The 288,358-nt window shown below is 39.2% G+C and overlaps 4 protein-coding genes, 1 non-coding gene and 1 pseudogene across 17 annotated transcripts in view; 4 read left to right on the plus strand and 2 right to left on the minus strand.

Annotated features, from left to right (window-relative positions):
• The first annotated feature begins 4,626 nt into the window (after window positions 1-4,626).
• On the plus strand, window positions 4,627-16,530 carry HEY2 (hes related family bHLH transcription factor with YRPW motif 2). Of its 3 annotated transcripts, XM_023254323.2 has the most exons (6): window positions 4,627-4,884; window positions 6,822-6,900; window positions 7,035-7,118; window positions 9,401-9,482; window positions 13,910-14,551; window positions 14,644-16,530. In XM_023254323.2, the coding sequence occupies exons 1-6, from the start codon at window positions 4,802-4,804 to the stop codon at window positions 14,652-14,654; spliced, it is 981 nt and encodes a 326-aa protein (XP_023110091.2). In that variant the 5' UTR covers window positions 4,627-4,801; the 3' UTR covers window positions 14,655-16,530. The 3 variants fall into 3 exon arrangements, with proteins under 3 accessions (XP_023110091.2, XP_003986577.2, XP_019686729.2); XM_003986528.6 differs by having other exon boundaries at window positions 4,628-4,884; window positions 13,910-16,530; XM_019831170.3 differs by lacking the exon at window positions 4,627-4,884 and adding an exon at window positions 5,100-5,238 and having other exon boundaries at window positions 13,910-16,530.
• Window positions 16,531-29,769: 13,239 nt separating this feature from the next.
• On the minus strand, window positions 29,770-29,841 carry TRNAE-CUC. The gene has a single exon. It is a non-coding gene; the product is annotated as a tRNA-Glu (tRNA).
• Window positions 29,842-30,640: 799 nt separating this feature from the next.
• On the plus strand, window positions 30,641-194,619 carry NCOA7 (nuclear receptor coactivator 7). Of its 8 annotated transcripts, none has more exons than XM_045057996.1 (16): window positions 30,641-30,917; window positions 65,803-65,915; window positions 108,461-108,681; window positions 128,529-128,608; window positions 131,809-131,916; window positions 136,489-136,602; window positions 137,190-137,315; window positions 139,121-139,305; window positions 143,452-144,497; window positions 145,342-145,510; window positions 169,220-169,367; window positions 178,259-178,384; window positions 179,726-179,878; window positions 191,558-191,653; window positions 192,092-192,165; window positions 192,537-194,619. In XM_045057996.1, exons 2-16 carry the CDS (start codon window positions 65,866-65,868, stop codon window positions 192,670-192,672), a joined length of 2,832 nt encoding a protein of 943 aa, XP_044913931.1. In that variant the 5' UTR covers window positions 30,641-30,917; window positions 65,803-65,865; the 3' UTR covers window positions 192,673-194,619. The 8 variants fall into 8 exon arrangements, with proteins under 8 accessions (XP_044913931.1, XP_044913929.1, XP_044913932.1 ...); XM_045057994.1 differs by lacking the exon at window positions 30,641-30,917 and adding an exon at window positions 39,788-40,156; XM_045057995.1 differs by lacking the exon at window positions 30,641-30,917 and adding an exon at window positions 40,729-40,862.
• A 16,761-nt stretch (window positions 194,620-211,380) lies between these two features.
• HINT3 (histidine triad nucleotide binding protein 3) lies at window positions 211,381-230,941 on the plus strand. 2 transcript variants are annotated; one of them, XM_003986531.6, is made up of 5 exons: window positions 211,381-211,812; window positions 220,281-220,398; window positions 224,391-224,460; window positions 226,429-226,555; window positions 228,693-230,941. In XM_003986531.6, the coding sequence occupies exons 1-5, from the start codon at window positions 211,381-211,383 to the stop codon at window positions 228,723-228,725; spliced, it is 780 nt and encodes a 259-aa protein (XP_003986580.4). In that variant the 3' UTR covers window positions 228,726-230,941. The 2 variants fall into 2 exon arrangements, with proteins under 2 accessions (XP_003986580.4, XP_044913935.1); XM_045058000.1 differs by lacking the exon at window positions 226,429-226,555.
• Window positions 230,942-239,724: 8,783 nt separating this feature from the next.
• Window positions 239,725-288,358, plus strand: part of TRMT11 (tRNA methyltransferase 11 homolog) — a 58,974-nt gene continuing 10,340 nt past the window's right edge. The window contains exons 1-12 of one of the 3 annotated variants that reach the window (XM_003986532.6): window positions 239,725-240,171; window positions 246,907-246,972; window positions 248,515-248,588; window positions 249,946-250,027; window positions 250,117-250,209; window positions 250,435-250,569; window positions 251,273-251,429; window positions 259,903-259,983; window positions 263,018-263,182; window positions 263,634-263,706; window positions 263,828-263,959; window positions 278,337-278,457. In XM_003986532.6, the coding sequence (XP_003986581.2) occupies window positions 240,100-240,171; window positions 246,907-246,972; window positions 248,515-248,588; window positions 249,946-250,027; window positions 250,117-250,209; window positions 250,435-250,569; window positions 251,273-251,429; window positions 259,903-259,983; window positions 263,018-263,182; window positions 263,634-263,706; window positions 263,828-263,959; window positions 278,337-278,457 (1,251 nt within the window). In that variant the 5' untranslated portion in view covers window positions 239,725-240,099. The other 2 variants (XM_011282620.4, XM_011282622.3) reach the window with 2 other exon arrangements.
• On the minus strand, window positions 270,056-275,173 carry LOC109499884 (annotated as a pseudogene).

The following is a 288,358-nucleotide window of genomic DNA, read 5'->3' on the forward strand; positions in this document are numbered from 1 at the left end:
CTTACTAATTCTATCCTTAAAGAGGAAAAAAATATCTCGCAGTCAAACCAACTTCAAGAAAACAGAAATTTAAAAGAATTTCCTTGAAAGAAAAGCCTGCCCAACATCAATTTAAGCCCTCACAAAGAACAAGTTGATAAGAGTGGGTGAAGTTATCTTTTGACTGTTGCTTACAGGGATATGGAAAACTAGTTACCTAATTATACAACCTTCTCCTCAAGGGTCTAGCCATAAAACCAGCCTCTATTCCTGGGCATGTTCTAAGAACTAATAACACCATTCCTGAAATAAAAGCTTTTAAATAAATTACCCGTTAATAACAAATCAATTTAAACATTCTAACTTCTAAGAAAGGGGGCTTTGGGTATAAGATTTCCTACCTCAGAGTTTTTGATGTAACAAATAAGTAAGTAGCACCACTTGGGACAAGCCAAGAAATATGATGTACTTTATGTGGCTAGGCAAAAATAATTGTTAGCTAGTAAAGCATTTCCCTTTTATCAATGACTTCAAGGTTGGTGGGCCTAAATTGGCACTTGCTTTCAGCTTTGTTTTACTTTAGTGCCTTCCTAACATGTGTTCTGTCTTACATGACCCTCGGTTGGCCCGCCTTCTGCCAGCCTGATGTTGAGAAAGGTATTAAAATTTACAAGGATCTTGCCCTTGGCCTCCACTCTCAGGGGGCAGCTTTTTCACACACTTTAAAGCATTGCCAGCTCACAATAGCCCTGTAGTCAGGGAGGGCAGCCCAACAAAGCTGCCCACAGATGCACGTGCTGGTCACCTGCCCCAGCAATTGCAAATAGACTACCACTCCTCAGCAACCTGTTTATCTTCCCCTTGCAAGAGAAAGCTGTGTAAATAATTATAATACGTATTTCAGATAGGGCAAAAAATTAGACTGCTCAATTTGAACTCTGTGCACTTAGGTTTCTCAGACTAACATAAAAGTCTTTACATAACAGAACTGCCTGCAATCTCACTGAGAACTAAATTAAACATTTTTTTAAATGGTGCCATGCCTTGGTGACTTAAGAGAAGCCAAACATTGGAATGGCAGATACTTTTTAAGTAATTGTAAGGAGCACCTCAAAGGATTCAAAGAAGTCACAAATAGCAAAACATGTGACAAGTGATTTTGAAACATTAGAGTGCTCTAATGAACAAAAAAGCAGACCAAGAAGATTTTTTTTTTTTTTTAATTCCCAGGTTCCTTTCCAAAATACTGCCAGGAGAATTTCAGAATTACAGCAAAGCAATCACTTCATTAATTTGTGCAAGAAAACTCAAATTTTGTGGGACAAGATAAAACTAGGTCAATACCACCAAACTTATTAATACAAGTACAAAAATTGTAATTTAAACAGCTGTAAAATTAAATGGGTGGGAGAAGAACTGGGGAAGGGGATCAGGGCCATTGAGTCTGAGGTTTCCAGATCTTGGCTTTCGATATCTCACTCTCATGTCTTTAAGTGAGCTAAATCACGTAAGCACAAAACATGAGCTAGATGACCAATTTCGGGAAGACGGCAGATTCTCCCCTCCTCCATTCCCTTTAGATCCGTCGCTCTGGGCTTTCTCTCCTAATGGCATTTCGTTTCTAGGAAAGTCCTTCATATCTTTGGGTCTCATTATCTCATTGTACAAATCTCTGAAAAGGAAAGAACCGCGGTTTGCTCTGCAATCGGACATCTTTTCTTCTGCCCCGGCTCTTAGTAAGCCTTCAACCAACTTTCGCTGAAAAGCATGTAGCGGAGGGGCGTTGAGGCTTGAAATCCCGCCGCTCTCTCATTCTCTTTTCTTTCTCTCCGCACTGGCCACCCCTCCAGCCCCCTCCAGCCCCCGACAATCCACAACCGTTCCTAAGCAAACTGGGGCGTTTTAAAGAGTTTCCTCCTTCTGTTTCCTCCTCTGACCTGAGAGTCACTTTCAGTGGAAGACAGATCAGGCAAGACGCCTAACCAGGAGATAGTCAAATAGGATACTTGAGGGAAATAAAAGACCTGATTGAAAAATCCCATGCTTCCTAATTACTATTAAGTATTTTGCATATAAGTGAGCATATAATGCTTATGACAGTGTTAAAAACACCGAGGTCTTTTGTCTTAAGCATTCTTGTTTATTTAAAAGACTTATACAGCGCTTACCATGTGCCATTGGTTTTCCAAAAGGTTTTAATATATGACTCTCTTTGTAAAATAATAATAATAATAATAATCGACATTAAATCCGCGTGTGCTTTTCCGTGCTGTATTTTTCTTTATAACACGTTAGAACAGTTAAGTCTTCAAAGGCAAATATGGAAAAACTATATATAAGTAGTTGCTACTTTATTGCAAGCAAACCATTTTCCTCTTTGCAATTTTTCACAATTATAGTAATCAAATGCACTAATATAGTGAGAATGAACTCTATTTTTTTTTTTTCAGTGACAATCTCAGGTTTTGCCTCTGGCGTTTAGAAGCGCGGGATTACTTGCTCTCTTGGCAAACGTTAATTGCACCTGTAGGCATTTGTTTTTAGAAAGACGTGCAGCCCTCTCTGAAAGTTGTGAAGGTTGAGTTCGCGCCAGGCCTGCTGCTAGCGCGTTCACCTGTGGCCTGAGCGGACAGGTCATTGGCACATCCTCCTTGGATGCGGGGCGGACAACACGCGCGTCGGGCTCAGCCCCGCAGGCCCGCGGGGATCTGGAGCTGAGTGGCGTAGGGGAGGTCCGAGAGCCCGAGGGATGCGGGCCGGCTCGGCTGCGTTCGGCGTGCCCAGCTACTCAGCCACTGCAGACCAGCACAGGCCCAGAGACCCGCGCGGATTGGGCTCCCGCCCTGAGGCCGACGGCCGAATTGGGCGGGGGGGAGGGGGTCATCGCCCCCCACCCCCGCGTCCCGGGCGTCCTGAGCTGACCTGGTCCAGCCCACCAGGGCCCGCTCGGCCCCCGCCGACTGCGTGCTTTGCCTGGGGTTAAGTTTCAGAAGTCAGGATGAAACGTTTTGGATTTCTGTTCACACGGTTACTGCAGGCACCGCGGTGGGGACCGCACAAAAGAAACGAGGGCGTGTGGGGAAGGGGTTTTGTGTTTTAATGAGGGCTTAACACGCTGGCTGCACGTCCTTCCCGCTCTCCCCCGCCCAACCCCCGCCCGGGCCCAGTCTTTTCCCGTCTCATCCTTTCCTCTCCTCCTCCCCGCCCCGCGCCCGTCTTGTGTGGGGACAGAATGGAGTGTCAAAGGGACGCCCTAATCAGATCCCTAGAAAATCAGGAATCCGTCCGTGGCGGAGGGCTGTGATGAATGACAGACGCCCCTTTCTCAGAGCCGTTTCTCCACTAAGCACGGAGCTGTCCCGGAGCAAGGAGCCTCCGGCTCGCCCGCGACCAGCCCGCCGCCCGCCTCCCGGTACCGCGGCGCCGGGGCGGGCGAGCCGACGCCGCCTCTCGCTCTGGGTCTGCCCAGCTCCTGCCCTCGCCGAGGCACGTCGGCGTAGCCTCTCCGAGCCCCGCAACACAGGGGAAAAGCCGCTTAAAACCATGTTTTCCAAGCACTTCTGTCGTTTTTACAGCCCACGTTGTCTAATGCACTGAACACAGGACACGAATTCGTCCTTTAGAAAACAAACTGATTTTCCAAGCGCGGTTTTTTCACGTTCGGGATTCTAATGAACTCTGCCGCTGCGACGGCACACACCAAGGGGAGCGGAGAACTGCCATCACCCGGATAATCCAAGCCCGAAAACCTCGAAGTTGAAAAACTACTAAAAGTGTGTCCTGAAATACCTGCCCCATTGCTCTAGTCTTTCCCGCCGCCGGAGGAGACACAACTCCGGCTCACGGTCTACTCAGCGGAGTCTCCTACCCAAGGCCCCGGTGGCCAAATGGAAATAACTGATTTAGAGCAAAGCGAACGTCACATGGTAGCCGACCTCAGACCCTCCGACAGCCAGCGGTTAAGTACCTGGTCGGGGAAACTCACGTCCTTATCTGTCCACAGCCCAGAGGCCGCGGAAGCAGCCTCGGGAGTTGCCAAGGAGAAAAGCAACTTTCATTTAAGGTTTTCTAAAACCCCAGAGGGCAAATGTGACCGTCAGGGTCAGCCAGTCAGCAGTTTTGGTCCAGACGAGGGACGGCCGAGTGGGGCGGTTCGGTTAAGCCACGGCGCCTCCCAACGTCACTACACGCTCGCTCACACTCAGCCACGCGCTTGGAGTTATTCTTTAAACACAAGACAGAAACTTCACCGTCAGACTGTGCGGGGGGGGGGGGGGTGAGGAGGAGGGCCGAAACCCGAGGTCCGGAGCCCGCCCCTCAGCGGCCTTCTCTCGCCGCGCTCGCGCCCACGTCCGCGTGCTGCCCTAGCGGGAGCTATCAACCTCACGCTCAGGCTCGCCGCTGCCTCTCCCGCCCGCGCGCAGCTCCCGGACCCCAGGTGCGCGGCCGCGTTCCCACGCCTCTGCAGAAGCCTCCGCCGCGAGCATTGGCGAGCGCGGCCCCGCCCCTCCGCCCCAACCAATCGCGGGCCACGCCGACCCCGAGGAGGCGGAACCCGGCGGGGCGGCCGGGGCCTGCGCGCGGGAGGCGGGCGAGGTGGCCCCGCCCGCGCGGAGGGGCGTGGCCGGCGCCGGTTCTTGCGGCCGAGCTCGGCTGCGGCGTGGGAAAGAGCCGCGAGGAGCCGACCGCGCCGCCGCGGGAGCCGCGCCTGCCCGGGCCCAGAGAGGGAGGGAGGAAGGGAGGAGGCAGGCAGGGAGGGCGCTGCGCCCCGCTCGGCGTCGGTGGCTCGGGCTGGGCTGTGCCCAGCGCCGTCTTCGCCGCGATGAAGCGCCCTTGCGAGGAGACGACCTCCGAGAGCGACATGGACGAGACCATCGACGTGGGGAGCGAGAACAATTACTCGGGGTGAGCGCGGGCTCGACGGGGACTGCCCGGAGCCCGAGGCGTCGGGGAGCTTTGTGCGCGAGCGGCTCCTTGGAAATCCCAAGGCTCCTCTCCGCGGCGTCCTAACATAGCGGGGAAAGTTTTGCCCGGGAAATTTTGAGCGGTGGGCGCTCACGGAGCGTGCGTTGGGGTGGGGCGGGGGATGTCGGCTTTCACACCAGGGGTGGGGCGGAGAGGAAAGGGGACGCGACTGAAAGACTGCGCAGGAGTTGGCGAGGGAGGGTCCCAGGCTGTCAGCGTTAGGCAAGCGGACCGGCTGGCGACGGGCGACGCCCCCGCCTCTGAAACTGTGGGAGCACTTTAAGGATGGGCCAGGTGAAAAGCAAAACAGATTGAATTTTTTTTTTTTTTTAATTTTTCAAGAGCCTAAAATGATGACTTGCCTTTTGGAGACATTAAAGGAGTTTGCGATGTTAAGGCTAAGGAGGTTAAGCTCTCCGTTGGCCGTGTGTGAGTGGGTTTACGGGAGAGTGAGTGACGGGTCGTTTCGGGCGTAGATCATCTCTTCGACTGCTTGCTGTTAAGTCTGGAAAAGATCGGAGTCGTGATCACAGAAGCCAGACCTCCACTTTCCAGTGACAGAGGGAGATTACCGAGGCATTTTAGTGCCAAGGCGGGTCAAATGATAATTGCTTCTAATTGGCATCCCCACAAGCTCCTTAATTATTTATCTGCAGCTGTCACTCAAAGAGCAAAATTCTTCCTACCTTTGGAATACTGGTTTTCTTTCCACATCGTTATTCTCGTAAGCACAAGCCAAAGCGTGAAATCAGCAACAGCAAAGATATTTACAGGAAGCGTTTGCAAAGTATCTTTTAATTATTTTTAAAGCGTGTGTCGTCTTAAAAAAAAATGAGATCTGAAAAACAGAAGAAGCCTTGTGAAAGATGAAACCAGTTGAGATGGGGTGGGACTGAGGGAGACAGTTAATTCAGAAATAAGATCCAGAAGTGAGAAGGTGAGGTAATAAGAACCTGGTGTGTGCAACATTTCTAAAATGAAAGAGAGCAAATAACAGGAACCTGGAGATTTCGAGAACATAAAGAAGCATAGTATCCATGAATTATGAAGAGAAACATGCACAAACTAGAAAGCATCATAAAAGTTATAAGTGATAATTGATTGAACTTTCAGTATAAAATACCTTTTCATTAGTAAACTCAAGATTGATTGCAGCCCCTATAGAGATTTAAGCTTAGCTTGAAGACGGGGGGGATACTCACCTACAGTTTCGTTTTCAAACTAGAACATTTACCTAGTAGTTGATGTAATTTTAATTTCCCTGTCAGTGCCTTATTTAATTTGGGGCATTCTTTTGGAAGATTAGTATACAAAACATTACATTTTTTTTTCCTGTTGTGAGATATGTCTAATTGAAGTTTTGAGATAGTACGATAACTTCTGTTTATTTTGAAGATTGCATCTAGGGACAACAGTTTGACATGTGATGACCTTATATCTGTTTGATAGTGGTGCTAAACATGGCTTTTATTTTAAAATTGCTTTGCTTTGTTTAGTGGGTCTGACGAGGAGGGTGCAGGAAGGATGCTATTAGAGATTAGCTGATTTTCAAGAAACGTTTTTGAGTGGCACCAGGAAGTACTAATTTCTAACTTCTCATTCTGTCTGCCTGTAATTTTTTCACTGCAAGACTTAAAAGTTGAGGGATGTTTTTGCCAATGGATTCGGTGTCTGGATTACTTGTTAAAAAAAAAAGGGCATGAAAAGAGATACAAGGGCTGAAAACAAAGTATGTGAGGAGAAAAGTAAGAATTAAGAATAAAATAATACAGACCTGAGCTGTGCAGTCACTCAATATTTAATGGGTGCTATGAAGTACCCAGAAGAAACCATTGTTATGTTAATGCAGCACCTGATGTACTGTTCCTGTTTCACAGGCAAAGTACTAGCTCTGTGATTAGATCGAATTCCCCAACAACAACATCTCAGATTATGGCAAGAAAGAAAAGGAGAGGGGTATGTGATTTTTTTTTTCTTTTTAGTTCGTGTGATTCAGACTAATGTATAACAGTGGTGTTCTTCCATTAAGAGTAATTTTGTCATTTGTGTATTCATAAATTTTTGTTGTTGTTTTGCTTTCTTTGAGATAGATAATAGAGAAAAGGCGTCGAGATCGGATAAATAACAGTTTATCGGAGTTGAGACGACTGGTGCCAACTGCTTTTGAGAAACAAGTAAGCAACCCTCACCCCTGACCACCCCACCAAAAGACTCAGAAAATCTGATTCTCTCATCTGGGAATGTGGGTTCTTGTTAAAGCTCATTAAAATAATGGTGTATGTGCCCTGATCTGGCACAGAGCAGCTATTTCAATAAAATGCTTTGTTGTGGCAAAACTATTAAAAACATAATCCATCATGAAGTTGAAAAACATTTCCATTCTTCAGCTTATTTTCCCTTAAGGGTAACAGTGTTCATGCTTTCTCTGTCTTTTCTATGAACACCAGTAGTGGTTTTGTTCAAAACCCAGCTGTATGTCATACTCTTTAAATACACACACACACACACACACACACACACACACACACACATATCACAAAATTTCACTTTTTTGTAAACTGCTAAAAAAAAAAAAGAAGCGCTTTTTATTTTAAAAATAACAAAAGTCCAGGAAGTAACATTTCTAGCTCTAGTTCCTGAATGGTAATACTAATAAAATTTATTTACCAAATCACTTGGTTTCATTTTTAATCCCTAGATTAATAGAGTGGTGTTCTATTTGGGGCATCTCTTTGGAAGTTTGATAAAAATAAAACTAGCCAACAATTCCCTCTTTCAGAATTCAAGTATTCCTTTACCAAAAAAAAAAAAAAAAAAATTTTTTTTTTTTTGCATACTTAGAAAAGGAGGAAGCCAAATGTTTAAATCTTCCTTTGTTTTCTTGGAAAAGTTTTATATCTCTTCCACAATGGCTAATGGCACAGATTTCTAAGAGCATCTTTCAAAGAATATGGCATCATACACTGTTGAAAATACTTTCAATTTAATTCAAATAGCATATAAGACAGCAGTTGTTTGTTTATGTCATTTTGTTGTTTACTTCTTGAACTACAAACATTATACAGCAAGCCCTACAAAAGCCCTTGGCAATTATCCAGAAACTGCAATTTTGTTATTACTTTCACTGAAACTCCTGTACATCTTGATGGAAAAAGTGAATATTGACAAAAGTGCAAGATGTAACAGGCTCTTGATTATACATTTGTGAGAGAAAAAAAAAGATACCTATATGCTGAAACCGACTTTGGTAAGCTAAATGTAACGTGGAAATTGTAGTTTTGATTAGTAACATTTTCAATGACAATAGGCTGAAAATGAAAGCATCAGTAATCACTGTTTTCACTTTGGGTACCGAAATGTCTGCAGTTATTTGGTGAGTATTTTTCCCATCAGTTTGTTAGATTTTTTTTCCTAAATGTTGACTTAAACCTTAAAAGCTAACCTCAGTTGTTTGGCAGTTAGTTACCATAAACACAGGCTTTCCCATTTGCCAGGCTTGGCTACCAACCCTGGCGAGCTGGCCCTGTTACGGTGTGATTAGAAGTGTTCTTTCTAGCGGTTTCAATGACTCTGGCACTCTCACCATGTACAGAGTGCTGATAATTTTCACAAAAAAGTAGAGCATAGGAACTTGAAGAAAACTTCAGTTTCCTTTTGAGAAAGACACATTGATTTAATTGTTTAGTTTTTCCAGGAAATTAGAAGCTACCCGAGTCCTCTGAGGCAGTTCAAGGTGGCACATTTGTATTTTGGTTGGTTTCTAGAGGTTGCCTTATTTTGAAAAGTAGAACGTATAAATATATTCCCAAGGCATTTTATTAAGAACTGTTCTAAAGGGTTCAAATAATCTTTAAGCATTTCTGATGCTTACTAGGTAGGACTAAATTATGCTTTCTTGTTTATGAACTTGGAATTCACAGTGACACCTGCTGGTAATTTTTGGAAAAAAAAAAAAAAAAACCAAAAAACCTTAAGGCTTCCCTTTTTTGTTTTTGGTTCTCCTTAACCAGGGGTGTATCTTAAAGGCTTACTAGGACTTTTTATTTTTGAAAAATCTAATTTGCTAAGATCCTATTTCCTTAACCTTCAGAGTTGGATTCAGCTGATCTAGACTGTTGAATGTCCCCCAATATAGGGTAGAGATTGGATACAAGATTTGACGTTTTTGCAGTGTAATAGTTTTAGTGGAGTGATCTTTGGAGTATAGTTTAATCATATGATTAAAAAATTATTTGTTATGCTTTTTAGTCTTTAAATGATAAATTGGCAAATATCTGTCATTAGGTATGACATAATAATTATTGTTTGCATGTAAAGCTTGCAAAGAATTCAGATTTTTCTATGAAAAAAATTAAATTTAGACTTTTCTAGTGAGAAGAAAAATTGAAAATCCAGTGTAAAATGTTCCAAGTCAGTTTCCATAGGACTTATAAGACTTCATGATTTGTTTATGCAGGGATCTGCAAAGTTAGAGAAAGCCGAAATACTGCAAATGACAGTAGATCATTTAAAGATGCTTCAGGCAACTGGGGGTAAAGGTAAGTAGGTGACTTCATTTTTACCCCCTTTCCGTCTTTCTCTTTTCATTCCCCTCCCCTAAGATTATAGGAAAGTCATAGTTGAACAGTTCTTTAACAAGCTGAGATAGGAGGTCCCAGATTAAAGCTGTAGAAATCAATGCTAATGGCAGGATTGAACTCGTGGGAAAGAACTTCTGGAACAAAAGAAGCACTTGACCCTGGGCTTGTGTTTGCTTTCATAATACTGTGGGAGTAAAGCTTCATTCACAGCAGCCTGGTCAGAGATTTGTTTGGGACCTCAGAAGCACATGCTGGAATCTGTACAGAAAGACAAAACAAACACACAAACATCCAAACATAAACTGGAGGTTAAAGGCAATCTTTTTCTCTTCTTCTTTCCCTTCCCCCAGACTCCATTAGATCAAGGCTGGGACTCAATACAGTACAACTATTTCAAAGGAATTAACTTAAGAATTATTTTCATTGTTTTCAGATTTTGGTTGGTCTTGGGTTTGGACCAGACAGAACATTTGAAGTGTAGGTAGTAATTCTCTGGACTGGAAACTACTAATGGAGCAGTCATTCCTGCAGAGAGCAAACAGGAATAGGTGCCCCTGGCCCAGTGCCCTGGAGAGATATCTTCTGTACTAGAATCATCCAGAGGTGGGGGATGGACCCTCATGTTATATTGAAAATAGACGAGATCCTGAAAGCTGTAATAATTTGTTCACATTTTATTATCCTTCTTCTCACATGTTACTGAGACTTGATTTTGCCCTTTTGTATTGTTTTTAGCCTTCAAGCAAGCCTTTGCTATTCACCTTAACCAAGAGTGTTTTTGTTACTCAGTACATTTGACAACTGGGTTGGGAGAGGGTACCACCAGGGGCTAAGTGCTTCCCTCCATCCTGGAGGCTTCTCTGCTCAGCATTAGCTTCTTATCACATAGTATCACAGTTTGCCCTAGATCAGAGCAGAGGCAAAGCATTGGAGGGAAGTAGCTATTTACCAATTGGTATAGAAGTACTTTAGTACTTAACTCCAGTATGGCCATACTGCTGAAGCCCTTTATTTATTTATTTATTTTTTAATTTTTTTAAATATTTATTTATTTTTGAGAGAGAGACAGAATGTGAGTAGGTTACGGGCAGAGAGAGAGGGAGACACAGAAGCAGAAGCAGGCTCCAGGCTCTGAGCTGTCAGCACAGAGCCTGATGCGGGGCTCGAACTCACAAGCTGTGAGATCATGACCTGAGCTGAAGTCAGATGCTCAACCAACTGAGCCACCCAGGCTCCCCTGAAGCCCTTTAGAACATCAGCCCTGGGGGTGCCTGGATGACTCAGTTAGTTAAGTGTCCAACTCTTGGTTTTGGCTTGGGTCCTGATCTCACAGTACATGGGTTCAAGCCCCACATTGGGCTCCTCACTGATGGTGTGGAAGCTGCCTGGGATTCTCTCTCTCCCTCTCTTTCTGCCCCTCCCCTGTTTGTTCGTTCTCTCTCTCTCTCTCTCTCTCTCTCTCTCTCTCTCTCTCAAAATAAGTAAACTTAAAAAACAAAACATCAGCACTGGCCTTCACAATCTTTTAGGTGGGAAGTAAACACTTTAAAGAGAAGCCCACCTTCTCTAGAAACCATCCTGAATGGGTATAGAATTGTTATTTCTAATCATTAAAATGTAACCCTCAGAATAGGATGTAAAAGTTCTTACATAATAGAGGAGAACTGGATGAAATCATAGAAGCCAGTGATCCAGCCCAACTTGGCTGGTGCTTGACCTTTAACCCAAGGCAGAAGTGCTCTGCAGTACTGTGAGGCCTACACTAGCACTCTGATCTCTAAAGCACCTCCAGCCCCATGATTTTGTCTCTGCACCTGCTACCTCAGATGTAGAAGACTGGTTGAGTTAGTGATGGTGCAGGAACAGCTTTTTGATTGCTCTGCCTCCCTTGGTGTTGTTCACCACAAAGCCAAGAATTCTTATCAGGGTTTCAAATATTTGGCATGAGCTATACTTCTAAAGAGTAATATTGTTCTTATGCCTTATTATAAAAACTAAGTTCCATTCTTGGTTGCTATTCTTGGCTACCTGAACAGTCCTAAAATTCATCCCAGAATAGTTTATGAACAGACATTTCCAAGCAAGCTCCACACAAGTAGCCTGACTGCCAAGTCATTAGAGAGGTCATCCCATAGGAGAAAATGTGGGCCTTAAACAGGAGGGGCGGGCAATGTGATCTCACATCATCAAAGACTCACAACTGCTGTAGGGGCCTCCCTCCCAGTGGTGAAGGGCATAGACTCTGCAGTTGGGTTGCCTGGTTTCAAATCCTTGATCTGCCATATATTAGCTCTGTGACCCTAGGTAAACTACTCACCCTCGCTGAGCCCATTTTCTCATCTGCAAAATGACAGCCATAGTGTCTACCTCACAAGATTGTTGTGAGTTTATTCACTTAAAGCCGCATAACAGTGATGGCATGAAGGAAGTGGTGTGGAATGGCCCCGTGTGCTTTTATTATTGGCCCAATATCTATTCCCAGGAGACAGCTGTTGGTCGCCATTTCCCTCTGCATTCAGCAACATAATAGGAATTACACAATTGATACTCCTTAATATGCAACAGAGAACTCAGCCACGTATAACAACATACAGCTGGCAAACCACAACTTTCGATCACCTTGTACCCGCTCATGAAAATTCTTGGAAGCTCCTGGGGCTCCAATTATGTTGTTCCATTCTTTATAGTCTATCTTGGTATTGAGGTAACTTCTAGAGAGAATTTAGAGAGGGACCTAAATTTCTAGATCCCTCTGCATTTCTGGACTCTGACTTCTGTTGATTTCCTCCCTCCTTACCTCATGAAAATTAGAAGCCTGCAATGCCCTGCAACGAACCCTGAGGGTCCTCATGTGAAATCTGTCCACGGAGGCGTCGTCTTCAGGAAGAGCTTTCCCTCTTAATCCCAGGGACTTTGTTGCTAACTAAGCTGAAGTTCTGGGATGCTAACTATTTTTGTTGCTGATCTCCCACATTTCATGATATTCTCTTATATCTGCTTTGTGCTGTTATTTTTACTGTTTTCATGGTGTATTTTTTGCCTCAGATGTGTTTTTGGGACTTCCAAATTTCTGTTGATATTCTAACTTTATTTAGGACTGTGAATATTGTGAATACTATTTTCCAAATGCTTTGATTACAGAATAAGATGGTTTAATTTTTAGTGGATGATAAATGAAACAGGTAATACTTTGATCTACAGAAACATGAAAAAGATAATATAAATGCCTTAGATGAAAGTAACTTTGTGGTATTTCTCATTTAGATATACCCATATCCCAAAACTGAGTAAATTTTTAATTTGAAAATAGCTAAAAAAAAAAAAAAGTTACAAATGAGAAAGAATCTGAAAAAAGATGCATCTGTACATATGAGAGGTCACCCATTCAAATGGTGACATTTCCCCAATTGTCTGATTATTATTCTATCCTAAATTGGCACTATTAATAAAAATACTTTATTATTTTCTGTCCAGTGTATTATCAGTGGATAAAAAGGGATTCTTCTAAATGTGACCCAGCTCTAGCCATTTTTACGGTAGTGACCTTCGATGTGGGCTGTGCATGCATACACACTGAAAAATTAATGCACATCTTTTTCCTGGGTAGATGCCAGGAAAATGTAAGCTAACCACTGAAGGAAATATATATTTAAGTTTAAGAAAAGTAAAGAGGTATAGTAATCTCATATCAGTAAAGCAGCCTGATATTGCATGATAGAAAAGTAAGATCTTCAAATTAGTAACCAAGATTTTTAAAAAGTCATTTTGTTTTCATCAAATCTTTTTGTTACAAACTAACGACAAGATGTTTTCACTTTGAAAAAAAAAAAAAACACTGAGTCAAAAAGCATTGTTGAGTTTATTAAGAGATTCTAGCATATTCTTAAAGAAGGTCTTCAAGCTGCTAAGATACATTTCATAACTCTGTGACAAATGCCAAGAGTGAGGATGTTTCAGATAAACCCTTTAATCTCCACCTCATGTGACAGAGACAAAGAGACTGAAACTCGGTACTTCCGTGCAAAAGTTTACGAGGGAATTTCACTATCCCACCGTACAAAAGGAGAGACATCCCCTCCTGGTTTTTTATGGAAGTGTTTGAAACACGGATGTTCTTAATTTTTTTCCCCACCATAGTATTTGGTTGCAAGAACAACTGTAGCATAGAGCATTGCCAGCCCTGTCACACATGTGAATTGCAAAGTGTACTTTCTTCTGCAGAAGTTACAACCATAAATAACTGGCAACATTTTCAGAAAGGGTCGTCATCCCGCTTGAATCTTCTGCAGCGCCGAGAGGAGCACAGTTGGTGTTTACTCACAGTAATTGTGCCGTTTTCTCTCACTCCCTGCCCTGGCCCCCACTTCACTCAAACCCCCTTCTAGGCTACTTTGACGCACATGCTCTTGCCATGGACTTCATGAGCATTGGATTCCGGGAGTGCTTAACGGAGGTGGCCAGGTATCTGAGCTCCGTGGAGGGCCTGGACTCCTCGGATCCCCTGCGGGTACGACTGGTCTCTCATCTCAGCACGTGCGCCTCGCAGCGGGAGGCGGCGGCCATGACGTCCTCACTGGCCCACCACCATCACCCCCTGCACCCGCACCACTGGGCGGCGGCCTTCCACCATCTCCCCGCTGCCCTGCTCCAACCCAACGGACTCCACGCCTCCGAGTCAACGCCTTGTCGCCTCTCCACGGCTTCAGAAGTGCCTCCTGCCCACGGCTCCGCCCTGCTCACGGCCACGTTTGCCCACGCCGATTCTGCCCTTCGGATGCCGTCAACGGGCAGCGTTGCCCCCTGCGTGCCACCTCTGTCCACCTCTCTCTTGTCCCTCTCGGCCACTGTCCACGCGGCCGCTGCAGCAGCCACCGCAGCCGCGCACAGCTTCCCTCTGTCCTTCGCGGGGGCCTTCCCCATGCTCCCCCCGAACGCAGCTGCAGCAGTGGCAGCCGCCACCGCCATCAGCCCGCCCCTAACGGTGTCAGCCACCTCCAGCCCTCAGCAGACCAGCGGCGGAACAAACAGTAAACCTTACCGACCCTGGGGGACAGAAGTGGGAGCTTTTTAAGTTTGCATTGAACTTTTTGCAATAGTAACTGAATGTCCTTCATTTCAGAGTCAGCTTAAACCTCTGCACCCTGAAAGTAGCCATACAGATGTCTACAGATCCACAAAGGAACAATAAAGCTATTTGAGACACAAACCTCACAAGTGGAAATGTGGTATTATCTTTTCTCTCTTGTTTTGTTTAAGGCAGCTTGGTAACTGACATCAGCAACTTTTGAAAACTTCACACTTGTTCTCATTTAGAAGTTTCCTGGGAAATATATGGACTGTACCATCCAGGAGTGCATCAGTATGTCTGAATTGGGGAAGAAAAAAAAAAGCCCTGACTGGATTCTCTTGAAACTAGATGGAAAAAAAATATATATATTTGTGTTTCATAAGTGCCTGAGCTAGTAAAGTTTTCTTGTGAACAGATTAACATTGCACAAGTAAAGAAGATCATAGAGGTTAGGTTAAGACAGGAAAGGGACAGAAGTCTTGTATTAGGCTGCAGACATTTTAACAAAATGCCAGCGAAGAGTACTCTGTTGAAACCAAGAGGTTTTTGTTGGCCAAAAGGATTGCTGAAAATAATTTTCAAGTTGAAAGACCTAGTTTTATCTTAGTTTTCTTTCTTTGTACAGACTTGCCTGCCAAATGGTGACATTTAGCAATGCATTGGTATAAGCAATTATTCCATCAGTGCTCAGATTAACAGCCATTTCTGCCCTGCCTGCAAGCCCCCAGGCACTTTTTTTTTCCACGGCTCAAAATTTGGTGCTTCTTTATGTAAAACCATACATAGAGTGCACCTAGAAGCACTTGCCTACCATGTGCCCCCCAGAAGCTATTTGATTCATGCCAACTTGAAAACTCTCCAGTGTGTAAAAGTTTAGGTTAATTTATTGTTTCATTTGGACTGTTTTTACCTATTTATCCTCTTCATTTTGTCCTGATAATGTGTAATACCTATTCTTGTTGCCCTTTGGGAAAAGCTGCATTTCTGGAGGTGACGAGACAGGGAGAGAGCATTGGGAAGAGAAAAGCCACGATTTTTAAATGCTCTTTGTCAAGCTCATGATTGCATTTGATCCCAAATCAAGATGAATGTATGCAGTGGGATGTACATAAATTATTTTTTGTTCATGCCTAGACTAGTGCTGCATAACGGTGTTTTTTTTTTATTTTTAATGACAAAATAATCTCTTAATACATTGAAATTGAGCACGTGAGATTTTATGTTTGAAAGGTAAAGACACAGCATGTATTATTACGCACTTCATTTCTCTGCTGTGTGGAGAAAGCAATAAACATGAGAATGTTAAACATTATACAAAATTATACTTTTAAATATTTGTTTTAAAATTATTGTACCTAGTCTTTTTTGCATTACTTTGTAACCTTTTTCTATGCAAAAGTCTAAATATCACTAATTAAATGAAGTCCTTTTTTTGACTATTTCTATGTGGATGAGTTGCTTTGCAGAATGGAAAGTTGACATGAATTTCAAGCAAGGCCTTCCTTCACTAACAATTTAAGCCGTGGCTTTTCTTTTTCTCTTTCAGAGTCATTTAATATAATTCACAGCTTGCCTGAAAATAGTGTTTATCTGAGCTTGTATATCAATTCAGCATAGGCGGGTTTGACATTATTTGGAGACAGGAAGTGATCAGTTTCCTCTGCCTTTTATTCTTAACTGTGGTTCTTAGAAAAGTGCAAATACAAGAGCTCCAAATAATAGTACATTGAACCTGGGATAATAAGCTAGAATGTGTCATACATCTTGTAACTCAAAAACATTTGTAGAGGGTTTTTAAAACATCACCTGTATATGTGATAAGCATATACATGCTTCCTGATGAGAAATCCTCTGTACCTACCTCAATGAAACTTTCTTTTGATGCTATAGAAATTGTGCACATATCCCTCCTTCTTCAATAAAGCCTAGAAGAGATTATTTTAGTTCCTGAAGCTATTGGGCCAAACGTAAGAAAAGAATTTTTAAAAAAAAGAATGTTTTTACTCATGTCAGTTATGCTATTAAGGGGAAAAGTGTGAGGTTTCTTACATTATTTTAGTTTTGAAAAATTAAGTATATAGTTTTTCTGTCTGTATGTGGGTAAAATATGAGCAAAACCAGACCACTTTGTTCCTCCTGTCTATAAGTTCTGTGATCATTGCATCTTCTATTAGCTCTGATGGAGTTAAGTAACAAATAAGGAAATGGATTTAGTAGTATTTGAAGTTCGCTTTTGAGTCATGATTTGTGGACAATAGGCATAGAAGTAATTCTTATTTTAAGATCTAGCAGCTGATTCTGTGCCTGTTGTAATGTCAGCATTCAAAGAATTTCTTTTCCTTTTTTGGAATGTAAACCATTTTAGAGATCAGGAATTTTTATTTTTAATTTGGATTAAATAGTTTAAGATAAATCCACTTTCTTCCTCCTTTCCTCCCTTTCTCGTCCTTTTTGGTTTTTCCTTACATTTTTTTTTCCTTCCCTGTTACATATGGGCTGTTATTTTTCCAATTAATTGATTAAAATATTTGCAAAACAACTTGCGACATAGTTGCTAAGGGGTGTCATAGTTCCTAAAGGTGATTGTTGTCTATAATTTTGGTCATTTGAAGTTAATTGGTCCTTGATAAATGTTTCACATCATTAGCTATTGACATCACATTTTGCTGTGTTAAAAAACAAAGTTCAACTAAGTAAATTTAAAGATCAAATTGGCTTTATTCAACCACTCATGAAATGGGCAGAATCCCATCTAGCAAATAGAAAGGAGCTCCAAGAAGGTATACAAAATGAAAGGCTTTTATAGGCAGAAGGGGGCTGCAAAAGGAAGTTTCTAACAAAAAGTGAATTGTTTCAGGCAAGGTCACCTTCCTTTGGGGAAAGGGTGGGGGTCTGTCATGCAGATGGCCTCACTGGTACTGATTGGTTAATTCCAGATTGACTGGTTAAAGGTCACTGCAGTTTGGTTAGATATTAAGTCTTGGTTGCCTATGTGGGTCTTGCACAAGTGACTCCATTTTGAGCCTGATGTTTCTTTTTAACAACTGTTTCCCATCTCTGATACAATGTTCTGTGAAAGTGGTGTTCTGCCTTTAAGTGTGGTAGCTTTCATGTTTGCTCACAAAACAGAAAAAAAAAATAGTTTTTATGGCTCAGGAGGAAAATAACTTTTAAAGTTTGATTTATTAGTGGCTTTTAATTATGTAAAAGTTAATCCCAAAATTAATTCAAGGGATTTTTCATAGGATAAAAGGAAAATGGTGACATTATTAGAAATTTGGTTTTCCCCAAATGTTAAAAGCTGTATGTATGCCCAATGTCAGAAAACGATTAAAGAAAACAATTTAAGTGATACAAACTTTATTTAACACTTCATGAGGCAGTCTCCTTTTGGAGAACTGCAAAATGGGGCAAAAGGAAGATTTATAGGATAAAGAATAAAGAACAGGGAAGAGAAAAATGGAAAATATCTGATTGGCAGGGTTACATAATCAGCCTTGTTTAGGGTGAGAAGGCCCAGAGTTGGCTTGGCATTGGGGGATTGACTATCTGGATATACCACATCTCTAGTCAAGTGGAACATTTATAGGGACTCAAAAGTTATCTGAAGGCCCATCTGCTCATGTAGCACTTGGGTAGGAGTAGCTCCATTTTGGGCCTAGAAATATAGTTCAACAGTAATTAAAACACACTTTTGCATTTCCCATCAGTGAGCCAGAAGGTATTTATTGAATAACTACTGTGTACCAAGCACTGTCTGTACATGTTAAGTTTCGAATGACGTGTGGTAGCACATGCTAATGTGATTCTATAGCCTGACAATTATAGGTGTGACTGTCACTCTAGCTATTCACAAGGACCCTCAAAATAAGGAAGTGCCATGAGAGTGAGACAAGAGGTTTCTGAGAACTAGTTGGAGAGGATTTTTGGTCTCATTGGGATATTGTACTATTACAAACATGATAATTCATCATAATTTGAATAAATCTGAGGGACTTTTAAAGTAATGTTCAAACATTATGACAGGCAGAGATACTCACCACTATACTAACAAGGAGCATGTTTTGTTCAAACATTAAAAAAGGCCTAATGTTAACTAGATTGATGGCTCTAATGACCCACATGTACATATGATATGTATCATAAATCTTAAGTCTTTTGGGTTATCTTCTTTTTATAATCAACTTGTTCCTTTTCCAATCATTACATCATTAGGTCACATCACAAAGCAATTTCCATAAGTAAGACCATCAATTGCAAGAGACAGTGTTGGTTTAAGATCAGGTTTTTGTTTTGTTTTGTTTTCTTAAGTTTACTTATTTTGAGAGCGAAAAAGTAGGAGTGGGACAGAGGCAGAGAGAGAGGGAGGGAGAGAATCCTAAGCAGGCTCTGTGCTAAAAGTGAGATCAGGGCTCAATCTCACTAACCGTGAGATCATGACCTGAGCCAAAATGAAGAGTCAGATGCTTACCCAACCAAGGCACCCCTAAGATCAGTTTTTAAGGAAAAGAATCACCACAACAGAACTTTATCTATTGATCATAAGACATCCCAATTTCTAGAGTATTAAAAAGAAAAAAAAAAAAGGTACATCTTGGATTTGAGGCAATACTACAGTATAATAGTGTACTTAAGTACAAGTTTAAAAATCCATGGCTAGAGATGTACAGAGATTAAAATGTGGCTAAGCAGCTTACTTTAAAAATACCCCGGAGTGCCTGAGTGACTCAGTCAGTTGAGCATCCAACTCTTGATTTTGGCTCAGGTCATTATCCAAGGGTCATGGAATTGAGCCCCAAGACTGGCTCCAAGCTGAGCATGAAGCCTGCTTAAGATTCTCTCTCTCCCTCTGTGCCTCCTCCCTGCTCACACTCTCTCTCTAGAATTAAAACAAAACAAATCGCATCAGGATAGGGTCCTAGTCAAATTAAGAATCTGGATTAACTTTGTAAGCTTTATGATCTAAAGATAGATGTATTTTTAGCTTTTCATGTTTTTATTGCCCAGTGGGACTATTCCCAGTTCTGGTTTTACTGAAGAATGGAGTTTGACTTCCCCTTGTAATTCTTTTAAGATCTAAGCAATAACTGAGGTTGTGAATATTTCAGCAACTAAAACAAAATGCTACAGCAAATATGACATCATAAACTGTGACTATAGCTCATATTCTTTGGAAGGATAAGTCTTTGAACTCAGATGGGAGAATTTAAAAAGAAAAAAAGCCCCTTAGCTTGCATACACAATCTTGTATGAGGGACCAAAGGCATACGAGAAATGGCTCTCTAGGTACCACGTGGTACTTTCTCCCTCTCTTTTGAAAGGAACAGACAGGAATGGGGTTGGTCAGGGAATTGGGTCCTCTGCTGTAACTGACAGAACCAGGCCAACCTAAGTCACAGATCTAACAAAGACAAAACGCGAATACTCACTGCAAATGCTGTTCATTGTTCTCTGTGCTAAGCTCTATGCTAAGTGTGTGAAATCTGTTGTCTCAGTGAAGCCTCATAACTGTCCTATAGAGCACATATATTATTATCTTTGCTTTACATATTAGGATTTGAAAAATAAGTGGTTGATTGCCCAAGGTTGCAACTAGTAGTTTAAGCTATGACTCAACCCAGGCTTGTCTGATTCTTCAGCCCATACCTTTGACCTCTGGGCTATGGCTTTTGACACTGCTTTTTTGGCCTCAGACTAACCAAGAATATTTCAACCTTCCTGGGATCATTTTGGATTATTGATAAGAGTAAATCTGTCTATAGTATTAGCATAAAAGCCTCTACCATCTTACGCTTTTTTTCTTTCTTTCTTTTTAATGTTTATTTTGAGAGAGGGAGAGAGAGGACATGTGCATGCCCGTGAGTGAGGAGTGGGGGAGGGGCAGAACGAGAGGGAGAGAGAGAATCTCAAGCAGGCTCTGCATTGTCAGGGCACAGCTGGACAGGGGACTTGATCTCACCACGGTGAGATTATGACCTGAGTCGAAATCAAGAGTCAGACAATTAATCGACTAAGCCGCCCATGCACCCCTATCTTACCCTTTTAATATATGAAAGAATTAAAGAATAACCCCACTTTATTCCATTGTACAACATAAAAGGAAATAATTTTGGCAGTTTCCTAGTTTTAACTTTCAACTTTCAAGCAGGTCATACCTACCTTACCTTGATTGGTGACCTTAACCCTCAGTAATGTCTACCAAAGAATATCCTATAATCTCATTCAAGGTGATGGCAAAGGTGAAGTAAAATGGTGAAGTATTAAGACAAGGTATCTGGGGTCACCTGGCTAGCTCAGTTGGAAGAGCATGCTACTCTTGATCTTGGGGTTGTGAGTTCGAGCCCCACATTGAGGACAGAGATTACTTAAATAAAAATAAATAAAACAAACTTAAAAAAAAAGATATCTGAGAAAATTGAGTTTGAAAAGTAACGTTATACCTCAGTCTTCTACTGGATGTAAAAGATAGGTTTTTGGTGAGGGGGAGAATGCTGGATCATTCTGAATCCTTATACATTCCAGGTCATCATGTCATTAAACAACATTCTTCCTTTGGCCTAGAAAGACTTGCCCAGTAACCCATCCACTGTAACTGTAAATTATTAACAGGAAGGGATTTTGAACTAGCCTAAACCTTTTGGCCTACAGTTAAGCATGTTTTCCATAACAGTTAAGAGTTTATATGGGCACAGTTTTTAAAAAATCTTATAACTAGAGACATTTTTATATGCCTCTAAGTTCTTAGTCTTCTGGGAATTGAATATTCTGTTTCCTTGACCTCAGTTGTCATTCTGTTAGTCTGTGGGAATGAAGAGATTCATGCATATGAAATGGATATGCATGTAATAGAATGCCTTGTAAGCTTTTTTTTTCTTTTTTTAAGGGACAAAATGAGGTTGAGTATCTTTGGCAAGTTAACTCTAAAGTTTCTTACATTAAGTGTGCATTGTAGTTTTGTGTTTCACCGCAGTGATAACAAAGTCCCATTTTCTCATGTGGAAGAAAAAGTATTTCTCAAAGAATGGCTATTATTCATAATGTTTTACTTGTATAAGGGAATTTGTAAAATTTAAATTTTAAAACTTAAATTGCTCAAAAACTCATATAAAAGAGCTAAGTATTTTAATTGAGTTAACCCTGCCTTTTGTGATTATAAGCTATCAAGCTGAATATTATTTACCATACTGTGAAACTCTGCTTCCAAGATCTTTCATCACTTCTTTTTAAACCCTTTTCCTAATTACAGAGAACATAAATACCTTTTTTTTTTTTTTTTTTTTTCCCGCACCAAAACAATCCAACTAGCTCTTTGTGTAGCTGTTTGTGTAGGCTTTCTCCTGGGCCAGCAATGGTTGCCCTCTCCCCTATCCTAGCCAGTCTGCCCCAGTACTCCTGCTTTAAATAGTCTTCTCTTGAGGTCTGGCACGATGACAGAGATGTGTTTGTTCACAGTCAGGAGGGGAAAACACAGAGGCACATAGACCATATTCTACTCTCGTCATAACACATTTCTCTGTCATAGTCACACGCCACCTCCTAAACAGGAACTAAGCAAGGCACCCGTTTTTAAATTTTTGTCTCACAAGCAGCCACTGCTAAATTTATTTTATTGTCTTGACATCGTTCTGTCAGAAAGATAAGCACAGCACTGTACAAATGGCTACAGATGGTAACATCACCAAACCTACATATAGCCTGGTGACCATCAGATAAGCTCAGTGGGCAAGATTTGCCTCTGATGAGAAACATCCTTCACCCCTACAGTAAGGAGGCTTGATAGGCCATGTGCCCCCTTTGAAGGTTCAGTAAGAACCCCCACCCTCAAGATACCCATAAGTTCATCACAGCTGATTCTTGAAGCGCAGGCTTAAGGCAAATGTGTTGCACTGAGGGAACAGACATAAACACCAAGTGCCTACTGAGCATGACTATCATCAGAATGGGTCCCAGCAATAAAACGATAAATTATCTGACCAACACTGACCAGTTCTCACAACAGAGAACACAATGCCTTTGATGTGACCATGAAACCTTGAGTATGCCCAAGAGCAGGAGCCACAGACAAAACAACACAGGAGCAATAACTCAATATAAATGCATTTAGCCACTTCTCCAAACAAGGTCCAACAGGCAGCTTCCTTGCTCTGGGTATCAGGAGCTTGAGACTAAAGGAGAAACAAAGTTCACCATTGTTTGTCATCAGGATATGACATAGGAAGAAAAATGACGGAAGCTATTTGTTTGTTTCTTTAAAATGTATAGCTGAGGTGTTAAAATTCTGTAAGCATATCCTTTACAGATACAGCAAAAACATATTAACGAGGAGATGGTTTGCTTAATAGTGCAACTTGACAGCCATATCTAGGATAGTGCATGAGTTAAATGAAGTCTATTAAGCAGTTTTGTTTGTTGTAAGATGTGGGAGCTTATTGGGGCGCCTGGGTGGCGCAGTCCGTTGAGCGTCCGACTTCAGCCAGGTCACGATCTCGCGGTCTGTGAGTTCGAGCCCCGCGTCGGGCTCTGGGCTGGTGGCTCAGAGCCTGGAGCCTGTTTCCGATTCTGTGTCTCCCTCTCTCTCTGCCCCTCCCCCGTTCATGCTCTGTCTCTCTCTGTCCCAAAAATAAATAAACGTTGAAGATGTGGGAGCTTATTAAAATTCCTGTACTTATTCAATGGATCACTTAGAAATAACTTGAAATCCATATATATAATAACAAACTTATCTCTACTTAATATATATGTCATTTTTTTAAATGTCAGTTCTTTAAGGAATATAATAAATAGTATGATGATTAAAAGGACAAATTCTGAAGTTGGATATATCAAGATAGGTCTTCAGATGTATTAGTTGTGTGACTTTGGACAAATTACTGAATCTGTGTAAATTTTGTTTTTTAATTAGTAAAACAGGATTTAAAAATAACATCTATTTCACAAGAATTTTCTGAGAATTAAATGAGATAATCTTCATAAGATCTGGTACATAGAACACTATCAATAAATGGTAGTGTAGCTTATTAAAATTTAGTTTATTGAAAATGTCTTAAGATCCAAAATAAGTCTCATTCAGCCCCATTCACACAACTTTATTCAAATACATACCAAGGTAGTTGCCCAACACCTGTTCTTTTTGTATTAAATTATTTGCATATACATTTTGCTTTATATAAATATATTTGCAGATTTACAAAATTTCAGGGTTAGAAGAACATAACCTAGACCAATGCTTCATTTTGCAGATGAAGAAACCTGAGGCCCAGCCAAATTAGATAACCTTTCCCACAGTCATGTGACCCAGATCTGATTTCGAATACAGAGTTCTTTTTAGGACAACATGACCATAAACATTTTCTTTCATAGCTTTATTTTTATTATTATTTTTTTATTTTAGAGAGGGAGAGACAGCACAAGCAGGGGAGAGGGCAGAGGGAAGGAGGAGAGAGCGAGAGGGAGATATATATATATATATATATATCTATATAGATATAGATATAGATATATAGATATATATATAGATATATATATAGATATATATATAGATAGATAGATAGATATAGGTATATATATATCTATCTATATATATCTATCTATATATCTATATATATATATATATATATATATATAGAGAGAGAGAGAGAGAGAGAGAGAGAGAGAATCTTAAGCAGGCTCCACATCAGTGCATAGCCTGAAGCAGGGCTTGGTCCCACGACCCTGGGATCATGACATGAGCCGAAATCAAGAGTTGCATGCTCAACTGACTGAATCATCCATGTACCCATCTTTCAAACCTTTCATATTTTAGATATGAAAGGTTTTTATTTTGTTATGAATGAGCTGAATGGGTCTATTGGTTTGTTAAGAAATCATGCTTTAATGCTTTCTGTCTTCAAAAACAATGGTTTTTAGGCTGATTCAAAATAAATACAATGGAGTCATGTTTCTTTAGAAGAAAAATCTTGAATCTAATGAATATGGCTGAGATTGAAATTATATTACTGTCTTTAAATGGTGTTCTTCACCATCAGAAAGCAAATCACACAGACGTAGGTGAACAGAGCTGTGCCACTATCCAGCACCTAGGGCAGAATGTTTCTTAGACACTGCTAAAGCTACTGGTTTACCAGTGACAGGGCATGGGCTTTAGGCCGCTACACCCACTCTCCTCTCTGTAGCTCTCCAGTCCTCTTAATATGAAGACAGAATCCTTAGTCTCAGGCTTTAGAGCCATGCAGGATCTGTCTCCTGCCCACTCCTTAGGCCCCTCTCACCTTATTTTACTACCTCTGAGTTGCCATCCAGCCACAATGGCTTTCCTTCAGCCCCTGGCATTCTCCTTGCTCTCTCCTGATTCCAGGACTTGAATTTGTTCCTTCTACTCAGAACGTTCTGTTCTCCCCTTTTCACCTAGATAACTCATCATTTTTCAGATCTCAACAGATGGAATACTCTGCTCATATCTCCAACTGCCTTAGTGTAGAATCACATACTTCTTATAGAATCTGTCAGTTGCAATTTGAATTTGTGATTATATAATTATTGCCCATCTTTACCACCATGCTAAAAGCCAATGGTAGTGACTGGTTTTGCTCATATTAAGTCTCCAGGGCCTCTTTGACATATGTGTATTACAGAAAGAAATCTCAGTAAATATTTGTGGACATTGGTTAAATGAACAAATATATGACTGCCTGACAGAATGGAGAATGAGTGAAGACACGTCATGAATTGGACCTGCATACTTATTGTGTTGACTTTATTTGAATTGCTTCCCTCAAACTTTAATCTGATAGCACAGTATATTGGCAAGTAAAATCAAGCATAATTGATGAAATGAGAATAAAGAAGCTAAAGGAATAAAAATCCTCTGTTGCTCCCTAGGAATACAATAAACTCTAGATTTTAACTATACCAACATTGCCAAGCAAGTATGGGTTTCTTAGATTAAATACGTCCTAAATGAGATACTTGAGGCTATGGTGCCACCTTGTGGTGTATTTTTGCATTTATCATTTTCAAAATGCCTGGAACTTCCCTACTTAGAAAAGCACCATTATAGACTATAACTACTGAAAGGAGTGAGATTTTCCTCAACTAAATATTACTGGCATGCCATTATCCCAAAAAGTTTGCCCAAACATATCATTCATTCCTTTTGGCTTTTTATTTTAATTAAACATCAAATCGATGGAGGAAAATAGTATAATATATATATAAGTTATAAATAATCAAATGAGAATTAACAACTCTGCACACCCAGGCGAGCATTACCAGTTATTTCAAAATACTCCTGCTTATTTCTTGCCAAATCCTTCCTCCATCTTTTCCATGAACCAGGAATAACCACTCTCCTGCTTTTCTTTAGTTTACCATCTGTGTATATACCAGTAAACAATATTTTTAATTTAGCATTTAAAGACTTAATAGAAAATGGAATCATTCTGTATTTCATTTGCTTTTAAAATTAAATCATATTTTTCTTGGCTTCATAATGTTGATAAGAGGAGTTGTAATCCATTTGCTTTCACTACACTGCAGTGTTTCATTTTATGATTATACCACAATATATTTAGTCACTCTACTATTCTTTTTAAAGCTTATTTATTTATTTTGAGAGAAACAGAGACAGTGTGAGCAGGGAAAGGATAGAGAGAGAAAATCCCAAGCAGGCCCCACACTGTCAGTGCAGAGCCCAATACAGGGCTCGAACTCACAAAACCACAGGATCCTGACCCAAAGCCAAGAGTGAGACACTTAACTGACTGAGCCACCCAGGTGCCCTTAGTTCCTTGAGGCACATTTAGGTTGCTTCCAGTTTGAGTCCACTGTGATGGTGCCACACACAGTAAGCATTCTTCTATATATCTCCTGAGGCACTTGTGAAAGGATTTCCCAGGGATTGTCTTGCTGTGTATGAGAACCTCCAACTTTACTAGATAATACCAAATTGTCTTCCAAAGTCATTTTATTGCACCAATTTACACTTCTGCCATTAGTGTGTAAGAGTGTCTATTACTCTATATCCTTGTCAGCACTCGATATTGTTAGATTTTTTTTTTCATTTTTGCCACTTTGATGGGTGTAAACAATCTTTTTTATTTTAATTTTTATTTCCTGATTACAAAAGAAGTTGATACTTTTTAAAACCATTACTGGTCACCTGTGTCTCTTCTGAGACGTGCAAATTCCAATCTTTTGCTTCCTTCTTTCATTTATCCTCATTTGAAATGCTCCCACGTGCCAAGTACTGACGTAGCCCACAGGATGCAAAGATGAATGTGACAAAGACCCTGCCTTCATGGAGTTTTTGGCTTACTATCACTTCAGAGCTTTTGGGCATCACACTAATTACCAAGACCAAAATACAGAAACAATTTTTGAGCAACTAATGATATGATTATCACTTTGCAAGGCAAACTCTGACCTTAAGGAATTTACAGAAACACAACTTATACAAAACTGTAGCAAATTATATAAAATAATATATATTATGTTACATATAGTATAGAAATTCAGAGGAAGTAATAAGTTGGGAGAAAAAGCTAATCAAGTAGGTCCATGGTTTAAATTGAAGTTGCTTTCCTTTTATGTAACTAATGTGAAAATACTATTTTTCTCTAGCCTACTTACTAAAGGAAGAAGATGAAAAAACAAGAGTCATTTTTAAAAAAAAAATTTTTTTTAACATTTATTTTTAAGACAGAGAGAGACAGAGCATGAACGGGGGAGGGTCAGAGAGAGAGGGAGACACAGAATCTGAAACAGGCTCCAGGTTCTGAGCGGTCAGCACAGAGCCCAACGTGGGGGCTCGAACTCACGGACCGCGAGATCATGACCTGAGCTGAAGTCGGATGCTTAACCAACTGAGCCACCCAGGCGCCCCACAAGAGTCATTTTTAAGTCAAAAAAATAATGATCAACGTGGAGGTGTGGCAACTATGATTTTTAAATATATAAAAATAATAGTGAAGGAAAAAAACACTCTCACAAATCAACATGCTTAGCCATAAACACAAGTACACTGTGTTTGCTGTTGAACTTCTATCTTAACTAAAAGTTTTCCACGTGTTTCTCTGGAATCTGGTAACCCCCACAAACTACTAGAGTTGATTTTCACTAAATCTGCCATGCAAAGAATTCAAGTATACCTTTAAAAGAGAACCTGAAATATCATATAATTCCTCTTTGCTTCTATGCAACATTCCCCATGAGCCACGCTATTTGTAAAAACTGGTCTAAAGAAGATACCAATGTACCACCAGAAAATTTGTTGTAGTGTGGGGAGTCTTAAAGAATACAGAATTTAGGTTGGGCAAATCAAGTTGGAATCCTGGTTCCCCCACACACTTGTGTTATTTCAACTAAATTACAAAACTTTCTGAGTCTATGTTTCCTAAACTCCAAAGCAAGGACAATTGTTGTAAGAATTGACTCAATTATTATAGATCAGGTGCTTAGTTCAGTGTTCAGAATCTAAAAGAACTCATTAAATTGTGGATATCATTCAGATTGACTCAGTTTAATTATTTTTCCACTTCTGTCAGTGGAAATACAGAACTGTGGTTCATACGGAAATAGAATTATGAGGGCTTCACATATATATGATTGTTTTCAAGTAAAGTCTTAGCAATCTATTTCTTGGTTTAATTGATTAAGTAATCCATTCATTTAGCACCAACCATATACTAAGCACTGTACTAGATGCTGGTGAAAGTCCTGCCCTTCCTTTTCCCCACAACCCTTGGTTCCTCTCAGGCATCCTTATATTTAGTTATGCATCAGCCCAACCCTGGATGGATGATGATTTTGTGTTTAAAATTAAATAATTTGACAAGCCCAGAAAAATATTTTTGGTATGCAGCAAATAACCTTTGCTTTCATCTGTGCAGGTTAAATACTTTCTATTCCTTTACCTTTAAGAAACCTATTCATATGTGGAATATTTCTACAAATGGTCCTTCAGCATTTCCCCCGTTTCTCATAAGGACAGAATTGAGCACAATATTCTGGCTCTACAAAGCAGCAACTTTGTGCTATGTGTAGATAATGTGATACAGTGTTGCTGTGTCTAAATGATGATATTCTTTAGGAAAAGTGTACTTATTTGACTAAAAATAACAATAAAATAGGTGAAACACAATAAGGATGACACCAAGACTAAATAAAATGAAACTCCATTAAAAAACTAACCAACAAGAGAAATATGCTTTATCCTATTAAAGATAACAGTGCAATTTCCAGGCTCTTTCTTCTTTGGCTTATTTGAACCTTACTTGTACTGACTCTTCTCTAGACTTCCCTACTTAGTTCTGCTCTAGTGGAAGTCAAGCCTGCAAACTTTGGCTCTTTATGCTGCACTCAATCATCTCCTAGGAAGCATTTCCACTCTTGGGCCTTCAGTTCTCACCTCAGAGCTGAATCTCCTCAAAACCTATCAATATTAGTCAAAAATCTCACTCCCTGTACAGGACAAGTTCACTTGGATGACCTCTTCAGACCAGATCTAAATGTAACAGCGCCTCCTGCTTTGCCGTGCTCCCAACCAGCACCCTTTCCAAATTAATAGGCCGTAATCAAACCTTACTCATGTTCTCCTTTGATTTCCTACACAACTGTGATAGGCTGTCTTATTTGCCAGTTCCTGGTGTGCTGGGGGCCAAGGCTCTCCCTGCTCTGCTTCTGGACATTTCTGTTGTAATTATGTACAGAGGCCGATCCGTGCTTTGCTTCTCCTCCCACAATGTGCTTGCACTCTAGTTTATTTAAGGGGACAGGCACTGCAACAGGAAGTGTACCTCATTTCCCCACTCACCACTCTGCTTAGTGTCTTCCTCTTCACCCACCCTCCTCTCTAACCAGGCTTCCCCTGCTTATCTCACAGGACCTCCACCTTGTTCCCTTCCAACTCTCCAGTCCCTATGTGGGTAAGGCATCCTACCAGGGCCCCAGCAGGTGGAACCCAATGTTTACATTCTCCTATGTGCAACCGACCCGCAACCGATGCTTTGAGGAGCAGGGAATGAACCTGTTGTACATGGGCTGGAAAAAAAGGCGTATTTTAAATCTGAGATCAAATAGCGTTTAAAAACGAATTCAATTTTTATGATTGAATGACACATCCGCGATAAAAAGCAGTTTAGATCGCAAAACTTTTTTAGCTTGTAGGAGAAAAAGTAGCGTTTCCCTGACCGGGAATCGAACCCGGGCCGCGGCGGTGAGAGCGCCGAATCCTAACCACTAGACCACCAGGGAGCTTGACTTCGTGCGTTGCTGAAATGTATTTGCTGCTTTAAAAATCTCTACGTAAATCTGGCCAGTAGAAAAGATTGTGATTCTAAGCCCCACCTACTTGGCTCGGGTTTGGAGTCTCAGCTTCCAAAACTGAGGCACAGTTTCTGCGCTCCGAGCCCAGCACCGAGGCAGTCCCTGCGGGAAAAAGCTGGAGCTTCCAACTCCAATCCTCTTCCGAATGCCCTGCTAGAAAAGAGGTCCTGAAATTTCATTCTAATTATGAATGTCTGACTGTGTCGGTGCCTATACACAAGTTAGAGTACTGTAATGTTGGAGAACCTTGTAATTTGCTTTATTATTTTCTTAATCATCTAGCTGCTCTTTCTAAATCTAACCTCTGTCGCTTTCTGTCTTTCCCTCTCACGCAGATGTTAAGTGCCACTAAACATTGTACTCAATCTAGATTGTCACTGGCGAAGCGCATTTCACGTTGTCTTGGCGCGTGGGACACCGCACGCGTCCTTGGCACAAGGCGCGGGCTCTAAAGCTGTAGGTGCCCAAGGGCCACGTGGCCTCTTAGGAAGCAACTGTGTATCTATCATGATGATGACTACTTACTTGGGAGTCAGGCTAACGAAGCCGAGAGAGCTGCGGGTGCCGTGCCTAGTGAAGAACCAGGGACAGCATCTGCACCCGGATCCACCAAACCTTGCCACCCGCTGTGTTTCCATTATGCTTTGTTTTTTGTTTTTTGTTTTTTGTTTTTTTTTCAGTGATATTATCTGGGCAATTGCTTCATCTCTCCGCGTTATGCTCGAGACGCGGCCAGGAAATGATGCAATTACCAGAGGAGTAAAGAAACCTTACAGCCCATCCTCGATTCAGAAACCCTCTTGAAATACGAGCAGAAGGCAACAGGATGTAACTCCTCTTTGAAGTGCCAGCCGTTGCAGTTGAACAAATGTAACCCAAGAGACCCCGCTCCGTTGCAAGATGGAAGGAGGCTTACGTAAAACATAATAAATTCATAATGAACTTGCTCACAACCCGCGGCGCCACTGTGAGTTCCAGCGGGCATCCACCACCGCAGAATCTGGGTGAGCCTGTGCTTGGATATTGTTTCTTGTCTTCAGCAACTCAGAGGTGGTTTAGATTGTTGATAAAATTTGTCTACACTTGTTTAATAATATGCAAACAGGAAGATAAAAGGATTTTTCAGGTCTGATAAACATGGAAATATCACAACTAATTTTTAAACTTAATTATATTTTAGGACACACACCTCTTTCCTATATCAAGGACTTTTTAGGAAATCAAGTTCGGTAGGTGGAGCTCTTATCTTGGAAGTGGGGATTACCAGAATTTAGTAGCAAAAGGTATGGTTTTGAATAAAAAGATAAAGCAGATATTATTTTTAGAATAATTTTAAGTTTTAATAGGGTTAGTCACAATATGCTACAAGAGGACAAAAAGGTGCAGTGAAAATCACCATCCCTCTCTTTTCCCCAGCCAGTAATTTCTTTTTCCCAGAGATAACCAGCGTTAACAGTTTCTTCTATATCCTTCTAGAAACAGTCTATGCATGCACAAGGGAATGTGTATTTTTTCCCAACTTCTTATCTTGAAAAATTCCAAACCTACAGGAAATTCCAAGCGTAGGAAAATGAACGCATATATGCCCTTCATCTGCACTTGTGCTCCCCAATTTAGTAAGATGAGCAACGTGTGACTATCATGCATTGAAATGTGGCTAGCACAAACTTCGATGTTCCATAAGTGGTGAATGCCTGCTGGTTTTTTAAGCCTTAATATGAAAAACAAAATAATGTAAAATACATCATTAATAATTTTTATGTTGAGGGGTTCCTGGGTGGTTCAGTTGGTTGAGCAACCAATTCTTGATTTAGGATCAGGTCATGATCCCAGGTGGTGGGATCGAGCCCCGCCTGGACTCTCGGCTCTAGGTTGGGCCTGCTTAGGATTATTCTCTCTCTCCCTCTGCCCCTCTCCCCACATTTGTGCATTCATTCTCTCTCTCTCTCTCTCTCTCTCTCTCTCTCTCTCTCTCTCTCTCATTAAAAAAAAGTAAAAAGAACAATTTTTACATTGATTACATTTTCAATTAGAAATATATTGGATTCATATATTAAAATTTCACTTTATTTTCACTTTTTAACGTATCTACTAGAATATTTAAAATTGTATATGTGCCCTGTATTGTATTTCTATTTTACAGTGCTGATCTAGAGTCACCAGCTGTTAATATTTTGCCATATTTACTTCTCTTGATCTTTTTTCTGAAGCATTTTAGGTTAGTTGCAGACATCATAACACTTTACTTTTAAATACTTTATCATCTATTTCCTAAGAACAAGCAATACAACTATCATACTTAGGAAATTTACTTTTTTAATGTTTATTTATTTACCTTGAGAAAGAGGAAGAGAAAGCAAGGGAGGGGCAGAGAGAAGAGGAGAGAGAGAATCCCAAGCTGGCTCTGTGCTGACAGCCCTTTGTCCTCGGGCTCTGAGCTGAGCCAAAACCAAGAGTCAGATGTTTAACTGACCAAGCCACCCAGGCACCCTGGAAATTTAAATTTAATAAAATATTATTATTTATTATACAGTTAATAATCAAATTTTTCAATTGTCATAACAACACTTTTTGTATTTTTTCTTTTTACCCAGGATGCACTCAAGGATTATATAGTACATTTAGTTGTCACGTTTCTGTATTCTCTTTTTTTTAATCTGGAACAATTCCCCAATTTTTTTTTTTTTAACAATATTGACCTTTCTGAATAGTGAAGGATGGTTGTTTCAGAAAGGCCCTCAATTCAGATAAATATTTATTTTGACAAGAACCTTAGGTGATGTGTTCTTCTCAGGGCATTACATCAGAATGTGCATAATGCTGATCTATCACATTATCTTTCATGATCAATGCTGTTGCAGAATAATGGCCCCCATGGGGATGTCCCTGTTCTAATCTCCAGAACACATAAATGTGTTACCTCATGTGGCAATAGGGACGTTGCAGATGTGATGAAGTTAAGGGTTTTGAGACACAGGAAATTAATCCTGGATCATCTGAGTAGGCCCAAAATTATTACAAGCATCCTTATAAATGAAGGAGAGAGGCAGCAGAGTTAGTGTCCTAGCTATGTGATCGGAGGAAAACTCACCCTGCCTTTCCTGGCTTTGAAGAGGGAGGAAGGAGACCCTAAGCTGAGGAATACAGGTCCCCTCGAGCCTCCAGAAAGAGAACAGCTCTGCCAATACCTAGAATGAGACTCAGGTCAGACTTCTGGATCACAGAACTGTACGATAGTAAGTTTGTGTTGTTTCAAGCCCTTAAGTTTGTGGGTTTTTTTTTTTTACAGCAACTATAGGAAATATACAGTAACTCTGAGTATTTGGCTAAGGTGTCCACCATACTTTGAGAATGTATGAATCTTCTGTTCCTCAGCAAACTTTCACCTGATGGTTGTAGCATCCACTGACAATCTTTGCTTGAATCAATTACTACCATGGTGATTGCAAAATAGTGTTATTTTATCATTCTCATGTAAACAACTTCCCATTCTCTCCTTTCTCTTTTTATTCTCTATTTAATTTTTAAATATCAGTTTGGACTCACAGTCTTTTTCTGTTTTTGTGCTTTTATTCAAGGTATTATAATCCATCACTGTCATTTTTCTTAATAATTAAATTGTCCCAAATTTGGCCAGAAGGAGTCCCTTTAAGTTGGCTCCTGTATTCTTTTGACATGTCACCCTAAATTTTTGAGCACTTCTTTATTTTCTGTCACAAGATGATCCAGGCACACTCTATACTTTATAGACTGACTTAGGGAGAATTAAGATCTTCATGCATGTATCTTTTCTTTTTTAATTTCTTTGTCTTATTTTTACACAAAGAGGAACGTACTCTACATACTTTACATAAGTTTTTTAAAAATACCTTTTGAAGTATATTTCAAAAATTCTTTAAAAAAATTTTTTTTAATGTTTATTTATTCTTGAGAGAGAGAGAGAGAGAGACAGAGACAGAACGTGAGCAGGGGAGGGGCAGACCAAGAGAGGGACATAGAATCTGAAGCAGGCAGAGCATGACACAGGGCTCAAACTCATGAACCGTGAGATCATGACCTGAGCCAAAGTCAGACGCTTAACTGCCTGAGCCACCCAGCAACCCCCGCCCCCCCCACCACCAAGGATGTCCATTCTTTACATAAAAAGTTATTCATTATTTTTGATAACTAAATAGTATTCCACTGTTTCAATATTTTCTTAAAGCCATTTCATACTGGTCATTTGGATTATTTCCAATCTTTTGCTTTCACCAAAGTACTAAAATGAATGACTTGGCCCAACCTAATTTAGCATTTCGATTTTATTAATTTTTCCCAAAACAACTCAACTTACAGAGTACCAATTTCTGATTTGAAAATGTTGTTATATATTGGAAGAAAAATCATGGCATCCGATTCAAATTCACTTATAGTTATAATTTATTGACAATTTTAGTTTTCAATTTGATTTCAACCTGACTCAGCTATTCTTCTTAAGTTCATTAATTTATGTATTAAAGAGATATTTATTGACTAATATATGTCAGGGACTATATTAGGCACCAAAGATATCAAGGTGAACAAAATGGGATTCTTGACCTTGAAGTTTAGTCTGGTGGGGTTCAAGTAAATAAGTAATTACAGTAGAGTAGTGAATAGTAAAACACAGCTATGACTATATTTTAATAAATTTATTTAATATATTAAAAATGCACCACTCATCATGCATACTTTGCTGATGGGAGTGTAAAATGGTACAGTTACCCTGGAAAATAACTTGGCAATTTCTTATAAAACTAAACATGCACTTACCACATGACCCATCAGTTGTACTCTTGGGAACTTATCCCAGAAAAATGAAAACTTGTGTTCACACAAAATCTTTCCACAAATGTTTATAGCAGCTTTTTAATAATAGTCCCAAAGTGGAGACAACAGAAAGGTCTTTCAATAGGTGGATGGTTAAACTGTGGTACATCCATAACATGGAATACTTATCAAAGAAAGGAACCTGCTATTGATCCACATAACACCTTGGATGGTTCCCAAGGGAGTTGGGCTGAGTGGGGAAAAAAAAAAAAAAAAAGCCAATCCAAAAGGTTACAGATGGTGTGATTCCTTTTACTTTTTAAAAATTTTATTTATTTACTTTTGAGAGAGAGAGGGGAGTGGGGAGGGATGGAGAGAGGGGGAGAGAGGGGGAGAGGGGGAGAGAGGGAGAGGGAGAGAGAGAGAGAGAGAGAGAGAGAGAGAGAGAGAGAGAGAGAGAATCCTAAGCAGGCTCTGTACTGCCAGCGCAGAGCTTGATACAGGGCTTGAACCTATGAACCATGAGATTATGACCTGAGCCAAAATCAAGAGTTGGATGCTCAAATGACACTAGCCACCCAGGTGCCCCTGGTATGATTCCTTTTATATAGCACTTTTTGGAATTATAGAGATGAAAAGGGATTCGTGATTTGCAGGAATTAGAGATGTGGTAGGGAGGAGGATGGATGTGACTTTATAAAGGGGTAGGTTGTGGGAGCTTTGTGGTACTAGAACAGTCCTGTGTCTTATTGTGGTGAGTAGAATAATCTGTACAGATGATAAAATTGCCTAGAACACACACACACACACACACACACACACACACACACACACTCACACGAGTGTATGTAAAACTGATGAAATATAAACTTGAAAGATCATACCAATATCATTTTTCTGGTTTTGATATTGTACTGGAGTTACCCAAATGTTGCCATTGAGGGCAACTGGGGTCAGTGGGGGTGGTTGGAACCTGAGACTTCCCTACACATTTTTTCCAACTTTTTATGAATCTACAATGATTTCCTTTGAAAAAACACTGTTCAGCTTATTGCACTCTAAATTTCTCTCATCTAACAAAGTCAAACAACAACTACCAGTTCAGTTTAGGGATTCATTTCAGAATTTTAAATGATATCTTAGCTACAATGTCTTTGCACCAGCTTATTTGACTAAGTTTTTCAGAAAATGTAAAAAATATGTAATGAATTCTCAAGCTACTGAACAGACTATTTTTAGCAGAAACAAGACAGAGGAAAGTTTCCAAGAGCAGATACTTATTAGTGAATTGTGAATAAAAGAAAAGGGCAAATTTATTGGGCTTAATCTAAGTAATCAACCGTAAGTTCTATGTGCTTACCGGCACCCGGACAGCAATCCATTTCTATATACATCAGTATTTCTTTCTCAATACACTCTGGCAGGCTCCTCCTTTGAAGTGACAAGGAGATTTCCACCTCTGCTTTAGATTTTATGACAAGCCGAGAAAAGCACTGAACCATCCACAAAAGGACCTATTGACATTTTTCTCAAAATTCAAGGTGGTAATCCATGATGATCTGTACCAATGACACCAGTTGTAAAAATGAACCACTGCCTTCAACACTATTAAATCGTGAACTCAATTCTATCTCTCTAGGTCCAGGATAACTACCACAAACATCCAGAGATGACATTAGTATTTACCTCCTCTGGAACCCCTGGGTTCCAACCAACCTAAGTCAGGTGTGTGAGAGGAGGTGCTTCTGTGTGAGAAAAAGGATAGGTTTAACTACTAAAGAGTGAAACTGCTTGGTGATAGTAGACCGAACTCATCACCCAATGCACAAATCTCCTCTCCAGGCCCTTATGGAGAAAAATTCCAAAGGAGTTTCAATTCTTTCAGTAGTTGTAAATTCATTGCTTATCCAGGGAGCTTTTCCTTTTGGCAAAGTGCTATTTGCTGATATCCTGGAATTCCAGTGCAAGGAAATGTAACCAGTGTAGCATTTAAAAACAGACACACTAGCCATGCTTCTTGATTACAAAATTATCTTTAGATATATATGTAAGAAAAATACTGTACACATTTGCAGTAACTGTTTCTATTGTTTGGTAATGTTTCCCAAAGCCCTCCAGGAAGTTGCTTGGGAGAACACCTGATGCCTGACTGCAGGGATCCAGTTGCCCCCCCACTGGTCCAATTTCTATCCTGTGCAGCACAAAAGAGGAAGGCTAGTGAAGTGACCCCTCTTTTCTTCTGTTAAGAGCTAAAGCGATCTCTGCTTCTCCATATCTACTCCAAAGTCTCATCATACAGGGTTCTTTATACCAAAAAAAGCAAGATGACAATTCCACCTAAATTGCCCTACAATGGCCAACAGAGGTAAAAAGGATGGTTTTCATATTTCACAGAGGCCCTCATAGCCATAAAATTAGTGTAGCACTGTAATTTTTCATTAACTCAACATTTACCAAGCACCTACTAGCCAGGTACATGAGGAGTGCCAGGGATACAATGAAAAAACCAACCAACCAACCAACCAACCAACAAAAACCTTTACTATAGTAATGTATATTATTAAAGTAATAGCTAACTTTTCTTGAAGGTCACATTCTAAGCATCATTCATGGATTACCTCATTCAATCCCTCTATCCACCTTGTAAAGTTGATACTATTATCATCCACCTTTTACAGATAAAGCAACAGCGGTTAAGTAACATATGCAAGGTCAGCACAGGTAAAGCTATAGTCTGAAGTCAGTGCCTGAATTCTTAGAGATTACCATGTTCTTAAGAAGTACGCATTCTAATGAGGTTTGATCTTTAGTGTACTAATATTTCCCAAATGATTAAGTATTTCATTTTATCTCTCAATTAAAATTTCACCTTCTATTTATTTATGTATTTTATTTATTTATTTTTAAATGTTAATTTATTTTTGAGAGAGAGAGAAGGAGGGTGCAGAGAGAGAGGGAGACAGGGTCCCAAGAGGGCTCTGCCCTGACAGCAGAGAGCCCAATGTGGGGCTCAAACTCACAAACCATAAGATCATGACCTGAGCCGAAATCTGATGCTTAATGGACTGAGCCATCCGGGGGCCCTTCACCTTCTATTTAGAGCAGCACTCTCCAGAATAATTTTTTGTAATAATGGAAATATTCTATTCTGTCCAAAAGAGTAGCCAGTAGCTGTGTTTGGCTTTTCAGCACTTGAAATGTGGCTAGTTGAATGAAAAAAACACATTTTTAATTTAAATTTAAATGGCCACAGGGCACCTGGGTGGCTCAGTGGGTTAAGCAATAGACTCTTGATTTTGGCTCAGGTCATGATCTCACATTTTGTGAGATCGCAAGCCCCAATTTGGACTCTCAGAGCCTACCTGGGATTCTCTCTCCCTTTCTCTGCCTCTCCCCTCCACCCCACCCCCCCCCCTTGTGCTTTCCCTTTCACTCTCTCAACATAAATAAATAAACTTAAAAAAAAATAAATTGAAGTGGTCACATGTGGCCAGTTTCGGACAGCACACATCTAGAGGATAAGGAAATGATTTTATTTCTTCTGGTTTTTCTATAAAGACAGTGCTTAGGCCAATCAATAAATGCTAAGTTAATGAAAAAGAGCTAGTGAAGAATATTTAAGGGGGAATTTTCTCTCCCTCTAAGCTGAGGAGCACAAATCTTTATTATACCAGGACTTCCACTGTGATGTTATAATAAGTATATGATACAGTATGCAGTCCTAGAGAAGTTCATAAAGATATGAAAAAAGATACTTAAGTTACCTTCAGTGCTTTTGAAAGGCTGACATTTTATCATTGATGCTTATTACTTTTAAAATATATACTCAGTTATATCTTTGTCTAATAAAAAAAAGATCACCAGGTGCCTGGGTGGCTCAATCAGTTAAAGCCTCTGACTCTCGGTTTTGGCTCAGATCATGATCTCTCAGTCCGTGAGTTTGAGTCCCACATCAGGCTGTGTGCTGACAGAGCAAAGCCTGCTTGGGATTCTGTCTTCTTTTCTCTCTGCCCCACCACCCCCCCCCCAAAAATAAATAAAAATAAACTTTAAAAAATCACTAGTTTCTTGAGAAAACATAGGAATGTATATAAAGAAAAAAAAAGGAGACTCTGGGTGGCAAAAGGATGGAAAGAGTCAAGAATTTCAGCTCAATGAACATTTCTGCAAATGTCCTTCTACACACTGCGTTCTAAGCAAACTTCATAACTTTTGTTAGCGTGAGCAACTGCTAAATTCTCATAGGTGACTTTGCTCTGTCACTTACACATCACAGACACATAAACATTTCTATAAACATAGCTGGGTCATTCTAAACCTGGGGGCAAAATACCATGACCAATAATAGGTATCTTTTGGATATGAACTGGGGCTCTAGATCAAAGTCCTCTCAGTGGCCAAGTCATGTGTCAGTGTTTCCTGACTCCTAAGCAGTTCAGCTGCCACCCTCCTCCACATGCTGAAGAAATCTTCCAGATTTTATCGGTTTGTACCGCTATGGAACATGTCTTATCTTTGCCCATTTAAAAAAACAAAAAAAATTAACCTTAGATTTCCAAATCATAAAAGCACCGATCAAAGAAGTGTGAGAGTGGCTCAGTTTCTCTGGAAAGCCCAAACAATGTTCTTTTGATTCAATAAAATCAAGTCTTTGTAGTGTAAGTGGAATTTTCCCTTGAACATAATTAGCAAATCACACAATGCCTAAAGATGTAAACCGGAGGCCCCATTTTATACATGTTCAGTGCAGAATTGAGCGATTATTCCGTTTCTTGCAAGATAGTATAACATGACCTACTTGCAACTGAAATCCAAAAGCCACCACTGTTAAATGCTTGGCTCGGCCTTTGAGGAGAGGCTGATACAGCATCAACAGCATCAACAACCCAGGGGAGGCCACTATCTAGTGGGCCTGTGTGTACGGCCTCTGACACACCAATGTTATCAGGCCAGCTGCAGACTCCGCCGTGAGTTGTATTGTGTGTGTACAAGGGTAATCCTCAAGATCAAATCCTCCTAGTCATCTTGCAGTGCTGGTCATGGGACCACAGAGGAAACAGCTCCCAAGTGGGGATGGGAAGCTCACGGGCACTGCCCCGCTGCTGATGCAAATCCTCCCCCCAACCAAGGCTCTCTCGGGTCTCTGCCAAGTGTCGGCCTGGAGGGCCCAACTGCTACGTCCCGACCGCTGTAATGATTATAATTTGGCAGCATCCGGGATGCAGTACCAGGAACGGGAACGGGAGGGGGAGGAGATGGTGGGCCCCTTTGCGAAACGTAACGCCGGAAAGGACAGAAGGATGAATTAATTGTGGCCAGTAGCCCCCAAGCTGGAAGGAAACTCAAGGTTTTAAGGCCCGGGGAGACGCTTTATAACTTCGGCTCTGCTCTCAAAGCCTCACTTGAAGCGCGGTGCCACGGCAGGCCAGCTGTAGGGGATGCGGCCCGGGGCGAGGTAAGAAGACCCTCCCAGGCTCCACCATCCGGCGTCCGGCCTCCAGGGTAGCAGCGACCTGGCTCTCGGAGGCGTCACAATGGGCCGAGGCCTGCGGAGGCCGCGCGCGCAGCTCCCCGGGGCGGAGCCGCGCGGCCGGGACTGGGGCTGTGCCGGGGCAGCGGAGGCTGCAGCAACCGGGGGTGGCCGGGGCGCCCAGCCTTCCAGCTCCGAGGTCGCCGTGGCGGGGAGGATGCCGCAGCCCGAGCCGCGGCGCCCGGCCGCCGAGCTTTCTAGCCCCCGCCGCCGCGGAGGGGCGCAGAGCGTGGCGCGGGCCGGGCGGAGCTAGAGGCGGGCGTCTGCACCGCGTCGCGCCACCCGCAGTTCCCCGCCTCCGGCCGGGCCCGCGAGCCTGTCGCGGCCGATGCCCTGACCGCGGGCGCAGCTGCAGGGTTGGCAAGGCGCCGCGCCCGGGAAGAGGCCTGAGGAGTCCTGGCGGCGCCCGAGTCCATCAGCTCCGGACGCCGGTCCCCTGGGGCACGCGCCTCGCCGCTCCTCCCTCCCGTCCCTGCTCCTCCTCGCCGCACGATCCTCCCCCGACCCCTCCTTCCACCCACCCTAGAGGATGCGCTCCCCCGCGCCTAGCAGCAGAGGCCACCGCTCCCAGAAATGCGTGCGCCCGATCCCCTTCTCCCGGACCCGCGGAGCCGGCGCCCCCGCCCTGTAGGTAGGTGGGTGAGGCGGGGACCCGCTCTCGCAGCCGCCCGCAGCTGATGCTGCCGCCGGGGAGAGGCGGGCAGCCGGGGCCAGGACCCGCCAAACTTGCCTCCTGCCCGGGCTCGGGAGAGCCCTCGGAGGTGTGCTAATGGCGCTGGAGGCAGACCTCGTTAACCTGACAACCTCTTGTGGAGCTCGGAAGGCCGAATGGTGGCGAAGGAGAGCTTGACCCTTCTCCGCTTACCACCCACCCCCCCCTTCCCCAGCCCCGGCGCGGTGGGCTGCGGGCGGGGGTGGGGAGGACCGGTGGGCTCGTGGCTTATTTGGGCGGTGGGGGCTGGGGGGGTACCGTTGTATTTTCAGCAGCTCAGGTGAAAATATGTCACCGTATTTTTTCGGCTGGATGAGCAGATGCGTTCTTCCTGTTTTAGCCAAACGTGTAAGCACGCAAAGCGTTATTTTAGCGGCACGTAGAAGTAGCGGTGGATTTTTGTATATTTCAGAACTGGCTGGCTGGTATATAAAATTGATGGCTCAGTCCCCTACAGTCAACATTTTAGGGCCAGGTAGGGAAGGTCAGATTATTATTCCAGAAGTCAGATTATTCCGGATGTAGATGAGGCTGGGGTATTCTGCTGCTTACTCGAGGAGCTTCCTGCTTTCCTAAAGCGATGTGTTTTAAGAGTGGCAAGTTTGATACAGGTGTCGGGAGTTGAGAATCTGCTGGAAGGATGCACCCGGGCGGCCAGCAGAGGCAGTCTTGGGCGCAGCCTAGTTTCCAGCTAGGTGTTACGGTTTGTGTTTTGGTTTATGAATTCTTTCTTTTCTCCCAAGTGTGAAGTTCATACATCAGGGCTTTGAGCACGATTCTCTCTTCTCGGGCTGTCCTTTAAAAAAATAATTTTATATTCAGCAAGAAGCTTTAGAGTTTTGGAAAGTAGATCATTGTGAACTCCAATTTTATATTAATGTGTTAAGTAAGGTTTAGAGCTTTGGAAAATGAGCCGATGTCAGCTCCAGGAGGACAGAGTCTTCATCTTGTTCCATTCTGTAATGCAATGCATCGGATGGATAATGGGCGCTCATGAGTTATTTGTTGAATGAACTGTGTTTTAAGCTTCATCTAAAGACAATTGAGGATTACATGTATTTGTCCTGTGGCTTTTGAAGTTAACTGGATTTTAAAAATTGCCTCTTTTACAAAGAGTTAAATTAAATTCTCTTAACAGTTTTAAGTATGAATTTTGGCATTCTCAGGACCACATGCTATCCTTCTTTAATTGTGTTATTAAATGAGGTAATTCTCTTCCACTCCTAATATAAGTGCATTTCATTCTAAGCTTGCAGATTTTTTAATGTCGTTGATAATCAGACATATTTCTAATAAACTCTCAAATACAATTTCAAAAATACATTTCATGTTTAAAAGAAAATTATGTTACTCCAGAGGTAACAGTGATGTGGTTAGTAAATGACATATTAACTCTGGTTGATTTGAGTTGTTGTGGATGATCTAATTATATTTTATTACAGGTAAAGGTAAAAATAAAGCATTTAGAAATGTCTGTGACTCCTAAGTGTTTCAAAATATATGGTATACCCATTTTAAACTGTATAGGTTTTCCTCAGTATATAAGCATATTGATTTCCAAATTTGTCAAATTTTGGAATCAGGGATTTTGAAGATCCCATGTCTTGATGCTTTTAAATTTTGTGTTATCTTGGAAAAATCAAGGATAACTGTATCATATTTCATTGGCTATGTTTTTTCACTATGAAATTTCCTGTTTTGATTTTGTTTTTATTTTCTTGTTATATAAGTTTTATGAGTCAGTCAGTATTAACCTCTTTTCAGTAACTTTATTTAACACAATTATCTGGGAGTAGTCCAGTCATTTATTTTCTTTATTTTTTCTTTTTTTTTTTTTTTTGTCATTTAAAAAAGATGTTTTTAAGATTTTATTTTTAAGTAATCTCTATACCCAGCTTGGGGCTGGAACTCACAACCCTGAGATCAAGAGTCGCATGGGCCAAGAGCCAGCCAGGAGCCCTTTTTTTTTTTTTTTTTTTTTTTTTTGTCATTTTAATACCTCATCACTATCCTCACTACATACTACCCAAAAAGCTTACTTTCATAAAACTATGGTAAGCCACAGTTTATTACTATTGCTCTGCAGCCTAGTTGGGCTCTTCCTAGATGGGGAGGAAATCAGATTTCTATATAAAAGATGGTAAGATTGGGGGAACCAATTGTGAGAGGGAACATATGAAAAATATTATGATTTATTAAAAGGAAGCAAAAATCCTCCCCCAAATAAAGATAATTCTATTTCATATCTTTGTAATCAAGAATATTGAGCAGGTAATTTACATGGCTTTTACTTGTTCACTTTAATTTCTCAAAAGAGCCCTCACCTATGGTTACCTAAACTTTTTACTTTGTTGCAGATAATAAACACTTATTTGTTCATTTGACAAATAGAAATTGAGTGCTTAGGCTGTGCTGACACTCTTGGCCTTGAAACCATCAAGTAAGAGCTAGTTTTTAATCTCAGAATGGGAGAGGCATTTTTCTGTGTGTCCTGCATCCAGATGCGCAATGTCTCTGATTGGATGACTCACAGGGCCCTATCTGGTCAACCCCCAACACCCTGCCCCCATATGCACTACTGGAATGCAATTCTAAGACTCAGTATACTCTCTCCTATCTTTCTGTATCTTTCCCAAGATTTTATTGCCAAAATTTCTATCCCTTCCTTTCAAAATGTTATTGACTGTCCCCCTTTTTTTTTTTAATCACAGTTCTTTTGTATCCCAGCCCATAATTTTTGTAGTTGTTCTTTACATCCAGTGGTATCTACCCAATTTATATATGTTGGAACCAAAATTGTTATGGTTGCAGAAAAAGTATGGAAAAGAAAATTTGTATGACCTTGAATTTCAAATATGGGGAACTGGTGGTTGAAGAATAATTGTTGTCTATTAATGTCCTCTGAACAATGGCATAGAATGCCTTTGTACATACCAGAGAATATCAGTTGTCTGCACAAAAATTTGATCTGAATCTCAACTGGGAGAAATGACGCGTACAGAAGGTTGGCAGAATAAAGGCCATTAAGTCCACATATTCCATTCCAATTCTAGATGTTAGACCAGCAGTCGAGCCAGATTTTCAGAAATGATGTGGTTTGGTTACCTTGTTTTGCTTCCTTTGCACCCCCACCCCCTCGGTTGTGCTCACGCTGAAGGATTCTGCTAATAACAGCAGTCACAAGAAACCTGCTGTTCTGTTACTTAGGAGTTGCGGTTACCAAGATCATGGTTCCTTTTGCAGCTCTTGTGTGAAGACCCAGGCAAGTTCCATTTAGTGATGAATGCCAAAGAAAAACTTTACTTCCCCTGCACCATTATTATGTCTTTTTTTCATCATGCAAAACTAGGATGACATTATTGATTATATTTCCCTTCTTGATTTGGCAACATACAAATGCAGAATCAAATTTGCAACTCAATTTTAATAACCCTGTAAAAACTTATGACCTAATATTGATGTTCTGACTTTTCCTTGGTATTGGGCTTCTGTTCTACCTTGTTTCTCTTGATTCTTATTTTTATATAATTATATTTTCCCACTTTATTGAATTTATTATTTAAAGCTGACTCACATCCTTTGTGAAACAAGGCAAAACATAACACACAAAACCAAATGAAAACATTTGCAGAATTGATCTCTGGACACATATGTTTTTGATTAACAACTTAATTCCATTAAATATCATTTGAACAAGAATTGAAAGTTTAGTATATTTGAGCTTATACAGCCAAATGGAAAACAATGTGCCTTAGCTTAGCAAAACTAAATTCCTCTTATTTATTTATTTATTTACTTATTTATTTATTTATTTATTCATGTATTTATTTTTGAGAGAGCATGAGCAGGGGAGGGGCAGAAAGAGATGAAGACACAGAATCCAAAGCAGGCTCCAGGCTCTGAGCTGTCAGCACAGAGCCTGATGTGGGGCTCAAACCCACAAACCGTAAGATCATGACCTGAGCCAAAGTCAGTCGCTTAACTGACTGAGCCACCCAGGCGCCCCAAAATTCCACTTATTTATATTTGAGTTTATATAGCCAAATAGAAAACAATGTTCTATAGTTTTGCAAAACTAAATTCCACCTATTTTGTAACTATTAAATTCATGTCCACTTACCACTTATTTAAAGTTGGTAAAACCATTCAGGGGCGCCTGGGTGGCGCAGTCGGTTAAGCGTCCGACTTCAGCCAGGTCACGATCTCGCGGTCCGTGAGTTCGAGCCCCGCGTTGGGCTCTGGGCTGATGGCTCAGAGCCTGGAGCCTGTTTCCGATTCTGTGTCTCCCTCTCTCTCTGACCCTCCCCCATTCATGCTCTGTCTCTCTCTGTCCCAAAAATAAATAAACGTTGAAAAAAAAAATTAAAAAAAAAAAAAAACATTCAATTTAAGTCAGTTATTTCTGGAGTATCTGCCTCATGTGTTTTGTTAGGCTGAACAGGAGATTTATTCCTCCTAATTTTTAGAAAGTTATTTTAGCCGAAGAGCTACCCTAAACTAGCTTAACACTCATCATAGTGGACCTCAAATCTGACCTCTTTCACATCAGTAATTTATTTGATTCATCTTTGTCTTAATAAATCAGATTAATAGATTCTTCTAGAGCCTCTTTTATTTACCAAAAATTTAAAAGATCAAGCTGAGTTAATTGACCAAACCTTCTTGATTCTGATATTTCAATAACTACCTGTTAAGTTGGTTGAATTTAACGAGGTAGTTATTTACATTTATATGATGCCAAGTTCAGTTTGATATGTTTGTCACCCAGGTCAACAGATAGATTGGTCCTTCTTAAGGTGCAGTCCAGGAGCCTTTGGGGCAAAAATAATCTGAGTTGAAAAGTGCACTTTGAGGTGCGCTTGGGTGTCTCAGACGGTTGAGTGTCTGACTCTTGATTTTGGCTCAGATAATGATTGATACCAGGGTTGTGGGATCAAGTCCTGTGCAGGCTTTGTGCTGAGCGTGGAGCCTGCTCAAGATTCTTTCTCTCTTTCCGTCTGCCCCTCTCCCCCTGCCTCTCTCAAAAACAAACAAAAAAGTACAACTTTAACCATTAGAGTGGTTTGGAGAGAGATGTGGGCAGATTTTTACATAGAAGCATTTCATTTCAATAACCTATATGTCTTTTTAAAATTTTATTTTAATAGTAGATAATACCTTTAAAAATTTTTTTTAATGTTTATTTTTGAGAGAGACACAGAGCGCAAGCAGAAGAGGGGCAGAGAGAGAGGGAGACAGAATCTGAAGCAGGTTGGGCACAGAGCCCAACGTGGGGCTCAAACTCATGATCTGAGCTGAAGTCGGCTGCTTAACCAATTGAGCCACCCAGGCGCCACCCTTTTTTGATTCAAAAGGTACAAATGGTATATAATAAAAGGACTCTCTCATCCTCTATCCCTGGTTACCTGCTTCCTCTGTTTACTGGCAACCAGTGCTACCAGTTAATTGGGATCCTCCAGTGACATTTTATGCATTTGCAAGCAAATATGAACGTTCAGTCTGCTTGTTTTATCTACTAACCATTTCTCGAATTCCCTTCTCTCCATTCCCACTGCCCTTGTTTGGCTCCTCAGATGCTTTGGACAGTTGCCTGCATTTTACTTTCTGCTACATTTCAACTCTCCACATTTCAGCCAGTCTTCCTTCTACACTTCCCTCTTCAGGGGCACCAGGGTGGTTCAGTTGTCCAAGCATCCAACTTAAGGCCAGGTCATGATCTTGCAGTTTGTGGGTTGGGCCCCATGTCAGGTTCTGTGCTGACAGCTCAGAGCTTGGAGTCTGCTTCAGATTCTGTTTCCCTCTCTCCCTGCCCCTCCCCTGCTTGTGTTCTCTCTCTCTCAGAAATAAATAAATATTAAAAAAAATTAAACGTCTCTCTTCATACCTTCTAAAGGATTCCCATCCTACACAGGAAGGAGTCCACCAGAGATCTTACTGGGCTCTTGGGCTCTGGAGGAATTCATCTTTTACCCCTTGTACGTTCCTGTCATGCATTTGGCCTGCAGTTCTTGACTCCTTCCCTTCCCCCCTTCACCCCAAATTATAGACCTTTATGACAGTCCGATGAAAGTTCATGATCTCATCACACACCACACACCATTTTGCCTGCACATCCTTCTTTTGGATCCCAAATTAAGAATCTCTACTACCATATAAAACTGCTTGTCACTTCCTGCATATGCATAGCATATGATTTTTCTTCTCCATGCTGTTCCCTCTGGAACACTCTGTGCTCCCATTTTGCTTAACAAGACACACTCACTTCTGGTGTCATCTCCAGGGGGCATTCTTAGGTGAGATTCCATAAACTCATGAAGACTTCCCCACGTAATACAGCGTCCCAAATTGGTTTCCATACTGGGAATAGGCATTTCTCATAAATAGCAAAATTGCTTTTCTAGTAGAAATGAACTATGACTTTGGATAGCATGTTATGATCAGTTAAAAAAGAAAAAAGCCCAGGCTGAAGCGTTCATTTAACCATTCATCCCTCTTCTACTCTCCCCTACCCCCAGTAGAGTACATGTCTATCATTTTCTCTAGCATCCCTGACTTACTTTACTAATTCTCTCTCAAACATTGTGTTAACCACCTTTTAAGATAACTTTTGTTTATTATGGCCCACATCTGGGAGTGTGTCTTTTGTGCCTCCGCCCTTGGGTTTGCCTCCGTGATTGGTACACAGAGTGGCAAAAACCTCCAGGTAGGGTGCCATTAAACATCGACCCTGTCAGATGATGCGAATCATCTGGAGAGAGTGGTCCATCCTAAGAAGTGACTCCTAAGCATGTGAAGGAGGTATTTTTAGTTCCAAGCCAAGTAATCAGAGGGTGTCCTGTGTGCTCAGTTTTATTGCAAAGTGCCTGGCACGAGGTAATTTGCTGTTGACTGATTAACAGAGGATTTAGAGAGTAAGAATATAATAGTGTTTGTTCAGCACTGTTCATGTGGAATCCTGGCTGGTGGATGATTCTGATCACTAATCAGGTATGCCTTGTAGAATAGGAAAAAATCATGAGATGACTTTGTAGTTATGAGATCCTTCCAGATCTTTCATTTTCTTTCTGTAATTCTCACCTCAGCAAACATCAGATTTACTGATTTGTTTCCTCAGACCTGTTGGTGCTAGGAATTGAGGGTGTCCTGAGGAGTAGTCATGAATATTCTAGCCATCAGATAAAAATAGCCCCTGCTGTATGATATAAAGCACAATTTTAGGCTGTTGGGAGGGCCTGCTCATTCCTTATGGTCCCAGTATTTACATCTGAACCCTCCTCCCTAGGTCTTGGTGATTCCCTTAATACACCGCCTGTCTACTGGGTTCCACTGAAACAGTTCATTAGTAGCCCTCTGATCTCTCAAATCATGGCACTTTCCAAAATAGTTTGTTTAATATGCCTTAACTTACTTAAAAAAAATTTTTTATCGCTTATTCATTTTGAGAGACAGAGACTGAACACGAGCGGGGGAGGGGCAGAAAGAGAGAGAGAGACACAGAATCTGAAGCAGACTCCAGGTTCTGAGCTGTTAGCACAGAGCCGGATATGGGGCTTGAACCCACACACCGTGAGATCGTGACCTGAGCTGAAGTCAGATGCTTAACCAACTGAGCCACCCAGGCGCCCCATATGTCTTAACTCTTTTAAAAGCATTCTATCAGAAATTGTTTTAGTCCGTTCAGACTGCTGTAACAAAATACCATACATCGGGCGACTTGTAAACAGCAACATTTATTGCTCCCAGTTTAGAGACTGAAAGTCCCAGATCAGGGCGCCAGCTTGGTCGAGCTGTGGTGAAGCTCCTCTTCCAGGTTGCAGACTACTGACTTCCCATTGTGTTCTTGCATGGGAGAATGCGAGAGGGATCTCTCTGGGACCTCTTTTATGAGGGCACTAATCCCATTGATGAGGGGTCTAGACTGACCTCATGACCTAACCACTTCCCAAAGGCCCCACCTGATATTGTCACCTTGGGCATTAGCTTTCCAACAGATGAATTTGGGGGTGGTGGAGACACAATCATTCAGTGTATAGCAGGAACAGGAAATTCACAAATCAGTAGCTACAGATAGCCAAGACATGAAAAAGTATTCAACTTCATTGTATCAAAGAAATGCAGATTATAATTAGATTTTAAAAGTCCATGACAGTGGTGGGAAGATTGAGGTTGGGTCATATTCCTTTTTTCATAGGCGGTGAGAAGGTATGTTGGTATACTTTATTTTGTTTATTTTTTAAAGTTCATTATTATTTTATTTTATTTTTTGGGAGAGTGTGTGTGGGTGGGTGGGGGGGGAGGAGCAGAGAGAGAGAGGGGGACAGAGGATCTGAAGCAGCCTCTGTGCTGACAGCTCTCTCAGCAGAGAGCCTGATGCAGGGCTCAAGGTCATGAACTATGAGACCGTGACCTGAGCTGAAGTCAGACGCTTAACTGACTGAGCCACCCAGGTGCCCCTATGTTGGTATATTTAGATTGACAATAGTTTAGCTAATAGAATTTTTTGGCACCAGTGGTTCTATCCTAAGAGTGCATCCTAAGGAATTCAGGAATGAGGCTTAATTTCAGTGATTACTGTACTGTCTTTGGGCGGCATGTGAAATGGTCGAGGGGTTAAGAGGAGGGGTTCTGGAGCCAGGTGCTTCACTTGGAATCCTATTCCACCCCTTACCGGCCCTGTGAACTTAGGCAAGTTAATTTCTCCTTGATTTTATCATCTATAAAATGAAGATAATAGTATCTACCTCCCATACTGTATTGAGAATTCGATAAGTTAATATATGTAAGGTACAGTCACAGAGTAAGCAACTCTAAGTGTTAGTTGCTATCAAGGGTGATGATTTGAAAATTTGAGACAAATCCAACAGTGGAGTCATGTTAAATGATGGTATACCAAAGACCCTAATTTGATTTTAAAACATACCTGCATAGAAGAAAAGACAGGAAAGTGACAAAATAGTAAAGCTTTCCCCCCTTGATGGGATCATAGGTAATGTCTGTTTTTCACATTTTTATTATCCATATGTATTACAATGATACTTGTTAGAAATTATAAAATTAATGTATCATAGGATTCTTATATTCTTGAAGTTTCTTTATCAAATGTATATTCATTTTGACATATTTTACTTTCTCTTCCTCCTTTCAAATCTGCTAATATTTCACTTCCCCAACATTTTCACCCACATGCCATCTGCTTGATATTTTCTTGCACTTAGCTTGCTTGTTTTGTGTATAGATCAGCCCCAAGGCTAGTTCTTCAAGAATAAGTAGACCAAATGAAATGATCGATGACATTTTAGTGGTGGTAGCTTTCTCATGGAAGTTTAAGCCAGAGAATGCAGCTGCCATGATAATGGCTCTGTATCTTCTCTACATTTCGGGCACTCCTCCTTATCTCCTGCTCCCCATCTGAATGAACTCAGCACTCCAGGACCCCTCTCACACACAGGTGTAATTCCTGCCTCTGGGGCTGTTGACTGCCCCCTTTATTGGAGATTTCCTACACATTTCTTCCTTTAAAGCCAATATTCTGCACCAGGTTGATACTTAATTCCATAAACACTTTCCAGGACATCTTCTCTACCCTGATTATGGTTATTTTGGCACTTAACTATTTGTACCACAAATTAAATATTGGCTTGTTTTATGGCTTAGTTGTTCTTACAGTAAGCTGATAGGGTTGTGTTTTATATTACTCTATGCCCTTCAGTTTTCTAGCACATGGAACACAGGAATATTGGATGTTGTTGCGGTGACAGTATTCTTAAGAGATGATTTATGAGTTTTGTGTTCCATCTTTCCTCTGTCCAACCTTCTCCTTCCTTTATTTTCAAAATCAGAATGTTACGTCATTTGGTTCTCTCAGTCTTCTAGATATTTACCTGAAAATTTGATAATATGTTTTCATTCCTAAAGCCTAAAAACCAAAGAGCTCAGTTGCAGAGAGCACCATGATTAGCAATGGGTTTACGATTGGGGTCCAGTAACATACAAACTAATCCTAATTGCAAGGACACCTCTGTCATAGTCTCTAAAATATTGCTTGTTTCATCAAGACAATTTAATGAATCTTCCAGAGAATGTGTTTAAAGTTCATAAATATGTTAGATTCTTATAGATCTTGCATTTCCTGGAAAGGACAAAATCCTAGGAAATGTTTTCATATGTCTACCCTTGTACGCTGGACCAGTGGTTTCCCAGCTGGGGTTCACGTGCCCCATGAGGGTAAGGGAAGAAATTGTTAGAATTTCTATATCATCTTTTCATGACTTCTATTTTTGTTACATGTTTCACAATGCATATATTAGTGCAGAAGACATGTTTTTTAGAAGAAAATATATATAGGGGCACCTGGGTGGCTCAATCGGTTGAGCGTCCGACTTCGGCTCAGGTCATGATCTTGTGGTTCGTGGGTTCGAGCCCCACGTCGGGCTCTGTGGTGACAGCTCAGAGCCTGGAGCCTGTTTCAGATTCTGTGTCTCCCTCTCTCTCTGACCCTCCCCCATTCATGCTCTGTCTCTTTCTGTCTCAGAAATAAACGTTAAAAAAAGAAATTAAATAAATAAGTAGAAGTAAATATATATATATATTAGGATTTTATGTTCAGGTACTTTTATTGACTGGAATATAACTTTTAAAATGGAGGCCACCAGGGCTCCTGGGTGCCTGAGTTGGTTAAGCGTCTGACATGATTTCGGCTCAAGTCATGATCTCATGGTTTGTGGGATGGAGCCCCACATCAAGCTCTGCGCTGACGTTGCAGAGCCTGCTGGGGATTCTCTCTCTTGCCCTTTCTCTCTACCCCTCTCTCCCATTTGTTCTCTCTCTCTCTCTCTCTCTCAAAATAAATAAGTAAACTTAAAAAAATAAAATGGAGACCACTGATCTGAATAAAAGGCAAGACCTTATTGTTCTATACCCCGAAGTCAGTTTCTATTAGGTATTTAGCCATAACAAATTAAAAATGAACTTGATAAACATAGATCCTATGCTAGCCTAAGCTAGGAGTTGTAATGTGCATGTGCATGTGCTTATGCACATAAAACATAAGACATGTTCCCTGCCTTTAGAGAGCTTACAGCCTGAGTAGAAGAATGGGGCATGATCAGTGATTAATTAGAAAATGGTACAAGATAGCATAGGTGTGCATGGGAAACCTAACAGCGTGAGACTATATTTATGTTAGACTAAAATTGCTAAAGTATGATAATAGCAGCATAATACACGGTGATGCTGTGTTCTCAGAATATTTCAAAACCCTGTTTATGTTCAGAATTTTTTTCTTGGTAATCAGGTCAGTTCTCTGTCTACCTATTCAAATAGCTATGCTTAAATTATCTCCTAGGTACAGATGTTAATTAACTGTGGAAGCTTTCTGCTCTAATACTCAAAAAGTCATACCAGTGCTCTCAATTACTGGCTGACATTTCTGTAAATTCCAAGAGAAAGTGGCGGAACAGCCATGGTGGGAAAGCAGTAACATTTTTGATGCGGTGTTCCTGTGGAACAGTGATGGTGTATACAATTTAAAACAAGCAAATTCATTTCCTAAGGCTGCTCTGACAAGGTAGCACAAACTGGGTAGCTTAAAACAACAGAAATTCATTGTGTTACAGTTCTGGAGGTTAAAATTCTAAAATTGAGGTGTTGGCAGAGCCATGATCTCTCTGAAACTTGAGAGAAATCCTCCGTTGCCTCTTCCGGCTTCTGGTGATTTGCTGGCTGTCCTTGGAATCCTTGGCTTGCAGCTACATCACCGTAATCTGCTCTGTTATCACGTGGTGTTCCTGTGTGACTCTGTCTTCATGTGGCCCTCCTCTTCTAAGGACACCAGTCATACTGGATTAGAGTATCCACCGTACTCCAGTATGACCTCATCTTAATTGCATCTGCAAGTACCCTTTTTCCAAATAAAGTCACATTATGTGGTATTGTGGATACAACTTAAACCTTTGGCACGGGGGCAAGGGGGTAACACAGTTCACCTCATAACAAAAAGTAATATCAAAGTCTGTGGGTAAGTATAACAAGATGTGCATGAGTTACCCTTGGTGTCAGATGATGCCTTCTTACAGTTAAACTTCCATAGCCATGCACATTGGGTAAGGGATGAATGACAACTGGACGGAAAGGAAGATTTCTTGGCTATTTGTATTAATTGGCTGCTTCTGTCTCTGGGCTTTGGTATTCCAGGCCTTAGGTAGAGTTATTCTTATAGACAGTAGTATGTAATATGTGGCTTTGATCTTCCTGGTAAAAATCCACAAAGTAATTTGTGGATCAGGATATTTCTAAGGGTGTATTGGTTTTTTGTTTTTGTTTTTTTTGTGTGTGTGATACAGCTGCATAACAGCCTCCAAATCTTAGTGGCTTAGAACCACAATTATTTATTTCATATTCCTAAATCTGTAGATTGACTGCGGTTTGGCTGCTCTTGGTTCAGTTTGACAGGGGTGGGCTGGATTCCAAAGTTAAGGTAGGAGTTCAGGTCAATTCTACATGTTTTTATCCTGGACAGGGCTGAAGAAGCAAAAATTGCTACCTGGAGCATGCTCTACTAGTGGAGAGCAGAAATTTGCCAGGCCTCCTAGTGCCTCAAGTTGAATTAGGTACATTGTTAATTCTCCCCGTTGGTCAAACAAACCACATGGCCAAGGGGGGTGGATGCAGGCTTCGCGCAGTAGTGCAAAGCGCCACAAGGTGGCATAGCAAAGGGTGTGGGTGTAGATTTCTGGAACAGGGAGGAAGTGCGGAATTGAGAACAATCCACTGTAGCAAAGGGCCATTTTCTTTTGAATCCTACAAGAATTTTTTTATGAAGCAACTTACTAAACCTTTAAAAGAAAATGTATTTAAGCCACAGACTTGGTTTCTTAATCCAGTCTCTTGGAAAATTGTAGTTGAATATATCGTACATTTTTTTTCCAAGAAGAGGTCATAGTATTTCACAATGCGGATTTAATTTTGTATTGGGCAGATTTCCTGTTAGACACTTTTCATTATGCCTTCTTCCTGAACCCATATTTGTGTATTTAGCACATTTTAGACTGTACTGACCAAAGCACCACATGACCCTCTCCATCTTTACATTAGACATTGGAGGAGAATCTGGTAGAATTGCAGTCCTCTTGAACATGCTCTGATAGAGAACATTTTCATTAAGGGTAAAACTGTTTCTGGTTTACATGATTGTTGACCGTGCACCGCTGTTGAAGTATAACCATGAATGGTTGTTTTCAGTGTTGTCCTGCTTCAAGCATCTTCCCTAACAACACTGGCCCATGTGACCTTGTCCTTTTCCTTCCATTAACACCTCTCTGTACATAACACATTTTATTAGACATTAATTTTTATAATATTCATTTTTTTCTAATTTTCTAAAAATTTATGTTAATTTTATCTCCTTGTCTAAAATCAAAGTTTTCTTAGAGCCCATTGAGTCCTTTTTAGATTCATAGGTTTTAGATAAATAGTATGGTGGTAGAAATAAAACAAGTTTTTAGCAAATGCTTACTGAATTGAAGAGATTGAATACGTATGTGTGACAAGGCACTATTTTGGAATAAGTGTAAATTGTATTTTGCCTCTTGTACTCTCCATTGTAAATAAATATACTGAAAGTACATTAAAAAGAATGATAATTCAATTATTTTTTAGTTTACATTTTTACAAGTGTGGGCGTATGCCAGTATATTTTGAAAATGCATGCAACTGCAGATACTCTCCATAAGAGAACAAAGAAGCACATTGCCTTTTCCTTAGTGAAATGGTTTACCTGGCAAAGGGAACTTTTATGTCTCTTGGTAGTCTCAAAAGACACCCAGATTGAATTGTTGAAAACTGGTGTTTGAAGCCCATAAATTGTATGTTCTTTGTAAAGGCATTCCATTTATGACCTCTTTTATCCATTAAATTTTATTGGTTTTGTTTGCATCAATTAATTCTAATTCAGATCTATCAAATAGACCTTCCCAATAAATGATCTAAAAGCAACAATAAGAAATTAGTGGTAGTGGTAGTAAATAAGTAGTAACCACTGCTCACTTTTATTTCTGTTCTGAAATGGAAGGACTCGGGGCATGGCATAAGGCCACAAGCCATGCAGTAGTGACAGCATTTGCTGTGAGTACAGGGAGCTGGAGCCGTGATTCACATTGGCACCTATTTTCTTTCTTTCTTTTTTTAATGTTTGTTTATTTTGAGAGAGAGACGGGGGTGGGGAGGGGCAGAGAGAGAGAGGGAGCAAGAGAATCCTAAGCAGTCTCCTTGCTGTCAGTGTGGAGCCTGATTCGGGACTCACAAACCATGAGATCATGACCTGAGCGGGGACCAAGAGTCGGACGCTTAACCGACTGAGCCACCCAGGCGCCCCACATTGGCACCTATTTTCTACAAGGCCTTGGGGAACGAACTTCAGTTCTGTACCAGTACAGAGACTCCAGAAGAGTGTGGAGCTTATTCCTTTTGGGACAAGGCCAGAAGAGGTCAGGGGGTGGGGGGGTAAGGGGGGACTCAAAAGGCCAAAGATCCTAGGATTTTAGCATAGGTCTGATAATATTAAAGTGAGTTCCAGAAGTAATCGAGGACAAACTTTTGTTCCCATGTCACCTGATTTGTTTTTGTTTTTTAAATGCTCTTTCGTGCCTGCCACGTTTAGATTCGTTTTAGGGATCATCTAGGGTGATTTTGCAGTGCTGGAGCAATAGGAAGGGGGTGTCCCCAGAAACCACTTATGTGGGTGATGCTGGCATCAGAGTTTTCCCCATTCTTGTGAAAGACAATCATATGCTTGTAGTGGACACTAAATAAATAATGATTGATGGTGAGAAAGAGGAAGTTTTTTCTGTGTATGAGAAGTGAGAATGGCAGAGTAAACTGTGTTTTGTTTTCATTGCCTCTCATAACTTTATACGTGACCTTCTGCCTATTTTTCCCCCCTAATCTGTCTTTGTGCATGTGGAAAACTGTTCAAAACTGAATTCTTATATTATTATGAGTATTAACGGAGGAGTTCATGTAATACATTAAAAACCTCTGGTAAAATTTTTATAGAATCATAATTTTTAGCTCTAAAAAGGACCTACAATTTTAGTCTCTAGAAAAAAAGGACTTTTATAACAAAATCAATAAAGAAATGTTATTTTAAAAAGGTGAAAATTCCATTTTCTGATTCTGATTCCTTGCTTTTACTGATTTTTAGTGGAGAAATAATTGGATAGTCAGAGGACTGCATTTCCAAACAACAGAAGAATGGTCGGCTGTTAAATATTTCTGGCATATTCAAAGTTATGACATTATTTCAGATCTTAAGAGTAAAGAGGTAATTCATTTAGTTTAGTGGATCGAGGGAATATGCTCTCTAGTTAGCTCTTTAAAAATCTCATTCAGTGCAGTAAATACTTATTGAATGCGTTGACATAGTCACTGCAGTGCATTCATTAATGAATAATAATAACTAGCCTGCATACAGTTCAAGATTTACATCCTAAAAGACAATTGGCCAGAAGGTTGGTGTTCACACTGTTGTTCTTTTTAGCGGTGGGTGAATTCAAGAAGAACTAGGCAGTTGATGTGAAAATTCTGTGTGGTGATCTACCCTCGCATTAGAGGCCATCATTGGTGCTTTTGACTTTGGCATCAGGTAAAGCTGATTATTCTGGCTCTCACTCATATGGCTATTTGACCTTGAATAAGTTCTTTAACCCTTCTAAACTTCAGATTCTTTATCTGAAAAGGATTACGAATATTAACTCCCTCATACAGTCATAAAGATTAAACGCTGTGTGTAACAGCATTCAGCAAACCCTTGGTGTATGTGGTTAAGGTTCAGTAAACAGTGAACTGTTGCTGATTGCTGTCAGCTTTGTATTCACGAGAGCTGTCTAACTTGACTTAGTTTACTATGGGATTTTTCTGTTTGGGGCAAATTTGAATCTAGCTCTTCAGGTGATGTTGAAGGTAGGTATAATTTTCCTGAATACTTGAATATTTGGGTTCGCTGAATATAATTTTCTGTTCCCACTGGACACTAGACTATAGACACCTTTTGTCCATTTAATCTGTAAACAGCCCTTTACAGATGAAGAAGCTGAGGGCCAGAGAAATGGAGTAACTTGCCCACAATTAGACTTTGGAGATCCTGGAGTCTGAATATTAACCAGGCCTGTCCTGTTTTGGAGGTGCTGTGGCACCTTAATAACATAGGTCAAAGAGGTCAGATGAAGCACAGAGCGTCTTGAAGACAGATAACTTCTCGTGTGTGGAGTTTATACAATCTCAGCTTTGAAGGAACTTTTGAAATTAAAAAAATTTAGTTAAAAAAGTTTTAAATGTTAGTTTACCCACAGAGTGTGATTTTCTGCCGTAACAGGTAGTTCTTGATGAGTGCCATATCCCCTGCAGGGCACACTTGGTTCCCCATGGTTATCAGAATGGGGGGCACTACAGGCATTTACTTGGGGGGCGGTAGAGGTGCCAAATGCCCTGTAATGAGTGGGACAGTTCTAGACAACAAGCGGTTGTCCCTTACACTCAGGAATTTTGTATCTTCTGTAGGACCTATGTGAATATTTATTGGGACATTCTAAAGAAAAGAGTTCTAAATTACTATGTTTGCAAATACCCAGTTATTGGGGTGATTGGGTGGCTCAATCGGTTAAGCATCCCACTTCGGCTCAGGTCATGATCTCATGGTTCCTGGGTTCAACCCTGCATGGGCTCTCTGCTCTCAGCAAGGAGACTGCTTGGGATCCTCTGTCTCCCTCTGTCTCTCTGCCCCCCTCTCTCTCTCTGCCCCTCCCTGACTCGTGCACTTGCTCACTCTTTTTCTCTCCCCCCCCTCTCCAAAATAAGTGAATATTCAGGAAAAAAAAAAAGAAAGAAAGAAATACCCAGTTATTATTTATGGCACTAGTTTTTATTTTAATGTTCTATGCACTGCACCCCAGCCCCATTATCCACCCCTTCTTATCCCCCTCACCTCTGCTTTTCATTTTCCTATTTTCGTTTGTAATGAAATTGTTTCTGATCCCATTTCTCCTATAGCTAAATTTGCCCTATAGAAGTAGGTGCAAGCATCTGAGTATTTCATTATGTCTTTTAGTGAACTTGTGGCTGAGAATTTACTTACTGAAATACTTGTTATAAATCACTTTCCTTTGGGCATTTTATTGATTTCATACAATTAACTGTGTACCTAGGTTATATTAGCTATGAACTTCATTTCAGTGTTATAAGGGGTATATTATAAAATACACATTTATTTAGATGAAGGGTGTTGATTTGATTGAGAGCTGCTGGTCTGTAGCGATCCCTTGAAGCGGTTGTTCACCTTGTGCTTAGTCACGTTTGGAGATTAGGAAGCCAACCTGTCTGGAGGCGGCTCTTTGCATCTGTCTGTGAGACAGTTCTTCCTTATGTTAAGCCAAGACCCCTCTCCCTCCGTATCTTATGCTTGGTCCTAGGTATTCCTATTCCCCTTGAAGATCTATTGGTACAAGCCTAAATCTGAGACCAGATAAGATCTTTCAGATGTTTGAAGTAGCTGTCAAGTTCATCCCAACTCTTTTCAGGCTAAACCTGATGAGCTCCCTTGACTATTAATCTTAAAACTTAGTTTTACATCACTTAACCATCCTGGTTCCTCCACTTTCCTAGTATTTCTCCAATAGCGTAAGACCTAGAGTTAAATGCAGTCATTTTAATATATTCTAATCCTCAAGAAGGGTGGCACAGACCATCATAATCTTTTTTATTCTGGGCTGATTAAGTGGGATTGTTCTGTTTGCTTTGAAGGGAAGGGCAGTAGAATCACACTTCTGGGTGTATGGAGCTTATTATCACCTAAAAGTGCAGATCATATTCACTTGTGCTAATGCTAAACTCTGTCTCTTTCATTCCTTAGTTCTTTACCCATATGTGAAACCTCAGGTTCATATGGGGTAAATTCTACCTTCTTACAGACTGTTGAGGTCTGTCTGAATCCAAATACTATTATCTGAGGTGGTATTTACCCCTCTTCCAAAAGTTTAATGAGGAGGCCTCTATTTTCATCCAAGTCAGTGGTAAATTTACTGATGAGGATGGAGGCTAAGAACAAATACTGCATTAAGCTATTAGCATCCTCCCTCCAGGCTGAAGTTAGAGGTCAGCTCCCTGCTCTGGGCTGGTCAGCACATAGCTCTTGGCACAGTGGTTCAGTGCTTTCCTTTATGGGTCTAATCATAGAAGCATCCACCCATGTCCAGCCCACATTTCTCCATCTTATCGATAAGCGGATCAAAAGAAACTTATCAAATGCCTTTAAGTAGTTACACTGTGTTTACCTCATTTCCTTAATGTATGAGAACAGTATCTGTGTCCAAGAGGGAAATTAGGTCAGTGTAATTTGAATAAGCCATCATTCCTCCCCTCCACTGGATCTGTACTCCAGCCATCCCAGACCATTCAGGATTCCCTGATCATCATACATTCTCTGATGACAGCTTGCACATCCTCAGTCTGCCTAATGAGCCCAACCTCTCTTCTGCGTGCATCATTGGGGAAGCTCTTAGCAGAGTTAGTTGCTTCCCCTCCGTGCTCTGCCCATATCAGAGGACTTGCCATTTGTCTTATGAGCCAGTAGGTTTTGGTTGCCTGTTCCACCTGAACTTCCTGGCCCATGAATGCTGTCTTCATCATGTGTCTCCAGTAGGGTACTTGGTCCAAGGTACAGGCTTCAGAAAGGGGTCTGCTCATTTGTTGTTGTTCTGCTGAATCATTGGTTTTCTGTAAATATTCTGTATCCCAGGTTTCACTGCCTCCTGTTCCAAGTCCTGGCTAACCTGCCTGTAGTGATCATTTCTAATGTTTTGCTGGGAATCTATGCAATGATGTGCAGTGTGTAATTTGCACAATCCCTTTGCTTACTTTTGTTGAAAATTAAAATGTATTTGCCCAACAATTTGTATGTAAGTGTTGGATCACAGGGATCTACTCCCAAAGCCAAGACTACACTGTATGTTAGCTAACTTGACAATAAATTATATGAAAAAAATAAAAAATAAAAAAATAAAAAAAAATTTTTATCAGTATCTATCTAAAATAAAAAAATTAAAAAAAAATGTATTTGTGCACTGTTTTGCTGCTGGCACTCTTCACACCTTTGACAATCCCTGACCTTGCCAGTGACTTTTTAGAAATCTCATTTGTACATTCTCTTAGATGGAACGTACAGAATGATCTACCTAGCCTAGAGATGGGTCTTCATTTAAAGTATCTAGGAGCTTTGATAAAATCTCTCTACTTTGCTCCTTTTATAAACTCTACACACAGCATGAGGCTTGAACTCAGGACCCCAAGATCAAGAGTTGCATGCTCTACTGACTGGCCCAGCCAGGCACCCCTCTCCCTACTTCTCTTCAATGAAACTCACATTTGTTTAATTCTTTATGGCTCTAATTTCAGTTCCCTAGGCAAAGAGTAATGGAATAAGAGCTGATGAGTTCTCCATTTATTTTGCCATCTGTTGGCTTGGTCCCATTTTTCCAAGTAGCAGACCATTGGCCTGTCCTTGATCATCACCTTGATTCAGGCATAACTTTTTTGCTTTGGGTTGCTGTTAGGTTCTGTTTTCTATTGTTTTGGTTTTCTGACACACATTTGTTTACTTGGGGGTGTTATCTCCTTGCTGCTCCCCTTACATGTTTGTGGCACCCTTTTGTATCTATTTCTACATCTTCCCAGGTTTTTTGTTAAAGAGAGTATTCAAATCTGACCTTGGTTAATGCTGAAATTTGAACATCCTTCCTTTGTTTAGATGTGTAGCTTTGAGAATGACTGAACACCTCCTCTATTTCTGTAGAAGTGTAAGCATTTTCTAGAAGGAAGTATCTGCATTAGAAAGGTTCAGTTTAGTCTGTTCCTTAAGTGGCCAACTTAGCGTGACCAAGCCTCAAAGCATGTTCTAGCCATTATTTCATTTGTATAATAGGAAACATGTTGTTGGGAAAACAGTTTATGGCCATGATAGGTACACTGGTGTTTTTCTAGTCTGGGCTGGTTATACTTGAATGTGCAAGGAGCTGCAAGCTATCAGATGCAGAGTCAGAAAGCCACCCTGGGCTGTGTGGGTCCACACTGGTTTATTGTACTTAGGGAGTCTCCTGTAGCTCTGTGCTTAAATTCTTTCTGAGTGGTGCCACGGTCTCAAACAGGGAGCACTTTGCTGGTAATACAGTAAATATTCTGTCTTCAACGCAGTTCTTACGAGGTAAGGATTTTGCACGTGCCTTTTTTATTTTCATAATGAACTGAATTTAGATTTAAATTGTCTCTCCTGACTTAAGATCAGGAGCAGAAATATTTAGATAGAAGATTCGTCTGTGCTTCCCTCATGAAATTCTTTTTTGGTCTGTAATGTGCCGTAAATGCAGGAGAGTCTTGTAATTCAGTGTTTGGATGAGTCTCGAGTTTATTGATGTGAAGAAGAGTCAACATTAAATGAAAGAAGGGCTTTTAAGAAGCCCATTATAACCACTTATAATGGAAAATGTAGTTCCCATTAGAGATTGATTTAAGGAGCTCTGGTTCCTCAGTGAAGCATGAAGGCTGCTGTATGGTGCTCTGTGCAAATCATTTTTACGGCACCTTTGCTGCTCTCTTCCTGGGTAATCTGTTGGTGTGTCTTGACCTGAAAGGACTGCGTATGTCTTGTTTAAGGAATAGAAAAATACCCAGAAATTTAAAAGAAATCAGAGATTAGTATGTTTTTTATTTATCAAATAGAATATTAAAAAAAGGGAAGCTTTGCAAGTTCTAAACAGACACAGCGGCACCAGATGTCAGTTCTTGGATCATTTAATCTTTCTCTCTTGTGCTTATTTTTGTCAATATTTTTCCACTAGAACCAAATATTAGTTTCTGGCTCAGCTTGCAATATAAAAATTTTCCAATTAGATTGTTATGACTTCATTTTTATTCATGAGGAGAAATCTAATAAACAGGGAGCATCACATGTGGCAGCGTGCAGGAGAGGAACTTTAAAATAAACCACCTGGCCCGGAGCAGGTCGGAGAGCTGGGATTCTCATCCTTCCTGAAGTCTGAGAGAGAGAGAGACTGGCTTGCATCTATACCCCTTGCCCCCAAGTAATTATTAATTGGGGGGGGGGGCAGGCGGTGGTTCTCGGATTTTTATTTGTTTGCCATATAATTGACCTTGCTCCAATCCTGGATTGATTCCTTGCTTAGCTTTTATGTGGATTTTTTTTCTGCTTGGTTCTGTGTTAGGTATTTAGGGAAGTAAAAGGAAGTTGTGAAACCTGGTGGTTTTTGACTTGAAGGGGCTTTTGGTTTGTTTGTGGCCGAGGAGGCTAAGTGAAGTGGCATCATCACACAGTGAATGACTAAGTGCCTCACGGTGAGTGTTGAGTGGCGAGTGAACTAAGTTCCTAAGGAAGAGAGAGAGCACACGAGAGGTCAGGGAAGGCAAGGCGTTAGAGCAGAGCTGGGCCTTATGCGGGATCTGGTCACACAGAGGAGTGTAGGCAAGTCACTTGAAGCTGGAGAAAGGATAGGGATTAAGGTACAGAGTTGGGGGCAGGGAGGGGACCCCAGTGGGTTCAGCCCACAGTGTGAGACTGACCTCAGGAGCGTTGGACACCACTGTCTTTCCTTTCTCTGCTGTCATCACCCAGCTTCTTGAATGAATGCTCATTCCCTGAGGTATGGCTTCTACTCCCACCACTGAGCTGACACGGTCCTGCTGGAGATCTCAGTGACCCCCTTCCCCAAGGCCCAGGTCCATTTGTTCTAACCTGCGGAATCTGTGCTGAGGCATTGGACGCTGTTGATTCCAGACTGCTTTTTCTCATTTCTCAAGGTTTCTAGCTCCACAGGTTATTGAAAGGCATTGAAGTGTGCGCCAAACTGGCTTTAAGTCCCTGCTCTGCCACAGCTGGTGCTAGGGAAGTTGGTATCTCTCAGCCTCTGTTTAGTGGAAATAAGGATACCAAACTCACAGTATGGTTGTAAGGATTAGAAGAGAGAACGTGGGCCTGATATGTAAGTGACTTGCGGTAGGCAGGCATTAGGATTGCTTCCCTTTTCTTATCTGGTAGCTACTCAGTCCTTACCTGACTGTGTCTTGTTCTTTTCCTGTACATACCTATGCCCAGCTGATCTCTCTTTCTGGAATGCTGTCTCTCCCTTCTCTTTACCTGTTCAAATTTTAACTGCCCTGCCTTACTTTATTACCTCCATCAAAATGGAACTTTGCGTCTTTTGTATGCTTACTTCTTTGGACAGCTCCAGGTTACTACCTGTTATTCTAGTTATTTGCACACATATCTATTTATTATTGCACACATATTTTTATCTTATTTTCCTTACCGGTTGATAAAGTCCTTGAGGGCAAGGTACATGCCAGGGACATGGAGGTAAGACAGTAGGAGTGGAGAGGGCAGCCCTGTTGTTTCCATTCAGGGCTTTAGGTGTAGCGACGTGTTCGCAGAGTGTTATCATCATCATACTGTTGCTCGCTTGCTTGCTGTCGTTCTTTTTTTTTTATTTAACCACAACCATATGCTGATAATTTCTAAATGCATTTTCCCTCACTGCACTCATGTACTTTAAACGTAATCAAACGTCTGGTGAATGTCTCCAGCTGACTATCCCACAGGCACCTCAAAGGCAACGTGTCCCAAATTGATCTTTTATCTGTTTCCATGCCCCCAGCCCACACCCAGCCGGCCCGCTTCATGCCCATCGTATCATATCTGTGGTGTCACCCTCCACCTGGCCCCTGAAGCGCATATTTGGAGGCCATTCTTCATCTTGCCTCTGTCATGTTGTCTACGCTGAATGAGTCACCAGGTCTTGACTCATTTGCCTCCTAAGTATTTCTTGAATGCATTCCCCCGTCTTTCTGTGTTGGATTCTGCTGCCTAAGTGTGGGTCCTCCTCTTTGAACTATTGTACCGTCTGTCATTTCTTCCCAACAGATCTATTTCATGCTCTTCTCAACCCTCTCAAGTCCATCCTTACAGCCTGGGTATATCACACTCCCTCATGTAGAATGCTCTGGCAACTTCTTTCATGTACATCAGGGATGAGAAAATTGCTTTTATCTCATGTTGATCAATTCAGTAATGTCTGTAGTGAGCGCAGCACGATTTGCTTCGTGACGTCTGACATAGGAGCAGCAAAGGGTGCTCCTATGCTAGGATTAAGATCAAGCTCTTTAGTGTGACATAAAAAGGCCTGCCATGACCCTAATCCTGCCCATGTCTTCATCCTCACCTCACCATTGCCCTGCTTCACATTTAATCCTGGAGCAGCAGGGAAATATGTGTCCTACTAGGAACAACACAGGAAACCCTTCGAGTAGGAAACCCATACCCATCCTTCAAATCTTGGGGTGCATGGAGAGTGTGTGGAGGGGCCCTGCCTAAGGCTGAGTATTCTTCCTCTGGGCTCTAGGAGCACCTGTGCCACCGCCATAGCCGTCGGTGTCCCATTGACTTGACATCCTAAGCATCTCCCTTGTAAGACAATAAACTCTGTTAGGGCAAATATCGTGGCTTATGTATCTGTGGCCTCTGATTTTTATTACAGTGCCTTCCATCGAGTATGTATGTGAATTAAGTTGTCATTGAAGGGGCCCCTGGCTGACCTAGTGGAGCATGTGACTTTTGATCTCGGGGTCGTGGATTTGAGCCCCACATTGGGTGCAGAGATTACTTAAAAATGAAATCTTAAAGAAAATTGTTCATTGGATTGAAATGAATTAGCAAGTAGTTTTGATCGATGAACATTCTTTTTTTTTTTTTTTTCGTTTTTTTTTTGTTTTTTTTTTTTTTTTTTTTTGGGACAGAGAGAGACAGAGCATGAACGGGGGAGGGGCAGAGAGAGAGGGAGACACAGAATCGGAAACAGGCTCCAGCTCTGAGCCATCAGCCCAGAGCCTGACGTGGGGCTCGAACTCACGGACCGCGAGATCGTGACCTGGCCGAAGTCGGACGCTTAACCGACTGCGCCACCCAGGCGCCCCTCGATGAACATTCTTTGCTTTAACTTTGATACCCCTTAGGATGAGGGGACAGATTTTAGGAAATGTTAATGCTTTGCAGAACATTTAGGTTTGTGAATCAGGCAGTAAGTAGACATTGGAAATTTTGAGCAGGGGAGTGGCATGATGAAAGTGGTGTTTAAGGAAGATTGATCTGGAGACAACCTTTTATTATAGGTTTAAGCCGCTCCTGGGAAGCATAGGTGAGGATAGCAGGGTAGGGAGAGGGAGAGGCAGAGCAAGCATTTAAAGCCATTTTGAAGAATAACTTCCTGAGGCTTTGTACTTTCATTTCCACATTTGCTCAAGTGGGATGTAGTCACTGGCATGTTTCCGAAAATAAAATGGAACACTGATGTTATTTTTAAAGAAAGAACATTCTTGTAAAACACCTAAGTGATCCATTTTTCAAAATTATGTATGAGACATATTCATTATTAATTACTTGTAAAAAATGATTATGAGTTTGTAAATAAAAAAAAAATAATTAGATTCTGCAGAGGCAGCCTAAAATCTTCAAAAATCAGTGGTTTTCCTTTTAGCACATTTTGAAATAATTGTTGATTATGAGGAAAATACTTCAGTTTATTTTCCTAGCTACCTTTTATTTTAGTTTAACACCTCCATTCTAATTGTGGGTTTTTATTACCCTCCATGAGTATTTGCATTCCGTGTATTACTAACGTGACTGCATTTTATGGCTTAAAGTATATCTTCTGTTTGTGGTGGGGCCATGTATCTTCACTCTGCTTTCTTCTTCATACTGGCTATTACAAACTTCTTAATTTATAGTCACTTTTTTTTTTTATTGTAGGGTTATGACTCACTGATTAAAAAGAAGGACTTTTCCAAATACTTTGCATTTTGATTGTATATTATGGATACCAAGGAAGAGAAGAAGGAACGAAAACAAAGTTATTTTGCTCGGTAAGCATTGCTTTGCAAAATTATCAGTACTTTAACAAAATGTTTGAGGGAAGACTTTGTCCTCAAGTATGACTTGGCATTCTGTGTTTTGTAAGTGTTCATAAACAAAGCAGGCAGCCAATAGAAGTTAAATATGCTTTGTGTCATCCTTTTACTTGCTTACAGTAGAGGAGTAACATTTGGTTCTTGTCTTTCTGCCTTTGACGGTTCTCTCAGGCCACTGTTGCTCAGAGAATCTAGCTGTCATTATGCACTGAGCTGCACATTGCTCAAAATCCCCATATTTAGCATTCTATATTGAATTTTAGATCCTAAATGCTTAGTTCCTGCTGCTTGGTAGCTTGATTGGTTTAGTAACTGAAAATCTATGACATCTTGAAAGCTTGTTGCCTTGTTAGGAGTCTGTTACTAAAAAGTATTTTTGTGGGTAGATAGAATGGATGAATTTCCACCATTGGAGTTTGTGTCATTATTAAAGCTGAACTCATCTAACATACAGTCGTTGGTTTGTGAATAGATATAATCTGGTTTTTATGATCGGTTACTCTTTATAGATTTAACCATATATTGGGCAGCTACTCTTCATAATAAAATGAATGATATGCTAAAACACCATTTTGACAGAAAGAATGTTTTCAAAGTGAGTCTCACTCAAAGTGAGAACACATAGGTTTAAAATTATCATTATGGTTAGGACACCTGGGTAGCTCAGTTGGTTAAGTGTCTGACTTGGGCTCAGGTCATGATCTCGCCGTTTGTGGGTTTGAGCCCCGCATCATGCTCTGTGCTGACAGCTCAGAGCTGGGAGCCTGATTCAGATTCTGTCTCCCTCTCTCTCTGCCCCTCCCCTGCTCACGCTCTGTCTCTCTCTCTCAAAAATAAATAAATATAAAACTATTTTTTTAATTATCATTATGGTCTCCTAAGTTGAAATATTTTTTAAGAACTGAATTCAGCCTCACCACATCCTCTGTCTGTGCTTGTTAAAGAGGCATTTCTTGGGGCGCCTGGGTGGCGCAGTCGGTTAAGTGTCCGACTTCAGCCAGGTCACGATCTCGCGGTCCGTGAGTTTGAGCCCCGCGTCGGGCTCTGGGCTGATGGCTCGGAGCCTGGAGCCTGTTTCCGATTCTGTGTCTCCCTCTCTCTCTGCCCCTCCCCCGTCCATGCTCTGTCTCTCTCTGTCCCAAAAATAAATAAACGTTAAAAAAAAAAAAAAGAGGCATTTCTTATTTTCCAAATGTAAGCCTTGGAAACTGAAAAACAGTTTTTTGTTAGGTTTTAACCCAGAAATTAAGCTAGGTTTTACTTTATTTACTTACTTACTTACTTACTTATTTTAAGAAAGGGCCTCGAACTCACAACCCTGAAATCGAGGGTCACATGCTCTATCGACTGAGCCAGCCAGGCACCTCTAAGCTAGGTTTTAGATTGTTAATAGGAAAATAAAGGCGATGAACATTTAAGGAACTACTATGTGCAAAGTACTTTACTTACTATTTTGTTTTTCTTCACAGGAAACCTAACCTAGGTTTCCCCCTATTTTACCAATGGAGTAACCAAGACTCGGAAAGTATTTTGACCATTTCATGCATCGAAGAGTTACTATTCAAGTGTAGCATTGTTCCCAAAAGGTGTACTCCAGTTAGTAATAGTAAAGTATGAATAAGAGTTTTTGGAAGGCAAGAGTTAAATGACTAATTGCAGTGAAATGTTTTCCACTATTAAGACTACAGAGAGTAGCAAGATAGGGGAAGGAAGAAATCAGGTATCTAATGAGTGAAACATTAAAAAGAGGGCACTTAGAATAAATAAGAACTATATAGCAATTTTTAAAAATGTGTTATTTTGAGATAATTGTAGATTCACATATAGTTGTAGGCTATACTACAGAGAGATGTCCTGTGCGCTTTATCCAGTTTCTACAATGGTAACACTTTATGTAACTATCCTATGGTATCACAACTAGGAAATTGACATTGATGCAATCCACCAACTTTATTCAGATGTCACCAGGTTTACAAGCATTCATTTGTGTATTTGTGTGTATTTAGTTCATGTAATTTCATCATATGTATAGATTTCTGTGGCCACATCAACGATCAAGATACTGATCAAAAAGATCTCATGTGCTACCCTTCTGTAGCTGTATTCACTTCCTTCCCTATACTTGCTACCCCTGACAACCACTGATCTGTCCTCAGTTGCTGTAATTTGTTGTTTTGAAAATATTATATAAATGGAATCATAATATGTAATGTTTTGAGATTAGATTTTTTTTCGCTTAGTGCAGTTCTTATGTTTTATACCCCATTAAGACTGCTATAACAAAGCAGCACAGACTGGGTGACTTACAAATAACAGAAATTTATTTCTCAGAGTTCTGGCGGTTGGAAGTCTAAGACCAGGGTTCCAGTTCTAGGTCTGGTGAGAGCCCTCTCTATGGTTCATACAAGGCCATCTTCTTGCTCTAACCTCACATGGCAGATGGAGCAAGGAGCCTTCCCATACCTCTTTTATAAGGGCACTAATCCCATCTGTGAAGGCTCTATCCTCATGACTTAATCACCCCCAAAAGGCTCCACCTCCTAACACCATCACGTTTGGCATTAGGTTTGAACATACAAATTTTGGGGGTACACAGACTTTCAGACTTGAGATCTGTCCAAGATGTTGCATGTGTCAATAATTTGTTTTTATTGCTGAGTAGTATTCCATGGTATGCATATCTCATAATTTTCTGACTATTCACCCACTGAAGGACATTTGCTTTATTTCCAGTTTGGAGCTATTACCACTAAAGCTGCTGAGATAATTTGTGTGCAAGTTTTTGTGTAAATATAGGTTTTAATTTTTCTGGGATAAATGCCCAAAAGTGGAATTGCTGGATCAGATGTGACGTGCATATTCAATTTTGTAAGAAACTGTCATATACTCTTTTCCAGAGTGTCTGTACCACTTTACCTGCCTTCCCATCAGCATTGCATAAATGACCCAGTTTCTCCACAGCCTCATCAGCATTTGGTATTGTCACTCTTTCTTATTTTAACCATTCTGATAGATGTGTAGTGGTATCTCGTGGTTTAATTTGCATTTCTTTAGTGACTGAAGAAGCTGAACATCTTTTTGTGTGCTTACTAGTTATCTCTCTATCATCAGTGCAATGTCTTTTCATTTCTTTTGCCTGTTTTCTTATTAAGTTTTGAGAGTTCTTTATGCATTCTAAATACTAGTCCTTTGATGGATGGTTTATAGGTATTTTCTCCCAGTCTATAGCTTTTGTTTTCATCTTAGCAGCCTCTGTTGGAGAGCATCAGTTTTTACTTTTGATGCGACTCAATTTATTAGTGTTTCCTTTTATGGATTCAGCTTTTGGTATCAAGTCTAATTCTTTACCCAGTCATAGGTCCTGAAGATTTTCTTTTGTCTTTTTTTTCTTAAAGTTTTATAGTTATGTTTTATATTTGTTGGTCATCCATTTTTTAAAATTTATTTATTTTTGAGAGAGAGAAAAAGCAGGGGAGGGGGCAGAGAGAGAGGAGGCAGAGAATCCCAAGCAGGCTTCCCACTCTCAGTGCAGAGTCCAGTGTGGGACTTGAACTGATGAACCGTGAGATCATGACTTGAGCCGAAATCAAGAGTCTGACAGTTAATCGACTGAGCCACCCAGGCATCCCCTCAGCCATCCATTTTGAATTAATTTTTATATGGGATATGAGTTTGATTCAAAGTTCGTTTTTTATTTTTCTGCCTATGGATACCCTATGTAGTGATTTCAAAGCTGTAGTGACTTCTAAGTTTAAATCTAAACTGATTCCAACGATGAGGGTAACTAGTGGCTCACAAGCAATCTGCTCAATGTTAAGCAACTCTCATTACAATGCAAGATGAAACCCTTCTGGAAGAACAGCACAGTTTTTTCAGCTCAGAAATGTAAAATTTAATTGTCATGCTTGCCTTGACCTCTTGTGAGAAGTATTCTAACAATGAAAGGAAAACATAGCCAAAAATTAAGTATGACCTTCAGAGCGTAAGGATAACAGGCCAAGAACAAAAAGTCGGGGATGCTATTCTAACAGCACATTAACATGATTAGTTACTAGGAAATGAGAGAGAGAACAAACAAACTGTAGTTTAGTTGTTACAATGCTTTGGTGGCCAAAAATGGTTAAGCTATTAAAGGCAAAAGGCAAACCAAATAGCCCTCCATTATCAGAAAAGAGGCAACCAAAGTTATGAATCTTTTCAAATGCTTTCTGACTGAACTGTGGAATTCCCAACAGGACCCACTTGAAAGTCAGTTTCTGACAACACAGGGCTGATTTCTCTGGAGTGGTGTGCCTATGGGCAGTCCAGGCAAGATTTCCACAGCAGACTGTAAAGTCAGACCAAGGGTAAAGCCGAATTGATGAACTCACACTACCTTACACAAATCTCTACTAGTGTGCAGAGGTTATCAAAAGGAAGATTTGTCCTTATTTCTACCTATTACCATAATATGTTTCTGAAACCCTAAAAATTTTAAATTTTAAATGTTAAACTCTGTTCCCCTCCCTCATCCCTTTTCCCTTCCGTGTAATTAAATAGCCTCTGTTTTCTGTTTTCTTGGTGTACTATTTAACCATATCATTTCATAAACGTTGTATGGTTGTGTTTGGTAAATAATCCTTACTCTACCTCCTTTGTTGATGTACCTCTCCCTCTCTCTGAATTTAGCATCAAAACAAAGTTAAGTTTAACAGACCATATTTTAATCATTTTAGACTGAAATTAGTGATTTGCGGATCACCCATTACTTCCTTTTTTATAATTTATCTTGAAATGTGCCTATTTAACTCTCTAAATGGAAGGGTGAATTAGCATCACTAGTAGGTAGATTTATTCTGGATGAGTACCAAGGAGTTTTCAGGATCTCCTGGCCCGGACCCACCTAGTTTTCAGATCTTTGGTGGTGTTTTATACCAGTTGTCTATTCCAGATCGAATGATTCATGAGACCTTTCCCCATGCTTCTGCAAAGAATTTGTGTATACAAAATTGGTATATTATATTTGTGTGTATTAATTCCTTGATACATGACATATCTTGAAAGCAAATGAATTATTAAAGCAAATTATACTCCCTGTGTTATGTGAAGTCATCCTTATTCACTGTGGCCTCTGTTCTCCCTTTCCCTTTGAGTTAGAATGTAGGTGTTTTCTTCAATAGTGCCACACAGAACTCTTCCACATTGTCTTTGACATTAGTTAGCTTTTGCAGAATTTAGAACCCATTTATTGATTTTTGTGCAGGTCCTTTTATGTTCTTTGTGTGTTTGAACACTTTTTAAAAACCTAGCTTTCAGGATTGAGGGTTAATTTAGGATATCAACAATCTACTTTCAGTTAACCCGAAGTGGTATTTTGTAGATTTACTTTTCCCCTCTGATAAGGTCTGACAGGCCCTGTGAATTGGCACTGAGCGGTAGAGACCAGTAGACTCTGTGTTGTTCATACAGGTCCCTCTTCCCTAGACTTGCTGGCCTCTTCCCACTCTTTCCTGCTTCTCAGGAGAGGCAGAGATCTTGCTGCCACCTACTGTCTTCTAACCCACCACCTTCAGAGCCAGTGGTATGAAGCACAGAGGGGAATGGCACTCTTCTTTCTGCCTCACTCTCCCATCCCAAACCCTGAAGGGTGCAGAATGCCGAGCGAGCTCCGACCCCCACTCCTCTGACACCTCTGGCTTCCATCCCCAACCTCTACCCTGGTGGTTCTTCATCCTTGAACCTCTGACCCATCAGCAGAACACCTAGTGTTTGAAAACCAGTCTAGTAAATAACCTTGGCCAAGTTTTCTAAATTTCACCCTGCATTTCTTGTTGTTAAGTGTGGCTAATAATAATCCACTAACAAAATGGCTTTGATAGAAGGAAACTTCCCAGCCTGTACCAAGGAGATGAAGTCCAAAGGAGGAGGACCACAGTTGAATCAGGTCTGGTCCTTGTCTATACTGATTGAGGTTTGACCCCTTCTTCTAGGGAGGAGGATTTGGAGTCTGATATTGGAACCCACTGGATAGTCTTCTTATTAAATATACATAATAAGTTGTGTGGCTCCTTCTTCCAAACCAAACCAAACCAAGATAGCTGTGAAGATTAAAGTAACATATGCAGAATGCTGGGCACAGTGAGTACTCAGTCACCTCGGACTCCAGCTTCTGTGCTTACCTGCACCTTCATCTTCACCCAGAAATCCTCTTCTTGATACCCCACTCATCCCATGAGCTGCTCTTGTTGTTCAAATTGGGGAGGCAGGAGGAATCATAACGGTCCACAGTGGAATCACACAAACGTACGTTGTTCTCAGCACAGCCAGGTTCTGGAATAGTATAAAGTGGAATTACATAGTCCAAAGGGCTTTGAGAATTCTAAGGCACTCTCTTTATTTCAGAGTAGGAGCCCAAGCCCATGAGGGGAAATTGTCAGTGATCTGCTGGGCTCACAGCAGACCACTTTATGTGTATTTACTGGTAATCAGAGCCTCACCACTTGGGTTTGACACACTCTTATGTCTCAGGCGTACGTGCCACAGACACCAACCCCTCAGCCTTTAGAGTGGCCGGCTATGCAGGACCACATAGGCTGGTCACCTTTCGCCATGAGTAGCATCTTACTCCAGGGTGCAGTGTGAGTACTGTCCTCTTCTGTGCATGCTTTCCTGTGAAAAAGGTTGGGAAAACTGGTCCACGTTACCTTCACACCAAGCCTCTGATACATAATTTTCATACCCAAATATGATTTGCCTGCTATGGAAATTTAGACTCAGAGAAGTTGAATAAATTTTAGTGAGATTATACAACAGGCAGGTGAGGCAGGATTGGAGCCCAGCTCTGTCCTTCTTCAACCACAGCTTACGCTCTGCAATACTGCCCTTGGCAGTGTGGCAACTTAGTGGTACGTTGGGCCCTGTAGAACACAGGTCAGTTCACAGCATTGTGAATTAATGTGCAGAAGTACATCCTAAGTTCTAAGTGACCTTTTTAAAAACTTTTTAAGAAGTTTGTGTTGATTTATTTTGAGAGAGAGAGAATCTCCAGAGGGCTCTGTATTGTTAGTGAGGAACCCGACACAAGGCTCAGTCTGAAGAACCGCAAGATCGTGACCTGAGCCAAAATCAAGAGTTGAACACTCGAATGACTGAGCCACCCACGCTGCCCCAAATGACCTTTAAAAAAACAAAACAAAACTTGTTTATGGCTTGAGGACATCCCATACTACATCTTGTCAAGTTTAACATCAGAGTATTAACCAACTAGGGCAGTAGGAAACATGTAGTCTGGATATCCCACCCATGTAAGTCAGGGTTTTACATTGCAGATATCCACGTTACTTGCTAGGTTTGCTCTTATCTAAAAAGAGTAGTTGCCTATGATAGAAATGAATGCAGAAATACATTTGGACAGAAAAACCCAGAAGGCCCTTTTGGGCAAATAGAGTCTAAGATCCAGTGGTAGGTGTCAGCTGGATGGGTCTGGTTGGTTGATCTGCAGCACTGCTGAGGATACAGAGAGGGCTCCCCCTCTCTAGCCCCACAAAGGCTGTCTTTGAACTCGAGGAAAGAGCTGCCACTTTGTGGTATGCCTGTGCTAAGAATGAATATACCACATGGGTGGAGTGGTGTGATGTGAACTCTTGCCCTTCCTTTAATTAACAGTCTGTAGATTGTTTTTTCCTGCTGGCCAAGGACCATTAGAGTAGAACCTTAGTGTGTCCAAGATTTGAGGAGAAACTTTCTTATTACCAGTAGTTAGATTCAGATATTCAGTCATAATGCAGGTTTTAATTGAGTTGGTACATGAAAAGCAAATAGAACTGTTTTAAGTGTTGGTAAGTGTTAACTCTGTACTGGCTTAATATTTGGTTAATATTTTATTCTCTCAGTTTCTCTCTGTCTAGTGATCTAATAAAAGTTAATAATAATAACATTTTTTGGCACTTTACAAAGTACCTTCATGCGCATTCTCTCACTTTATCTTCACAATGATCATATGAGTAGATATAAATGCAGATGATGGATCTGTTGTTTGGGAGGTTAAATGCCTTGCCTCAAATCACTTAGCCTTTAAATGGACGATCTGAGCCCTGAATCCCAGTCTACTGTGTCTGTATCACTGATTGTTTTTCTTTATTCCATATTTCTCAGTTTACGTTGCCTTAAGCATTAATTTGTACTTTGAGAGGGGGGATTAGAACATGTTATTAGCATCATGATGTGGTAAGTAGGGAAAATTGTACATGGGTTTGGAAGTGTTTTAGTTGGTTTTACTGGAAACCATATTTGATTTCAGTTTCTAAGAACCATCCAAGATGGCTGTTGCCATTAGTGCCTGTAGTGATCCACAGCACTGCCCAGGAGCACTTTCCGTGTGTGATATCCATAGCTCTTGTTTATGTGTTTGCACTCAGTCTCCCCCCAAATGAGCCATCTGGAAGGGTGGGACTCTGCTATAGGTCAGTGCTCCTTCCATGTTACATTGTTAAATAAATAGTGGTTGGCATGTAGCAAGTTTGTTAAGTCTTTTTTGACCAACTGAAAGACTGAGAATATTTAAAACGGCTTTTTTAATGTAGAACCTAAGTGGTTTGTGAGCCTTAATTTTTATTACTATAGATTTTTTAGTATTCAGCAATTTTATTAATCTTAGAGATTAAGAATATTTTTAGACATTTTGTATAAAAGAGCAGCTTGTTCCTTATTTGAAAATATTACTAATTACCAATTAAACTCTTGAATGAGCTGTAATGTTGTTTAAGGCTTATGTTTCCTATTATTTTGATTGAGTTCAGATCAAGCAGCTCTTAAGAGAACATTTACATATCGCTTGTCATGCATTAATGGGAAAAATATCCATGGTCGAGTTTGAGCTGCTGATGTTTTTAGGAAATCATTAACTTTTTTCTACAGATCAAAGAAAAGGCTTATGAACATTTAGACATTAACAGATAGAGTCATGCTTTTTTGCCTTGTTTTTAAGGAATAGGCAGTTACTTGATTTAATTCCATGTTGTATCCTGCTTTTCAGGCTGTAGGTTACAACCCATCGGGGCATCCTGAAATCAGTTTAGTGGATGAGAACCAGCATTTTTTTTTAATGGAATGGAAGAGAATAGATTAGTCTGGACTAATGCTAGACTGAATATAAAATATCAGAGTGCATTGTAGGTAGTCAGAATCAATAATATTTTATGAAAATTTTCTTTTAAATATATACAAGTATACATATATCTTGAATCACAGTTTACAATTATTTTTTATTGTGGGCCAAAAGATCTGTGGGATCAAAAGAACTCATTGTTTTAGAAGAGTCTTTGGAGGTTAGTATCCTGAGAGTGAGGTTATTTTTCCTCTTTGAACAACAAATTTCTTTGAAAATTGTTGATCTAATACATATTAGCTAATTATTTAAAGACAGCTGTACATAAAGTACCTGTTATATAAATATATTTCCCCCCAGTGCAGTGTAATGGCTCCCTATAAAACTAATTTCAAGGATCAGTGACAAAAAAGCATGTGTCCTCTTCCTTGAAATCTCAGGCTGATCTGGATTGTCCTAGATTCTGGAGTGAGACCCAGTGAAGCTGTAACCTAACAAAACCACCAAATGGAACTATTTTGATTATGAAGCCTGGGGAACTTTTGTTTGTGGGCCTCCGGTAGGTTTCTCCTCTGTAGAACTATTTACTGGCTGTGTGGCCTTGGGTATAGTTTTCTCTAAAATGAGAATAATAACAGTAGTACCTACCTCATGATATTGTTGGAGGACCTACTGAATTAAAATACATATATAAAGTCTTTAGAATAAGTTCCAGTGAAAAATAAGACCTAATAACATCAGAGCATGCTGTCTTAATGACGAATATAGGAATAAATGAGAAAAAGAAAGAATTAATACACAGGCTTAAATTTTCAGGGAGTTTATATGTCCCTTGAAACTTGTCCATAAATATGCTGTGGCCACAGCCTTCAGTGAAAAACCCAAGACTCTAGACACAGATAAGACCAAAGTCCTCGAAAAAGTAAATGATTTAAGCTGTCGGCCTCATTTTTTAATGTTGCTGACAGTTGGGGAAGACTTCAACTGAACTAATTTCTGAATTTGTCTGAAATTTGGCACTGTCTCAGCTTGAGACAGTTTGGCACAAGCCTTTGAAAACTTTCATTATTGCTGGTACAGTGACTCTTCAGTGTGCGAAAATTGAGTTCTGAACCAGAAAATGCTTTTTGCTCGCCGCTCTGGAGCTTCCTAGCTCATGCCTGGACTCCAGTTGTCGGTTATTTTAGTAGGAATTTTTCTTTCTTTTCCCCTGAAACTCGTATCTGAAAATTCCAGCAGTCACCCCTTCTACCCTCATAAATCAAATGCTAAGTACGTATCTTCCCACACATCTTCCCAGATTAGTCTTCCTGAGACACAGTTCAGATGTGTCACTTCTGAATCTCAAATTCGTCTCTCAACTTCAAGACCATATGGCTCATTCCTACCTTTCTGTCTTTATGTCCTACTTTGATTTTCTGTACATGTCTTACACATTTGTGTAATAAACTTTGCTATCACCATCTTCTCCCTATATGCAGTGACAGCAAACCCATCTATAATTGTGACACTGTCTCCTTGACGCTTTTCCTATTTCATTTAATTCTTAACCCCTCCACACACACACACACACACACACACACACACACACACACACACGTAGATGTGCCCTCCCCTGCCGCTGGACTCAGAGGGCATTGTTAGGCCTCCTAATGCCTTCTGTTGACGTTCTTCGTACAGTTTGTCTTTGAACGTACCCATAACGCTGTCATCTTCTCTACTTTATTTGTTGTTTTTGTCCATTCTTTTTCATTTTTATATTCCTGACAAGGTCTAGCTTTATGCCCTGCATCTAACAGTCATTCACTGTGAATGATAGCTAGCATTTGTTGAACTGTGTAACAGAGACACATTTGTGTATTCATGTAATCTTCTGATTACTCCATGAGGTAGGTCCTGTTATTTTAATCACAGATAAAGTTGCTAAGCTTTATTATAGATGTTGTGGAATTTGCCCACAGTCACATAGGACCCAGGTCACATAGGATCCAGGACTCAACCCTGTTGTGCTAGACCTCACAGCCCATACCTATAATCATTATACCATATTCTTCATTAAACTATGTTGAATTGAATTTATAGAATTTTGTCAGTTATCCATGGGAGGATAAGTGAGACTGATTTAAAGATTAAATATATTAAAGTACTAAAGTGGAATTTTCTTTTTTCTTTTTGTTTCAAGTTTATTTATTTATTTTAAGAGAGAGGGAGAGCAAGTGGGGGAGGAGCAGAGAGGAGAGAGAATCCCAAGCAGGCTCAGTGCTGTCAGCACAGAGCCTGACATGGGACTCAATCTCAACGAACTGTGAGATCATAACCTAAGCCGAAACCAAGAGTCAAGTGCTCAACCGACTGAGCCATCCCGATGCCCTAAACTGTTATTTTTGGGGGTTTTCAATGCAAAATTGTTTTTAGGAACTTTGGAACAAACTAGGGAATCTCTGGTCTTTCAAGGGAACTTTGAAAATCTCTACGTACCAACAAAAATGTCACCAATCTCCTGACCTTTCTATTTTTGGGGATGTGGCAAGAAGTCCCCTATTATTTCCTCTCTAGATGCATAGTTAGAGGTCCTAACAAGCTGAGATGCTCTTTGCTTGAGCCCTTTTGTTGTAAAGATGCGTGGTGCTTAAGCCGTGGGTCATGTGTTTATGCGTTTTTACTTCCCTTTTCCTTCATTGACTGGTTCGAGTAAAGTTTGCATAAACAAAATGGTTGATGCCCTATATTTTTTTAACTCATTTAGTGATATACCAGTGAATTTGTAGCAGCCCTGTCTACTTGTTCTAGCTTTTTCTTTCCCACACTTAAATGAAATTGATAGCAAAAAGGGTAACAGGCCAAGTTTCAGAAGAGACCAAGCAAGACACATGGTTCACGGTTTGCAGTGTGATCCAGCAGCAAATGAAGCAGAGCAGTGTGTCAGTACCATTGAGGATGAATCCAAGTGTCCTTGAAACAAAAAGGGAAGATGAGTTAGTCGGATTGGGAGAACCCTAGGTCTCCTCCCAAAGCAGGGCAGGATTTAGCTTCCATTGAAGCAAAAATTAGTGGAGAGCAAAAAGGAGGTCTTTCCTCGGTGGTTCCGTTACTAGAATGGTGTACCTTATTTCACTTGGAAAAAGAATCAAAGATGACTTTGAGGTGGGGCTAACATGGACTGAAATGAGAAATGTAGCTTGATGGTTGTGAGACAACTTGTTTAGGTGTGAACATAGCATATGAAGAAGATACAGAAGAACAAGAGAACAAGAAAATGGATTACATCTATTATTTTATTTTTAAAGTTTATTTATTTTGAGAGAGAGAGAGAAAGCATGAGCAAGGGGAGGGGCAATCCCAAGCAGACTCCGCACTGTCAGTGCAGGGCCAGATGTGGGGCTTGAACTCATGAACCATAAGATCATGACCTGAGCTGAAGGCAGACGCTTAACCAGCTGAGCCACCCAGGCGCCCCTTGTGATATGTCTGACTTTTAAAATGGTATTTATTAGTGTGTATTTATGGAATACTTGACAGACTAGATGACCAAAATATGATCATGTGAACTTAGGAAGCACCTAAGTTACAGACGAGTTATTCATGCTTTAGATATTCTTTTCTATACTACAAACACAACAAAAACCAAAAAACTGGTTATATTTCTGAATCACTCTACAGCATTTAAAATATAGTTTGCATATGTATTTTCAAGAACACATGTATCATACAAAGTAGGACAGACTTAAAATTGATTCCAATTTCGAATAGGTGGCATGATTTAAATCACTGTCAAGGATGGTTAGAGCTAAGTCATTAATCATTTTATTAATTTTTCCTGTGTCTCTGGGGCTATGTTACTGTCGATTATGACATCCATGGTGCATATTCTTCACAATTTAGAGCTAGAAGAGGTTTTGGTTTAGAAGTTGTATAATATATAATTTAAAGCAGATGAATTTTGATATTCCAGATTAATTTTGTTAGCACAGCAGAAAGCTAAATGGTAATTTGGTTATTTCATTTTCAGAGGTAATTGAAGCAGATGCTGGTGAGGTCACTGGGGACTGAGTCATCTCCATTTCAATGGCTCCATCATTTTTTTTTTAAGTGTGTGTTGTGGGGGATGTTTCCTTTTACTTTGCTAAATCAACTATTTTTACTTGATAATGAGAGAAATTTAATTTTTTTTAACCACAGTCCTGAGTGTATATTATCAGGATTTCAGAACATTTTTCCTTTATAAGAGTAAATGTATTTTAAAAGTAAAAACAAGTAACATATACATACTATATATGTCATCATATAACTATTTTTCTTTTATAAGAATATATGGATTTTTTAAACATAAAAATTAGTTATAAACACACACATTTAATCTAAGCTCAATTTGTGCTGTCTTAACAGGTCACTGAAAACTTAATATTATAAAATTAATTGAGTTATGACCGTATTCTATATAATCTTGACTTTCTTCCTGTTTATTTTTAATGCACAGAAAAACATTTTTCTAAGTTTGAATAAGTGCTCATTTTGGCTTTTATATTATCTGATGCAAGTAGATACCTAAGATATGTCTCAGTTCTTTGACTTACTCAAATGTGAGACTTTATTAGAGTCATATAATGTTTATCCTTGGGTTTGAAATATATTCTGTGTTATGGGGAGAAACTTGTGCATGGCTTATATTCAGAAAGACCTTATGTGCCTACACGAGTTAAGCCCAGGGGGTAGCGTGGTGAACATAATGAACATAACAAACGTGGGGCTTGTTCTTACAGAGATTACTTTTCACATAGACATTAAATATGGAAATATAAATGCATATGTCATTAGAAATTTCAGAGTTTGCCATGAGGGAAGACAACAGGATGTTCCAAAGAATTTTAAGGGCAGTATCCATTTTAGATAGGAGTGATATTCAAGGAAGACTTCTAGAGAATAATGATATTTGAGCTGATCTTGGTATGGGCAGGATTTGTCAGATGAAATGTGTGTTTAAGAGAAGGGCTGGGGAAAAACAAATGGAAAGGACTGTTTTAAGTACAGGAAACACTTAGATTCAAAAACCTTAAGTGGGGAGAAGGCATGGCAGATTCCTGGGTCTGCAACAAGGCCAATGTGGCTGGAACAGAGTGCTTTAGGGGAGGATTGCACAAAAAGGGTGGAGAAGTGGGGCAAGTCACACGGGGGGTTGTTGGCCAAGTTTGGGAACTGGGATTAAGCAACTAGAGGAATAGAGATGCTGTTAAATGAAATGGGAAAACTGGGAAAATAACAACTTTGAGTGGGAATCTCAAGAATTTAAGTTTGGATGTGTTAATTTTGAGATGCCTATGAGACATCCAAGTGGAACCAGTAAATGTATAGTTGGGTATGTGTACCTGGAATGAAAACAGAGTGGTCTGGGCTGAGATAGAAATTGAGGAGTTCTTGGCCCCAGCCAGCAGGTGAATGGATGAGATCATATAGGAAAAGAATCTAACATGAAAAGAGAACAGAATTTAGGAATGGGGAACAGAATTGAGGAACTCCAACATTTAGTGGTCTAGTAGGATGAAATCCAAAAGAGACAGAATTACAGCAGCCAGGAGCAAAGAGCAAGCATTTCAAGAAAGGGAGAATGGTCATGAGAGTTGAGAGGTAAATTGAGATGAGGACTGAAAAGTATCCATTAGGTTTGGCCACTTGGACGTCATTGATTGAATGAAAACAGTTTCAGTGCAGTAGTGAGGGAAGCCAGTGTAATATAAATGGGAAGGGAATGGACATAGAGCTTCTAGGCAATTCTTCTGGGGACTTGGTTGGGAAAGGAAGCCAAAAATTAGGATCATGGCGAGAGGGAGATGTGGAGGTCAAGAACAGCAAGTTTATAAAGATGGAGGAGGAAGAGAAGTAAAGCATTTTGTCAGTTAATGGGGATGGTCCATCAGAGGTGGAGGGGGGGATCCCTCAGGCCAGCTTGATGTGTGACCCTTATGTAAAGTCATGAGGACATTAACAAAGCAATAAAGCAGGAGATGAGCCAGGCCAGGTTGCCTATACACTGTCCATCCAGGGTCTATAACATGTTGAAAGTTACACTTGTATATATTGGTGGTTCTACCCTCTTCTTTGCTGATTCCTCACTCTATGCCAGGAGGTTTACAAATATGACCTCACTTAATCGCCATAATAACCCATGAGGTGGATGGTGGTATTTTCCTATTTGACAGGAAAGAGAACAGGCTTAGAGTGTTCTAGCAACTCCACAAGTTACACAGCTAATCAGTAATGGAGTCAGGATTTCTTCCTTCTGTGTTTAACTCTTAGGCCTTTATTAACTACTACTTCTATACTGCCTTCCAATAGTATAAAAATAATTAGAATAATTCTATTCTATATTAGAAAATTTCAATTGTAGTATATTCATTTAGAAGTTTGTAGAAATTTTGTCATAATTTTTTTTAACAGTAATGTGTCCTCTTTTGTAATATATGTCAAAGACATATATTTGGACATATATTTGGAGAATTCTTCAGTGTTTAAGGCTTTTTCTTTACTGATATGAATTTTAAAAAGAAACTATAAGTGACTGGGTTTTAAAAGATTGCTGTTTTTTGGGGCACCTGGGTGGCTCAGTCAGTTAAGCATCTTATTCTTGATCTCGTCTCAGGTCATGATTTCACAGTTCATGAATTCGAGCGCACATGGGGCTCTGTGCTGGCGGCTCAGAGCCTGCTTGGAATTTTCTCTCCCTCTCTCTCTGCCCCTACCCCACTCATGCTCGCTCGCTCTCTCTCTCTCTCTCTCTCTCAAAATAAATAAATAAACGTATAAAAAATCCTTAAAAATAAAATATTGGCCTTTTGGGGCACCTGGGTGGCCCAGTCAGTCAAGTGTCCAACTCCTGACATCAGCTCAGGTCGTGATCCCAGGGGTTGTGGGATCAAGCCCTGCATCAGGCTCCTCACTGAACATGGAGCCTGCTTAAGATTCTCTCTCTCACGGGGCGCCTGGGTGGCTCAGTCGGTTAAGCGGCCGACTTCGGCTCAGGTCATGATCTCACGTTTTGTGAGTTCGAGCCCCATGTTGGGCTCTGTGCTGACAGCTCAGAGCCTGGAGCCTGCTTCAGATTCTGTGTCTCCCTCTCTCTGACCCTCCCCCGTTCATGCTCTGTCTCTCCCTGTCTCAAAAATAAGTAAACGTTAAAAAAAAAAATTTAAAAAAAAAGATTCTCTCCCCCCCCAACCCTGCTTCCCTGCTCACATGCATGTTCTCTCTCTCTCTCTAAAATAAAAAATAAATAAATACTGGTGTTTTAATATAACTTTTCTGTTATAGGTGAGCATTAATCGTTCATGTCTATTTTAAATGAAGAATGCTAATCTTAATGCTGTGGGAAATGACATCTGTATAGGAACTTGATGTGCAGTATGTTTGATGAGAACAGCTACTGTTCTGGAGTTGCCTGTTGTAGTATCCTCTTCTCTGCACAGAAAGCAAGCCATTAGCAAATCTTCCTGCATTTTCAAGTAAACATTGTGCAGCGGAGTGGTTATGTCTGCACAGCTCTGATAACAGCTGTTAAATTTCTTTTCCTGCAATCAGAATTCTAACGACGGTCTCCAAGACCTTTTTTGAGTGCAGTGTTTCACAATGACTTAATTTTATAGGCACATCATATGAGGAACTTTAGTCCCTCTCTAGCAGTGGGTGTGGGGTGTAGAGGAACTAGGTAATATAGTCATTAGGTAATGTCCGGGGAGCCTGGAAGAAGTGATGGAGAGATTAGAAAGAAAAGAGCATTTTCTTTAATAAATGTCAATTCATGTTGGCCTGACATGTCATTTTTCTTCTACTCATCTTCTTGATATGGGCATCATTTCTAATTTCAGAAGCATAAAATCTTTTTGCTGAAGGGCTAAGGTCATCGGGGCCACCATGCCAAGGACAGAATCTCCACTGCATCTGACAAATAGGCCTTTTCAAACCTGGATTTGAACTTTTCCAGCAATGGGGGTGTCCCAAGGACTCCCAAGGCTACTCATTTCTTGATTGAAAAGTTTTTGTTAGTAGAAATTTGTTTTCAAATTTTTAGTTAAAATTTATTTTTTCAACTTATTCTACTTATTGTCAGTTACTTAGGATCCACACAATAAATAAAATCCTCTTTTTATATATTATCATTGTATATGTTTGAAGGTAACATCATTTTCTTCCTGAACCTTCTCTTTTCCATGCTAAATATTCTAAGTTTTTAAATCTCTCCATCTAAGACAGGTTTTCGATTCTTTACTACCTCGGTTTGGTCTGATTAATGCATTGATAGGAATATTACTTGTTATCCTTTTATTTTTGTTAATATAGCATTATATTGTATTAGTTTGTTGACAACAGTTGTATTCACACTGAGGGAAAAAAGTTTTTTCCCTTGTGAATTAGAGTTTTAATTTTATCTTGTTTGTTTTCCAGCCATTATTCTAATTTTCCAGAAATTTTGAAGGCTGATTTTTTACATCAAACATATTTCCTGTCCTTCCTATCTTGGATCAGATATACAACCTGAACAGCATGCTTTCTGTGTCCTTATCCAAGTGTTTGATGAAAATGCTGAATTGGAAAGCTGTGTGCATTATGGCACATTAGTATCATTGGTGGATTAAATAATTATCTTTAAGTCTTTCAACTTGCTATAAATCAACTTGCATAAGTTCACTTAACTGAATTCTCTGTTTCCATCTTTTAATAAGGTAGTGTCAGACATTTTCAAGGGCCATAGTGAAATCTTGATATACTGTACCTTGTGTCATGCCCATTGACATGCCAAATCTAGCAATACTGTTAAAAAAAGAGAATTATGTTAGTTTTCACTCATTTTCGTATACCCATGGTGGTTTCCGGCAGTCAACAATTTATCTTCAATTAATCACAGATGATTTGTCTAATATCTGTCAGTTTATTTTTCAGGGAGTCGTTATCAAGCTGCTCAGTGTACTATTTCTAGAATATGTTTTTTTTTCTTTTGAAAACCAGAATTTTTTTCCCAATTCCAGTCTTTCTCTATGATTCTTCAGAGATTACTGGCAATGGTTCCACAACTCAGGGAGTTGTTTCTTATAGGGCTCGAGACTTCATCCAGGATTTCATTTTCTTAGCTGTGATGCTTTATCCTTTTTAGTTTTTCACTTAGTCTCTTTGATAGAGCTGCAGCATTGGAGTGGACTAGATCTACTTTCTCTGTCTTCTAAGTTAACTTCATCCAGCATGCCGTGGCCAATGGCTGTATTGCTTCTTGCAGCCTCATTCTCTCAACATCCCTAAAATTTCCTTGTGAATTTTTCCTTTGCACTGATTACAAACATCGGCTCATTCTGGGCTTCAGATTTCCATTGTTGTTCTTACAGTTTTCTGTCTTTTGCTTGTTGCTTTTGTTTTGCTTGTTGCATTTTGTGCCTCTCTGCCATCTTTTGTACGTGCCCACTGAAAACTTGAGTTCATTGGGACACATTTGTTTCTTGAGATGCTTTCTGCTTTGTCTCTTCAACAGCCCCATTTGTGATGGAGTTGACAGAATTTGTTTTAGAAGAACATATCACCCTTGAACCATTTTCCTTTTAGAATCTGCCCATGAGATCATACTTGTCTGCCCTTTCCTTCAGCAGACATTTGTGGATTCACCCGTATGTTGGATCTAAAAAACAAAACAAATGAATAAACAAACCAAAAGCAGAATCAGACCTGTAAATACAGAGAACATCTGTATGGTTTGTTATGGTTGGTTGCCAGAGGGGAGGACGGTGAAGGGCAGGGCAAAATGGGTGAAGAGGAGTGGGAGATACTGGCTTCCAGTTATGAAGTGAATAAGTCATGGGAATAAAAGGCACAGCTGGGAAATATAGTCAATGATATTGTAATAACGTGTATGGTGACAGATGGCAGCTACACTGGTGGGGAGGGTAGCATAACAGAGAAGTTGCATCACTGTGTTGTACTCCTAAAACTAATGTCACATTGTGTGTAACTATATGCACATTAAAACATTAAAAAAAACATATTTGTAGGAATATATGGTCTGGTATAATAACAGAATGCTTATAAAAGAAGTAACAATGGGATAAGTACCGGATAAGGTGACTGCCAAGTGCTAAGAGTATGGAACAGAGAAAGTGACTATCCAGAAGAGCCTGGGCATCATCATAAAGGAGGTGACATTGTGCTGTCTTCAGATGCCATGAAGAGAGAATGAAGGAGGGAAGTTTCACACAGAGGGGAGACTGTGTATGGAAGCATGATCTCATGAAAATACATGGAATTTACCTGTGACTGGGACACTGAGAGAAAGTCCTCATATTCTTTAAGAACAGCCTATCATTTGGGTCAGTTCTTTCTCACTGTCTGCCGTATACTCCCATATCTTCCCTCTGACTTACAGTCATAGTCTTCAACTGGAAGGTAAGGGGAAAATATTGTTGACCCAAATCTATAAGATTTCTACCTAGAACTTCAAAGTCCTAGAGAGTCATTTTCATATTTCTTCTATTGGGGCTCAGTCCCTTGACCAGTAACTGGATCAGTTACTCTTTCTTGACTGGTGGTTTTGATAATCCTTAGGATGTTTTTTTGCCGCTTTGTTAATTTCTGTGCTAAACCTAATTCTACCAGGGTGAATTTTTGTTGCTTTTATTCCCCCAAACAAGGAGCTGCCTAATACCTAACTCTTTTAACTATGAAAAGGATCAGCAAAATAATTACTAAATTAATTTTATTACTTCCCAGGCAAGCACACACACACCAGTTATTTGGTTGTGTGCTACCTAAGGACTGAAGTTTGCACCCTGGATAGTAGGAATGATTTCCATAAGCCCACAAACGATTGGCTCTGGCCGGTCCCATTTTCCATTCCTCAGTAAAGATCCCTCATTTATGGCCCATGAGGGTCAACACACCAAGGATGCTCAGAGTTCACAACTTCTTATCAGCTTTGGTGGGTAGCCTGCTCTAAATCACAGTCAATTTATAGTGAAACTCAGCACCAAGTTTACTTCCTGGGGAAGTGCTACTGTAAGTGGGAAGTTCTCTGGCAGGTCTTATGAGGGACTGTTAGGATCTCAGGTGCCCTTATTTTGAACGGCCTCTGGGGCAGATCTGACATGCGTGGGACGCCGTCACATTGTTGTACCCCGGCATGACCCCGATCCTTCTTTCTCCCCGCCACGTGTCCCACCTGCCAGAATTCTGTTACTGGTTTCCGTTCTCTCTGGAGCTTTGGAATAGTTTTCTTTCTTGTGTCTTACCAATTATTTTCCAATTCTGGAAATTCTGTTTAAGGCAACATTTATGTTTTCCAAAATGAAGTTTCTGCTCCAGTCGGTGTTACCATAGAGTCAAACTGTTGGCTGTAGAAATCTGGCGATTTGCTCATTTGAGGTCACAATATTAAGTGATTCTCATAGTTTAACCTCATTGAAGGGAAAATAAGAAATAAAGGGGAAAAAAATCAGAAACCAGGAAAGATAAATGTGCTTCTAGTGAAGGTCACATACATACACACAAAACAATTTAGTTGATTAGGCAAACAAATAAAATTCTCAGAAGAAATAAGCAGGGCTGGTCTTTTGTGTCCATCATGATGGAGGCAGGAAGTTGCTTTGGGGGCCTTAGTCCCTTCTCCCAGTGCCATTGTGGTCAGCACTCCCCACATGCCACCCCCAATAAACAAGCAGTCCTGATTTAAAAAAAAAAAAAAAAAAGGTATACTTGCTTAGCAGATGCAGCTTTAAGGCAAGGCCCAGAACTTTCCCTAACCCCTCCAGATCTCAATTCTGTCCCTTACTTCCTCTTGGAGAAATTATAGACTGGCCACTAGTTTAAGAAAGGCCTTCTTGCCTCTGTGTCTTCCTTCCTTTTTGTTGGCTCTACAAAATTGTTTCCTCTGAAAAATAATAATGGAACTTTTTTAAAAAATGGCATGTGAAGTTGTCACTATATTTTAAAAATCATACTGCATGCAAAAAATGTTTTTGTAGGCAGATAAGCAAGAAATGATAAAAAAAAAACTTTTAAAATAATGTGTAATTTGATACACAGAGAAGTATTAAAAGAAACATGTGGGTGGCTTATTTTCGTTTTTGTTTTTAGTAAACGCAAATGTTTGACTAACCATGGAAAACTCTCATGAAATACTTATTTGTGTGTTTGAAATCGCCACTAGGTAAAACTAAAGTGACTTAAAAATATAAATAATACTTATTAAATACATGTGGACATAATATAGTTCTCTGCACCTATAAGAATATTGTAAGAAATTTTTATTTTTAACTTAAATAAAATTTTTTTAATGTTTGTTTATTTTTAAGAGAGAGCGTGAGTGGGGGAGGAGCAGAGAGAGAGGGAGACACAGAATCCAAAACAGGCTCCAGGCTCTGAGCTGTCAGCACAGTGTCCAACACCTGGCTCAAACCCACAAACTCTGAGATCATGACCTGAGTCGAAGTCGGATGCTTAACTGAGCCACCCAAGGTGTCCCAGAAATTTTATTTAAAATAATGAAGAATTTTGTTCTCTGAATAATCAATACTCATATGATTTAGATTTCTTAGTTGTTTATTTTTATGGAATTTAATGCTAGAAAGTATGTTAAAAACTAAGCTAATTTCTCGGTAGTTACTGAGCCTTCAGAGGTGGTTATTTAACTGGTGTTAGTTAGTGGCTAATTAGGACATCACTTAAACATTCATTCACCATGTGTATTTTGCTTCTGGTGTGTATCCTGAATGCTGTGCTAAGCACTGAGTATATAGTGATGTATAACTAAGACAGACACTGTCCTTTCCCTCAGGGAGCTTATATTCTATGGGGAGAGCCAGATATTGAACAGCTAATTACAGTAGTGATGATTCCATTAGACTGTTGATAAGTGCTACAAAGAAAAATTAATGGCAGCATAGAGACTTTCGCAGGAAGACCTGACCAATTCTGAGGATCAGGGAAGAAGCTGATGAGGAAGTAACATTTGACCTGATCTCTGAGGGATGGTAGGAATGAACCAGTTGAAGGGTGATGGGATGCATTTTTGGCAGAGGAAGCTGCATGTATAAAGGCCAGAAGGTAAACTCAATAGGAAATAACACTGGTGGAATGTGGAGATTGAAATGGAGCAGGATCCAGGGTCCAGGTTTCTACTTAAAACAGCTGAGTGGACAGTGGTTTTCCAGTAAGGTACGAGACACCTCAAGGAAACCAGGTTTGGGGAGGCAAATGGCAGGCTTGGTTTGGGTCATCTTAAATTTGGTGTGCCTCTGGGAAGGGTAGGGTTTTGTGGAACAGGTGATTGTATACAAAGGGGAGAAGCTCAGAGCACAGTTTTGGACTGGGAAGTGTAAAGTTGAGAGGCATCAGTTTAAAAATAAAAATGGAAGCCATGACCATGGGTCTTCTAAGAGAGTGTGAAGAGAGAACTCCCAACCCTGCCCCATCCCTAATCTTCCCCATCACTATGGGTACATCTACCCCTTGGCTTAAACTGAAAAATATGAGTTGGTTTTAATCTTCTTTCCCTCACCTTCCATGCCTAATTCATTAACAAACTCTGTTGGCTTCACTTCCAGAACATAAGCTAAATTTGTTCACTTCATCTCCTCATCTCCTCTCTCCTGGATAGCTGCTGTAACCTTCAGCTGGTCTCCTAGCTTCTACTCTTGCCCTTTGCAATCCATTCTTCACATAGAAACCAGAGAAAAACTTTTTTTTTAAATTTTTTTTAACATTTATTTATTTTTGAGACAGAGAGAGAACATGAACAGGGGAGGGTCAGAGAAAGGGAGACACAGAATCTGAAACAGGCTCCAGGCTCTGAGCTGTCAGCACAGAGCCCGACGCGGGGCTCGAACCCACGGACCGCGAGATCATGACCTGAGCCAAAGTCGGACACTTAACCGACTGAGCCACCCAGGCGCCCAAAACTTTTAAAATACACATCAGATCATCTCATCCTCTGGATTAAATGTTTCTTGTGGCCCTTGAAATAAAATCTAAACTCTTCACTTTGGTACAAAGCCTGCACATGTCAGCCCCTGCCTACTCCTCTGATCTTATCAGTGTTCACCTGGGCACCACCTCCCAGTGGTCTTCCTTCTTGAACAGAAACCCAAGGGGATTGAGATGGCACACAAACACCAGGAGGGTGAGGTTTGGTGTCCACAAAGCCAGAAAATGTCTGGTTGGTAGTGTCGATCACAGCTGAAGGGTCAAGTGAGATCAGAGTTGAAAATGTCCACCAAGGCCTGCTAGCCCTTGCTCTGCTAGCCCCTGCTCATGGCTCTCTCTATTCCTGCGGCACCCTGTATGGGGCATTTCCTGAAGCCACCTGCTCTGTGACTGCAGCGCCTTGGCGTGAGTGTGTCATTCCGTGCCACCAAGGAGTTTGGAATCCTAACTGGTCAAGGGAACAGCACAGTGAAGCATTGTTCTCATTAAAATAGAAAATAGAGACTAGAGGGACAGACGATAAATGAGAAAGAAAACAGTTTTTACTGATTGCAGGGTTCACCCATTTTTTTCATGATTTAAAGCAACAGTAAGCGATAACAATAAATTCAAACTGTAAAAGAGTGTAGTGTAAATAAATGATTTTTAAAGCCTTCTGACCTTTTCTCCTTTTCTGTCCTGCAATTTCCTTTCCCCAGAGGTCACCTGGGTGATAGGATCATATCGATCCTGTTATAAATATTCATGCATGCCCATGGATTCCTATTGTTGCTCTTCAACTTCTTTTGTTTTTACTTAATGTTAAACGTAGACGTATTTTTATGATGATTCCATATTTTTTGCTATGACAGTGTTGCATTGAATTGCATTATGTTTATGTACACAATTTATACACACACACACACACACACACACACTTACAGGTTTGTGTACAGTTAATTTTTAGATAGTTATTCCAAATTGCCCTCCAAGAATTATGTCCCAGCTTGCATTTGTACAAATAGTGTTTTTGGTGGGATGTACCATTTTGCTGTAGACACATACTTTTAAAAGGTTGCTACTTTGGGGTTGTCTTGGTCTACATCAGTTTTTCGTTCTTCCTTTCTTCCTTCCCATTTCCTGTCTTTTTATCTTTCCTTATTTTTCTGTCTTCCTTATTTTTCTTCTTTCCCTCCTTTCTGTTCTTGTTTCCCCTTCCTCCTTTTTCTCCCTTGTTCCCTCTCTTCCTCCCTTTGTTTTTTCCATTCATTCAGTCATCAGTATTTATGAAGAGGCTACTCCACCTAGGACAGCGTGCTTAACAGCCCTAAGCAACTGATTATCATCTTAAAGGAAGGGATAATGGAGTTTAGTGCCTCCCTGCTCAGGCACCTGCTGAGATACTGCAGGCACCGAACTGAATATTCATTTGAGAGCAACAAATATAATAGGAGTACAGACATATCTTATATGAAGAGAGATGGAAGGTACTGGAGATATCTAGCCTAAAGAAGAAGAAAACTTGCTGGGTGGGCATGCTATCTGCTTTCACATCTTGTTGAAAAGGCCCACCTTGAGGAGAAGACTCAGTTCTCCGATACAAGGGAAGAAGAAATCAGACCGATGGCTGGAAACTTCAGAAGCAGATTCTGGCATCCAGCATAACGAAGAACCTTGTAAATATTATTTACTGATTTATAAGTAATAATTGTTTTCTCTGTCAGCTAGTGCTCCTTTTGATGCAAGTGGCAACAAAAGCCTGAGAGAGAAGGCGTGGCATTAAGAATGGTAGACTTCTGGGTTTGTACGCTGCATGCTGCCCGTCTCTCAGCTCTTTACTCGTGGGGTGGGTCTGGACCCTCGTTATACAGTGACAGGAAGCTGCCAGCCTCCTATCTTCCTGGGTAAGAAAGGGCAGGAGTGCTTCCTGGTGGCTCATTCAGTTGTCCAGCTCACAGTCACCCTGCCTGGACCAAAGTGAAAACACCCCTTTGGGAAAGGGAGCAGGTGGGGAGCGCAGTGGCCAGTGGTCTGCTGCACTTCCTGGTCTGGCTGAACAGGAACAGCAGGTTTTCCCTGCTCTGGCAGTGGGCCAGTTCCCTGGTCCGCCTTGGGGCAGCCACAAGTTCTGCTCAGAGTAGCTTGCTCTTGTCCATTTTGCCCACAACACTGAGGAGGAGCCCACCTGGGAGCTGGACTTCCCCAGTAGCCCTTTTTCTGGTGGCATAGATTTGGGGACCCAGGGATGACTTTGGAGCTGAGCATTTATAAGTTCTTATGTCTGACCAATTCGGGATTTCTCTGGCAATACAATTCATTTAAAATTTTTACAGGCTTTAATTCTGTTTTCATTGGCCAAACTCCCTCGGCTGGTAACTAGAACCGTGGACTTTGGATGCAGATAGAACTGGCTCAGGAATTTTGGTCTCTCAGCAGTGGGCTGTTAGCCCATCTCTTGAGCCTTCAGAGTAGCACTACCCTCTGGGGCTTTGCTTCCAGGCAGTAAAAACCCGTGGCCTGAGTTGGGGAGGACTATTTGCTTCTGAGGAGCCCTGGACTGTATTCTAGCTGCATCAGTGCGGTCTGGCCACCATCCTGTGTGTCTGGCAGAGGGAATAAGTGGCGGTATTTGGGAGGGGCCTGAAGAAGAGAGCTGCTTACAGATCCTTAGTACAGCAGCGTCCCCTACTTTTTTGCACTAACTTTAGTTTGGGGCAGCTAATTTTGCTTTTCCACCTCCACAAGACTCCTGGTCACCAGGCTTTCAACTGTTGCAAGCCACACAAAAAAAATTTTCTCTTAGCAGAAATATGTTTTCATCCGGCTCTACTTTCAGTGGATAAATTAAAGCCTACGCTTGTCTATTTCTTGTAAAGATCTTACTGAAGACTGAAAGAAGTGGACAATTTACTTTAGAATCCTAAAAATTCTCTTAAGTCCTCTAATAGTGCATCCTGATAGACCCACAATGTGGTTTTAAGGTACAAGAGGCATCCATTTTGTTGTCACATGACAAAGCAGGCCAACTTCCCAGCTGTTCTCCATCCCCAGCTCAGCCAGTCCACATTTTGGGGTCCTTCACAACCTTACTTCTTTAATTTTCTTAAATACTTTTTAAAGTTTATTTATTTATTTTGAGAGAGAACGTGAGCAAGGGAGGAGCAGAGAGAGAGAGAGAGAGAGAGAGAGAGAGAATCCCAAGCAGGCTCCGCACTGTCAGCACAGAGCCAGATGTGGGGCTCAAACCCACAACCTGTGAGATTATGACCTAAGCTGAAATCAAGAGTTGGACGCTTAACCGACTGAGTCACCCGGGGTCCTGAAACAACCTTACTTCTTTTGTAAATTTCCATAATAGGACTCTCTTCCCCCTTTGTTGGGGGCAGGAGGAGAGCATCCCAAGTAACAGAAAACAAATCAAACTAACTTAGGGAAGGAAAGAAGGCATTAGGGGATTGACTGACACACATTAGTTAAAAGTCCAGGTTAAATTTTAGATTTGACTTCAGAAATGCCTGAATAGTATTATCATGACTCAGTTTCTCTGTATCCTAGCTCTTCCACTCTTTTGTCGTCTCGGATTTTCCTTGATGAACACTGCCAACTCAGGATCTCCCTTGTGCAACATCAGGCAAAGCAAGTGTGTTTGCCAGTGGTGCATACAAGATTCACTGCGATTGGACCAGCCTAGGCCAAGTGCTGGTTCTTGGAGTCACTGCCGCTGGGCAGCTGTCCCAGGGGCCTCAGTGCTTTCATTGGCTGGGGTCAAGTATTTCATCCCTGTAGCTGGGGTGGGGCCCTACCCAGATATGCTATTAAAAGGGGGTGGGGCAGAGGAGGGTGTATTTATTGAAAATTGAAACTTGATGTCAAAACAAGGAGAAAAAAAGACTGTAGGGAGGCCAACAAAAGTCTACTACAATGATCTTTAAGGTGATAGACACTGAACTAGACACTGCAGTTAAAGTTTTTAAAAAGAATGATATATGTGGTGTCTCAGTGAGTTTCTGGTAATATCTTCTGGCCTGTAAATATGGTACTTAATTCCATCATTGGGTAAATGGATGAAATACATTTAATACTTTCCTACATGAGATTTTATGAATTATGCTTCTTGGAAAACAAAATGGAAAAGACAGTTTGTTCATTAGCTTAGGTAATTATTTTATCTATATAGAATTTTTAATATTGTGACAGCTTTATGTAGAATTCTGAAAACTCAATTCAGTGCTGGAGAACAAACTGAGGGTTACTGGAGGGGGTGTGGGAGGGGGGATGGGCTAAATGGGTAAGGGGCACTAAGGAATCTAGTCCTGAAATCATTGTTGCACTATATGCTAACTAATTTGGATGTAAATTAAAAAAAATAAAAAATAAAATTAAAAAAATACCTCAGTTCAATGCTTTCTTTAACATTGTATGTAATTCCCCTAAAACAATATCTGAATATAGAAGAATTAGTATACTGATGAACAGCACCTTCTGTTTTGGGTGTATGGTAGTCAGTCTCACTAAAGATGTAATTCTTGATATATGCTGAATTTTAGTTTTTGCCCATGTCACTGTGAAATTGTAATGTGTATATGGGTTAAAAATTGAACCTTCCTTTTTATTGATTGGAGCTGCATTGCCTAATCCATACAAACAGAACTGAAACTTTTCTTTATTTGACTTTCTTTTGAACTGTGGCTAATCCCTGCAGAGAGTCTCCACAATAGTTAAAAGCACATTTATTTTCCTCCCATCTTATGCAATATTGTTGTTATTACATTTTGATTTTCTTCAGAAGTCTTCTTTAATCTCTGCCAAAATACAGTCCAGCTGAGTTTTCTTATGGCTTAATGTAGGAACATGGAAATCCACAGGAAATTTGGATGACCCTTTCTCCAATATTATAAGGGTTTAAAAAGTTTTATACTGTGTATGAAAATTAAAAGGAATTCATGAGATCAGAATGCTTAAAGCTATACAAATAAATGCAAATCTATGAGAAATTACCTTGCCTTTTATTAACAATATTTAAAAAAAAAAAACAAAAAAACAACAACACAAGTGCAGTAAAATCCAAGGGTAAGTTTCTTGGTAGAAAACTGCTGTTGGAGAGGGTGACTTGATGACTCAGTTAATGGCATATAATGAACTCTTTTTCCCCTCCGTGTGCCGAGTGATGTATTAGGTGCAAAGAAGAATTAATAAGAAAGTCGAGTTTTCTTTATTTGGGGTTAAGGGGCAGGAGGGAGAAAATATATTATTTGTTGAATTAGTAGATTCGTGTTGGGTGGAGTTTGATTTCTGTCATTGTAAGGGTGTAGAACAACTTCCCTTGAGATGGAGTCCCTTTTAGTCTATGTGACATAGTCAGATTCAAGGGTTTTATCAATTTATGCAATTGAGATAAAACTCAGCCTGTCATTAGCCTGCCTCATCCATTATTCCAGGACTGATGTTTGTTCATTTCCTTGTTTGTTTCTGTATTCATTCATTCCTGTCGCACCTTATCCTAAAAGGATCTGAGATGCCTCATACAAACTACACATATGTGACCCACATGCAACCAGCTTTGTTTTGGTCCACTCTGAGCATTGTCACATTCAAATAAATAAGTACAGTAGACAAAATAATTGAAAATAAATCAAATGTTTACTTTACCTCTCAGGAAACTTCCAAGAGGGAGTAAATGCATTATATATGATGGAACTGTTTTTTGTTTTTTTTTTTTTAATGTTTACTTTTGAGAAAGAGCAGGAGAGGGGCAGAGAGAGAGAGGGAGACACAGAATCCGAAGCAGGATCCAGGCTCTGAACTGTCAGCACAGAGCCGGACACGGGGCTCAAAAAAACAGACCATGAGATCATGACCTGAGCCAAAGTCAGACACTTAACTGACTGAGCCACCCAGGTGCCCCTATAATAATGAAACAAACAAACAAAAAACCTCTTTCCCTATTTCTCTGACCTTTTACATGGCTGTCGGCTATTTCACCAAACTCTTTCCTTCTTGACCCTAAAGTACATGCTATTAGTTGTGTAGTTGACTTAGAACTACTTCCATGGTCAGTGTTACAAAGACACTCCTTTCTGGGGCTCCTCCCTGGCTAATTGGGAAGAATGTGCGACTCTTGATCCTGGGGTGGTAAGTTTGAGCTTCATGCTGGGTGTAGAGATCACTTAAAATAACCGAATGAATGAATGAATGAATGAATGAATGAATGAATGAATGAATACTGGGGCGCCTGGGTGGCTCAGTTGGTTAAGCATCTGACTTTGGCTCAGGTCATGATCTCACGGTTCATGGGTTTGAGCCCCGCGTCGGGCTCTGTGCTGACGGCTCAGGGCCTGGAGCCTGCTTCGGATTCTGTGTCTCCCTCTCTGTCTGCTTCTCTCTCTCTCTCTCTCTCTCTCTCTCTCTCTCTCTCTCTCTCTCTCTCTCTCTCAAAATAAATAAACATTATAAATAAATAAATAAATAAATAAATAAATAAATAAATAGGACTCCTTCCCATAGTTCTCCCTACTCATGAGTATAGCACATACTGGTTCCCCAGGTGTCAAAACCCTTCCTCACCCTTAAGTCTAAAATTATGTAGAAAGATGTGGATGTCTGTTATTAACATTCATAAAGGCAGTTTATTACAGCAAAAGTACTGAGGGAGGGCATGATGCCAGCATATGACTCAGTAAAAGATACTTTGCAGTGGGCCAGCACAGTGTGGTCCAAGACTGCAGCTCTCTGATGATCTGAATTGACCCAAGAATAAAACTTTATGCTGTCTGGAGCAAAACATACAAACGTTGACCTTAGGGACCAAAGCAGTGATGTAAATGAGTGGATAGGTGATCATCACCAGGCTCCGGTGCCAGTGCACTGTAGGGAAGGAAGGCTGGTGCAAGGAGACAGCACATGCCTTTTCCAAGGAGGGGAGCTACTATTGCTGTGCTCCAGTTTTGCCATGTGGAGCCCCAGAGATGTGCTGTTATGTCTGCTAATTCTTCCAGATTTTTATGTGAAATGTCCCCGTTTTGAATGCTCATCATTTAGCCAGTTGGAGTCTTAAAAAGTGCTTGTGGGCCAAGCAGAACATGCCAACAGGCTGAGTCATCCATCTCTGCTCAGAGAAAAGGGTAGCCTGCATGTTTTTTGTACAAGGCTGTCAGTCTCACTTTCGTCTTCTCTGATGTGCTCAACATTGGTCCTCAATTGGCACATCAAGATTGGCAAAGTCTAGAGTCTGGCGTTCTCTGATTCTCAACATCAACTAGGTATCCAACTGTTTAACTCAATTCTGACACTAACTTCCCTGAGTTAGTGTCTGACTCCACTGGTTTGAGGTCTCAGTCCCTCAAGACTGCCCTCACTTTAGATGCCATTCATAAGTCCTGAATCCCCAGTCAACCCTTACTTCTGACCAACTTGGCTACAAATTTGGGAGTTCCCATGATCCCTCCTCAGGTTTGACAATTCACTAGGACAACTCACCGAACTCAGGAAAACGCTTTGTTTACATTTACCAGTTTATTAAAAAGGGTATAACATAGAAACTGCCCAATGGAGGAGAATGCATAGGGCAAGGTGTGGGAGTAGATGGTACAGAGCTTCCCTGCTCTCTCTGGGAGTGCCAGCCTCCTAGCATCTCAGTGTGTTCATCAAACCAAGCTCTCCAACTCGTCATCGAAAGGTTTTTACAGAAGTTTCATTGTATAGACACGATTGATTACATTATTGGCCTGGGTGATTGAACTCAATCTCCAGCCCTTCTCTCCTCCCCAGAAGGCTGGAGGTGGGGCTGAAATGTCCACCCTTCTAATCGTGGTGACCAGCCCCTATCCTATCTTAGTTCCCCACACAAACAGAAGGAGTCCTTTATTAACATACAAAAGATACTCTTAGCTCGGAGATTCTAAGTCTTTTAGGAGTTCAGTGCTAGACCAGAGAGGGACAGAGACCAAGCATTTATTTGTTATTACAACACAGGTGTTCTTTTTGGATGATTAAGAGCAGACTGGTATATTTAGATATGACCACTAGTTGAGCTTTTTGAAAAGCCCAACCAAGACTACCATGTAGTTTAGAAGGTTATCGCCCCAGATTGGCCCTCAGAAAAATGAAACAAGGCCAAGATTTTTCTTTAAAAATCCATTTTCGGTTTGCCCTTACATGTTGAATGAATAACCTCAAAGTTCAACACTAATTTTAGAAGGGAAACATTTCAAAGTAGGTATTACTAGTCTTCCACCCCCTGAATCCTATTTTTGAACAATGTCATTTCCCAAGGATATGGACAGTTTACACCAATCAGAAAAAATATTTCAAAGAAATTGAATGGGCATATTGAATGAAAACCAACTAAACTGAAAGCATCTGCCAAAATAAGTTTTCAGATTTTTTACCTGATTTACATTATTCTTTCTGAAATTACCTATAATGACAGAAAGTGTTATGAGGCCACCTCTAATTTATAACGTTGAAATAGCATGATCATAAGAGAGTAAGTATATGTGTGTGTCTAAAATTATTCAGAGGCAGTTGAAAATTATTAGAATATATTTTAAAAGTTGGAAGGAGGGTGAGAAGTCGAGTTAGAGCATATTCTAATTTTATGCCACTCAAAATCATTTTCTTTAACGAGACATTTCTGCTGATCATAAATGTTATGTTTCACTCATGAGGCTTTTTGGAAAGCATTAGTTTTTATACTAAAATGATTATTTTTAGGACTGTATTTTTTAGTTTTTCTTTTCCTCCATGTTTCTATAGTTTAAGCAGTTAGCAGGGAGTTAGGTTAAAATCTGAGAACAAAACCCCTGTTATCACTGTATTATTTCTGCTTGGAAAACTTCAAGTAGCTCTGCTTTAATTAATTGCTTGTTTTGCTGAAATAGCTTCAAGAAATCAAAATTTTTCTGTTTTTCTAGAGGAATTGTGTCCTTGAAATATATTGCTGCTATGCTGAAATTTCAGTATGTCGTTGAAATATATCCCAGTGCCATCACTGGGGAGTCTGACCATATGATTTGTTTTGAGTAAAAATATACATATATTTTTAAAAATATTGACTTAAAAAGATTTCTGGGCACACTAAGAAGCTCCAATAAAAGAAGAAGATATTTGGAAGACTTCTTCAGCTTTGTAGGTGATTATAAACAGTGAAAGGCTGATTTCAGTAATGATTGAAGTGATCAGATAAGAAAATGGGATTTAACCCTTTAGAAATCCTGCCTGTTAAAATTTTCCTTCTAATATCCCTATCTCCAAGAGGCTGTTTTGAGGTCACCCAACATAAAATGAAAGCTCATGTCTGTGATATTTCCATTGCACCTTGAGGTTTCAGGAGTCTTGAGTAAACTTTTTGGTTTTGCTTTAGAAATCCATGTTTATTAACCACTCATTGCCAGCTGTGAACTTTTCTTAGATCTACTAATGATTTGGATGTGGGATATAATGATGAGTTTACAATAATTCATATTACAAATGTGAATTTAGTCAGTGAGGTAGACTTGAGTGATCACCACCAAAGATAGCCAGGGCCTAATGCCTGGATTTGTGAGTGTCACCTTGCATAGCAACAGAGACCTTGAAGATAATGAAAAAGTTAAAGATTTTAAGATAGGAGGATTATCCTGGATTATCTGGGTGGGCTTTGAAATGCAGTCTCAGTGTCCACTTAAGAAGGAGGCAGAGGGAGATTTGACTACAGAGCAGGCAGTGGTGATATTCAGTAAGCCAGAGACTGTGCTGCTGACTTTTGAAGCTGGAGGAAGGGGCCACAAGGAATGTAGCTTCCAGAAGCTGGAAGAGGCAGGGAAAGTGCCTTTGTGGGGAATGCAGTCCTATAGCTGATTTTGGACTTCTGACCTCCAGAGCTGTCAGAATAAATGTGTGTTATTTTAAGCCCCTGAGTTTGTGGTAATTTGTTAGAGCAGACATAGGGAACTAATGCAGCCAGTTAGTTTAACCAAATTAAGTTAAATAAAGCATATATAATACCACTGTAAAGCAAAAGAAATTTAAAAATTTATGTTTTGTCACTTCTTTATTTTGAGAGGGTGTGCATGTGCACGTGTAAGCAGAAGAAGGGCAGAGAGAGAGGGAGAGGTAATACCAAGCAAGCTCCGAGTGAAGCCCTACATGAGGCGGCTTGACATGGGTCTCAAACTCATAAACCGTGTAATTATAATCTGAGCTGGAATCAAGTCGACACTTAACCGGCAGAGCCACCCAGGCGCCCCTATATTTTGTCACTTAACATTTCTATTTGCAGGTTTGGGTGCAGTTCTTTGTTGCTGTATTTATCAGCTTATTCTTGATTGATAAGCAGTAAAATCCCTGAGACTTAAATACCATATTTACAGGACTTTGCTGATTATTCTTCGCACCACACAGTTATCACCTGAAGCACGTTCCCATTTCTGCTCCCCTTCCTCAGTTTATAGCCGAGTTATATATTACCGTTGTCAGTGCCACTGATTTCCCTGTAACTTTTTCAGGCTGTGACTCAGCATCCTGACTCTTAGAAAAAGGAACTAGACTCCCACACGGCAATCTATATATGCAACAAAAGCCTGTCTTGTTTCATAAACACAAGGCAAACATTCTACACAGTAAACATTCATTTTGTGGCAGTGCCATTGTCATCCCGGTACTGAGAGGGGGCGTATAAGGTTCTCTGAATGTCCCTTAAGAACCCACCCTAAGTCTCCTCTGAAAGTGTGACAATTTGCATCCATTCCTGGCACCTGCACTTTGATCAGCAGAGTCCCCGAAGATCTCCTGATCCCATCTTGTTTTAATAGCCCAAAGAAATCCTAGAAAGGGTAACTTTTGTGGTTTGTCCCTGATTGGCATTCTATTTATGAATCTTTATTGGAATGCGTTTCTTTTTTGATGCCAAGAAAAATTCCATTATGTGGATATGTGTTCACCTGTAACGATATATCTCTAGTTATTGAACGCAGAGCTGAAGGATCTCTTTTTCTAACTGTATTGGTTTTTCCAACCAGAATATTTCCACTTTAACTGATGAATTTTCTCGGGGGGGGGGGGGGAATCTCATTGGCAAAATTAGACAAAGTGAGGAAAAAGAATGTTTATCTCAAAGGGTGGCACTAGAATTAGGTACATCTACATATTTTTCCGGTGATTACCCCTAAGCTTTTTGGTTTTATTTGATCATAATTCTAAGAGAGAACTTTTATTAAGTGAGTGCTTTTGTTTGTTTGTTTGTTTGTTTGTTTTTTAACTGTCTTCCCCCTCTGACTTTAAGTTGGATATTATTTGGCATATATCACAGTTGGAAATTTGCAGTGGAAAGTGAAAACTGACCTTCCTTTTATGAAAACACAATTTAATCATCTCAAAAAACCATCTGAGGCCATTCTTTCCCTCTCCCCCTTCCTTCCTTCCTTCCTTCCTTCCTTCCTTCCTTCCTTCCTTCCTTCCTTCCTTCCTCCCTCCCTCCCTCCCTCCCTCCCTCCCTCCCTTCCTCCCTCCCTCCCTCTCTCCCTCCCCCTTTCTTCCTTTCCTTTCCTTTCCTTTCCTTTCCTTTCCTTTCCTTTCCTTTCCTTTCCCTTTCTTTCTTTTTTCTTTCTTTTCTTTCTTTCTTTCCTTTTATTTATTTTTGAGAGAGAGAGCATGAGCAGGGCAGAGAGAGAGAGAGAGAGAGAGAGAGAGAGAGAGAATCCCAAGCAGGCTTTGCCCTGTCAGTGTGGAGCCCAACATAGGGGCTCAAAACCACAAAACTACAAACTGTGAGACCATGACCTGAGACAAAATCAAGAGCAGGACACTTAACCAACTTGAATCACTCAGCCACCCCCATGGACTTCTTTCAATAAATATGTACAGTACTGTAAGTGTATTTTCTCTTCCTTATGATTTTCTTAATAACATTTTCTTTTCTCTATTGTAAGAATACAGTATATAATACATATAACATATAAAATATGTTAATTGACTGTTTATGTTATCAGTAAGGCTTCCAGTCAATAGTAGGCTATTAACAGTTAGGTTTTGGGGGATTCAAAAGTTGTATGTGGATTTTTGGCTGTGTGGGGGTCAGTGGCCCTAACCCTTGTGTTGTCAAGGGTCAACTGTATTTTGGAGGGTGGGCAAAATGGGTGAAAGTGGTACAGACTTCCAGTCATAAAATAAATAAATCCTGGGATGTAATCTACAGTGTGGTAACTATAGTTAATAGTACTGTATTGCATATTTGAAAGTTGTTAAGAGAGTACATCTTAAAAGTTCTAATCACAAGAAAAAATTTTGTAATGATGTGACAGATGTTACATCAATGAGGTGACGGATGTTAACTAGACTTATTGTGGTGATCATTTCACAGCATATACTAATATCGAATCCTTATGTTGTTCACCTGAAACTAATATGTTTATGTCAATTGTATCTGAAAAAAAAATAGGCAGGGCAGTCCCATTTGGTTTTGGAGGTCAGAACTTGGACCTGACCTGCTTGAATACTTCTAATGATGGGGAACACTACTTTATGAAGCAGCCAGTTCCATTATTGGATTGCTTGGTTAGAAAGTTATACTGAATTAACCTTTATTCCTGTATGGCTTCCTTTTCTTCATTAATTCTCTGGAGTTCACACACCAAATCTCATTGCCTCTTAAGCTGTAACTGAATGAAATGAGACACTAAGGTGTGAGCTCAAAGAAAATAAAACCAAAACAAAACAAAAAAATTTTTTTTAAAAAAAGCAAAAAGACAACTATACTGCCCTTATGGTTTTTTTGAACCTTTTTTTTTTTTTAATATTCTTTTTATGTGAATGGTTCATATACAGTGATTTCACATATCAGTGGTTCTAACTTGGCCTCTGGACTTTCCCAGGATGGAAGCTGCAGTGGAAGGAAAATGTACTCAGGTGTGAGGGAGCACAGAGGAGTGCAGAGTCTTGGGAAGGTTCAGCTTAGATTTAAAAGGATTTTTTATTTTAAATATTTATTTCTTTTTGAGAGACAGAGAGAGACAGAGCACGAGTGGGGTAGGGGCAGAGACAGAAGGAGACACAGAGTCCAAAGCAGGCTCCAGGCTCTGAGGTGTCAGCACAGAGCCCGACACGAGGCTCGAACTCACAAACTGAGATCGTGACCTGAGTCGAAGTCGGACGCTTAACCGACTGAGCCACCCATACGCCCCTAAAAGATTTTTTTAACCTCAAAACTGCTTTAGCACATTTCTTAATCTCAGCTAAATGTGAACTGTAGGAGTCAGACCAAAGCTTGAAAATCATGTCATCAGCCTCTTGCTTTTGTTTTACTTTAGAAGAGTGCTAGAGGGTTTATCATATTTTCAAAGAAGGTCATAGCAGATTACATGGAGAGCCAAGCCCAGAATTGAAATCTTTCCTTCCTGCAAGCATGTTCTCGGCCCACCAGATTGCCAGGCACTTCTCCCTCAAATGGTTCGTAGAATTTCCAAAACCCAGTGAATTTTATTTTGAAGTCAAGATATACGTAGGTGCCTTATCATTGTAGGAGTGGACTGGGGAGGCCCTGAGGTTATTGACTCACATCTGGCTTTGTGGATTCCTGCTTTACCAGTTAACTGTGCCCTGTGACCTTGGGAAATGGCCCTAAGTTTCCATAGCCTTCCTTTTCTTCTGTGTAACAGGGAGATAAGATTGCCTGCCTCGTTGGGCTTTTGTGAGGCTGGGATGATATTTATAAAGTACATAGCACGGTGTCTCGTTCATTAGTCAACTCAGTAGTAGTTTCTGTTAGAAAAACCTCTTTCAAACTTTCTGTAATAATCTTCTTAAAAAAGTAAAACTTGATTTTTAAAATTTGGCAGTATGGGTTAAACTATTCTTATCATAGGGAAGAGACTTCAAAAACTAAATACTTAAAAAATATATTTTTCTGACTATTATACACAGTGTAAAATCCAAAAGGTACAAAACAGAACACAGTGAAAAGTAATTTTTCTTACTCTCTTTCCCCCCAGCCACTAACTCTTGCCAGAAACTCACTTTACTGTTTTTTTTTTATGTGTACCCTTGTTGACATGCCCTATGCATATACTAAATGTCTAAATATTAAATGATATCTATCTTTGCTCTTTCCTTACTCTCTTGCTAATAGGGCTGACTGTTGAATCAGTAGTTGTAAGTCAGTACTATCCAATACTTTCTGTGATGATAGAAATGTTCTATATGTTTATCACTCACTACAGTACCCACTAGTCTGTTAAGCTCTTGAAATGTGGCTCTTGCAACTAAAGAACTGAATCTTAAATTTTTATTTAATTTTAATTAAACTAATAATCACAAGTGGCTGGCTCATAGTTACCATATTGGACAATGCAGTGCTAGATATTTATGTCTATGGCACTTACCACAGAAGCACATGGACCTGGAACTGTGGAATTAGGGAAAGAGTCAGATAGAACTAATTTAATATTAATTAAAGAACTCTATAGTTTAATACACTTTAGTTAGTTATTTTTAAAGTTTATTTTGAGAGGGAGAGAGCACTCACGAGAGAGAGCAAGGAAGCGAGAGAGTGTAGGGGAGAGAGAGAGAGAGAGAGACAGAGAGAGTATCTTAAGCAGGCTCCACACTGTTAGCGCAGAGCCCAAAATGGGGGCTTGAACACACGAATCGCGAATCATGACCTGAGCTGAAACCAAGAGTCAGACGCTTAACCCACTGAGCCACCTGGGTGCCCCTATAGTTTAATACATTTTAAATTATATGTGGCTAATGTATTTTCTTTTCTTTTTTTTATTTTTCTTTTAATGTTTATTTTTGGTTTTGAGAGAGAGAGAGAGAGACAGAGAGACAGAGAGACAGAGAGACAGAACATGAGTGGGGGAGTAGCAGAGACAGAGGGAGACACAGCATCTGAAACAGGCTCCAGGCTCTTGAGCTGTCAGCACAGAGCCCGACAGTGGGGCCCGAACCCATGAACCGTGGTATCATGACCTGAGCCGAATTCGGATGCCTAACTGACTGAGCCACTCAAGCCCCTGTATTTTGTTTTTAAATCAAGTGAGATTAATAAGGAGATGTGAGTTTACTTTTGACAACATGCTGCTAATTAAGAAGACTGTGAAATGGCATGTTCCTAGGAAAGCAGATCTCAACCAAATCAGAACGTATTCAAGTTTGTTCATCCATTCAAGAAATACTTACTGAGCACCTAATGTGTACCATGGAGAGGCCCTGGGAGTTTGGCATTTTAACAAAACCTAGACACATCCCTGCCTTTGTGAAGCTTCCACTCTGGTGCTAAAGAAAGCCCTCTCTCATCATTCCATGCCTTTTTGTTTCATTCCACTGGATGTGGGCAAGCGACAGAGGAGCCCTGCAGAGACAAAGCAAGGAACTTGCTCAAGGCCCTGCCTCTGATTGTTGCCAGAACCCTGAGCTTACTTCCTTTAGTAAAGGGAAATGCTTCAGAGAAAACAGTTTTTTAATCCAGCTACTAAAAATGCTTTCTTTAGCAATATCACCTTGTTTATTTCTTAAGTCTGCTAACTCTGGGTTGGGTGCTAGCAGGGAAAAGTGAGGTGTGCATGTGCCCTACAGGTGCACACAATTTTAATAAAAAAAAAGCCAAGAGATTCCAGAATAAGTCCTTTAATATTCCTTTATGGTAGGGAAGGTACAAAGAAGAGCTCAGGGTCAAGACAGCGGAGCCATACTGCCTCATTCTTCTGCCCTCGGGGAAGGTGTGATTTCTCCAGCTTCTGGATTTGCTGTTATCTCTCCCAAACAGTGGTTGCTTCTTAGTGGTAACATTTTCATTTAAGTTTTATTCTTTTTTACCTTTCTGCATTTTTAATATTTTTGAATATGAACAAGTATAATTTTTACAATAAAACAAAGAATAATTATCTTGTCAAAAATAGTCCAGAGAGATGATGAAAACCTGAAATGATTTAGTGGGAGCAGAGATCAAGAAGAGAAGATGAATTTGAGAAGGAAAGATTTAGGAAACAGAATTGACAGGGCTTGGTTTCAGTAGTGGGAGGAGACTGAGTAGTAAAATTTGTTTTATGTGGGGCATCTGAGTGGCTCAGTCAGTTAACCATCTGACTTCAGCTCAGGTCATGATCTCACGGTTTGTGGGTTCAATCCCTGCGTGGGGCTCTGTGCTGACAGCTCAGAGCCTGGTACCTGCTTCAGATTCTATGTCTCTCTCTCTGTCTGCCCCTCCCCCACTCACGCTCTGTATCTCTCTCTCTCAAAAATAAACATTAAAAAAATTTTGTTTTATGTAATTATGATCTCTTTAAAGAAAGATAATTGCAGCATAACAAAGTAAAAGTGGGGTTTTGGACTCATATTCACAGCCATCAAATTTAAATATGTCTCATTGTTTACAGTCATTCATATGCTTAAGATGATTTGCCAAGTGCGGCTCTAGGGTGGCTCAGTGGGTTAGGTATCCAACTCTTGATCTCAGCTCAGGCCATGATCTCTTGGTTCCTGGGGTTGAAGCCCCACAGCAGCTCGGAACCTGCTTCAGATTCTCTCTCTCTGCCCATACCCACCTTGCATGCATGCGCGCTCTCTCTCAAAATAAATAAATAAGCAAACATTTTTTTTAGAAACCCCACAAATCTTTAAAAAAATAAAAGATGATTTGCTAAGTATTTTTTTTGGTCCACAAAATGAATAACTGTACATTTGGTGTCATTAAAAAAAGCTTCGTTTATGTTTTTGTGTAACCTTCTGTTTTCAGTTTAATTTAGTGATAACAAAACCCTATTGTGAGCATGTCTTACCATGATAGGATATTGACCTGCAGAACAACAGAGAAGGCCTAAACAGGAACGTTGGAAGAGTATTAACTGTACCACAGACATCGGATGGCAGTTTTTCCCTCTTAGGCACAGGGTTAAAAATGTACTTCCATGCTTTGAAGAAAGAATTTACCGTGGGCTTCCCAAACTCACATCCGATTTCCAGTTATAAGATCAGAATGTTCTAACCATGTTGATAAACTCCAGAGAAATAAATTCTCATGAGTACTCTAGTCAAAACAAAAGATGTAGCTGATTGTAAAACTGGTGAAGTATTAAATTGTATTCTGTTTTCTGTTAAACAAGTTTGGTATTGCTGCTTCCTAGCATTTTTTCTTTAAACAATTACTTTTGGCTCTATGTGTTGACATTAATGGTCTGTGCAGAAAAGGGGCAAATGAATAAAACAGTGTATCCCATTTTGTTATTTCCACGTGTGAAAATCAGTCTCTAATGAGATGTCCCCAAAGAGTGCTGCTGTTCATCAAAACATGTGCCCTAGATCTGAGTGAGTTTAATTATCATGGGGACTGTGAAATGAGGACATTTACATCAACCTAAAGTGGAAAAATCCAGAAGAGGAACAAGCAACATATCTCAGGCTGTGTAGAATTAATTTTTAACACCTCTTTTCTCTCCTCCTGGAAGGAATGATTTTTGGAAGTGCCAGTAAGGTTCATCTCAAGCATGTTTTTGAGAAGCCAGTATATCAGAAGAAGATCAGCCCATTCATAGCCAGCTTTTTGGATACAGAGATCAACTCTTTGCGTAGACCTCCCTAAGCAAAGTGCTAATCTCTTCATGATGTCTAGGTTACTGCCTACTAATTTCAGCCTCACATATAATACTCTTGATCGAGAGAGAAATTGTTTTATTAGGAACATTATCTGACTCAACATTGTGAAGAACTACTGGCTCTTACCAGAAAAAAAAAAAATTTAGAATCTGAAGTTAGAAAATAAAAACATGTCTACTGAATAGAACTCCTTTTTATGAATCTCCAGTTTGGTTTTGTTTGTGGTTTGTTTAACAAGTAAACATAAAAAGATAGCTAAACTAAGAGATGGGGAGTATGTGCATCTGTGATTTTTGCCCAGCTGTCCTTTCTCCTAGGCCATATGCTTATTTATTAGCCAGCTAGAGTCTAAGGACATGACTGCTTGCTAAGTGTTCAATGAATTACAGCCTAGTTGAAATATTTTCTTGGAATATGAGAGTTTATCTCAAAAGCTGAATGTATTATGTATCTTACCATGCTTAGTTCTCATGTCATTATGTGATGATGTGAGGGGATATTTTACTATTTCTGTTTGTTTATTTGTGTTGCATGTTGACACATATTCTCTCAATCAGACCCAATTAAATAGCGAGGCCTCAGTGAGGGACCTCTCCAAACTGTTAAATGGATTTGTTCAATGTCACAAAGCAAAGAAGCATAAAATCTAACCTTAGTCCCTGTATTATTCCTGCGGGTATTTCATTTTTCTCCCAAAACATTTCTTTATCCTTGCCCAACATTGAATTGTATAAGTGCTCCAGATAGCAAAGGAAATAGACATGTATGTGTCAGAGATAGTGACTGTGTGTAAACAGAAAGGGAGCAAAAAGAGTCCTAATTAAAAATATTTACACTGGAGCAGACTGCCATGTATAGTAGAGGCCAGGACCCTTGTTCTTTATATTCTGGTAAGGTGAAAGCATTCCTCAGAAGGCCTGGTAAGTACAGAGTGACACATCAGTTAATTACAGTGATACCTCAGTTGGAAAATATTTTGAGTTATTGGATCTCAGCAAATTATGATAAACTTCATCTCTTACACATCTTTGAGTTAGTAAGGAATTGAAAACATCAAATATGTTAACTAATGTATCAGTCAGCTCTGATATTAGTAATGATAATGATAACTATATATATTGTCATTATGGCATTTTCTGTCTCTGGAAATGCAGCTCTTTCTTCGGTACCACTAGCATCTATGTATAAAGGAAAAGAATTGCTCGGACCTGAGCCAGCTTGCCAAAGTTCTACACTCAGTGTGTGAATCAGTTATAAAGGATTTATTCTTACAAATGTGTTTGCCCATCAGTCCAAAGGTACCATTGAAAACCTGAAACTCTCTCTCTATATTTATTTTTGTAATTAAAAAAAAATTTTTAATGTTTATTTACTTTGGGGGGAAAGAGAGAGACAGAGCATGAATTGGGGGAGGGTCAAAGAGAGAGGGAAACACAGAAGCCAAAGCAGGCTCCAGGCTCCAAGCTGTCAGCACAGAGCCCAACACAGGGCTCAGGCCCATGGACCCTGAGATCATGACCTGAGCCGAAGTCGGTCGCTCAATCGACTGAGCCACCCAGGGGGCCCGTCTCTCTCTTTTTTTAATGTAACACTTCAAACATGGCAGCTGTATATTTTGATTTAAAAAAATGTTCAACATTTAGAATCTAGTCTTCCCCCAGGCCTGGAGGATTTCCTAATAATTTTCTGAGATGTAAGTACCGAGGATATAAGATTGAGGAAATACTCCAGGACTCCATGTAATAAGAATTTTTAAGTGATTAGAAAAGAAGACAGTAAGAGGAAAATGTGATTAACAGAAATATAAAGTGTTTTCTATATCAGTTAAGTAGTTTTTCAAAGCCCAACAGAATGAAACTAATATAATTTCTCCTAGAAAATCATTTCTTTCTTCAGCATTTTTCCTTTTTTCCCTCATTCCTAGATTGAAAAAGAAAAAACAGGCCAAACAAAATGCAGAGACAGCCTCAGCTATTGCCACAAGGACCCACACTGGAAAAGAGGATGCGAAAGCAGTCATTTTAGAACAAGACAAATGCAACATTGCTGTGGAAGAGGAATATATTACTGATGAGAAAAAAAAGAGAAAAAATAATCAGTTAAAGGAGATCAGGCGTACAGAACTGAAGAGATATTATAGTACTGGTGAGTATTGATGGCAATCTGGTAGTACTTTCATTTTATTTCATTATTTTATTTTATTTTTAAAATTTTAATGTTTATTTATTTTTGAAAGAGATGGAGACAGAATGCAAGTGGTTAGGGGCAGGGAGAGAGGGAGACACAGAATCCGAAGCAGCCTCCAGGCTCTGAGCTGTCAGCACAGAGCCCAACAGGGGGCTAGAACTCACGAGCTGTGAGATCATGACCTGAGCCGAAGTCGGACGCTCAACCGACTGAGCCACCCAGGCGCCCCAGTATTTTCATTTTAAAAGTCTGTCATAGTTTTTAAAAGAATATTGATAGGGGCGCCTGGGTGGATCAGTCGGTTGGGCATTCAACTTCAGCTCAGGTCATATTCTCGTGGTTCATGGTTTGAACCCCACATCTGGCTCTGTGCTGACAGCCCAGAGCCTGGAGCCTGCTTCGGATTCTGTCTCTCTCTCTCCACCCCTCCCCCGCTCACTCTCTGTCTCACTCTCTCTCTCTCTCAAAAATAAATAAACATTAAAAAAAATTTTTTTTTAAATAAAAGAATATTGACATATAACTGATGATTGTCATCCTAATAATAACAATAACAGTTTATTGTTAACTGTTAATAAATAACAGTTTATTGAGAGTTACAAGGTGCCGTTCACCCTTGTTTTATATACATAATCTTGGGTAAAGGATGACAGTGGCATAATGTTGGTGTGTCTCATTTAACTTTGGGTTCCTAGCCTCCAGCACCTAGTGTGCCCTAATAAGTATCTCTCTAATGGCTGGTCACTTACCTTGTATGGGAAATGCTTTTCTTAAGGTATACAAACATATCCTTAAATGTGTTGCTAGACATGCCTGTACTATGTGGCATCAGCTGGGCAATAGAAAATGGTGGAGACGTGGTCTAGCATCCATCAGTTTAAAAAAAAAAAAAAAAAAGACCATGACTTAGTTTTAGTCGAGGGGATTTTTTTTTAAGTAACCTATGCCCAGTGTGGGGCTTGAATTCATGACCCCGAGATCAAGACTTGCATGCTTCACCAGCTGAGCCAAACAGGCACCTTTAGTTAAGGGGAATGTTAAAATGAGTCTGCAATATTATAGAGTTTCTCAGAATATTCATTGCATCTGAAACTGCGTCAACAAAAGTAGCATAGCCAGCATAATGGAGGTGATAATCCCACTTTAGCGTGATGGAGGTGATAATCCCGCTTTACCGGGATCACCCATCTCACACATGCAGGCCTGGGGTATGTTCTGAAAAGAAAGGGAACTGAGAGCCAAAACTTGATGTGGCATACAGGTTACAGGGTAGGTAAGACTGCTAGGCTAAGAGAGAGAGACAATGGGGTCTCTGAGAACGGGGTGCATTACACTATATGAAATGTGCTCTTGTAGCAGAGACTTCTCCCAAGGGCCCCAAGTTTGGTCACAATTAATGCCAAAGTTTCTGGGAGGCATATCTTGTCTCCATCTTAATATAACTTTCTGGCAGTGCTCATCAAAGATATAAGGGGCTCCCTTTGAAGTGGTAATAAATGTGACTGGGCAGACATTTCTCCAACAGAGACAGATGAGGTATCTGCAGTGCAAAGTATGTGGTTTGTAGCAGGCCACATGTGATTCTATCATGTATTGATTATAATCTCATTATATCATGTATTACATAGCTTAATGGATGCTTTTAATCTCTAGCCATTTAGGATTTTATAAAAAGCACGTCACCTATTGAATAAACTTCTTCGTGACTAGTAGACTTCCCTTTTAAATTTAAAGTGTTGAGTATTATCCCTTATTTCCAAAAAGAGGAAGAGGATTAAGAGAAATTGCATTTCTCATCTTCTTTTACATATGACTCATGCAAAATGGACACTTGAAAATGTGTGGCTTTAAATAGTTGTGCAGCTTAAATATTATCTTTTTTCATCTTTATTGTAAATGCAGTTGCTTAAGAAGTTTTTTCAAGCAGAGGCATTTTGCTTTGTAGGGTTTCCTTGAAAGAGGCTGGTGGATTCCTATTGATTGAGGTTTCTTTTAGTCATGATGCTGTGCTGTGGATGCTGTGCTGGGACAGCTTTTAATGTGCTGCTCTCTGTTGCATGTGTAATCCTTTAAATCTGAAACAGTACCCTTCACTCTGCTCTTTACCTAACCAACTCTCACTTGACCACAAAATCACCTCAGGAAGCCCTACCTGTCCGTGGCCAGCTTAGACTCTCATTCGGCACTCTTGTCATGGATTTATTTGTCTGATTTCCTATTTATAGGCTATAGTCACTTTGACCCTGTGTCATTAGCTTTGTGTAGTATCTGAGTTACAAGTGCTCTTTAAATTTGCATGGAGTGTATGAATTAATACATAGATGAATGTATACTGTTTCAGTTTGAGTTCATGAAAATTCTGGAAGGATATAGGTGGCAGTGCAATAGTTGGGTCAGAATTATTCTGTGCTTTTATTTGGTAGCAATAAGTAAAGAGATGCAATCATGGCTTTTCATTTTCTCTTAAGAATGGTAATGATAACTGGTTTGGAGGTTTGGGGCATCTCCCTAGGAGAATTCAGTGCTAACAGAAAACCACTAGATGCCCACTGAATTCCAGAGTTCTTTGTCCCTTTTCACATCAGTCTCTAGAAGACAAACACCCATGTTGGCAGGTTTGCTTGATCTCATAGGGCTGACCTGGCATATTCCCTAGACTCCCATCCCTAGATGTTATTCTGTACCACTAGGTGGAGCAGTAGGTCTCAAATCAAGAGTAATCCCATTTCTACTTCTTCTGGTGGCTCTCGCCTGGGGAGAACAGACACTAAAATGGGTTCTTGTCAGCTACACTAAGGATTTGGACTTTTCTGTAATCAGTAGGGAGCTATTGGGGGAACTCCCCAATTGTGTGTTTTAAGATGATAAATCTGAGGACATTGGGTAGAAATGAGCCTGAAGGCAAGTAATACTGGCTAGAGACTGGGGCAGAGGGGAAAGGGCCCCTTAAGGAGATATTTTGCTCATAGAATCAGCAGTATTTGGTGATCATTCTAGTGTGTGAAGGAGAAAAAGAACAGAGTCCAGAACAGACAAACTGGAAAATTTACGAAGGAAAAAAGAATTCAGTGTGTTTGTGTTTGGAGATATTTTTGAGGTACCAAGTGGATTTGTCTAGACGGGCCTAGATTTCAGGTGAAAAGCCTGTAATTTGCTACTCACAGGTGTAACATAACCCACACATGTCACAGAAGTTAACAGGGAACATACAGAGTCAACACAAAAAGTTAATGGATGACAAATAATAAACAGAGTGGAAGGATCTATAAACAGTATGTTGATAATCGTTTTCTCTGAGTACAAAAGTTGCAAGAGAGTTTTGTTTTCTTAATTTTTTTTTTACGTATTACACATTTTATATTTATTTTTAGTGTTAGTAATAAAATATAGAAACTGAATAATATAATAGAGTAAACCCAAGGGCTTTGCAAAAAGAACATTAGACAAATTTGAAGTTCTATAATCAATAAAGAAGGAAAATAGTAACTTTCTGTAGGTATCTCTACATTGCTAACATCTACCTAATAAGGAAGCATATTTTGACAAAATAATGTTTTTATTTGTTAAATTAGATTTATCTATGCCTCATGTGAGCCTTGGGTAACAATTCATTGCTATCCCCTGACAGTTAAAAGAATGCAACAGTTAGATTCCTATAAAAGATGTTATGGAAAGATTGAGTCATTGTAGTTGCCCCATTGTAACAAATTGGTGCAAATTCTAAAACTGTTTTGTTTCTCAGAGGGGAGTTGGAGAAGGAAGTGAATTAATTACATTGAGGCAGATGGTATCAGATAAATCTAGATCCAGTACCCAGTGTAGCACATGGCACAGGGTCAACATCCAAAAAAAATACTGCCCCAAAGCTTCTAGAATATATGAAGTCAACTCTTCTGTGCTTGCACTTATATTTGCTGATGCACGTGACTCTTTTTAAACTTATATTTATTTATGTGAACTCTTAAGGAATTGTTTGATAATCATGCATCTTATTAGATGTGTACATATGTATCTTTTGTCTGGTCCTTATTACAGTATCAAAATATATTTGATGGCATGAATTATATCATTAAATTCTTCTATATTAAAGGAATACGTTATTCTTTAGTCTTAGGATAATGCACATCCTTGCTTCTGTGAAAGTGGAGATAGGAATGGGAATATTCAAAGTGGGTAATATCCTCAGTAGGAAAGTTCTTTAACTGAAACACAGGTATGCAGATGTAAAATTTGAAAAAGATGGAGAAATTTTACAAATATGGGAGGCAAGCCTAAATTGGAATAAAGTATATTTTCGTAATTTTGTAGTGTTTTAGCATAAAAGTTTAATTTTTAAAAATACTGCAGTGAAATAGATATTTTAAGAGAATTGAGAAGTTATTTTAGCAAAAAGAAAACACTTAAGTAAGACTATAGGCACTTTTGTGATTGCATGGTCGAAGATTTATTCAGAGAGAACCTGCAGTGTTGAGAATCAATCTAGCTTTCAATAATCTGTCGTGTTTGTATTAATCATTCACATCATAGTTTTTCCTCCTGAATTAAAAAGAAACTTAATAAGAATAAAATAATGAGTGAAACTTTCTACTTTTCCTTTTTAAATGTTTTTGGGTTTTGCTACAACATGAACATTAGCAATTGCTGAATTATTTCCCACAATTCAATCCTGACACATTTCCTGACACAGATTACGTTTTTGTAGACTTTTTCTAACCACATGTATGAATATTTCCTGTATGTCATTTCTCTTTGTTTCATGTAACAAGTTCTCAAAGCCAAAGTTATGTTATTATGAGAAATGAATTTCCAAATATAAAAGTAGGTCAAGCCGCAACATTTAATAGTGTTGCCTTCTATTCCAAGGTAATGATCATTCTGGTAGTTTAGAGCCCAAAGAATCACACAATAAAGGATTAAAATGGACTTTAATGTGGAAAGAGGATGTCAAGAAATAATGTGTTTGTTTGTTTGTTTGTTTGTTTGTTTTTAATCAGGCAGAATATAGAGACTTAAGGGACTTGGGCATAAAATAAATTGATATTATTAGGATGGAAGTAATTAGGCCTGTGCTTCTTGGGCCCATCAGGGAAGTTAGATTAATGTTTAAGTGAAGTCATACCATGAAAACCTAGGTGCACAGGACAAACCTGACAAATGCCCCCAGAGTGCACAAGTTGTTGAGGAAGAAATGTAAGTGATGAGGGCAGATGACAGGGGCGAGGTTTGAGCAAAGAGTCTAACGATCAAAGGTGTTCTTGGCGAAGAATCAAAACAATGGGAAAAGAAGCAGTAATCCAACACAGTGAAAGAAGAATGCTTTCATACCTGACTTTAGAAATCAAAAGAGCTCACCATATTTAGGCAGAATGAGGAAGGAGTATTCAGCATGTAGAGAAACTATGGCAGATGTTCACAGGTCACACATAAATGGTAAAAACAACCTTTATAAAAAATGTTACCTACAAAGGAACAAAGAGAGTCAGGCACAGACTTCACAGCGGTGAACACCAAAGGAATGAAATCTTCATAGTTGTGAAGTAAAAGCTGTTTTTCAAGCTCAAAGACAACAGGACATTCTCAGGCATACTAAATCTGAGAAACATACCATTTATGTCATACCTTTCCTAAACGGAGTTACTGAGTGGGAGAGACTTTTTTTTTCCCCCTGAGGACTCTATCACAATCTAGTCCTCAAGAATGAAAGTCATTTTATGAAAGAATTGGTGGTGAGCATTACAACTAATTAAACATAAAATTGAAAAGATATAACCGTTGCAAATATAGTTAAAAGCATAAATATAAAAACTTAAAAAAAATAAAGCATGAATATAAAAAGGTATATTTTTTTTCAGCTTTATGAGATAAAATTGATGTAACTTTGTATAAATTTAAAGTATACGGAGTGTTGACTTGATGCGTGTGTGTATATATTGCAAGACTATTGCCACTATAGCTTTAGCTAACACCTCCATAGGTCACATAATTACCATTTCGTTTTTGTGGTGAGAACATTTAAGATCCACTCTCAGCAACTTTCAGATACACAATATAGTATTATTAACTATGATCACCAAACTGGAAGTTTGCATTCTTTGGTCAACATTTACCCATTTCCCCCAATCCCCGAGCTCTTAAACCTGACAGTGATCAAGGGACACTCCTTCCTTTTCCTCTCACAACTCCAACACTCCCATTAACGTAGTATATTATAATCAATTCTTGTTGTTGTTGAAGCAAAAAGTATAATCACTGAACCAAGCAGCTGTGTTTTAAAAAAACCTGTTGTGGGGCGCCTGGGTGGCGCAGTCGGTTAAGCGTCCGACTTCAGCCAGGTCACGATCTCGTGGTCCGGGAGTTCGAGCCCCGCGTCGGGCTCTGGGCTGATGGCTCAGAGCCTGGAGCCTGCTTCCGATTCTGTGTCTCCCTCTCTCTCTGCCCCTCCCCCGTTCATGCTCTGTCTCTCTCTGTCCCAAAAATAAATAAACGTTGAAAAAAAAAATTTTTTTAATAAAAAAACCTGTTGTACTAGGAGCTAAAGCTGAGTCTAGTCCTATTGTAATCTGTTTAATCTACATCTTGTTCCCTAATTGATCTGTAATATCACGTTTGTATTAGGAGAAATCTCAGTGTAAGAGAAATATCCAACTGTGATTTGGGCTGAGAAAAGGACAATAGATCAGATTACATATGGTCAGTGATTTTTTTCAGCTTAAGTGATTTAGAAAAATCAACTTAGAAGTGTACTGGGGGAGGTGCAAAAGAAAAATGCTCTAATACGTTGATAGTGGGAGAGTAATGTGGTCACATCTTTCTGGAAGGCAATAACCATTTTTATCAAGAGACTTACCATTTCCATACTCTTTGGCCCAACAACTGTGTTGTAGAAATTCACCCTAAGGAACCAGTCATGTGCATATTAGAAGATTTAACTACAGTGACTAATATTGCATTGTTTTGTTTATTATTTTGTTACTTTGTTCTTACTTTAAGTTTTTAATTTCAGGTAACTACAGTGTTACATTAGTTTCAGGTGCACAATATAGTAATTTAACACTTCCATATATCACTCTGTGCTCACCTCAAGTGCATTCCTTAATCCCCATCATCTACCTAACCCATTCTCTGGCCCCTCCCCTCTGTTTTTTTTTTCTCTGCTTGTTTGTTTTGTTTTTTAAATTGCATATATGAGTGAATCATGGTATTTGTGTTTCTCTGTCTGACTTGTCTCTCTTAGCATTATAATCTCGGTCTCCATACATGCCATTGCAAATGGCAAGATTTCATTCTTTTTTATGGCTGAATAATACTCCATTGTGTAAATATACCACGTCTTATTCACTGCATTGCTTTAAATAATGGAAAAATAAAAATAACATAAATGACATAAAATGGAAGACTATGTGCCATTTAAAAATGATGTAGAAAAAAGATGTGGCAACTTTTCACACACAAAAAATTTTACAGTAGGAAAGCAGGTTGCCAACAGTATATAGAGTATGATTCAGTTTTGTGAAAAAAAATAACTCACCTGTATACATACAGAAAGAGAGATGGAGGACTGCTGGATTCTGTTCATGAGAATGTAAGCATTGGTTCTTTCTGAATGGGGATAAATGGGTTATTTGTATTTCCTTCTCTTATTCAACTCTATGTTTTAATGACTGTATAGTTTTGATTCATACAGAATTTTTATATTTCATAGTTTCTTCTAAATTTTAAATTTACCCAACTAAGTTTTTGATTCATGTATTGAAAAAAACAAAAGCGACCTTGAATTTTCGGATGGTACGAAAGAGAGTAGGAAGGAGAGTAGAAGCAGCTGTAGGCACAAGGAAGAGCAGAAAGAGCTTATTTTGGATGAGTGTCTCCTGTAGTTAGATGCTTTATTTCATTATTTAATTGAATACTCATCATGATCTAATGCAGGTGGTAGTAGCCTATTTTATAAATGAAAACACCTAGAACCTGCGTAACTCCCCAAAGGCCCCACCGTGGATCAGCATGAAGCAGGAATTTAAGCCCAGTCCTCTGGCACAGACACCCTAGCAAAGCCATTGTACATCATTCTGCTACCCCGAGTGAACTCTGAGAGAGAAATAAGGCAAAAGTTAAGTAAAATTTTAGTGTCTTCTCCACAGCTCGAGGGACATTGTTGTTTCTTAGTAAGGAGAAAAAGTTGATTATACGTGGAGTTTCCATTTCCCCTGAGCTATAATGTGAGTGCTGATAAGGTTGAGATTTCTGTCTGGGCTAACTACCTGGGCTCATCATATATGTGTGTCATCTATGTGTGACGTTGAAACGCTCTTGGTTTTATGGCTACTATGTCAAAAGCTGACTCAACAACTGAAATAAACTGTTCACTTAGGAGATTAGTTAACTCATTCCACAAATACTTGAGGGCCTGCTCCCTGCTGAGGGCCGCCACTAGGCTCTGAGGTAAAGAATTTAAACAACTCCCCCACCCTTCTTGCTTTCTAGATTTTCCATCGGCATGACTCATTTTAGTCAAGGACTGTATTGCCTGTGACATGCTTGAAGGAAGGAAGATAAGGTCTGCAGGGCATTTCCCTTTCTGTCAACAGAGGATAAAATCTGGAGTTCATATTTAGTATAGTGAATTCTTCCTCACATGCCTGCCCTCTCCATCCTCAGGAGACGAGGTTCCTCATGACACGCCTTTTAAAAATTGTATTGTAACAGCTTATAATTCAGGTATTCCATAATATTATAAACATATTAAATATAACATTTAATATTTTCATTGCACTCTTTTTTTTTTAATTTTTTTTTAACGTTGATTTATTTTTGAGACACAGAGAAACACAGCATGAACGGGGGAGGAGCAGAGAGAGAGGGAGACACAGAATCGGAAGCAGGCTCCAGGCTCCGAGCCATCAGCCCCGGGCCCGACGCGGGGCTCGAACTCACGGACCGCGAGATCGTGACCTGAGCTGAAGTCGGCCGCTTAACCGACTGAGCCACCCAGGCGCCCCATTTTCATTGCACTCTTGACAGAGTCAGGCCAACAATGTCAGAAATGTTTTATCACCGATAGGGAACACGTTTCTTTAAACAATTACAAATCCTGTATTTTTATTCAAGGACATTTTCTTAAAACTTTATTTTAGAAAGAGAGAGTGTGTGAGCAGGGGCGAGGGTCAGAAGGAGGGAGAGAGAGAGAGGGGGAGAGAGAGGATCTCAAGCACCATGCTCATCACGGAGCTGGACATGGCAGGGCTCGATCCCACGACCCTGGGATCATGACCTGAGCCAAAATCAAGAGTTGGACACTCAGTCGACTGAGCCAACCAGCCACCCTAACGTCAAGAAGAAGTTAATTTCTAACTTAACTTTTTAAACTATTAAATCTTGAATCTGCCTGTACTGATTTGAGAGTGATCTGAATTTTTCTCCAAGTCTTAGCTGGTGTTCATCCAACCTCATTTAATAGTAATTCTTAAGGTTTCCTGAGGCCTTTTTCATGCATTGTGGAGTGCTTTACCTTAATCGAATTGCCTTATGTAATCCTTACAGCAACTCTCTGTGGGAGTCCAGTTGGTATCCCCACTTTATTTTATTTTATTTTATATTTTTATTTTTATTTATTTTTTTAAAGCAGGTTCCACACCCAACATGGGGCTTGAAGTCAGGATTCTGAAATCAAGAGTCACATGCTCCACTCACTGAGCCAGCCAGGTGCCTCTATATCCCCAATTTACATGCTGGGGAACTGTCTTTGATTAAGTGAAGTTACTTATACAGTGAGCTAGGGGCAGACCAGGGCTGTCATTGAGTCTGTTTGATACCAAAGCCTCCCCTCTAATGTGAAGCTACATGACATTTATGGGAAAAGCCAGCCTTTTCTTACTGGCTTATACAAGCATTTTATTTTAAAGTTTATTTATTTATTTTGAGGGGAGGGAGGAGAGAGCATGGGAAGGGCAGAGAGTAGAGAGAATAGAAAGCCGGCTCCCCGCTGTCAGCACAGAGCCTGGTGTGGGGCTCAGTCTCACGGTTTGCAAGATCATGGCCTGAGCCCAAACCAGGAGTCCCACACTCAACTAATGGGGAAACCCAGGCACCCCTAAAGGCATTTATATATTACATTAAATTACTTCAATATAGTTCTGAATTTTGATATTTCACAATAGTGTTTTGATTGCCATGGTTTTATTATCATTTGTTTCAACAATACAGTGTTCCTACTGTCATTTTTCTTTTAAAGATAATTTTGGATAGTCTTATGATGTATTTATGCTTACAGAAATATGATGATCAATTCGGCATGTTTCCCTTCTCCAAATTTTTTTTTAATTTAAATTGCATTTCATTTGAAGAGAAAGTGAAATTTTTACAAGAATGAGATTTCCAATTTAGGAACATTATATATATGTAGTTCCCTTTATTCAAGCTTCCATATACATACTTTAGTTAACCTTTTGAATTTTCTTTATATGTATCTTCCCATTATCTCATTTTAATTATTCCTAGACATTTTCTAGTTTCATACTGTTATGTTTGGGACTTTTCAAAATACCCTTCTGTCACAAATATAAAAGACTATTATATCTGGCCACCTTGCTGAACAATTTTATGATTTCTGGATATTTTCATGATGTTGGTTCTTTAGGTAGACAATTAACTCATCTGCTAATCATGAAGATTTCATTTCTTTCTTTTCAGTATGTAAAACTTTGATCTTTTCCTTTGATTAGAGATTCCAAAACAAAGTTGAGTATAAACCACGATAGTAGGAATTCTTACATTTACACTGGTTAGTGTGTTAGTATTTGCTTTCCGTTTCTGATAGAACTCATCTTGGTTGCCTCAGATATGCTTTAAGAGAGTTTCGACTAGCACTTAATTTCTGAAGAGCTCACTGGCCAACCGGCAGCTGCCTGGAGTACGGTCCACAGGTGTTGTGTTGCAGTGCTGTGGAAGGTGGCCTCCAAAGAATGGCAGACTTCCCATCTTCATCCTTGGGAGCTCCAAAGGGTCTGTCTCTGTGATATTTGTAGTGTTGCTGCTTTCATCTCCACTACAGAGTTCATTTTTATGACCTTAAGTTCTTGCGGTTTAGACTTGCATCACATTAGGTTAGCCTCTTTTAGCAGATTGGGAGACATTATGCCCCAAAGCCTTAAAAGCTTTGCTGGAATTGCTCTTAAGCACGTGTCTCCCACAAAACAAAGGGATAAAAGGAATGGGGTGGAGCTCACGCAGTGCCTGCGGGTATTTCTCCCCCCCCCCCCCCCCCCCCCCCCCCCCCCCCCCCCCCCCCCCCCCCCGCTGCACACCTTGGAGCCTCTCTTCTAGAAAGCTGGGGTGGAGGCCTCACTGGTGCCTGAGTTCAGGGTGTGTTCAGGTAATGAACAAGCCACTACAGACCAGGAAGTGAACATTCTCACGGGGAAAGTGCTTTTGTTTTACGACTTTTAGGGATCCACTGATTTTTTTTCAGACACAGATTTTTAATATCAATATCAAAGAGTAAAAATTCTTCATCATGTTAAGGAAGTTCACTCCTATTCTTAGTTTTCTAACAGTTTTTTTTTTTTCCTTTTAAGAAAAGATAGTGGCTGATTCATTCATCCAAGGCTTCTTTGGCATGTATCAAAGTGATCAGATGTAGTTCTTCTTTTTTAAATAATTTATAATAATCTATCATATTAATTTTCTATGACTCCTGTATTTTGGGAATGAAACCTTTTTGCTTAAGGTTGATAATTCTTTTAATACCCTACTCAATTCAAATTGCTATTAACTTAATGTTGACTGCATTATTATAAATAATACTAGCATTTGCTAAGCGCTTATTCTGTGCTGGGCTCTGAGATGAACACTGTCTTTGTTATCTCATTTAATCTTCTGAACAACATTATGAGATAGTTCTTCATTTTACAGGTAAGGAAATGGAGACACAAAGATTTCAGGTAACTTGGTTAACATCACACAGCTATGAGAAAGTGTCAGCACTGCTAGTTGAGCTCAGTTCATTTTTGACCCCATAACCAAATTGTAATCAGAAAAAATGTTTGGTGACATAAGGGAGATGACACATGACTTGATTTTATGGTTAATATCGTCAAACTGTCACAGCCAAACACATCAGTTCCCAGGTCAAGGAAATGCCTGTCATTGTAAGTAGATTCTATTTATAAATCAGGGTGGCCCCAGGCACCCCAATGTTAATAGCACACTATCAATAGATGCCAAATATGGAAAGAACCCAAATGTCAATCAGCTGATGAATGGATAAAGAAGACATGGTGTGTGGAATATTACTTGGTGATCAAAAATCTTGCCATTTGCAACAAAATGGATGGAACTAGAGTGTATTATGCTGAGCACAATAAGTCAGAGAAAGACAAATACCATATGATTTCACTCATGTGTAGAATTTAGGAAACAAATAGGTGAACATAGGGGAAGGGAAGAAAGGATAAAATAAGAAAAACAGAGAGGAAAGAAAACCATAAGAGACTCTTAAATACAGAGAACAAACTGAGAGTTGCTGGTGGGGAGATGGGTAGGGGAATGGCTAAATGGGTGATGGACCTTAAGGAGGGCACTTGTTGGCATGAGCACTGGGTGTTAAATGTAAGTTATGAGTCACTAAACTGTATTCCTGAAACCAATATGACATTATATGTTAACTAACTTGAATTTAAATTTTTTTTTAAATCTTTATTTATTTTTGAGAAAGAGAGAGTGTGCACGCCTGAGTGGGGGAGGGGCAGAGAGAGAGGGAGGCACAGAATCTGAAGCAGGTTCCAGGCTCTGAGCTGTCAGCACAGAGCCTGACTCGGGGTTTGACTCACAAACTGTGAGATCATGACCTTCGCTGAAGTCAGATGCTCAGCTGCCCCCCAGGAGCCCCAACTTGAATTTAAATTAGGGGTGCCTGGGTGGCTCAGTCTGTTGGGTGTCCGACTTCAGCTCAGGTCATGATCTCACAGTCTGTGAGTTCGAGCCCCGTGTCAGGCTCTGTGCTGACAGCTCAGAGCCTGGAGCCTGCTTGTATTCTGTGTCTCCCTCTCTCCGCGCCCCCCCCCCCCACCCCGCTCATGCTCTGTCTCTGTCTCAAAAATAAAATAAAAAACATTAAAAAAATTTTTGTAAATAAATAAATCAGGGTACCTCTTTCTTAGAAAGATCTAGAGAGACATAGACAATTTTTGCCTCTACAAATCCCCCTCATTTGGATGCTGTGGAAAACTCTCGTCCCTCTTTCGACAAGGTGTTGAGTGTCCTTGCTGCCAGCTCATGTACCCCATTCAGTTGGTCTTATGATGGAGACGGAAGGAAGAGAGAGCATTCATTGTTCAAGGAAAGTAAAAAAAGAAGATGTGCACACTGAGTCAGGCCAGTACAGAATTGGTCCTGATACTTTTCAAATTCTATTTGTGCTTCTTCAGACAATGGATGACAGAAAAAAAGTCCACATACTGTCTTTTCTGTCCTTCCAATATCTGTCATAGAGGTTATGGAATCAAGATCCAAGGAATTCACAGTTGCCTTTTGTTTCTGTTTTCAAGGACAGTAGTGAACAAAGTCTACTGTCCTGACTTCACCCGGTTCCCAATGGTCTGTGACTGCAGCCAGGTTTAAATGACATCGGTATTGTTTTATTCGTGCTGTTTTTTTCTCAGAACCAGAACATCTAGCCAGTGCTGCATTCCTTCACATCCCCCAGCACACTCACAGCTGAGATCGCTCCTTGAATCCACCAAAATTCCCTCTTTGAATCTGAACCTCTTTTCTTATCTTTTCCTATACCTGTTCTGCATCCTCGGTAGGCAGAATGATGCCCCTTACCAAAGATGTCTGTGTCTTAAAATCCAAAACCCATTAAAGTTATGGATGGAATTAAGGTTGCTAATCAGCTGACCTTAGGGAAAACATCCTGGATTGTCCAGGTGTGGCCAGTATAAACTCAAGGGTCTTTAAAAGTGAACAAGGGCAACAGAAGGGGAGGAAGAGCTAGGAAATGGCACGTGAGAGGACTCGGTTGGGTTTTGCTGGCTTTGCAGGTGGAGGAAGGGACCTTGAGCCAAGGAGGGCAGCCTGCTTCTAGGTGTTGGAGGAGGCAAAGAAATCAGTCTTGCCCTGGAATTTGTAGGCACTGTGATTTTAGCCCATTGAGACTCATGTCAGACTTGGAACCTACAAAACTGTAAGATACTAACTTTGTATTTATTTTTATGTTTTTAAATGTTTATTTATTTATTTTGAGAGCAACAGCGAGCATGAGTGGGGGAGGGACAGAGAGAGGAGAGAGAGAACCCCAAGCAGTCTCCGCCCTATCAGCATAGAGCTGCACATGGAGCTTGATTTCATGAACGGTGAGATCACTACCTGAGCCGAGATCAGGAGTCCGATGCTTAACCGACTGAGCCACCCAGGCGCCCCGTGTTTATTTTTGAGGTGGAGGCACAACATTTGTGATAATTTGTTACAGTAGCAGAAGGAAGCCAATACATCATGCAGTTCTCCTCACTCCAGCATCCTAGGGCCCCTCCCTTACCACTGCCCTGGCCTCACTGCCCTACTTGGGGCTCCTACACCCCACAGTTGGCTGTTACAGCACGGTATTTGCTTATTCCACACATGGTCTGTCACTCTGATGATTAGACCCCACCCCTGGGTGGACCCTTACTGCTTCTTTCAATGTTTGTATTATTAGAACCTTGGTAGTTTTATTTTTCTTTCTTTATTTAGATTCAAGTTAACATATAGTGTAGTATTGGTTTCAGGAGTAGAATTTAGTGGTTCATCACTTGCATATAACACCCAGTGCTCATCCTATCAAGTGCCCTCCTTAATGCCCATCACCCATCTAACCCATCCCTGCACCCACCTCCCCTCCAGAAACCCTCTGTTTATTCTCTGTATTTAAGAGCCTCTAGGGGCTCAGTCAGTTAAGCATCTGACTTTGGCCTAGGTCACTCCTCTTCTTCCCCTTTTACTCGCCACCCCCCATCAGCTACACTTCTTTTCACTCCCCACCTCTAAGCCTTCCTTAGGTTCTGTCCTCAAACCACAGATCTTCTTAAAATGTATTCCTTCATCAGTTGTAACCTCATCCAAGACTTTACAGACCACCACTGCAAGGGATTCCTTCACATCCAGCCTTCATGCTCCTCCAGGCCCTGGACTTGTTCCTGAACATCAACTTCATTCAGCCCCAGTGCATGGAGCGAGAGGAGTCTTCTGTCTGTACACTCATATCTAGGACATCCTCAGATGCAGGAGCCAAGAGCCTTGTGTTGCGGACGCCTGGGGTGGGAAGGGGGGGAGCCATGACCTGGGGGCAGGGCACCAGATCCACCTGGGTGGGGGGTCAACACAGGTGTCCCCACATCCAGGGCTTATGAGAAATGAGATGGGCTGTGCCATGTATCTTTCCTCTAGGGGTCTTGTCAGTTTTGCCACAGTTATTTCCTTATTAGGCTGGAAAAAACTGGCTCTGAAAACTTTTTTCAGAGGCGGGGCAAATAGGAGGTTCAGTTGCTCTGCTCTGAATGGCTCCTGAGGGACATCTGGCCCTATTTCCCCTCTGGCAGTAGATACTCTTACATCATTTGCTCCAGGTTTTCCTAAGCAGGGGGAGGGTCCAAATTGTGTACATATAAGGGTCTGAGGAGGCTGAAGCTGGAAATAAAGGTGTCAGTATCACTGGGAGATAGTTCTACCCTTGGAGATGGTCATGGGTCCCCACCTGAAACGCTGGAGGTGGAACCCCATCCTGAAGCGTGGCAGAGCCGTCCTCGCCCGAGGCAGCTCCCGTCTCTTCTGGGCTCTCTCCAAGGCCAGAAGCCTCTCCAGTGCTTCATGGACTATGTGCTGCAGACTATGTCTAGGTAAGATATACAGGACTTCACTTATGAAGACACGTAGCTGGCCATCTTTAAAACGTAATGCAAAAGAAAAAAAAAATTAAGAATCCATCTAAAGTTTTACCTTGTACTATAATGATATCAAGACCATCGAATTAGGTTCTAAGAATTTGCCAGTTCTTTGCTTTTTATATTGACTCAACAGTAAAACCTAGTGTTTGACTTGTGGCTTTGATAGTTTTTTTTTTTTTTTAATGTTTTATTTCTGAGAGAGAGAGAGAGCATGAGCAGGGGAAGGGGCAGAGAGAGAGAGAGACAGACAGAATCCGAAGCAGCTCCAGGCTCTGAACTGTCAGCACAGAGCCCTATGCGGGGCTTGAACCCACAAACTGCGAGATCATGACCTGAGGCGAAGTTGGACACTTAACCAACTGAGCCACCCAGGTGCCCCTAGCTTTGATAGGTTTCTATGATATTCCTGGTGTGATGTTCTATCAGTGAAAATGTTGCCCACAATCAAGTGTATCAGGTTCATTGACCTATATTGGGAAGTTCATTCAAACATATATACCAGGTATCATTGTAAGGCACAAGATGTTCAAAGATGGTACACATCATGGCCTTTACCTCAAGAATTTCAGAATCTTAGATTCTGGAGGGAAAGCTCCCCCCCCCCCCTTATTTATAATGTTACTATGTTTGGCATTTTTCTGGCCTACCCACCTGTGACAAAGGAGAAGTAATTTTCGTACTAATTCAGGTACACAAGTTAACTTTATCCTGAAAGGCTCAGCTAGCACCTGTTTTTCTTTTGCAGGTGAGCAATATGGAAACTCAGGGTTTGGTGGCTTATAGCAGTGATTCCACTGGGACCAGAAATAATTATGCACGGTTTTCTGGACAGGTGTGGATCAGAAGTTGCCACAGATGGGAAGAGGAAGCTTAGGTTCTAGAAATAGGAAGCACTTACAAAAGGATGTGAAAAGCCTGTTCTGAAAGCAAGATTACCTACAATGACAACTGTTAATGGTGACAAGGAGAAGGGCAGGAGTGTGGGACAGAGAGAGCAGAGCTGACGTGATAGAATGCCAGATTGTGAGAGTTGTAAAGTAGTATGATGGGGTTTTTCAACAGGCCATGTAAAATCTCCCTATCTAGAGAATCTAGAGATGTAAAAAACACAGTCTCTTCTTCCTGAAGTAGTTTAGATGTGGTCACCTGAAGGTAGGGAGGTCACTTTTTTTTTTTTTTTTAATAGTCTGGAGGGATTTCCAAGGTCTCTTTGGTTCTATGAGTGGATCTGATTGAACATACAGATGACTGGAAAGGGACTCTAGGTACAGCATCTATGACTTTTTTCTTGGTTGTTAACATTAAATAATATAAAGGAACGATTTAAAACGCAGATAAATCCCACGTAAGTTAACTATTTTCATGTTTCTGCGTTACCTTCTGAGTTCTCACTCAGTACACCCATATTTGTCATGTGGATGTGATGACACTGTTGATCTAAGAGTGGGGCATGGGATGTTGTAGGACCTCAGGTGTAGAGCGCTGAGCTAATCACACTTCTTAGTTGGTGACATGTCATCACTGGTCAGAGCTGGGCTCCTTGTTATTTATTCATTAATTTCCTTATATCCTCATTCCTCACTCCCATTTCTCTTCCCACTGCATACCATTCTCCTGCATTCAGTGAGTAGGCTTTTATTTGGATGTGGCCTTGAAAAATGTATAGTTGCTCTGTGTGCATCTATTTTAAATTTACCTAATGGTGTTGTTCTGTACATCCCATTCTTTTTCTCTTGACGTAAACATGCTCCAGTGTATAGCTCAGGCTTGTTATTTCTCATTACTGCCTAGAATCCCAGAGCATATCTCCTACATTTTACTTACCCTCCAGCTTTCCCCTGCCACAGATGATGCGGTTATGTACATCCTCAAGCCAAGTGACTTTATGGTATATATAAAGTATGTACCTCCTGGGAGAGGAGGCCTGTCGGTTAGATTGCTGAGTCATATGGGCTATATATATTTAATTTGCTGGAATGGCTATACCAGTTTACATTCCTTCTAACAGTTCACATCTCTGCCAACACTAGAATTTTCCAGCTTTCTGATTTTTGCCATGCTAATAGATGTAAAATGATGCATTGTCTTAATTTGCATTTTTCAGATCACATGCAAGTTAGAGCATCTTTTCACAGTTAATTCAATTTTATATTTTTTGTCATTTAAATTTTTATTCACTGCAGTATGGCTGTCTGTGTTTTCAGTATCAGAGTTGATTACATTAAGATGCATTTAAATGAGAATTAATTTGAATCATAATGCAGCTGCTAGACTTCTGGGCTGACCAGTTCTGGCCTGTAAAAACAGCAGTCTATGGCCCAACTTATAATATGTTCTCCGGCATTTTGGTCATCCCATGTTTTCAGTATTATCACTAATATCACACTAACCATATGCTATGATATATGGCAGTTTTCTTCTTTTGAATTTTGCCTTAGGATGAATCCCCTAGGGAAGGATTACGGAACCAAAGAATGAACATTTTTATGACTATTGTTACATATTAACAAATCACTTTCTAAAAGGGCTGGGAACCCTTGCGCACTGTTGGTGGGAATGTAAATTGGTGCAACCATTATGGAAAACAATATGGAGGTTTCTCAAAAAATTAAAAATAGAAATACCATACGATCTGGTAATTCCACTTCTGAGTATTTACTGAAAGAAATGAAAACACTAAATTGAAAAGATATATTGACTGTTTACAGTAGCCAGGATATAGAAGCAACCTTAGTGTCTATTGATAGATGAATGGGTAAAGAAGATGTGGTATATACATATATATATATACATATACATACATATACATATACATATATACATATATATATATACATATACATACATATACATATACATATATACATATATATATATATATATATATATATATATATATAGTGGAACATTGCTTGGCTATAAAAAGTAATGAAATCTTGCCATTTGTGACAACATGGATAGACCTAGAGGGTATTATGCTAAGTGAAATAAATCAAATACCATATGATTTCACTTAAATGTGGAATTGAAAAAACACATGAATAAACAAAAAAATGGACTCTTAAATACAGACAACAAACTGGTGGTTGCCAGAGGGGAGTCCACGAGGGGATGGATGAAAAAGGCGAAGGGGATTAAGAGGTGCAAACTTCCAGTTATAAGATGAATGACAGAGACGAAAAGTATAACAGATGGGGCGCCTGGGTGGCTCAGTCGGTTGAGCATCCAACCTCCACTCATGTCATGATCTCATGGTCTGTGAGTTCGAGCCCCGCGTCAGGCTTTGTGCTGATGGTTCAGAGCCTGGAGCCTGCTTCAGATTCTGTGTCTCCCTCTCTCTCTGCCCCTCCCCCACTCATGCTCTGTCTCTATCAAAAATAAATAAACATTAAAAAAAATTTTTAAATAAAAAAAGTTTACAAAAAGTATAACATAGGGGATGTAATCAATAATAGTGTAATAACATTGAATGGTGAGCATTGAGTAATGTATAAAATTGTCAATTTACTATGTTATTTTAATTATGCTTTGCTTGAAAAAATAGAAAAAAAAAACTAAAAGGGTAGGATTGATTTCCATTATGCGTCATTTATATCATAACTATACTAGTTTTAACTTCATTGTGTAATATTTATACTATTCCTTTAATAACTATAAAATATTTGTTATTTGCACTATTTATAGTTAACAGAAATCATTTGTTCAGGTGTTCACTGATGAATAGTATTTTTTTTTTAAGAGTATGGTCTATTTGTGCCCATAGTCCATTTTCCTAGTAGGGTCTGCTTTATTTTTTTAGTCCGTTTGAAAGTAGTTTTGATATACTCCCGAGTGTCTTATCCTCCATTCCTGAAAATGAAATTATTCATTTACATACATTTTATTCTTCAGATGACAATCAAAACAAAACACATGATAAAAAAGAGAAGAAGATGGTGGTTCAGAAGCCCCACGGTACTATGGAATACACTGTAAGTATGAACAGGAGGTATGAACACTTGTTAAGACCACTGGATTTGCATGATGTTTCTCCCTGACACATCCTCTTAGCCGCATTCCTTTTGTGTGCCCATTAATTAAGGAAGCTTCTTAAGACCTGTTCTAGGTCATTTCTTTTCCCTTTATGTTTTCTCTCTGGGTAATCTCATGTAAACCTATGACTTGAATTATCTTCAGTATGCCAATGACAGCTGGTTGGTTGTGCTTTCTGAGTTCCATAATCACAGATCACTTTCCTACTCAGCCTATCCACTTAGACCTCCAGGGCTGGTATTTTTTCAAGAAGCAATGGCTCCATAAGCTGTACATTTCTACAAGCCAGAGCTTTGCCCTTGACATCCTCTTCCCATGACTCCTCATGTTCATTTTTACCTTCTGTGACTATCCAGCCAGATCTCTTCATTTCAGTCTCATAGATTCATGTTCCTTTACATAATGTACCTCAGTTTAACACTATTGATTCACTGATGTGATTGTTTTAATGTCTATCTTGTGCCTTAATTCATGTACCCATGGAGAGAGATCCTTTTTTTGGTCACCATTGTATTTCTGGTGCTCACAGGGTATAGACCTCCATTCTGTTGAGTTAGTAGATGAATAATGCTATGTATGTGTCCCTTACGGCACCTCCGCATATGTGGTGCGTCATGAACACCTGCAGGTCATTTCTCTCCTGCAGCGTGAACTCCTGGGGGCCAGGAGCTGTGTCTATTTATCCCAGGTCTGTTACAAAGTGAGCACTCAGTTATAGATTTGTTTTAATTCACTTTGAAGTAGCATTGTTGAGGAGTGTTCTCTGACTTGTAATAAGAAATTAAATGCTGTTGCCATTACCTGGTTGTGATTTTCTCATGTGCATTTTTTTTCTACTCATTATTCATGTGCTATGCCAGGCTCTGTACAGGCAAGTAGCAAGACCTGATCCTTCCCTGGCATTTATTTTGGAATGGTAAATTGTTTGCAAGCCTTTCCAGAGTTACACTGAGGAGTCCTGGCACAGGCATTTCATGCTCAGTGCTCGGTGAACGTCTCTAGGTATCTTTCTGTGGGTGATAAGCCTGGTCCTTTCCAGAGGGACTTGGGGTGATTATTTATTTCACTTTACCATGGTCCACAATAGGTTATTGATCCCCATAACACCTAGCACAGTGCCTTACCTGATAGTAGGTACTCAAGAAGTGTTGGATTATTTATCATTAGTAACAATATTAACTCTAAAGCCATGAGTGTATCCAGCAGTATTATGCACAAGCCCCTCCAAAGAAATGACAAGGGGTGTTTTCTAGGAGACGTTTCCCATAGTATATAGTAAATGGTACAGTGAGAGTAAGTATCAACCCCCACATTAACTCTTATAAACAGGTGATCAAATTAGCAATGCAGATATGTCTGCCTGTTTGATTTGTAGGTTACGGGGATTAGTTTTACTTGGCAAGTTATTGTTTGTACTTGTCATTGGAAATAAAAGGTGATTCATAACTTCATGTTTAGAGAACCATGCTAGCACTTAATGGATTGCTTATATTGCTCCAAAGCTGTGGATGTTCGCATTCTGTTTAGTTTTAAACATTTAATGATTCCCATATCCATCCCAGGGTCTGTGGCTTGATGCTGTATTTATGTCTTGTCGTTATGTAATAATTCCAGATTGTTAGGGTTTTTTCTCTTTCCTGAACTCCCTATGCACAGTATATTTCTATAAGTCTTTTCTTAAAAATACGAAGTAAATTTTTTAATCACTTGCCATGAAGTAAGTGCTGTGAAGCAGAAATTACAATTATCTGTTTGATGGATCAAGAACCTGAAATGCAGAGAAGTTAAGTAAATGACCCAAGGTCACACAGCTAGCAAGTGGCAGGTCTAGAATTCAGATCCAGCAGTCTGGCTGTAGTCTCCATTCTCAGTGTGTCTCATACTGACTCTAAACCCCCAAAACCCCTGGATTTGAATATGTTAGGTAAAATGTCTTTTTTCTTTTTCATTTTTAGTAAGGCTGGTTTTGCCCAAGGTAGAGGTAGGGCCATATATTGCTAATTTTTAAATGATTTTTTAAAATACATGTATTTATATACTGACTTGTTCCAGAAATGCTTTGAGGTCATTTTGGTGTAATTTGTAACTATGACCTTGATTAGTCTGAGACTGTTCATCTAGTTGGTGGAGTTTTGATGCTAAGGACAGTGGTGAATTTAATTCTACATCTGTATCCTCAGTAGTCCACGACCTCCTGCAGCCACCTCACATTGCCACCTCGGTCAGGGCTCACCTGGTGGAGCCAATTTTGAATATAGGGACAGTCACCTGTCTTGATCCAAGGCTGTATATGGGAACTTCTTAGTGACACGCACCAGAGTGGCCTCCCACTAACAAGTTCTATCCAGTGACCCTAGACAAGAAGTCTGCGATATTGGCCTGACCAGGGGCAGCAGACTTTTTGTGGGTGGAGCTATTTACTGTGAAGTTTCACATCCTCTCATTGCCCTCTTTAGGCCTATAACCCTTTGTTAGAGAAAGAAAGAAATACACATGTGGGGCATGAATTGCAAGTTTCACAGATTTGGAGAATAACACTAATCTGGCTGACTATCAGAAGTTGTCATTTTAATGACTGTGAACAGTTATTGGTAGCTAATCTGAATTTCATAATGATTTACTTGCCTTCCATCATATTCATTTGTCAAACATTTGAGTATCTTCTGTGTGTTGGGCGCTGTGCTGACACTGACGTTATCAGCCATTAACAGGTCACCATGCAGGAGCCTTTAGTGCAGTGAACAGACAGGAAGAAGACAGAACATTGAGAATAGAGGAAGTAGCCCTCCTCTATTGGGTGTGTTTTATTTCTTCTCTTCTTAACAGTTTTTATTGTACGTTGTGAACCTCTACTCCACACAGCTAGGTTGTGCCAAAGTAGATTTAGAAATCTATTAGTGGACACTGAAATTTGAAGATAAGGGAGCCCAGAAATGAATTGCATGTAAGACTTTGCTTTTCTATGGTTTTATTAAGAATGGAGAATGTATTTACTTTCTTTTTCAGAATATATCTGGAAAGAACTACTTTTCATCCACTCAGATCAGAAATAGATTAATGTTGTTTACTAAAAGGGAGGGTTTTGTTTGTTTGTTGTTTTTGCTTTATATTTTGAATCTTGTTTGTTTGATTATTCTAGGCTGGAAGCCAGGACACCCTAAACTCCATAGCCCTGAAGTTTAACATCACTCCCAATAAATTAGTGGAACTGAATAAACTTTTCACACATACTATTGTTCCAGGCCAGGTAATTCTTTACTTGTTGGGTATTACTTTTTAGAAATTTTGCATTTATCTTTTATTGCCATTTTTAATGCTTCACTCTTAGTGTCATGGATTATCATCGTTGATAATGTGCATTGGTAGTCTTTCCATTAGATCCAAGAATTCTGAAAGCATTGTAGAACTTAGGAACTTCAGAAATGAATGCCTTGCAGATGATTAACAGTTTACTTAACTATCATTAGTTTATGTTGTGGATGTCCTGTAGGGCATCAAGAGAAGTTAAATTTGACTTTTTCTTCTGTAGAATGTAACTCAAATGTTCTCAGAATGTTTAATTTAGAAGTGCATGTTTCAGTTTATTCCACTCCTGGGATACATTATGGCCATCATTTGACTTTAAATTAAGCAAATTTTTTTCATTTTTGTGTTTATATGATACCTGGCAAAAATAGCCAGAGGCAGAGACATTCAGCAGGACTATCAAGAAAAAGCCACACCATTTCTTCCCCAGGTTTTTAAATTAATACTTTATTTATTAAACTGAATGGAATTAGCTAATTGTGTAATTTTGCCACTCTTGGTTAATCTAGCCAGTTTTTTTAGTGCCTTCCACATATTTAATGAGATATTCTTTTATTACTACTTTAAAACTACATTTAGCCAATAGATATAAATGAACCAGTCATTGGCAGGTCCTAGCTGAGGCCACGTTTCCATTCCTATCCATAGAACTGTCTGGTTGCCATGAGCACATTCTGGTTTTAGTTGTGGACTGACTTGAGCATTTTTCTGCATCTCTACATTATAGTGACCTTTAATTCTTCCAGAATAGATACTATTACTTTTAAAGACAACTTTACTGAGGTAACAGTGAGATTGTTCTTTGCGTTTTATTCAAGGGCAGCACATGAAGCCAACAGGCCATAAGCTGGCCAGTTTATATTATGGTACTTTTAGTATTTATGCTCTTGTTAAAAGGAGAAATTAGCATACTTCCAGCACCAGGTAATTGAAGGGAGATATGCATTAAAACTTCTCAAAAATTAATGAAAATTTATTTCTAAGAAAACTAACAGTAGATCTCTCCTTTTGGGGATTTCTTATAATCTGAGGTATTACTGCGTATTATGTAACTGACCCATAGCAGAGAACCTAGACGTGTATTTACTCATTCAAGGCTAAAGTCTGTAGTCACTAGGGGCACCTGGGTGGCTCAGTCATTTGAGCATCTGACTTTGGCACAGGTCATGATCTCATGGTTTGTGAGTTCAAGCCCCATGTCGGGCTCACTGCTGTCAGTGCAGAGCCTGCTTCAGATCTTCTGCCCTTCTCTCTTTGTCCCTCCCCTGCTTACACTGTCTCAAAAATAAATAAAACATTAAAAAAAACAGAGACTGTAGTCACTAGAATGTAGGAAAATAATTTAGAGCAATTCCTTATTTTTTTTTACTATGTCCATAAACAAAATATTGGTACTAGGTTAAGGTCCAGTAACCCAATGGACTGTTTTAATATGCCTATTATAATGGCAAAAATACCAAAGTAGGATCTCTAACACTTTGTTTCTGACTGGCCTTGTAGTAACTGTTTGATGTGGGTGAGTCCCTTCCTTTTTTGGGCCTCAGTTTCCTAATCCCTGAAGTTAGGTGTTGGGCCACGTTATCTCTGATGGCTTTTCTAGCATTTGCTATGCAGTCCAGCCCTCATATGACTAAACAGTTGTATGCTGTTGGTTGTCCCAGGACCCAGATAGAATTAGGATTTTGTTGACAAAGACAAGAAATCAAGAAGAGTAAAATCAAGGGGTTTTCAAAAACTGTAGACAACTTTTTGTTTTCAAGGATTTTTAAATACTCTGAGTGGGGTAGGTATTGCTTTCAATAGATCTGATCTCAGTAGATCTGATCATTCAAGACTATTTTTGTCTGCTCTGGCTCCAAAAAATGTGAGCTTCACTCTTCTAGAGACTGATTTGTTGGTCACCGTGAGGTAGGAAAGGAAACTGGTCTGGCTAGGTAAGTGACTACATGTAAGAAGTAATTTTCAGAGGCAGTTACCTGAAGCTTTTAAATCTTAAAACTGTAGACTCTTTTGTTGCTTAAAAGACCAAAAACAATAGCAGATAAATGTAAACAACTGAGGCCTAAACAATAGTTTTAGAAGGTCCTGAATTTGGCTATTAGTTTGGATACTTACATCAAATTTCAGGACATGTACAAAGAATATACTTTTTCAAGTAGTTTATCTTAAGCACACTCAGAAGTTACCTTGCAGATATAGGTTTAAGCTGTTTTTATATTCATCGAGCACCTTGGCTACACATGCTTTGAAAAATTTGACAGTTATGCCTGTGTGTTGGAGCAGAATTGTTTTCTGCAGTCAGTAGGTAAACCGCCCTTACCCCTGCCCATGTTCCTGGCTCACCTCCATGTTGAGGTAGCACATCTTCTGACTGAGCGTCCCAGCATCCAACTGTCACCTCTACACTGTAATGAACTGTTTAAGCACAGGAATTATCCTTTTGATTGGACATATAGAACATGCCAGACAATAGAATCTTAACCTGTGTTGCCTAACACTTGTCAAAACTCAGATACAAAAAACTGTTAATGGAGAATTGCTTGGAAGAAATGTTATCCATTCATTCCTCTTGTCCAGATACATGAGATAAGAGAGCATAAAATTTTAGCCCTCTGTAAGGTACATTTGTAGAACTCTACACTTTAGCATTTGCCGTTGATCTACATCGCAGATGTTATTAAGAACAGTCCTCCCAAACTGGTTATTGTATTAATTGTCAGTGTGTCATCAAAGACAAGTAGTTCAGACTGGGATACTCTTCATGAGACTTAATGAGAAAATACTTCTACTTATGAGAGACTGGGTTTTTTTTTTTAAGTTTATTTATTTTGAGAGAGAGAGAGAGAGAGAGAGAGAGAGAGAATCCCAAGCAGGCTCCTCACTGCCAGCACAGAGCCCAATGTGGGGCTCAGACCCACAAAGCCACGAGATCGTGACCTGAGCCGAAACCAAGAGTCAGATGCTTAAATGACTGAGCCACCCAGGCACCCCAAGACTGGTTTGTTTTTATCTTATAGACGTTGAATTCTGCTGACTAATGATGTCTGTCCCTTTGCATTGGTTATTTGGAAACTCAGAACCCGTTTTATGGCCCACCCCTCAAAGAGTGTTTGGTAATTTTGGAGTACATACTTTCAGTAGTAATTAGTCCTCATGTTATTCTCCTTGGTATTGGTTTTCCTACCTTTATCAGAATGTGTCTTTTGTTGTTGTCTCACCTTTTTTTCTGGATTGAAGAGAGATTTAAATAACTAAAGTTAAAACAGAGATAGGATGGGAAAGTGTGAACAGTTGTTATACAATTAGTGCTGAATTCTGTTTTATAACATTAAAGGACATCATTTAAAAATTTTTTTTATGTGTATTTATTTTTGAGACAGAGAGAGACAGAGCATGAACAGGGGAGGGTCAGAGAGAGAGGGAGACACAGAATCTGAAACAGGCTCTGGGCTCCGAGCTGTCAGCACAGAGCCCGAAGCGGGGCTCGAACTCACGGACCACGAGATCATGACCTGGGCTGAAGTCGGATGCTCAACGGACTGAGCCACCCAGGCAGCCCTAAAGGACATCATTTTAAGACTGTATATGATATATGCCAAAATGTTGCATGTCTCACTGTAAGAGTGTTGAATGATAAGATCATAATAACATTTCAGGCACCAGTACATTTTGCGGAAAGAGGCTATTTTGTACACTGTGGGAGATTTCAATTTTTGTTTTCAGATAAGTTGATGGTGATAGAAATTATTGAGATTATTGATATTACCTTGTACAACTTGTAACGATCTTACGTTAGTACTCAGGGCCTGCTGAGAGTTAGCAAGCGTGAATTTGTTCCATTTCTTCCTGATACAGGTGTTGGGTTTAGAAGCATGCCATGCTACTCTTTCCTTTCTTCCCTGTCCTTAGTGCCCCTCCCTGGAATCTTCTTTCCTCTCTAAATCTTCTATGCTGTTCAAAGCCTCACTTGGACCCACTTGCTTTATATGACATGCCCAGAGTACTCACCCACCTTGTTCTCCCCTCTGTGAGCTCCTGCAGTGTCTGTGGGTATGTTCCATACCTTTTGCACTGAACGCATTCATATTATGAGTAATTGTTTCATGGATTAGTCCAGAAGCCTCCAAAGTACTTAGAAGTTTTGGGAAGGCCAACTAGGTCTTTTTTTTTTTTTTTTTTTAAGAGAACAGCCTTTTTTTTTTAATGTCTACTTTATTTTTGAGAGAGAGAGAGAGCACGTGAGTTGGGATGGGGCAGAGAGAGAAGGGATCAGAGGATCCGAAGCGGGCTCTGTGCTGACAGCAGTGAGCCCATTGCGGGGCTTGAACTCAGGAACTGTGAGATCGTGACCTGAGCCAAAGTCATACACTTAACCGACTGAGACACCCAGGTGCCCCCCAACCAAGTCTTAGTCATGTACTTAGCATGATTCTGTACAGAAAGTAATGCCCTAAACACTGTCCAGTGTTTGCCTGATCTCGATATTCACTTCACTTGTCTTTCCCATTCTCAGGTCCTTTTCGTGCCAGATGCTAACTTTCCTTCCAGTACCTTAAGATTATCATCATCCAGTCCTGGTGCTACTGTGTCTCCTTCATCATCAGATGCAGAATATGATAAACTGCCTGTATGTATGTCATTCGTGAACTAACATTCATATTTATCAAATAATTTTTTGAGTTGTAGAATTTTATGTGTTGTTTTTCACAGGATTTCATCTGAAATTTCCCCAAAGGGGGTAGGGTTAAGGATTTGTCTTAGTTGACAGAATATGTCCTATCAAAAAGAAACCTATTTCATATTTAAGGTCTCAGAGGGAAAAATGCACACCTTTTATATGTAAAAGTATGCAGTTAAACTCTGGATGAGACAGATAGTTGATTTGTACTGCTTTTACTCCTTTTTCTAGAGAAATCGAACCATGAGTCAAATATGAATTATTTCATTTAGGTTATTTTCTAAAGACATTTGATGAGCCATTTTTATGAGTTCATACATACACCCTTACTGTTGTTGTTGTTTAAATCTTAGTTTGATTTGGATACTTAATTGTATTTGTGATAATTCTTGGAGAATGAAGCATATTTGGCTCTTTTTCATGTTCAAGGTGAATAGAAACAGGTTCCTTATAGGAAACTTATGTGGCTTGATTTATAGAAATAATCTGTTTAAAAAGGGCTTCCATTTGATTTTGGGAATTTTGCTTTCTTAAAGGATGCTGACTTAGCAAGAAAGGCCTTAAAACCCATTGAAAGAGTCTTATCATCCACTTCTGAAGAAGATGAGCCAGGCGTGGTAAAATTTCTAAAAATGAATTGTCGATACTTCACTGATGGAAAGGTATATGGCAGTGTCATTTGTTTCCTTTTCTTGAACTCCATGGAAAACTAACTTAGGTTTCAAATTACTGAAGATAGGAGACATTAAAATATCTTTCCCAAAGTTTCAGCTTAAGATTTCATAAGTGTCCATTTGTTTTCCCCTGTTGGATCCCTAGCATTTTATATATTAGGAGAAATACGATTCTTTGTGATCTAGGACTTATCATTTTATCTTTCAATTCTTGGCTTATAAATTGCTAGGGAGACAATATAGTATATGCTTAACAGTAAAGACTGGAGTTAGTGAATTTAAAATCCAACTCTGCTGGGGCGCCTGGGTGGCTCCTTCAGTCAAGCATCCTACTTTGGCTCAGGTCATGATCTTGCCCTTCATGAGTTTGAGCCCCACGTCCGGGCTCTGTGCTGACAGCTCAGAGTCTGGAGCCTGCTTCAGATTCTGTGTCTCCCTTTCTCTCTGCCCCTCCCCCACTTGCATTCTCTCTCTTTCTCTCTCTCTTTCTCTCTCTCTCTCTTTCTCTCTCTCTTTCTCTCTCTCTCTCTCTCTCTCTCTTTCTCTCTCTCTTTCTCTCAAAGATAAATAAACATTAAAAAAATTAAAAAATAAAATAAAATCCAACTCTGCTGTCTGCTTGCTCTGAGACTATAGGCAGGATATTTAAGTTGCCAAAGCTTCCATTTTCCTCACCTATGAAATAGGAACTATAATAAAATTGACTCTGTAGGGGATGGTGATTAAAAGGGATAATTGATGTAAAGACCTTAGTACCTAACTTCGGAAATGTTCAATTCTCAACCCATTTGTTGCTGGAGATGCTGGTATTAAAAATAATGTCTGCTGTGTTGTGTATTTAGTTTTTTGGTGGTTGGTGTGATTTACAAAGAACAAATCCAACTTTCAGTGAGCCTCTGAAGAAGGGGTTATGTTGATGTAAAGTCAATTCCTGTGTGCAGAGTAGAGACTTCATGCCAGGTTCCAAATGGTAGGAAAATACACTATTGATAGGCATTTTAACTTTTGCAACCAAGAATAAGTAATGCCTGAAATGCAAAATGTTTCACAAAGATGATCAGTTAACTCACGAAGAGGACGAAGGTAAATAATCTACCTATGGGGAGTCCTCTGTGTCCTGCTGTCTCTGGTAGATAATATCCCTGTTGCCATCTATAAAACAGTAAACTGACCAAGGTACGGACAAAAGTTCCCACCAAATTACTGTTTGTTTACTATTAGCCTCCATAGTTTAGCTAGATTCATCTCTGGCTGCAAAATATTTCATATTCCTATTTGTGTCGAATTTTGCTGGCACAAATAGAATGTGACCTTTCTAAGCATTTGAGAGAAAAATACTAGGACTCTAATTTGCACCATGGCTCTGAGACAGATGCCGTGTACCATGTACGGTACCATATACTGGTTGGACACATAGTGAACATGTGCTGAGTAGTAAAACACCCAGTTCTCAATTGGGAAAGCACTTGGGACAGCCCTCCCATTTTACAGGGGACTGGGGAGTGCGAGGCATAGATGTGCAGCCCAAGATCCCACCGCAATAGTACTATGGCAGCAGCTGTTCCAGAACCAGGCTCGGTTGACTGCTTTAGTGAGGCAGCTCTGTTTTCTCTGCCTCGCCACACAGTACCCAACTTTGCATTTCTTCAGCCTGTTGTTCTCCTGCTCTTAAAGGGGGTGTGATGGGATACCATGGTACGCCAGAGTCAACAGAATGTTAACACGAGTCCATTAAAGCTGCCGTGGTTGGATTTCTGCCCGTGGTGATTCTGTCCTGTCCCTTTCTCCTGTAGGGTGTGGTCGGAGGCGTCATGATTGTTACTCCAAACAACATCATGTTTGACCCTCACAAGTCTGATCCCCTGGTCATTGAAAATGGTTGTGAGGAGTATGGCCTCATTTGCCCCATGGAAGAGGTGGTTTCCATTGCCCTCTACAACGACATTTCCCACATGAAGATCAAAGATGCCTTGCCATCGTAAGAGATATTTCTTTGTTTACCAAAAACAAACAGAATTCCGGTGTTTGGAGAATTAAATGCAATTAAAGAGTGAGGGAGTTGGCAGCAGTGGGAGATTGTATAGAGGTGAATTTGAAGGTGGAAGATTTGTGCAGTAAATTTTTTAAAGAATAGAGAAAGGAGAGGGAATGGAGATGAAGGGAAAAGCTGCACATATAAAAACGAAAGGAGAAAAGCAAAAAAGCCAACACATAAAAATGGCATTTCTTGGCTTATTTTTCTGAAAAGCAGTGCATGTTCTTAATGAATCAATGAAATAAGAAATAGTTTCTCCGAAAGACTTTTAGTCTGGTTCCCAGTAAGAGAATAGTATTTTTCTTTAGTTGAATTTTGTTCTCATTCAAATTCTAGGGTAGGCAGGCTTCCTAGCTCAGGTGTTCCCTAAATCCTGCAGAGAGAGCTCTGAGTGGAGAGTGCTGAGGCCGCTGCGGCCGTAGCCGGACCACCCTAAGTGGTATGAAGACGGAGCAATACTGATCTGTTTGTTTCTGAAACGTAGATGAATATTATCTTAGTCTTGATTATTTTTGCCTTATAAAACTGAGGGTTTTTTTGTTTTGTTTTTGTTTTGTAAAAGAGAGAAAAGGAAGCTTCCCATGAAGAAAGAGAAAGAGGGTTAAGAAAGCTCAGGGTATCAATTCATTTAAGGGATAATATGATTCCTACTGTCACTTTGTCAATGTTTCTGTTTCTCTAGATCTCCTAGTAGTAAAATTCTTCAGAAACCTCCATGATAGGAGGGTAGAGGGAAAGCAGTGGGTCCTAATTGTGCAAAGAGAAACTAGCCCTTGGGACTTATGAAAAGAAGGGCAGGCAGCTAGAGAACTAACCCACACACATCCTCCTTAGGAATTTATACCAGCAGGTCTCCCTGGACTCTCAGAGTCCTTGGCATCAGACCCACTTGGCCCTTACTCAGCTCCAAGCCACTGAAGCCAGCGCAGAGCATGGGCACTGAGGTAGTTTCTAAATTCTGCCCGAAGTATCCAAGTGAGAAGTAGGAGGCAGTGTTGCAGGCCAGGCAGTTCTGCGTGATGAATTAATTCTGGAGCCACACCGCCTGGGTTGTCCTGGTTCAGCCACTGACAGCCCCATGACCTGCATGAGTTGCTCAGTCCCAAGCCTCAGTTTTCTTATCTGTTAAATGGAATGAAGAGTGTTCTTCAGCTTATAAGTCTGTTTTAAGAACTCAATGTATTGATATACTAAAACTCTTAGAAAATAGCCTGATACCTTTTAAGTATAGCTGTTATATGAACCTTTAATTCATATCTGAAACTCTGTTCATTGTTCTGGGGAATCTTGTCCATGCAGTTGAGCTTCTAGTTCATCTTAGTGCATGCCTCTTGTGTGACAAGGATGTGAAGATGAGTGGGTCATGGCCTCTGCCCTTGAGGAGCTTATAGTCTACTGGGTGCAAAAGACAGATGGAGAAATGTGGTAACGAAATGGCACCATATAGAACTGCACATGGCATTCCATGAAAACCCTCGTGAGGGAGTGTCCCGCTACCTTGGGATCTTAGATGGAGGCAGAGAAGAGGACATGAGGAGCTAGTTTTAGAAATAAGGAATGAACATTAGGTTCTCTGTGACAAGAAGAAAGAAGATAAGTAAAGAAATAGTTAAGTTTAGAAGTGAATGACCAGGCAAATGGGGGCATTTCTTGCCCAATGATGGTTTCTAATGGGATAATACTATTGTACATCTTCAGCTTAGGATGTTAAGTATTCTTTTTAATATTAGGAAAGGAAGGTATGTCTTTACAGAAAGATTTCTCTCATTGTGAGATTTTTAATGATCTGGGATACGAAGTTAATGCTATAGCTGGAGGGAAAGAGAAGAATTAAGAATTGGCTCCTACTATGTTCAGTTTCTTTCAGTATTATTCACTGATTCTCACCTTGAACGCAAGTATGTGAAGACTTTTCAGTCTAGTGAACAATATGTGCACCAATGGGCAAAATAGAATGTGTGAGTGAAATTGGTGTGATATAAAATTCGTATTGACTTCAGAACTCCATCAATTGTTTAAAAGTTAGAAATATCTTAAAGTCATTATTACCAAAAATTGTATGATAAAGCATGTATAAATTCTGTAACTGCAATGTGCAAATAGTTTTTAAAAGTGTGTGTGTGTGTGTGTGTGTGTGTGTGTGTGTGTGTGTGAGTGTGAGTGAAATCTCCCCACCCTCTACTTCAGGCTTTGTATTTTTTGTGTAGGACATTTTGTAGCTGCAGAGAATAGGAAGGGAACAACTGAAGGGATTATTGATGAACATTAGGTGTCTGGCTGAGTCTGGAAAACATTAACAGTAGAGACAGTTGACACCACTGTGTACTTTGCCCCAGCAGTGCTTGGCAGCTACGGTGCCAAAAAAACAAGTTAATCCCCACTTGGATTAGGTAGATGAACAAGAAGGGAGGGGTAGACAAGGTAAAGTAAGAGGCTGAGCAGAATGTAGTCACATCTATTCATGGGGGCTCAAGCTAGATCAGGAAGAGATGAGAAAGGGTCTTGGGTGTTCATGGAAGAAAGTTTTGCTTATTAACCAAGTATGTGAAGAACTGGGTTTCTTTGTTGCAAGACTTCTTATAACCTCTAATATGCCAAATTAAATTTGGGGTCCTAAAATGGAAATTATGACACGTTACACTACTTATCTGACTCTAGGACTGAAGCATCTTTAATGTCTCCCGGGATGCTAGTGTTGGGCAGAACATTTTTGTGCATGCAGGTTCCTGCAGAACAAACACATTGTCAAAATCGTCCTTTAGCATATGGCATTTAGCGGCTCAATGAATGCTTATTGAATTGAAATGAATTATGAATTAAAGAAGTTTTTTTAAAGCATTTATGAAAGCCTAACAATTATGGAGGCTTTTATTTGTATTAGAAAAAGCATGGATGTTCCATGTGTGTGACTTATGAAGTAACTTTGGGGAGATAGTCTTATAACTTGAGAACTTCCTGGTACTCTGTTGGTTTATGGCCATAATTATTTCAAAGCCAGAAAAATAGATAGAGTATTGATGAATCATGGGGATCTACCCCCAAAACCAAGAGCACACTGTATGCACTGTATGTTAGCCAATTTGACAGTAAATTTAAAAAAATAAAGTATTACCTAAATATGATCTAGCCTTTTTAGAAATTATTTCTGAAATTTAACAATGTTATTTTTTAGGAGGGTTTTATATATCTGTGTTTTAACCCAGTGTTAATACTAAGGTAAGTGAAAATACAGGTTACTCAAAATTTTTCCAGTCATAGCTTAAAAATTATGTTTCTTGACCATTTATTTTCAACTTTGGAGAACATATTTAATCAATATTTTTGTGTCATTCAAACCTGGGTAGAAAAGCGTCTGTTGTTAAGGGACAGCATGTTTCAGATGACAAACCAGTGTCCATCACCATAAAGTAAAATGATATTGTTATGAGTAAAGAAATTAAGAATTTTAAACTTAGTATCATAAGTAAGAGCTTATTTGGTTTACTTTTCTATAAATTTTTAAAGTGTAAAATGGAGCAGGTGCTATAAGCTTCTTGCATCTCCCTCAGGAAGAGAAGGATGTCTGTTATTGGAAACATCAGATCCTTTGTCATGAAACTCAGAATTAGGGTTTGGGGCTGATAATTTCTACAACAGTTAAATGAGTAGCTACTCAGTCAGTGAACCATTAAGAATTAATGTAGTTGGTTTATATGCTATCTTATAAAAAGGAAAAGCTTTGCATAGTTAAGGAATTTAAGTCATTGTACTAAAACATTTCCTTTGTCCTTTCCTTCACGAATATCAGAAATATTATTTCATCATTAAAAATCTGGTGGGTGACATCTCCATGTTCATAAATGACCTCAAAAATCATTCATGTCCTTCTAGTAGGATATGCGACTCTCATGGTCCTTTGTTTTACCCCTTCTTATAGTTTATTTGTTTCATTTTGAAGTCAATTTCTTGATTTCATTTCCTTATTCTGAAATCATTTACACATAAATTTAAGTTGTGGTATATTTATGTTTTAGTTTTTGCCTTTCCTCCATTTTGTTTTTGGTTTTGTTTTTAACATTCCATGTGCACCCACCATTTTTCCCCCGACAGTGACCTACCTCAGGATCTTTGTCCTCTGTACAGGCCTGGAGAATGGGAAGACCTGGCTTCAGAAAAAGATATCAACCCATTCAGTAAGTTCAAATCTCTCAACAAGGAAAAACGGCAGCAGAATGGAGAGAGAACCATCACTTCAGATTCCAAATCAACAAGACCTCTGGAGAAGTCAACAGAATACACACACATAAAACCCTCAGATAGCTCTGTGTCAGGAAAACTAAAGACCCTGGAATCTTCCACAGAGGCAACCAGTGGATCTACCACAATGACTAGGGTCAGCAAGGAACCTTCTGACACTCGTGCTGCATTTGAATCTATAGCCAAAGAAAATTCCCTTTTAGGGGAAGATGATGACTTTGTTGACTTGGAAGAACTTTCTTCTCAAACTGATAGTGGAATGGACAAAAGAGACACCTCAAAGGAGTGCCTTACTCTTGATCCAGAAGAGCTAAGGAAGGCTAAGTCACAAATAATCAGTTCTACTACAAAAATGCAGGTGCAGTCAGCCCTGAGCTTTTCCGGAACAGATAGTGATGCTGAGCTGAAGGGGGCCCTAGATTTAGAAACCTGTGAGAAGCAAGATATAATGCCAGAGGTGGACAAGCAGTCTGGTTCCCCAGAAAGCCAGGTGGAAAACACACTGAACATACATGAAGATCTAGATAAAGTTAAACTCATTGAATATTACCTTAATAAGAACAAAGAAGGGTCGCAGTTCTCTGAAAACTTGCAGAAGGCAGAATTAAGTGATGGCAAAAGTATTGAGCCAGTGGGAATAGATATCACCCTTAGTAGTTCTCTTCCCCAGGTAGGTGGTCCCCCAACTGAGGACAGTAAGGAGCCAGATAAAACCTGGATGAAAGAGAGAGTGTCCCTCCCACTGCAACTGGCGTCTTCCACAGAAGAAAATATGAATAAAGAGTCTCTAGACATCTCTTCAGAATCTACTCTGGACAACAGCTGCCAAGGCGCACAAATGGATAATAAGTCCGAAATTCAGTTGTGGCTGTTAAAGAGAATTCAGGTACCCATTGAAGGTAAGCCATTTTTGTTTAAAGTATCTTTATATTCTGTTGTATAGTTGGCTTTCTGAAACTTGCAAATGCAAGCAAAATTAGAATAATTATTTGAGAACTTTTTCTGGATAGAGCTTATCTGTACTTATACATTAATTGAGAAAAAACTTAGCATCAGTATAATAGTATCTATTTTGGACCTTGAACTGTGACCTAGATTTCTAGTTCAAGAGTAGTTTGCTTTAAAAAAAAAAAAAAAAAATTCAAGTAACTTTCCTTTTTACCTTGAATTTCCAAATATAAAGGGTTTGAAATTTTTTTATAAATTTTTAAGTTTATTTATTTTTGTCGGGGGGAGGGGCAGAGCGAGAGGGAGAATCCCAAGCAGGTTCCACACTGTCGGTGGAGAGCCCAATGCGGGCCTCAAACTCTCAAACTGCCAGCTGAGCCGAAATCAAGAGTTGGACGCTTAGCCAACAGCCACCCAGGTGACCCAGGGGTTTGAAGTGTTTTTGAAGATCTGTCAATTCTAAACTAAATTGCCTTCTGGTGTAAGTGGGTCCTCAGTACCCTTCATGGCTATATATTCTTGTGAATTGTCATGTTGTGTTGGTTTTTATGCATATTCCCAGTAGGTAGCATCTTATACGATATAGACCAACCTGAAACATCCAACGCTTTTTCCTTTTGTGTTAAAGAAGGTCTGAAAAATGTGATTAGTTCTAATTTAGTGGGGGTTTTTTTCCCCTATGTTTTGATTTTCTATCACTAAGAGGGAATCAGGCACTCTTCTTTGTAATTTGAAGGATTTGACTTTCACTAATACTGTCAGTATTGAGGAAGTTTTTTTTCATATGTGATTCAGATATACTTCCTTCAAAAGAAGAGAAAAGCAAGACCCCACCCATGTTTCTGTGCATTAAAGTAGGAAAACCAATGAGAAAATCCTTTGCCACTCACACTGCAGCCATGGTCCAGCAGTATGGCAAACGAAGAAAGCAGCCAGAGTACTGGTTTGCTGTTCCTCGGGAGAGGTAAGTGTGGGCTCAAATGGAAAATGTTGGTCCATTAGATTCTAACTGCGTCTTGATTTTTTTTTTTTAATCTTAAAGTAGTTAACCTTATTCTTGAATAAGAGATTTCTCCTGATTGCATATGTTAGAATTTCTAGAAGGATATTTTTTGAATAGTTTTCTGCTAATGAGTGGTTTCAATTCAGCAAATTTGAGGTCATCATAAGTACTGTGTGCTGAAACACTTTTATAACTTTCTACCCAGTTGAATTTTAAATGAAGGAAGATTTAGGTATTCTCGAGTGCTGCTAATTAGAAGTGCAATTCTGTTAAGAATACAAGGATACCGTGGAGCAGATCTAAACCTAAGGACAGTAGAGAGGCACGGTTGTAGTTCTTAAAGTGCTTATTATTCTAGGGAACTAAAGCTTGCTCTGGCCTTAAGGAGAGAGTATTTGTGACACAGCAGCATGAGAAGTGTGATGTGAGGTCCCTTGGGTGGGTTCAAGGAGCTGACTGTACACCTCTAGAGAGATTGGTATTTTTAAATTGCTAAAGGAGATATTTTACCGGTTATGTGACAGTCTAGGCCAACAGGGATAGTGGCATTGAAATTTTTTGGCAGTCCATCACTAAGGACATCTTTATAATAAAAATAATTAGGAGATACTATCTTTGGAAAAAATTGTTTTCCTTTTGTATATGTGGTAGAATAAAAATGTCTTTACAAAGGTCTTCCAGTCAGTTTTTTAAAATTGTAAAACTCGGGGCACCTAGGTGCTCAGGCGGTTGGTTAAGCGCCCGACTTTGGCTCAGGTCATGATCTCACAGTCTGTGAGTTCGAGCCCCATGTTCGGCTCTGTGCTGACAGCTCAGAGCCTAGAGCCTGCTTTGGATTCTGTGTCTCCCTCTCTCTCTGCCCATCCGATGCTTTCTCTCTCTCTCTCTCTCTCTCTCTCTCTCAAAAATAAACAAACATTAAAAAAATTTTAAAAAAATAAAATAAAATAAAATTGTAAAACTCACACATTTTTCCTGTTCCTACCTAGTTATTAACATTATCACCTGGGCGGACCTCTTGGCTAACACACCTGCCTTAAGCTTCCTTAAGCACGAATTGTTAATAAAGGAAAATAAAATTCCAAGCAAGGGCACACCTTCTGGTTGATCAGTATCCAGAATAATTCTCATCAAGGGAGTTGTCCTGTTTTAATAAATTATAGTTTAACATGAAAAATAGTTAATAGGATTTTAATTAATGAATTTGCCAATATCTGTTTCTTGTCTTAGACACAAACCCATGTTAACACGGACATTCAACGTAATTTTTATGTTTATGTATTATACTTTTCTACCTATGCTTGCACCCCCTAGAGTGTTTCACTCTAGAGTGTTTCACTGAAACTTTCAGAATGTTAGGGAGATGAAAAGAAAATTATCGTCTTTTATTATTTAAAAATGTTTCAGGGCACCTGGGTGGTTCAGTCGGTTAAGTGTCTGACTTGGGCTCAGGTCGTGGGTTTGAGCCCCACATTGAGCTCTGTGCTGACAGCTCAGAGCCTGGAGCCTGCTTCGGATTCTGCATCTCCCTGTCTCTCTGCCCCTCTCCCACTCACGCTCTCTCTCTCTCAAAAGTGAATAAACATTAAAAAACATTATTAAAAAAATGTTTCATCAGGGGCGCCTGGGTGGCTCAGTCAGTTAAGCGTCCGACTCAGGCTCAGGTCATGATCTCACGGTTTGTGGGTTCAAGCCCCACGTTGGACTCTGTGTTGACAACATGGAGCCTGGAGCCTGCTTCAGATTCTGTCTTCCTCTCTCTCTGCCTCTCCCCAGCTTGCACTCTATCTCTCTCTGTCTGAAAAATAAATAAATGTTGAATTTTTTTTTTAATGTTTCAATAGAAGCAATGTAATTTCTAAAGCCCTGTTAAAATTAAAGTTCTAAAATCAAATTTCACACGACTGTACCTTAGAGATTTAGGCCAACTCCTGATTGTATAGATGAGGAAAGCAAGGCACTGAAGCTTGCAGCCACATTTTTGGTGCTGTGGACCTTCAGGGTCTACCAGAAAAATTGCCAATTATACATATCACTTTTTCTTTGAAAATGTACTGTTTCTAACATAAGGAAATTTGGATGTTTTTCCTGTTTTATCTTTAATGAAACTGTACCAAGGACTCTTCTAGAATAAGTATAGCAGGCCCACACATGTAGTTCTTATATTACTGTCATTTTTTTAATCCAGAAGAAATCTGTAATGCTGAAATACTTTGACCTCTTACACAGGTGGGTTTTGTGGGCTTTTTAGACTAGGATCCTTCTTAAATTCCATTATGTTGTATTTTATAGTGTCTGTGACTTACTTGTCTTTGGCTAACCTGATACACTTAATGTTCTTTCTTGAACTAATTATTCATTAACCAAACATTTTCTGGGAGGCGTTATATCTCACTGTGTTAATGATGGATTTCTTTGTATAGATGTTAGGAAATTTTTGTTTTAATTGTTCTTTTATGTGTTTCCCTATCTACCTACCCTATAGGAAGCCACATTTTAGTTTAAGTCTAGGAAAGACAGAGCAGTTCTATAGTTAATACCCACCTAGAACTCCAAGTGCACATAAGAAATAAGAAAAAGCCATGTTTGTTTTAGACTTCAGGATCATCAGAGTCCTTAAGGAGCTAAGACGTGGCATGCAATGCTTCCCTCTCTCTGATGATAACTTCTGGATTCCCTTGTTACATCAAGCTGGGCATTTCTATGTGCTTTTTTATTTAATAGACTCTTTCATGTGTTGGAATTTCAACAGCAGTTTTCTTTTTTTTAGGTTTTTTTTTTAGTTTTTTTTTTTAGTTTTTTTTTTATATGAAATTTATTGACAAATTGGTTTCCACACAACACCCAGTGCTCATCCCAAAAGGTGCCCTCCTCAATACCCATCACCCACCCTCTCCCCCCCTCCCACCCCCCATCAACCCTCAGTTTGTTCTCAGTTTTTTTTTTTTTTTGATAGTTTGTTTTTTTTTTTTTAATTTTTTTTTTCAACGTTTATTTATTTTTGGGACAGAGAGAGACAGAGCATGAACGGGGGAGGGGCAGAGAGAGAGGGAGACACAGAATCGGAAACGGGCTCCAGGCTCTGAGCCATCAGCCCAGAGCCTGATGCGGGGCTCGAACTCACGGACCGCGAAATCGTGACCTGGCTGAAGTCAGACGCTTAACCGACTGCGCCACCCAGGCGCCCCTGTTCTCAAGAGTCTCTTATGCTGTGGCTCTCTCCCACTCTAACCTGTTTTTTTTTTTTTTCCTTCCCCTCCCCCATGGGTTCCTGTTAAGTTTCTCAGGATCCACATAAGAGTGAAACCATATGGTATCCAACAGCAGTTTTCTCATGGGAGGTCTCTTTGACTCCTCCAGCATTCAAAGCTCCTTGTCACAGGAGGTTAATAATTTTGATTTTGACGTAGCTTCACAAACGTTTCACTCCTCTTTATTGTTCCTGATACTTCTAAAACACGTTTGTTTTTTTCCCCTTTTGTTATTATTACTAGGAAATAACTCTACCAAAATAGTCCCTTCTTTGATTACAATGTGTTCTATGGCTTCCATAATGCCATCACCAAATGAATAATCTACCAAGTAAGAAAATGGGGAGGGCGGGAGGCAGGGGAAGCAGGGATGGGAAAGCTACATATAGTCTGTATTTCTCTTTGTTTGGGATGGGTTTTCTTGGAATCCTTGTTACTAAATTTTAGATACAAAACTATCTAATAATAATTTTATTTTAATAATAACTTTATTATTTTTTTTTAATTTTTTTTCAACGTTTATTTATTTTTGGGACAGAGAGAGACAGAGCATGAACGGGGGAGGGGCAGAGAGAGAGGGAGACACAGAATTGGAAACAGGCTCCAGGCTCTGAGCCATCAGCCCAGAGCCTGACGCGGGGCTCGAACTCACGGACCGTGAGATCGTGACCTGAGCCGGAGTCGGACGCTTAACCGACTGCGCCACCCAGGCGCCCCAATAATAACTTTATTTAACTTGGCAGAAATTGTCAGAAGATCTAGGACCCCTGGGGACCCAGGAAAGCTGGTACTTTCTTCTTGCACTCCTGAATGCTGCTACTGGAGACATGTGCACATTCACTGAAGGTTAAAGTGCATGTCACGTTTTACCTTACCTCCCTGTCTCCACTGCAGCTTGCAGAATCACCTACTTCTCTTGAATTGGCTGCAGATGACAGTGGTGTGCTTGGGAAAGTTGCAGTGTCCAGAACCTGGGGCATCCAGGCTTTTCCTACTCTTACTCTCGGTGCTAATTTAAACTTGAGGACAGTGGAGAGTTTCACCTTGTATAAATCGTCTACTACAGTATTTCTCAACCTTGGCCCTCCTGACATTTGGAGCTGCTTGATTATTTAAGGGGATGTGCTTTGCATTATAGGATGTTTAGCAGCATCCGTGGCCTCTACCCGTGAGATGCCAGTAGTACTTCCCCAGCTGTGACAACCAAAAGTGTCTCCCAACATTGCCTGAGGGAAGAAATTGCCTGAAGGACAAAATAACCTCACACTGAGAACCACTGGTCAAGTGTTAGACTATCAGACCAATCCTATACGCCATTCTGAAAGTGATTATGAACCATAATAGCCAAATAATTTAGGGATTCGATTACTTAAAACTTGATTATACGCCATTGTATTCACAGTAATTTAGTCATCTGCATGTACTTTGTTTCCTTTACTCAACCCTAATTCTTTTTTGCAGAGATTTCATCAAAAATTTTTAACTTTGTTATTAATCTATTGTTTCATATCTATAACAACAACACTTTTTTTTTCTAAAGAAATAATTTATCTGGAGGGAATTCCTACATTGATAGAATACTACAAACATTAAGGTTGATGGTATTGACAAACATTTATTTTTTTGCCCCTTTACTTTGCACAAGCCTGTGCTAAAACGTATCTGAAGTATAGGAAGTCTCATGCCCTGCCCTTAGAGAGGTGTGGAGTTGGGCTGCCCTGCTCTGGCCAGTGGGATAATGAGTCACGCAATCAGGCAGTGATGAATGAGAATCCCTAGGAATACTGTGCCTGAGCATGAGATACTTTATCCATTTGAAACGTAGTTTCTTAGTTTGAAAACTGGGTCATTTGTGAGCATTAAGCAGTTAAGTATTGTTTGAACAAACACTTACTGAGTGCATAGGACCTGGCAGGTATTGGTCTAGTTCTAGGTAAATAAGACCAGGAGTGTACCTTCAGAAGCTTGTGAAAAGCTCTTGAAACAGTTCCTAGAATTTTTAGAGACTTGATATGATTGTATTCCATAGATTTGGATACTGTTCTAGGTAAAAAATATAATGGTCTTTTTTTCTCTTAATACTAAGAGATTATTTCCTTTTTTAGAAAGAACCAATAATTCCTGTTCAGATTGAAACTTGTTTTTTCTTCCCAGTTACTTATGGTCTCAATCTCTGAAGTGTATTATAATAATTGATTTCATATAATCCAACTTTTAAAATACGATGGAAATGGAATCAAATAACAGGAATTGTGCACAATTTGTGAAGTCATGCATAAATGTTAAACCCAAGCTGAATTAATTGGTTAGTGTGATTCATGTAATAAGTAAGCTAATAGGAGAAAAGGAGAGAGCGGTGGGTATTTAAAAATTTTTTTAAACTTGAAAACAATTGTGCTAAGGTAATCTTAGCAACATTTGAACATACAGATAAGTTTGGGGAAGCAGAATCTATTTTGCAGTCTGCTTTTTTCCCACTTAATATGTACATTTTCTACATGAGATACTATATTATATTAAAAATATAGTTAGCACCCCTCCATTACCTTCCCAGGATGATTTAATCATACTCCTGCTTTGGATATTAGGTTGTTCCAAATTTTTTGCCATTATAAGCAGTGCTACATTAAACATCTTCATAAAGTCCTTCAGGTACTCTTACCAAGTCAAAGTCTATGTCTAGGGCACATGAGAGTGTATGACCACTTATACACCAACAGCATGAGAGTACCCTTTTCCCCACATGATGGGAAATCTGAGTCCTAGGATTCTTTATTTCTGTCAGTTTGGTAAGGAAGAAAATGCAGCTTTAAAACTGTTTTAAAGTTGAGTGGGTGCTGGTTATTTGACATTCGTTTGATATAAAGTAAGGTCAGTAGTGGCTTGAGGCTGTTTATTTTAGGTGACTCCTTTAATAGTAAAAATTTACTTATACCTTGATATGCAAATACATATTTAGTAATTATTCTAAAATACCATATTCTCTAATCAGCCTCTAATTAAGGTCATCAAGCACTTCGATTTATATGATAGTTGTATTTTGTGCCTGCCCACATTTAGAATAAACTCCTCATGTGTAAGTTAAGTCGATTATGTTTTAGAAAGCGTGATACTTTCTTCTATAAAGAACAACTGATGTTCCCAAGCACTTCATAAAAGCTCAGTTTTGTAATCCTTTCAGAAATAAAGTGCAAAATGCACCCATGAGCACACTTTCACTTTCCCCAGCTGTGAGAGGGCTGTGAGGGCAGGCAGTGTACTCAGTCCGTGCCCTCCTTGACTCTTTCTCAGCACGGGACTCTGGACGGTCCTTTGCATGGGTGATTTCACTTAAAACTCATGAGAGTTTTGTGAGGCATGTAGTGTTATTCCTCATTTTACAAATGAGGAAAGTGGGACATAAGAGGTTTTCGACATCTTGCTCAAACTGGCAAATATCAAATCTGTGATTCATACTCAAATCCATTTGATTTCAGTCCCCTTCTTATAACCAGACACTGCAGCAGGCAGCTGAGACTGCATTAATTATGTCCTTTATTTTGGTTGACAATTCACTGAAACACAAATGGGAAATACCACAAACATTCAAAGTCCTGTCTTGACTAGTGAGGTGATGAAAATTTGCAGCATCCCCAAATTTGTTCATATCCTCGGACCTTGCCGAAGTGCCCTCCATCTGAGGAGATGTGTCTCAGTAATTACGAGGAGAGGAAGTGACTGATATTTTATGGATGATACTCCACAGGTGCTCATTAATTGAATTGAGGTGATCTCGTCAGAACATTGAAGTGAAGAGCTTGACTAAAATGTCCCTTCTCTAATGTTAGAGAGTATAACTTGCAGTGGGTTAAGGTGCAGGCTGCTTCTAGTATTGGCTCATTATTAGAATGAACTTTCATGTGCTACAGTGGCTATCTGGCCCCAAACAAACAAAACCCGACAATATTCCTTCCTTTGAAGCTAGTATCACAAGATCCAGTTACCTTATTTTACATGAATCTTATTGTGAACACAGTGCCTTAAACTATAGTTTCCCGTTCTCTATTACAGTTCCCTTGAGAATCTATTTTGTTACCTTATAGTCAAAATGATCTCCTCAGAAGGTATTTTGATCTTGTCACATTGCCACAAAAAATATCCTAAGCCTTCAGAATTAAAGTCCAAACCCCCATGTCATTTTATTTGTTTGTTTGTTTTGCTTTAAGTTTGTTTATTTATTTTTGGAGAGGTAGAGACAGCGTGAATGGGGGACAGGCAGAGAGAGAGGGAGACAGAGAATCCCAAGCAGGCTCTCCATGAGAGGCTGTGCCCCAAGATGGGGCTTGGACTCATGAAACCGTGAGATCATGATCTGAGCCTAAACCAAGACTCAGATGCTTAACTAACTGAGCCACCCACATGCCCTAAAACCCCTTGTTTGCTTTTTAAAGCTTTTTATAGACTGGCCTACCTTCCCGACTTTTTCTTCATTTGCCTGAATCTGTGGTTTACTGAGATTGGACACTGTATGGGTTTTGCCTGCTAGGCCTAGGACCTTTCTAGCTTGGCACCTTTTAAAAATACTGTATTCCTGGGGCGGCTGGCTGGGTGGTTCAGTCAGTTGAGAGTCCCACACTTGATTTCGGTTCACTTGATTCCAAGGTTCTGGGCCCAAGCCCTGCATCAGCAAGCCTGCTTGGGATTCTCTCTTTCTGTCCCTCTGCCCCTCCCCCATTCACTTGTTCGTTCTCCTCTTCTCTCTCTCTCTCTCTCTCTCTCTCAAATTAAAAAAATAAAAATAAAAAATGTTGTAGTCCTAAACTTGGGTAGTTCTTCTCTCTTCTCTACCTTTGCAAATCCTTTGTTTCTCAAAACAGTACCCCCCACAATGATTTCTCCTTAAACTGGCAGTAACCATCTTTTTCTCTGTCTACACTTGACCGGTGAATAACCCACAGGCACAGAGGCACTGGGGGAAGGAATGGAAGTTTAACACCTTTTCCTCTTATAGGAGCAATCTCCTATAAGTTTCTAACTTCAGAAATATTGAGGACTAAAGCCAGTGAAGGAATGTGTTCTATGTCATAGAGATGAAACTATATAGAGTTAACAAGGAATTCATGGCTTAAATCAATGGGTACCAAACTTAGCTTTGTAATAAAGCCATCTGGAAGCCTTTAAACAAACAGACCTAGGTCCCTCCCTGAACATCCTGCAGCTTTGGATTTAGAATGGAATGCTAGAATCGCTAGGCATCCTCTGTACGTATTGTGATAAACAAAGGAAGATAATTGTGTTCTTATTTTGCTTCAGTGTTCTACAGCTTTTGATACCATTGACCATCATCCATTTCTTTGACACTGTCTTTCGTTCTATCATTTCTTCCCAGTCTTTCTCCTTTGTTTCTTCATTAAATGTTACCCCTTAAAAGACCTTCTGTTGGAAACCAACTTGACAATAAATCTCATATATTAAAAAAAAAAAAAAAAAAGACCTTCTGTGTTTCTCATTATATATACAATTGCCTGCACCTAATTAATTCTGTCTTATATACCAATCATGTCCAGCTATCTTCAGTCTAGAACTTTCTACTGGGCCCCCAAAACATATATACCTAATAGTTTTCAATATTCGGATCATCCATGGATCAGAAAAATTCAAGGCAGATCGTGCCCTAAACTGGGTTTCTTATTTCCACCATTGTCCCTGTCACTTTCCCTACAACTCCTGCTTCCTATTTTCTCCATCACAGTAACTGATACCACCACCCACCCAGTCCCCAAAGCCAGAATGTGGACATAATCTTGCTTCTCAGTCATCTTCCCACACTGGTCTGCACTACCTCCAGCATATTCCATCCATTTGATATCACTAGGATCTCTTCCTCCCTTGCTGACTCTTCTGTGGACAACTGATGATGTTTCGATTGTAGGAAATGTGAACCAGACTTATTGGCTGGCTTGCTTGGGATATCCAGCTTCCCCTCCCCACCCCCAGCCCCATTACTCTCCCACCTTAAATGCATGTTTTAGTTCAAATGTCTCCTCTAAGAAATGTTCCCTGTCTAGTTAAGGTGTAGTGTACCCCCACCTCTGTCATAGCATTTAACTACATAGCATTCTACAGATGTGGACTACTTGGGGCTTTTGGCACTGTGTCTTTAATATTGTGTCCTAAAAACAGCATAGGATCTAGTATGTAACATACTTCTAAGTGTTAATTGGATGGATGCATGAATAAATTAGCCTGTAGTCTCATAGATAAAAATATTTAAATACCTTATTCCTTAAAACTAAAATAATGCATAGACTTTATATAATATTTAGAAAACTACAAAAAAGCAAAATGGAGGAAAAAGCTTGTAATTTGTTACACCAAGCCAACTACAATTTATTTTTATTTTTGTAGACTTTTGGCCTTTTTTCTGTGTATGAATTAATATAATGATAGTATGTGTGTATCTATATGTATATGATAATTGGATATGTATGTGTGTGTAAATGGTATTATGTAAACTGCTTTTACTTACATGTATCTTTCTTTGCCACTAAATATGGAGTGTGCATTTAGTAAGCATGCATTACTTTTCCAATAAGAGGTAAAATCATAAAAATGAGAATTGATTCTCCTCTTAAACTAGATTTACAACAGAAAGATTTCCAAATCCTAAGGACCCTCATGAAGACTAAGCAAAATCCTATCAAGAGCATTTTCCTTGGAGAAAAAAAGGATGAATTAAAGGAATCAAACACTAACCTAGTTTTCTAGTATGAAATCTTTAACCATAGTTAGTGCTGAATTTTCTGACCAAAAGTCCTCTTGCTTTTAACAGGTTCAAGGTTAAATTGAAATCTTTGATGACTGTCGGTGCCAGTAAGATTATGATGTTAAATAATCTCACTAGAGCAGTTTAGGCCCTACTTAGCCCAAACAGGTATATTTCAGAATACAAGCCCAGTAATTTTCAGGTATAACATGCAATTGTATCATTCTATATTCTTGTTGTGATGTTTAAAGATAAAAGTGTTATTACTAAAAAAAAAAGTCTCTAAAGCTATCCCTAAAGAAATTATCTTTCTCTCTTTGTATTTAACACAAGTTTAAGTTCTGGAAAACTGCTAAACAAATGTAAGTTATAGAATCATTAGTCACTTATGTAAATGTTCTTTTCTTTTAATGCCTTCAAATGTTTTGAAGTGATGTTGCTTCCTCCCGTTCTTTTCCTGGTCACTTTACCTTTTGCTTTTATTAACTTAAAGTTCTAAAATTCATCATCACCTTCTAGAAGCACTATTAGTCAGCCACCCTTCAGTAATTTCAGTAACCAGCTTTGGCAAAGGCGTCAAGTTAATCAGTGACTGTATAGCCAGACCTAAGTTCATGGAAACATAACCCCCTTTGTAGGAGCTCTTCACTGGGGTGGCTGTGTTTTCTGACGCAGGAGTGAACACCAGCACTTTGGAGTGTAGATCGTGGACTGTTTCCGCTGCAGAATAGTTCATGCCAATGGGTGCTGCACACACTGTTTGGGAGTAAGTATGTAGGAAGTAATTATTGCAAGCTGAAAGGCCTGCAGGAGCCAGGGGGAGGAATGGTGGGAGGGAAGCTTGGGGGGCTAGTGCTAGTCACCAGCTCTAGGGACCAGCTGTTGCGTACCTGTGTGCCTTTGTACCTCCAGCGGAATGCTGCTGTGTGGGAATGTGAGCCTTGGGTTGCTTGGCCTTCCCATCCTTTTCAAAAGAAGTTGAATATGTGTGTCAAATTTCCCCAATTTTTTAGTATTAGCCACTGTTTTAAATAAAAAAGTACAGATGCTGAGTCCAAGGTATGGGCCACCATCCTGAGACCTCCAGTGTTGATATTAATATAAACTTTTAATTTTTTCTTTTTTCTTTTTTGAGAGAGAGAGAGGATGGAAGTGTGGGGCAGGGAGCAAGGGAGGGAGGAAAGAATCCCACAAAGTACAGAAAGAGAGAGAAGTGGGGCTCACCCAAAGTGGAGTTCGTGCTCACCTGATGTGGGACTCAAACTCATGAACTATGAGATCATGACCTGAGCTGAAGTCAGATGCTTAATGACTAAGCCACCAGGCACCCAATTTCTTCTTATTTTTAAGTGATCCTTTTTATAACTGTAATTGTTCCAATCAATGATTCTCAGAAGAACTTTCGTATTATTTTTGGTGAACTAGGACAATATAGCATATTTAGTTGGTATTTTGTAAATTTTCTTTTTACAAATACACTAAGACCTTTAACAATGAGCATTACACCAGGGCAGTACTAACCATTGGTTTCATTTGGAATTGTAGAATATTGAATCTGAAAGGGACCTTACAGGGCAAGGAGAATGACCTTTTTCATATAAGGACCTTGGGTCAGGCCATTGAGGTAGGTTTTCAGAGGTGGTAGTTTCTTAGTCCACAACCTCTGTGATCCGCAGTGCTTTGCGTTCTTGGGCTTCCCTGGCTGTATTCAGAATGGGGCCTGGGGAAGTTTTAGATTGAAGTGCACTGGACTATCTTTAATTTATAATCAACAATACAAGTGAATGAGAGGACTGCATACATGTATATTTCCTTACTCTGTGGGTCACATTCTTACTGTCTTCTTCCCTTTCCTTGTCTTACTATTTCCCATTCTCTGTGCCATAACATATGTTTCTAATGCATAGCTAGTAAATTGTTTGATGGTTCCTGCTTATAATTTTTAAATCAGGTGGTTGAGGGATTATATCTTGCTGTGTATTTCTTTTCCTACTGGTGAGTGGCCCTTGATAAGACAAGAATGCCTTAACTGCTTCTAGGTCATTTTGGTCAAGTTTGTTGGTCTATGTGGTAGCAAGATTTTAGATAATCACATGGAAGGGACTTTGTAAAAGGTCTGTCTGAAAGTAGATAGAACTTCCTTGTACATTTAATGTTTCAGACACCTATTATGAGGAGCTAGGTTTTCTTATCTTCATTTTAGAAGCTCAGAGAGATTAGGGAACTTTCCCAAAGCCTCCAGCTAGTAACAAATGGAACCAGTTCGGGAGTTCAGGTCTTTCTTTACCTTAGACATGTGTGCTTTTTTACTTTACCTCATAACTATGTTTAAATAAATAAATAAGGGAAAAAAAGGTAACAGTAAAATCCCACCATAGCTAATTTTAAGAAAATACATCGTAATTGTACCTAAAGCCCATATTCCTAAAGTATGAATAGTAATATTTTGTTCCAAGCATCAATTCAGATTTTTTTTTTTTTAATACAATTTATTGTCAGGTTGGCTAACATACAGTGTATATAGTGTGCTCTTGGCTTTGGGGGTAGATTCCCATGATTCATCGCTTACATACAACACCCAATGTTCATCTCAACAAGTGCCTTCCCCAATGCCCATCACCCATTTCCCCCTCTCCTCCACACCCCCATCAACCCTCAGTTTGTTCTCTGTATTTAAGAGTCTCTTATGTGTTTACCTGCCTCTATGTTTGAAACTACTTCTTTCCCTTCCCTTCTCCCATGGTCTTCTGTTAAGTTTCTCAAGTTCCACATACATCAACTCAGATTTTTCATCATGTTTTATATCCCTCAACCCTCTAGTTTTGTCAGTTACAGAGTTTTAAGGAAACAACAGTGAGACTAACCGTAAAGGAAATGGTGAAGCATATTGCTTGAGACCATGAACTGACCTAAGGTTGATCCCAGATCTACCCATAACAAACTGTGTGGTGTTGGTCAAGTTAATCTCTTTGAGCATCTCTTTCTTCTTATGTTAAACAGAAATGATAATTATACTGGCTACCTCATGGGGTTATTATGAGGGAAAAAATGAACTTGTCAATGCACTTAAAGTTATTTATGCCACTACCCTTACTATTACTTCTCTTAATGCTTTGCTGCCTCTGAGGTAAGGCTGCTGCCTTCCAAGAACTTATATAATTTACCTTCTTTGAATTTCTTTTTCACAGATGACAATTTTATCTGCTAAACAGGGATTTGTAACTTGAATATGATGGCTTCTTTGGAGTGAATCCCTAAAGGAGCGTTGTGGTGATGATAAGGATCTTTGAAGTTTATGAAGAAATGTAACTAAGCTCCAATTTGTAACTAGACAGAAAACCTACACAAAGCCTGAGTACCAAGTTTTGGTGTACTGGCTGCTGCTGGATGAGTTGGCGCTGGTTTTGTGCCTGGAGGAGAATGTGGGCAAGCTTCTCCTGTGTCTGCTGCCATGTCTGGGCTCTGGTCTTGATCTCTTGGCTGGATCACTAACGTAGCCTTCTCAACAGAGCCTTTGTTTCTAGTCCCATCTTTTCCTGACCTTCTCTACTTGGCTCCACAGTGGTCTTTCTAAACTATAAATCTGGCCAGGCCACTTCCTACTAAAGCCCTGGCTGTTGCCTCCACAGTGTCCACAGTGATGCTTTCTCAAGCTTCAGTCACTCACACATTCCTTCACCAATATTCCCATGTCTGCATACCATCTGTCCTACTGTTTACTTAATAGTTGTCTTTAGAAAACTTTTGTCAGTTATGTTTACTTAGCCTTTTCCTGAGCAGTAATATCTGTGAAATCAGAAGTTTAATGTGCCAGCTGTATTTACTACTAGAATTCTTTAAGTAAAACTGTAGCTATTAAAATATGTTCCTCTGTGCACCATCTGAAGTCACTAGAGCCACTCCTAATACACTTTGGAGAACAGTAACCTCAGGGTAAAATCCAAGCAGTTTATCTTGTGCTCAGCACTTTCTGTGACCCACCCAGTTACCCAGCCCCTCTGGCTTTTTCATTCTCCTTTCCGGCCATTCCATTGAGCAAAGACTCCCTCTTGCTCTTTCATTCCACCCCTCAGGAATTCCTGCTCTCCACCTCCCTGCTCAGATGCCAACTGTCTTCTGTCCCTATGTTGTTGGAACTGTTTGGATTTTTTGTTTGCTCCTTTAACCTGAGTCCTCTAGGGCAGAGCCTGGGTCTCCTGCATCTCCATGGCCCTGTCCTCATTACAAAATCCTCAATTAGAAGTCATCCGCGACCTGACTACATTGCCCTTCTTTCTATTGTGTCCACTTTGCCCTCCTTCTAGCATCACCCTGCTCTTAAATGCCATGTCCTTTTGCACATGTTCCCTGCAGTAGAATGCCATTTCCCCTCCCTCAGCAGTCAGAGTAACCATGGCCCCTGGCCTCTGATCCCAGCCTGAGAGGATTCTTCTCTAGGTTTATCCTTGTCATCACTCTTTTTTAAAAAATAAGAATAATAAAGGAAAGAGGCAGCAGCATAAGAATGGATGTTAGAGCAAAGGTCCAAGAGCCTCTTGCTGGAGGAAAGAGCACATTTTGGAGATTGGCACAAAACAAAGCTCTCAGGCACCCCCAAGGAGTTTGAATTTGTCCTTAAACCTACAGGGAGACTTTGGAAGGATTTTATACAGCTGGGTGAAAGTGATCAGATTTGCATTTTATAAGATCACTTCTGCCTTCCTGTCGTTTCTTCCCGGCTTCCTTCCAGGACTACTTCTCTTGCTTCCCCCTTAAATATTTGGCTCTGTAGGATCTAGCACTTGACCTCATTCCCTGCTCACGTATGTTACCACACCCACTGCTACCTGATACTGGCCAGTGTGGACGTAATTACTGGTAATTGTATTGCCTTGACCAGAGGTATCCTTAGGCACCCAAGGCCAGGGAAGTTCAGTGACTCATCAGAAACCACAGGTAAGTTCCTGAGTGGGTTTCAAAAAAAACCGTCAATAGGCTTTGAGAAGTCAAGACAAACGATGACTGTTGAGATTGACAGTAGATCACTTTTGAGAAAATCAGCTTCACTGAAGTAGGGAGGGAGTCAACAAGGTTAAAAACTCTGCCTCCATCCAGAGAGTATCTGAGGCAGGTTTAACAAAGGGCATATGCTAAAAGGTTAATAAAATCAGAATAGAAGAATTCCAGAATGAAAAGAAGTTGGAAGATAATGCTAACCCAAATGCTAACAATATGCTCTGAAGGGAAGATTGCGTATGGGAAGGGAGTTTTAAGGAGAAACAAAATCCAGAGGCTTTTATATTGATAGATGGGGAAATGCAAGTAGGTTTGTGGATTAAGATGAAGGAAATGAAGGCATGGAGAGGTAGGGTGGAAGTAATGGAGGAATTTCACCAAGCATCAGGACTGTCGAAAGTACAGACAAGAGGGTTAAAATGGGTAAAAGAGAAGTTCCTTCTTCTGAAGAGAAAGATGCTAAGAGGGAAGGTGGAGGGGAGTACATTATTGGGATGATACAATGGAGAGTCCTCTGTTCAGAGAGGAAGGCAGGTAGGGCGAGGTAGAGGGCTTGCAAAAGCAGAGGTCTGGCATAGCTACTGCTTAGAGAGTAAAGGAAATGAGTTAGGGGTCAGTAGGGAGTCCCATGAGGGAGGGAGGGTTTTCTTAGCCAAGGTTAAGTGCCTTTGGTTTGTAGTGAATCCATTAAGCACAAATAAGAAAACCCAGCAACATCCATCGTCCCAAGAGAGGAGTCAGCAAGGTGATTGTTTCTGTGAGAAGGTGTTTGGAAGGGCAGGTGCGGTAGGAGGATCAAAGCTGAACTTCTAGGGCATGCCAGTGAGGATGAAATGGAAAGATTGGCCTGAAGTATGTGAATCCAGGAGGGGCTGATGGGGAGAGAGGAAGAGTGGGGGTCAAGGTGAAAGCAGAGCTGGAACGAAAAGGAGGAGGAGTGGGTGAAGGGGAGGTCTGCAAAGGGACAAGGAGGGAATTTCCAGAACTTTGAGGCCTGTCTCCAGAGGTCAGGGTTGACTTCTGAGAACTAATGACCAGGAAAACCCAGTTAGCCAAAAAGAACCATTCCAAGAATTAGGTTAAATAAACTTACAGTCACTCTAATATAGAAGGAAAAAAGATGAGGTCATATCCTCTTCCTTGCCCCCCCCCCCCAATTAAGTTGTAAAAAATAAACAAAGGGTAGAGAATTGAGCAGAAGCAGAACTAGAAAGACGGACATTGATTCCTTCCATTTGGTCTCCAGAGGCCAAAGAATTAAGTAATCAGATTGGTTCCAAATGAACTTTAATGTTCTCTTGTGGCACAGGCCATTTTAGTTCTTCATTCCTTTTGCTTTTCCTTCAGAAGCATAGTATGAGGGCCATGTCCATGTGAGAGAATGAGTTTTTATGTGAGAGGCTGTTGTTGAGGGAAATTAGGGTGTCCTGGTGCCCTGAACATATCTGAGAGAAGGGACATGAACATTTTCCATTAGGATGCCCCATTTGCCGAACATACTTTTGAGGTTTCTCATCTCAGCTTACCTGAGGCTTCCCAAGGTTGGAGTGACTTTGTTGGTGGCAGAGATAGAGCCTACCCCCTGAAACCAGAAGGAGGCTATTCAGGGCTTCTCTCTTGTCCTTTTCAGCCAGTGGAGAAGCATTCCTAGAAGCACGGCTGAGGTGAGGCGGCTGTTCTGTGATGTTGCCCAAGCATGGAACAGAGTCTTGGCAGTGCTGTGGGCCTATTGACAGAAGGTATAGGAGGAAGAGGAGCTAGAGGGCAGCATGTGCCTTAAGGGCCACCTAAGGCACCTCACTAATATTACTTAAGCTTCATTAATGAAACCCAAAGCCAAGGAAGTAGTTGACCTATACTATGAGACATCTGACTGTGGACAGGTACAAAAATGTATTGTCTTCCTTGCAGTAGAGAATTCATAAAATAAGAGGCAGTTAGCTTAGACTAGCTGGAACATTTCCAGAGAGGGTGTGTTTGAGCACATTATTGAATGTGCTAAGCCTCAATTTCCTGATCTTTAAGTTGGGCATGGTAATACTTGGCCTCTTAGAGCTGCTGTACAATGTAACGTCCTTGAGAGAGGGAATCACATCTTTTTAGGTCACTGATTGTGTCATCAGTATTGCTTAAAACATAAGCTCACTTCTCTGTTTAATATTAAAAATTTTTATTACTCTGGCCCTCTTTTCTGTGATACTTTGAGAATACCCCTTCCCTCCTTTCTAGATCCTGTTTTCTATGGTAAGTCCAAAATGCTTCACCCAGTGTAAAGGGCTGCTCTGGCTGCTCTTTGACACACTACAGGCTGTTCCAGAATAGGACACTCTGGCAACAAACAAATCCAGAGGCTTGATTCACCACTCACTGGAAACCCAGCAGTCCCAAGGGAAGAAGTTTGGGAGAAGAGGCCCTTTTATCAGGTCATCCCAGATTCCTACCCCAGACTGAGATATTTATTGTAGAGAGAATGGCACTGGCAGGCAAGAATGCTTTATGCCAACATTGACCTTGTCCCCACCCCTACACCTTGTTATAGCTTCTGAGAAACTTACACATATGACATAAGTAGCCATTTCCTTCCCTGGTGTGCCCAGTGTGGCAGGTAATTTGGTCTAAGTTTTACCATCAGCACACTCTGCCCAAATTGACCTATTCCCAAAATAATCATGGCATTCATAAGGATCCCAGGTTATCAGTCTAAACCATTCCCTCCACTACCTTGAAGAGTTTCTTTTCAAGAAGGGTGGGTGGGGAAAAAGATATTGCCTTTTTCTATGGGTTTACCTCTATTTGGAACACCTTAATTAATCAGAGATGCTTTAATCTGAACTTCAAAAGGGAGGGTATTAGGCACAGGATTCCTCCTTCCCAGGAAATCTTTTGGACTTTATACAAATCTTCCCTCTCTCTCACCTTCTAACCCATCCCCCTCCAAGTGGATTGCAAGAAAAAGTTGTCTTCATCAAGTACGGAATGTCCAATTATACCTTCCTCCAGAATAATAAATCCTACTCACCCTCACATCTACATAATTAAAAGGACCGCTCAAAGGGTCTCCTCAAGCAACTTAATGTCTTCGTCACCAAAAAGGGAAGTGACTGGCAATTTCTAGGATAGGATCTCTCATTAAAATCTTTATTGGCCCACAGTTTGCACAATTTATATTTTCTTATTATGTCTAAGAAGGAATGAAATATGGCTGGGGGGCGGGGGAGGGGTGCGCCTGGGTGCTCAGTTGGTTAAGCGTCTGACTTCGGCTTGGGTCACAATCTTGCAGTTCATGTGTTTGAGCCCTGTGTCAGGCTCTGTGCTGACAGCTCAGAGCCTGGAGCCTGCTTCAGGTTCTGTGGCTCCCTCTCTCTCTGCCCTTCCCCCATTCATGCTCGCTCTCTCTCTGTCTCTGTCTCTCTCTCAAATGTAATTTTTTATTTTTTTTTTAAATTTTTTTTTTCAACGTTTATTTATTTTTGGGACAGAGAGAGACAGAGCATGAACGGGCGAGGGGCAGAGAGAGAGGGAGACACAGAAACGGAAACAGGCTCCAGGCTCTAAGCCATCAGCCCAGAGCCCGACGCGGGGCTCGAACTCACGGACCGCGAGATCGTGACCTGGCTGAAGTCGGACGCTTAACCGACTGTGCCACCCAGGCGCCCCTCAAATGTAATTTTTTAAAAAGAAAGAATGAAATCTTAATTCCAAATCTGCACCTCCCTCCTCATTCCCTTGCAGTCCTGCACAGGGATATGTGTCAGCATGAGCTTTTATCGTGCTTCTTCCGTGTCCATACTTACACAGTGACTTTCCCTATGAGGGTCAAATATTGGAGAACAAATGAGCAGTCCTTCATGGAAAGTAGGTCCAAAAGGTGACAAAAATGTGTCTGGTGTCAGAACCAGGAAGTTAACTGGGAAGCAATTTAGAAATCAGTGTGGAATAAGGGGAGGGCTTTCTAGTATGATTGAAAGAACCCTAATTGTCACCTCAGAAGATCTAGCCCTGGCTGTGATGCTGATGGTAGACTTCAGAGCCCCCATTCTCTCATATTTAAGGAGAGTTAGTTGAATTAAATAAAACCAATATCCCCATCAGCTCTAATATTCCTGAAGGTAATCTCTATGAGGGCAATACTGGGAGTTGAAGGAAGCAGTGCCCTCTGGCCAGAGACCACCAGAAACTTACTGAAGTTGAATGAGTTGTGTTGATTCATTGCTGTGAGAGTGAATGCACACCATGGGACTGTGGGCCATCTCAGAAAGAGGGTGCTAGAAAGGAGGGCAGGATTTAGATTTGTGTTAGGTGATTCAGGGGAGGACTTACGGGAGTGGACATTTGGTCTAGATTAGATGCTATCAGGAAGCAGAGGTCATTCTATGATTGGGTATCTTACAAGTCTTATCTAAGAGGAAAGAAGGAAGGAAGGAGTAGACTAAAGAGCTCAATGCTATAATTAGTAAACAGCAGAGTCACTCATATCACCCAGATTGGAGGGCTGTTGGTCATTTTTGTGGCTGGACAATTTTCATGTTTTTAGTTTGTGTTCAGATATGAGACCTCAGAGGGGTCTTGTTTTTGTCGTGATTCATCAGGGTCAAAGAGTGGTCTTGTCAGATGTTGATGTTTTGTGAAATTGTTTATGTTCAACAGGAGAATATGAGGACCTCGCTGTGAGTGCCACGCCAGCTTTTAACAACACTTGGGCCTGGCTGATAGGCCCAGGCTAGCTGGCAGGTACCAGGGACTGCTTTTTCCTTTCTCACAGGAAAACTAGCGAACATATAATTAGGAAATCCTTTTATTCATTGTAGATATGAGCATAGTAAATATCTTCCTTTCCAAGAGTTAGAGTGAAGCATATTTGTGTCTCTATTACAAAATATAGTTGAGATGGACTATATATATATATATATATATATATATATATATAAAATATAATATATTTAAGACTATAATATATTTAATATATATTTATATTTACTTATATAAAATATATTTATGTTTAATATATATTTATATATGTTATATTTAATAAATATATTTAATATATTTATATATTTTATATATTAATATATAAAATATATGTAATATAATATAATGATATATAATAATATATATTATATCATATATTATAATATATAATAATATAATATATGATATAATATTTATTTATATATTTATATTTATATATTTAATATATATTTAACACTATAAGTGTTAGGAAACTGAAGGAGTTATCATTTTATACTCATCAAATTTTCTGGGGTGGTGATTAATATTTTCTAAGTTAATTTTTCATTGGAGAATGTATACTGCATGGTATAAATGCTTTTGAATGCTGCTATTCAAAAGAGAGAGAGAGAGAGAGAGAGAGAGAGAGAGAGTGTGTGTGTGTGTGTGTGTGTATTGCTGATGGGAAGACAAACAATGATATCATTCCTCAAAAGGGCAATATCATTTTTACATAGCAAGTTTAGAAGGGAATTGCTCCTCTGACAACACAGTCCCACTTCTGGGAATATATCCTACAACTATACCTGTACACGTGTGAAGTGACTCACATGTGAAGTTATTCGTCACAGCATTATTTGTAACAACACAGTCTTGGAAACCACCCAAGCGTCCATCTATAGAGGATGATTATATAAGCGCTGGCTAATCCACAGAGTAAAGTACTGTGTGGCTATAAAAGAAAGAATGAGGAAGCCATCTATATATTGATGTGGAAAGATACTAGGATGTATTGTTAAATAAAGACAGCAAGACAGAGAATAGTGCAATCTTTTGTAGAAATGGAAGACAAAAAGAATATATATTTATATTTATATAACATTACAAAAATATACAGGAAATGAATAAAGTGGTCACCTATAAAGGAAAAGGGTGAGCACAGAATTTGGTGGACAGCGATGTGGGTGAGAAGGAAACTTCTCATTATTTGCTTTTTAAAATACAGTTTTGATGCTAGAATCAGGAAAATGTCCTGCCTATTCCAAAAATTAACTTAAAGATCCATATGATATAAAATATGTCTTTCTCCCATGCCATTCCATTCTCCAGAGGTAACCATTTCGATCAGTTTCTTATATACCCTTTCAGAATAGTCCATTGTACTAACTAGTCCAGGAGCTCCAGAGAAACAGAACCAAAAGGATATGTATATATAAATACATATAGAGAGAAGGATTTGTTTGAAGGAATTGGTTTACGTGGTTGTGGGAGCTAGCAAGTCTGAAATCTACAAGGGGGGGCTGATAGGCTGGAGACCCAGGGAGAACTTGGATTGTAGTCTCACATCTGAAGGCTATTTAGAGACAGAATTCCTTCTTATTCAGGGGTCCTCAGTCTTTTTCTCTTAAGGCCTTCAACTGATTGCATGAGGCCCACTCACATTATGGAGGGTAATCTGCTTTCCTGAATGTCTGCTGATTTAAATGTTAATCACTTCTAAAAAACACCTTCACAGCAACATCTACATCAGTGTTTGACCAAAAAATGGCCAAGTTGATGTCATATACAATTAACCATCACATCAATGTACAATTATATCTATATCTGTTTTTTTAAAAGAATAGAAATGATAGTATATCATGGACATGGATGCACACCTTGTCTTGGATGCCAACTCTCCATGCGGAGTAGGAGAAATCTCAAAGGAAATATGCTCTTAAAGTATATGAAAATTGATAATCCTGTATTATGACAGGAAGGATATGATTAATATAAAAAGGAAAACAACAGCTTTGAAACCACTTTGGTAGTGGTTCATGTTTACATTCTATGAAAGTTTCCACAAATTGAAAAGGAAAATACTGACTTCACAGCCACAAAGAGTTAATTCATGAAAAAAAAGCTATAGCCAGGAAGAAAACATTTGAAACTTGTTCAGTGCATCAACACTCAGAGAAATGCCGAGTGCATAAGGTAAAACTTAAATATGTATTAAATTCTTTTTCTAGAAAAAGCATAAGCAAGATTGTTATGGAACTTTAATGTAAACTAAACTGCTGGTGTCAAGAGTAAACTAGTGAGCCTTTCAAAAGCCACCTGGCAGGATGAATCACAAGATATAAAATCATGCCCTTTGACTCAGTAATCCTGTTTCTGGGAACTCACCTTGAGGAAATAATGCAAAAGATGGTGAAAGGCATAGAGCCTGAGGATGTTCACTGTAATGTGAACTTGGGAAGAAGCTAAATATCCTGACAACACAGGAATTCAGATTATTTATGACTTAGTACTTTCATGAAATTAGCCAATATGAATCCATACAAAGACTAGCAACATGGCAAATGTGCGTGATTTAATGTTATGTATAGCAAACAATTATATTTTGGTCCTGATGTGACAATGAAAACTATATGCATATGGACAAGAGCAGATAGGAGTATAGAAAGCTAAAAACCTTTTGCTGCATTGGGATTTCAGAATTGTGGGGGTCTTTTCTTTTTTGTTTTAGTTCTCTTAATATTTGTCTTAGTCAGTTTGTGCTGCTATACCAGAATGCCATAAGACTGGGTGGCTTATAAATGACAGAAAGGTATTCCTCACAGTTCTAAAGGCCGGGAAGTCTAAGATCAAGGTGCTGGCGGATTTGTCTGGTGAAGGCCCACTTCCTTGTTCATAGACAATTACCCTTTCACTGTGTCACATGGTGAAAAGAGGCCTCTTTTTATAAGGGCACTAATCCCAATCATGAGGGCTCATGACCTAAGCACTTCTCAAAGGTCCTATATCTAAATACCATCACATTTGGGGTTAAGCTTCAACATATGAATTTGGGGGGGATACAAACATTCAAGCTGTAGCGATGTTGTTATAATATTTTTACATAATCACAACTTTTTAAAAATTAGCAATAAATTTATATTGCCCCAGACAGTAGGCTTACATTGAAATTCCCATTTTGTAATTAGAAAAGACTTTAAGAATCATCTGATCATACCTGTCACCCTCTCCACCCACTGTGATGGATGTGGGAGTAGAATCAAAGGTTAGAGAGCCTGTGATTCTCATACCTGGGGGGATATTGCAGGTGCTGGGATCAGAGTTCTTATTCTCTGCTTGGGAATTAGCCATCTCTCTATTGATTTAGTTTGGTAAGATGCTACAGTACCTCCAGGTGTTAAATACGTGTAAGAGAACAGAGAAATAGGAAGCCAACCACATTTCCGTGTCAATAAATCAGGTCTCTTTCTAATATTAAAACAACAATTAGTATTATTTACTTTGTAGCTATTAAAGGTGTTTTGTCAAAATGATAACAGAGCTTCAGTTACATAAAAACCCACTGAAGTATTGTTTATCTTTTCCAGTTAAATGTTCAGATCAGTTGTTTTTTTTTCCCATTGAATACAAGTGTCCAATAAATGAAGACTCGACAAGGAAAAAATATTTGGTGTAAAGATTCCATTATGTGTTTCAATTTTACGTCCCCTCTCTTGAGCTTTTCCTCAGATTGAGACAGGTTCTCAGTGTCTGTGGGCTTCTACTTTCACTAGTTGACTTATTTTCCAAATTTGGAATGCGCTCGTAGAGGTCATCTTCACAGTGCGAAATTTCCCAATTAGCAAAACAGATTTGCCAAGCAGGAAAAGGATGGTTGCAAGTGCCCAACTTCCTACTTCTGCCTGCCAGGAAAGTAGATTTGGTGTTAACTCCTATGACGAATGTATTTTTCAGGGTGGATCACTTGTACACGTTCTTTGTTCAGTGGTCTCCTGACGTCTATGGGAAAGATGCCAAAGAGCAAGGCTTTGTGGTCGTGGAAAAGGAAGAACTGAATATGATCGACAACTTCTTCAGTGAGCCAACCACCAAGAGCTGGGAGGTGAGCACTCAAGAGGGGCTAGACTGTTGTGGCCATTAAATTACACTATGCAATCAAAATTTTCTTGTGTCCAATACCAAGAACTTCTTGGCTGGCAAGAAGTTAGATTTCCTGTGCACTTTTGAAGTTATAGAGGGAAATAACTTTATTCCTCTGTTTGAGCCAGTTGTATGTGTCACATAAATACCACCACTATTACCGCTGCCAGGCCATTTCACTTTCCTTTTTAAAAACTGATAATGGGTCCCCTTTATGTACAGGATGAAATTCAGGCTCCTTAATGTGGTCTGAAAAGCCCTTCATAATTTTTTTGAGCACTTACCAAGCCCTTCTCAATGGCACAATGGATGGGAGAAGCAGAAGTTAGCATCAAGGCGTACAGATGAATCATTATAATATAATGAGATAATTGCCATTATAGGGGAAGTGCCAAGTGCTGTAGGAGCATGGGGCCAGGCACCTGAATGGAGCCAGGGGGATCAGTTAAAGCTGCCCAGAAGGAGTGATCTGAACAAACATCAGAAAGGGGAGTTCAGGCAGTTGGGGTAGAATGGGACATGGGCCATGTTCTGGTCAGAGAGGAAAATCTGTGCAGAGGAATGACAGAGGGAGAAACAGGATGTGGGACATTTGATAAACTAACAGGTTCAGTGTGGCTGGACCATAGGGTGCAAAGCTGAAGGAGGGGCAAGAAATGAAGCAGGAAAAGAAAGTAAGGACACATCACAAAGGACCTATGGATCATGTCTGTCTTCCTAAAGACAGTGGGAAGGCACTGAACTGTTTTGAGTCTGGAGAAGTGTACACACATATGCATTTCAGAGAGGTGTCTCTTTCTGGCAGACGTTCAAGAGATTGGAGGAGTTGGACAACACTTGAGGCTCAGAGACCCATTAGGAGGCCCGTGCAGGATCAATGTCGAGAGATAATGGTTGCTGCAAGAGTGGCAGTGGGGGTGGAGAAAATTGAGTGCTTGAAGGATAATTAGAAACTGGAATACACAGTATTTTGTGAGTAATTAATTATATGTGGAAAGTAAGGAATATATGGAGATCGAACTCTTTGTTTTTAGAGTGGGAACTGAAGGGGCAGTGGCACCTGCCCTTTGCTGAGATAGGAGCATAGCAAGAGTATTAGATTTAGTGGAAAATGCTCTGCATTCTGGTTTTAATCTAAATTTGAGGTGTCTGTGGAATGTTCGAGAGACAGAATAAAACTTGGGAGAAATATCTAAAGACATGATTTGGCAATCAGTGGCAAAGTTGAAGTTATGAGTATAGATGAGGTCATCCTAGGAGAGTATTTACAGTGGAAAGGGAACAGGGCTCAAACTAGAACCCTTAGGGATACCTGCATTTAAAGGGGCCAAAGGCAGTAGAGACCACAAAGGCAGCCAGGGAAGAAGGTAGAAAACAAGGAAAGTCATGTCTTAGAGACCAAGGGAAGAGAATTTCGAGAGGGGAGTCATGGTCAAAATGACTTATGCTGCAGAAAAGTCAGAAGATAAGAACTGAGGTATGTCTCTTGGACTTAAAACCAAGGAGGTAGTTGATGACTTTGACAAGAGCAGTCTCATTAAAGTGGTAAGCTCAAAATTTAGATTCCAGTGGTTCAAAGAATGAGTGGGAGATAAGTAAGTTGAACTAGTAAAGGTGGGCAAACAATTCAAATTTGGTTCTGGAGAATAAAAATGATGTGGTGAACTGGACGAATAAGTGAGGTTGGGAAGGTTTTCCCTCTTGTGAGAGAGACTTTAACCTTTTGGATGAGGTCATTAGGAACCCCAGGGTAGAAGGTCAGAAGATAAGGGAATGAAGAAGGAACTCATCAGGAGAGCAGATCTCTGAGAATTGGCAGAGAAGTGGGGATAGGGATAGGATTGGTTTTAGACAAGTGGGTGGGCAGTAGAAAAGAATAGGATGTGTGCAAATAAAATGCCGATTGAGTGGTGGTAAGTTGTGGCATTTTTCATCCGATGGTTTCTTTGCAGTGGAAGGAAGGGGATCTCCTGAAGTGAAGGAGGAGTTAGTGAAATATGGAGAAGAAGGTATGAAATAGCCTCAAGACTAGGATAAATGTGAAGGACTGTCATGGGGTAGCTGTCTGGTATGGAGAGCTCTGTTGGGTCTGCCATGTTTATAGTGGCCCCAGGCTACAGTGAGGGGTGATTTTCTCCAGGAATCCCAGCCTGGTTTTAGATTCATCAAGTGCACAGTCGGATCCTTCCAAGGTTGGAACCTTGCCAGATTGGGACGAACAAGGGTAATGAACCTGCCCCTTAGGTCTGATGCCTTCTGGAATGCCAGGTTCTCTCATATGTGTGCTTGTACTCACTTCCTGTCTCACTGCCTGATAGCTCTGTAGCGTATTGTCCCCAAATTTATTTGCTTGTTATGTCTCCCCATAGTTCACAAAGCTTCTTATTTGAAACTACTGTTTGAAGCTGTTTAAGCCTTTCAGGCTCTTTCTTCCTTGGCTTTTTGTATAAATTCTGATTTTTTTTTCTTTTCTTTCTTTGCTCCTGTCTCTGGCCAGTCTTTCCAAGTCAACTTTGCCAGTCCCTTTTCTCATGCCGTCTCTGGGAGTTTGTCTTTGGCCCTCTTCTCATCTGTTACATCTTCCTTGGATGAGCTCATCAACTCTTGTAGCTTATGCTGCCTACTCCCACATCTGCCTACACCACATACCTCTTTCTCCCGAGCTGCTACTCTAGAGTTCATAGCCGCCCCCCAGGCACAGCTGCAAGTGCCCATGAGGCAGAGGTGGTATGATACTGACATTCTGGCCAAGGCACCCAAGAATATCAAGTTCTGTCCTCACTTAATCAGCTCTAAGAGGCCCCCATAAGATATGTGCACAAAGGAAGCAAAGCCAGGAAATGTACATTTTCTTTTTTATTTTTAAGTTTATTTTTGAAAGAGACAGCACAAGTGGGGGATGGGCAGAAAGAAAGGGAGAGAGAAAGAGACTCCTAAGCAGGCTCTGAACTGTCAGTGCAGAGCCTGACGTGGGGCTCAAACTCAAAATTGTGAGATCGTGACCTGAGCCTAAACCAAGAGTAGGATGCTCAACTGACTGAGCCACCCAGGCAACCCTGAAGTGTTCATTTTCTTACTGAGACTGTGGCCTCTTGCTCCAATATGGAGTTCCAGAGAGAAGGTTAGATAACATGGTGGGGGGGGGGGGGGAGCGCTCGGGGGAAAGGCGGTTAATCCTTGCCTGATGAGGCCTGAATATCCTGAGTGGGAGCAGCCCCCTTTGAAGGACTGTTCTGCCTCTCTCCACTAATGCCATCCTTGAATCTCAGCTCTTGCTAACCCCAGTGGGAGGAGAGAGAGGCCACATCTACCAGTACCAGAGGGAAAGGAGCTAAAGAGGTATACAGGGAGAGAAAGGTCTGCTTCAAGATCTAGTGTGGGCCTGGGCAGTCTGCCTCAGGCCTTCTCAGACTGAGCCACTGAGGAGAATGAAAGAGAGGGCAAATCCCTCTAAGAAACTCCTCTAGATCTGTGGTGGAAGAGGAGGAAAAGAAGAAGGGATGGAGAAGGAGGAAGAACTGGGTTGGCCTATTCCAAGCTCCTCGTGCTTATGCTAATACTTGTGCTCATAACTGGAGAGATAAGTGGCTAGACTGGTCAGGCTGCCTTATCCCTGTTTTCTGGCCACATGGCAGAGAGAGTCCAAAAGTGCAGCGAGCAGCAGAATGCTTGCCACACTCCCTTGCATGCAGGAGCAGGCCCCACGTACTAGCGTTACCGTCAAGCCAAGCCACTGCAACAGCATTGCTGCTCCTTTGGGAAGGGGGACCGGAGGGGGACTGTCACTCCTCCGGAAGCTAGCAGGTGTCTGATCCTCGGCATGTCCAAAACAACTCCTCATGCCCCCAAACTTGCTTATTCTCACGTATTCCCATCTCAATTGGTGGTGGTCCAAGCTAGAAACCTAGATATCATCCTAGATTCTTTTCCTTCATCATATCTAGTCAAAGTTTTATTGATTGTGATCTTATATGGTACAGAGACCTCTGCTTCCCTCCATCAAACGTGCCCCAGTCAGCCTGTCTGCATCCTTCACTTGGACTCCCAAGGGCACCTCCAGACCCAACCCAACCACCAGTCTGTTCTCCCATACACAGACTCTTTAAGTAAGCTTTATGTCCTAATTTTATATAAGTAACACCTGCTTATTGTAGGAAATTTGGAAACTACAGAAAAGTACAATGCAGAACATTTAAAAATATGTGACCACCCTTAACAGTTTTGTGCATTTTATTCAGTTCCCTTTTTTCTCATTTATTTTAGGATGTTTTCTTAGGGGTTTCGGGGTAGGGAGTCTTTTTAGTTTTGCAAAGGGCAATCATGTTTTAAGTATAGTTCTGCATCTGGTTTTCCCACCTAACATCTTGTGGGAATTGTGTCATCTTGCAGATTTTTAAGCCTCATTTTAATGGTTGCATGACATTTAAAATCTCAATTATAATTTTTTTAACAATTCCCCACTTTTAGGAATCATTGTGTTGGTTCAAGTTTTTCACAAGGGTGAAATGATCTGCAACCCTTACTGTTCCCTTAGTTTCCTAGGAGTGATATTAGTTGATAGAAGAGTATTAAAGGATCCTATTTTTTTTTTATATATGGCAACTTAACTTGCCAGCAATGTGAGGAATACCCCTCTCACTGTGTTTATTCCAGCAGCAAGGATTATTACTGTTATTCACCCCAAAATTCTGCTAATTTGGAAGCATAAAAATGATATATTTTAATTTTTATTTCCTTGGTTGAGGAAAGAATAGATGAAAAACACGTGTGTGTGTGTGTGTGTGTTTGTGTGTGTGTGATTCCCACTCATTTCCTTTGCTCATTTTTCTAGAAGAATCTTAATACTGAACTCTTTATGATTAAATGATACTAATTTTTTGTCTCCTCTTTTTTTAATATTTATTTATTTTTGAGAGAGAGCAAGAGCAAGGGAGGGGCAGAGAGGGGGAGACAGATGATCTGAAGTAGGCTCTGTGCTGACAACAGCAAGCCAGATGCAGGGCTCAAACTCACAAACTGCAAGATCATGACCTGAGCTGAAGTCAGTCACTCAACGGACTGAGTTGCCCAGGTGCCCCTCTCCTCTATTTTTTCTTGAGAAAGAGATAGCACATGTGTGCAGAAGCATGTGTGTGAGCAGGGGAAGGGCTGGATTTTTTTTGCTTTTGTTTTTGTTTTTTTTTTTCCCCCTATAGTGTTTTTAGGTATGGGTGGCCCTGTAGTATCAATTTAAACCCCACTCAGTCTGCAGTTGATTTATTGATACATGATAGGTAATATTTTTAATAGGTAATTTTTTCCAACACTACTTAATGGTTTCTGATGTTTCCTTCATCATATTTAAAGGTCTCATATATGTTCTGCGCTATCTACTTAACTTGTTTAAATAACACATATGATCAAATACTCCCATGCTTCAAACACTCAGGGACTCTCCATTGCCTACAGTTATCATTACCCACCTGGCCAATCATCAGACCAACACTTGGTGATTTGTTTTCCTTTAACTGACTCTTAGACCTTTACCACTGGAGACAGAAATTTAGTAGGTCTGGGAGAGGATTGTCAGAATCTGTGTTTTTTAAAGCTCCTAGATTTTGAAGAATAGCCAGGTTTTAGACACAGTGGCCCCTAGGGTAAGTTCTCAGCTTCTTCATGGCATTAAGATTCTTGGTTTTCTCCACTTCCATCCTTCACCAGCGTCATCTCTACTTCTCTTCCTTTCTATTCCCAAGCCATAGTGAACCTAGAACAAACATACCTGTTTTCCTTCTGTACCCTCCACCCCGACATCTCTCCACGCTGCACCCTCTGCTCTCAAACTGAAGCCCCATCCGCTCTGTGAATAAGCCATCTCCCAAGGCTCTAGGTGCCCCCACCTTTGAGTTGCTACTATTAGCATTTGTAATACATGGAGTGGCATTCATATTATTTATAAATGTCTCTCTGCTGTCTCTTCACCCTCTTGAGACTGTGGACTGCTTTGTGTCCCCAAGCCTGGCCAAGTACCTGATACGTGCCATCATCGAGAGAGAGATCAGTAAATGCTAGCTGTTGTGAAGTGCCAGTAACTGAAGAGAGTGCCAGTGCTGTCTCACTGGCACAAAATCCAAGTGATTCTGCCCCAATTTGTGTCCCGGTTCATGCATTGAAAATCAGTTCCAGCTGACCTGGGTCTGGTCATGGAGTTATCTGCCAGAATTCTCATGAGAACACACCCCAGCTTGAGCTGTACAATAGCACTCTGATGTGCTCAGCAGTACCCAAAAACAAAAGCCATTTGGATCTGGAAGAGTCACAGAACGATCACTGAAAATTGATGCAGTGGTCATCTACATGTTTTCCCAACCCCCTGCCATCTGATCTGGGAAGTAGAGGAGAACTCATCATGCTTATTAGTCATTAAGATGAGTACTCTAAAAGGTAAGGAGGTAAATGTACCTTTGTCAGCTCTTTTGAAACACTGAATGTAAAGTAGCCTTCTTCTCAGCCTCATATAAACCAGGATGTTCTCCCATTCTTTTAAGGTCCGCATATCCGACAAACATAATGTGTCATTGAGGTGAAATGCCCTTGTTGTAAGTGTAATATACCTACCTTGGGTAAAGGCTCCTTTGAGATTCAAACCTATGTCAGGAACATACATGAAGTTTAAAAATGGAAATTTAGCTTTAGAGAAGGTGCTGGGAAAAAACTCTGAAGAGGCAGGACTAGAAGAGCTAGCTTAGCCAGAGGACTATTAGGAAGAAAAGTATAAGAAGAAAAGGGGAAAAAAAAGAAACAAAACAACAATGGAGTTTTGTTGCAGTTAGGAAACTACCGTTTCAAAGGTGAAAGTGTCATTTTACAGCCTCACAGCAATGCCTGACAGGAAGTGTGTGTTTGCTCTAAATCCTAATTTGGGTGTGTTCCTGTAGAAATGTTGAGCCCTCTCCTAAGGGAAACAGAAACTCAATCATGCAGGAAACTAGATACTGCAAAAACAGTTGTAGCTCAGCGTGGCCGTAAGCAACAGTGGTGTGAAGGCAGAGAAAAAAGCTGTTCCTCGTTAGAAAGCAAGCAGAAGGTTCTCCCCCGTCAGGATGCGAGACCGAAGGTTGCCCTTGGACATTCAGATTTTCTATTGTGCCAGACCGGACCAAGAGCCTTTTGTGAAGGTATGCTGGAGTCCCTGGGAGCTAATAAGATGTCAGTGAATCCTCAGAGATCTGCAACTCAGTATGTTTTCAGATGCTTTCTAATGAGAAAGGATTGTGTTGACATTTCAGCGGAACGTTTGGGAGATGGATATGATGTGGTTTGCCCCTTCAAAAGCCCCTATTTTATTCTTTTTCATTCCATAGCCCTCTTTGTACCTGTATTAAATGTGGAGTTCACAAAAAAAGTGCGCTTTATTTAATACATTTAAAATGCTGGGTTTGTGATTCTTTGACAGTGTTTTTGTTTTGTTTTTGTTTTTTAAGTAAATCTCCCATGAGAAGATAGTAAAATTTGTTAGCTAATTTCCTTACCTATAAATCTAGTTCAGATAGTGGCAGGTAACTATCACTGTGCATATTGGAAATGGAGTAGTGCATTATCTGACAACTTTGACTAAATGTAACTTAAATGTTGTTTTTCTCTATGATGCAAAAGTGACTAAATATAGTACCCAGGTATTCTGCTGAACTAATCACCCTATCTGTATCATTCAATTTCAAAATAATTTAGTGATTTATCCAGACGTTAGGAGGGGCAAAAAATAGATTAAAATTTTTTTTAAGTTTATTTTGAGAGAGAAAGAGAGAGAGACCGCAAGCGCAAGGAGGGGAGGGAGCAGAGAGAGAGAATCCCAAGCAGGCTCTGCCCTGTCAGTCAGCACAGGAGGCCCTGAGATCATGACCTGAGCCAAAATCAAGAGTCAGATGCTTAACAGACTGAGCCACCCAGGCATCCCCCCCCCCCCAAAATAGATTTTAAATTGAAATGGACTTTGGTTGTTCATAAGCAAGTTACAGTGAAATAATAAATGTGTATAAAATCATGTTTCTCAGTTTTGAAGGAAAAAATATTTTGATAGTTTCTAAATCATACATAAAGAATTGTCACCTAATTGTAATTTAGACTAAATTTAGTTTTGTGTCTCTTTGTATTGTTGCTTCTAGTGGATGTTACCATTTGTTATTTCTTCAGCGTTTGTTGCTATGTGCCATAGCCTTGAGAGAAAACATTCGTAGGAGTCTTGATTTAAAAACTATCCTTATCTGGTCGCTTGGGTGGCTCAGTCGGTTAAGTGTCCGACTTCAGCTCAGGTCATGATCTCAGTCTGTGGGTTTCAGCCGGGAATTGGGCTCTGTGCTGACAGCTCAGAGCCTGGAGCCTGCTTTGGATTCTGTGTCTCCCTCTCTTTCTGCCCCTCCCCTGCTCATGCTCTGTCTCTCTCTGTCTCAAAAATAAATTTAAAAAAAATTAAAAAAAAAACTAATCTTACTTACCAATTATCCTGTTTATAGAAGACTTACAGAATGATTCCTGATTTGTCCCTTAACAATTCAAATTTAGATGCAGGGTATGTCACCTGTAGAGTTATGCATAATGATACACCCTCAATGAGCACTTGGCAGCCATAGTAAAGGTGGAAACCCTATGACTTTAATTTGTACGTATTAAGTACCTCAGCTGAACTGTGTTAAATTCTGCATTTGTTCAGAAATTGAAGTTGAAATTAGCCCTTTTCCCAGAGTCCTGGTTCAGTTTACGTCTTACTGCTAAAACTCCACCTGTTCTGGGCAACCGTGTACCTGAGGCCGTTTTTAGCAGGCAACAGAAAAGCAAGCATATCAGGTTTTGGGGGCTTTGTCTTCTCCGTTTCAGATCATCACTGTTGAGGAGGCAAAGCGCAGGAAGAGCACCTGCAGCTACTATGAAGAGGACGACGAAGTGGCCCTACCAGTCCTGCAGCCCCATAGCGCACTCCTGGAGAACATGCACATCGAGCAGGTGGGCGCTCCCCTGGGACATAGGGCGGGGCTTCCAGGCCTGAAAAAGGCATTTTCCATCCCTGACTGCATTTGCTCCTCTCACTGGGGGTGAAGGAAGGGCCAGGGTTTAAAGAAAGAACACCAGCAGCCCAACCAATGTCCGTGTCCTTTCTCCGCTTCAGAAGGTTACGTTAGCACTCCGGGTCACCTTCGTGGGAGTCTGGAGACTTGGCCAGAAACTACATCCATCTCCTAAACCTGAATGAAAAGCCACTTCATGTCTTCAAAACAGTTTTTAAATTGTCCTACCACAGTCCTGTGCATATTCCTAACACTCACAAGAGGATTTAAATTTATCCTGGTGATTACTGCAGAGTTCTAATGGTTTTTCAACTTTTTGGGTTCAATTAAAGTCATATAGCAAATACACTTCCCTAGCTTTATGAAAACTACCTACCACTAGGAATAATTTTCCTTTTTTTCTGTAATTTTCCTTGTTCACTTTATATTTTCTGAAAATCTCTTCAATTCTTATGAAATACTATCATGTGCTGCGTTTGAACTTGAGTAAGGAATCCCTTGCATTTCTCCCACTAGCCAACTCAGAAATCTGCATTTCAGAGACATTAAAGAATCGAGTTCAATCTCTCAATTTGCAGATGAGCCTGTGAAGGCTCAGGAAAGCCGGGAGACTTGAGCAAGCAGTTATGGAGATGGAGTTCATGCTGATATTAGAACTGATGTTAAGCATTCTGAAAACTTCCTTACTTCATAGCCTCCTTTGTCAGTAGTTTTGAAGAGATATGCATTATTGGTATTTATGGCAGCCCAGTTCAAGCTAAATGTTAATGTAGGTGAAAGATACGAGCAAGATGAGGACAGACTGCATTTATTTGACTACTAGCATAAAACACCTATGTTTTCTTGTTCTCACTTCTGTGAGAAGCTGCCAATATCAGTAGTAGTTCTGAGCTTATGAGCATTTAGAAAGAACCATCGGAGAACCATGAACTGTTTGCTGAAGGTCAGGTTGAAGTGTAAAAGGGAGGGCTCGTGTCTAATTCATATCAAGCTGGGTGCTGTATCTTCAAATGCATAGTTGCATAGTGACCCCTCATTCATGGCCCTGAAAGGGAATGTGTGCTCTGGCTGGCATCCCTACCAAGGTCAACACCATCAAGCAGTGATTCTCGCTTCTCTTTCTTGGTTTATAGTGACAAATATTTGCCAGAGTAAAGAGGAACAACATGTGAGTAAGTGTGATTTTGAGTTTGAGCCTCAGGTTCTTGCTTTGTGCTGTAAGCTTATGAGGGATTTGTGGGCAAACTGTATATTTACATCTCCATCTTTGGATTTGCAGCTGGCCCGACGTCTTCCAGCAAGGGTACAAGGGTATCCATGGAGACTTGCATATAGCACATTAGAGCATGGGACCAGTTTGAAAACTCTTTATCGGAAGTCAGCATCGCTAGATAGTCCTGTCCTGTTGGTCATCAAAGATATGGATAATCAGGTGAGGCTTGTTCTTTCATAGAAAAACAAAAATAATTTATTTATTTTGAGAGAGGGGGGAAGGGACAGAGAGAGAGGGAAGGGCAGAGAGAGAGAGAATCTTAAGCAGGCTCTGCACTGCCAGTGAGGCTCAAACTCATGAACTTTGAGGTCATGACCTGAGCCAGATTCAAGAGCCAGATGCCCAACCAACTGAGCCACCTAGGCAGCCCTCATAGAAAACATTTGTTTTGATGAAGATTTTCAAACTTACACAACAGGAGAGAGACCAGTACAAAAATTCCTCATCAGCCAGATTTACACTTAGCATGATTTTGCCCCATATGCTTCATCTGTCTTTCTTTGTTGGTTTATCTTCACTGAAGTATTTTGAAGTACATCCCAATTATTATGTCATTTCACCCCTACATACTTCAGAATGCATCTCAAAAAGGAAAATGAAGCGTATCTCCAAATACAGTCATATTCTACAGAATTTTTTTTTCCTGTGCTCACCATACAGTAGGAAGCAATGTTGATATTCCACAGCCTAAAGCCTGAAAAGTTGGAGAAAAGTCAAGTCTGGAAAGGGAGATAGTTACAGAAAACTCTCGTGCCATATCAGAACTCTTTCCAGGAGCTGAGGTAGTACCCACAAACTGTGCCGGCACGGTTGCTGAGATGGAGAGCCATTCAGAGCCAGGGTGTGTTCGACCTGAGGGGCCCGATTGTTATGAAACAGCAAAGAATGCTCTGTACCATTGCTCATTGCCCTTTCACCTGTGCTGTAGTGGGTCTTGGAGGCAGAGGAGAATTCTAGATATTACCCCCATGTACCTTCACTAGTGCTTCTGTCAGTCAGCTTGGGATATGAGTGGAATGTTTATAGGTTTCTTTCATATACTACCTAGTCAGGCATTTGCTCCACAAAAGGAAGACGTCTCATCTGCTATTTATTCACTTTGGTCTGGTCTGTGTTATATCAAGATGAAATTCCTTTACATTTGTAAGATATAGATGTCATTCTTTTCTCTTTCTGTCATGGAAGCAGGTTTTATTCAACAGTCTTTCATTTATTCATATGTTCAGAAAATGTATGAGTGCCTGTTACATATGGGGCACTATTAAGCCCTGGGGAGCTTGCTGTGAAGCTATATAATTGGCATCATTTTAGGGGAATAGATCTTTGCTATCATAATTTGTCTTGGGAGAAATTAGTGGAGACATGGGAGTACTGAAGGCACTGTCTTTCTCAACTGTGATCTTTTCTGGGACTTTATTGCTGTGTTACTATAGATAAAGAAGTATGGGGAGAAGTTTATTATCACGGTTACTGTTATTATTTCTTGATTGATGATACTTTATTTAATCATGATCCAGCTGGGTACAGTCAAGGTAAAAAATTAATAACAAAGGTTGGGGCACCTGGGTGGCTCAGTCCATTAAGTGTCAGACTTTAGCTCAGGTCATGACCTTGTGGTTTGTGGGTTAGAGCCCCATGTAAGGCTCTGTGCTGGTGGTGCAGAGCCTGCTTGGGATTCTCTCTCTCTCTCTCTCTCTCTCTCTGCCTCTCTGTGCCTCTCCCCTGCTTGTATAATCTCCCCCCCCTCTCTCTCTCTCTCTCTCTCTCTCTGTCAATAAATAAACTTTAAAAAATTTAAAAAGTAATAATAACAAAGTACGTGTAAAATGGAATTACTCAGGGATTCAGTGAAATGTTTGAGATGTTGGATGCTATGTTTTAGATGAGATATGGCTAGATGGCTTTAGACCACACACAAACCCTCACCATAAGTATAGATTAGTTCTCGTACTAGTTTACCAAAAGATACCACATTTGTTGGGGAAGGTGTTGGCAACACAGAGCAGGTGTGCAGCACAATTCCACCAAGCCCCCTGTCAGCAGGCATGTAAAGGAGGCCTGTACCTGAAGGCTCCTCTATTCATCAGGAGATGTAGTCTTACTGAATCTGGTACCCTGGAGGCACTTGTGTTTGAAAACACCTGGATACCAACTCTGCTTTCCACACCCCATTCACCCCCAAGGCAAGAATGTGGCTTTGCTGTGTTTGAGGACATGATAGAACAACACCTGTAAATCTGTCTGGGAATGAATTATGGAAAATTCTAATACAAAAGAATTACATATGCAGAATGGTAGCAGTAAGGAGCTCTGCAGAATCCGTCGTCAGTGAAACAGCCATAACTGGTAGAAATTATAAAAACAATAATCACTTAAAGTCTCTGAAAATTGTCCTAAGGGCATACAGCAAGTGAACAAACATTTATTTAAGAAAACCTAACAAATCACTAGTACTAGTGAGATTCTGTGGCATCTGAAGCACAACCTGCTTCCTTCCCTGCAGCCCTCAGTTCAGACTGATGGAAGCTCCTGTGTGGACAAGAAGATGGGGTTCCCACTTCCCCCAGCTCCCATGCAAGGGCTATGATATACTTTCTAGGGGCAGGTCCCCAGCACTTCTTATAACCTACCCAAGATCGGTGTTTCAGAGGCTAAATTCCAGGCAAGTATGGCTTAGACGTAGAGGATTCTTTTCTTCTACCCAACCTCTATTCATAGGGGAGATGCTCTACCTTAGGCATAGGAGAAGATAGGAGCATAAAGCCCTTGCCTCAGCTCTTAGAGCAGACATTCCATGCCAGCTGAGGCAAGCCAAGACCAGTGGCTGCTGCTTCGCCCACCAGAAACCCTGGCTCCTAGCTCTAGGAGAAAAGGCGGATCATAAGACACAGAGCTCTGCTAACCTCCTCCGATGGACACACCCAAGTTAGAATTGTAGAACGGTTCTCTCTGAAAAAGACCTGAACACTAGCAGAACAGATCTTCTATAACACAGGACAGAAAAAAAAAAAAAAAAGACAAAAAGAAGCCACATCAAGATGGGTAGAAGGGGCAGAAAAGCAGTCTTGACAGGAACCCACCCCACCCCCCTAGTGACCCACAAGAGGGAGAGAGATCCCGAAACATGCAGCCTCTCTCTGAGAATCTAGGGGTTCAGGTCCCACATTAGACACACTGGCCCATGGGACCCGCACCAGAGGCAGACCCCCAAAATAACTGTCTTTGAAAACCTGAGGCTAATTTTCAGGAGAGCACAAGGGCTGTAGGGAAGGGAAATTCCATCATTGAGGGGCCACACACGGACTCATTTGCTTTGAGTCTCAACACACAGGCAGTAGCTTGAGAAGCACCTGGACCACATGTGAGGAAGATCTGTTGACTAGTTATAGAAAGTATACCAGAGGGGCAGGAGTCTGATGGAGATCTCTCTGTGGATACAGGCACTGGAGGGTGCCATTTTTTTACACTACTTCCTTGCTACCCTAGTGCTGGTGGGTGGTGTTTTTGGTGCTGTCATTTTCCCTTGCTAGTGCTACAGGCTTACCCTGTGTTCCCCTGTAACCCCACCCCACCAGGCTGGCCCAGTGCTCATCCAGCTCGGCCTCTACCCTGCCACACCAGGCACTTAGGCTAGCTCTAGCCCTGTGCTCATCTACCACAGACTCTCCTCAGCCCTGCACTCATCCACTTGTCCACTGTGGCCCTCGTCAGATCCCTTGCACGTGGTCACCCCAGCCTGTGCTTATCTGCCACAACCACTGTCCTGCTAGACACAGTGGGCAAACTTGCCACGGCCTGGCCCCTGTCCATGGCAGAGATCCCCTCAGCCCTTGCCCCACCAGATGTGAAAAGCAGCCTACCTCTGGCCTCCTCCAGACCTGGCGGTACTTACAAAAGCAGGTATGAGGTTAAAAGACAAAAAAGTAAAGATAACAAACTAAGTAGTGTGTGTGTGTGTGTGTGTGTGTGTGTGTGTGTGTGTGTAGAGAGAGAGAGAGAGAGAGAGAGAGAGAAAATCAATAAGAAAACACTGACCTTAAATGACACATTAAACCAGATGAACTTTGAATAGATATAAACAGAACATCCCATCCAAAACCAGCAGAATACACATTCTACTCATGTGTACATAGAACATTCTCTAGGAAAGATCACATGTTAGGCCACAAAACAAGTCTCAGTAAATTCAGTAATACTAAAATTATATCAAGCATCTTCTCTGTACACAGTGGTATGAAACTAAAAAACAATTACTGAATTACCAATAGGCCATTGAAAAAAATGAAAGAAGAAATTTTAAACATACATAGAGAAAAATGAAAACAGAAATACCACATACCAGAATCTACGAGATGCAGCAAAAGCAGTTCTAAAAGAGAAGGTACATGGCAATATAGGCCTGTCTGAAGAAACAAGAAAAATCTCAAGTAATCTAACTTTACACCTAAAGAAACTAGGGGGGGGGGCGGAGAACAAGCCCAAAATTAGTAGAAGGAATGAAACAATAAAGATCAGAGAGGAAATAAATAAAATAAAAATTTTTTTTCATAAGAAATAGAAAAGATCAGTGAAACTAGGAACTGGTTCTTTGCAAAGATAAAACAAATTTGGCAAACTTTTAGCTAGATTCACCAGAAGAAAAGAGGGCCCAAATAAAATCAGAAACGAAAGAGAAGTTAACAACTGATATCACAGAAATATAAAGAATTATAAGAGACTGCTATGAACAGTTATATACCAGGAAATTGAACACCCTAGAAGAAATGGACAAGTTCTTGGAAACATACAGTCTTCCAAGACTGAATCATGAAGAAATAGAAAATCTAAACAGACTGATTATTAGTAAGGAGATTGAATCAGTAATCAAAAACTTCCCAACAAACAAAAGTCCAGGACCAGATGGCTGCACTGGTAAATTTTATCAGACATTCAAAGCAGATTTAATACGTATTCTTCTCAAACTTCCAAAAAATTGAAGAGGATGTAACACTTCCAAACTCAATTATTTTATTTTTATTTTATTTTATATTTTATATTTTAGTTCCTTTTTTAAATATTTTATATTTTTGCTATTTTATATTTTTTATTCTTTCTTAAATTCTAATTAGTTAACATATAGTACAATGTTGGCTTCAATTCCAAACTCATGTTATGAGGCCAGCATTAGCCTGATATCCAATACCAGACAAAAGAGAAAAAAAAGAAAATTACAGGCCATTATCATTAATGAACATAGATGTAAAAATCCTCAAAAAAAAATGGTAGCAAACCAAATTCAACAATACATTAAAAAACTTATACACCATGATCAAATGGGATTTATTCCAGGATGTAAGGATGGTTCAATATTTGCAAATCAATCAATGTGATATGCCACATTAACAAAGTGTAAGTTAAAAATCATAATGATCTTCTGAATAGGTACAGAAAAAGCATTTGATAAAATTCAACATCCATTTATGATACTCTCAACAAAATAAGTGTAGAGGGAATGTACCTCAACATAATAAAGTCCATATAATAAATCCACAGCTAACATACTCACTGGTGAAAAGCTGAAAGCTTTTCCTCTACGGTCACAGACAAGGATGCCCACTCTCTCCACTTTTATTAAACATATTATTGGAATTCCTGGCCAGAGCACTTAGACAAGAGAAAGAAATAAAAGGCATCCAAATTGGAAAGGAAGAAGTAAAACAGTCACTATTTGCTGATGATATGATACTTTATATAGAAAACTCTGAAGACTCCACCAAAAACCTGTTAGAACTGCTAATAATTCAGTAAAGTTCCAGGATACAAAATCAATCTACAGAAATCAATGGCATTTCTATGCACTAATAACGAATTATCAGAAAAATTAAGAAAGCAGTCCTTTTTACAATTATATCAAAAACAGTAAAATAACTAAGAATAAATTTAACCAAGGAGGTGAAAGACCTGTCCACAGAGAACCATAAGACTCTGGTGAAGGAAATTGAACAAGACACAAATGGAAAATATGAGTTCAAAGAATCAATAGTGTTAAAATGTCCATACTACCCAGAGTTTATACAGATTCAATGCAATCCCTGTCAAAATTCCAGTGGTATTTTTCACAGAACTAGAAAAAATAATTTTAAAAAATTGTATGAAACTACAAAAGATCCCAAATAGCCAAAGCGATCTTGAGGAAGTAGAACAAAACTGGAAGTATTACACTCCCTGACTCAAACTATATTACAAAGCTTTAGTAGTTAAAACAGTATGGCATTAGCATAAAAACAGACACACAGATCAATGCAACATATATCCGCATATATATGGATGATTTATGACAAAGGGGCTTAGAACATACAGCGGAGAAATGACAATGTTTTCCGTAAATGATGCCGGGAAAACTGGACAGCCACATGCAAAAGAATGAAATTGGACCACTGTCTTACATCATGTACAAAAATTAATTCAAAATGGATTAAAGTTTTGGACACAATAACTGAAACCATAAGTTTCATGGAAGAAAACATAGTAGGTAAACTCTGTGACATCTATTTTAGTGATGTTTTTGTGAATCTTAATCCAAAGACCAAGGAAACAAAAGCTAAAGTAAACAAATGGGACATCGAACTGAAAAGCTACTGCACTGCAAAGGATAGGGAACCTACTAAATGGGAGAAGATATTTGCAAATCACATATCTAACACAGGATTAATATCCAAAATATATAAAGAACCCATACGACTTTACCAAAAAAATCAAACAATTGGTTAAAAAATGGGTGGAGGATCTGCACAGACATTTTTCTAATGAAGAGTTACAAATGGCCAACAGGCCCATGAAAAGATGTTCCAACATCATTAATTATTAAGCAAATGAAAATCAAAACTACAATGAGATATCATCTCACACAGGTTGGGATGGTTACATCAAAAACACAAGAAATAACAAGTGTTGGTGGGGATGTGGAGAAAAGGGAACCCTCAGACACTGTTGGTAAGAATGTAAATTGGTGCAGCCACTATGAAAAACAGTATGGAGATCCTTCAAAATGTTAAGAGTAGAATTACCATGCTATCCAACTATTCCTCTACTGGGTATTTACTCAAAGAAAATAAAAACATTAATTCAAAAAAATATATGCATCCCAGTGTTCATAGCAGCACTATTTACAGTAAGTAGCTAAGATATGGAAACAACCTAAATGTCTATCTATGAATGCATGGATAAAGAAGATGTGGCATATATACACATGGGTGGATATGCATACTGGAATACTACTAAACCATAAAATTGATTGAAATCTTGTCATTTGTGACAACATGGATGGATCCTGAGGGTATTATATTAAATGAAATAAGTCAGGAAAAAGAAACAGTATGATTTCACTCACGTGGAGTCTAAAACTACAAAAAAATAAATAAAAACAAAAACTTAGACACAACAGATTGATGGTTAAAGGGAAAGGGCAGCAGGTTGTATGCAAAGTGGAAAGAAGGGGTCAAAAGTATGGTTGATGGGTGGTAACTGGATCTGTGGAGATGGTCACTTTGTAATGAATACAGATGTCAAATTATAATGTACATCTGAAGCTCACATAATATTACATTATCAACTTAATCTCAATAAAAAAAATTTTAACTCTTTATGAATATGTAAAAAGAAAGGATGGAGGGTACACAGAGTTTTGAAGCTTTCCCAAAGGAACTGACTTTATTTAGAAGAGTATGGAGAAGTTCAAGCCAAAGGATACTCTAGAAAATGATGAAAATTTTGGTGGTAAACAATTAAGAGGAGGTTGGCATCTGCATGCAGACAACAAGCCAAACTGAAGACCATCTAGTCTACCAGAGAGAACCAGGAAAAGAGACCACTAATGAGGGCCTTCCTGGAGTCAGGGTAAACTTCATAAACTGTTCAAAGAAACCTTTGGGGCAAAGGGGCTCAGTTTTAGTCAAGTTAGACTGTGGAGAAATATACGCCGTAAGGCATTGTGGAAAATAGAGCGATCATCAGGCAATTGATAAAGTCTGATTTATACTAGCTTAATTTCAGTGAGGTGCAGAAATGTTACTCCCTTATCGCTCAATTAAATTTCTCAATTTTTGTGGTAATTTTGTTATATATATTACACTGATATATATTAAAAACCCAAAAATAAATTGTTATGATTATTACTTTATATAAATTTTTCTACTAAAGAAGCTGAGAGGGGGCGCCTGGGTGGCTCCATCGGTTAGGCGTCCGTCCGACTTCGGCTCAGGTCATTATCTCGCAGTTTGTGAGTTCGAGCCCCACGTTGGGCTCTGTGCCGACAGCTCAGAGCCTGGAGTCTGCTTTGGATTCTGTGTCTCCCATCTCTCGGCCCTTCCCCGGCTCATGCTCTGTCTCTCTCTGTCTCTCAATAATAAATAAATGTTAAAATTTTTTTTTAAAAGCTGAGAGAAGAAAGGAGAGCAAATACACATTTATAAATTTTGTTATGTTAACCTTGTTTTTTTTTTTTTTTTTACCACTTTTGGTTGTCTTAATTTTTTCCCCAAGGATTCCTTTGTTCCATTATTGCCAAATGTATTACATTTTTAATGGTTTAGACCCAACAATATCATTATATACATATTAATACAATTCCTTTCTAAATAAATTAATAGAAAAAAGAAAATAGACATTTTCTTATATAGCCACAATGCTATATACCTAACAAAACAGTAATTCCTTAGTATCATCCAATCTCTGGTCCTTAAGTAGGTTTCCATGATTGCTAAGAAATGTTAGCTAAGAAAAAATATAATTAGAATCCTGAGAAGGTGAGTGGGTAAGGTGGCTTTCCCTATTCATTGATCAGAAAAGGAATAACTTTCTTCCACTTCAGGCCATTGCCCTTCTTGTCCTATTTTAAGCCCATGCTTTTAAAAAAAGATGCCTATCACAGCTATACTTTAGTTCTTTCACTGAAATATCACCAGAAGAAGGGAAGTGGATTTTTGATGTTTTTGTTACTGTTTTGTTTGTTCTTAGCAGCTCTAGGGAAAGGTTTGGTAGTAGGGAGTATGAAGAACATTGGTTAGAAAGAGTTTCTAGACTTCTACCCTGTCTAATTTTTAGTATTTCAAGTTGCCAGGAACTACGTGTAATTGGTAAAGAAGAGATTTCACAATGACTGTAATCCAGTTATAATAATTTGAAAAGTTATAAGACATTTTTCAGATAACCCCCATTTATTATTATTTTTTTTAATTTACTTATTTAACTTCAAGTTACTTCACATACAATGTAGTATTGGTATTAGGAGTAAAACCTAGTGATTCATCACTTACAGAGTGCCCTCCTTAATGGCCATCACCCATTTAGCACATTCCCCCTCCCAGTTCCCCTCCAGCAACCCTCAGTTTGTTCTCTATATTTAAGAGTCTCTTAGGTTGGCGTCCCTCTCTGTTTTTATCTTATTTTTCCTTCCCTTCCTCTATGTTCATCTGTTTTGTTTCTTAAATTTGTTTTAAATTTAATGAGTGAAATCCTATGATATTTGTCTTTCTCTGATTGATTTTACTTAGCATTCTTCACAGAGCTAGAACAAACAATCCTAAAATTTTTATGGAACCAGAAAAGACCCCAAATAGCCAAAGTAATGTTGAAAAAGAAAACCAGACCTGGAGGCATCACAATTCCGTACTTCAAGCTGTATTACAAAGCTGTAATCATCAAGACAATATGGTATTGGCACAAAAACAGACACATAGATCAGTGGAATAGAATAGAGAACCGAAATGGACCCACAAATGTATCGCTGACTAATCTTTGACAAAGCAGGAAAGAGTATCCAATGGCAAAAAAGGAAGTTTCTTCAGCAAATGCTGGGAAAATGACAGTAACATGCAGAAGAATGAAACTGGACCACTTCCTTAAACCATACACAAAAATAAGCTCAAAATGGGTGAAAGATCTACATGTGAGACAGGAAACCATGAAAATACTAGAAGAAAAAATGGGCAGCAACCTCTTTGACCTTGGCTGCAGGAGCTTTTTACTGGGCATGCCTCTGGAGGCAATGGAAATAAAAGCAAAAATGAACTGTTTATCTCCTCAAGATAAAAAGCTTCTGCACAGTGAAGGAAACAATCAACAAAACTAAAAGACAACCAGAGGAATGGGAGAAGATACTTGCAAATGACATATCAGATACAGGGTTAATATCCAAAATCTATAAAGAACTTACTGAACTCAACACCCAAAAAGTAAATAATCCAGTGAGGAAATAGGCAGAAGACATGAATGGACACTTTTCCAAAGAAGACATCCAGATGGCTAACAGACACATGAAAAGATGCTAAACATCATTCATCATCAGAGAAATACAGATCAAAACCACAGTGAGATATCACCTCACACCTTTCAGAATGGCTCAAATTAGCAACTCAGGAAACAACAGATATTGGTGAGGATGCAGAGAAAGGGGAGCACTTTGGCACTGTTGGTGGGAATGCAAACTGGTGCAGCCACTTTGGAAAACAGTATGGAGATTCCTCAAAAAACTAAAAGTAGAACTACCCAGCAATTATTCTACTAGGTATTTATCCAAAGGATACAAAAGTGCTGATTTGAAGGGGCACATATGTACCCCAATATTTATAGCAACATTATCAACAATAGCCAAATTACAGAAAGAGCCCAAATCTCCATCGACTGATAAGTGGATAAAGAAGATGTGGTCTGTGGGGCCCCTGGGTGGCTCAGTCAGTTAAGCATCGGACTTTGACTCAGGTCATAATCTCACCATTTGTGAGTTCGAGCCTCGCATCAGGCTCTGTGCTCACAGCTTGGAGCCTGGAGTCTGTTTCAGATTCTGTATGTCTCCCTCTCTCTCTGTGCGCCCCCCCCCCCCCCCCGCTCATGCTCTGTCTCTATCAAAAACAAACACTTAAAAATTTTTTTAAAAGATGTGGTATATATATGCAATGGAATATTATTACTTGGCAATTAAAAAAGAATGAAATCTTGCCATTTGCAACAACATGGATGGAACTAGAGTGCATTGTGCTAAGCCTCCATTTGAAGCAGTGATTCCCAAGTGGGTTTTGAAGTAGAAGGTATATCAGAATCACTTAGGGACATTTTCAAAATATAATGTTCACTCTTGCCAGCTCTCACCCTTGCAAGCACTGCTCAGGATGTGAGGAGGATAGGAAGCTGGGACAGTGGGCCCACATAATCCTGAAAACACTGCTTATTCAAACCCTCAGTAAGGAAAAATGGACAAATTATTGGTTCGAATACATCTAAATCACCCCTAAAGCCCATTGTATTATGGAATTATTTTTTTCTTAAAAGGCATTTCAGCTGAGAGATATTAGATCACTTATGTTAAGGATACAGTTTTAATCAGCATATTGAGAACTAATTTTTATAAATCAAAAGAGAAGACATTTATTATTTCTGGGTAAATATCTGGCCTTGAATCCACTTATAAAACACTTAAGACACATGATTTTGTTCTTTCAACCACTCATTTCAGTGTGCAAGGTGCTTGTTGTTGTTTAATGTTCCCAGTATGTCAACCATATTCACTAAAGGAAATTTGAGCCCATAGTAGACTTTGGAAGTCCTTTAAAATTGGAATAATCTTTGGCCTTTGTCAAATAAGTTTCCCTTGAGCCACTTGAGTTTCAATTAGAACTAGGGATATTTTATTTATCTGCTTGTTGGGGGTGAGCTTTTTATTTAAGAACTCAAATTTAGTAATGGTCTTTGCTGAAAGAGGGTTAATGATATCTTAGAGCAGGATTATGTTAAAATATTTCAGAACGCCACTCTTTGGGACGGTTAGGTTTGAAATTAGATAATGTTTCTGTTTTCTTTTGACAGATTTTTGGAGCATATGCAACTCATCCTTTCAAGTTCAGTGACCACTATTACGGCACAGGCGAAACTTTTCTCTACACATTTAGCCCCAATTTCAAGGTATGTAAATGAGAGAAATACCTAAATTCCTAATGTCCCGGTGTCAGGAGTCTGGATGGGGTTGGAGGTGGGGGACTATCATGGGAGCAGCTGCTGTCCCATAACCTCATTTGGACTCGCTCTAGCCTGGGTCAGCTTTTCATGGTTGTAGCACACAAAGTGCTTTTAGGGCCCCTCATTGGGCCTTGGAAACTGCTCTTGTGCATGTTCTGGGACCCAGGGAGGGATAGCAAGTCAGAGCCAACATGTGCTTGAGAGGTCTTTCCTCTCATAACCCCTTTTAAGCTCTCATCCTGGTGTAGGAAAGATCTGCCAATTAGGAACTTCCTCAGCTAATGGCCAGCTTCCTTCTCTACAGAGGTATTATCCTAATAATTCCCTCTTCACTGATTCTCCAGATTGAAATGTCTGTTCTCTGTCTTGTGTTTCTATCCTAAGGTCTTTAAGTGGAGTGGAGAAAACTCATACTTTATTAATGGAGACATAAGTTCTTTGGAACTTGGTGGTGGAGGGTAAGGTTTTTGTTGTTGTTATTTATTTACCACCTGACCTGTGAGAGTCTGTTTTGACCCAGATAACCAAAACCTGTGTCGGTGATTTTAGCTAGGCCATGTGCTTAGAGTAATTAGGACAGTGGCCTAACATAGATGCTAAGAATCAGAGATGAAATGATTTATGTGTCTAAATGATGGACTACTATCACTTGTCTTTTGGGAAAGATGGGTCATTTAAATGAAATAAAGGAAATGTAGACTTTGTTTTACAAGCAGTTTAGGGTTTTGTCTGTCTATAGCATAAAGGAAAGATGAGGCAAGGGAGGGTAGAAGGTATGCCACGTGAGATTGAAATGTTTTCACCTTTTTTGTATTTTTGATCTTTTCAGGGGACGATTTGGTTTATGGCTAGATGCCGATTTATACCATGGACGAAGCAACTCCTGCAGCACTTTCAATAATGATATTCTTTCCAAAAAGGAAGACTTCATAGTTCAAGACCTCGAGGTATGGACATTCGAGTGAAATTCAGACTGCCTTAAAATACCACATTAAAAAGATTGGGTTCCATCAGCCCTCCTAAAGCTGGCTGGAAGACCTAGCCGCAGCCCAGACTGCTTCATCCCACCATAACGCTTTCTTTCTGCCATCATCTCAGAGCATGGTCACATTGCAGAGCGTTTCTGAAAGGTCCATGTGGAGGGCAGACAACAAAGAAAGAATTTTGAAGTCCGGATTGTTGAAAGACTTTATGCTCCCACTTCCTTCAAATCCATGCAGTGAGGAATCAAAATATTTATAGATGTATGAGTTGAATGCTATTTTTATTTTTGGTAACTGTGAAAAAAAAAGATACTGTGGAAATATATACATGCCTTGTGTATTTATCAACATAATTTTCATTACCAAAATGTACAGCATACTATTGTTTGCCATGGAAAGCTTAGTTTCACTTAGAAAAATTGGAAGTGCTCAGCACTTAAAGGGAATATATGATTTTTTTAATTGTCTTATTTATTATTTCTAGAATATTGTCTAAAATGTGTTGGCAGTTTTTCTTTTAATGTGTCAAATCTTGAAATAAGGAAATGTATACATTTTGTGCTGTTTTGGCAACAAACCCATTTGATTTATATAGTTTTATATTGAATTTTCTTTTGCCCTGATTGTTTAGGGTGATAGGTCTTAAGCAGCATATTCTGAATTTTTAAAAACTCATTACCAATGTTTATTGATTTGACTATTGTAGGCCATCTTTCCATTTAGCCATTAAAAAGATACATTTTTACTTACTCTGAACATAATTGTTGTAAAGAAGAAGCCATTTCTCACAGTTGTAAATTGATATTTACAGAAATGGATACCTTTCTGAATCTAGACTTAGAACAAACCCTGCTTTGAACAGAAAGTGTTTTGCTTCTTATAATATCATGTGTGTTAATAACAAAAACTTTATTTTCATAGTGTTTTGTGCATAATTTCCCCCAAGTTCTTAAATTAATGAACAGGCCTCTGTTTTCAAAGAGACTGAATGTTTTCATTTCTGCATATTTTATACCAAATGAAAAATGTCAAATTAGCCCAATTGTCTTGGTTTCTAGACTCTTTCATTTGAGAAAAAGCAATGCAAAGAAATGCATTCATACAAAAATTGGAATAAAAAGTAAAAACTATTTCTAACATCAACCCATTTTCACATCATAAAATATTCTTTGTTAAAAATGCTAATAAAGCCTTGGTAAAAACTAAACAATATTGCTGATTGCCAAACTTTTATGAAAGCCAAAGACTGCTAATGGAAAAAATTTCTAAATAATAGCCAAAGCTGAGAAGTGGTCTGTCATAAATTACACCCCCTGTGACCTTTGAAAGGGAACATAAATAAGTAGTATTTATATACCTGCATTTAAAAAAATGAAACCATCTTTAGAATGTAGCCTTAAGCTGGCATAATATTTCCTAATTTAGATTATTCTCTTATTAGAATATTTACAAAAGAGAACAAATGCCAAGTGGCCTCCTGTCAGATCAGCAATTATTTTACCCTACTCACATTCCATGCAAGTTGAAATGAATTCTATTAAATCTTAAATATATAACCTGGTGTGCTTTCACCCAGGTTCTCTTATTGAGAACTCTTGATTAACAACATATTGACAGTTTAACCTTAATCTGCTCGTTAAATGATGTGTTGGTGTGAGATATCAGGAATGTCTCATGATGATCAAGTTTACCATTTATGCCATTTGCAACCATATGCTATTAATGAACAAAATGGTCATTTTGCATATAGTTCACTCCTACCTAGTTTAGTCCATGATATTATACTTGTGAGAGCATATCCAGATGCTGTGTTCTCTATTTAAAACAGTATTGTCCAATCAGAAATGTGTGGCCCTTCATTTATGGATATTGAGTATATGTAATGCAGTGCTAGCCCAATATTTTCAATAAAGGAATTTATGCATCCAGTGTGATTTTCTTTCCCGAGGATTCATTCAACAGGTATTTATTGGATGCTAGAAGTTTTACTTGTGTGAGAGGATGATGAAATACGCAAGATTAAACAAGGTCCAGTATTCATGTTTTACTGCTGCCTTGGAAAGTCCGTTTTTGTTCCCAGTGGCCACCCTCTTACTTTCTCATCAGCTCATGAAAACCCGTTACAGTTACTAGAGATAACTCTTGGCTCTACCTACCAGTTTCTCTGTTCTTAATCCTTCTAGCTGTTCTTTGAATAGTTCTTTTTAACATCTCTCTTAACCTACTTCCTAATATCAATGAAGGATCTTACCCTCCGATCAATTATTTTTGATCCCAGCTATCCTGTCTCTGCCCCCTAGGTCCTACAGATGAAGATGTCAGTCTTCATTGCTTCTCAATTTCTCAGTTCATGAATCTACATCAAAAGACTAGGGTGCAAGGGGGCAAACTAATGTCTCACTAGGCTCTGTTGAAAATGGTTTAGATCTATGCCCATGCTACAAGTCACCAGGGACATCCTGAATGAGTGTGAGACGTATTATTGCCCTTTATTTTATGTCCTTTTCTTTATTTACTTTTAAAGTTTTAAAGCCTTGTGAAACAAGACTAACAAAATAACACTTTGCTTTTGAGGAAGGCATTGAGAGTCTCTTAAACAAGAAAGGGAAGCTAAGATTCATGTTCTTTTTAAGATGCCTAACTTATTTTTACAAATATAAGCATACAAAGAAAGAAAAGGAGGTCTAAGCCAAAGGGAGTTCCAGAAATTCTAGGTCAGTTACAGTTACCCCTTATGCAAATATCAAAAGTTCCTCTGACCACTTCCTTCTGCCCAATTGGGTCACACAGTTTTTCTCAGAGGAAACCCTAACCTCAGAGCATCACATCCTCTGCTCCCACCTCCTTGCCTAGGACTATTATCCATAGTGATTCCCTAACAAAAGTGTCTTTACTGAGAAAATTAGTCTTTACAATTCACACCAAAATCTAAGGTCTTACTACTGTCCTTTCTAATTCAAATTTCTAGTGGTTCAGAATAAAAACTAGATAGGGTCTCCTTGGCGTAGTCAATCAAACCACCAAAATGGTGTTTCTTGATAAAACATCTTTGAGGATCTATTGTTTATTTTCTAGATCAGTGCTGCTCAATAGAACATCCTACAGTGAGGTAAATTTTTCACTGTCCTTTATGGTAGCCACTAGCTACCATTAATAGTGTTGAACACTTGAAATGGGACTTGGGTAACTGAGGAGCTGAATTTTTAATTTTAGTTCATTTAAATTTAGCCATATGTGGTCAGCAGCTGCCATTTTGAACAGCACAGTTCTAGATGAAGATTTGACACACCCTAATTGTATTTCATCAGCAATTCATCAGCAATCAACTCAGATTATTATTTCCTCACCAGAAGAGAACTTTTAGTTCTGAGTCCTTTCATTTATGCTATTATCTACATGTGTGGCACCACCTAAAATAACAGTGTGTGTCTTACTGTTTAGGTGAGCAACCAGGGAGCTGAGTTCCCTGAATCCTTCCACACTGAAAACTTGACTCTCTATAGGATTACTGAAAACCTCTCCCAGGCCTTGTTTCAAATCAAGATTTTCTGCCATGGCCATCAGCATGTGTTTTGTTCCTACACTGGACATTCTACTGCTAATGGTAGTCCTGTAGGATGCCATATCCCTCACCAGGCACCCATCCACAATGCATGATGAACCACAGGAAGGAAAAACAATTTATTCCTTACACAGAATTGTGCATCCAGTTTCAGAATCATCAAAGAATAATGAACTGCCAAGAGTGCCTCAATTAGGAATGCAAGATGGTACAGCCACTCTGGAAAACACTATGGACTTTCCTCAAAAAAACTAAAAATAGAACTACCCTATGACCTAGCAATTGCACTACTAGGCATTTATCCATGGGATACAGGTGTGCTGTTTCAAAGGGATACATGCACCCCCATGTTTACAGCAGCACTATCAATAGCCAAAGTATGGAAAGAGCCCACATGTCCATCGATGGATGAATGGATAAAGAAGATGTGTTGTGTGTGTATGCACACACACACACACAATGGAGTATTACTCGGCAATTAAAAAGAATGAAATCTTGCCATTTGCAACTACGTGGATGGAATTGGGAGGGTATTATGCTAAGTGAAATTAGAGAAAGACAAAAATCATATGACTTCACTCATATGAGGACTTTAAGAGACAAAACAGATGAACATAAGGGAAGGGAAACAAAAATATAAAAACAGGGAGAGGGACAAAACAGAAGAGACTCATAAATATGGAGAACAAACTGAGGGTTACTGGAGGGGTTGTTGGGGGGGGTGGGCTAAATGGGTAAAGGGCACTAAGGAATCTACTGAAATCATTGTTGCACTATATGCTAATTTGGATGTAAATTTTTAAAAATCAAAAATTAAAAATAAAATAAAAATTAAAAAATCCATTGTTACAGAAAAAAATTTAAAAGAATAATAAAATGGCTGGTGGAAAAAAAAAAGTGCCTCAAATAAGTTCTATTTGGTGACCAATCTTCTTTCCTAAGCTTGTCAGCTGGGATGCCCGCTAGCAACATGCACACCCAGAGAAACTTGCATGTGGAGAAAATTTTCACTATCAACATGTTAGAATGAAGGGTGATCAAAAAGCATTAAAGACCATTAGATGATCTTATTGTCCTATTTATTCGTCAACAAGGAAGGGCCCATCATTTGATCAACCACTCCACGTCTAGGGTTACAAAAAGGAACCCTGATTTAGCTTCTTAGTAACCCTTGAGGAAAATGCTAAACAAGAAACACCAACAAGAAACACATTCACATTCAATAAACTTGGATGATATGGCATGTTTTCTCATGTCTTGGCAGCTAAAAAAAATAATCCTCCTTACCTTGACATACTTTGAAAACAATGGAATTCAGCCAATGAGTTCAGCCTTTATTCCCTACAGCAATCCTTATTGGCTTAACCTCAATCTCCACTAGCTGATGGATCAACAGCATTTTACCTAACAGCTGACTCAGATCAGCCCTTTCATCTTTGAAGACTCCAGTTAACAGTAAGGATATTTCTACAAAGATATTCTGTGTTGAGGTATTGTGTCAACCTTTAGAGTTGTTAAAAGGCCCCATTATTACTCCATACCCAACAAGGCCTCATCTTGTCCTCTTGCAGCATCTTGTTTCTCTATTAGGTTCTCCAAAGGGTCAGAACAGTGGATAGGTTTGACCTGGGGTGCCACAGGGAGAGTTCACCGTATAAGGCATAGGTCCCATTATCAGATCATCCAGGTAGAACTCAAAGCTTCTAAGGACTTCAAAAGGAGCAGGCATAGTGCCTAAGGCATGGATTCTGGAGCCAAACATTCTGGGTTTGAATCTCAGCTCTAGAGCTTACTATTTATGTGAACTTCGTTAAGTAATTTAACTTTCATGTGCCTCATTTTCTTTAAGTGAGAATAATAATAATGACCACCCATGATTGTAGACCACCGTGATGATTAGAACGCTCAAAATAGTGCTCAGCATAAAGTAATCATTACTAAATAATAAAGGAATTCTTCCTTCAAATGGAGAAAAAAAAAAAAAAAACTAATGATGTGAGTTGCAAAGGAAAATTCATTTTCTAAGAGAGCAACTTACTTATGAAAACTATTTTCAGACACATTGAAATGGCTCCTATTTGCTCTTTAGATATTTTTACTAAGGTTTTGTTTCCTTTTTTTATTACAAAAGTAAGACATGTTCATGATAAAGTTTTCAAACAGTATAGAAGGCAATTCAGTAAAAGGCAGACATTTCTCCCTTACATTCCCAGAGGTAAAAAGCATCAAACTTCCTTGTGTTTCCTTCTGGATCATTTCTGTGCACATATACTTATTTATATCTTCTTCACATTAACAGAAGCATACTGTACATACTGTTCTTCAGTTGTCTTTCAAATTTAACAGTATACTGTGAACATTTTGTATCAGTATGTGCACTTCATTCTTCATTGCATGGGTCTGTCATTTTTAAACAGTTTGTCATTGATAGAATTTTTTTGGCTATTACAAATAATTCTGAGTAAGATCCTTCTATATAGTGTATATAGTGCCTTTATGAATGATAAATGTTTTAGATAATTTTTAGCAATGAATCAGAGTTATATTACACTTTTTGTTTAAAAAGATACTATTAATTATTCCTTCATAAAAGTTACACTAACTTGTTTACGCCAACTATATATGAGTATGCCAGTTACCTCACACTCTCACCAACACTGATTATGTTCCTCTTTTTAATCTTTGCTAAAATGTTATTTTTTTTTTCACATCAATGATGTTGAACATCTTCCTACATCTATTGGCTATTTTTGTGTTTTTCCTGAATGTTCTGTCCAAGTCCTTTGCATTTTTTTCTATTAAGTTTTCATCATCTTACTGATTTGTAAGCATTCTTTGCATAGTCACAAAATCAGCCATACACACACACACACACACACTATATATATATATACACACACACACATATATATATATATACATATATATATACACATAATATTTTGTTCAGAGGGAGCCTGGGTGGCTCAGTTGGTTAAGCGTCTGACTCTTGATTTCAGCTCAAGTCATGGTCTCACGGTTTGTAGGATTGAGCCCTGAGTTGGGCTCTGTGTTGCCAGTGCAGACAAAGCCTGCTTAGGATTCTCTCTCTCCCTCTCTCTTTGCCCTTCCCCTGCTCGTGTGCTTGCTCGGTCTCTCAGAATAAATAAATAAATGTTAAAAAATATATTTCATTCAGGTTATATTTTTAATATACATGAAGAGTTTCTTAATTATAATTGCTTTGTAGTCATATTTATTAATCACTTTCATTGTAACTTCTGGGCCCTAATTTATTAGATCAAATTTATTTAGCATGATATCCACTCCTCACGTAAACATCTTCCAAAAGTATGTATCAACACAATCCTTCACCTTATCTAAAATTATCCTCTTGCTTATGCTATGCTAAATTACACACCCCTCTCATACTTCAGAATATTTAGAAATAACCTTCTCGAAGATAAATTCCACTTTGCACTAGCCAGTAATCATCCTGTTAATGCATGTCAATGTCTTCAGGAAAGGTTTTGGGACAAGAACTGAATGTTCATCTTATTCCCCCAGTGAGTTAGCTAGAGCTGAGCAGTGTTGATGAACAACTTCCTGGATCTCCAAACCGTGTCACAATGCCTTGTTAAGGAACAACTGATGTGATAACAGTAATAACAGTGCTAAGGGAAGAATGAGGAGGACAGGTAACATTTACTGATCATGACTCACCTTCCATTTTTATATGTGTTATCTTATTTGATCCTCAAAATGAAGACAGTATAATTATTACCTCTGTTTTAAAGATGAAGAAACTGATTCTTCAGGAGAAGAAATCTTGCTTGAAGTCACAGAACTCTTGAGGGTTATAGCCAGGATATGTTTAGTTATGACTGACCCCAGAGCTGAGCTCTTAACCATAGCAGTACACTGACATTGTATAGTCTCTGCAATATCTCTACTACCTGGTTACCCACACTCTGCTTCACCACCTGAGGCACCAAAATCCACAGTCCTCTACTCTAGACAGAAAGCTCCTTAATGGCTGGGAGCTCTTCTTATGGCCAATCAGGTCTTATCTATCCTTATAACCCCAATGTTTGGCAGGGTGCATGGTACCCTGGAGGCATTCAATAAATGTTTGTCAAGTTTAACTGAAGTGCATTACTGAAGGAAGTGAGCCCCAGAGAAGTTAATGGATTTGCTCAACATTCCACAACTAAGCATCAGAGTTGGGACTGAACCACAGGTTTTGGATTCCTGGCTCTCTTCCCCCTCCTCCACCCCACACAATATTCAATCACATACTTCCAAGCATGTGTCTTAAGATTGTGGTGCAGGAAAGAATGATCCTTCCTCTAGCTCCTCAGGTACTTTCCTTTAGGTCTTGGGGTATAAATGAGAGAAGACGGGAAGAGATTTTGGGGGCGTGGTGGTCGTGATGGTGGTGGCATGTGTGGTTGCCCTTGGGAGAAGAATTCCTTCATTTGTAGATCTCTTAGTTATTGGCATTCTGAAAAATGTAGGCTGTAGGGAAATTCCAGTGCCTCAGGGATTTAGGACACTGGCTGGGGGTTACATTTCGTTTCCAAAAGCAAATCCTAGAAAATGGTTCTGAAGACCATTTAAATGAAGAGGAAACTATCCATTGAGTTTGCACTTAGGTTATGGGATTGAGAGAAGAGTGCTAAGTCAAATGATAAACTGGATTCTCTAGTCTAACTTATGTTTATTTAGGAAGATTTATCAGGCAAATACAAAAACAATGAAGAAGGACATTTTATAAGAGCATCTTTCATAAAGTAGATAATGTGGGTATGGGCAAGGTAATACAGTGTCTGATACTATGTAAGCATGTAGTAAATGTTAACTAGATCTTGCAACCTCCACTTATTAGCTGGTTTCTTATCTGTAACAGTTTCCCCTGTGCCTCAGTTTCCTTATCTGTCAAATGAGAGCAATAGTACCTTCCTCAAAGAGATATTATGAGAATTAAATAGATTAACATATTTAAAGTGTTATTATAATACATACATTTACTTGTTTTTTCTTTACCCTTCAACGGTGTTTCTAAGATTCGTTCATGTTGTTACTGCAGCTATATTTTACTGTGTGTGTGTGTTAAATATTCCTCTGGTGAATATACCACTATTTATCCACTATTTATCCATTCTCCTGTCAGTGGATAGGGTTATTTGCAGCTTTGTGCTTTTTGTTATGTTTGGTCGACAAAATGTGAAAGACTCTCGATGGATGGAGCTGCTGGTCCCTGGGGTATGTGAATATTGGGTTTACAAAACCCCACAATGTTTTCACAAAGCAATTGTATCATTTACATGTCCACCATAAGAATACCTAGTCCAACATCTGATATTGTTAAATTTCTTCATTTTTGCCATTTTCAAGGATGTGCAAGGTTATTTCATTGTAGTTCTAATTTGCATTTCCCTACTAATGAGGATGAACATCTTTTAATATGTTTCTTGGTCATCCATGTTTTCTCTCTTGTGAGATGCCTATTTATGCCTTCTGCCTGTTTCTTCTAGTCTGTCTTCTGGGAAGTGGTCACATGAAATCCTTGCTATTCCTGCCTTACAAATAATAAGCATTAGTCAGCCTGCTAATCCTATCTACTTCTGATGAGGAGGACAAATAATTAATATGATGAAATCAGAGGTTCTCAGGCCCTACAAAGGTATTGTCTCAAAAGTCTCCCTGAAGCAGGCAGTATCTAGGGAAGGAGTGAAAAAAGAGGATGTTTGTTGGATTACATTTTGCTTTGCAGATTTGGGCATGTATTGGTACTTATTAATCTGGTTATGTGATTTTTTTTTAAGAAACATCATAAAGCAGTTTATTAAACATTTATTGAGTACTTATGAGATAGGTACTATTCTAAGCATGTTACATATATTCTCAATTAATATTCACAATAATTTATGATGGTCAGGAGGTAAGATACTACTATTTCCCAATTGAGGAAATGGAAGCCCTGAAAAATTAATGACTTGTCCAAGGTAGAATTATTACATGGTGGAAAAAGTCTTCAAATGATAGAAATAGGCTTCCCCAGCCCATGCCTTTAACCACTCAGATAACCAGAGAAGAGAGCGAGTTGGTTGGGAGTATAGCAAAGATGGAGGGAGGGCACGGTGGGTACCCAGAAGCCACAGTCGGAGAACTTATGGGCCTTTGGGGTCTATGCTGGGCAAGAATGAAAGTGAAGATGGGAGGGCAACTCAAAGAATTGAAGAAAGATCAAGAACAGAAATTACTAAGAAGTGAGGAAAGTGTCAAAGTTGCAGAGGTGTGAAGGGTCACTAGAGTTCTGGTTTTCAGAGCATGTGAGTAAACATAAAATTAGGATTTTGCCACAGGAATGAGTTGTGTTAAAGAGGAATGGAGGCAAAGGGCAATGGAATCCAGGTGCTTGAGGAGCTGTGAATCATGGGCATGAAGGCTGTCTGAGATTACAGTGGGAGTCTGGCAGCATTTGTGTGGGCCAGGTGCTGAAGCTTTCAGTGAATCTGGGGGAGTGACCTTGAGCTGGTGGATGATGATGATTACACTTCATGCTACAGCACGAGACTCAAAAGGGGGCATAAAGTGGGGAGTTTCATACAGGTAAGAATGGAATCACCTGGAACTGGCAGCTAGAAGCTAGGAGAATATCAACACTGCATCCACATACCTCTCAGCATGTTGAAAGGCAGGGGGAAAAGCAGTTTTTGTTTGTCAGGGCTCAAGGGAAGTGATGTCTTTGGGGGAAAAGCCAGGTTTCACTTGAGGCAAGAAAGTGAAGGTATGGCTCTGTGAGGATGTTGAGGCTGTAGAGAGTGCTTACGATGAAACTGCGGCTTCTGCAGTGGAAAGAGTTTCAAAGAGGTCAGCGGTGGAAAGAAGCTGGGGGAAAGAAGCATAGGCAATTTATGTACGAGTAAAGAGTTTGAGGGTAAGTGATGAGAACAGGAATGAATGGTGTAGATGAGTTATTTGGCCTTGAAGTTATAAAGAAATGCAAGTGTGGATCTGACTAAAAATTGACACTAACCTCAAGATGGTGGGGTGTGCTAATTTACATAGTAGCTGTCTTCTGTCCATTGGGGGCAACAGAAAGTACCTCTGGTCCGACTGAAGGGGTGGAGGATAGCCCCCTCTATCAACCACCAATTAAATTGATCCTGAGTAGGTTGGTTCATCTTCCTTGGTCCCATTTTATCCACTTCTAAACTAGGGACAATAATATCTACCTCTCTGCATTGTCAGAGAATCAAATTAATGTACATACAAGAAAGTGCTTTAGAAAATTATAAAATGCCAGACAAAGGTAAGTTAGTACTACTGATTAGGGTGTTGGTTATATCAAACTTTGTTTATGCTGAATTCTTTATCAAAAATACAAAGTCCAAGTGTAACCTTGTTCCTGATAAAGTAAGAATTACTTTCAACAATTTGTTTGAAGACGTGGCTTTCAGGAAAGCACTATGGGGGAAAAAAAGCAGAAATGTTTGCATTACACCTCTACACAAATAAACAAAATAATTCATCAGGGGAATGGCTGGAATCAAAGTTGTTGTAAGAAGGGATTTTTTTTTCTTTTGTCATCTTTCCACTACAAATGACTTACACAGTTTCCATTTAAGAACAACAATTCAGGACTTTCCTTCAAGCACTTTAGCAAAGCTCAAACAGCCACAAGTTGGGACTCTGGGCCACTTGCCAATATTTATTCAAAGAGAGTTTTAAGTAAGGCAGCCCAGTAACCAGAAACTGGAAATTTCTCTCCTTTCCCACAGATAAGCACTCCTCCCTCCCCTTCCTTTGCCTGACACGTCACTCATTCCAACAGATGGAGGCCAGTTCACATCTAATATTTAGTACCAGGCAATAGCCATTTTAGCCTGAAATATTTCCTTTTATACTGCTTTTCTTAGGGAAGGAGAAATGTGTTCATGCTTGTTTTCCTCTTACCTTCAGAAAAATCAAATTTTCTTAGGGCACCTGGGTGGCTCAGTCAGTTGAGTGTCTGATTTTGGCTCAGTCATGATCTTGTGGGTCCTGGGTTCAAGCCCCGCATCAGGCTTTGCACTGACAGCATGGAGCCTGCTTTGGATTCTCTGTGTCCCTCTCTCTCTGCCCCTCAGTCACTCACACTCATGCTCTCTCTAGCTTTCAAAAATAAATATTTTTTTAAAAATTAAAAGAAAAGAAAAATCAAATATTCTTGAGACACTGGTGAAATAGCAAATAGTTATCTCCATTTACAAAATAGAAGCCAGGGAAGGTCTTTGTATTTATGTTTAGGAAATTTCTATTTAGGATGTGGAGAAGGGTGTCTACTGTGGAGACACAGTGTGAGATTAAGATAAATCCACCCACACACTTTCCCTATCTCACTGAAAAGGGAAGAGACACACTATACTGTATCCGACGGATAGTTGTACCAGTTCTATAGTCCATCTCTGCCAAAAATACGAAAATTTGCCTGAAAATGTCCTGTACTTTCTGATATCGGGGTTGAGCAACTCAAAAATTTATGGAATGAGATGTTTATTTATTAAACAGAATGATTAAAGGGAATGAAGTTCATCTGGAATCCTGAATTTTAAAAAAATCTGTAAGGATGTTTTCCTTGTGGTAAATGTAATATATTTTCATTGTTGAAGATGTAAAAAATACACATAAACAAAATCAAGGAAAAACATCAAACCATAACTTATCCATCCAGAGATCACAGTGCAAATATATTGGTATATATCCTTTTCGCATTTTCTTACAAATCCATATGTCTATATAACAGGGACTCATACTAGACGTAACATCGTGTAACCTACTGAGCATATGCATGTGTCAAAGTACTGTGGTGCAGAGCACAGGTTCCCATCAAGCTGCTTGAGTTGGGGTCTCACCTCTGTCATTGATTAATGGGATGACACTGGGCAAGTTTCTTAATCATTCTGCCTATGGGATTGGAGGTTTTGAGCTGAGGAGTCACAGAATCTAGAAGTGGAAGGATCAGAATGCCATCAGCCGAGGTCAGAGGTCTGTGAATAAGAGGTTTATAGTAGGGTTATCAGCAGCAGTTCAATCTATTGGACACCCAAATGGAAATACCAAGTATGCAGTTGGATTGTGATTTGAAAAAAAGGATGAATAAAGTTAGAAATGTGGGAGTCATGGCATATAGATGTTTCAAGCTTTGAGACTGGATAAGATCACAGAAGTGAATGCAGATAGAGAAGAAGAGCAAGGAGTAAAATCTGGGCACTCCAAGACCAGGGGTTTAGAGAAGGTGTACAAGGAAAGAAACTTTTAAATGTAATAAAGGTGGAGTTAATTGATCGGGAAAGGGTGGTGGGTTGATGTAGCTTCCTCAGATGGTGAGGAATGGAGACACCCGAGGAGATGCACTTAAATGATGTGTATTTGAGTTGGCAACAGCCACTCTGCTCCTGTACTCAGAACTCCAGCATCTCTGCTTCTCTGATCCTTACCAGTGTAGCTGTGTCTTTGGCATTCTTTCAGTACCTTCTTTTTTCTTCCTGTGAATAATTTGTTTGGTCTGTTCACATTTGCTCCCTTTACTTCATTTACTACCATTCTCTCTTAAACCCACTAGAATGAGGCTTCTTCCCCAACCCCATCAGTAAAACTGCTTTTCTCAGCTTTACAACAACTTCCACTCAACTGCCAGTCCTCTTTGTATCCTATCAGCAGGCTTTGACAGAGCTCATCACCCCCTCTTATCCGAGATCATCTTTGCTTTACCTCCAGCACACCACTTACTCCAGGGCCACTCTTTCTCAGTCATGGTTGATTATTTCTCACTTTTCTGATTTCTAAATTGCCAGAGTGCCCCTGGCTCAGTCCTCTGAACTTTTCTCTACTTATACTTACTCCTTTGGTGATCTCTTCTAACTTCAGGAATGTAAATATTACATGCTAAAGATTCTAAAATTCATATATGCAGCCTGGATTTCTCTCCTGACCTTCAGATTCATACATCCAACTACCTAGTGACATTGCCACTTAAATGTCAAATAGGCATCTGCAGTGTACTGTATTATTATTTGAAATATTTTTTGCCTTCTGCTTTTTACAGTCCTAGGATTATACTTAATCTTGATGTCAGAGTTGGCCAGGTGACTTACTTTGATCAATGACATATGAGTAGAAGTGACTTGTGCCAGCCTGAGAAGAAGCCTTAAGGGCCATGATGTGGCTCCACTGTGCTCTTTCTTCCCTCTGTTCTAAAATCAGAACCATCTCTGCTCCTTCAGCCTGGGTCATGGGATGAAGTCAACACAGCCAGAGTCAACATGCAGCAGACACACAGGTGAGCAAGAAATAAACTTTTTTGTTTTAAGGCACTAAGATTTTTGGAGTTGTTTACTGCAACAAACTTACTCTAAAGAGCCTGATATAGCAACTCAAATTCATATACCCAGAACTGAATTCCAAGGCTTCCTTGCTCCCAAACCTGCTCTTGCAGAGTTCTCCATTTCAGCAAATATCAGCTTCAACCTTCCAGTTCTTGGACTAAGAACCTGGGAGTTGTCCTTGATTACACTTGGTATCTATACTCCACATGCAGATCCTGAGGATACTTCGATGAACTAAAAACAGACAAAAATGATACAAATTCCTGAGAATTTTTGAGATTACATTCAAAGAGGATGAAACAGACAATAATAATATATAATAATATTTAATATTTAAATATTTAAATATAAATATCTAGAAGGTAATGGGCAGGATGGAAATGACAGAAAAAGGGAAAGGGAGAATTAGGGGGTGAGAATGAGGGGTAGGTTGCCAAGGTGGTCAGAATTGACTTCATTAGGGAAGAAACATTTGAGCAAAGACTTGAAAAAGGTGAGAGGAGAAATCTGCACTGCCAGTAGTAGAAAGGAGTGTGTTCTGGGCAGAGGGACAACCATTGTGCCTAGATGTGGGCGCATGCCTGGCTGGCATAAGTAACAACAAGGAGTCCAGTGTGGCTGGAGTAGAGTAAGCAATGGAAATGGTGGTGGTAGCTGATGTCAGAATGTGAGGAGGTGGGCAGGTGGCTTATTATGTTGAGACTTATGGATCCTCATAAGTAAGTACTTTGGCTTTTACTCTCAGTGGGATATAGAACCATTGAAGGATGTGGAACAGAGGAGTGACACGATCTGATTCACATTTTAAAAGAGTCACTCTGGCTGTTGTGTTAAGACTACACAGTAAAGGGGGCAGGAAGAAGGTTCGAAGTAGGGAGATCATATAGGTTATTGAATAATTTACATAAGAGGTGATGGTAGCTCAGCCAAGGTTGACAGTAGTGATGACATCAGATTCTGGATGTACTTTAAATTTCCTGATGGATTGGATATGGAGTTAAAGGGAAGCATCAGATATGATCTCAAAATTTTTTTCCTCAGTAGATGGCAGAATGGAGTTTTCCCTCAAGTAAGACGGTAGCAGATTTGGGAAGGAAAGAGCTTTCCCCATAGCCTAGTTTCAGACATGTTTATAATATATGTTATACATGTGCGTAAGGTAGTTGAATAGGCAGTTGGCTACCCAAGTCTGGAGTTGAGGGAAGAGGTCTGTACTAGAGATTTAAATTTGGGAGTCACTGGCATACATGTGTTCACAACCACAGACGCGAGATTACCAAGGGGGTGAGCGTAGCCAAAAAGAAGAACCTTAGTAAATATGTACAGCTTTTTGTATGTCAGGGGGAGAGAAAGGAGGGGAGGGGAAAATGGGGGAGAGGAAACGATGTTACAAAAGTCTAATTCAGTTTCTATGTTAAATAGGAGCACTGAACCTTCTATATTTAAATGCAAGTAAACCATATGATCCCTTACCATCACTACCTATTTATTGGTAATGACTTTTAACATTTATTGAGAGTTTTGTGCCAGGCTTCCAGGCTTTAGTTCTCAAAATAATGTTTGCATTAAACATTATTATTATCCTCATTTTATAGATGAAGAAAGCCTTGACACAGAAAGATAAATAACTTAGCCTACATCTTCACAGATGGTAAGTTGTAGAATTTTCTGACTCCAGAGCATGATTGAAGCAAGGCTGCTACTAGCCCATATGGTGCCCTTGTGAAATCAGAAAACACTCCATTTCCACAAGTAAAATGTAGTTATTGTCACAAAACCCAAATGGCTGATTCCCAGGGGGGCTAACCAGAGCACCAACTGGTAGCAGCTCTGTGTGCACACAACTGCCTATGCTTTTGCGTGATCCCACACCAAGACTCCAGACAAGTTTTAAATAGTTTGTGTTGCTTCTCCCACTTCCATGGCAGACACCTCTATCAAGCTCAAAGTTGAAGAATGGGAAGGGAGTCTTCAAAATTGCCAGGTAGGGGAGGGAACAATCACAGGTGTCACTAAGACAGGACAGGTGCACCTTTGTGCAGGTATGTGCCAGTGTGCAGGTGAATGGTCTCCTGAGTGTGTGTGTGGTCATATGCACCCAATGTGGGTAAAAAAATTTTTTTTAATGTTTTTATTTATTTTTGAAGGAGAGAGAGAGACAGAGTACGAGTGGGGGAAGGAGCAGACGGAGAGGGAGACACAGAATTTGAAGCAGGCTCCAGTCTAAGCTGTCAGCACAGAGGCCTATGCGGGGCTCGAACCCACAAACTGTGAGATCATGACCTGAGCCGAAGCCAGATGCTCAACCGACTGAGCCACCCAGGCGCCCCCCAATGTGGGTTTTTGTAGGAGCCAGCTCTCCACTGCTCTGGAACTCTTAGGCCTGCCTGTGATTTTAGAGGATATTTATCTATGATGCAAATTAACACATTTGCATTTATGGTACGCTTGTACAGTGTGCAATCTGAACACTTCCATGCAGCAACCTTATTCCTAGACACTTTTATTCATTAGACAATTGTTAAGTGTCTACCTACAAGCAAAGGGCTATAGGAGGCACTACAGTAGATTCAGACACTTGTTCTTTTTATCAAGGAACATAATTTCTAGTAAGAAAAAAGATATCTACATAAATAGTATACAATACAAAGTGTTTAGTTCTACAAGAGAAGTATTGAAAAACTGCTATGTGAATTCACAAGAGGAAGTACTTATTTTCAGTTTGGTTAATTAAAAAAAAAAATGTCATGAAGGAGGTAGTGTAGCAGGATTCTCACACAGGGAGTCGTGACACTAAGGCTTTTCTTTCCAGGAAGCAACTTTATTCCTGCCAGCACCACTCAGTTGGGTTTGTACCCAAAGAACTGAGCCCCAAATGCCATGTGGCATAGTTTTTTATATATTTTTTACTTCTTGGTTTCCCGTATATGGTAACACACAAACATGCAGCCTGATTAAGTGGTCTCATGTTACAAGGTTGTGAGGCATGCTGTCACGTAGGCATATATATAGCCAGGTTGCCTTGAGGTTTTTTTTTTTTTTTCTTTCCTTAGGGAGGGGACCACGGTAGCTACCACAGTAGCATTTGAGGAATGGATTGGAAAGTGGATGTGCAGAGATGGAAACTAAGATATTTCAGAGGGAAAAGTGTGGATAAAAACAAAGAGATGTGAAAGTGTATATCAAAGTGTATATTACAGTGCATGAAAATAGTGGATACTTAAGTAAGGCAAAGTAGTGCATCGATTCTGAACTTTGCCTTAGACTCCCGAGAGAGGCTAGGAAGCTATTATAGTGGTCCCCCAAACCATTGGAAAACTGCAAAAGGAATGAAAAATATCTTGAACACATGTGTACAACTACTTAAAAATATACATTTTTTTTTTAAGTTTACTTATTTTTGAGAGAGAGAGTGAGCAGGAGAAAAGCAGAGAGAGAGAGAGGGGGAGAGAGAATCCCAAGCAGGCTCTGTAGAGCCTCATGGGGGTCTTGAACCCACCAACCATGATTTTCTGACGTGAGCTGAAATCAAGATTCAGAGGCTTAACTGACTGAGCCACCCAGGTACCCCTAAATGTCTTCAAATAATACAACAGAAATCATTCAAAAACGACTGCATTCACAATAGGGCTTTGTTATTACGTATTTTCTAAGCCAACAAATAACAAGGTTACTATAACAAGCTAGTCTAAGAAATTTTTCAGTGTGAATAAAGGAGTTCTGTGTTCAAAAGGTTGGTGGGGGCACCTGGGTGGCTCAGTCGGTTCAGCATCCAGCTTCAGATCAGGTCATGGTCTCTCCCATCGTGAATTCAAGCCCCACGTCAGGCTCTGTACTGACAGCTCAGAGTCAGGAGACTGCTTCGGATTCTGTATCTCCCTCTCTCTCTCCGCCCCTTCCCAGCTCACTCTCTTTCTCTCTCAAAAATAAATAAACATTAAAAAATTAAAAATAGATTCTGGTGGATTCCTGAGTTAGACCAACTTTTATCTTAGTGGTCTAAACCAACCTTGTTTATTTTAACAATTAGAGAAATATATGGCACATTTTAGACGTTCAGTAAATGCCAAATATTACAAAATGAAAAGCTTAGGTCAAATCAGAGTCCACCCTGAGTATCAAATTAACAAATTGGGGCTTTTGGGGGGGGGCGCGATAATTACTGAGTAACAGGAGAATGGAGGAGGGAAACTAATTAGAGGGTTACTGTAGCATGAAAGCATGAAGCAGGAGCAATGAATTTCTGGACTATTACAGACTATAAACTACAAGACTCCACATTTATTTACCTGTGTATTGAGGAATGTGAAATTAAAGCCGCTATTTTGATTTAGCTGGTGCTGTAAACAACAAAAAAGTAGACAGAGAGATGAAGTTCAGTTTTGGATATTCTGAGCTTTAGCAAACCATCGTGGCTGAAAATGCACACACGAAAGAAAAGATCAAACAATCTATGTTGAAAAGCAAGCTCTAGAAATTGTGCTCATTCGTTTAAAACGTACGAAATTTTTAACACTTTTTTCTTTCTCTCTCTCTCTCTCTTTTTTTTTTTTTTTTTTTTCTTTTTTTCTTCAAAATAAAGCGAACTTCCACCTTCGGAAAAGAAAGTCCAAGGTACCCACCAAGTTCCTTTTGGCCAGACATGAGGGCGCGCAGGTGACGTCATCGCGACGGTGCGCGCTCCTGCGTCTCGAAGGACGTGTTGCGTCTTTACCAATGAGACGCAGGGGGCGGGGCGACTCCCGTAGCCACCAACGGCTCTTCCCGCTAGCACCCATGTGCGTACTCGCACGCCCCCTCGTGTTTCCTGGCTTTGAGGACCATCCCTGCGTCGCCCTTTGTCTATCGTCATCCTGGATCAGCGCGTGCGCCCAACTCCCTGCCTTTCTCTGCGCCAGGCGAAGGGCGACGCCTCCAGGTAAAACTGAGGAGGTGCAGGAGGCGGACTCTGCGCAGGGCCAGTGGTGCCCGAGCCGTCATAGCTCTTGGCCACCCGGAGCGGGTGCGATGGCGGAGGATCAGAGGTGCGACAGCGTGGGGTCCGAGCCTTGCTCTGAGGCAGCGGCGACTGCGGAACCTAAGGTGTCTTCATCGAAGACCGCCGAAGTTGTCTCAAGATCGTCGAAGCCCGAGGACTACAGTAGCAAGTGCGTGTTCTGCCGGATCGCGGGGCGGCAGGAACCGGGCACCGAGCTCCTGGACTGTGAGGTGGGCTGCGAAGCGGACGGGGCGTGGGTGCGGGAGCCCCGGGTCCGAGGCCTCGCGTGGCGGACCGTGGTGCGGTCATGTCAGGCTCCCGGGAAGGAGGGAGGCCTCGCAGGTGTGGACCGGGATTGGGGAGGCTGGGTGTCGTGGTGTTAATGACGGACTTGCTTCTTTCGGAGTGGGGGCTGTCTCCAGCAGTATCCTTGCTGTGCCGAAGGGAGGACATTGTAGTGATAAAGCCGAACACTTCGGCTTCTGTCCGCTGATACCAGGTATTTGGCAGAAAATAGCATTTGTGATCTGTTTTTAATTGAGGGATTCCTCCGCCGTGTCCCCCACCGCCTGCCTTTCTAGATAGACACTGCTTTTAAATTCTGCGCAGTCTGCTACTGCTACTGAGGAGCAAACTGGTGGAAAAGAGACAATGGTAATTGGGGAAAGCTTCTTTGTGAGACTGGAATTAGGCTGGGGGCGGCGGGGAGCGGGGCAGAGGTCGAACTATTTCTTAGCCGGCGCAGATTTCCACTGCAGGGTACAGTTCCTACAGGTGTCGACATTTGGAATGTATGCAGATTTTCAGAGCACTAAGATTTTGCTCAGATGCTTGCACACAGATACCTGCTACACGTTTTCTTCTACCGGTTCTACTTGCCTTTAAAGAAGCAGCCTTTGGAGAGGATCAGCTCCAGAGATTCTGGTATCTTTTTAGTAATCATTAATGCATTCGTTAAAAGTGAACTGGAATCTGTTCTAAGCACCTAGTGTCGGAGATTCACTGGCGAATAGGATAAAGGACAGTCAGTGTTCAGCTCTTGTAATCTAAAGGGTGGCATGAATACGGAGGAGACAACAGATGACAGTGCTCTGTGCTTGGTGAGGTGGTTCTGCCGCTTGCAGTATTTTGCTGAGCTGTGGGTTTGGTTCGGTTTGATCCCGCCAGCCACAGCCCCAATCTAGTTTTAGACAAGGTGGTCAGTTGTGTCAACCCAGGGTTGGGTCTGGCTCTGTGGGTGTTACGGAAGGGCAGTGGAACAAACGTAAGAAATTATGGCTGGACAGAGGGCTGAAGTGATGGACCTTGACATCTGTGCTGAATGGGGGAAGGAGTGAAGACAGGCAGCAGCTGACTGGGGGGAAGACCCAGTAGTCAGTTGTCTGCCAAGTAGGCCTCTTGAGCTGATCCATAGAGTCAGCAGGGACCACCAAGCTCTCCTCCTTCATTCACTCCTTATTTTACTAAACTTAAAATTAGGCTAGCAAGAGGTAAAGTGAGGTTCTTAACTTCACAGAATTCAGTATTTCGTAGATTCCCAGAGACTGCTTTTAAATTTTGCACACTCCAGCACCGATGTTGAGGAAAACTAGGAGATAATAGATACTAGTAGTGTAAAAAGTTTGTCTACAAATAGTTAGGGGGAGGGGGGAGTGGGATAGCCCAAACTTGTATCACAGGTTTTGTTGTTTGTTGTTGTTTTTCTTGGCCAAAGGTCAGGGTTTTTTCTTTGTGAAGAACATTTTCAGAGAAAATTATGTGAAAAGCCTGGGGAATTTTTATAGAGGAAATTGGACAAATAAACACTTTTTACTTTTATACCCTATCTAGGGGGCACACGATGAATATAGACATTAGTCCATGCAATACAGAACATAAGCAAGATGCACATGCTTGTACAATAGTGCCTCAAAAAGGTGCAGATCTTTTTACAATTGAATCTAGAATGATTTGATATATCAGAGCTCATTAAATGTTAAAGATTTATGTTTTTAAAAAGAGAACCTAATCTTTAGCCTATGTATTTTGTATTATACACATTATATTCCTATATTAATTCATATATGTTTATTTTTAGAAATAAATATTTAGAAACTATTGGGTTTATATAAAGTAGAGTAGATTTATAATTAAGTACAGAGGAGAAAATTGATTTGGAATCATTGGAGGTACTAGCATAATGTGTGGGTCAGTCTGGGAAACCTTTCTGGCTAAAGCTAGAGAAGGTTCCTCACTCCATAAGCATCCATATAGTGTTTTCTTGTTGTATACTGAAGAGACTAAACAAATACTAGACCACACATTCTCAGTGGGGGAGATATCACTTCTGAGGGGATAAAAGTTGGTTTTGGGGCGCGGTATCTTACTCTTTTTGTATGAGGCAAAGATAAACATAGTGGACACAAACAGAAAAAGCATAATCTGCGGTATTAAACTATCATGACAGTGGAATCAGGAAAAAAAGTCTTAAGAATGTGTTTTGAGGGGTGACAGTGAAGAAATGGTTGAGAAACACAAGGCTAGATGTTTATTTTCACCTTGCTTGAGACCACACTGAGGAAATACTAGTTTAACTTTGATGTCCTCCCCCTTCTTAAATCAAACCTCAGATGGCAGGGTACTGAAATGTTCCTTCAAATGTTATTTCTTCTTAATTTGCTTTAGATATTAGGGGTCAGTTGCAGAAATAAAAACTAGTTATTTAAAGCAGAAATGGATTTAATATAGGGAATTAGTTGCTAAAAAAGTCGTTGCAAGAGCTGAAGGAACAAGATCTAGAAAAGCCTTCAAGAATGACATCCAGAACAGCATTTGCAGAACTGGAGCCCTGAGGAGCCATTTCCTGTGCCACAGTCAGGAAGGTGACTGCCATTGGAGCTGAGACTTCAGGAAGAGGTCTCTTGAGGTGTGACCCAGAGGTGAGGAAGCAGTGTGACTGCCACTGTTGAGCGGTGTCTCCAGTGGGAGCACTGTTGGCAGTTTGGGCTGGATTCTGCTTCGTTGTGCACGGCTGTTCTGCCTCTTGCAGGATGTTTTGCATTTCTGACCTCTGGACAACGAAGGCCAGTAGCACCTACGTATTTCTACTCTTCTTTGAGCAACAACACAGCGGCAGAGCTCTACTGCACCTGCTAGCTCCACACCGGTAGGCCATGGCGACAAAACAAGGGGTGTCTCCTGTGTGTCTCTTGACTCCCAGGAAACTGTTAACTAGACATTGGAATGGGAGGGGAAAGGAAGAAAAAGGAAACTGGGTAGTCCTACAGCTGACCAGTTCGCCAGCTGGAACTAGCCGAAGCAACAGAAAGATGGCTTTGCTTCAGGTTAGCTCGTCAAAGCACCTAGGTCTGAAGTACATCTAATTGGCAAGAGCTGAGTTCCATCTGGGGATTTTGGCTTTTTAAAATTTCTGAAGTACTAAAGACACAGAAGTATTTGCAGTGGAGGTTGAGTACTTACCTACCCTGTTCACCGCAGTTTATTTGTTGTATGTAAGTGGATGCTTAGCCTACATTGCTTAGATTCAGTGGTATAATGAGGTCAAGAGAGACTAGCTGTTTGTCTAATCTGTGCATTCTCAAAAGTGTTAAAAATTGATGTTTTTGCCTGGGGCAGGGGCAAAAAGCTTATTATTTATATATATGAAATACGGGCATAGCATATAGGATATAAATGGATGTCCGAATGGCTGTGGTTCTAAAATATCAGAGGAGGGGAGCAATTAGAAAAAAAAAATCTATAAAGTTTCCTTAGGGGGATGATAATGCGAAAAGGTTGAGAAAAACTGTTAAAATCAAACAGTGGCCAAAATTCCAACTTAAGGTGTTTTGCAAGGACAGACTGAAAGATCATGGAAAGTCCATCTCTTATTGGAAAAGTATGTAAAAATTATAATGACATCATTTAAAAAAATTTTTAAAAAATGTTTATTTATTTTTGAGAGACAGCAAGCAGGGTAGGGGCAGAGAGTGAGTGGACAGAAGATCCAAAGTGGGCTCTGCACTGACAGCAGCAAGCCCGATGTGAGGATCAGTTTCAAGAACCGCGAGATCACAATCTGAGCTAAAGTCAGACACTCAACCACCTGAGCCACTCAAGTGCCCCAACACCACCATTTTCTTTTCTTCTCTTTTTTCTTTTCTTTTCTTTTTTCTTTTCTTTTCTTTTCTTTTCTTTTCTTTTCTTTTCTTTTCTTTTCTTTTCTTTTCTTTTCTTTTCTTTTCTTTTCTTTTCTTTTCTCTTTCTTCTTTCTTTCTTTCCAGGATTAGAGGAGGGAGCATTGATAACTTTATCTTTGTATTTAAGCTTCTGTCATTTATTCACATTTATTTATTAAACAGTTTTTCAGGTTTACTATGTGTTATTCACTTGAAGTTCAAGGATAAACATGGCATGTCCTATACTTGACAAGCTCGCTGTGATCTGCGTTGAAAGCATAAAGGAAAACTTCTCACTTAGTGGTTGTCACTAATGGAGAATCAAAATTCTGTTTTAGAGTTACTTGAAATATCTTTCTTTGTGTAGTTGTGTTATCAACATGGCATACAGTTAGGATTATTTGTTTCTGTTTGTTTTCAGTTTTTAGGGATTACCTTTTTTTTCTATTTAAGTCCAAAAAGTATGTTAAATATTCATGTTTTAAAGTCAAAATTGTAAAGAAAAGTACATTCGGAAAAATGTAGCATCCATTCTCTTGTCATCTTTACCCTGTTGCTCTTCCTTCACAAGAAACTAAAAAACATATTTTTGGTTTATCCTTCTTCCATTGTGAGAATATGTATGTGTATGTTTAATTTTGTATTCTTCTTTCTTACACGAGAGATGGCCTAACAATTCTCCTGCTTCTTGCTTTATTTATTTATTTTTTTAACTTAGAAGTATATTTCAGGGACTCCTGGTGGCTTAGTCGGTTGAGCTTCTGATTCATGATTTCTACTCAGGGTCATGGGATTGAGCCCTGCTTTGGGCTGCATACTGAGTGCGGAGCCTGCTTAAGATTCTCTCTCTCCTTTTGTCCCTACCCTGCGCATGCATGCTGTCTCTCTCTCTCTCTCTCTCTCTCTCTCTCTCTCAAAAAAAAATATTTTTCAGCAATCATTTCATAAGTATATAAAGATCCTCATTCCCTTTTATAGCTATATATTACTTTATTGTATGTATTTACTATAATTTGCTCAACCAGTCTCCTAGTTGAATTATGGACCCTTGGGTTATTTTCTTCTTTCTTTCTTTCTTTCTTTCTTTCTTTCTTTCTTTCTTTCTTTCTTTCTTTCTTTCTTTCTTTCCTTCCTTCCTTCCTTCCTTCCTTCCTTCCTTCCTTCCTTCCTTCCTTCTTTTTCTATCACAAATCATGCTGTAAAGGATAGCTTTGTACATGCATCATTTCATACTTTTTTGTCATTGTATCTTTGTAATAGGAGAAAGTTTTTCTTAAAATGAAGAGTCTAAAAGGAGCACCTGGGTGGCTCAGCTGGTTAAGCACCTGACTCTTGATTTTATTAGCTCAGGTCATGATCTCATGGTTTGTGAGTTTGGGCCCCACATCGGGCTCTGCAGTGACAGGGCAGAGCCTGCTTGGGATTCTCTCTCTCTCCCTCTCTCTCTGTCCCTCCCCTGCTTGTGCTGTCTCTCAAAAAAAAAAAAAAAAGTCTAAATAATGGCTGGTTCAGTAGTAGCAATGGGAGAGAGGGTAACATCAGAGGGCCAGTTTCAATATTTTAGAAAGCTTGATGGAAATCTAATTCAATCATTGATTGCATAGGCTAAGTTTACTACAGGATCTTAAAAGTAACCATTTCCCCCTCCTCCCCATCCTCATCTTATAGACAAATTACACTTAAAAAAATTTTTTTTAATGTCTATTGAGTTTTGAGACAGGAGAGACAGAGCATGAGCAGGGGAGGGGCAGAGAGAGAGGGAGACACAGAATCCAAAGCAGGCTCCAGGCTCTGAGCTGTTAGTACAGAACCTGATGCAGGGCTCGAAACTCACAAGCTGTGAGATCATGACCTGAGCTGAAGTTGGACACTTAACCGAGTCACCCATGTGCCCCGACAAGTTACTCTTTAAAAAAAATAAAAAGATTTTATTTAAATTCCATTTAGTTAGCATACAGTGTAATATTAATTTCAGGTATGCAATATAGTGATTCAGCACTTCCATACATCACCCGGTGCTCATCACAGCAAGTGCCCTCCTTAATCTCCATCACCTATTTAACCCATCCTCTCACCCACCTCCTCTCTGGTAACCATCAGTTTGATCTCTATAGTTAATGTGTTCCTTGGTTTGCCTCTCTCTTCCTTTTACCCCTTTACTCATTTGTTTTGTTTCTTAAATTGCACATATGAGTGAAAGGATATGGTATTTGTCTTTCTCTGACTTATTTTGCTTAGCATAATACTTTCTAGCTCTATCCACATCATTGCAAATGGCAAGATTTGGCTGAGTAATATTCCATTATATATATAATATATATATCATACACAAACACACGCCCTACGTCTTCTTTATCCATTTATCAGTCAGTGGACTGTTGGGCTGTTTCTGTAATTTGGCTATTGTAGATAATGCTGCTATAGACATTGGGGTGCTCTTGCACTGTTGGTGGGAATGTAAACTGGTGCAGCCACTCTGAAAAGCAGTATGGAGTTTCCTCAAAAAGTTAAAAAGAGAAAGAACTACCCTGTGATCCAGTAATTGTACTACTAGGTATTTATCCAAAGAATACAAAAATGCTAATTCAAAGGGATACATAGACAAGTTACTCTTAAAAGCTGGATAATATTCAAGATTTTCATGTTGTTGTGCCTATTCGTTTTTGCAAATCTGGGTTGAAGGTACGTTAAGTGAGGACAGCAACAAAGTCAATAATTAAACATTAGTATTATTACTTAAATGTTTATTTTTGAAAGAGAGAGAGATTGTGAGCAGGGGTGTGTCAGAGAGAGAGGGAGACAGAGAACCCCAAGCAGGTTCCATGCTATCAGTGCAGAGCCCAACACAGGGCTCGAACTCATGAACTGTGAGGTCATGACCTGAGCCAAAATCAAGAGTCAGACGCTTAACCAACTCAGCCACCCAGGCACCCCAAACACTGTTTTAATAAAATTATGTTGTGGGCATTTTATAGAAATTTTGAGATAGGAAAGGGACACATAATACCCTGTTTTTGCTGCCTTCCATTTCAATCATGGCGCTCCTGAGAACTAAAGTAGACAAAAAAGTCTCATTTTCTGAAGTGTGGTCTTATCAAAAGTTGACTTGTCAGTCCCCTGAACCTTAGGTGATGAGCAGTATGGCTCCTGATAAGGAAGTTCATGGTATAATATGTACAATGGACTTTCACCATTGTTCTCATTGAAACCAAGATTACTGGTAAGGATATGAGGCCCTCATTAAATTGAATTTTTGATCTTGAAACAGAGAACTAATGAGCAACAGTGTATTCTGGGAATTTTTCTGAGGGAAACTTGTTGATGTACTGATTTATAGTGATTTTAATTTTGACTTAAAAAATTACTGAAATGTAGTTGACACACAATGACAATTTCAGCTGTACAAAATAATAATTCAATAATTCTATACATTACCCAGTGCTCACCATGGTAAGTGTAGTCACCATATAACATTATTATATTATTGAGTATATTCCTTATGCTGTACTTTTCATCGCCATAACTTATTTTATAACTGGAACTTTGTACCTCTTAATTTCCTTCACCTATTTTGCCCCCCCCCCTTTCTTCTAGCAACCACCAATTTGTTCTTAGCATAAGAACGCCCTCTGGGTGCATCCATGTTGTCAAAAATGTCCTTTTTTTATGTCTGAATGTATTGTGTGTATACATCATCTTCTTTATTCATTCATCTATTGATGGATTCCTGGGTTGCCTGCATATCTTAGCTATTGTAAATAATGCTCTACTAAACACAGAGGTGCATATATGTTTTTGAATTAGTGTTTTCATTTTCTTTTGGTAAATACACAGTAGTGGAACTGGTGGACCATATGATATTTCTGTTTTTAATGTTTTGAGGAAACTCCATGCTGTTTTCCACAGTAATTGCGCTAATTCACCTTCCGATATAATGGATTGGACACTTAGTACAATATACTGGAGTTTGTTTTAGTATTTCAAAGGCTTTTTAATGTTGCAAATATAATAAAAATGTATTTATATACAGTTTATGGAAAAATGTTTAAAAAGGTAATCTCGGTAGATGCTAGATGATTTTCTTGTTATAATTGAGGAATATCTATTTTGTAAAAAAATTGTACAAGTGAAAAAGAATTTATCAATCTCGCTATGTTTCTGTAGTCAAACTTTAGAAGTACATATTAAGAGTGAAAGACCCTTAGGTAGGTAGAGATGGAGAAATATCTAACGAAAATAAAACTCTATCATTGTTGGTAATGAAGTTTTAATTAACTTCATTGATAATTTTTTTCCTGAAATTAGCTTTATATAAATCTTCTCATTTTCTGGAATAAATGAGCATGTCATGAAGGGCAGTAAGGCTTGTGTTTGTGGACTAAATGCATATTCACAAAATTGCCCAGGTGGGCTTAGTTGTAACGTAAATACTATTTCCCTATCAGACTGAGATTTATGGTATTCAAGACATGCCAGAACAGCATTAGGAAGTTCTTAAAAAAAAAAAAATCCACTAACAAACGATATGTTTTCTCCTTCAGAATGAAGACCTAGTTTGCTTCAAAGATATCAAACCAGCAGCACCTCATCATTATCTTGTGGTGCCAAAGAAGCATATTGGAAACTGCAGAGAGCTAAAGAAAGATCACATAGAACTGGGTAAGAGGACAGTAGTGTTCTTCTTAGTTATATCATTTTCAGTTGGCATCAGTGATGGCCGTGACAGTTAAAAGAGAACAAGTCTGGCAGGTATTATGAAAAAGGAGCATTATGACTCTTCAAAATTTCCACTGTGAAAATTTTCAAATATATACAAAAATAAAGAACATAATGTAGTCTCCATATATTCATCACCCAAGCTCAACATTTATTAACTCGTGGCCAATCTTTTTCATCTGTTAACCTTCTCCCACTGGATTTGAAATTCCAGACATCATATTATTTAATCTTTAAGATCTCTAAAAGATAATGCCTCTTTATGTTTTTTTAAGTGATGGCTTTTCTCGACTCTGGAAATGGAAGATGCTATTTAAAAAATAACAAGCAAATAAGTTGTGATATGGCCTAGAAGCTCATATTGCCTGGGAGTGAGACCATATTGGTACCTCCCTTGTAAGCTTCTGGTGTAGGTGAACTGACACCAAAATTTAGTTATGAGGTTTAGCAATGAATTTTTCACTTCTGAAAAGAAGATTTTGAATCTTGTCCTTATAGGATTATCCTGTATTTTCCTACTCATGATTTCTGTGAGTTACCAGTTATCATTTACTAAGACATTTCTAATTTCACTTCATATATGTTTTGATAGCCTTTGCCAATAGGGTCTGGGATTAGTTTGGTCAGTAAATTAAGTAGCCGATAAAATAGATAAATTGGGCCAGATTCTTTTGGTGTTTTTTTTGTTTGTTTTTTAATTTTTTTAAATGTTTATTTATTGTTGAGAGAGAGAGAGAGAGAGAGAGAGAGAGAGAGAGAGAGAAAACAGGGGAGGGGCAGCAGAGAGAGAAAGAGAGATACAGAATCTGAAGCAGGCTCCAGGCTCTGAGCTGTCAGCACAGAGCCTGATGTGAGGCTTGAACTCATGAACTATAAGATCATGACTTAAGCCTAAGTCAGATGCTCAACTGACTGAGTCACCAGGCGCCCCTGGGCCAGATTTTTGAAGGTGAATAAGAAATATCTTTGAGGGAAAACTTTGATGTGTACTTCATTAGTGTTTAGACTACCGAATTACCCGTTTTTAAATTGTTTATTCTCCATATTGCCAAATGCCTTAGTCATCTTAAGTTCTATGAGTACATTCCATACTCATTCCAGCAGGTAAAGGCCAATATATATGCAATATTTAATATCAAGCAACAGCTACCATGCCTTAAGTATTTCCTTTTTATACTGTTTTTAAGGAGCGAAAAATATGTTTATGCTTGGTTTTCTTTTTCTAATATTTCTTCTATTTTATTGAAAGTTGTTATAATTGTTGCAAATAAAATGTTACCAATTTTGAAGCAGCATGGTAGGTGTTTGAGGTTTCATTACACTGTTCTTTCTGATTTTGTTTATATTTTAATAGTTTCATAATAAAAGTTTAAAAGTTCTTTCAGGGTGCTAGGTTGCTCAGTCTGTTAAGCATCCCACTCTGGATTTCATCTTGTGGTTTGTGAGATCAAGCTCCATGCTGGCAGTGTGGAGCCTGCTTGGGATTAGGTCCCTCCCCCTCTCTCTGGCTGTCCCCAGCTTGCTCTCTCTCTCGCTCAAAGTAAATAAACTTAAAAAAAAAAAAGATCTTGCAATTAATATTTTTATACAGTTTATAAAGTTGGGAAAATAATAAGCATATGGAAGAGTTCAATAACACTGTCACAAGCACTGTGATTATAACTGATATTTATAGAACTCCACTTAACTATAGAATACACAATTTGTTGAGACCACATGTTCACCAAGGTAGGCCATATTCTGGGCAGTAAACTAAGTCTAAATACATTTCAAATGATTGAAATCTTACAACATCTGTTCTCAGATGACAATGGAATTAAAGTAGAAAAATAATAAAATCTAGAATAGCACTAAGTATTTTTAAATTAACATACTTTTAAATAATTTCTAAATAAATAGGTCAAAGAAAACAATATTGAATTGATTGGTAACAAAAATCCAACATACCAAGATTTGTGGAATTTGCCAAAACAATGCCTACAGGGAAACTTATAGCTGTCTGTGTTTATGTTAGAAAATGAGGTTTAAAACCAATAACCTAAGTTTCTGCCTTAGGATGCTAGAAAGGTGAATCAGTCAAAACCAAGTATAAAGAAAGAAGACGTAACAGTGAAATGTAAAGGAGACAATAGGTTTTACTCCATGTATTTTGAGTTTGATTTTAAGTGAATACATAATTATGATTGTCATGCCTTCTCAATGAATTGAGCCTTTTTTATCATTGTAAAATGTCCCTCTTGATCTCTGGGAATACTTCTTGAGTCTATTTTGTATGATACTAATTTAGCTACTTTAACTTTCTTATTGTTCACACTGGGTATCTTTTTCTATACTTTCAACCAATTGAATATTAATATTTAAAGACTTGAAGATAGCAATAGACTTGGGTCTTGCTTATTTATAATTATATTTTAAATTTAACGTGAAAATCTGACTTTTAATTGTTTAGTTCATAAATGTTTAATGTAACTATTGATACAGTTCAGTTTAGGTCTACTGTCTTGCCATTTGTTTTCTGTTTGTCCCATTTTTTAAAAAATGTATTTATTTTGAAAGAGAGAGAGCATGAGCTGGGGCGGGGCAGAGAGAGAGAGAGAATTCCAAGCAGGCTCCACACTCAGCATGGAGCCTGCCACGGGGCTGGATCACATGACTATGAGATCATGACCTGAGTCAAAATCAAGAGTTGAACCCTTAACCAACAGAGCCACCCAGGTGCTTTATGCCCCATTTTTTGTTATTGCTCTGTTTCTTTCCTTCCTTCTTGTGGTTGATCAGATATATATATATATTTTTTTTTTATAATTCCACTGTAATTTATCTCTTTCCTTTTCATGTATTCCTCTTCATATTAAAAAAAAGTATTGCTCTAGAGAAATTAAAATATAATTGTGTAATTAATATAATATATAATTGTATATAATATATATAATACATATAATTATATATATAATATAATATAATATATAATTAATATAATAATATAATTGTGTAATTATCACAGTCTACTTAGACTTCACATTGTAGCAATTCATGAAAAATGTAACTGCAACACTTTGTGTTATTGTTGTCATATATATTACATCTACACACTTTATAATATGGTACTGTTAAAAGCATTGCTTTAAAGCAATTGAAAGAAAAAAAAAACATTCTTTACCCCCATGTCTAGGATCTTGGGAATATTTTAAAAGAAAACAAGATACAATCTTGCTTGAAGTAATGAGCTTTTTTGGATGATATGCTACTGTCGTCCTCCTGGCTCAAGCCTGACTTAGAGAAGAAAAATTAGCAATAATTTTATAATCCTCTTTATGATAACCATCTTCTGTAGATTCTCATTTCTTCCTCTTCTAAATACTTGACTGCACCATTCAGAAATAAAAGAGGTCTAAAGCTTGGCATTGTGCTTTGGACATTGCAGGTTACCACATTTTTTCTCATGGGAAGCATATTTCCATCCAAAGGCCATAAAGGACCAAGATAATGAAGACAGTAAGGCAGAGAGAGTTTGGAAGCCAAAACAATTATACAAACATTTAGCTAGTCAAAGGTGGCCTGACACAAAGTGCTATCATATCTCTAATTTGGACTGAAAGACAAATTCAAAGTTTTCCCGTCTGTCTTTTCTTAATTCAGGTATTTTTTTATTACTTGGTCTCCTTATGATTTGAATTAGACTTCAGTAGGATCAGATGTCCTAAGTAGTCACTTGATAGCTGTTCAAAGTCAACCTATACATGACGCTTTGTGATAGGTTGAACCTTCATTTCAGTGCTGATGGGCAAACTTCTCAGTAACTTAAAACTATTAAACAGGTGGTTTAAATGTTTACCCATTTGATACAACTTTTGACTGGGACCCTAAAAATTAATATTAATTACAACTTAGTAATGTCTCCTGCTGTGTAATGTCATTTCTTTTCTGTTTTATAGTTGAGAACATGGTAACTGTTGGAAAAAGCATTCTTGAAAGGAATAATTTCACTGACTTCAAAAATGCGAGGTATGTGTACTTGCAGATAGAAACTAATATATGCAATTGTTTTTTCTGAAATATTGTTTCTTCGTGGGAAATGAGAGCAGAGGCGGCAGAGAGCCTGGTTTAAATGCAGTTTTCCTGAGAGTGAAGCATTCATTGTTCAGTGGTAGTGTAAATTTAATAAATAAGTCTTCTTCCTGTCATGTCTCAAGATTTTCTAATGATTGCCACTCATAGTTTAGACAGACAAGTATATTTAAGCAGTGCATAGGTAAAATAGTTGAGTCTACCTTTCTTTGTTCAAGATGTGTTTTTCTATAAAATTGTGTGTAAATTGAATTTCTTTAGAAAATATTTTATATGATTTAAAAATGTATTATACTTGTCATGTGAAACTACTTGAGTTTTTTCTCTGCTGAACTGAACTCTGGCATTCGCCAAAGTTTGAGCAAAAAGCATGTAATAAAAATATTCAACTTGGCAATTATTTTAATTAATCTAAATAGTGGGTTTTTTCCTTCTTAAAAGACTTGTGACTTTGCCTAGTGTGACCAAAGGAGTAGCAAGGCAGGTGTAGCAGAGATCACGTCTAACATCAGAACTGGAAGTGAAAGAGATCTGAATTCTGATGTTATCTGTGCTGCTTGCTGAGTACTGTGCTTGTACTGGTTGTGCTACCTGAAGACATTTAACCTCTCCAAGATAACACCTGCTCTGCCTACCTATGGGCTCAAATAAGATGGTGTGTGAGAAAACGCTCTGAAATCTGTTAAGCACTATTCAAGAGTGATAATGACAGGGAACAGATAGTATTTGAGACCCTTTGGCCAAAAGCAGCACATTGCCTTTCCAGTCACAGGAGTGTGTGTAGAAGAATGAACGGCACCATGAGAGTCAAGAGCCCTGAGTCTCAAGCCTGTCTTTACCACTTCCTTACTTGGGGACCTTGGGAAGTCTCCCACTTTCTGGATTTTGGCTTCCCCATCTTTGAAATGAAAGGGTTGAATGAACCCTTGAGTCGCTTCTACCTTTTAGATTAGTTGATTCTATATTATGTGAGCTCCTGTTTCATGGAGGGAAGACCCAGTCTCCTTTTCTCAGTAGTGGTGGAAGCTTTTCAATGTGTCTTGTGTATCTGACTCCACATTGTCAGCTATACTGTTGCTGCAGCATAGCCCTTCTCCCATGCCTTCCTCCTACACTCCACTCACTGGAGTTTTTTGTTTGTTTGTTTGTTTGTTTTTTAATGGAGACTCACAAATATTTGAGTAGGCAAATATTCCTAGGCTTGGATTATTCTTACAGGTATGCCTTGCTCCACTCAGAATTGCTAAGTGGACTTACAAACTGTGAACTTATTTTTAAGAGGTAGAATCACATTTCTTAGTAGAAATTTGTTAGTAGTCCAAGGAATTCTCTTATGACTGTTTTATAAAGCAGATAAATTGTGAATAATTAGGTTATCTTCATTATTAAGAAACTTGAGTGATGATAAAATTTTTAAAATAATGGTATAATTAATCTCATTACTGAAATATTGGTTGGTAAGGAAATCACTATTAAAGGAGAAAGCACACCATCTACTGGCTATGTCCTGGAATAAAGGAACCCTTCTACTTGAGTGTCCTGTAATTTTTTTTTTTTTTTTTTTTTAAAGATTCATTGCAGAGCCATATCTTAGGAAAATTAAAGGTTAAAATGTTAAGGACCAAGGTGATAAAACATAATGCCAAATTAGAATTCATCAAGGTTTTACTGAGGCATAGTATGCCTTTAAGCCCTTCCTTGATGAAGAGTTTGTTACTATGAACTTCATGAAACGAGGAGGAATTGTGAATACTTTTAAGTATAGAAAGAAGGCAGTAAAAGATACTTGAGTGGTAACCTGTTTGGGACGTCCTTAATGTTTATGTGTTTTATCGTAAAAAAAAAAAATAGTTTTAAACTATTGTAGAACTGATTTGCCAAGTATCTCTTACCTTTCTGTTTTAGAATGGGTTTCCATATGCCGCCTTTTTGTTCCATTTCCCACTTGCACCTTCATGTTCTGGCACCTGTCGATCAACTTGGCTTCTTATCAAAATTGGTTTATAAAGTGAATTCCTATTGGTTTATCACAGTAAGTGTTACTATTGTAGTAGCTGCATACAAAAGTATTTAAAATATTTGTCCTTTTTGTTGTAGATCTTCTTTTCTTGGCAACACTAGGCATTTACAGCTCTCATAGACCTGATCATCTCTTTTAACATACTGCTCGAATGTATGCAAAATAATATTTTTAATTTGAGGGATTTTCCAGGTTATCGTATCTGTAGGAAGAGAAGCTATGGCTAAGTCTCTCCATTGCAGGCAGTGGGTATGATATAAAAGAACCATGGCATTAATAGTTTAGAATCCAGGGTCCAATCTGGATTGAAATTGTGGCTCCATTAGTTATTTGAGGTACTATGTGCAAGTCACGTAAACTTTTTAAGGCCCAAGTTCTTTATCTGTTACCTACCGATAAGGAATACTGCCTACCTGTAGAGTTGATGAGTGGATTGATAAAATAATTTGTATGTAAAGCACTTAAAACTACCTTGCAAATAGTGCTGGTAAATATTACCTGCTGCCTTTGTTATCATCATCAATATTATTATAGAAATGAATTTTTGTAATTTTCTAGTTTAGAAAAGGACTGCAGTAGTAGCATCACCTGTCAGATCTGAGGTGGAAGCTTTGAGCCTAAAAAAATGCAGAATTCTGTTTTGCTAGTGCAAAAGTAGAATAGAATTCAGCTGATTATAGGCCTGTTGCTGGACAGTCAAGCCTTAGTTGATAAGTGACTGTCCTTCCAAGGCCACTTGACTAAGTAATACACCAGTTGCTATTGTGTCCATGATGTTAAGGTGACCTGTAGTTGCCATATACAAATTATCACTGAATTACAAATTAAATAATTACTGTTAGTTAATGCATATTATTATTATAGCCATGGTACAGAAGAAATTAAAAAGCATGATTTCTAGAAACTTCATATTTCAAACTTATCCCTCTAATTAACTTGTCCAGATGATTAATTTAAACATAATTTAAGATACATATGTGTGTGTGTGTGTGTGTGTGTGTGTGTGTGTGTGTTCAAAATTTAAAAAGTGAATGTTTGACAGGGCAGTTGGTGTGGTCTCTTTAAAAAAATTAGTGTGATTAAAAAAGGAATGTTTTTCCTTATTTGTATTTTTGATTTTCTACACTATCCATGCTTTTATAATAAAAAACTCATTAAAATATATTCTTGTAGGGTTTTTAACTATACTTCCTTACATGACTTTTTAGTTAGAAAAAAATGAATGAACATTGTAAGTTATAGGATCTGTTAATGGTTCATCCTGTGAATCTGAACTCTTCTTAAATCTGTCAGTATGTATCATGAGACTTTGAAGAAAATTAAGAGAAAGATATTAAGGTTTATTTCAAAATCTCTTATATGATGTTTCAGATATATAAGATGTTTGAGAAAAGTATTTGAAACAATAATCAGAAGACTTTGGTTTACTTTTTTTTTTTAGAGTGGTTTTAGGCTCACAGCAAGATTGAATGGAAAGTACAGTGAGTTCCGATATAACCTCTGCCCCCCATACTATAGACATCCTATATACCACAGTGATACATCTGTTATAACCCATGAAATTACAGTGATACATCATTATCACCCACAGTTCGTGATTTACATTAGGGTTCATTCTTGGTAGTGTATATTTTATGGGTTTGGACAAAAGTGTAATGACATGTATCCCCCATTATAGTATAATGCAGAATAGTTTCACTGCCTTAAAAAATCCTCTGTGTAGCCACTGATCTTTTTAATGTCTCCACAGTTTTAAGCCTTTTGTAGAATGTCTTATGGCTGGAAAAATACAGTATGTAGCCTTTTCAAATTGGCTTCTTTTACTTAGTATTATGCATTTAAGATTCTTGCACATCTAGTTTACTTTTTAAAATGTCAGTATTATATTTATTTTCCCTTTCTTATTGAAGCTTTTTAACAACTATGCAATGTGGATAAAAATCTGCCTACTTATATACAATATTGAATCCTTTTACTATAGTTTATAAAACTATTATATTGAGAAAATTTTTAAGATATTTTTAGGAACAGAATATGTCATATCCACCTCTTCTGCTGTGACTTATTATAATAGGGATGCCAGTAGAATTATTTCATGTAGGCTGTAATAATTAGAATTTAAAAATATGTTATGTTTTCAAAATTACAGGCTGATTGTTTGATTGAAAAACTAAGAACATGAAAATGTCAACAGTGGAAGATTTTCCTAATCTTGGCTCAACATAAACTAATATTTTGGTCCCTTTGAAGTCTAATTACCATTGTAAGGTTTGTTGGGTTTTATGAGAGGCTATTACTGGGTAGCCTTAAATCTTTTTTGAATGTTTCTTGAGATCTGTGATACAGTTACATGGATACTTTGTCACTAACTTCTTTGTTTTAATGGTTACATGTCTAAGGTATAAGATACTGTAGATAATATCCCATTAAAACAAGTTCTGTTAATCAGGGAGGGCTCTATTTTCTTTTTTAAAAGTTCAAATGTTTTCATTTTTCCAGTAGTCAATTATAATCATGATTTCTTTATGAAGAATAAACTGATACAGAAAGTACTTTGTCAACTTTGTTGGAGCCTTTATTATTATAAAGGGGGGAAAAGTAACCATTTCTTGACAGTTCTGTAATTTTACACACGAAATTTAAAAACAAATAGTACCATCCTACATAGTGAGCTCTGTTCTTGTTGCTGGAATTGTATATGTATTCCGTTTTACTCAGATTTCGGGTGCTGGTTTTCACTTCTGAAAGCCTAACGTTTTTGTAATAAATTGAAAGCTATATAATATACATAAAATAATTTCTAATGATGAATTTACAAGAACAATCAACTTGGTTATCCAAGAGAAGTCGCTGTAATGGAATTTTACCTATAAGAGCATAAATGGGGAAGGAATACAAAGTGGTTATAATAATGTTATTAAAACTGGACAGACACTGTTGTTTTATGGTTTGTTTATTGTACCAAAGGAAAAGTAGCATTCAAAAGTGGTTATGCTTAGCTTTTATCGTGAAGAAATCCTGATTAGAAAGTAGTGATAGATAAGCTTAGGTGAGAAAATTTATTTTAATAGCACAGAGTTAGCATTATTGAGCTATCATTTCATGAGACCTATATCTTTAGGAATTGTGCTGATCTACACTAACAATAGTGAATGTGAATGAAGACTAGGTACTGAAAGCTTATCCTACATTGTGCCAGCATATAATAATACCATGTGCATGAATATAAATGAACACAAGGATTAAAGTTTTGATGTTAGAAAGAGGCTGTGATGATTAGTTTTCTTTCTTATTTTTGGCATGATACTAAACGTAGTTTTATGTAATGAAATAAGTATTATAATGTTTAGTTACAACATCTGGCCTATTTAGTTACAGCATCTGAAATAAATATTCATTTATTCATTTAGCAAACATTTGTTGAGCATTTAGCATTTACCAGACACTGCCAGGATCAGGAAATAGAGAAGTGAGAGAGGACAGTCTGTCTTCAAATGCTAATCTGAAGACAAAACCAGTGATCTTAGTGTAGTGTGTTAAGTGCTATAAAGTTCTCAGAAGAGGCTGTGGAAAGGAATACAATTTTGAGAGCAGGTTGTCAGTAGAACTGAATATTCAAGACTCAGTGTTAGGCAGGTAGACAGCGGGAGTTCAGTTAGGCCAAGAGTCCCACATGTACTTTTCTTGAGTTCTGCTTCTGTTATTATTTATTTTATAATTGAAATGAATGTTCACATTCCATTTTATTCACTGAAAGTGGAAGTAGGGGTTATAGGCTCTCAAAATTAGATTTCCAGGGTTTCCAGGACAGCTTTGTTAAGTAGCTCTCTGAGCACCTACACGGATAAGCAGTTCCAAGTTTGCAGAAATCAAATATGACCACTTTCGGAAAAGGAATTTTCTGCATGTACAACATGTTGTACTATGTGAGTTTGCAATGGTATAATTGACAGTATGATGATAACATGTAAGGTATTTAAGGAATTCTCAAATGCCTTATGGACTCTTCAAAAATATGATTAGCCAACTGATTTAATTTATATATGTTTATACCCTCTCATAGTTGTTTTCCTTCTTTCTTGGAAAACCATTGATCCTCATATTCTTAGCAGCATTTGTCTTTTACTTGTAAAGATTAATAAGGTGACTACAGTTAAAATTCACTGAGCCTTTTCAGTAAAATATTTGATAACTTAGTAGCTATCCATAACATTAGCTCAGCACAAAACTAATTCATAACTTGTTTTTAAAATGTTTAAAGTACTATCTAGAGCATTATTTATGCATGTTATGATTTTACTTGTTTTTAATTGCAGAATTGTAAAATTATTAGTGACCTGTTTCAAATTGTTCTTATATAAAAGAAAGCTAAATAAATATGGAAAAATACTATGTCAAGTTTTGCCTCTGGAGTTTTTAATGTATGTGGGTTTTTTTAGTGATTTTATTTTTTTACAGCAGTTGTAGGTTCACAGCAAAACTGAACAGAAGGTACAGAGATTTCCCATATAGCTCCCCCCACACACATATGCATAGCCTCACCCATTATTAACATTCCCCATCAGAATGGTACATTTGTTGCAATTGATGAACCTACACTGACACATATAATTACCCAAAGTCCATTGTTTAGCTTAGGGTTCACTCTTGGTGTGGTACATTCTAGGAGTTTGGGCAAATATATAATGACATATATCTATCATTATGGTATCATGCAGAGTATGTTCACTTCCCTAAAATTCCTCTGTGCTCTATTCATCCCTACCTCCACCAACCTCTGGAAAGCAGTAATGTTTTTACTGTCTGTGTAGTTTTGCCTTTTCCAGAATGTCATATAGTTGTAATCACACAGTATATAGCCTTTTCATATTGGCTTCTTTCACTTAGTGATATGCATTTAAGGTTCTTCCCTGTCTTTTCATGGTGTGATAGCCCATCTCCTTTTAGCACTGAATAGTATTCCAGTGTCTGGATGTACTACAGTTTATCCATTCACCTACTGAAGGATATCTTGGTTGCTTCCTAGTTTTGCCAGTTATGAATAAAGGTGCTGTAAACACCTGTATGCAGGTTTTTGTGTGGACATAAGTTTTCAGTGCCTTTGGGTAAATACCAGGGAACATGATTATTGGGTTGTATGATAAGCATATGTTTAGTTCTATAAAAAACTGCCAAACTGTCTCCCAAAGTGGCCATACCATTTTGCATGTCCCACCAGCAATGAATGAGCTTTTTGCTCCACATCCTTGCCAGAATTTTACATTGTCAGTGTTTGGGATTTGGCCATTCTACTAAGTGTGCAGTGGTATCTCATTGTTTTAATTTCCTTTTCTCTGATGACATATGATATGGAGCATGTTTTCATATGCTCATTTGCCATCTGTGTATCTTCTTTGTAGAGATGTCTGGGTTGGCCCGTTTTTAATTTTTTTTTAATGATTTATTTTTGAGAGAGAGAGGACAGAGTGCGAGTGGGGGAAGGGCAGAGAGAGAAGGAGACACAGAATCTGAAGCAGGCTCCAGGCTCTGAACTGTCAGCACAGAGCCTGATGCAGGGCTTGAACTCACGAACTGTGAGATCATGACCTGAACCGAAGTCAGCCGCTTAACCAACTGAGCCACCCAGGTGCCCCTGGGTTGGCCTGATTTTAAATTGAGTTGTTTTCTTATTGTTGAATTTTAAGAACCCTTTGTATATTTCGGATAAAAGTCTTTTATTGGGTGTGCCTTTTTGTAAATATATTCTCCCAGCCAGTGGTTTGTCTTCTCATTTTCTTGACATTGTCTTTTCATGGAGCAATTTTTAATTATAATGAAGTCCAGCTTATCAGTTATTTCTTTAATGGATCATGACTTTGGTGTTGTATCTTGCCATATCTGAGGTCATCTAGGTTTTCTCTTATATCTTAGGAGTTTTATAGTTTTGCATTTTACATTTAGGCCTGTGATCAATCTTGAGTTAATTTTTGTGAGGGTTGTAAGGTATGTGTCTAGATTTATTTTTTTGTATGTGGATATGCAGTTGTTCCAGCACCATATGTTGAAAAGACTTATCTTTACTCCATTTTATTGCCTACGTTGCTTTGTCAAAGATTAGTTGATTATATTTATATGGGTCTATTGCTAAGCAGTCTGTTCTGTTCCATTGATCTGGTTGTTTTCACCAATTCCATGGTCTTTATTACTAGAAGCATCATAGTAAGTGTTGAAGTCGGGTTGAGTCAGTTCTCCAACCTCATTTTTCTCTTTCAACCTTGTGTTGGTTATTCTGGGTCTTTTTCCTTTCCATATAAACTTTAGAATCTGTCAGAATCCACAAAATAACTTGCTGTGATTTTGATTGAGATTGCATTCCAAATCCAATTGATTTTATGGATCAATTTGGAAAGAATGGACATCCTAACAATATGGAATATTGAGCCTACCTATGAACATGGGCTATCATTTATTGAGTTCTTTGATTTTTTTTATCAGAGTTTTGTAGTCTTCCTTGTTAGGATCTTATACATATTTTGTTAGGTTTATTCCTAAGTACTTCATTTTTGGAAGTGCTAATGTCAATGGTAATGTGTTTTTAATTTCAACTGTCACTTGACTTTTGCGTATTAACTTATCCTGCAACCTCACTATTTATTTGCTTATTGGTTTCAGTAGTTTTTTTTTTTATTACTGTTTTGCATCTTCTACCTAGATGATCATTTGATCTGTGAACAAAAATAGTTTTATGTCTTCCCAATCTGTATACCTTTTATTTTCTTTTGTTGTCTTATTGTACTAGCTAAATCCTACATTATGATGCTGAAAAGGAGTGGTAAGAGAGGACATCCTTGCCTTGTACCTAATTTTAGTGGGCAAACTTTGATTTTATGACTTTAAGTATGATGTTAGCTGTAGGTTTTTTTTTTTTGTTTTTTTTTTTTAAGAAATTCTTTATCAAAGTTGAGGAAGTTCCTCTCTAGTCCTAGTTCAGTGAAAGTTTTTATCATAATAGGTGTTGGGCATTGTCAAATGCCTTTTCTCTATTGATACGATCATGTGATTTTTTTTAGCTTGTTGATGTGATGGATTACATTAGTTGATTTTTGAATGTTGCACCAACCTTGATACTTGGGGTAAGTCCCAACAAGTCATCTGAAATTTTTAAAATAGTACTAAAAACAGAGGTTGAAATAAAAGATGTATAATAAATTGATCCTAATATATGGAAGATCCACTGACAGAGTTGTAGACATACCTCTTCTAAGAATCCGAGGTCAAGAGCACAGCCTTTATTATTGCTATGCTCATACATTTCTAGATTTTGATATCAAAAGACCATCTACAAAAGTTGATACCCATACTTTCATTAAGTGCCCACTACTCCAATTCACTAAAATGAAGCTACCTGTTGATTATCTGCTTGTGAATCAGCTTTTATTATAGCAATATAAATACAAAAAAAACCTGTATTTCTGATTCAGTTTAAATAACCTTATTGAAAAGTCTACCTTTAATTGAGAAGAATCAGATTCCTGGGGGCACCTGGGTGGCTCAGTTGGTTAAGTGTCCAACTTTGGCTCAGGTCGTGATCTCATGGTTCATAAGTTCAGGCCCTGCATCGGGCTCTGCACTGACAGCACAGACCCTGCATTGGATCCTCTGTCTCCCTCTGTCTCTGCCCTACCCCAGCTCTCAAAAATAAAAAATTCATTAATTAATTTAAAAAATAAGAATCAGATTCTTGTATGATTATTTCAAATCAGATAGGTAGGGATGAATCCACAATCAAAACCAATCCCTAAGTCAATTTTTCTTTTAGGTAAATGTATTATATTTTTTACTGATATAAAACAGGCAGCTTAAGCTTATTTCCCTCTACCCTGCCCATTCCTCTCCATCATTCCCATCTTTGTTAATGGCAGCTGCAATCTTACAGCTGCTCAGGCCAGAAATCTTGCAGTTATCCTTGACTCCTGTTTTTCATACTTCATATCCGACCCATTCACAAACCTTAGCAGTATTCTCCAAATATATTCAGAATTTGACCACTTCCCACCACTCATACTTCTGTCATCTTGGCCAAGTTCTCATCATCTATTGTCTGGATATTATTACAGTTGGCCTCTGCACTATCTCCCTGCTTTTGTCCATGTCCACCCTCCAGTGTATTCTCAACATGTTTGTCCATTCAGTGTACAGAACATGTGTGCCTGAATATTCTCTCAGCCCATTGGTCCCAAACAATTTGCCCTCAGACATGATGTTACCTTGAGGGGCCTGAAACAAAAATCAACTCATTCCTCTCAGTGTCCAGTGTCTGTCTGCCTTTTCATCCATCCTCTCTTGCTCTGAACATTTCTAGAATCACTTGACTGGGCTCCATGCCCCCACTGGCTTCCTTTCTAGCACAGTCTCCATCAGAGTTCTTTCTACCTTATGACCTGATTATGCAATTTTCCTGCTTATGAAAACCTCACTGTGTTCCCTCAGAATTATTCATCAGCATTTTCAGCTTCATCTCCTGCACTTGTATCCCATATGCCAACCATTTTTACTATTCCAACTAAACTGAGCACACCCTTGGAAATCTGTTTACTTTTCATAACTGGGTTATTGCCTCTTGGAAGTCTTCCCTAAGACTCCAATCCACAACCACAGTATTGGTTCTTCAGCTCTAATCCATGATATTTTTTTCTTAGCATGAACCTTACACAGTCTAACTGGGGAATAATAGGATATCTCTTGCCACTGGATTTTGAGCTTTTTTTGAGCTGGGGAATCTAATTTTTTATCTTATGCCCCCATTGCCTTAGCTCAATGACTGATTTATATTACTGGTCAATAAATGTTTTATTTTAATCTCTGAGTCCCTTAAAATGTTACCACAACAAATCAAAATCTAATTGAGTACTATGATAACTTTCATTTCAACTACTTTCAATCTAAAAATCAAGAGTATAACCTAGATGTCAGCTGGATATCCCTGGCCTTATGTTCTTAATGGCAGTATACACAACCACTATAATTTAGGTGTAAAACCTCTTTGAGTTTCTGAAGAATTAACCCACCCCAAGCATTTCAAGCACTTAATAACCAAATTTGGCAAGGCAATGGTAAAGGGTCATCTAGTTCCTGCCATCTTGCTGACTTTTCCTCTACTTCTCCCCTTGCCTTTAGAACATATTTCTCTTTTTTTAATGTTTATTTTTGAGAGAGACAGAGAGAACGGGGGGGGGGGGGAAGAGAGAGAGAGGAAGACACAGAATTCAAAGCAGACTCCAGGCTCTGAGCTGTCAGCACAGAGCCCGGTGCGGGGCTCGAGCTCACAGACTGAAAAATCATGACCTGAGCTGAAGTCGGATACTTAACCAACTTAGCCACCCAGGCGCCCCTAGAACGTATTTCTCTTCTCTTTACATTAGAATTTTTAAAATTCTCTCTGAAGCCTTTGTTCTAGCCAACATTCATTGCCCACAGGAAATCACCTAAGTAGGCTATTCTAGATATTTTCTCAGCTAAGGAGATTCTCTTGAGATTCTCAATCAGGTTGCTAAGAGAGGAATACTTTCTTCTTGTTACACCTTCTCAGAAAAATATTTGCAGCATTTTGCCAATTTATCACATAAGTTCTCTCCCCAAGCAGGCGTACTCAGTACTGGGACTCAAAGCCTATCTATCCATACTCTTCTTTCCCAGGCAAGGATTCTCAAACTTCAGTGTGCATCAGACCACCTGGTGGGACTGTTTGAAACAGAATGCTGGATCCTTCCCCCGAGTTTCTGATTCAGCAAATTTGAGAGTAGGCAGGACTTTGCATTTCTAAGTGGTTCTCAAGTAATGAAGTTGCTGGTGGTTGCCATCAAATTAACTGAGGAGTTTTTAAAAATATGTTCATGCCACACCCCAAGTTCAATTTGAATCCCTAGGGATAGAGTCCAGGCCCCGTATTTTTGAAAATTCCTCAGGTAATTCCAACACGCAGCCAACTTTAAGATCCTGTGTCCTGTAGGACTGAGTAAAACTTAGTGCCCTGTTACAGTAGATTCTCAGGAAGGAATGTTAATATTTGCATATGACTTGCCAAAAGCCTTTCTTTGTTTAGAAATCATGTTTACTTCTTATATTTTAGGAAGGAAGGAAGGAAGGGGAGAAGGAAAGTGGGAAGCAGGGAAGGAGGAAGGACAAAAGGCCTGGCTCAAACCTGGCAAATGCACTGTGAATTTACATTACCTCTGGTTCACAAAGTTCTGCCCAAGAGAAGTATTTAAATGGCGTCCCACTCAAAAATGTGCAAAGCTACCTAAGCTACAAAGTTGAAGCCTGGTGCAGTGTGGATAATATCCAGGACTTGCCTTGCCTTGTATTTGGAGTGGAATACAAGTAGAGTAAAACGTTTTTTGGTATCTTACAAGTTCAACCTCACTGCAAACAAAAGAACCAAATTAAGGACTGGCCCAAGGAAGGAAGGCATCCCTAATTTTGGTAGGCCCTAGGTTAGGCTCCTTATGGAAACCTGTTTCTATTGCAGCCAGTTGCTAAGATATGGGAAAAGTTGTTCTCTAGCCTAGCTCAATCATATGTCTGGAAGTGCATGGCTTTTGATTATTTGAATTGTGGCAGCATTAAGAGTTTAAGGATGACCTGGACAGAAGGCCGAATCTCCAGCCCATTTTCCTTCACATTTTTTTCTGTGCACAGAACCAACAATTCACAGGTAGCAAATTAGTAGGCCTAATTTACAATCAGCATTTCAGGTTTGTTCTGGGGAGTTTTTTGACCAGATGACAAGCTCTACTTTTTTCCACTTCTGGAGATCTTGAGTCATACTTAAATCAACTGCAGCTGCATAAGTTTAAATTGGTGCCTCGTCCCTACTTGTTTTATTTCCTAAGAGAACCCAGTGTTAGTTCTCTCTTACCGTCTTCCTGGATTATCTTCATTAAGATTGAAGTTACTGGAGACCCTCTGGCATTTCATGAAACTGAAACTCTGTCAGGAAGTTTCACTTCACTATAGTGAAGTTTCCATAGTTGTTACATAACTTCTTCCAATAAAACTTTATTCTCCAAACTGTTCAAACTGTTTTTTCCTCATTGCAAAAATCTTCTAGTCTTAATACATATTGTAAAGAAATTTGCTACCCCTCATTGGTACACAAATCTCCACGGTTTTCTGTGATACCCAATCCCTTTTCAAGTGTTAGATGCTCAGCCTGAGACAGATGTATGGACAGTTTTAACATTACATATAACTTCTGCTGCTGGGACCTATGAACTCTTTACTCATTTCCTTTCCTCACTGACTCTGCCCTACTAGTCTCAGCAGTATAGCAACATGTTATAACCAGAACTCAAGATCCTTCTCTCCAATTTCTGGTCCCAAATATTCAGGAATAACCATGGTTTTCCAATCATCATCAGCCTATTACCAGATACTCCAATGCTTGCACAATAGTAATCTCACAGAAGCAGCCAAGTTTCTAAGAAGTCTGCCCTGGTAGATGAAGCATGGACAGAGCTTTAGAGCAGTTCCCAGAAGACAGATTATGAAGTCTCTTGCCCCTTCCAGTACAAATTAAAAAAAAAAAAATTGCAAATCTCCAGATGTTTAAACACCAACTTTCAAAGTCCATACTCTCTTGCTGCTTCTTAAGGACTCTAAGCTCAAAAACATGGAACAGCTGTGTGACTTCCTCAAAGGCTGTTTAATGAGTAGTTCCACACTACTGCTAATGGCCTGGCCTGTGCAGGGTTAATTTCTACTTTCCCAGACCATGTACCCAACAGTTTGAGATTCATGATGTACATGGTCTGCTCATGTATGGAATGGAGAATTAGTGGGGATTTAGCTTAAAGGAAGCTAAGGAAATTCATGTGAAGAACCAGTGAAACTTGAATTTGTCTGGGTTCTCCTAGACTGTGTATTCTCATTTGCTGTCTCTACACAGCATCATCGTAATCCAGGCATGATATCCCCTAAAAAGTTGCCCCATCAAAAATTAATGTTTGGTGATTCTGACAAGTTTTGGTGATGGGACATATCAAGCACTGCATGTCATTCTCCTAATGTTTCATTGGTTCTCTGTCCTACCTTGACCTCTCTTCTCATGTCTCAGAGCACTTTTATCCCTTTTCTGAGGCCTTGGAGCCAAGAGACATCTGTGTTCCTCAGAGACTCACTTTATCACTTAAGTGGACTTATCAAGACATTTTCCTAGCAAAGAGATTGTTTGTTAAGAGAAAATTTTCACACTTTAAGAGGAGAAAAATCTCCTTAAATTCCATTTATTGGTTTGTACAATATACCAGGTATTAACATTAAACACTTTATGTACATTATTCCACTTAATCCTAATAATCCCTTGACAGAGGCAGTAGTACTCCAATTTAGATAAAACTGCTGTCAAAGGAGGCTAAGAAATTTGCTTAAGAGCATATAGATTGTAAATAGTCAAGTTGAGATTTGAACCTAAGACTGACACCACAGTCTAAATTCTTAATCACTGCTACTAAGTATCTAGTATATTCCCAGCACATGGTGCTCGGGATATGCAGTACTCTTGTATTATGCACAACGTTATGGTGGGAGGCAAAAGAAATTGCTCTCAATAAGGCAAAGGATTCAGTACTCTCAAAAGCAATACACATATACATGGACTATGCAAATTTTAAAAATTTGTGAATACGCTACTACTTATTTTATGTGCTACTATGAAATTTGTGCCAGTGTGGATAGAAGCATTTCCATCGTTTTAATATAGAGTTGGCTGTGGATTGAGCCTGTGAGTCTAACATCACAACTTCCTACTTATTGAGTACTTCCTCTGAGGATGACATTGTGTTTTCTGGGGAGGTACAGAATGAACCATAAAAGATGGTCTAGGTCAAGAGCTTATTGGGGCGCCTGGGTGGCTCAGTCGGTTGAGTGTCCGACTTCGGCTCAGGTCATGATCTCACGGTCTGTGAGTTCGAGCCCCTCGTCGGGCTCTGTGCTGACAGCTTAGAGCCTGGAGCCTGCTTCGGATTCTGTGTCTCCCTCTCTCTCTGTCCCCCTCCCCTGCTCATGCTCTGTCTCCCTCTCTCTCTGTCTCAAAAATAAATAAAAACATTAAAAAAAATGTTAAAAAAAAGAGATTATTGTAGTTGGCGCAGATGCTATGTATCCTTTAGAAGTTATTGAATGGTTAGAGAAGTCTTAAGTAATAAGGTGAAATTCCAGTCCAGTTTCGAAGAACGAGGATTGGAATTGTAGAGAAGGTTGAAAGTTCGCTCCTGGTGGGAGGATCAATGGAAACTACTTGTGTTATCACAACCTGCTCCTGAACACAACACGGCCCATCACACCAGCTACTCGTACTCCGGCACTCAACCAGAAAGCACCTCGCAAGCGGACACTGCTCCTCCAGCAGCTGCCACGCTCAAAGTACCAGTGCGGGAACCCCGGGACAGCGCCCACCTCTCCCAGCTTCCGCTTCCGGTCCTTCAGGCTCCGCCTCAGCGGAAAAGGCTTTGTGAGAAGGGGGAGGAGTAAAGGTGGGAAACTGCGCGAGCCGCGCAGGCGCACCTTGGACGGCTGCAATGGCGCTGTCGTGCTCCCTGAATAGGTATCTCCTGCTCATGGCTCAAGAGCACCTGGAGTTCCGCCTGCCGGTGAGCCCGCAGCGACCTCCACAACTTAAGGACGGGAGAGGACGGCACGGTGGGGTTGGTGTGCGGGCGGCGGCGATCGTCCCAGCATGAGCAAGCGGGGACCCGGGCGTGTGTGCTTGTCGGGGATATCACGGGTCCCCAGTCCCTCGGTCCCTAGGAAGAATCTGAGCTTGGAGGAGGATGTGTGAGAAAGAAGTCCAAGACGCACTCTCTCAGCCTTGCCAAATATTTTCATTCATTCTTCTACCCATGCGCCAGGTATTGGAGTTAGGTGAATATGACCAGTCCTCTTGCTTCGGGAGCTCTTCGTCTAGCAGAGAATAGAGACAGCCGATAGAAATGCTCAGGGCGGTGTTTTAAGTGGCAAACATGTAGGTCAGAGCCCGTGTGGCAGGGTGGGATTGCTGATGGTGGTAGTAGGTGGCAGGAGTTAGATAATGGAGAAGTTGGAAAAAGTGTTTTATTCATTCAAGAAACATTTTCCGAGTACTTGTAATTGCACGTGCTGGACGCTGGGGTTATAAAGATGAAAAAGACTATTTCTGTCTTCAAGGAGCTTACTGTTTAGGCTAAGGGCTGAACAGATGTGAAAACATATTATGAAATAGCATTTGTAAGTGCACTGATAGATGCTTAGGGAAGTATGAGAGCATAGAAGGGGAATCTAATCCACCTGTGGAGTGGAAGATGTTGGTCTTTAAGATCGCTTCCATTTGACACTTGAAAGTAACTAAAGTATGAATGAGTTAGGCCAAGCAGAGAAGTAAGTAAATTAGGATTACAATTTATTATTACTGGATTATGAAATATGTAGCTGAGAGTGGCAAGAAGAGAGCAGGAGAGGCAAATAGGGGCCAGAAAATGCAAAGCCTTGAAAACCCTGGAACGGAAGAGAAAATGTATTTAGCTTGTAAGGGAAATTTGCTGAAAAATTTTAAGCTAGGAAGTGACAATAGATTTTTCCTTAAAAATCACTGTGGCGGCAATAATGAGGACAGATTTAAGAGGAATTTGAGTCTAGAATCAGAGACCAGTTATGACTCTGTTGACATAGTTTTATTAATAGATCAAGGAGGCCTGAACTGGCAGGGGGTAAGAGGATGGGATAGACCAAGAAAATATTTAGGTGATGAAATCATCAGGACTTGATGATTGAATATGGGGAGAGGGGGGAACAGGGGCCAATTAAGAATGACTTCTGGGGTGCCTATAAGAGCTTCTCCATTTAAAATGTAGAGCACAGGCAGATAAAAGATTTAAATTGGTTATGCCAAATTTGATGTGTTTGTGTAATAAGTGGAGATGACTGGGCAGTGAATATATGAGTAGGCACAGAGTACAATATACTGGTAATAAATGTTTGGGAGGCTTCTGCATATGAATACTGGTAGTAAATGGATACTAGGAGGGAAAGTGAAATTATTTAGAGAAAGCACAGTGTTGAAAGAGTGATGGGCCAAATGGAGGTGCTTGGAAGCACTGATATGGAGGGGAAGTGAGAAAAGGAGGTCATGAAGAGGATAGGCAAGTATCAGAATAGGAAGACTGTGAGGGCACAGAAATCAGGAGGGTAAATTTTTAGGAATTTTGCTAAAGCTGTTGTGTAGAATTTTAGGAGGGTAAGCTAGATTGCTTGGCTTAATGGTCGCTGAGAAAAAAGGAGAGATAGACTGCTCCAGAGCAGTCTAGAGCATAAGAAGGGAAAGAGATTGGTTAACAGGTTGAGGGAGGCCTAGGGTCAAGCAAAGTTTGTAGGCTGAAGAGAAGGGGAGAATGGCTCTAAGGACACAGTGGGGGGTGCTGGCCTTTCACTAGAAGGAGACCGCTTACAGAGGAGAGTTAGTTTGGATGTGGGGTGGCTGCCAGAAGGTCTGCTTTCTAGGTAATGAATGAGTCAGGGTTATTTCTTGAGAGATTAGGGACCAAGCAGTTGAGTGGAGAAGTTGAGAAAAATAGTTTAATTTAAAATAGTCATTGAGAGCAAAATAGGGAGCTGATCGGTTAAAAAATTGCGAACACAGTTGTTAGAGCAAATGCTGAAAATCCAGCTGAGGGTGAAGATCATGTGTTTATAATTGTGCCTGAGAGTCTCTGATTTTCTTCAGTTGTGCTCAATTCACCGGCCTTAGGAATTATGAAGGAGACTGTGGCATCGATTCAGGATTGATGTTTTGCTGGGCTTGTGCATTGGCAAGATAGGGGTGCAGGGCGTAGAGCTTCATGGAGGAAGTAATATTTTAATAGATATTAATTGATAAAGAGTTGTTTTGTTGGTAAAGAGGACTAGAAAGCCCACTTCAGTAAGACACAAAAGCAGGTGTAAAGGCATGGAGGGAGTTGATTATGCTGGTGGTGTGGGGTGTGTGGGAGTGGGGATGAAGTAATGGGCAGTGAGGCTGGAGAGATGGGTAGGATCCAGATTTTGGAGTGTTTTGAAACTATTACAAGGGATTTGGATCTTATTTTAGATTTAATGGGGAGCCATTGATTCTTTTTTAAGGCAGGAAATGACAATTTTTTTTTTCTTTTTAAAACCAGTAAGTGACCAGTAATCATTGGTGTTTTAGAGAATTCTGGAGTACCAGAGAGAGGATATCACTTAGAGGATACTGAAGTGGAAATAGAGGCCAAGGAGGGTATGTGCTCCATAGGCAGGCAGTGCAGTGAGAATGGGTGGCTAGGCTGCAGTCTTAACAGCATCCCCAGTACTTGCACATTTTACCTCTTTTCTTTCTCTTAAATTATTCTTAGTCATTGTCTTACCCTAGTGCCAATTTAATCTCCCAAAAAGCTCAGTCCTGTTTTACATTTTCATTGTCCCAAGGCTGAAACTTCTTAGTCTGGCATTAGCCTACCATTGCATGGTTCTTTTCTCTGTCTCCCCCCACCTCCCCATGTCCCCTCCTTCCCACTTCTCCTGCTCCCCACCACAGTGAGACCTGAAGTGAATCCCTATCATTCCTTGAATGATGCCCTCAGTTTTGTGCTTTGGTCTGTGCTGCCTTTTGTCTGGTGGCCCTTTCCTATTTCAATGTTCGATCTATTATTGATTTTACATAGTATTCATTAGTCTATTTTAGGTTTATTTTTTTTACTTGTTTCTTTTTCAAATTCGCAATTTCCTTAATGGGTTTTTATCCTTTAATAAAATTCTTAATTATGTCTTTTATCCCCTTCAATATAGAAAGCATAGTTAAATATGATAAAAGGAGTCCTGTGGATATGCTACCCTTGTGTATTGTTTCTCTTGGTTCTTTTTCATATGGGTGCTGGCTTATTTTTAAATATATGCTAGATGTCTTTGTAAAGTTATTTGAAGAAATAACATGAAGACTGGGATGATGTAAATCCTCTTAAAGATAGCAACATTAATGATCTAGAGTGACTTGAACTCATTTTCTGGTGTTAAGTTTTGTTTCTGTTCTGATTCACACATGCTCCTCTGGTATGTAGCTTTTGGGGATCTCAATCCAGACTGAGGGGTTTATCAAGCCATCTTCCTTCTCCATGGACGGCCCAATATTCTTCTGTTTCTCTAGCTCCATTAAGCTGTCAAAAACACTTTCCACCCTCACAGCTGCTTTTGGAATTGATAAATGCCCCAGGAAGCAAGTGGCTGCACCTTGGGATTTTTGGCTTCTCCTGAAGTTTGGTTTGGTAATTCTTATAACGTCTCTATGCCTTCAGATGCCAGGTTTCTCTAGTTCTTCTCAGAAGGCTTAATCTGAATTACCTAGTTTGCCATCAGTGGAAGTGGAAGTCCTCTTTCATTTATACCGATTCTCCCTATATTACGGGCTTAAGTCAGTTTCCGTGAAAACTTCTAAAACTGAAGTAATCTTTTCTCTCTTGAACTCTGATATAATACCTTTTTGAGCACTCACTGTTTTGCACCTCACATTTCAGTTACTAGGTTGAATGTTTTGTTCTACTAGACTGTAAGCTCTCTGAGGATAAAATGTGTGTTTATCTTTACACAGCTTAGTGCCTTGCACATGTTAGTTTTTCAGTAAGTATTGAATTGAGTGAAAGGATCCTTTTGGGGAAGGGAATCAGAAGGGCTGTCAACACTTTTGAGTCAGTCTTCTGTATGAGAACTGCTAAGAAGGAAAGCTGCAATGAGTAGCTGCCTTTATGATTTAAAATGAGAGATTAGGAATGTACGTGTGGTCCGGTTTTACCTTTGTAGAGTTAATCAGAGCCAATTTTAGTTGGCGCCTGCCTTATTGTACTGAAAGTAGACATCTGGGTTTTATTGCTGGCTCTGAAACAAACTAAGTGTATGAAAAAGTGAGTGGCTAAAAGAACTGAAAATCTCATATGAATTAATGCATCAGGCATGCCCCAGATCAGGCTGTATTTTTATATCTGATATAAATTCTTTTGTTCCTAATGGAGAAAAATTCCCAACTAGAAAAGTCAATTTGCCATAAGAAGAGTAAAGATTTTGTGTTTTGCTTTTTCCAAGTGGATTGAGTAGTTTAATACAGGTTTTGCTCATAAATTTGAAACTTGGGTCATCATATCTCGTTTTTAAGTCATTGCTTAAGTTTTAGGTGGTAAACTTCAATAATCCTTCACTTTTTTCTTCCAAAGTAGGAATTTTAAGTGTGTTTTAAAACCTTTGTGGGTTTTTGGCCTGTTACTTTTATATTTTATTTTATTATTTTATTTTTATTTATTTTTAATTTTTTTAATTTTTATTTTAATTTTTATTTATTTTTCTTTTTTGAGAGTGTGCACACACAAGCAGGGGAGGGCAGAGGAAAAAAGAGGGAAAGAATCTTAAACAGGCTCTGCACAGAGAGTCCCCAGTCAGGGCATGATCTCACAACACTTAACTGACTGCGCCACCCAGGCACCCCAGCCTGTTACTAATTTTTAACAAGATATCTCAGGAGCAGCAAATTTTGATGTTTTAAACGTAAAGCTGATCTTGGGGTGCTTGGGTGGCTCAGTCAGTTGAGCGTCTGATTTCGGCTTAGGTCATGATTTTGCAGTCTGAGTTTGAGCCCCACTTCGGGCTCTGTGCTGACAGCTCTGAGGCTAGAGCCTGCTTCGGATTGTGTGTCTCCCTCTTTCTTGCTCTCTCTCTCAAAAATAAACATTAAAAAAAATGTAAAGCTGACCTCACAATATGATTTAATAAAGAATGAACAGTAATCATTCTAGACCAAAGTAACTCAATCTAGAACTTCACTTTTTTTCTTTTAAGAATTATAACTGTCAGTCTTGCTTGATTTCTTGAGGTACTGGACTTCAGTGTTGTGGTCATCATCATCTTGATTCCTTTACTAACACCCTCGTTTCTGTGCGCCTGTTGCCCAGACCTCCTTATTTTGTGAGGTAGCTATGATTCCCATTTTACAGGTGAGAAAACTAAGAGTTGGAGGACTGAAGTGTCTTGTATAAAACCACATGGTCCCTATTTGGAAGAGGTGAAAATAAAATTGTGGTCCCATCTGACTCCCAAGTCCAGTGATACCTCCTATTTAAATGTGTATCACCCATGTTGCAAAATGACTTTTGGGTTACTTTCAGTGATTTACTGATAGACTATCCTAGTTCTTAGTCTCTCCATATAATTCAATTGAATTTAGCTCCTTCTACTACCAGGAATTAAAAAAAAAAAAAGATTTATTTCATAGACAAAAGGAAAAACAGAAAAGGCATGAGTTGCTCAAACCTTCCATTCTTTTTGGTCTTGAAGTAGAGGATGTAGGTGGTCTAGGTATACTGTCTCATGGTGGCTGTGGCTCATGATGAGCTTGGTGATCAAGGCTCCTTGTAGTTGGGATGAAAGGGGACTGTAGGCACCCAGCAGAGGGGACACATCTCTAATTAGGTTACCTCCATAAGACCTACAGAGACCAATGGGATTCTACCTGCTTTATGTTATTTGAGGAGAGTAAATTTGTTAGCAGTACAAATTGTAAAATGTGTATAGTCCTCTTGTATTTAACAACACAAAGTGATTGCTTCATGGAATATACATACTATCTGAACAGATTGCAGCTTTGCATTCCCGATGTTTTTAAAGTAGCTACTGTGTTCTCTTTCTAGTTCTATAACTTTATCCAGAGAGAAGAGGAAGTTCACTTGCTATTAACTTCTGTTTAATGAATCCACAGTGATGCTTCCTGGTTAATCACTTACTTCTTGTCTGAAAATCCTCAACTCATTTGTTTACTAATTCATTTTATTGACCAGTTGTCAGATTTGCTAATCTATAGTTTTTGTCATCTAATATTTTCTAAAATCAGGGCATTTTCTGACCAAGTCTTTTGGCAATCCTCTTGTCTAAAATTTCTCAAATTATTTACCATGGTGTGGCTGTAAAATTTTTTCAGAGCTTAGAGTTGTAATTTGTCTGGCGTTGAAACTTAAATGCTTCGGGTAGATCACCAACCCACTCTTTAAAAAGATCTAATTAGGGGCGCCTGGGTGGCGCAGTCGGTTGAGCGTCCGACTTCAGCCAGGTCACGATCTCGCGGTCCGTGAGTTCGAGCCCCGCGTCGGGCTCTGGGCTGATGGCTCAGAGCCTGGAGCCTGTTTCGGATTCTGTGTCTCCCTCTCTCTCTGCCCCTCCCCCGTTCATGCTCTGTCTCTCTCTGTCCCAAAAATAAATAAACGTTGAAAAAAAAAATTAAAAAGATCTAATTATACCTATATCTGTTAATAGGCTTTGAGTTCCCTGTGTTAAAATGTGTTCTTTCTATAATATTTTCAATATAGGAAATAAAGTCTTTGCTTTCACTTTTTGGAGGTCAGTTCACCAGTAATCAGGAAACTTATGGAAAGGTAAGTTGAATTTATATTTTTCATTAGACCATGTGCAACATATTTATAAGTAGAACCTTGTATTTGAAGAGAAAAACTGCAAATCTTAAATTTATATTTGTATAGTTGCTTGTATCTGTTTCTAGGGGAAATTGAATAAAAAGTATATTTTTGGGGAAAAAAGTTGTGGTTTTGCAAAGTCATTCAAGTTTATTTTTAATATTCATTTAGTTTACTAATTTTTTTAGCTCAGCATCTGTACCATAATGGGTATCTGTCCCTTAAATGAAAAAAAGGGCTGTTTTCCGTTGATGAGGTATGATTAGAATTTAGAATTTAGTGGAATTTCAGACTCATATTGAGAATTATTTAAAAATTTAAAATTGTGCATTTATGAGAATGTGAATTCATGAGATTTGTATTTTGTATTTGATAGTTTTTCAGTGTATTAGAGAAGTTTGGAAAATAGAAAAAAGTCATTGACAATTCTTTCACATGACTTATAATTTGAGGGTACTGCCTTCCAGTCTCTTTTCATATGCTTTTTCCCCTTCAGTTCCAATACTATGAACTTCTGCAGTCTCTTTTTCACTTGATATTATTAATATTAATTATTAACATATGATTAATATTATTAATAGGCACATATTGCTACGTAGCCTTCATCACTAACAGGGTTATATAATATTTCCATTGAAATTTTTCTGTAGACTAGTATAAATATTGGAAGAAGAAAGACAGGGTATGGAAGGGAGGATTTCTTCCAAAAAATGAGAGAACTTAGTTGAAAGTCGGCTACGGCTGGACTTTACTCCTGATTGACTTTCGTGTATTGAGGGAGGCGGAAAAGAGGGAGATTGTGGATATAATTGGGTGAAAGTGTTGAACTGAGGTCAGGAGGCTGCTTTGTGTTTATGTGTTCTGGCAAGGTGTTATTTGGGTGGAGATAAAAAGTGCCTTAATCTTGAGGGTTGAGACAGGGGATTGGTAAACCCTCCTGGGGCACCTGGAACTGTTTTCCTTAGATAAAATAATAAATAATGATAATTTAATAACATACCCTATGATTTTCCATCATAGTTATTTCAGAGTTCCTCATCTACCCACTCAGATGGCCACAACTACCTAAAAGAGAGGGATCATTCAAGAAATACATTACTTAGAAGTTAAAAATAAAATAGCTGCATTATAAGGAATGATAATAAAAAAATTCCGAGATTATACTTTGGGGTAAAATATGCATCCTTTGCATTAATTATTTTGGTCAAAATACATAAGAGAACACATACAGAATTAATCTTAACTGTGTATTTGCTGATCTTTGCATTTATAGTCATTTATAAAAATGTTCTGAGGCTGTAGTTTAGTATCCTAACAAATAACCTGTTGAAATAATTCACTTTTTTACTATTGGAGCAATTTCTATTTTGGTTAGAGTCAGATCAGGTATTCTTACATAGACGTTGCAGATAGGAATCTCTCCTTATTGACTTCTTGAATAGAAGCATATGAGGCCATAAAACCAGTTACAAGTAAGTTGTATATATTGTTATTTTTTTTCAGTCTCCTTTTTGGATTCTTAGCATTCCCTCTGAAGATATTGCCAGAAACTTAATGAAACGGACAGTGTGTGCCAAGTAAGAGAAACTTATAATGTTTTCCTGCAGGTTGTACACCATACTTACACTACTCTGTCCTTTTTTGCTCTAGTGGCAGAGAGTAGAAGGGGTTAGTTGTGGGGAGCTCACTGTAGCTTGCAGTTACATGAATTTGCCACTGGATGGTGGTGGTAGAACAGGGAGTTCTCTGCTGAAGCAGGGTGGGGGAATCTTAGTGGTGCAATGCATAAATAATTGTTTTGGAATAATGTTTTTAAACTTCTGTATAAACAGGAATATGGTATAAGATGTAAATGCTGTTATTTTAGAGGATAAATGCCACATTTAATTATAACCAAAGTATACAGTATCTAGATGGCATTTAGTTGGGTGAGCTGATTCAAGTTGAAATGACAAAAAGTGAGGACTGCCATAAAATATGTTTTGATATTTTATTTGTTAGCAGAATCCTGACTATCATCTCTTGTGTGGAAAGGAAAGGAAGAGTTCGTTTTCAAAGGATAATATTCTCAATCCTAATGGCAGCATTAATTACAGTTACAAAGTAGTTTGAATTTAGATGCACAAAACTGTGCTACTATGTAGAATGCAGTTCCATTACAATGAATTCTTGCTTGCAATGTTTGTATGAAATTTGCTTGTAATTGTCTAAATGTTCCTGGAAATTGGTGGAAGCTTTAGGATTAAAAAAATTTTTTTTTGAACATGTATTAATTTTTGATAGACACAGAGCGCAAGAGGGGGAGGGGCACAGAGAGAGGGAGACACAGAATCCAAAGTAGGCTACAGTCTCTGAGCTGTCAGCACAGAGCTTGATGCAGGGCTTGAACCCACAAACCATGAGATCATGACCTGAGATGAAGTCAGACAGCCCCCGAGGTGCCCTGGATTTTTTTTTTTTTTTATAGTAATTTGCTTTTTGTAATCATTAGGAGAGTAACTACTAGTTACTAAATGTTAGTATTAGCTAAGTATTATTAATAGTAACATTTTAGCTGGTCTTTTTTCTTTTTGTCTTATGGAGAAGACTTTGGGAAAATTGGATTTACTGCACCTTTTCACCTGTTTCACTAAAATAAATGATGTTACTGCATGATTTGCATTCTGGTATAAGAATACAATGATGAAAACCTGGAAAAATCTTGACTCATGTTAAATTTCCCTCCTTCTGTGTAAAGTGAAACTTCTCTGTGTAATTTGAACTAAAGCTATGTTGATTTTTAGCACACATTATTTCTAGCTTAGAAAATACAGGTAATAGTATTACTGTATTGTATTAGTGGAGCAAGCATAACGAACTAGGGAAGTAATTGTTATATATTACTGCACGAGCTGATTTCTTTACTGAATTTAGTACTAATCATTTATTTCCTAGGTCCATATTTGAACTATGGGGTCATGGAAAATCTCCGGAGGAGCTGTATAGTTCTCTTAAAAACTACCCTGCGGAGAAGATGGTGCGTAGTGAAATGCGGTTTTATATAGGTATATTTACATATACTGTAGAACTACTAAACTTAAAAGAATTTATCTGCTTTTATTTTAGGTTCCATTCCTACATTCAGATTCTACATATAAAATAAAGATTCACACATTTAATAAAACATTGTCACAAGAAGAAAAAGTCAAACGAATAGATGTAAGTGAATTTAGCTAAAATCAAAATCAAATGTAGTCTGGCTGCTGTTGATAGGTGATAGTACTCAGCTCTGCTAAGTGCTTGTTTTGTAGTACACTGTGTGCTAGGTCATTTTCATGTTTTGTCTTAATGCTGATACCAAACTTACAAGATAGGTATTATTCTGTAAGCACTATTTTTCCTTTACTATTCTAATGAGACATGAGAATTACTTTTATTTTTTAGGCACTTGAATTTCTGCCATTTGAAGGAAAAGTGAATTTAAAGAAGCCACAGCATATATTCTCTATATTGGAGGATTATGGCTTGGACCCAAACTGCATCCCTGAGAATCCACATAATATTTATTTTGGTAGATGGGTAAGCAGGTGTTCTTGTTACCTATTTCAGATCGTTTCTTTAAAAGCTTAATGTTAGACCTTCGAAGGCTCAGAACTACTGTGTGAATGAAAATCGGTGGGAAATATGTGGTTATGTGTTCTGTTTGTTTTTTCAGAGATTCCTGTGAAGTGCAAGAGGCTTGTTAGATACAGGGTCTAGGTAGGAGGTGGTATATGGGGGAAAAAATAATGTAAGACTTGTCTGAAGTCTGAATTGCTTTTTAAGCAGAGAGAAGGCAGAGTGCTGTGATAGCTGAGGGATCTCCTTTGTGGAGCTCTCGAATTTGAGCTTGCCTACTGAAAAGAAATGAGATTACAGCAGAGCACTTCTGCCCACTTCCCCTAAGGCTGTAAGTGGGTAATGGAAGCTGAGCCTTATGTTACAGAATATTGTTATTTAGCAGAAAAAAAAGAGGTGGCTAAAGTTTATTCACCACCAACCCCTGGAATTATTGCATTCAAATTCAATGCAAATTTAGTTTGAAAAGTCAAAGTCATTTGCAACCATTAAAAAATACAAGGTAATTGTCCATAATCACTTCAGTCACAGTTTTTAAAGGAACAAGTTTAGAGCAATGGTAAGTGGAAAGAAGTTCTTATCATTCAGATCCTGTGGTTTTATTGTGAATAATGATCTTAACTCTGTTATGCAGTTACACTAATTTGAAGAATCTCTGATCTAGATTGCAGATGGACAGAGAGAGCTTATTGAGTCATACAGTGTTAAAAAGAGACACTTTATTGGAAATACAAGCATGGATGCTGGTTTATCATTTATCATGGCCAACCATGGAAAAGTGAAAGAAAATGATATTGTCTTTGATCCGTTTGTTGGAACAGGTATTTTTATTTAACTGTTAAAATAGTGCATAGATGTTACTTGTCTATATTAGTCAAGGTCATAGTAATATTTTTGCTAAAAGATTAGTACATTTGGGCAATAATCATAATTATCATAAGACAGTGGCTAAGAGACAACCACATATTTGTGCAATAGCCCTGTATGTAACACTTTCACCACTTCAAAGATAATGCTGATACAATTTTGTGAACTTTTTCCCCAGGTAAGCCACTAGGTGGAGAAGCATACTGTCCACTGCAATACCGTGCACTGTGGAAGTGTTTTGCATCTATATAGTTTATTTAAGTAGGAGAACTCTTGGGTGGAAAAAAGACTTGAGTGACAAGACAAAAAAATGTGTTCATCATTTAAAATTGATAACCATATATTTACACGGAAAAAAATGGGTAATGTGTCTTATCTTTGGTTTGGTTTGTAGAGGTCTGTAAGTAAGTGTGAAAGTAAGAAAAGTGACTAATTACCAGTGGGCTAGAGCCTGGCTGCTGAGGCTGCAATCTGGGTTTTCTGTACACACTTGATTAGATGTCCGTCTGTATAATTAACTGTGTGTAGAAGACTTAAAATTCCAAATTTACCTCATATGACTCTGTGAAGACATTTTCCTGCTTCACCCCATGTTTTGCGGGGTCTTATTCATGCCTAGGGGATACTAGCATTTAGGTTTGTCTGGCTAAATTCATTGTAATTCAGATTATGTAGGAACAAATTATATTTGTGGTTGGAGTTTCTCCCTGTAGCTGTCTTTCCTCATCAGAAACTTGGGAAGCAGTGTTGATGCAATAGCTAACGTTGTTGAATTAGAAAGAAAAAATCTTCCTGAGGAGATTATGGCACAGGGAGAAATTATGTGACTTAGCTAAGGTTATACAGTGTATAAATTTCATGAGATTCAAACTTAAGCAGTCTAACTCCAAAGTTCATGCCCTTGACTGCTATCCTATCTGTATTAGGATCTGTCGGCCAACTATTATACCATAAACTAACTTGAAGAATGTCTCCACATGTGATTAGGAAGAAATAGTATCAAAGTCAAGAGATTTCCAACTTGGAATGATTTTCTGTGTTTGTTGTTGAATTAATCTGCTAGTGAGTCTCTCTTCCCCACTCCACCAGTGTCTCCATATATCCCACATCGAACATATTATCTGTTTGTTTCTTTCTTCATTATCCTAAGTGCCTCCCCCCACTTTTTGTTTAAGTTTATTTTATTTTGAGAGAGACAGAGACAGCAAGCACATGGGAGGGAGGGGAGGGAGGGAGGAAGAGAGATAGGGGGTGGGGGGGGGAGAATTCCAACCAGGTTCCAGGCTTCATGTTGTCAGCGCAGAGCCCCATGTGGGGCTTGAACCCATGACTGTGAGATCATGACCTGAGCTGAAATCATGAGTCGGACGCTTAACTGACTGAGCCACCCAGGCGCTCCCTCTCCCCACTTTTTTGTTAAAGTTGTTGGAAATAATACCAAACTTATAGTAAAGATCTAAGAATAAAAATATAACAGAGAACACTGGCATATACTTGACGCAGATTAAACTATTATTAATGCTTGGCCTCATTTTGCTTTATTATTTGTTTTCTTTTTATGTTTTTTCAGGGAGACACGTTAAAACCACATAAATATTCTATTCCACATCTAAATTACCCTCACCCCTGTCAGGTTGTCAGGTTTAGCACTCATTGATGATTCTTGCCTGAACCAGTCTTAACTTTGATGGTTACAAAGGGATGATTTCCAATAACAGCATTCCCCCCACAATAACCCTTTGACACTCATTTTATTATAAGCAAGAGCCCTTTCTTCTCTTCTATGTATTTATTATTAATATAAACTTGTAGATTCCCTTATTTCTCCTTAGTGGTCTATAATCCATTACTTATTTTGTTGCTCAAATTGTCCCACATTTGCCAAGTGAGAGCCCTTTTGCACTGGATCTTTGTGACACGTTTCTATCTTATTTTTGAGCACTTTCTTACTTTCTGGCTTATCTTTTTACCTGCCCAAATCCTGGAATCAGTCATTTCTCTAAGAAACCATTGTTTCTTTTAGTGAAAATGGGATTAGAGACCACCAAGGTCTGGGTGCTAGACATCTTTGTTTCTCAACTCTTTCAGCAGGGAAGCTAGGACACTTGTGTGTGTATGAGCACATTATGTGTATAAATGTGTATGCAGATACATGTTCCTACATGTTCATGTACACTGCAAATTCTGGTCTATGCTGACAGATTTCTTTCTTGCCTATCCCTATTCCATTTTTACATGTGCCTTCTTCAGTGAGAATCCTGTTTCTGCTCACCATGCACAGGTTTATTCTTTTGCTCATTCCTATCATGCATCTAAAATAGTTTCAAAATTGCTTTGTCCATACCTCTAAAAGCAAAGCAAAACAATACAAAACCCTATCAAAATGATACGTTTTTGGGGTATGTATTCAGTTCTCTACCTCACCTGTCAGTAAAGTCAAATATTGTGCTTCTTTTTCCCCTTCATTTACAAATCAGTTCGGAGTTCATTTTTTCTGTTTGCCCTCAGTTTTAGATTTTTACCTCCTTCCATTCTTGTTGATTTATTTTTAAATATGTAGAAGCTCAATTTGCTTCCAAAAGTCAACTATACAGGAGGTGTACTCAGACAGATGTCACTCCTCTCCTTATCTCTTCCACCCTCCTCCCCGCCTAATCCCTTGTAGATAACCAACTTCTTTTTTAGTTGATAATCCATTTTTTTTTTAAGGATAAGCAGATATATGTACATTTTATTTCTTTTTTCTTACACAACTTTGCTTTTTTTCACTTAATAGTATTTCCTGGAAATCACTTTCTGTTAATTCACAGAGATTGTCTTCATTCTTTTTTATAGTTGTACTCCATGGGTGTATGTACTATAATTTATTCAAATGGTCTCCTATACTTGGACATGGGGAGTGTCCAGTGTTTTACAGTTATAAATCATGCCTGCAATGAGTAATCTTTTGAATATATACTCGCATAATGTTGGAGATGTGGCTCTAGGGTAAATTCTTAAAAGTAGGATTGCTGGGTTGACGAATGTATGCATGTGTAGTTTTGTTAAATACTGCCAAATTCCTCTCCATTGTGCCATTTTATATTCTTGCCAACAGCATATGAGAGTCCCTGTTCTCCCACAGCCTCACCAGCACGGTTCATTGTCCAGGTTTTCAGGTGTTGCCAGTCGGTTGGATGAAAATGTTATCTCGATGTAGTGTTATTTTGTATTTCTCTTATGAGTGAAGTTTAATAATCTTTGATTTTTTAGGGGGCACTTTTTTAACTTTTTTTGAATTATCTTTCCTCTCTTTTGTCCATTTTTATGTAGACATTTTGTTCTTTATTTTTGAAAGTATTTTGTATGTTAGGGACATTAGCCCTCCCTCTTCTTTCCTGTTGTTTTGTTTTTTGTTTTTGTTTTTGTTTTGCTTTTGTTTGTTTTTTTGTTGTTTGTATTTTTTTCTCTTTTTTCTTTTTGAGAGATGGTGTGCAGGCACGAGTGGGGGAGGGGCAGAGGAAGAGGGAGAGAGGGAATCCCAGGCAGGCTCCACACCCAGCGCAGAGCCCAAGGCAAGGGGGTCACCATCTCACCACCATGAGATCATGACCTGAGACAAAATCAAGAGTCTCTCAACTGACTGAGCCACTTAGGCACCCTCCTTATTTACCCCTGTTTTCCATATGTATATAAAATGTATAAATTATTAAATATATACATATATATGTACACACATACAAAATTAAATATATTCTTTCCATTTGCCATTTAACTTTGCAAGTAATTGCTTTTTTGCCATTCAGAAGTTTTCCCTGCATCTAAGTTATATAGAGGGATCTAGCTATGTTTTTCTTTTCGTGCTTCTATAGTTTTAATTTTTTTCTTTTAAATCTCTGGTTTTTTTGGAATTTTTCTTGTATACTATGAGGAATGGATCCAATTTCTTTTTCCAAATGTTAAACCCTTTATTAATCCTTAATTTGTTCTTGAACTTTAACAACTTTTCCTGTGAACTGAGAAGTCTTTGAGATACATACATGTACATAATATGTATACAATATGTAGACAACACCATAAAGGTTACAGAGTTCCTAATGTACATAAAATTTCTTTCCTTTCCCTTGATGTATATGAGGTTGGGTGTATAATGAAATGCTAACTGCCACAGCAATCAAAATATTGATTACCTTCAGTGTTGTTAAGAGGCAAGGAGACCTGCCTCTAATTTAAGCTGCTTTAGAGCAGCTCATTAGAGTGGTTAGGATATCTTGGTCATGTGACTGTTTACATAGGACAATTAATGGAAATTTGCAAAGAGGAAGATCTTTGCAAAAAATGCTGCTAAAATATATTTTTGTAATTTGTGTTTGTAATCTAAGCATAGATTTCGAGCTTTAGTTTTTGGTGCTTTAGTTTTAACTTGGTGATAGTCCATAACTGTGAATAGACACAGTTCTAAGTATCATTTGTCCTCTTTCTTGGGCCTTTGTCTCACTGATGGGTAGTACCTTCTGAAGGATTGCAGAAATAGTAGCCTAGTGCCCTCTTCCATGGCCATAGTTTTTCACAAAGTATTTGATGATATTTTTATCCTTATGTTCCCTTTTCTAGTATTTAAAAACAAAGTCAAGTGCATTCAATCTTTTCTCATTTTAAAAGCACAAAATTAAAATGTATTGCATTCCCGAATGCTTTATCCACTGACTTCTCATGACCTGTGATTTTCTCAAGGTTACAGAGTAGAAGGTTTCTGGGAAACTGAAAGGAGAGCATAATCTTTTCCTGCCTAAATGCCTTTCCTTTTTCTTTGAGACAGTCTGCTATTGTTGTCTAGGATGACAGTATGAACTGCAGAAGCACACTGTTTTTTCATTTTAGTGAATATGTTGAGTTTAACTTTAATAAGATTAAAAATTTTTTTTTGTTTATTTATTTATTTTTGAGAGAGAGACAGCTTGAGCGGGGGGAGGGGCAGGGAGAGGGAGACACAGAGTCCAAAGCAGGCTCCAGGCTGTGAACTGTCAGCACAGAGCCCACTGTAGGGCTCAAACTCACAAAACTCTGAGGTCATGACCTGAGCCAAAGTCGGACGCTTAACTGACTGAGCCACGCAGATGCCCCTTAATAAGATTTTTTTAAAGTTGTGTATCTCCATTTTTTTTCCCAAGAGAGAAGGTATGTATCATTGGCCAGCTCAATCCTCTTAGTATTTAGGAAGTTAGGAAGTCCTGTTGTTCTAATATGAGCACAGCTACAGGATGGATGAGCATGGATATGTTGAGTACTATAATGGTACCAGCCTGCCTGTGATATATAAGAGTTGTGAATGGTATACAAGTCATATTAACTGAGTGTGCCCCTTTACTTACTTAGTTTGATAACAAATTTAATTTTGTTTATCTAATTGGTAAGCTAAGTGTATATGTCATTTCAATTGGTGCTGACCCCAAAGGAAATTAAATGGCATAGAGAAAGCAAATAGGATGAGTTTAAATCTTTATCAGTTATTATGTCACTTTGGGCAGCATTCTTTACTTGTCTGAGCCTCAGTTCCATCATTGATAAAATGGTAATAGTAATACATTGTGAGGTTAAGTGAGATAATACATGTATATGGAATTCTTGGGAAGTTGCCTGATGTATGTAGACACTCAGTGAACTGTAACGGTTATCACTATTTTTAAATTATTATTTTGTTAGCATGGATGCCTGTTTGGTGAAAGATGTTAGATATAGCCAGTATTGAATGGTGATGATAAACAATTTGGCCATGAGCTCATTTTCTGTTCCCTTCTTTGGCTAATTTCCAAGATACTCATAATTTGCAACTGTTGACAATTGTGACAACAGGCAAGGAAAGTGAGTTAAAATCACGAACATCTAATTCTTTGTAATGAAAATAATTGGTATAAGTGTCTGCCAGTTGTTCTAGGTAGCTGTGGTGTGATTTTAGGATGGAGCTTCATAGATACACTTTTGATTCCTTTTCTCCTCCATCTCAAGTAAGTCAGCTGTTATGGTAATTGAGAATATAGCCAAGAGACTATTAAGTATTCCTTGGCTGCTTCTACCTTCAGATAACCCATAGTATAGGGAAAGGGGTGTAGCTCCTTTTGGAATATCATCGTTGCAGAATGATAGATACAGGTCCTAGGTGTTGGGAAACTGACTGTCCTGGTCATGGGAAGAGACAAGGAGGGAAGAGATAATTGATCCCTATAAACCTATGGAAGAGTCTCTGCTTCCTTCTCATTTTTGTCCACAATACTTTGTAGTCTCCTTTTCCTTTTCTTTGTAGACTGAATAGCTTACCTAGTAAAATTTTCATTTTCTAGCGATATCCTTTTGCTCAGGCAGCTGGTGTGACTTGAGTTCTATTTTAAAAAGGATAAAGTAGATATAATTGCACTTCATTTTTCCTCCTTCTCTCCTTTTCTTTCAGCAAAACCAAATCCCAATTTCTCATTTCTACACTTTTATGAGGCTTTTCACTTAAATCTCTAATGATGAAAGTCATACATTAGTTTCTATATTATAAAGAAGTTCCACTTATTGTGTCCTTTTGCCTATAAGATATTGTCCTAACCTTAAAGTGGTTACAGTTTAAGAAAGCAAATATTAAAACACTGAGTTTGTGGTATTTGTACACTTGATAGCATAGTAAGAAATTGGGTGAGTCATATTACCTGCTTCCTCACCACTTCACCCCTCCTTTATCACCCCTTCCACCAGAAAGCATCAAGGAAACTCCAACTGGACTAGAACTAAATGCAAAAAAAAAAAAAAAAAAAAAGCTTCAATTTAATTGAGAAAACAACTAGATGATTAACAGTGATTACCTAGTGACCAGTTCAGAGAAACTAATTTATAATGATTTTATTTAAAATTTGAAAGCTTAAAGGGCACGGAGTTAACAGATGCCGTCTAACGGATTATCCATCTCCTTCCAGCAGTGTGCTCTAAATTGGCTCTTCTCAAAACACACTCTAACCAAATGGATAAGGTTCTGTTTAAGGAAGCACAGGAAAGCTTTTCTGTTCCCCTTGGCAACTAGTTCTTCTAGGTGAGTATCTGCCTTAATTGGCAGAATTGTAGTAATTCCTCATAATTTGGGTGAAGTGATTTTGTGAGAATTCCAAGCCATCACAATACAGTATCTTTCCTAAATATGGACGGTTCCATTTATAGAGCAAGAGTAGTAAGGTCATAGTTTACCTCTCACACAAATGCTTCTGGTAGTTAGTATGAGGGAACCTAGGTTTTGGTTTCTGCTGTACTTTTAGTCCTTCATTTCTCTTCTTCATGGACTTCAATAATAGCAGTCAGTTATAGTATTTTTCACAAGCAAAGTATATTTAAGTACATGTTCCCAGACTGTGTTTTAAATGGCTATGGAAGGAACACCATTCAATTATAGATCTTGACCCTCTGGAGGCACTACCCATCCTCGTGTTAGAGATGACCTTTGTAAAGGATATAAGGGAAAATACATAGTTATTTTCCCTTATCTGAGTTGGTGCATAGTTTAAGAATATATTTCTGATGTCCGTTTTACTGACATGCCTTTCTACAGTATAGCTATTAGGACAAAGAGCATTTTACATTGGATGATTAAAAAGTAAAGTTCAATGAGAAGTACAGTTACTAAAATATTTAACTTTGTGACTTTTTTCTTAAACAATTTAAAAATGTTATTACTTTTTAAAGACTTCCGTTAATTTTTAAATCTTTATTAGGATTTTCTTCGTATGTGAGCTGGTCACAGCTAACAAGTTTTTTAGTCCGGTCAAATTGCATTGGGATATTTGTTCTAACTTTGATCACAGCACGAAGTAAACAGAAAAGTTGTATTATTTTTGTGTATGCTTGATAATAGTTATCCAGAAATTCCTTTTTACAGTTTAAAAAAAGAGATTATCGCTTCACTGGTTACAGGAATAACTATTTCTTGTCCTAACATTTTAATTTTTGTAGGGATTAATGTCTTACATATTAATTATGCCCTATTTAGTTATTTGAAACCCTGATTTCAGTGGGAATTGAGCCCAAATGTCAGAATTTATTTATTGCCAACTCTTTATGTAGCAGCCTTTTGTGCTCATTTGTAAGCAAGGATCAAGATGCTTTGTATAGACGTCTCAAAGTCAGATGAAGATGTCTAAACATCCATTATTTTGATCAAAAAGTAATTTTCCCTAAGTAGTGCATTTAGAGTAATGATCCCAGGACATGCATTAATTCCCTATGTTGTGACCATTGTAATGAGCACAGCTTTGGGGTTTGTTTCTTTAGTTCTGAGGCCTGCTAAATATAGTCAGGACCAGTGTTACTCTATGGTACTCTGCCTACAGCTAGTCAGTAAGACTCTGGATCAAATTAAATAGGGGAAGAAACAACAGTCTGGGACTTTCTGGTTAAAAGACCGTAATTGTGTGATTTTTTCAGGTGGCCTTCTGATAGCATCTGCTCATTTTGGTGCATATGTATGTGGGACAGACATAGACTACAATACAGTTCATGGCCTAGGTGAGTAGAGGTTCTAGACAGTGTTACAGTCTTTGTTCTTGTACCAAATGTGCCTTTATAATAATTAAACAGGTTTATATGGTATTCTACATCTATCTTTAGTGTTAAGATACAGAGTTGTGATATAATGTAGTTTTACTTATTTTTCCAAACAGTAAGATTTCATTGGTTATCTGCTTTTTATGAAGTGATCCAGTATGTACAAAGTGATCTCCTGGGTAACACAAAGATGGCTAAGGAAGAGCTCTCCCCTCAGAGGTATTTATGGTTTTAGTAAGAGAGATTTTTTTGCCCTTTGTTTTATAGTAAGAGATTTCTAAAAAGTTGGCAAACTACAAGGCTGTGAACTTTAGAGTTGGGAAAGAAGTTGGAGAGGGACTAGACATTTTATTTATTTTTTAGAGAGAGAGGGCACAAGTGAGCAAGGGACAGAGAGAGAGAGAGAAAGAGAGAGGGAAGAGCTAGAGAGAAGCAGGGCTCACCCTAAGCAGGGCTTGTGCTCACCTGAAGCAGGGTTCAAGCTCATCTGATGTGGGACTTGAACTGATGAGCCATGAGATCATGATCTGGGCCGAAGTCAGATGCTTGACTAACTGAGCCCACCCGAGCGCCCAAAACAAGCCATTTTCTAATCAGCATGTCCATATTAATAAAACATACAGTTTCTTTTTTTAAAAAAATTTTTTTTTTCAACGTTTATTTATTTTTGGGACAGAGAGAGACAGAGCATGAACGGGGGAGGGGCAGAGAGAGAGGGAGACACAGAATCAGAAACAGGCACCAGGCTCTGAGCCATCAGCCCAGAGCCTGATGCGGGGCTTGAACTCACGGACCGCGAGATCGTGACCTGGCTGAAGTCGGACGCTTAACCGACTGCGCCACCCAGGCGCCCAATAAAACATACAGTTTCTTTTTAAAGATTGTCGCCATTTTTTTATTCAGTAATCATATATTGTGTGAATACTAGATTAATTTCTAGTCCTTGAATACTATATCGATTTTAATTTCATAACCAACCAAAATATCTTTGAAACAGTTAAGGTGATAGTAACTTAGAAGATGTGTTAGACTCAGGTTAACTTGAGACAAATATTTGCTTGCTTTTGAGGCAATTTTGGAAATTATTTTGAAATCTAGACACTTTGCTAATGTATGTATGTGATTGGATGGAATTGAATCAAACTGGAAAAATTTCTATATTTCCATATTCCATAATATTTCCATATTACCTGAATAGTACTAAAAATGTCAAGTTTCACTGATGATTTTGAAATTCTGTTCATGTTGGTATTCAATTATTGTATCTAGAATCAGCCTTTTGAACACCCTTTTTCTGTTTGTCACCCAGTTATTCTCAAGTTATTGTATTGGTAAGAATTTACCATACTTTTTACCCCCCTAAAAAATTTGACATATTGTGCTTGATGAACAGTCTTTTTTCCTAACTTGACTATAAGGAATTTAGTATATTTATCATAAGGAAAATTGGTTATATTAAGTTCACCTAAATGGGCTATCCAGAAAAAGATATTCTTGGCAATATGTTAGAGCAGACAGAGTGCTAAGAATTATTCCAGTTAGCTTTTAGTAGAAGCAATATGTTTGCTTTAAGGGGATTGTCCTGTATAATTTAATAGAATTCTTATTTATGAAAATTATGTTTAAAGTTATTTATAACCTTTCAGTTTACTTGTATAGAATTCTGATTGAGGTTGAATTTTTTCAGAGCTTATCCCAGATGCTGTTAAATAGGCCCTTTGTTTCTTATGCTTATAATCTCTTTCTATACTCTGAAATATTCTCAAATTTCTGCTATTTTAAAAATACAAAACCTTTTCTATTCCTGTAGGAGCCCTCTAGCTGCCACTATTTTCCTTTTCCTTTTGCCAAAGTGTATCTTGAAAGCTGGTATTTACTTGCTGTCTCTTTTTCTTCATCTTTCACTGTCTTCTGCCCAGTATTTTTTAACTTCTGTGCCTGCTGAAATCTCTTAGTAGGACCACAGATCTACAGCATTTGGCAGTGTTGACCTTTGTAAACCTCCCTTGGTTTCCTAGACGGTGATCTCATCAGGTGGTACTTGCTTGACTGTTCTGTCTCTGGCTCCTTAAGGCCTTGCAGTTTTCTTTGACCTGTATTAACATGTTGTTTTCTCCAGGCATCTCTCTTTGACCACTTCTCCTGTCACAGTGCATGTTATTCAGAGTCGTGTCATTCTTCTTCTTTTGATTTTTAAATTTTGTTTTTATTGTGAAGTAGATCAAGATGCAGAAGAGTGTATAAAAATAGAATAACTATAGAACAAACACATAACTGCCACCTAGGTCAATAAAAATGTCATTCGTTCTTACAGGGTTAACTTTAAGTGCATATATTCTGGCCTGTACCCACTAAATAGCTCTTTCTGAATGATCTATAGGTAGCTGATAAGCAAGGTTGATACATCTCAAGTAAATCTCATTTTTTCCCTTAAGCTTGTTTTCCTCTTGGTTTTTCTGATCTTAATCAACAGCGTCATCATCCACTTGTGATGCCTAAACCAGAACTTTGAACTTCTTCCTTCAATCCTCATTTTAACTTTTCTTCTGTAATGTCTCTATTTTGCTTCCTCTCTCCATGGTCCTAGAACTCCATATTTCCCAAGTTAGCTCTCTTCATTTATCATTTATCTGATTCATCACTATTTCTATATGGGGCTGATTGCTCCTGCAGGAAAAGGACCATGTTCTTTTCAGCTCTGTATCTTACTTGTATATGCTTTGAGTTTGGTAAGTATTGAATGAGTGTTTTAAGGCAGTTTCATTTGAAAAGTGACAGAACAAGATCAGGTAGAAAGTATGTTTTACTGTTCAAAATATTTTTTGTAGTAAATGGAAATAAAAATAAGTTTATGTAAATAAAATTAATAACTTGAACAAGTTTTATTGTAAATATAGGTGTAAAGGAGTTAAAAATTACTTCTAGCTAAATGACAAGAAGTAAGAATGTTCTATTTGATTTAGTAGTTTCTGTATTCCTTTTTCTTTCCCTTCAGGAAAGGCTAGTAGGAAAAACCAGAAATGGAGAGGACCAGATGAAAACATTAGGGCAAATCTTCGGCAGTATGGTTTAGAGAAGTATTACCTTGATGTCCTGGTTTCAGATGCATCTAAACCTTCCTGGAGGAAGGGCACATATTTTGATGCAATCATCACTGATCGTAAGTTTATTTTTATACAAAAGTAGGAGTAGAATTAGTTCCCTAAAGTCACTTACACTTAAAATACAAAACTTACCAACACACACAAAAATGTCAGCCTTGTCTTCTCCCTACCTCTACTGTCTTCATATTTCTTTATTTTTCCCTCTGGGACAATAATATCCAGTCTAGTATCAGGTATTACATTTGGTAATCTCTTTTAGGCCTATTTTAGTTTGTCACACTTTCACAGCCTTTCTTTTTTATGACACTGACATTTTTGAAGAACACATTGGTTTGCTGGCCCTCCCACGGTTTTAAGTAGAATCTTCCTTGTGTTGTGTATTCTTGGCTGGAATATTTTATGGGCAGCAATGCGTTCCTTGAGTGTCACTCTAGAGACCCATGATGTCCATCTGCGCCTCATTGGTGATTAGGTGACTTTTGACCACATTATTTGTTTTTTGCCTAGCCCCATATGGTATCAGAGAATCTACAAGAAGAACAGGTTCTCAGAAGGAAATACCAAAGGGGATCGAAAAATGGTAAGTGACAGTTAAATGCAATAGGTTACTATTTTGAAAAGAGCATGTTGTTCTTTTTAATTAGCATAGTTTAAGCCTTAGGATTTTTCATTGATTTTGAAATTTTGTTTTCTTTTTCTAGTCCAGAAAGCCACGTTCCTGTTTCCCTGAGTTATCATCTGAGTGACATGTTTTTTGACCTGTTAAACTTTGCAGCGGAGACCCTTGTATTAGGTGGAAGACTAGTCTATTGGTTACCAGTATACACACCAGAGTATGTAATATTAAATAATTTTATTTTTTAATTTCACTTTTGTTATGGTATTTGTATATCTTGTATATTTTCCCCCTATTTCCAGTTGTAGTCAGGGTAAATATATTTATGTTTAATGTTTATAACAGTCTTTGTTTACCTACATATGTGTATAAAACCAGCCCTTTTCTCTTATTGAATTGCTTTAACCTTTTTATTTTATATCAGAAGTTGGCAAACTATAGCCTGTGGGCCAGATGTGGTCCTCAGCCTATTTTTGTAAGGCACTTGAGCTGTGTTCTTACATTTTTAAAGAGTTGTTAAAAAATAAAAAAACAACAACAAAGAAAGACATGTTACAGAAACATATGTGGTCCACAAAGGCTAAAGTACTTACTGTCTGGCCTTTTAGAGGAAAGGTTTGCCAACCACTGTTTTATACCATTTTTAACTCAGTGTCTGATAAATCATAGCTCTTCAGTAACTGTTTTGCCAGGCCACAAACATAGGTAATTTTTAACAGCTTAGTGGAGTGATTCATCTACTACTAGCTAGCTTTAAATATCTATTGGCTATTATGATCACCTTAAATGCAGTAATTTTTTTTTTTTTTTTAAATTAGAGCATGTGTGCATGGGAGAGAGGCAGAGAGAGAGAATCTTATATATTTTTTTTTTTTGAGAGAGAGAGAGAGAGAGAGAGAGAGAGAGAAAGGCAGAGAGAGAGGGGCAGAGAGGGAAACAGAGAATCCCAATCAGGCTCCATGCTGTCAGAGCAGAGCCTAATACTGGGCTCAATCCCACAAACCGTGAGATCATGACTTGAGCTGAATCATGAGTCAGATGCCTAACAGACTGAGCCACCCAAGTGCCCTGAGAGAATCTTAAGCAGGCTCCATGCTCAGTGAGGAGCCCCGTGCAGGGCTCAGTCCCACAACCCTGGGATCATGACCTGAGCTGAAATCAAGAGTCAGATGCACAACCGACTGAGCTACCCAGGCTCCCTGCAATAAATCTTTTTTATTGTATTGTATTGTATTGTATTGTATTGTATTGTATTGTATTGTATTGTATTTTTTTATGTGTGAGCTGGGAGGGGAAGAGAGAGAGGGGGACAGAGGACCCAAAGCAGGCTCTGTGCTGACAGCAGTGAGCCCAGTGTGGGGCTTGGACTCACAAACTGTGACATCATGACCTGAGCTGAAGTTGGATGCTCAACTGAGTGAGCCACCCAGGCACAACATCTTTGTTAAAAGCTAATACAAAATAAAAGTTGTGCATATATTTAAAGCCCTGATTATGTTCAATATTGTTGGTTTGGGTTTTATTATTCAGTAATTATTAATTATAAACAGAGCTGTATATAACAACAATGAAACAGAAGATATCTTGAATAAGACAGCATCTTTAGATTTCAAAGATAGTTTAGAATTAGGTTCAAAATTTGGCTGTTTCTTCAATCTGCCATAGAAATATTTTAAAAAAATTATGTAGTTCCTGTATCTTCTATACATAATAATATAGAAAGCATTTTAGAACAGTGTTAACTTTCTGTCTTTTCAAAATGGCGGATGGTCCTTCAGCTGTTGGAAGCCGTGCTGGTTTTTGTTTTATAAATGTGTTGGAAGTTACCATGGCTTAACTTAAGTCATGCATTTGTTTATCAGTTGATAAGACTGTACACATTCCTGCCCAGACTTCTTAACACTGACCTGTGATAGTCTCATTTAATCTTTTCATTTTAAAAATAAGGAAAATTACTTCCAAGGAGTGAAGTGACTTGTCTAAAGTTAATAGCTAGCTAGCTAGCTAATTAGTTTCCTTATTCTCAGGGCTGTGTTCACTTAATTTAACAGTTTACCAGATCTCAGGTACCAGATCTTTATTAATATTTTCAGAGAAGAACACATTTATTTCTTTCTATACAAAAGTGGTTCCTGCCTTAGATAAGCTGAATTCCAGCAGTAAATTTTTAGAAAACTTATTTTGAGATAGTTTCAGACTTACATAGAAGTTTCAAATGTAGCACAAAAAATTCCCCTCATCCAGAGTTTCCAACCATTAATGTCATCTACTGTATCCTCCTTTCTCATTCATTATGTAACCACATACCCATTGTCATTCATCCTTTTTGAAACTAAGAAGTTGCAGATAGTAATGCCCCATCACTTGTACTTCTCAGAAACCAGAACGTTCTTGTCAAACCACAGTCAGCCCTCCAAGTTTGGAAATCAGTATTGATAACACTGCTGTTCAGTACATGGACCTTATTCACATTTCATCAGTTGCAGTCCATCTGAGAAAATGTGCTCTATTAACCCATCTTGTCATTCTCCTCCAGTCTGGGATATGTCCCCATTCTTTGCTTTTGTGTCTTTGATAGTTTTGTAGAGTATACAGCATATATTCTAAAGGTTGACCCTCAACCAGGGTCCATCTGATGTTTCTTTTTTATTTATTTATTTATTTTTAATATGAAATTTATTGTCAAATTGGTTTCCATACAACACCCAGTGCTCATCCCAACAGGTGTCCTCAGTGCCCATCACCCACTTTCCCCTCCCTCCCACCCCCTGTCAACCCTCAGTTTATTCTCAGTATTTAAGAGTCTCTTATGTTTTCGCTCCCTCCCTCTCTAACCCCCTTTTTTTTTTTCCTTCCCCTCCCCCATGGTCTTCTGGTAAGTTTCTCAGGATCCACATAAGAGTGAAAACATACAGTATCTGACTTTCTCTGTATGACTTATTTCACTTAGAATAACACTCTCCAGTTCCATCCACATTGCTACAAAAGGCCAGATTTCATTTGTTCTCCTTGCCAGGTAGTATTCCATTGTGTATATAAACCACAATTTCTTTATCCATTCATCAGTTGATGGACATTTAGGCTCTTTCCATAATTTGGCTGTTGTTGAAAGCGCTGCTATAAACATTGAGGTACAAGTGCCCCTATGCATCAGCACTCCTGTATCCCTTGGGTAAATTCCTAGCAGTGCTATTGCTGGGTCATAGGGTAGATATATTTTTAATTTTTTGAGGAACGTCCACACTGTTTTCCAGTGTGGCTGCACCAGTTTGCATTCCCACCAACAGTGCAAGAGGGTTCCCGTTTCTCCACATCCTCTCCAGCATCTATAGTCTTCTGATTTGGTCATTTTAGCCACTCTGACTGGCATGAGGTGGTATCTGAGTGTGGTTTCGATTTGTATTTCCCTGATGAGGAGCGACGTTGAGCATCTTTTCATGTGCCTGTTGGCCATCTGGATGTCTTTAGAGAAGTGTCTTCTTTAGAGAAGTGTTCTGCCCATTTCTTCACTGGATCATTTGTTTTTTGGGCATGGAGTTTGGTGAGTTCTTTATAGATTTTGGATACTAGCTCTTTGTCTGATATGTCATTTGCAAATATCTTTTCCCATTCTGTCGGTTGCCTTTTAGTTTTGTTGATTGTTTCCTTTGCAGTGCAGAAGGTTTTATCTTGATGAGGTCCCAATAGGTCATTTTTGCTTTTAATTCCCTTGCCTTTGGAGATGTGTCAAGTAAGAAATTGCTGCCGCTGAGGTCAGAGAGGTTTTTCCTGCTCTCACATTCCTGTTTTGATGGTTTTGATGGTTTCCTGTCTCACATTCAGGTCCTTTATCCATTTTGAGTTTATTTTTGTGAGTGGTATAAGAAAGTGGTCTAGTTTCATTCTTCTGCATGTTGCTGTGCAGTTCTCCCAGCACCATTTGTTAAAGAGACTTTTTTTCCATTGGAAATTCTTTCCTGCCTTGTCAAAGATTAGTTGGCCATACTTTTGTGGGTCCAATTCTGGAGTCTCTATTCTATTCCATTGGTCTGTGTGTCTTTTTGTGCCAATACCATGCTGTCTTGATGATTACAGCTTTGTAGTAGAGGCTAAAGTCTGGGATTGTGATGCATCCTGCTTTGGTCTTCTTCTTCAATATTACTTTGGCTGTTTGGGGTCTTTTGTGGTTCCATACAAATTTTAGGATTGCTTGTTTTAGCTTCGAGAAGAATGCTGGTGAAGTTTTGATTGGGTTGCATTGAATGTATAGATTGCTTTGGGTAGTATTGACATTTTAACAATATTCTTCTACTATGAGCATGGAATGTTTTTCCATTTCTTCGTATCTTACTCAATTTCCTTCATAAGCTTTCTATAGTTTTCAGCATGGTTAGGTTTATTCCTAGGTATTTTATGATTCTTGGTTCAATTGTGAATGGGATCAGTTTCTTTGTCTTTCTGTTGCTTCATTATTAGTGTATAAGAATGCAACTGATTTTTGTACATTAATTTTGTATCCTGTGACTTTGCTGAATTCATGTATCCGTTCTAGCAGACTTATGGTGGAGTCTATCGGGTTTTCCATGTATAATATCATGTCATCTGCAAAAAGTGAAAGCTTGACTTGATTCAATTTCTTTGCTGGTTATGGGTCTGTTCAAGTTTTCTATTTCTTCCTGTTTGAGTTTTGGAAGTGTGTGGATGCTTAGGAATTTGTCCATTTCTTCCAGGTTGTCCAGTTTGTTGGCATATAATTTTTCATAGTATTCCCTGATAATTGTTTGTATTTCTGAGGGATTGGTTGTAATAATTCCATTTTCATTCATGATTTTATCTATTTGGGTCATCTCCCTTTTCTTTTTGAGAAGCCTGGCTAGAGGTTTATCAATTTTGTTTATTTTTTCAAAAAACCAACTCTTGGTTTCATTGATCTGCTCTACAGATTTTTTTAGATTCTGTATTGTGTATTATTTCTCTTCTTCTGTTGGGTTTGGGGTGTCTTTGCTGTTCTGCCTCTGTTTCCTTTAGGTGTGCTGTTCGATTTTGTATTGGGGATTTTTCTTGTTTCTTGAGATAGGCCTGGATTGCAATGTATTTTCCTCTCAGGATTGCCTTTGCTGCATCCCAAAGCGTTTGGATTGTTGTATTTTCATTTTCATTTATTTCCATATATTTTTAATTTCTTCTCTAATTGCCTGGTTGACCTATTCATTCTTTAGTAGGGTGTTCTTTAATCTCCATGCTCTTGGAGGTTTTCCAGACTTTTTCCTGTGGTTGATTTCAAGTTTCATAGCATTGTGGTCTCAAAGTGTGCATGGTATGATCTCAATTCTTTTATACTTATGAAGGGCTGTTTTGTGACCCAGTTTGTGACCTATCTTGGAGAATGTTCCATGTGCACTTGAGAAGAAAGTATATTCTGTTGCTTTGGGATGCAGAGTTCTAAATATATCTGTCAAGTCCATCAGATCCAATGTATCATTCAGGGCCCGTGTTTATTGATCCTGTGTCTACATGATCTGTCCATTGTTGTAAGTGGGGTATTAAAGTCCCCTGCAATTACCATATTCTTATCAATAAGGTTGCTTATGTTTGTGATTAATTGTTGTATATATTTGGGGGTTCCCATATTCGGCACATAGACATTTATAATTGTTAGCTCTTCCTGATGGATAGACCCTGTAATTATTATATAATGCCCTTTTCATTTTTTGTTACAGCCTTTAATTTAAAGTCTAGTTTGTCTGATAAAAGTATGGCTATTCCAGCTTTCTTTTGACTTGCAGTAGCATGATAGATAGTTCTCCATCCCCTCACTTTCAATCTGAAGGTGTCCTCAGGTTTAAAATGAGTCTCTTGTAGACAGCAAATAGATGGGTCTTGTTTTTTTATCCATTCTGATACCCTATGTCTTTTGGTTGGAGCATTTAGTCCATTTACATTCAGTGTTATTATTGAAAGATAGGGGTTTAGGGTCATTGTGATGTCTGTAGCTTTCATGCTTGTACTGATGTCTCTGGTACTTTGTGGTCCTTGCAACATTTCACTCACAGAATCCCTCTTAGGATCTCTTGTAGGGCTGGTTTAGTGGTGATGAATTCCTTCAGTTTTTGTTTGTTTGGGAAAATCTTTATCTCTCCTTCTATTCTGAATGACAGACTTGCTGAAGAAAGGATTCTTGGCTGCATATTTTTTCTGTTCATCACATTGAAGATTTCCTGCCATTCCTTTCTGGCCTGCCAAGTTTCAGTAGATAGGTCTGCTACTGCCCTTTATGTGTCTATCTTTGTAAGTTAGGGCCTGTTTATCCCTACCTGCTTTCAGAATTCTCTCCTTATCCTTGTATTTTGCCAGTTCCACTATGGTATGTCCTGCAGAAGATCGATTCAAATTACGTCTGAAGGGAGTTCTCTGTGCCTCTTGGATTTCAATGCCTGTTTCCTTCCCCAGATCAGGGAAGTTCTCAGCTATGATTTGTTCAAGTACAGCTTCAGCACCTTTCTCTCTTCTTCTTCTGGAATTCCTATGATACGGTATTGTTCCATTTGATTGCATCACTTAGTTCTCAAATTCTACCCTCATACTCCTGGATTTTTTTATCTCTCATTTTCTCAGCTTCCTCTTTTCCCATAATTTTATCTTCTTTTTTAAAAATTTTTAAAAATGTTTTTATTTATTTTTGAGACAGAGAGAGACAGCATGAGCAAGGGAGGGGCAGAGAGAGAGGGAGACACAGAATCTGAAGCAGGCTCCAAGCTCTGAGCTGTCAGCACAGAGCCCAACACGGGGCTTGAACTCACGGACTGTGAGATCATGACCTGAGCTGTAGTCGGACACTTAACTGACTGAGCCACCCAGGCGCCCCACATAATTTCATCTTCTAATTCACCTATTCTTTCCTCTGCCTCTTCAGTCTGTGCTATGGCTGCCTCCATTTTATTTTGTACCTCATTTATAGCATTTTTTAGTTACCCATGACTAGGTTTTAGTCTCTTGATCTCTATAGCAATAGATTCTCTGCTGTCCTCTCTGCTTTTTTTCAAGCCCAGCGATTAATTTTATGACTATTATTCTAAATTCTTGTTCCATTATGTTGCTTAAATCATTTTTGATCAATTCATTAGCTGTCGCTACTTCCTGGAGTTTCTTTTGAGGAGAATTCTTACGTTTCAGCATTTTTGATAGTTCCTGCGGTAGCTCCAAACTGCAGGGCACTTCCCCTGTGCTGTCCAGAGAAACTTGTGCTGGTGGGCGGGTCCGCAGTCAGACCCGATGTCTGCCCCCAGCCCACCGTTGGGGCCACTGTCAGACTGGTGTGTACTTTATCTTCCCCTCTCCCAGGGTCAGGACTCACTGTGGAGTGGTGTGGCCTCTGTCTGGGCTACTTGCAGACTGCCAGGCTTGTGGTGCTGCTTTGATGCGATCTGGCATATTAGCTGGGGTGGATCTGCAAGGTGCGCAGGGGCGGGAGGGGCAGGTTTAGCTAGCTTTGCTGATGGTGGTCCCGTGCAGCACCAGGAGGGAGGCAGGCCCATCAGAGGGATGGATCCACAGAAGCACAGCATTGGGCATTTGCACGGCGCAAGCAAGTTTGGTGACAGGAACTGGTTCCTTTTGGAATTTCAGCTGGAGGATGGGAGAAGGAAATGGCGCTTGCCAGCACCTTTGTTCCCCTGCCAAGCTGAGCTCTGTCTCCCGGGGTTGACAACTCTCCCTCCGGTGTCCCCTAGCCCTCCTGCTCTCCAAGCAGAGCTGTTGACTTTTAACATTCCAGATGTTAAGTCCCGCTAGCTGTCAGAACTCACAGACTCTGGCCCCTCCGCTTTTGTTAGCCAGACTTTGGGGGCTCTGCCTTGCCCAGTGGGCTGCCTCTCCACCGCCCCGGCTCCTTCCCATCAGTCCGTGTAGCATGCACCGCCTCTCCACCCTTCCTGCCCTCTTTCATGGGCCTCTTGTCTACGCTTGGCTCTGGAGAGTCCGTTCTGCTAGTCTTCCGGCGGTTTTCTGGGTTATTTAGGCAGATGTGGGTGGAATCTAAGGGATCAGCAGGATGAGGTGAGCCCAGCGTCCTCCTATGCTGCTATCTTCCTGTTGATGTCTCCCTCCATCTGATGTTTCTTTTAGGACCAGATTCAGGTAATGATCTTGGTAGGAATACTACAAAAATTATACTGTGTTTTTCATGCACTGCATTGTGGGGCACACAGAGTTAACTGCTACTAGAGATCTTAAATTTGATCATCTAGTCCTGTTGTTCTCTGTCAGGTTTCTCCACTGTGAGCCATCATTTTCTCCTTTGATTAGTATTTCATCAGGGGAGATATCCCAGGATTACATCACTATCTTGTTCATCCAGTTACTATTCACATTGTCAACTCCATTGTTTACAACCACCACAATGATGACTTTTCTGTTCCATCATTCCTTCTACATTTCTAAGTTGGCATTCTACAGTAAGGAAGAGTTTTCCCTTCTTCCCCTGTTTACTAATTTATTAATTTATATTTTTATGGAGTGCTTAATTTATACTTTTATGGATGCTTGTATTATTCACTGGGCTATAATTTATTATTGTCACTATTTTGTTGCTCAAATTGTCTCAGATTTGATCAGTGGGAGTTACTTTGAGGTGGTTCCTCTGTCCTTTTGAAATATTCCCATTAGTTTTTGTGTACTTATTATTTTTTGGCATTTCTGACTGCCCACTATTTTGTTGTTTTGTATTTAATTATAATTCAAGTTGAATGTGCTTAAGAATATCTTTTGTAGTTCTTTTATTTATTCCTTTCTCTTTATACAAAATTAAATTGGAGGTACTTTTAAGTATTTTTAATATTTCTAAAGACCTTACAAATGGACATTGGATATTTTTTTCAGTGACTTCTCAATTTTAATAATTTTCAACAATGAGAAATTTCCAAATGCATATAACCAAAGGGATATTTTAGAAGTAGAAAAGGGATACATGCTTTTATGACTTTTTTTTTTTTTTTTTTTTTTACCCTAGATGTTTATCAAGGGAAAGCTCTCATCTAGGTATGTGTCTGATGCACACATGGGAAGACTACTATGGTATTTACTTCCCTGACTTTATCTCTCAAGAAATTTATGTCCATGTTCTCTAATGTTCATAATTAGGCTTCTGTTGTTTTACCCTCCCTGTACTTTTTTTTCCTTTCTATTTTTACTTTTATTTGCATTTATTTTATGCAGAATTTACTCCTGGGACATAATTTTTTGTTTCTTCTTAAAAAAATTTTTTTAAATGTTTATTCATTTTTGAGAGACATAGAATGCAAGCGGGGATGGGGCATAGAGAAAGAGGGAGACACAGAATCTGAAGCAGGCTGCAGGCTCTGAGCTGTCTGCACAGAGCCCAATGCAGGGCTTGAACTCATGAACCATGAGATCATGACCTGAGCCGAAGTTGGTTGCCTAACTGACTGAGCCACCCAGGTGCCCCTTCTTCAGTTTCTTCTGGGGTATATTTTTGTTCTGTGCAACCTCCTCTTCTGGTTTGGGAACAGTCTGCTCTTTTTCAGTAAGGATTATCTCACTGAAAAGAGATCATCTCACTGAAAGTGTGGCAGGGAGAGCTCATGTATGGGTTAATCTGACTGTGAGCCCTGTAAGTTCCATGCCACATCTTGGGGGCTTTGTTCAGCTAGATGTGCTCAATGACCAGAAAATCTGTATCTAAACCCTTAAACTCAGCATTACTCTCTGCATTTTTAAGCATGTGCAATAAAAATTCGGCTCTCTTTTTAGGCCACTGACCCTGTGTGCAGCCCCACTCTCTGGCCTGGGCACACCTACCACTCTGCCATTGTAGCAATGGAATGGCACACATTGCTTCTGCAAAGTGACATCCTTCAAATACTTGGTGGCTTTTCAGATATGCAAACCCTGATGGCCTGGGAAGCTTCACATGTGTTCTTAAAGTGAACATGATGATTTGAACCTCTTGATTTGCATGATTTTGTAGGGGTTTTTTGGGTCAAGTGAATAGAAAACCATTCTCAGAGGTCACCTCAGGCAGCATCTGGGAAGAGGAAGATCTCCTTCTCTTTAGCCTAAAGTGACCTTACTAATGAAATATTAATTATTATTACTGTTAACTTATTAATGAACTTAGTTTGTCTTGTGTTAGGAAATAAATTATTTTTACTTCTTTACTATATGTCATCCAAAATCTTTGTTCTTTTTAAAATAGCACAATATTATGATGAATTTAACTAAAATCATCTAGAAATGTTTGAAATAATGTTCTTGGTTCTGAATTAAACAATTTAGAATTTGTTTGGTTATATTGTATTGAAAATATAGCTTTTTAAGAATAAAGATTTCATTTTAAAATACATTAGCACAGCTTAATTTTATTTTTTTTATTTTTATTAAAAATTTTTTTTAAAATATTTTTATTTATTTTTGAAAGAGAGAGACAGAGCATGAGTCGGGGAGGAGCAGAGAGAGAGGGAGACACAGAATTCGAAGCAGGCTCCAGGCTCTGAGCTGTCAGCATAGAGCCCGATGCGGGGCTCGAACTCACAAACTGTGAGATCATGACCTGAGCTGAAGCCGGACACTCAACCGACTGAGCCACCCAGGCGCCCCGAGCACAGCTTAATTTTAAAACGTTTGTATTTTTGGTCTATTGAATATAGGCTTTTAGTTCTACTACTGAATTCATTTACTCAATCAAATTCTGTTACACGATTCAAGTTTAAAAATAAGAATTACATATTATAATCAAGTTCAGGCATTACTCTTTAAATCCAGGGCATTTTAAAAGTATAAGTCATGATAAAAATAAAGTACTACCTTTGAAAGTTTAGTTATTTGCAAGGAATTGTCAGAGCTGATGATTGAAAAAGGATTTTCCATTTGCAGTGAAGAAATTGCTACTCAACAGACTGGCTGTATTTCCTTGGGTATAGTTTTTCCCCCACTCTAGCATGTCGGATTTTTTGCCAGCATCAAGATGCTCTGTACACTTCGTATCTTTTCACCTTTGTTTATTCTGTGCCCATTGCTTGATAAACCATTTCTTCTTTCCTCTGCTGATAAAATTCTAGTAATCTTTCAAGGTCTGGCTTAACTGTCACCATCTCTGTGATACTTTTCCAACCCTTCTTAGTAGAATTAATCTTTTATCTGTGCTCTCAGTAGTTTATTCTTATCACTCTTAGAGACTGACCACATAAAATTACTGTAAACTGTTGGTATTTATGGGTTTATTATTCAAAGTTGCAGCTACTTGCAAGTGACCCCGAAGATCTATGTCATTAATATCGTTTGGATGACATAACTTCAACTCATGTGTGTTTGATATTATAGGAATTGCTAAGCTACAGAGTTCAGCTGTTTGCTCAGGCTTTATGTCTCCATATTGTGTTGTTTTCTTACTGGCATTACACACAGATAACTTTCTTGAGGTGATCACAAACTGCATTTCTTTGTAAAAGATGCCCTTTTAATAGAAATCCCGCTTCTAATGCTTGTGATAAAAATGTTGATAAAGTAAAGAAGCTTTATAAAGTATGCCCCAATGTAGGATTTGGGGATACATTTTTCTTCCCAGTTTTACTGAAGAAATAATTGATATATGTCACTGTATAAGTTTAAGGCATATAGCATGATGGCTTGCTTTATATTGGGAATAAACAGTAACTCTAGTAAAATGAGTTTTGGAGTGGCTCAGAGCAGCAAAGAAAACATGTTTTTCATCTCTTAACTAGGAAACAAGAAAAAGTGATACCTTGAGCTATTTTCAGTGAGTGCTCTAATCAGTGCAAAATCTGTTTCTCAAATGGGAGGTGAAATTGTAGTGACATTTGGAAATAGCTTATGGTATGAAGATTCATAGGAAAATGAGTGTCATGATTTATGGAAAAGCTAGGGGCCTATGCACAGTTGGTTTTGCTTTTAAAAAAATAATGTGTTATAATTTGTATATCATGAAAGTCACCTTTTTACAGTTTACAACTCCATGGTTTTTAGTACATCCACAAAGTTGTGCAACCATCACCACTTTCTAATCCCAGAACATTTGTATCACCCGTAAAGAAACCCCATATACATAAGCAGTCACCACTATTTCTGCCCCTGGCAACCACTTATCTACCTCTGTGGACTTGTCTATTGTGGCTGATTTAGGTTTTAAATAGATGTTTGGATTGTAGGGGTATAGTAATAGAAATGAAACGAAGATAGCATACCATACTATCATAATAACCCAGGCATAGTACAGATTTATGGCTTCTATTTAACACTTTGCAAACAGTTCATTGAAGTATGTTGGTATAAAATATATTAGTAAATCTATAGTAAAGAATTTTAGCGGGTACCTGTGTGGCTCAGTCAGTTTAAGTGTCTCTTGATTTTGTCTCAGGTTGTAATCTCATGGTTCATAAGATGGAGCCCTGTGTCAGTCTCTGTGCTGACAGCGCGGAGCCTGCTTGGGGTTCTCTCTGTCCCTCTTTGCCCCTCCCCTGCGCACATGCACTCTTTCAAAATAAGTAAATAAACATTAAAAAAAAAAGAATTTTTTGTTGATATTTTAAAATTCTTAGCATGGTATTTTGGGAGTATACAGCTAAATTGGTCCTAGTATAATAGGGTAGTGATTCAAGGTGAGCTTGTTAGTGGGGAGGGGGCGCCTGAGTGGCTCAGTCGGTTAAGAGTCCGACTTCAGCTCAGATCATGATCTCACGGTTTGTGGGTTCAACTTCGGATTCTGTGTCTCCCTCTGTCTGCCCCTCTGCTGATTGTACTTTGTCTCTCACAAATTGTCTCAAAAATAAATAAACATAAAAAAAAAATTAAAAAAAAAACGAGCTTGTTAATGATAACCCAAATGACGTTCTTTCATGCTTAAAGATCAAGTCAAAAAGGTAATATGAAACACGTAACTATGTTTTTCTGCTCTTAAGCCAAAGGCCTGGTGACTTAGTTTCACAAGCTTAGCATCATTCGTGTCATCAGTATTAAATTGTATTGGTTTTGTACTTTTGATTTGTAAATTTGTTTTGGTTTTATAGGTATTTAAAGAATGTAAGCATATGGACTTTATATCTAACTTATGCTTATATATCTTTAAGTTACATTTTAATAAGAATACTTTAAGTTAACTCTGCCAGGAAATAAGATTTTTTTCCTTTAAAAAAAGGTACATAACTAAGTTTGACAAATACTATTTTAGACATCTACAAACTCTGCTTTTTCAAGCTTAAGATCAAGGCTATATATTTTTTTTCTGTTAACCATTGTGTAGAATGTATGTCTCCATATCATAAATGCTTTGTATGAAGACTCCCAAATTTGATATTAACTAATCTTAGGAGAAAGACATTTCTGACTAGATAGTGAACTTTAGAGAATTGTTAGATCAGGCAAAATGTGAAATGGTCATTACCCACTGGAGAGCTCTAAGGAAGGATGCAGAGAATGACTTCAAGGGAATTCCTTCCACTGATAATACAGTGAAGTGCATTATGAATGTTGCTTTGTAAGTGGGTGATGAAGGTTTTGAGCATGTGGTTGAGGTAATGAGGGAGAGCTCATTGAAGGTCAGAGGGACTAGAGAAGTCAGTAAAAGAGTGGTAGTGAAGACCATGTTGATGCATTGGAATGGGCTAGCTGAGATGGTGTCCTTTATGGGAAGTGCTAATTGGCACCTTTCCCACTTTGGACCAGAACTTGAAAATTTCCCATATAATAAATGTTTTCAGAGGTTACCTAGAAAGGCAAAAGATGTGCAAAGGAAAAATAAAAACTAGGCATCACAGTGTTCTTAATGGTACCCATACCTAATGAGTGCCTCCCCTGCTGTTCTTCAGCATTCTTCCATAGCTGTTTCCCCCTCATCTGTCACCTGTTTCTTCTGCCAAGAGTGATGCCAACAACCTGTCAGATGGTTCAGAACTACTGCTGCCTGACTATCCTGCTTTCTAGGTGTCATCACCTCCATACACGTGGTACCTGGGCTGCATAGCAGCAATCACCACTGCTCATTATTGTGGCTTTGATTTCTTCCATGGTTAAGGTGACCATGTGGTGCTTATTTTATTGCTAGTTTATTTGAATAATCTTACAAATAACTTTTCCTGTATTTACAAAGGTAATAGAGATCTCAAGATGCCATTAAAATTTTGCAGGAGTACTTCATTTTATAGGGAAAATATATGCCAAGTAGACTTCATTCTTTGGGAATTCATAAAAATCTCCAGATGAGTCAGTCCCTCATGCATATCAAGGGATTGTTTGTTACAGAATATACTTCTGTCTTATGTGCTCTTGTGGGACCCTTTAGGGTGGAATCCTTGTCTTGTTAACGTCAAATCGTTAAATGCTTTGTGTTCTTCTGTAAAACATTCTTTCACTGTCTCTTAGTCTCAGGCCACAGGTAAAAAAAAAAAAATAAACTGCTTTTTTCAGATGTAATATTAAAGTACTTTGTAAAATGTTTGTTTAAGGATTATATAGTCAGTATATGTAAAATAAAATATGTAGAGCGTGGAGTGGGAGGACATCCATACCACACTGGATAACCCCGTGACGATCCTGTGTGGGGTGCACATATGAGTGTTCCTAAAAGTCAGCTGTGCTTTCTTCAGATACACTGAGGAGATGGTACCCTGGCACCCTTGCCTGCAACTCATTAGCAACTGTGAGCAGAAGCTTTCCAGTCACACATCAAGGCGCTTGATAACCATGGAAAAGGTGAAGACATTTGAGGTAAATTATCCTAGTATTTTTTGGATAAATTCTGGAAGAATCCAAAAGAGAATTTTCTAGTTTTCCTGTAATTGAGTTTGAAGTTCAAGAGTTTTGTGACATTTGGTGAGATTTAGAGGGTAGGAATTGGATATAGAAGTTAAATAGCAGAGTAGAAATAGAAGTTGACTTTAACTTCTCATCTTTGTCACGAAAGCAGTTAAACAAAGAAAAACAGCACACTTAATTAAACAACTATTGTCTAACTAGCAATCTACTAGTTACCGTTTTTCCTCCAAAGCAGAACCTACTTGATTGAAGACTATTCTGCAAAGAAAAAGTCACTTTATATAATGGACAAAGTCATTTTCTCTCATCTGTTAGGACTCAATGCATGTGCTCTTTCTGACACACACACACACACAATTCTTGAGAAGAACAAAACATCTGTTATTTCATATCCAGATCAGAATTGATATGAATAATGCCTCATAATGAAGCTTAATTAAATCTACAACATGCTCCTTCAGCTATACTTATCTGGATTGACAACCACAGCTTTCCCAAATTCACTAACCTTGAGTGTGTCCCATCTTTGTTTTTGATCTGTACAATAAGCAGGAAAGAACAGTGTTACTGCCCGAAGATTTTGTCATACTCACCTCTACTCTGCATTTGATTTTTTTCACCTGATTTACAGCTTATGGATTCTTTCACAGTAATGAAAACTAATATTTGTAAAGTGCTTTTTGAATATATTATTTTAGACTTCTTGTTTTTGTCCTCTGTCCTTTTAATTTCCATTTGCTATCTGTCTCTAATTTAGACTTACTATCATATACCTCGTTTGTTCTGGTTGTTTCCTAAATTATCTTTTCCATTTTTCACACCTCTAGTTCTTAACTGTTAAATGACTTTCTAAAACACTGTATCCATTATGTTACTTCTTTATGCACAGACTTTAGTGATTTATTTTAATTACTAAAGATTCAGTGTGACATAAAGTTTCTTCATCAATCAGGCTTCAGTATCGGGGCATTTCAGAAAGTGAAGTTATTTATGTATATAAATAGTTGATTTGTGTTCACTCAGGAATGGGGTTATATGTGTGTGTTTACATACATATATATGTATAGGTAAATGCGATATAATTAATATAAGTGGTTGTCTTTTTTTTTTTTTTTAATGTTTATTTATTTTTGAGACAGAGAGAGACAGAGCATGAACAGGGGAGGGGCAGAGAGAGAGGGAGACACAGAATCCAAAGCAGACTCCAGGCTCTGAGCTGTCAGCACAGAGCCTGACGCGGGGCTCAAATTCACGGACCGTGAGATCATGACCTGAGCCGAAGTCGGACGCTTAACCAACTGAGCCACCCAGGCGCCCCTAAGTGGTTGTCATTTTTAAAACAACAGAATTTTATATTGAAATGATAGATATTCTTGGGGTGGCATCTTGTACTTGTTATATTTATGTTGTACTTATTCAGCATATTCTTGAAATTTTTAGATTTACATTTAAAGAAATAATATTAAACAGTTATTTTGCTATATAGTGACACTTTACTTTTCTTTGAATTTTATTACTGGACTTTGGTGCTCACATTTTATAGCAGACCCATCACCTAATTGTTGTTTTTTGAAATCAAATCCTGTTCCAAGATTGATGATCTACCATTGAATATTTAAAACATTAGGCAGATTCAGAAATTCTAAAAGAGGAGTTTCCATATTGTTTGGCACAATGACAACATTCCGAAGTGACAGTTTTTGATGGGTAAAATGTATTTGGATATACAATAGAAATCCTCTTAACCAACCTCCATGGCAAACTCCATTGATTGTCTAATACTGGCCATTTTTGTCCTAAAACACCAGCACCTATGCCTGTAACATGTTGCATACTTCCAGCTGGTGAGTTGCTTGATCTCTACTATATCTCTATGCTTCTGTACCTACCAGCTGAGTTGTCTGTATTCCATGAGCCAGTTGTGTTTGTTTTGTGAGTTGTTTATGCTGGTTATATTTGTTATGGTAATTATGTGATGTAATTAAATGCTAGTTATTCCAGTGAAGTGTGAGTGTGAGAATAAAGTTGTCGTTTCTATAAAAGCTAAGTGGAATACTTTAGAAAGATGGGATAAAGTGAGTTGCTAAATAAAACTCTTGGACTGGGAATGGGTGAGATGAGTATAAAAGGTTAGAAAAAAGCTATCCAAATCTAGGTTTCTGTACCCAGATTGCTTTGTAAGAGTCTTTAAGTTCTTGCGTCATTTTACAGAAGCCAAAACTAGAAATCTTTGTAGGAAATCTTTGATTCTATATCAAAAGATTGATAAATGAATATACAGTTTTTCAAGTTAAGATATTCAGTATATTTACAGAGCATTTTTATTTTTTTCCTGCTTTTACCAACTTTTTCAGTGAACTATGTGTTAGTCTGCTTGGGCTGATATAGCAGAATACCACAGACTGAGTGGCTTAAATAACTGAAGTTTATTTTCTCGGTTCTGGAGGCTGGAAGTCTGAGGTCAAGGTGCCAGTGGGTTTGGTTTCTGATGATGCCTGTCTTGCTGGGCTGCAGACATCCTCCTTCTTGCTGTATCCACTGTGTGTGTATATTCTTGGTGTCTGTCTCTACTTACAGGGACATCGGCCCTGTTGGGTTAGGACCCTACCCTTCCCATGTCCTTTAACTTTAATCATCCCCTTTAAGGCCCAGTCTCCAATTACAGTTATCCTGGGAGTAAGGGCTTTAGTATATGAGTTTGGGGGGACACAATTCCATCCATAACTAACAGTTACTAGTATCTATCACAGTGAATAAAATGCCTGTTGCATGTTAGAGTCTGCTTTTTTCATGCTGTCTCAGTCAGTTCTCATGTATATGTTTGTCTTTTAGTATTGTGAGGGAAGTAAGGCATTTGATAAATTAGTAACACTGCAGCTCTTAGAAATCACAGCACTTAATATAATTATTTGAGTTACTAATTATAGTAATAGTAACTAACATTTATGTGCCAGGCACATGAGTAATACATGTAAAAAATAGAAATATTATCTGTGGATTTTATAGTTGTAAGTCTTGATGTTAGAAAGTAAAATGAATGACATCAGCATTCTTTTTGGCCTCCATAAATAGTACTTGGACCATATAATGGTTATGATGGCCTGAAACATTGTTCAAAGGAAAATATAGAGAAAGGATTCTTTAATCATTAATGGGGTCACATAATAAACCAGTCATTTCTGTCTTTTTTTTTCTTTTTCTTTTGACTTGTTTTTTTAAATTTACATTCGAATTAGTTAGCAATGCAAATTAGTACAACAATGATTTCAGGGGTAGATTCCTTAGTGCCCCCTACTCATTTAGCCCATCCCCTCTTCCACAATCCCTCCCGTAACCCTCAGTTTGTTCTCCATATTTATGAGTCTCTTCTGTTTTGTCCCCCTCCCTGTTTTTATATTATTTTGTTTCCCTTCCCTTATGTTCATCTGTTTTGTCTCTTAAAGCCCTCATATGAGTGAAGTCATGTGATTTTTGTCTTTCTCTGACTGACTAATTTGACTTAGTATAATACCCTCCAGTTCCATCCCCGTAGTTGCAAATGGCAAGATTTCATTCTTTGTGATTGCCGAGTAATACTCCATTGTATATATATACCACACCTTCTTTATCCATTCATCCATCGGTGGACATGTGGGCTCTTTCCATACTTTGGCTATTGTCGATAGTGCTGCTATAAACATGGGGTTGCATGTGTCCCTTTGAAACAGCACACCTGTATCCTGTGGATAAATGCCTAGTAGTGCAATTGCTGGGTCGTAGGGTGGTTCTATTTTTAGTTTTTTGAGGAACCTCCATACTGTTTTCCAGAGTGGCTGCACCAGCTTGCATTCCTATCTTTTTTTTAAATGTTCTTTTTCTTTTTTTTTTCTTTTATTTAAATTTATTTACTTATTTTTAAGACAGAAAGAAAGAGAGAGCAAGCAGAGGAGGGGCAGAGAGAGAGAATCCTAAGGTGATAGTGCAGAGCTCAATGCAGGGCTTGAACCCACAAACTGTGAGATCATGACCTGAGCTGAAACCAAGAGCTGAAACCATTTAACCGACTGAACCACCCAGGTGCCCCACCAGTCATTTATATCTTAATGGCAAAATTGAGACCTGTTGTCAACAATGTCACATTTGCTTTCCTGTAAGTTTAATTTATTTAAGAAAATCTTTTTTCCAGTATTTTTTACCAGATTTATAATATTTCTCTAAGCAGTTTATTTGATGCTTGGAAGAAGAAATAAAGAATGATCTAAGGATGTTTCTGACAATCTTCTACATAAAAACGATAAATAAAGGCACTCACCTTAGATATTTTTAAACCTATAAAGGCAGTGTTAATTTTTGTTTGGTTGTTTTTATTATTTTACTCTTGTCCTTTCCAAATTTATTTAAAAAAATAAGGGAAAAGCCTAATGCTCAAGTAATTTTTTGAAAGTCTTCATTTTATTTATTTTTTAAAATGTTTACTTATTTTGAGAGAGAGCATGTGTACATGTGAGTGTGGGAGTGGAGAAAGAGAATCCCAAGCATGCTCACACTGTCAGCACAGACCCTGACACAGGGCTCGAACTTGTGACATGAGCCGAAATCAAGAGTCAGATGCCTAACCAGCTGAGCCACTCAGGTGCCTTGAAGCAGTCTTCACTTTATATGATCAAATTTGATCAGTGAGTTTTAACTCGTATGCAGTGTACTATAACTGAAAATACTTTGTCATGTTAAATTAATCATTTGGTTTTTAATTAATCATTTCTACATTCTGTTTGTACGAAGAGGACTGTGTATAATTGCAGCAAGATCCTAGTCCTTTATAATGCAAGTGATGACATAAAATTGTCAAACTGTTCTCATATGCATCTAACAAATTATTCTCAGTCTTGTTTAGCGTTGTTGATTTTGGCAATGAAAGACTTAATTGTAGATTTTTACACTCTTGTGTACTGTCTCTCTGTGTTTTTGGTTTGTGACTTGTTAGGTTTAACCTCAGTTTAACTTTTGGCCTACATAATACATTTTGTTATAAAGTGTTCTCCCCCTCCCCTTTTAGAATGTAAACAAGTTATAAATGCAAAAACTGTCTAAAGAATGTGGGTATTTTATAAAACTTTGTGTCTTTTCATTATTGACTATAGTTTTTAGACTTGCTTATTGGGCATTAGTAACAAAGAAGAAAATTTTCGCTGCCCATATTAATGAAGATGTCTGATAAGAGAAGCCATTATTCCCAGTTGATATATTCTGAAAGGGTGTGTGTATATATGTGTGTTTATATATATGTGTATATATACACTTATGTATGTATATATACATATATATACATATACATACTTACATGTATTTATAAACACATACGTATATACAACACTTTTATGCTGCTTATTGTTTACAAAACTTGCAGATCCATTTAAGCACATTATTTTGCTAATTTTAGAGACTGGGAAGTGGCCCAGTTGAGACCAAAACTCCTCTTTGTACTTGAAATTCTTTGTCCTTTGTTATGCATCATGTTGCCTCTTTACCAAAACATGTTTCTACCTTTGGAATATGCTAAGGTTAAAAGGCAAATACTATTGAGTGGCATATTTCTAGTTTCTTTTAAAGATCATTTTTCCTCACTGTTCATGGGGCCATGGTAGAATGTGATTTGTTTTACTAGAACTCATTTTTCCTGTTGATACAGCATGTAGTCGATGCTGCAATATATAGTTGTGGTCACAGTGGCTACTTCTATAAAACATTTTTCTTGTACAAAACTCATTAGGAAAAGAATGCTGATTTTCAGACATGTCCAGAGCGGACCAGTGTAATAGCAGTGTCATAGTTATATCTTCAGTGAAAGTCACCTGTAACAGCACACTGTCCGCCTTTTCTACCAGTATACTTGGACAGATGAAAGAGTACCCAAGTAGCCCATTTTGAGACTTCCTTGAAATCTTTTTTTAAACATGCAGGTTTTAAAGTCTATTCTATAGTATGTTTAAAAGAGTATCTTAAGTTGCCACTGCACTAAATGGGGCATCAGGTGCCCTGTTTGTTTTGTGGCTTCTTTTTTTTTTTTTTTTTTTTTTTTTTAATTTTTTTTTCAACATTTATTTATTTTTGGGACAGAGAGAGACAGAGCATGAACGGGGGAGGGGCAGAGAGAGAAGGAGACACAGAATCGGAAGCAGGCTCCAGGCTCTGAGCCATCAGCCCAGAGCCTGACGCGGGGCTCGAACTCCCGGACCGCGAGATCGTGACCTGGATGAAGTCAGACGCTTAACCGACTGTGCCACCCAGGCGCCCCAGTTTTGTGGCTTCTTTACCTGACATGATTGATACCGTATAGTGATTTGGGAAGTACTGAAGTATAGATATATGGACACTAATTTAGACTAAAGTTATGTATATCAGCTGTAATTTTACAGTTAGCCAGTGTAATTCAGATGATTTAAAATAGGGAATGTTGGGAGGTCATAGTGACAGGTGCTGAGGGTTAATGTTCATTTTTTAAATTTTGGATTGAAGAGTCCACTAACAGGAAGCTGATGAATGCTTCATTAATCAGAATGGAGGGTGGCCAAAACTGAGGGACTTAAGTACCAAGAAATTTTGAAGCTGTGGAGAGAGAACCATTAATATAACATGTTTTAAATGAGGAAGGAAGGGAAGAGACACTAAGGTCACTTCTTTGAGAAAATGACTTAGGGATGGCTTGAAGTAGAAGAAATTAGTCTTTGCCATAAGTAGTCTGCATATTAGAATGATTAATAGTGTTGCTAATCATAAACTGGTGTTTTGCTGACATAATGCTTGTGCATATTTTGTTATGCTTTATCTGTTCTCAGGATTAGTGCTGTTAGTTGTTTTGGCAGCTCTTTGAATTAAAGATGGCTTCTCCGGGCTGGCCTTTCTTTCTGAAATATTTTAGTTTTTTTTTTTGTTGTTGGTTTTTATTTTTGCCTATCTCATGCCAGGAAAGTGGGTATTTTCCTTTTGATTAGAGCTATGAAAAATTAGAGATTAGGTGTGAAGTATTTCAATCATATAATGCTTGGTAGAAATGAGACACTACTTCATTTATCAGTGGGAAAAATAAGACCAGGTGACACTGGTAATTAGAATCTGGTAAGAATCTGGCAGTTAGACATGAGCTTTAAGTCTGTATTAATAAGATACAGTGTTCATTGCCATCAAATGCATATGTAAGAGAGGGGGTGGGGGTAGAAAGACCAAGAAAGAAGAGTCTTTTTAAAAATTATTTTTTGTAGTAAGTCAGAAGGAAACTATTTGGGTTATCTATAAATTATGTTTAGACTTGATGTTTGAAAAAGGCTTGTAAAAGTAGATAAAAGCCTGGTGATGCTGCATGTCATGTTGAATTAAGTTTTAAGGACGATGGTCATCTACGTGTCTCATGTTATCTTGTTCTGAATGACTTACGTTAGTTGCTAATGGTACTTTTCCTTGAATTTAAATGTTAAAGGTCATCATTTGATTTTTTTCTTCTCTACTTCTGCAACTAAGTGATTTTGCCAAACAAACTGGATATTTTGTTAATACTCTCATAATGGTTTTAAATTGTTTCTGGTAAACCAAGAAAAAGCAAAAGTTTATCCCTACCTGCTCCAGGAAGGTAATCATTTAAGATATCTGGATTCTAGGATATGTCTCTTTTATTTGCAGGAAAAAGCAGTTCTCTAAAGGTAGAGAGAGCATCTGCCATTATGCTCTGACTGTAATGATCATATTTTCAAGCTATGACAGTAAAACAGTTTTTAACATACTGATATTATATTATAGAATCTTAGCAATCAGTTGCAAAATACAATCTGGGAGTCCTAAGGTATGAATGGTTTAGGGAAATGGGAAATTTATGTGTGGAATCTGCATGATCCTCTGGCTTCCTTTAAAATTGGTGAATGGCAATTCTAGTTGGTATTTTGTGTGTGTGTGTGTGTGTGTGTGTGTGTGTGTGTGTGTGTGTGTGTATTTTATCCTCTATTATATGCGTAACTTAGAATTATCTTCCTAGTGGTTTTCAAATTCAAACATGAACATACATCTTCTTCCCTCCCCATGACCCATGAGGAATACAACTGTGAGATTTTCAACATATTTTTTTGCCTAAAACCCTAGTGTGCAGTTTAATGAATAATTATAAAGTGAACATCTGTGTAACCACCACCAAGGTTAGGGTTAAACAGCAGTCAGCACCTCTATTTCTGGTCCTAAACACCTCACTTGCAGGTATAACCACTAATCTGACTAATATGGTAATCACTTTCTTGCTTTCCATCATACTATCACTAGTATTGAAATGATCCATAAGCCAAGTAATTTTGCTTTTTTTTTTTATCTTTACATAAATGCATGTGTATTTTTGTTAATTTTTCTCATAATGGGTTGTGACAATTTAAAAAAATCAACTAGGAGAAGAATAGTCTCCAGTTTAAAGTGGAAGAGTATGTGTGTGCATGCCAATGCATATTTTGCTCTATTTTTCATCCTTTGCTACTGACTTACTTGGTTTTTATTAAGTATTTTAGATATAGTAACTAGTAAGTTGTCATAACATTTTTACCTGGTGTGTTGGCCCTGTATTATTTTAACATTCGAAGTTAAGTTTTGAATTTTATAAAGTTAATGTATTTTTAGTGGTAGGCATGTAGAAACTACTTAGAGACTCCTAGGTGGCTCAGTTGGTTAGGTGTCCAACTTTGGCTCAGGTCATGATCTCATAGTTCACGAGTTTGAGCCCCATGTCAGGCTCTGTGCTGACAGCTCAGAGCCTGGAGCCTGCTTTGGATTCTGTGTCTCCCTCTCTGCCCCTCCCCTGCTCATACTCTGTCTCTCTCTCTTTGTCTCAGAAATAAACATTAAACGGTTTTTTTAAATAAAAAAAGTACTTATAGGGCTGTATCATCCTAATAGCTTAAGTATCCATGATGGTCTTTTTACAGTTAGAAAGAAGTTATGTGTTGAGTGCCGGATATCAAAGTTGAATCATTAAATGTTACTCATTTTCAGAACTCAGTGAATATTTTAATATGCATTAAAGTATTTTAATAGACTTTAGGTAACTTAATATCTTGCAAAGTAATGAAGTTTTTTACAAGTACAGATTATATATGAATACCTAATTTAGGGATGAAGATTTCCAAACCTTACCTTGTTCCCATTAAGAATAATGTTAGAGGTTTCTCAATAGTATTGGATGCCAGACTTTTGACCTGCTTGTCCTTGGTTTGGAAATGGCCTAGTGCTGTTTATAGTTGTATAACTTTAGCACAAGTGGTTTCTATAGCTACTGTCCAGTACCAGATGTAGAACAGTGGGAAGCTTTGATAAGGGGAGCAGGATTTTTAAACAAAAGCCGGACATGGGTAATTACCCCGAAGCTGAACTGAGGCCTGTTAGATTCAACACTGTCATTTACCTTTCATTTCACTCTACTGATTACAAGAAAGGAAATCTACCCAGTGTTTTTCTCTTCCATCTCTTTGCCTTCTTCCTCTCACCTTATGTAAGAATGTGTATCATAGCTTTAATCTGTTTCAGGAATACAGGAGTGAGTCTTTCTTGACAAAATCAGATGAGCATTGTTAGTTTGGTGGCTTTCACTATGATGACAGCATTGTTGGTTTTCACTTATCATAGAATAAGTTTCATAAGCCATTTGTACTCTGTTGTTTGCAATGAAACTGCTGTTTTGTATAAACTACTGTCACTCTGAGAATATAAATGGCTTAAGGTTAATACTAGTGAGGTAGAAGAAATCATTATCTCATTATCAGGAACTGTCAGTAAGTAAAAGGACAACTTGAACCTAACCTGTGATTATAATAGAAGCCATTTGGATTTCTTCTGAATGGCTGTAGAACTT

This window comes from Felis catus, chromosome B2 (genome assembly GCF_018350175.1).
Source record: "Felis catus isolate Fca126 chromosome B2, F.catus_Fca126_mat1.0, whole genome shotgun sequence".
Lineage (NCBI taxonomy): Eukaryota > Metazoa > Chordata > Mammalia > Carnivora > Felidae > Felis > Felis catus.

Coding starts and splice junctions, on each gene's coding strand:
- HINT3 (XM_003986531.6), top strand. CDS start 211,381: ATGTGCGTACTCGCACGCCCCCTCGTGTTTCCTGGCTTTGAGGACCAT. Junction 211,813..220,280: donor CCGAGCTCCTGGACTGTGAG/GTGGGCTGCGAA, acceptor TTTCTCCTTCAG/AATGAAGACCTAGTTTGCTT. Junction 224,461..226,428: donor ACTGACTTCAAAAATGCGAG/GTATGTGTACTT, acceptor TTTCTGTTTTAG/AATGGGTTTCCATATGCCGC.
- HEY2 (XM_003986528.6), top strand. CDS start 4,802: ATGAAGCGCCCTTGCGAGGAGACGACCTCCGAGAGCGACATGGACGAG. Junction 6,901..7,034: donor CAAGAAAGAAAAGGAGAGGG/GTATGTGATTTT, acceptor TCTTTGAGATAG/ATAATAGAGAAAAGGCGTCG. Junction 9,483..13,909: donor TCAGGCAACTGGGGGTAAAG/GTAAGTAGGTGA, acceptor ACCCCCTTCTAG/GCTACTTTGACGCACATGCT.
- NCOA7 (XM_045057996.1), top strand. CDS start 65,866: ATGGATACCAAGGAAGAGAAGAAGGAACGAAAACAAAGTTATTTTGCT. Junction 136,603..137,189: donor CAGAATATGATAAACTGCCT/GTATGTATGTCA, acceptor GCTTTCTTAAAG/GATGCTGACTTAGCAAGAAA. Junction 137,316..139,120: donor GATACTTCACTGATGGAAAG/GTATATGGCAGT, acceptor TTTCTCCTGTAG/GGTGTGGTCGGAGGCGTCAT.